Here is a 242,786-nt window from a genome sequence, read left to right as displayed (position 1 = left end):
CCCAACAAGTCCACACCGACCCGCCGAAGCGAAACCCACCCATACCCCTACATTTACCCCTTACCTAACACTACGGGCAATTTAGCATGGCCAATTCACCTGGCCTTGCACATCTTTGGACTGTGGGAGGAAACCGGAGAACCCGGAGGAAACCCACGCAGACACGCGGAGAACGTGCAAACTCCACACAGTTAGTCGCCTGAGGCGGGAAGTGAACCCGGGTCTCAGGCGCTGTAAGGCAGCAGTGCTAACCACTGTGCCACCGTGCCGCCCACACGGTGTATATATACACACACACACACTTATATATATATATATATATATACATACATACATGCATACATAGAATAATTAAAAAAAAACAACCCCAAGGGGGGGAGAAAATCGTTAAATAGAGAATAAATAAATCCCTCTCCTCACCCCCCAAGATAATATTAAACAGTAAGGTAAGAAAAAAGAAAAAGGGGGGGAAAGGCAAACCAACATCCAATGTCTCTTACAATTTATCTAAGAGAGTCCAAAAATTCCTTAGCCTTTTCTGGCGATCCGAAGTTATACACGGATCCTTCATGGTTAAAGCGTAGCGTCGCTAGGTAGCGTAAGGAGTACTGAATATTTAAGTCCCTTAAACACTTCTTCGCCTCATCGAATGCCTTCCTCTTTCGGACCAGAGTTGGGGAAAAGTCCTGGAATAACATGATCTTGGATCCTTTATAGATCATGGCTTGGGAATCTTTTTCAAGATTTCTAGAGGCTTCTAGGAGCATCTGCCTCTCCCTATAGCTCTGCAGCCGGAACAGGACTGGGACGCTGGTTCGAGCCGGGCCCGCGTATTGCGACCCGGTAGGCCCATTCCACCCTTACCTGGCCTGATCCAGCTACCAGATTTAAAAGCTGTGGCAGCCACTGCTCGAGAAACGCTGTAAGGTGGCCTTCATCTTCCCGTTCGGGAAGGCCCAGCAAACGAATATTTTTTATACGACCTCGATTATTGAGGTCATCAATATGATTCTCTAAGGTCCGGACTCGCTGTTCGAGAGTCCGGACCTGATCCACGGCCGATTGTGCTGTAGTTTCGGAGGTCGCTGCCTTTAGCTCCGCCCCTCCGACTTGGCGCTCGATTTCTTTAATGTCTCGGTCGTGCTTTTGTAGCGCGGCCGAGAGTGAGTCCCATCAACTTCGGGATTCTTCAATGAAAGCGTCGATCTTTGCATCCAGTTTGGAGATGATTTCCACAAGGCTTACCACCGTAGGTAAGTCCCCCGGGGTGGCTGTGGACGCCTCTGCTGTAGCTGGAGAGGGTGGGGGAGGGGTTCCTGCTTGCTGAGAGCTGTGGGCTCCCTTCCCTTTAGTCATTTTTACTAAAGATGAGATTGTTTAAATTTAATACTAAGCAACTAATTAAATTAAACAGCTATTTTAAATGATTTGGTGAGTATGGTGGGGGTGGGTGGCCCACTTTGTCCAAGTCTTGGGAGGAGCACTGTAGACTCAGACTTGCTGGGTCGCTGCCATCTTGGATCCCTCCTGTTTACGTTTCCAATGAGGTAAAAACAATGACTGCAGATGCTGGAAACCAGATTCTGGATTAGTGGTGCTGGAAGAGCACAGCAGTTCAGGCAGCATCCAAGGAGCTTCGAAATCAACGTTTCGACAATCAATGAGTTGTCGTTCTAAATTCCTCTGTCTTTGATTGGTATTTTAACTTGAATATTTAAATAAATTGTCTTGCTTAACATCGAGTAGTTTGACTAATCACATTGCATCTGCAACAGACACTTTATATTTGACTTTAAAGTAAGAAAAATTTAGGGTCTAGGATACCGTCTTCAAATATTTGAGAGGGGTCTGGTATGGTCTATAACAGTGGAGATGGTATGAACACTTATAGAGTCATAGAGTCCTAGAGATTTACAGCATGGAACAAAACCTCTAGTCCAACTTGTCCATGCCTACCAGAAGGTGCTGGGTATTTGGTTCGGGGGGGGGCTGGGGCGTGCGCCAAGTCTTGGGAGGAGCGTATCAGCAAAGTGAGGCAGAAACTGGGCAGGTGGAAGCTACGGTCGCTCTCCATCGTGGGGAAAAACCTGGTCATCAGGTGTGAGGCTCTGTCATTGCTGTTATACGTGGCACAGGTCTGGCCTATTCCCAGAACCTGTGCCGCTGCAGTCACCCGGGCCATCTTCCAGTTTATATGGAGGTCAAAGATGAACCGGGTCCGAAGGGACTCACTGTACAAAGATCTGGGCAACGGGGGAAAAAATACACCCAATGCCACCCTCACCCTGATGGCCACCTTTGTGCGTGGCTGCATCAAGCTGTGCGTGGATCCCCGGCACGCAAACACCAAGTGTCACTACGTACTGAGGTTCTACCTGTCCCTGGTGTTGCGAAGGATGGGCCTGGCCTCGCTGCCGCGGAACGCTCCGAGTAGTTGAACCGTTCCATATCACCTGTCCTTCGTGGAGAAGTTTATGAAGAAAAACACCTTTGACCACAAGTCCATCAGGAAGTGGTCAGCACATAGTGTCCTTGAGACCCTTCGGGAAAAGGAGAGGGTGGATCCTATCGAGCGGTTCCCTGAGCAGACTGTCAAAGCCATTTGGCAGAATGCCTCATCGCCAGAACTTTCCAACAAGCACCAAGACATGGCTTGGCTGGTGGTGAGAAGGGCTCTGCCTGTGAGATCCTTTATGCACGTCCGGAATCTCAGCCAAACCGCACGCTGCCCTCGAAGCGGCTGCGGGGGGACGAGACTGTCACACACGTCCTTCTGGAATGTGCCTACGCAGAAGAAGTCTGGAGAGGAATGCAGTGGTGTTTGTCGAGGTTCGTCCCGAGCAGCGCCGTGACGTGGGACTCCGTGCTCCATGCCCTGTTTCCCGGGACGCACACCGAGACGAACATCAACTGTGCCTGGAGGATCATCAACTCGGTGAAGGACGCTCTCTGGGCGGACCAAAACCTGTTGATCTTCCAGCTGAAGGAGTTGACACCGACTGAGTGTTGCAGACTGGCACATTCCAAGGTCCAGGACTACGTATTGAGGGATGCGTTGAAGCTTGGGGCAGCTGCCGACAAGGCGCGGTGGGGAAAGACCACCGTGTAACGTCTGCCTGCCTAACGAAGAACAGGGGGCCCGCGCAGTCATTTGGGCTCTTCATCTCCCTCCATTTGGGTCACAACACTAGATTATTGCTCCAGGGCTTGAGCTGGGGCAATTCTCTAAGCATTATCTGCTTCTTCCCTGGATGAAGTAGAACATCTGTGATCTTTTCAGCCACATTGTCTGTCTCCCTTTCTTGTCCTCTATTGGTGACATCCTCAACCTTAGGTGTCCTAGTCTTTCTTTCAGTTGTTATGGACATAGGGCTATTTCTTCCTCATACGGGGTACCAGATTGCTGTGCTTTCAAATGGGTCTGGTTATTTCCTATTGCTGTTGCATCTTCTTCTAAACTTCCCCAATGAATTTTCTCCTCAGTGTCAGTGGCAGGGGACATTGCTGCACCACCTGATGGTTTCTTTCCCATAGACTGTTGAATGTCAGCACTCACTTGCCTGCACGGAGGTAAATATGAATGGTCATAATTGAGATAACTCCACAAAGGCCAGTATCTCAGCACCAAGTCACCCTTTATTAATATGTGACATTGATCCAGCTCCCTCAGAGCCAGCTCTCAGAGTGAACAGAACCTCTGACATTCCTGTTCATTTTTTTAAAATCAAAATACCTAACAGTTTATATATATATATTTTCTTTTTAACCCCCACACTACCACCTAAGTGCAGTAGTGCTTATTTTATCCCCAGCACCCATGGTGTGTGCGCGCAGGTGTGAGACACAGTGAAAGACACAAAGTGCACCAATCTTTATTCAATTTCCACCACCAGGAAGATAGGAAAACACCCAAGTGGCCAGTGACAAACACTGCCCTTCACATTCAAGGGCATGCTGTGTGATCAAAATAGTGAAACATTCCTGTTCATATCTGTCAGCCAGGGCTCCCGGATTGGACCATGTTAACAGCCCTAATCAGGGAACTCATAATCTGGCTAACCTTGTTCCAATTACTACAATAATCATGATCCCATTTTGTCGCTTTCTTTCTTTTAGGCTAATCCTCCTCTTTTTCTCTTTCATTATTGGGGGGGGGGGTGTAGGTGGAGTGGGTAGAGGGGGTGAAGGAGGTTTGGGTTCGTTGCATTTTCTGACATTTTCTTAATTATCTTTTTCTGATGCTCCACTAAGAATCTCATTATGGATCCCTACAATCTCAAGTCAGGGGCACAGCAGCCTCCTTCTTCTGAAAATATCTTGAATCTCTCTTCTGGACTTCTACCTTCTCTGGGCAGTCTTCGTACGCCAAACTCCAAAACTTCAGCTGATCTGTTCCATTAATGGAACTAACCAATCTGTGTGGCTTCAGCCTCCTATCCTGCTCATGTCTTTATGCCTCCTTCCCCTATACCTCCTATCCTGAGTCCTCTAGATTCTTCTGATATTATCCATGCCAGTCCTTGATGCTAACAGCCCTACCTATAGACATACTCACCAGTTTGCAATTCCAATCCCAGTAAAAACCTGCTGACTGCAGCAATATTGTTACACAGTGACATGCCAAAATTGGCAGGTGATTCTGGTAGAGGTTTTTAATAATTCATTCAAATCTACACAGGCTCAGTCAGTCTTAGGTAGTATTCCGAAAAGCTGAAAGGGGAAATATTTAAAGGGGACCTTTATCATGCAGAGGGTGGTGCATGTATGGGATGAGCTGCCAGAGGAGGTGGTGGGGGCTGGTACAACTACAACATTTAAAAGGCATCTGGATGGGTACATGAATAGGAAGGGTTTAGAGGGATACGGGCCAAATGCTGGCAAATGGGAGCAGATTAATGTGGGGTATCTGGTAGGCATTTTTTTTTATTTCAAAAATATACTTTATTCATAAAATACTTTGATGATCTGTACAACTGGACATGTCATATATATGTAAACATTCCATTTGTTTGCATACTGAAAACAGAGTAATCATTCCTATTTACAGGTCTGTACAATTACATTTTTAGCTGAGGCGTCAGCAGAGTCCAAATGACTGCATGGGCCCCCTGTTCTTCGTTAGGCAGGCAGACGTTACACAGTGGTCTTTCCCCACCGTGCCTTGGCGGCAGCTGCCCCAAGCTTCAGCGCATCCCTCAACCCGTAGTCCTGGACCTTGGAATGTGCCAGTCTGCAGCACTCAGTCGGGGTTAACTCCTTCAGCTGGAAGATCAGCAGGTTTCGGACCACCCAGAGAGCGTCCTTCACCGAGTTGATGATCCTCCAGGCACAGTTGATGTTCGTCTCAGTGTGCGTCCCGGGGAACAGGCCGTAGAGCACGGAGCCCCGCGTCACGGCGCTGCTCGGGACAAACTTCGACAAACACCACTGCATTCCTCTCCAGACTTCCTCTGCATAGGCACATTCCAGAAGGACGTGTGTGACAGTCTCGTCCCCCCCGCAGCCGCTTCGAGGGCAGCGTGCGGTGCGGCTGAGAGTCCGGGCGTGCATAAAGGATCTCACAGGCAGAGCCCTTCTCACCACCAGCCAAGCCATGTCTTGGTGCTTGTTGGAAAGTTCTGGCGATGAGGCATTCTGCCAAATGGCTTTGACAGTCTGCTCAGGGAACCGCTCGATAGGATCCACCCTCTCCTTTTCCCAAAGGGTCTCAAGGACACTACGTGCTGACCACTTCCTGATGGACTTGTGGTTTTTCTTCGTAAACTTCTCCACGAAGGACAGGTGATACGGAACGGTCCAATTACTCGGAGCGTTCCGCGGCAGCGAGGCTAGGCCCATCCTTCGCAACACCGGGGACAGGTAGAACCTCAGTACGTAGTGACACTTGGTGTTTGCGTATGGGGGATCCACGCACAGCTTGACGCAGCCACACACAAAGGTGGCCATCAGGGTGAGGGTGGCATTGGGTGTATTTTTTCCCCCGTTGCCCAGATCTTTGTACAGCGAGTCCCTTCGGACCCGGTCCATCCTTGACCTCCATATGAACTGGAAGATGGCCCGGGTGACTGCAGCGGCACCGGTTCTGGAAATAGGCCGGACCTGTGCCACGTATAACAGCAATAACAATGCCTCACACCTGATGGCCAGGTTTTTTCCCGTGATGGAGAACGACCGTAGCTTCCATCTGCCCAGTTTCTGCCTCACTTTGCTGATACGCTCCTTCCAAGACTTGGCGCACGCCCCAGTCCCCCTGAACCAAATACCCAGCACCTTCAGGTGGCCGGTCCTGACGGTGAAGGGGTTCGAGGATTGGTCGGCCCAGTTCCTGAAGAGCATGGCCTCGCTCTTGCCTTGGTTTACCTTGGCCCCTGAGGCCCGTTCGAACTGGTCACATATGCACATGAGTCTGCGCACGGACAGCGGATCCAAGCAGAATACGGCGACGTCATCCATGTACAGGGAGGCCTTAACCTGCAGGCCCCTGCTGCCAGGAATAGTCACCACTCTCAGGCTTGCATCCTTCCTGATGGACTCGGCAAATGGCTCTATGCAGCACACAAACAAGGCAGGAGAGAGAGGGCAGCCCTGCCTGACTCCAGATCTGACTGGGAAGCTATCTGATTCCCACCCATTGATTGAGACTGCACTGACAATGTTGGTGTAGCGCAGTCTGATCCAATTGCAGATTCCCTCCCCAAAGCCCATTTTGGAGAGAACATCTCTCATATACGTGTGTGATATCCTGTCAAAGGCTTTCTCCTGGTCCAGGCTGACCAGGCAGGTGTCCAACCGCCTGTGCTGCACGTAGACGATCGTATCCCTGAGGAGTGCGAGACTCTCAGCGATCTTCCTGCCCGGCACAGCACAGGTTTGGTCAAGATGAATCACCGACCCCAGAGCAGACCTGACCCGGTTGGCGATTACCTTTCACAGAATTTTGTAATCTGCATTCAACAGTGAGATTGGTCTCCAATTTTTGAGTTCCTCCCTCTCCCCCTTCCGCTTGTAGATGAGGGTGATGATGCCTTTCCTCATGGATTCACTCATGGTACCTGCCTGAAGCATACTGACATACACATCCAGCAGGTCCTGGCCAATCAAGTCCCACAGAGCGGAATAGAGCTCGACCGGTAAGCCGTCGTTTCCGGGAGTTTTATTCTTTTCGAAGGACTCGAGGGCATTGGTCAGCTCGTCCAGAGATAGCGGCAGGTCCAGCCTCTCTCGTGTTCTGTCATCTAAGACCTCCGTGATAGAGGACAGGAACGACTGGGAGGCCGCGCTGTCGGTTGGCTTCGAGTCATACAGACTGGCATAGAAGGATTTGCTGATCCTCATGACATCAGCCTGAGATGACGTTACCGAGCAACCTTCTTCCTTCAGGCTGCTGAGCACAGAGCTCTCTTTGTGCACCTTCTGGAAGAAGAAACGTGAGCACGTCTCATCCTGCTCCACTGAGCGGACCGTAGACCGGAAGATTATCTTGGAGGCCTCCCAAGCAAAGAGCAAGGCTTGCTGGCCCTTCACCTCCTTGAGGTCCTCCGTGACATCCACCTCCATCGTCTGCAGCAGGAGCAGGTTCTGCATACTTTCCTGGAGCTGGGACAGTTTTCCCCGCCTCTCTCTCGCCTCCTGAACATCTTTGAGGATGAAGAACCTCTTGATGTTCCCTTTTACTGTTTCCCACCAGTCTGCTGGGGACTCAAAGAGGGGCTTCAAGGTTCTCCAACCTGCGTAGTCCCTCTTGAGCTCCTCAATGTTTCCCGGGGTCAACAGCTTTGTGTTCAGCTTCCACGTTCCCTTACCAGCCCGCTGTTCGTCCTGTAGGTGACAGTCAGCCAGCAGGAGGCAGTGTTCAGAGAAGAACACCGGCTTGACGTCGGTGGATCTGACGGAGAGTGTTTGGGACACAAACAGGTAATCTATCCTTGAGCGGATAGACCCATCTGCCTGTGACCAGGTGTATCTACGCTGCACTCCGTCTGCAGGGGCGCTGAAGACGTCGTGCAGCTTGGCATCTTTTACCGTGTCCATCAGGGCTCTGGACGTGGTGTCCAGTTTACTGTCCCCCCCGCCGGATCGTCCATCTGCATCAATGATACAGTTGAAGTCTCCGGCCAAAATGACTGGCCTGGACGTAGCCAGCAACAGTGGAAGCTGCTGCAGGACGGCCAACCGTTCACTCTTACCCACTGGGGTGTACACATTAATCAGTCTCAGAGGAGCATTCCTGTACATGATGTCGGCGACGAGGAGGCGCCCGCCCACCACCTCCTTAACCTCGGAGATGGTGAAGTTGCCTCCTCGCAACAGGATACCCAGGCCGGAGGTGCGGCTATCGTTGCCCCCCGACCAAACTGACGGCCCATGGGCCCATAAACTCAACCATCTCCTGTAGCTGCTGAGGTGTGGTATCCCACACTCCTGCAGAAACAGGACGTCGGCTTTAACGTTGGCCAGGAAGGCCATCGTAGAAACACATCGCGTAGCCGATTTGATGCTACACACATTGATGCTGGCAATTTTTAACCCCATTTTAACAGTTTACAAGGTTAACAGTGTCCATTTGCTGCTGGTCTTGCCCCTCTGGGGTAGCTGTGTGCATTACCGAGGTGACGGCAAACTGCTGGACCCTCCCAGGGCTGAGGTAGCTGTCCGGCTCCACGCTGGAGCCATTTCCCCGCTCTGGTGTTTTCGGGTCGGGCCCAGGGTCCGCATGGTCCAGTTCTCCGTCTGACAGCGGGGCTGTCACAGGACCGCTGCTCCCAGTTACCTGGAGCTGTGGGCCGGTGGGTACCTCTTGGTTCTCACTGGGTGGGGGTAGGGCTTTACCCGTCCCCTCAGAGGGATCGTCTTTTCCTGCTTGGGCGTTACTGCCCTCCTTTTTCCCCGCGGCGCTCTGTCTCTTCCTCTGGTAACGACCCGCCTTGCGCCCATCCTCACCGTCGGAAGAGCTGCATGTGTCCTCATCGCGTATATGTCACTTCCCCCCTCGCTGGGTGGCTTTGGGAGGTTTCCTCTTCCTGCTTTTCACAGTAATCCAATCCTCTGCTTCCTTTGATCCCTTCTCTTCCATTTCCTCCATCTGTCTTGACGGAGCTTGGATCGGCTGCTGCATCTCCCCGCTGTCTGCCGTCTGCTCCGCTACAGCCTGCCCTTCCTTCTGGGAGCCTCCAGACACCGTTCCCGTGCTGTTTTGTGGTATCTTGCTGGTCTTAGGCAGTCCACGGCTCGTGTTGCCACCTCCGGCCATCTTGCGTAGGTGGCGGCCCCTCGTCTTGGGCAGGCCTTGTACATGTGGCCCGCCTCTCCGCACAGATTACAGTTCTTGGCCTCCTTACATTCCTTGGTCGGGTGGCCTTCCTGCTTGCAATTTCAGCAGACGGTCACCTTGCAATCCGCCGCCATGTGGCCTGACCTCCTGCGGTTCGGCCCTGCGTATGCCAGGTAACCTCTGCTTCCTCCAATGGCAAAGCTGGAGGGTGGGTGGAGGATGTTCCCACTGGCATTGACCCTCAGGGTTACCCTGACCTGTCGTTTGCTGGTCCAGATCCCGAAAGGATCGACCACATCGGTACTCTCTCCCTCGACCTGGACGTATCTCCTCAAGAAGGTCAGGACATCTGCTGCTGGGACGTGAGGGTTATACATCTGGATTGTTACAACCTGACTCCTCTGCGCAGGAAGCACACACAATGGGACCGCCGACAAAATGGAGAACAGAGGTTCCCCTTCCTTCTCCTTGAAGACCTTCAGGAGCTGCTCGCAATTCTTCACACCCCTGAAGCTCACATCGAAATAGCCTGCCGCATGGAAATCCTGCAGGCAGTACACGTCCACTGCTTCAAACCCGCAGCACTCCAGCAAAATCTTCTTCACAAACACCGTCCGATTGACCGCTATGTGCTCCTCCACCTTCTTCACAGTCACCCTGATTGTGTTGCGAATGCCCTGGCCAGGGCTGCGAGCGGCTGCTGAGGCCATAGCTCTGAGGTTGGCTGATACCTGAATTGGCGTTAGGCCGAAGCAGCATAAAGATCCACCAAGAACAGGTCCACAGAGTTGGATTAACAAAGTGGAAGTAAGATAGAAACTGTGGATTGATAGGTTTTATCAGAACCCTCCATTGAGTTGCAGAAAGACCCATTGTTTGCTCATTATTGGTCAATTTACAAGGTCGGCCTATCCCACATGAGATTATTCAAACACAACTGTTGATCAAGACCGGGTGTCCTTGGAGAAGGAGCACGCGGTGTCCACCAACACCCTGGAGTTGTTCAGGGAGAGGTGGGCGCCGCAGGGAGTCCAACTCTATTTTGATTTAGTCCCTACCCTCCCCTTCACTGTTTTGATCACACAGCACTGCCCTTTGATGTGAAGGGCAGTGTTTGTCACTGGCCACCCGGGTGTTTTCCTATCTTCCTGGTGGTGGAAATTGAATAAAGATTCGTGCACTTTGTGTCTTTCACTGTGTCTCACACCTGCACACACACACCATGGGTGCTGGGGATAAAATAAGCACTACCGCACTTAGGTGGTAGTGTGGGGGAGAAAAAAAGAAATAAATGGGACAAAAAAAAAAAGAAAAAGAGAAAAAAAAAATAAACAGGGACCCTGCCTGCCCCTCTTCCGAAAAAAAAACCAAAAAGACAACTGTTGATCAAGTAATTATAGAAGAGGTAATCCCCAGTTGGGCCAGGCTATTACAATTAGATTCAAATTAGGGCACTCAGGCATGGCAAGTAAATGAATAGAATATTAAAGAGACCGTTAGCTAAAGCCAACCAAAAGACAGTGCAGGGATGGTCCAGTCTGTTACCTAGTAAAGGGACTCAGTCTATGTGTCTATCCTACCAACCCCCACTCCCTCCACAGTATATCAACTAGATTGATTCTGTAGGAGCTAATGAAGGGAAATGAGATTGCCAGAGGATGTTGTGACTGGTCCTGAGGTAAATAGGACCCATGAGAGGAAGAGAGCTAAATCGTTTGTATATGAGGAGAGCAGTGTAAGAGATAACACCTTGGTAAATGTTGCATTGATGAAGCCAGATTCATGCCAAAATGGATGGGGCCTTATGAGACAATCACAATTCATGATATGTGAGCCTGTGCAATGTAAGGACCATAACCCTTATTCTTTCTGTAATGTTGATTGTGAGCTGAAAACAACACTGCTTCAAATTCAAGGATTACAGAGGGGCTACTGCACATTTTAAAAGCGAATTACTGTCAGTTCTGCTATAATGCGGTAATTCTGTTCTCATGCAACCCCTTTTTATAACAAAATCATGTAATATCAACACCATGTATACTACTGGGTCCGGAATTACGTTATCACCAATACATGCTTTAAAAGCTTGTACTATAGAAACAATGACCCCAATTAATCAATTGTGTTACAGTGAATTAAAATTAACCAAATGTGTGTTATAGCAGAGCAACCTGTACCAACACTTGTTTTAAGTGTAGTTTACACTGTTGTTTGTTCAAGCATGGGAAAGGTGGGGGGCATTGGGTGTGGGTTGAGTTTTTTTTAGATTACATTACTTACAGAGTGGAAACAGGCCCTTCGGCCCAACAAGTCCACACCGACCTGCCGAAGCGCAACCTACCCAGACCCATTCCCCTACGTTTACCCCTTCACTTAACACTACGGGCAATTTAGCATGGCCAATTCACCTAACCTGCACATCTTTGGACTGTGGGAGGAAACCCGAGCACCCAGAGGAAACCCACGCAGACACAGGGAGAATGTGCAAACTCCACACAGTCACCTGAGGCGGGAATTGAACCCGGGTCTCTGGCGCTGTGAGGCAGCAGTGCTAACCACTGTGCCACCGTGCCGCCTGTTGTAGATGAACTAGAGCCAAGGGGTGAGTATGAATGAGTTGTAGCCAGAAACAGGTAACAAATTTTCTGGGAATAATGAGTTGTTGATGCCAAAGGCACTTTGCCTGCCAGCCATTAACTCCAGCTAGCTGTACAGCGTTTGGGTGTGAATGATTCATAAGAAGCCATCAGAACACTGGATGGAAAGTGTTGTTCTTTCTCCGCACTTAAAAAAAAACAGAAGTCCAAAGAAAGCCATCTATTTTCCCTCATCAGTTGCTGTTAGCTGTGGTTCTAAACCAATGAGCCAGAGAGGTTGTAAACGTGAACCTGTTACCCAGTGTCTCCTGCAAGCAAGTGAAAGTGGCTGGAGGAGGAAGATCAAGGACATGGTAAGCTAGGGCACCATCTCAGTGAACCACATGCCAGGGACTGCTGAACTATCTTTCCATCTACCAATCACCCATGTCTTTTATTTGGTTCTGTCTATGTGTGCATGGATGCTGAAGGAGAGTTTTATAAGGTAGTTCAAGTTTTAACTGGTAGAGTTGAATGCTGACAGTTCATAATTGTTTGTCTGTATCTAGATTCTGTCCTATTTACAACCAAAGATATTGATATTGTGATTTGTAGAGGTACTTTGTTCTACAAAGATTTACAGCTAGCATAGGCAAGGTAGAAGGGATGGAAATCTACAGTAGAGTAGCAGTTAACATACAGGCATAAGAAGGCAAACCCACAAAGGTACCTGAACCAGATTTCCTATGTAATCCCACTGTTGCTTGACCATTTTACAAGTATTCGAGATGAGGTGCCGTGAGTGTATGGATTGTCTCGAGCATAAGACACACTGCAACAAGACAGGGCATTGGTCAACAATGTCAAGCAAATAGATGCCACCATCTGGTGGAAGAAGCTTTGGAATTGGAGCTCAAATGGATTAGGATCATTTCCCATGTTTTGGTTATTGTTCCATTGATAGTGGTTCTATACCTGGCATATTTGGTTTATCGCATCAAAAAGACACAGAAAAGGCATTAGGAGACTGCAGGGGCTGGGCAGATGAGATAAGTGCCTGTGAAATCTGTACGGATTGTAGAACAAAGTACCTCTACAAATCACAATATCAATATCTGGCCAGTATCTATGGTGGTGAACTGCAAGGGAAGCGACATTACCACTTAGTTGGCTACCTTAGGTTAGACCAAGGGCCAGAAAGATGGACAACACGTTTTCAGTTAGAAGTGTCTTTTTGTAATATAAGGTGGAAGCAGAAAAGAGTGGAACAGAAGGTGTGCAGTTGCACTGTAGAGAGGATTAGGAATGATATTAGGGTAAAGGACCAGATTAGGGAGTGTGTGACGGAAACAAGAACACTGCCTAGACTGCACAATAATGGAGGACCTTGGATGGATTAAAAAAATTGCATGTTGCATGCACTGCAAGAGCTAATGCATTTTTGTCAGGACATCTGTTCAACAAGTGATTGTAAATTGACAAGATTAGAATTGAGTAAAGGGTATGTGTATATAACTAAAATTGCATTTGAAGGAGCGAATATTTGTGGCTTTTCAGTGGACTGTCGTAAACTGCCTAAGTCTGGCATTCGCTGTTTATGTTTGAATAATTGATCATAACCTGTACCTAAGTGTGCTGGTGATTTTTAAAGTTACATCAGCACCTTGCAATCTCAGCTTTCCTTAATTTTTTCCCTGTGACCTCTCCCCCTTTTGTTTCTGACTCAGCAACTCTCCCCACCATCACTCATCTCGATGATCTCATCTTTGGAATTTCTTCCTCCCAACAACTTTTTTCCCTGTGATATTTTCCCAATGATCTCTCCCTACCCTTGATCTCTTCCTGATGATAAACACGGCACGCATTTTGTCTTCCTTCCTGCAATCTCTATTCCACTCCCCCCCTCCTTGTCTCTGCCTCCAGTGACCTCTTCCTCCTTCTGCTCATTTCTCCCCTGGGTTCTCTCCACTTCTGGAACTCTCACCAGCAATCTCTTCTCTTTGTGATCTCCCGCTCACAATCTCTGCCTTCTGATGGCCTAGCTCTCATTAAAACTCCTCTCCGTTTAAGATTTCTGCCGTGCAATCTCAGCCTCTCACCTCTCTTCTCTTGTGAACTCTCCTCTCTTGATCCCTCTAGCATTCCTTGTATCCCACTCAGAAGCATTCCACAAGGCTCCAATCTTCTTCAAATGTCAGGAACCACTGGCAGGGTGGGTGGAGGGCAATCTTGGTTTGGCCTCAATTGTTAACTGTGTTCTGGAAGATGGACATCTCTACCTCTGTGACAAATGCTGGGTAGAAATCGTCTAAGAATTACTCATGGCTGTTTTCCATTAAAATTCAGCCGAAGCTTTCATTTCCAGGATTCCCTGATTCTTAAAGTATTCCCTGATTCCTAAATGTGTAAACACTCTCTCATTTCCACCCCTTAAATGTTAGGGTCAGGGTATGTAATGGTTTATTTCTGTTCTCTGTATGCAGATTAGATATCTGGTTGCTGTTGATATTGAAGACCAATGCTGGTCTCAGGCTGATAAACTAGATAAAGACGTGTTCCATCCCTTTGCTATTGTTGTGGAGAAAATATAGGGAATCACCAGGAGACACAGAGAGTTCCTCAAGACGTAGGTCATTTATTTGCAAACAAGAAACTGAGAAAGCAGATCCTCGAATGCCCACGAACCCCAGGGTCTGTGGAGTTTTATATATTTTTTATCATGTTTATGTTACCTTATCAGCATGTCCAACTATATTAATCAAAGTACTCTAGCTACACAATAAACCAGTGATGTTAGTTTCCATTATCTCCTTAGTTGTACATTCTACTTAATGCTATTCTAATGTCATGGTTAGATATTTATTGCTAACTCTGCTACAGTGATCTTCTATTCCAGACTAACCTGTCATGATAGATATTTAGCTATTCCATCTATTACAATAGTCTCCTGTCTCAAGCTGACTCTACTAACTTTTAATTAGATATTTTAATGTCATGTCCCAAATATTTATGGTCCCAATCCTGTCATAATAACACTTAACAAAGAAACTTGCTTTATTACTTGAGTTGTCTCATTTCGCCATAGTGACCTTTCAGCCTTAACCTTACTCTGCTAATTGGTGTAAGAACATTTCACTATTCTTATCCCATCCTGCCTTCCACAGACCACAGATTGCCAGTGGTCTTCATGCTTTAACCCTTCCCATACTTTCCCATATCCCCCCCTTTGAGACTACTGGTCTCATAAGGCAATAAGCTCAGCCCCTCTTGTGCCCAATACAAACAATGTAGGTCCCAACATGGACTAAATAATTTTCGGGGTCTGAGATTTAAAGGGTTCTTCCTCCATTCCTGGGGTCCCTTGGGCCAAAAACCTGTCCTCCAATAATCAGAACAGGAAAAAAGACCCAAGATCCCTCACAATCTAAGACTCGTGTTCTTCAGAAGTATCATCGACATCCCCACGTGGACATATTCCTTGCACCGTGGCAGTTGTTAGATCATAATATAGAGCGGTGGGGTTCCGTTAGAGGAGTAAATACTTCCTGGGGTAGCTGAAATGACCACAAGTTGCCATGTAGTGATGCGAACAAAAAGGATTTAGCAAAAGGTAAAGCACAATAAAAGACAAAGGCGACAACAAGCAGAACCGCACCTACAATAAGACCAATCTTGACAAACCATACTCCCCAAGACCCTTATATATTATTCAGCCAATCAGCTATAAAACCTGATGACCAAACCCCGCATTGTCTTTTAGCTCCTGTCTTAGATTCTTTAGTTATTCCATTGCTTTAGTAAAAGATCCCCCAGGGCTAGTGTTGTTAGGTTTAAAGGTACAGCAATGTTCCCCAAACATCACACAAGCCGCACCTTTTTCTGCCAGCGTCCAATCTAAGGCCTGTCTGTTTTGCCATGTCATTTTAATAGTAGCATCCAATTGTTCTCCCAAGGCCACAAGAGCATCATTAGTATAATTAATAAATCTCTGCTGGTTGTAATAAATGTAATTAATCCATTCAGCATTCTTGCTAACCCCTATTATTGGGATGAGAGCCTCCCAGCCCGCGGCAACCTCATTGTGGGCCTTAAACTCATTAGGAATACCTCTTGGCTGTCCTGTGCAATCAATCCGAATCATCAGATCAGGGACATACTGTCGCTTAGTTTAGCACAAAACTGACTGCAACATAGCATCAAGCTGCATGTGTGGTGATATAACTACCTCATGTAGGAGCATTACATGGGCACAGATGCCACTCCAGTCAGCGGACAGCGTCGGGTGCAACCCTCCTTTCTTACCACACAGCCATCAAGTATCTGCCAGTGGGACACGTTGAGAATTTATAACAGTCCCAAATGTGGTGTCCACCTCTAATTCAATCGTATTCCCTCAAAGGCCCTTAAATTAGCCTACTAGTGTGGAACCATTTTGCTTAAAGCATTTAAAGCTCAACCCTTCCCGAATCCTAAAAGCAGCCACGGGGAATGTGCGATTAGTCTTATTGGTGGACCACGGGGTACTATAGTCACGCCACCATTGGAGTTGCTGCCTGCCCACATCATCCTGCTGATAAAACATAGAGGCCTGAAGTAGGAGGCACCAAAACAATGGGATTGCCTGTAAATTGATGAATCGTCAGGATTAAGAGGTCGGCTAGAGTGCTGCAAACGCCATTGAGTACAGGTGGTCAAGCTATAAGGCATATGGACAACATAGTATGAGGGAGTTGTCTTAGTACACAGGAAACAGTCCTGTCTAGCCATCATAATGGCCGTATAGTTTGCCCATTGATACCAGTGATTGTCAAGGGCGCGTGACCATGTTAGGGCAGTAAGGTCTGCAATTCTAATATGTCTTTGCCTCCCAGCCTGAATGACCCTGGCAATACCAGTCCAGGTCTGCCAAGTTAATGGTCTCCAAGTGTGAGTATGCAGGCCTGGCATCAGAGAGGTGGGGTATCATGGGCGTCCCTCATGTCTTCCCCATCCCTGCTGCTAGGAGAACTATGCTCCACATCTCCATCACAATCATTTCTGGAATGATCAATATCCCCAAGAACTTCACCTGTACCTTGTTCAGAACCCTGCTGAGGGGTACTAGCCTCCTGTGTGGCCTGCCGTGTCCAAGTTCCTCGGCCTCAGCTCCCTTACCTCAGTGTTAGAGTTAATTTGAGCCGGTGGGAGAGCTTTAGTACAATGATTAGGGTGGTAGCATATGTGTCGTCCTTCCACTTAGATGGTGGTAGGTGATGCCTTAGTCACTACGAAAGGTCCCTCTCTCCTCAGCTCATTCCAGCATCTTCGAAAAACCCGCACGATCACCCAATCCCTGGGATTAATAGGTCCTTTCTCGTTAACAGGTTCCCTTTGTGTCTCCTGCAGGTGGATAGTCTCATGTATCATAGTTAGCTGCTGCATATATTGCTTAAATTCTACGCTTCACCGCTCCAAGCTAGGCCCTTCGTATGGGCCTCTCCACCTGGGCACTGGCATAGGTCTACCTGTGAGCATCTCATGCGGTGTTAGATTGGTCATGCGATTAGTCTGCATGCAATAACTCATTAGTGCCAATGGCAGAGCATCAAACCAATAAAGGTTGGTGCTTGCGCAATTCTTGTTTAATTTGGCTTTCAATGTCCCATTAATCCTTTCCACCATATCGTGGGACTGGGAATGATACACGCAACCAAACCTCTGTTTGATTCTCAAAGACTGCAGCACCAACTTAACTATGTTCTGAATGAAGGCAGAGCCATTGTCTGAACTAATTTCCGACGATATACCAAACCTTAGGGAACTTCATTCGTCAGAAATTTCACTGTGGTCCCAGCTCCTGGTTTTAACCTTATTTCCACTGGGCTAACTGATTTCACTCTCCCCACATCTGTATCAAAGTGGCTAGTAATGCATCCAATTGTTCATTACCATATTGATCACCTACCTCCACTGTCATGCTCCGCTGGGGTGTTATCTTGACTTCCTTCGGATTCCCTGTCAAGTTGCAGCATGATAGGATTTTAATATAGCTGCCATCCCTGGATTCCCAAACCCCTGTCGTGAGGATATGCCATTCCTTGACTGTTTCTACATGCCTGGCCATAGGTCCTAAGTCTTTAGATTGATATCCTTTATTTACCAGTAAGGTTACATATGGTGCGGTGCCTGGTACACTATACCACTTTTCCAGGAATGCATTTCTCTCGATTTGCAGGATCACTCCCTGCTCCCCTAATACTATTGCTTCACTTCTCAAATATTGTGGAGTAGTGACTTCCTGCTGCCACTGCCTCTCTAACACCTCATCCTGAGACTCATCAAATATCACTGTACAGTGCAGCTCAGACTTAGGTGGTCTTGCCTTAGTCAACATCGTCAACACTTCTGCTTCCCACATCCCCCAAATGTCTTGAATATCACTTGCTATATCCCTATCCAATAGACATTAACATCTTTTACTTCTTGCATCACTAATTGTGTATTGACCTTTTCAATGATCAAGCCCTGCTGTATGCACTCCAATCTTACTTCTAACTGTAGTAAAGCATCCCTACCTAACAAGTTAATTGGCGTCTCTTTATACACGAATATTGGCAGAATTATCTCCCTACCCTCCAATTCTAATCTTACTGGAGCTGTAAATTGAGTTAACTGTGATTTCCCTGAGAACCCTACAGTTTTAACAAATTTACTTGACATGGGAAGGTGAGAGGCATATCGCGGCTGTACACAAGTATATGTAGCTTCAGTGTCTATCACCACCAGTGTCTGCCGTCCTTCTATATTAACCTCTATTACTGGTTCTTGATCAGCGTCCCATGCTACTACAGGGTAGTGCCCCTTCCCAACCAGGTTCTCAGGGCATCCCTAGCACATCCCGTATGGATTAACAGGTCCTGCTGGGCCTGTAGATGTCTGGGAAGTAGCCACTGGGGATTCCCGCCATCCAGGTTCACTGTAGGGCAAAGAGGGCCTGGTCCAATAAGCACAATTCCTCCTAAAGTATCCTGGTTGATGGCATCCCCAGCACATCATTTCTGGACCCTCTTGAGCCTGATTTTTGATCGTATACCTTAGTCCTCTATTCCTATGTCCCTGTCCTAGGGGTAGTGCGGTTCTGTTTAGGCTGTTGTTTAAATCTGTCCTGCTTCAGATACGTCACCTGCACCTTTGCACCTCCTCCTGCTGTTCAGACAGTTTCTCTTTGTCTTTTTGAAACCTTTCAACTGCATGAGCTACATGATCTCTAAATTCCTGGTGGCTCATTGATGATATCAGACGCACCACCTCCTCCAGCCTTGACCTGACTTGGGAGGGCATTGCCTCAATGATGGAATGTCAGAACATTGTGGTCAGCAACTGATTAGTCTCTATGTCTTGGTCTGTTTCCAGCCTCCACTTCTTTAACTGTTTCTCCAAGTAGGCAGCCGGGTTTTCACTTTCTCCCAGTGGATCCCCTCTCAGAGCCTGGGGGTCCATTTTGGGTGGATAACGGTCTCTTCAGGCCTGCCGTACATTCTGTCTCACTTGATCAAATCCGACCCCATCAATCATTGGATTGTCTGCCACATTTTTCAAATGGGCTGGGACCATTATTTCCTTTAACTTCGGGAGCCCTACCAACCTCACCAGCAGTACCTTCAAGTCTCCTATAGCTAGCAATTGCCCTGTGGTTTCATCTTCAAAAGCCCTGATCCATTTTCCTGCTCCCTCATGTAAACTGGGCAGCGCATTCTTCAGCCCTTCCAGATCCTGAGTTCCCCAAGGAATGTATTGTCGGTTTCTCCCCTCCTTTATAAGCAGCGGTAGCATCCTTCCCTGTTTGCCCTTTTTCCCTTTACCAACACTACTTCTCAATAAATTCCCATCGGGCTCTGAGTTCAATGCTATTTCTAATTCCTCCCATTCGTTAGGTTCTTTCCTTGTCTCTCATCATCCCTTTCTGCTTGCTCTGCGTCACCTTCACTGCTTCTCTTCAGCCCTTCTTTCGTATCGCAATGAGTATTCCTCAATTGCTTTTTGTTCCCTTAGCCCACGCAGCACACTTATCTCATGTTTCAGCTTTTCTTGCTCTCGTTGTATTGCTTCTATTTGATCCTGCCTGTCCCTTTTCTCTCTTTCTCTTCTTTCCCTCAGTTCATTTTTGTCTTCCGCTTACCATTCCATTCTAACTGTCCCTCTATTTCTACTGTTCCCTTTATTACTGGACACTGCTTCAATGTCTCTTCATTCGACTAGGGAGGAGGTCTATTCAACTCCTCCACATCTGGGTATGTGGGGGGGGTGGGGAGCGGAGGCTGATTCCTGCTTTTCTGTTTCCTGAAACTGCTCAGCTTGTTCTTTTGCAGCTTTCCTGGTCACCACAGGGGCCTGACAAGCTACCTTCAGTTCCTCACTCTCTTTCCTGAAAAGCTTCAGTATTTCCATCTCCTGATCCCTCTTTTGGTTTCTATTTTTAGATTTATCTTTTGGCTTATTGTTCTTAATTAGTCCTTCCAACTCATTGCACATATGTATATCAAAGGTACCTTCTGTTGGCCATTTAGTCAATAAATCCTTAGTTCCTTTTTCCCATTTCTCAGAAATTTTTACAATATCATTTCTTGCCACTGGAAATTTCTTACTCAGTATCTCAACTGCAGTCTCTTTATCCATCCTACGATATATTTCAGTCCAGCTAACGTATTATCTTTGCTCTCATAAATCACTTCCTCATACCATTCAAGTCCGGTAGTGCTTTGTCAATAGTATAGGCAATCCCTAACTTTATAACTTGCAAATGTCCCTTACCAATCCATCAATTCCTAAGCATCCTCAATTGCAGCTAGTTAATACAAACAACCTATTCTCATTCATTCAGCCTAAACCAATCCAACATTGCAACTTCAAAATGCACCAATCACTAACGGTTTCTTGAGAAATTTCTCTCTCAAAAAGAAACTATCTTAAATTCTTACAGTGCAAAATATAATCAAAATACCCCTGGATCTCAAGCTCCAGGGAAACAAAACACAAACATTTAACCACCAACAAACAATTATGCATAAAATCAGATCACAATGATTAAACTTTCTTCTCTCTCTCTCTCTCTCTCTCTCTCTGTCACTCTCTCTCTGTCACTCACTCACTCACTCACTCACTCACTCACTCACTCACTCACTCACAGGCACACAAGAACTTAAATCAATCTCTCTCAGCCAAAGCATTACTTAAACAGACCCTTTCTTCATTTCCAAAAATCCTATTACCCTACAGGCCTTATCTAAAACATTTAACCGTCTAGTAACACAATAACACTATGCCTATTCTCTACTATTTTACTTTTAATCATCCGCTACCAATCTGCCGGCTTTCTAAACAGGTCGATCAGCGCTTCCAGTAAAACAATTTCCCCTTACTTATTCTGTCCCATCTATCTATCGGGTCTTATATACCCCACCATGGACTTTTTACTCAGACAATTGCTACGTTCTATTCTTACTCACTCCTTACCCCACTGTGCAGTGTTCTTGACCAATTCTCCGCGTCTCCTTCAGCAGCAATTAAGCCCTCGCTTTTTAATCTTGGATGAGAGAGACTCTCCGGCAGGTTACCGCACCTTCAAGTCCCCAAGGACCACTCCAAGCCAACAGAATATAGTCCAAATTCACAGCAAAAATGCTAACTTTTTTTTGTTGGGTACCCTTATTCTGTCAGTCTTGGGAGTGCCCCCAGTGGACCAAGAAGCACCCTGTTACTGCCGCCCTCTGTCCAGATGTGTCTCTGCATGACCCTGCTTGCAGCGCCAAATTTGTTGTGGAGAAAATATAGAGAATCATCAGAAGACGCAGAGAGTTCTTCAAGAAGTAGGTCTTTTTTTGCAACAAAAAACCATGACACTGAGAAAGCAGCTTCTTGATTGCCCATGAACATCAGGATCAGTGGATTTTTATATTTTTTTTTATCATGTTTCTGTTAGCTTATCAGCATGTCCAACTATATTAATCAAAGTACCTCACTCTAGCTACACAATAAACCAGTGATGTTAGTTCCCATTATCTCTTTAGTTGTACATTCTACTTAATGCTATTCTAATGTCATGGTTAGATATTTATTGCTAACTCTGTTACATTCCAGACTAACCTGTCATGATAGATATTTAGCTATTCCATCTATTACAATAGTCTCCTGTCTCAAGCTGACTCTACTAACTATTAATTAGATATTTTAAGGTCATGTCGCAAATATTTATGATCCCAATCCTGTCATAATAACACTTAATAAAGAAATTTGCTTTATTACTTGTGTTATCTCATCTCGCCATAGTGACCTTTCAGCCTTAACCTTACTCTGCTAATTGGTGTAAGAACATTTCACTATTCTTATTCCATCCTGCCTTCCACAGACCACAGATTGCCAGTGGTCGTCATGCTTTAATCCATCTCATGCTTTCATGTTCTTTATTTTCCATACTATCTCTCATTGCTGTAGCATGGCAAGATCTTGCTGTGCATGCATCAGTTTCTGCCATTCCTGTACTCGAGTAGTGACTGCACTTCAAAGGGCCATCATTGGCTAAACAACACTTTGGGATGTCCTGCATTCATGGCAACCACGATATAAATATGAGTTCTTCCTTCCTTTCTTTATTTAGCCAGTTTCTTGGAGATGTTTAGTCTATGTTTCCTCAAGGCTCATGACTTGTGGTTCCATTCTGCACTTGTCCCTTGTGTCTTTCGATAGTTTGTGGACTGTGATCGTTTCTCCTCAACGGTGAGTGACTGCTGTCTGACTCTTTTCAGTTTATGCAAGGTCTTTCTGTTATATATTGGAGTACAGCTCTCACTAGAACAGACCATTCTATGCATTCCTCACAGTCTCTTCTTAACAATTGCTGATATCAATGTTACATTCTGATATGTGATACATACTCAGACAGTAGAGATTGTGAGAAAGAGATCCTGAACAGGAGACATTGCAGGAGACAGATGACCATGGAGGCAAAGTGATTATATGACATATTCTCCCTCCCTGACATCTTTTTGTGTGTATCTGCACCACATGGACTGTAGTGCTACCAGAAGGCAGCTCAGCTGCTCAAAAGCAATTAGGGCTGGGTAATAAATCAGCCCCCATTGCTCAGCCAGCAGTCCCCACACCCTGTTAATGAATTAATATAGATATATTTTTAGCCATTCTTTTTATACCGCAGTGTCTGAAGCTCAATGATTACCATTCACTCACATTCTTGTCCTTTTTTGTGGGAAAAAAATGGAGCCTCTGTTAATACTTGAGCCCTGAAGGGAAGCTAGCTAAATACAGTACATACACTCTGCATTCTGTAATAGAGGGTGTTATAGTACTGTTGACACATCTAAATTGCAGATAACATTTTCTACAATTTAAAGAGTTTTACATTGATCATCTATGTGCACTGTGGTGTTAAAATCCATTCAAATATAAGCAATTGCATTTAGCGACTGTAAAATAATACATGCATTTAAAACTACAAATTGCTCTGAAATATGCATTGCCCGGAATGTCACTTTGTACAGATAAGGTATTATGATGGCTATCTGCCTGCAATACAGTTGGCTTTCAAGTATGTAATGATTATGATAATCAACAATGACATTATGCAAGTAATGCCTAGCCAGCAAAGCCTATTAGGCTTTTGTCATTACTCAAAACAAATATTCATCCAGTTTAACAAGTGCAGCCTTAGTTCCAAACAATGGCAATTCAGAGCATCTTGTACATGAGCACCAATATAGTGTTCCTCTAATTGAAATGCTTTAATGTTTGTTTCATTTATTCACCTTAATGGAATTTAAGTATTTAATAGTAAGACTTTCCTTTTGGCAACCTATCCTGAGGAATGATTGCTGGATCAGTTTATGTGGGCTGACAGAAAACAAAATATGAACTTCAGGTTTCCATCAGTTGGAACCTTTTATTTCCTTGATTGGGATATAAGTTTGGGGCATATCTATTTTATACAGCCGAGGAAAATAAAGTTCAAAATAATTTACGATTTTGCATTGGTCTGCTTCATGGGTCCAAGTTTTGTTCTCAGTGGTAAATAAACATTAGACTGGCCATTCAATGAAGTGGTGTTACCCACAGGCTGCTCCAGCTCTCTATTTGTTTTCCTCATTTAAGATGCTCCTTTAAAATATATCTTTTTCTCATTTAACTTTGAAAAACCTTACTAATACCACCTTATGTGGTTCAGTCGATTTTATTTGGTAACATTTTCGTCAAATGTGTGAGTCATTTAATTCTATAATTGCCAGTTGACATTGTCATATTGCATTACATTAGTTACATTTTGATCACATCACTAAGGGTTTAATTAGCACCCCAATGTAATTGTTGTGCTGGTATTCTTGTGAATTGTCCTGATGAGTGACAGACAAATAGCTTCTACAAAATATGTATCTTTTTCAGCAAGAATTAGATCAATTTGAATCAGGTTTTAGCAATTGACAAGGTGATGAAGCCTCCTTTATATGTGGTGTGTAAATCAAACAGGTACTTTTTTTCAGATATACCCTTCATTAACCCTAATAATGTATGTTTAATTCATTTTGTATGAAGCTTCTTGATCTTTCTGCAACACAAATTAAAGAATTATATCAAGTCTTTCTTGTAAGAAATAGGTATGATTCGAACTGGATATGGGATTTAAAGTACAGATTTATGTTATGTTTCCATCTTTATCTAATCTATAATAAAAAGCGACCTCGAGTATTTTTTGAGCATAAAGTTGAAATAGTCAGGACTGAGATTGATAGACTTTTTTTTATTCAGGAAGGGCAACGCAAGTTTAGGGTACCCGGTGATTGAAGTTAGGGTTCAGATAAACAATATCTGAATTTCTCAGGAGCAGACCATTCAACATGATTATTGATGTTCACTACCATTCCATTTAATTTCATGAGGTTCGTTTCCGTGGTTTCATTTTCTAACAAGAATCTATCCAATTCAAATGTGAAAGTCTTCATTGTATCAGGATTGATGGGATTTTTCAAGGAGAGGACGACAGATTTCGGTGGTGAGAATGAGTTTTTTTTTTCTCTCACCGCTGAATGGCCTGGCTCCAATGTAAAAGGATCCATGTCCCTCTGAAAAGCATATCCCCTTTAGCGTTGCTTTAATTTTCGCCGATGAATGAAATGGAAGGTTTGCCATTTATGTTTCGGTCTCTGGCACAACACTAGCTTCTAAAGCCTGTTGCAGATTAAGCCAGTGCACAGACAGCACACACACACACACATAACATACACAGGGAGACAGATTAGTCCCCTTGTCAGATCAACTCCACACAACCTGCCCCTTGTCCTAACATGGCAGATCACGGCCGACCAGCACCAGGTAAGTGTCCCTTCTACATTCATTGTCAAAGACCAAACAACAATAAGGATGGTTAGTTATGGGTGGTGGGGCGTTGAGATTGTGAGAAACATTCGGGAAAACGAACAACTCGAATAGTTGTTTGCAGAGATTAATCAACGCTGAGTCAAAACTAATTAAGGGAGGCTAATAGATTGAGTAGAAACCTTTTAAATTTCTCAACGAAATTCTGCGTCTTTAGTACAGATCAGATTGTAAAATGAATAGACTTAAATATCATAAATATCGTAGGTGATTCACTGATTTCGGGGTCTTCTGACGGTCTGACCGCCTGAATGGCAGTAATCCGTTTCTGGTATTTCCGTTAGCATAACACTAAACACCAAACTGACTCCAGTAAAATACAGTACTTGCAATTAATCGGTTGACTGCCAGGAGTTTATAGCAAGGTGAACAATATGCTGAGTTTACAGTTGAAGCGTCCTACTTTTCAGTGACGGGCTTGCAAATTTCATATTGAATTCTCGAGTCGATTTATTAGCTCAGTGAATGAGTTACTTGATTTTCATAATGTGGGGAGGTGAGGGATGGAGGCAGTCTACGTATAGGTCTGTGTGATCAATCCATGTATAGGCGATATGGAGCCTAAGCATCAGACAGAGAGAGAGAGAGAAAATTAGTTTGAGTGTAATCACTCACTCCATAAGGTTAGGATGAATAGGGGGAATAGGACCTCCTTGAAATGCTAGAGTTGATATAAGGAATGAATTGCTGTATGCTTTGGATTGCATTAATACACTAGTCACCTGGCCAAACCAGTCAAAACTGAGCCCCCAATGAATGTGGAGAGATGTCTGAAAATAGGCACTCTTATTTCCTCCCTTTTGGATTTACATGAAAAATGAATTAACTGAATATGTTAAAATTGAAAGCAGTGAAAGTGAATGCAAGAATCATTCTGAGGTGTGTTCAGATCAGATGTTGACCTGTTAGTAACAGAATTGACTATTCAAACTGGTGATGGAATTGTAATATAAGTGATGCTGCATGTCAGAAATGGTTTGATTAGTACTATTGTCACCTTTGACCCTAGGGAGGGTTTAAGCTGTGCTTTAGAGAGGTGAGATGGAAATGTGTTGCTGGAAAAGCGCAGCAGGTCAGGCAGCATCTAGGGAACAGGAGAATCGACGTTTCGGGCATTAGCCCTTCTTCAGAAAAGCTGCGCTTTTCCAGCAACACATTTCCATCTCTGATCTCCAGCATCTGCAGACCTCACTTTCTCCTTTAGAGAGGTGAGCAGATCAGCCAGGCCAGTACTCCAGCATAGTGTGTAAGGAGTGTGATACTATTAGAAATACTGCTATCAACATCAGACATTAGACCAAACACGTTGGGCACACATAATTGATCCCTTAGCACCATGTGAAGATGAACCAGTTGTATCTTTGACTGATATTCATCCCTCAAGCAACAACTAGAGCAGACGAGCTGTTCATTAACCTAATTACTGGCTGTGGGATCTCACTTTTCCTACATTTGGGATATTAGGCTTCAGAAGGTATCATGGGCTGGATTCAGAACTTAGTTGTGAGCAAAGCCACAGTATAAGGGCTGGGTGCACAGTGTCATGGCACTGCAGTTGTGCTACATAGCCTTCACTGCTGCCATTGCTGAAATATAAACACCGATTGACGTTCTGCAGATGCACCTTTGAGCCAATTCCCTGATGTCAACAATGAAATGTGAAGTCTGGCGTTTCAAATAGAAGCAAGGAGCTTTATAAGGACTTTAAGTAAACCAACAATTCACAAATTTAGCTACTGTTGCAAATGTATCAGTATTAAGCATTTGTGTTGTTTAAAGAAAAAAATTCAACCAAACTGACAGATACTCTTCAAACCTTTTTAGTAGCGGAGAAAAGGAGACTTCATTCTTTTCAAGGTGAACTGGAGCCTGAACCAGGACACAGAGGTGAAGCAAGCACTAACCCCATGTACCATCTATTGCCTTCATCCTGACCCTGTCTCCATTTAGAATGTTTCAATGTTTCACTTTGTTTATGATTCACTTAGTTTGCACTGTGATTATGTCATCCTTTTAGTTCCCTTGTTTAGTCAAATTTATTGCAATGTAATTCTCATCTAATTAACAAATACCTTATATCCTGATGTTGTTTAGATTTCTTATTTGGCTTTTTTTTTACTGTTTTGAACTGCTTACAATGTTTTGATGCTTGCAAAAGTTATATAGACTTGATAATGAGGAACATTACACACTGTTGTGCTTTCATAAAATGCATGTGGTAAAGGACAAGACTATAAAAAGATCTTTGTAATCCCTCAGCAAGCAGATAGCCTTGTAATCCTTTTACATTGCCTGCTCCAAGACTGCAGCAGCAACACCATCGCAGAAGGCTGGAAATTCCTGTCTCTCCTCTCTAATGCCACTGTTTTCCAATATAGCTTATAGCCGAGCTACAAGGTGCAGGAATGTCTCCGCCTTGATCCTCAATCTGTCCTGAGTAAGCTAATTTCCGTAGGAGTGCTAGTAGGGGCCATTCACCACTCTGGGTTTGGGGAAAGAATTTTGAGCAGGTTTCACCCTCATGCTGAAATCAAAAACAGAAATTGCTGGAGAAACTCAGCAGACCTGACACCTGGGTGGGAACAAGAGTTAGCTTTTCAAGTCCAGTGACCCTTCTTCAGAGTGTTCTGGAGAAGGGTTACTGAACTATAAATGCTGATTCTCTTTTCTCTCCACAGATACCTGATGAGTGTCTCCAGCAATTTCTGTTTTTGTTTGTTTAGCATCTGTAGTTCTTTGATTTTTTTTTATTCTGTCTCGTGATCCCCTGTTATATGCAGGCATCCAGGCATGCTTGAGAATGTAAAACATGACTAGGTTCATCAAGATTTCCTTTGCAATTGGTAATCTAATAGTTGCTTTCTGTTGGCTACATCCATATTTAATGGTGGTCAGGAGGAAACTCCACAACAGTGAAACCATATTTCCACCAATAAACTAACACCGTTGGATGGGGGAAAGATGAAGGCAGTGATAATAGCAAGGAAACAAGGGCATTTAAAAACACGAGTTATGAGAAAATGTTTCTTAGGTTGTATATGTCCTATATTGAAGAGTGACTGAGATACTTGAAATAATCAACTGCTGTTTATGTGGAAAATATTTTAATTAAATAATGCAGGCTGTCATGCTGTGTATTACAGTTGGTATGATTGGATTGATATTCATTTGGGGCAGTTGAAGCTGGCATAGTAAAGCGTCTGTATATCACATCAAGTTTTGAAGTGAGGAAATTTGTGGCACAGCATTGACAAAATAACATTTCCTTTTGGGAGAAAAAGAAAATGATTTACATTTACATCATGCTTTTTGTAATCAATAGAAGTGTCAAATCACTTTACAGTTAATGAAATGCTTTAGAAGGGCTGTCACTCTTATGAGCACCAGGGCTATTTGAAATATCTGGAAACATCTTTGTCCTTTCATTAGATGCACCAGGTGTAGGTAAATGTTCTGCATTCTCAGGATTATGAGCCATGACCAGTGACAGAACTAATGAATCTTTGATGTTGATGAGGGAGAGCTAGAACCTTAAGGGCCAAGTGCTTTGCAGGTAGATGATCCTTCAGGAATAAGAATTATTTTTCATTAAAGCACGCATGTGGAAGACAATATTCTTTCCTCCCGTCATATTGATGATTGTTCTGTAAAGTTAACAATCAACAGGCAACTGAAGAGGAAAGATGATAAGCAAACCACCACCACACAGTATTGTCACATAGAAATGTGGCAATGTATTTTCCCACAGCAAATCCCTGCAAATAAGAGTGTGGTGATAGATCAGAGAATTTTTGTGGCGATGATTGTGGAATAAATATTGGCCATTTTGACCTCTATGAAGTAGTGACAGGGAATCTGGCAGATGAGGTCTGAGATTCAAAGGTAGTGTTTCTGATGGTGCTGCTCTGGACAGACAGCCATTAGATCACAAAGACATAAGGGCAGAAGTAGACCATTCAGCCTAACAAGTTAGTTCTGTCATTCAATGAGATCATGGCTGATCTGATGACCCTCAACTCCACTTTCCTGTCTTTCCCTATAACCCTCGATTCCCTTACTGGTTTAAAATCTGACTATCTCAAGCTTGAATATACTTCACAACGCAGCGTTGACAGCTCTCTGCAGTGAAGAATTTCATAGGCTGACCCTCTGAGAGAAGTAATCCCTTCTCATCTTTGTCTTAAATGGGCAACCCCTTTCTCTGAAATGATGCCCTCTAGTTCTAGATTGTCTCAGAATGTGAAGCATGGACTTTGTGCTTACGTCCTGAACTGAGACTTGAACCTAGAACCTTGTAACTCAGAGGTGAGAGTGCTGGCAATTGGATAGTATAGCAGGTATATGTACATGCTTTATTTCATGTAGTTTTATGGGATCTTTAATATCCATCTGTGATGCTGGAGAAGATCTTCAGTTAGCACTTTAGCTGAAAGATGGCTCTTCAGCCTTGAAATGTTACCTGTGTACTGTATTAAAGTGAAACTGAAATGCTTAATCTTCTGGCTCAGATAGAGAAGCATTATGCCAAGACAGAAGTTGCTTTACATGGGGGATAATTATAGAAAAGTTCTTCTGACACAAGTTATTAAAGAAACAGAATTCCAAAGATCTTTAAAACATCAATTAGTTGTTTGAAAAGATAATTATTAAATACATTGAATTGGTGAAGATACAGTGGTTAGTCTTTGTAGTGGAGAATGCAGAAACAAACTCAGACATATACCTGATCTAGAACATTCTCAGATTTTATGTAACCTACTTTGTATTCTTAATGGAAGAAATGACCTACTTTTAAAAATAGTTTCTTTTTAAATCTCTCCAATCTTGCAGTTGAGTAGCTTAGTCCATACAAAATATTTGATCTGATAAAGTGTGTGAGGTGTAATGTGGTTGATAGAGAACAAGCTTTTACATTTTCTGTCTATGTAACACATTGTTTCTCTCAAAAAAAATGTTGCAAGTGCAATGTTTTTTAAAAAGAGGTATTTGTACTTTCTTACTGGCAGGTACACCGATAATCCTCTCGCACCAGGCATACCCAGAACCCAGAGAGGCAACAGCAAGGGCTAGAACTAAAGAATTTGAGAAATATCTTACAGTTCCACGATGTTCCCCAAGGGCAAATTTCAGCTTGGCCAGTGATGCTTCAGAAAGTGCGACCTCAGCCTCACACAGTAAGGAGGAGTTGGAAAGCTCACTGGTAAGTGATTGCATGTGTGAATCTGACTAAAACAAAGGCTTGCGACCAGGCTTTGTGCTTGGTGACCCTCACTAGAAGATTGCATCCCTTTGGCTCAATAGTTAGTGGGGCTGAGCATCACATGGAACACGTAAACCAGAATGCCTTTCGTGGTTGGCTCCTTGTATCTTTGGGTGCTTTACCATTTTGCTTGTTTTTGCACCACAAACACAACTAACAGAAAGCACATCAGTTACTTTGCACTGGTGCTGGAAACAACTGGAGAATATTTGCTTTGCCAAAGATGAATAGTGAACCTTTCTGTGCCAACAACCTTTAAATTTTTTTTAACAAATGTTTTTGAACCTGACTCATGGATATTGTGATTCCTCTTGGTCATCCATTGGATATCTCAGCACAGCATTTGCTTTAATAATTTCAGGTCAGGCCAGTCACAGCTCTATATATTGTTCATTCAGTTCCTTTCTAGCATTTGATATTGACTGTTAATCAGTATTAAATTGAACAATCAACTTTTATTGTGGAGAATACCATAAAAACATTTGGACTACACCTGTGGTCCAATTTGGTTGCAGTAATTAATTCGATGAAGTATAAAAAAGATACAATTGTCTTTCCAGTCTGCTTTGTTATATTTCCCATACTTAGTTCACTAACATTGCTTGCAGCAGAACTATTTGGGTTATAATGAATGGCCAACACATTACAAACCATTTTTCATCCTGCCAATGCCCAATTTCATCCTCTTGTCTCAAAGAAAATCTGTTTATGGATTGTAACCATAAGATTAGATGTTTCTGATCTAAAACTTCACCAGGTTATAGAATAGTTACCGGTATTCTGGTCACTGAAACATAATTTTGGAAAATTATTGCTTGTGAAGTAAAGTGCAACAGAAATAAGACTGTAGTCTGCCATGATGTTGGTTTGCTTAGATTTTGTAACATATAACAATGTAACAGTCATAAAAATGGGATGTGCTACTTTAGACAACTCAATACATTTTGTCCTTTCCTTAGGTCATTAACAACTACTTTGAAGAGAATGAAGAGGGAGACACTAAGAAAGGCTTGTATTTCAGTGATGGCAAAAGGAAGATAGACTATGTTTTAGTTTATCAAAACAGAAAGGTTGCTTCTCAGTCCACCACTCAGAGTTCTGGAGCCATTGTCCCAAATGGCACTGCAACAAAGCCTCACAGAAGTAAAGCTCACAAACAGCTACCAGGGCGTCAGCAAGAAGTTGTGCTGGATGTTGGAAATCCTCATGAATCTGTGGAAGAGGAAAGGAGAGCTCGCAGAGAGGAGTTTGAGAAGAATCTCATGGAGAATGGACTTGAGATTGAGAAAGACAAGGAGGTGAGTGAACAGACTGTCTTAAAAATCTACAATTTATCACCTCTTAACTTTAGGAAATTGTGACATGCCGCTGAGTATTCTGTGGTAATTTTACAAAGAAAAATGTTGGAATAAATTTTAAAGACTTTCAAATAATTATATAATGGTAAGGCTTCACTGAAACAAACACACAAAGTATTGTAGACACCCAGCAGGTCTGACATCATTGTAGAGAAAGAAACAGAGGTAATATTTCAAGACCAATATCTACGACTGAATGACTTCTTCAGAGTGTTGGTTTCTTTTTCTACAGATACTGTCAGACCTGCAGAGTTTCTCTATCATTTTGTGGTCCTTTAAGATTTCCAGCATCTGTTGTATTTCACTTTTATTTGATCGTTTTACTGAACAAGTTATTGGTCACCTGCCCAAATATCTTTGCTTTGGCTAATGTCAGTTGTCTAACTATGATCTTGTGAAGAGTCTTTGGATGCTTCACTGTTTAAAAAGAATCTGTATAGGTGGAACTTGATGCTATTGTTAATGCTTTTAAAAAAATTCATTCATGAGATGCTGGTGTCACTAGCTAGGCCACGATTTGTTGCTGATCCCTTGTTAACTTTGTTACGGTGAGCTGCCTTCTTGAACCACAGCAGTCCAATTCTTGCAGGTACACCGACAATATTATTAGAGAAGGAATTCTAGGATTTTGATACAGTGACAGTGAAGGAGTGGCAACATATTTCCAAGTCAGGGTGGTGGTTAATACATATTTTAACAAATATTGCAATAGTAATGAAGATAAGTCATTTTATACAAAGAAAGCTGCCTGCAATTATAGATCTTTTGTGAGTGTTTCATTTGCAAGTGTATTTGTACTAATTTTCCATTTAATCTCTTTGACCTTCCCTCACTAAGCACTGTTGCTGGCTGAGAAAGAAGTAACTAAATTCTGGCCTCGATTATCACCACTAGAATGTTATTGGGATGACCAAGATATTGGCAGCTTGACACATGTTCCTTTTCATTTCCTTTGCCCAACATAATTTCTTTACATCCACTCAAAGCCTTGTTGTGATTAGACAATTTAGATGAGTAAAAGATCATATGGGAATTCATATACAAGGATGCACAACCTATCATTCCACAGATGAGTGGATTGAACTTTCAAAGAATGCTATGACCTTGCTAGTATTCTTAAGACCACTGAGTCACTTTCAACAGTGTCCGACTGAAGAGTAGGCTCCAGATAGTGCTTCATGATTCATAAAAGCAACTTTGTCATTCTTCTTAGGATTTAGGTCTCCAGCAGTCTATATGGAGTGAGATGGCTTTATTATATGTGCCTCAGTGACAAATATGTGCAGTTCACAATTATTTTGTGAGTTTAGTTCATGATTCCACTTTTGGCAGGGACGGTAATTCAATTCCTTTGAAAATCTAAAGAACAAAAACAATGATTTGGATGTGAAAGAGCATGGAATAACAGTAGCCATGACCTCAGTATGTTGAGTTTAAGTACTGCTAAAGCATTTTACATCTGAAGAATAAACAAAACAACTGATTAATAATGAGGAAAACTCCCCTGCCAAATGGTTGAGACTGCTACATGTGACATTTGTGAACCGTGCATTTTTCACACCCATCTTCCTCTGACCTGAGCATGCGTAACTTTAGTTAGTGGTTGTCATCACCATACAACATTAAATCTATCTATAATACACAGAAGGTTATGCATATGTCACATACTTCCAGTAACTGTCTCATTTGCGTTCCAGTAATATCACATCCCACTTTCGAAAGAGTGCAATCTCAGACACACCTTAGACAACATATCGGGAATAATAATTTATTATGAATTTTGAAGTTGAGTGTTGTTGAATGTCTTATTCATAGACTATTGATCCAGAGATCCAGTTAATGTGCTGGTCTCATGATGACTATGAAACTGTTGTCAGTTGTCAATTGTCAGAAAAAACATGCTTCACTCATGTCCTTTAGAGAAGGAAACTGCTGTCCCCACTTGGTCTGGCCTACATGTGTCTCCGGATTCTCAGCAACATGGCTGGCTCTTAACTGCCCTCTGGGCAATAAAGGACGGGCAACGAATGCTGGCCTAGCCAATGATGTCCACATCTCATGAATGAATAAAAAAAGATTGTCATGTGATGTCTTTCTGTTTAATGCAAGTTTCCTGAGTACAGCTGAGTTTCTATAATAAATATTATGATTTAATTTCAGTTTGAGACTATAATAGGGGCAGCACTGTTTTATTTTTGTTTCAGTGAACCGGTATATAGGTGAGTTGAAGAATATGATAATGGGGTGCACATGTAAATTCAGCCAATTTGTTTAAAAAATTCTATCTCTACAATTTCTCGCTTTAATACATTGTGAAACAAACACGTATGGTCAACAAGCTGTTAAAATGTGAATTTCTAGTTTGAAGAGGATTCTGGGTAATCCAAGATGGAGGATGGAAAATGCTGTGGCTGTGAGAGTTGCTCCTTTTTTGAGATATTTTCAGTTTTGGAGCTGACTTCCTTGAATTCTCGGAATTACTGGTTTATATGCTGTTGCATTGTTTTGGAACTTTGGGAGAAAAAGAAATCAAGCCAACGGCACTTTAAAAGGGAGGAAGACACACAAAAGACAGTGACCACATGGGCAGTGATTCAGATGGAGAAAGAAACCTACACTGACCCAGCAGTAACCTGCACAGCTGCTGTCTGCTTTCAAATATTTCTGGACATTGGAATTGGTTCTAAGAAAAATAAACAAACAGTGAAATTCACAGCTGAGCTTGGAGAAACCTGTACGTGGAAGCTCAGTGCAGGAAGGCAGCTAAGCGTAAGGCTTTTAAAGCGTAACCTTACTGGTTTTCTTTTGTAAGTTTACAGAGTGAGGAGTGGGGTTTTTTTATTACATGTTGTGATTGAGACCTGTCTCTTGATTAAATTTTTAAAAATATAAAATATAGGTATTATCTTAGCCTGGAGTAGTAAGACCGTGCTATTTTCTGGGTCTGTAGATTGTTAAGTGCAAAGATGGCCTCCTCTCCAACCTATCACCTTCACCCCCATCTTCATCTACCTATTGCATTCCCAGCTACCTTGCCCCCAGCCACACCCCCTCCCATTTATCTCTCAACCCCTTGGGCCACTCCCTCATTCCTGTTGAAGACATTATGCTCGAAATGCCGACTTTCCTGCTTCTTGGATGTTGCCTGATCAGCTGCACTTTTCCAGCACTACATTTGGACTCTTTAGTAGAGTGATGTGCACTTCCAGTTGGATGTGGGAGATTAAGGAGAGTTTCCATTTTACTGATGATTACGTCTTCAGGAAGTATGTTTGGTTGTGAATTCCATCAGATTGTATGGATTGATTGGATCATCAGTTAGAAGCAATGAGGAACTGACAGGAGCAAGGGGGCATGATGGATGGCAGTTGCAGGAAGGGATATAAACTGAAGATACAGTCAGATAGGTAGGTGACCTCCAGGAAAGGCAGGAAAGGGAGGCACAAAGTGCAGGAGTCTCCTGTGGCTATCCCCATCTCAAACAAGAATGCTCTTTTGGAAAATGTAGGGGATGATGGACTCTCAGGGGAATGTAGGAGAAAGTGAGGTCTGCAGATGCTGGAGATCAAAGCCGAGAGTGTGTTATTGGAAAAGCACAGCAGGTCAGGTAGCATTCGAGGCGCAGGAGAGTGGATGTTTCAGGCCTGATCTCAGGGGAATGTAGCATGGACTGTCAAGTTTCTGGTACTGAGACTGGCTCCAGTGTAACGAGAGATACAACAGTTTCCAGGTGATCGATTGTGATAGGGGACTCTGTAGTCAGAGGCACAGACAGATATTTCTGCAGCCGGCAACGAGAAATCAGAATAGTGTGTTGCCTCCTTGGTGCCAGGATCAAGGATGTCTCAGGGTGGGCGCAGAATGTTCTCAAAGGGGAGAAAGACCAGCAGGAGGTCATTGTACAAGTTGAAACTAATGACATAGGAAGGGAAAAGGATGAGATTCTGAAGGCACAATATATAAAGTTAGGCCGAAATTTAAGAAGGAGGTCCTCAAGGGTAGTAATGTAGGGATTACTCCCAATGCTGTGAGCTGGTGAGGGTAGGAATAGGAGAGTAGAGCAGATGAATGCGTGGCTGAGGAGCTGGTGCAAAGGAGAAGGATTCACATTTACTGATCATTGGAATGTCATTTGGGGTAGAAATGACCTGTGTAAGAAGAATGCATTGCACCTGAATTGGAAGGGGACTAATATAATGGCAGGGAGATTTGCTAGTGCTGCTCGGGAGAATTTAAACTACTAAGTGGGGGGACCCATGGAGATAGTGAGGAAAGAGGTCAGGCTGAGACTGGTACAATTGTGAAAAGGAGCAAGTCAAACAGTCAGGACAGGCAGGAACAAAACAGAGAATGAGGTAGGACTGATAAATTAAATTGCATTTATTTCAATGCAAGAAGCCTAACAGATTAGGGCAGGGCATGGTTCGAAACATAAGACTGGCATATCATAACATTTACAGAAATGTGGCTCAGGGATGGACAGGACTGGCAGCTTAATATTTCAGGGTATAGATGCTATAGGAAGGATCAAAAGGGGGGCAAGAGAGGAGGGGAAGTGGCATTTTTGATTAGGGATAACATTACAGCTGTATTTAGGGAGGATATTCCTGGGAATATGTTCAGGAAAGTTATTAGGGTGGAACTAAGAAATAAGAAAGGGATACTCACCTGATCGGGATTGTACTATAGCCCATCCCAATAGTGGGAAATTGAGAAACAGATTTGTAATAAGATTTGGGTTTTCTGTAGGAATCATAGAATGGGTATGGTCGTGGATTTTAACTTTCCAAACATGGACTAGGACTGCCATATTGTTAAGGGTTTAGATGGAGAGCAATTTGTTAAGTGTGTACAAGAAAATTTTCTGATTCAGTATGTGGATGTACCTACTAGCGAAGGTGCAAAACCTGATCTACTCTTTGGAAATAAGGCAAGGCAGGTGACTGAGGTGTCAGTGGGAAGTACTTTGGGGCCAGTGACCATAATTCTACTAGTTTTAATGTAGTGATGGAAAAAGATAGACTGGATCCAAAAGTTGGAGTTCTAAGTTGGAGGAAGGCCAATTTTGATGGTACTAGACAAAACTTTCAAACGTTGGTTGGGGGTGGATGTTTGAAGGTAAAGGGATGGCTGGAAAATTGGAAGCCTTCAGAAATGAGATAGCAATAATCCAGGGATGGTATGTTGCTGTTAGGGTGAAGGGCAATGCATGTAGGGAATGCTGGATGACTAGAAAAAATTGAGGTCAAGAAGAAGAAGGAAGCCCACATCAGGTACAGACAGCAGAAACTGAATGATTGCCTAGAAGAGTATAAAGACAGTAGAAGTACACTTAAGCCAGAAATCAGGAGGGCAAAAAGTGGATATGAGAGAACTTTGGCAAAAAGAGTTAAAAAGAATCCAAACGCATTTGATAAATACATTAAGGACAAGAGTGTAACTAGGGAGAAAATAGGACCCTTTAAAGATCAGCAAGGTGACCTATGTGTGGAACCATAGGAGATGAAGGAGACACTAAATGAATATTTTGCATCAGAGTTTATTGTGGAGAAAGATATGGAAGATACAGAACATGGGGAAATAAATGGTGATATCTTGAAAAATGTCCATATTACAGAGAAGGAGGTGCTGGACATTCTAAAACACGAAAAGGTGGGTAAATCCCGGGACCTGTTCAGGTGTACCCTAGAACCTTTCGAGAATTTGGTGAAGAGATTGTTGGGCCTCTTGCTATGTATCATCAATAGCCACAGGCAAGGTGCTAGAAGGCTGGAGGTTGGCTAACGTGGTGCCACTATTTAAGAAAAATGGTGAGGAAAAGCCAGGGAACTATACCAGTCAGCCTGACATTGGTGGTGGGTAAGTTGTTGGAGGGAATCCTGAGGGACAGGATTTACATGTATTTGGAAAGTCAAGAACCGATTAGGGATCGTTTATATGGCTTTGTGTGTGGGAAATCATGTCTCACTAACTTGATTGAGCTTTTTGAAGTGTCAAAGAAGATTGATGAGAGTAGATTGATGGCCGTGATTTATCAGGACTTTAGTTAGGCGTTCAACAAGATTCCTCATGGTAGACTAGATAATGAGGTTAGGTCACATGGAATAGAGAAAGAGCTAGCTATATGAATCCAAGAACTGGCTCAAAGATAGTAAACAGAGGGTGATGGTGAAGGGTTGCTTTTCAGATGGGAGGCCTGTGACCAGTGGTGTGTCACAAGAATTGGTGCTGGGTCCATTTTGTCATTTATATAAATGATTTGGATGTGAACATAGTTGTGGTTGATGACGCCAAAATTAGGAGTATAGTGGACAACTATGAAGGTTACCTCAGAATCTTGATCAGATGGGCCAATATGCTGAGGAGTGGCAGATGGAGTTTAATTTAGATAAATGCGAGGTCCTGCATTTCGGAAAAGCTCTTCCTAAAAGCAAATCAGGGCAGGACTTATGCACTTAATTGGGAGTGTTGCTCAACAAAGGGACCTTTGAGTGCAGGTTCGTAGTTCCTTGAGAAATGGAGTCACCAGGTAGATAGGGTAGTGAAGAAGGAATTTGGTATCCTTGCCTTTATTGGTCAGTGGATTGAGTACAGGAGTAGGGAGGTTGTGTCTGCACAGGACATTGGTAAGGCCAGTATTGGAACACTGCATGCAATTATGGTCTCTCTGCTCTAGGAAGGATATTGTGAAACTTGAATAGGTTCAGAAAAGATTTACAAAGGTGTTGCCAGGGTTGGAGGATTTGAGCTATTGGGAGAGGCTGAATAGGCTGGGGTTATTTTACCTAGATCATCAGAGGTTGAGGGGTGACCTTTTAGAGGTTTATAAAATCATGAGGAGCATGGATCGGATAAATAGACAAGGTCTTTTCCCCAGAGTGGGGGAGTCCAAAACTGGAAGGCGTAGGTTTAAGGTGAGAGAGGAAAGATTTAAAAGGCACCTAAGGGGCAACGTTTTCATGCAGAGGGTGGTGCGTGTATAGAATGAGCTGCCAGAGGAAGTGGTAGAGACAAAAAAAACTGCAGATGCTGGAGTCCAAGGTAGACAAGTAGGAGGATGGGAGAACGCAGCAAGCCAGACAGTATCGGGAGCTGGAGAAGTCAATGTTTCGGGTGTAATCCTTCTTCAAGAGGCTGGTACAATTATGACATTTAAAAGGCACCTGAATGGGTATATGAATAGGAATGATTCAGAAGGATATGTGGCAAGTGGGACTGAATTTATTTGGGATGGCTGGTTGGCATGAATGATTTGAACTGAAGGGTTTGTTTCCATGCTATATATCGTTATGACTCTAAAAGCCTACAAGTTACTGTAGTCCAATAAGAAGCTGACCATATCGTCATGAAATTCACCATTTCTTCTTGTGACAGCATTGATCCATTTGACCTCAGTTAAATGTTACTTTTTATATTTGATTTAAGATTTCCATTCATTAGTATTAACAGGAAGCATGGTCACCTCACACTACTCTGTAAGACACACCTGTATTTAAACAAACAAAATATGACATCGGAATGTAACCAATCCATCCAACTTACCAGTATTTTTCATAAAGTAACTCTTTTTTTCCCACTACTGAGGGCCTTCCCTAACTCCTGCAAATATTCATTTCTAGTTTTGTCCGCCTCTCTTCCAAAAGCTAATGTTAAGTCAATATCTTTCAGGCAATGTAGTCACACCATAACAACTTATGTAAAAAAAATTAATCTTCCCTCTGGTTCGTTTGGTAATTAGATCTGAATCCTATAGTTATCAACCTTTTTACCAATGGAAACCATTTTCTTTGTCTTTTTTTATCAACATCCCTAATAATTTTCAATTACCCTATTAAGTCTCCCTTCACAATTATTTTCTTCACTACATCATTTTGCTTATGTTTATTTCGGTGAGTCTTTGTCCTGCTTCAGCATTAGCTTACTCTGGATGTGCGAGATTAATAACATTCCTATAACACCAATGAAAGGAATCCAGAGTGAGAAATCCTAATGACAGATCCCTGAATGTACTAATGTCCTGCACCCACTGCTTCTACGTGAACATTGGGGCCATTATTGTAGATATTGTTTCACAATTCAATTGCTGGCATGGGGATCCTGCACTAATTTAGCATCTAGTCAATCAAATCCATGTACCTTTCCTCCTCCAATTAGGGATATCTCATTCCCTCTGAATTCCCAAGCATAAAAGGATTACTTCTCCACTCTTATGATTTCTGTAAACTTAAGCACAGTAAACGATGGTGGTTCGAGGGACATACACATCCCAGAGAAACAATCGATTACACTTGGAAATGAATGTACTGAAACACCATTTTGAAGTAAACAAAGTGAGTCAAACCAGAATGTCACTTTCACCAGGAGAAAGTGAAGACTGCTGATGCTGGAAATCAGAGTTGAGAGTGTGGTGCTGGAAAAGCACAGCAGGTCAGGCAGCATCTGAGGAGCAGGAGAATCTACATTTTTAGCATGAGCCACTTATCAGGATTGTCACTTTCACCAGTTTTACTCTTTTTCTTTGGAATTTGTTTTATATTTTTGTATGGGATATAGATGTCACTGGCAAGGCCAGTATTTGTGTTTAGTCTAACTGCCCTTGAACTGAATGGCTTGCTAAGCCTTTTCAGAGGACAGTTAAGAGGCAACCACATTGATATAAGTATGAGTCACATGTGAACCAAATCAAGTACAGATGGTAAGTTTTCTTCCCTGAAGTGTATGAGTGAACCAGCAGATTTTTATGGCAAATAACAATGATGACAAGGAATTACCAAGATTACATGATCACCAATCTGCTAATTCCATACTTTTTTTTATTGAATTCAAATTTCATAATCTGCTTCAGTGGGATTGAACTCATGCCCTCAGAACATTAGTCAGGGTCTACTGGATTACAAATGCAGTGACATCACCATTATGCCACTGCCTCTCCTTATTGCTGAATTCACTCCTGCAACTCTTTTCTGTAATCTGTCTAACATCTTCATATTCATCCTAAAGTGTGGTGCCCAAAACCAGTGATTTTTTAAATATACGATCACTGTAACTTCCTTGCTTTTGTACTCTCTGTCTTTATTAATAAATCCCAGATTCCATATACCTTATTTAACACTTTCTCAACATGCCATTTTAAATGATTTATGCACCCAAAGCCACTCTGGTCCTTCACTTCGAAACATAGAGTCACACAGCACAGAAATAGACCCTTCCATCTTAACAGTCCATGCTGAACATAATCCCAAACTAAACTAGTCCCACCTGCCTACACCTGGCCCATATCACTCCAAACCTTTCATACTCTTGTATCCATCCAAATGTTTTTTAAACATTGTAATTGTACCTGCAACCACCACTTCCTCAGGAAGTTCATTCCACACTTGAACCACCCTCTGTGTTAAAAATTTGTCATTTATGTCTTTTTTTAAAACTCGCTCCTCTCATCTTAAAAATCTGCCCCCAGTCTTGAAATCCCCCATCCTAAGGAAAAGACAACTACCATCTACTCCATCTATACCCTTCATTATTTTATAAACTTCTGTCAGGTCACCTCTCAACCTCCCACGTCCCAGTGAAAAAGTCTCAGCCTATCCAGCCTTTCTTTATAACTGAAACCTTCCATACCCAGCAACATCCTGTTAAGTCTCTTCTGAACCCTCTCCATCTTGATTATATCCTTCCTATAACTTCTCTTTAGCAATATAAATTAAAACTTCTAGATTGATTCCTATGTCCTATTATTTATAGACAGATGATTGTAGTCCACAAAAGGGCTCATTTAATGCATTTAAATTCATTTTTAAAGGAATACTTAAAGCCCAACTTATTTAACTTCACTGAGGACGAAAAAAAGTAAGCTCATAATTATTTGGTATGTTTTGTTCACCATGTGGAAATGTCAACAATTTAATATCAAGCTTCACATTATACAGACCAAAGTAACTTTGTAAGCTTCCAGGGAACTCTGCTGCACTGGTATCTTCTTTCACATTCACATTATCTAGTTAACATCCTGTAACGCTATGCTCTGCTCTGTTCTATTGTAACACACTCATTAATCCTTGTAAACATGTGAATTGTTTAAATGCAGTGAGGTAGAACACATCGAGGAGATGAGTTGTACCAGTTTTATGTTCCATTTCACTTTCCAGGATGTGGACATCATTGATCAGGTTGAAATTTATTGCACTTACTTAGTTATCCTTGAAAAGATGCTGGTGGGCCACTGTCTTGAACTGCTGTGGTCGAAGTGATAAAGTTGTTGTGGCTATATTGATATTGCCTGTTTTATCCCATCAGTTAAAGTCCAAATGACTCTCCCACTTGGTTGTTGAATTGTAGCAGTGTAGCAAAACGGAATAATGACTAAGTGGATGGTGTAACATCCACTGAATGAAAGAATTAGCATGTAATATACAAGGAAGTGCTGCAGTAACTCAGCAGTACTGGCAGCATCCCAGGAGACAGAAACAGTGTTAATGTTTCAAGTCCAATATAACGTCTCAGAAGAAACTCCCTATGAGGCGACGGAAGAATGTAAGATACATATCAAAGATTATTTATAGAGTATTAGAGTCATAGAGATGTACAGCATGGAAACAGACCCTTTGGTCCAACCCGTCCATGCCGGCCAGATATCGCAACCCAATCTAGTTCCACATGCCAGCACAAATGCTTTTAGTAGAGTGATATGTGCTTCTTGTCAGGTGTGGGAGTTTAAAGAGAGTTTAAGGGTTACTGTGGATTATATCTGCCATAAATGCTATTGGTTGTGAATCTTATCAGATCGAATGGATCGGTTGGAAAGACGGTTAGAAGTAATGAGGAATTTGCAACAGCAACAGTATGTGATGGATGGCAGTTATAGGAAGGGGGGAATGTACATAGATGGGTTAACTCCAGGAAAGGTAAGAGAGGTAGGCAGCTAGTGCAGGAATCTTTTGTGGCTATACCTATTTCAAACAGGTATGCTGTTTTGGAAAATGTAGGGGGTGATGGATTCTCAGGGGAACGTAGCACAAACAGCCAAGTTTCTGGTATTGAGACTGACTTAAATGTAACGAGGGGTACATCAGGTTCCAAGAGACCAATTGTGTCAGGGGATTCTCTAGTCCGAGGCACAGAAAGACGTTTCTGCGACCAGCAGCGAAAAATCAGTGTTGCTTCCCTGGTGCCAGGATCAAGGATGTCTCAGAGAGGGTGCAGAATGTTCTCACGGGGGAGAGGGGCCAGCAAGAGGTCATTGTCCACATTGGAATCAATGAGATAGGAAGGGAAAAGGTTGAGATTCTGAAGGGAGATTACAGAGAGTTAGGCAGGAATTTAAAAAGGAGGTCCTCGAGAGTAGTAATATCTGGATTACTCCTGGTGCTATGAGCTAGTGAGGGCAGGAATAGGAGGATAGAGCAGATGAATGTGTGGCTGAGGAGCTGGTGTGTGGGAGAAGGATTCACATTTTTGGATCATTGGAATCTCTTTTGGGATAGAAGCGACCTGTACAAATTGCACCTAAATTGGAAGGGGACTAATATACTGGCAGGAAAATTTGCTAGAGCTGCTCGGGAGGATTTAAACTAGTAAGATGGGGGGAGGGGGTGGGTGGGACCCAGGGAGATAGTGAGGAAAGAGGTCAATCTGAGACTGGTACAGTTGAGAACATAAGCGAGTGAAACAGTCAGGGCAGGCAGGGACAAGGTAGGACTAGTAAATTAAACTGCATTTATTTCAATGTAAGGGGCCTAACAGGGAAGGCAAATGAATTCAGGGCACGATAAGGAACATGGGACTGGGATATCATAGCAACTACAGAAACATGGCTCAGGGATGGACAGGACCGATAGCTTAATGTTCCAGGATACAAATTCTACGGGAAAGATAGAAAGGGAGGCAAGAGAGGAGGGGAAGTGGCATTTTTGATAAGGGATAGCATTACAGCTGTGCTGAGGGAGGATATTCTCGGAAATACATCCAGGGAAGTTATTTGGGTGGAACTGAGAAATAAGAAAGGGATGATCACCTTATTGGGATTGTATTATAGACCCCGCAATAGTCAGAGGGAAATTGAGAAACAAACTTGTAAGGAGATCTCAGCTATCAGTAAGAATAATAGGGTGATTATAGTAGGGGATTTTAACTTTCCAAACATAGACTGGGACTGCCATAGAGTTAAGGGTTTAAATGGAGAGGAATTTGTTAAGTGTGTACAAGAAAATTTTCTGATTCAGTATGTGGATGTACCTACGAGAGAAGGTGCAAAACTTACCTAATCTTGGGAAATAAGGCAGGGCAAGTGTCAGTGGGGGAGCACTTTGGGGCCAGCGACCATAATTCTATTCATTTTAAAATAATGATGGAAAAGGATAGACCAGATCTAAAAGTTAAAATTCTAAATTGGAGAAAGGCCAATTTTGATGGTATTAGCAAGAACTTGCAAAAGCTGATTGGGGGCAGATGTTCGCAAGTAAAGGGACGGCTGGAAAATGGGAAGCCTTCAGAAATGAGATAACGAGAATCCAGAGAAAGTATATTCCTGTCAGGGTGAAAGGGAAGGCTGACAGGTATAGGCAATGCTGGATGACTAAAGAAATTGAGGGTGTGGTTAAGAAAAAGAAGGAAGCATATGTAAGGTATAGACAGGATAGATCAGGTAAATCTTTAGACTATAAAGGCAGTAGGAGTGTGCTTAAGAGAGAAATCAAGAGGGCAAAAAGGAGACATGAGATAGCTTTGGCACTTAGAATTAAGGAAAATCCAAAGGGTTTTGACAAATACATTAAGGATAAAAGGATAACTAGGGAGAGAATAGGGCCCTTCAAAGCTCAACAAGGCGGCCTTTGTGTGGAGCCGCAGGAGAGGGGGCATATACTAAATGAGTATTTTGCATCAGTATTTACTGTGGAAAAGGATATGGAAGATATAGACTGTAAGGAAATAGATGGTAACACATTGCAAAATGTGGAGGAAGTCTTGAAATGCATAAAGGTGGATAAATCCCCAGGACCTGATCAGGTGTACCCTAGAAATCTGTGGGAAGCCAGAGAAGTGATTGCTGGGCCTCTTGCTGAGATATTTGTATCATCGATAGTCACAAGTGAGGTCCCGGAAGACTGGAGGTTTGCTAACATGGTGTCACTGTTTAAGAAGGGTGGTAAGGACGAGCCAGGGAACGATAGACCAGTGAGCCTGATGTCGGTGGTGGGCAAGTTGTTGGAGGGAATCCTGAGGGACACGGTGTACATGTATTTGGAAAGGCAAGGACTGATTAGGGATGGTCAACATGGTTTTGTGTGTGGGAAATCATGTCTCACAAACTTGATTGAGTTTTTTGAAGAAGTAACAAAGAGGATTGATGAGGGCAGAGCAGTAGGTGTAATCTATATGGACTTCAGTAAGGCGTTTGACAAGGTTCCCGTGGGAGATTAGATTAGATTACTTACAGTGTGGAAACAGGCCCTTCGGCCCAACAAGTCCACACCGACCCGCCGAAGCGCAACCCACCCATTACCCTACATTTACCCCTTTACCTAACACTACAGGCAATTTAGCATGGCCAATTCACCTGACCTGCACATCTTTGGAGTGTGGGAGGAAACCGGAGCACCCAGAGGAAACCCACGCAGACATGGGGAGAACGTGCAAACTCCACACAGTCAGTCACCTGAGTCGGGAATTGAACCCGGGTCTCTGGCGCTGTGAGGCAGCAGTGCTAACCACTGTGCCACCGTGCCGCCCACAAATTGATTAGCAACGTTAGATCTCACGGAATACAGGGAGAACTAGCCATTTGGATACAGAACTGGCTCAAAGGTAGAAGGCAGAGTGTGGTAGTGGAGGGTTGTTTTTCAGACTGGAGGCCTGTGACTAGTGGAGTGCCACAAGGATCGGTGCTGGGCCCTCTACTTTTTGTCATTTACATAAATGATTCGGATGTGAGCATAAGAGGTACAGTTAGTAAGTTTGCAGTTGACACCAAAATTGGAGGTGTAGTGGATAGCAAAGAGGGTTACCTCAGATTACAACAGGATCTTGACCAGATAGGCCAATGGGCTGAGAAGTGGCAGATGGAGTTTAATTCAGATAAATGCGAGGTGCTGCATTTTGGGAAAGCAAATCTTAGCAGGACTTATACACTTAATGGTAAGGTCCTAGAAAGTGTTGCTGAACAAAGAGACCTTGGAGTGCAGGTTCATAGCTCCTTGGTATGCTTTCCTTTATTGGTCAGAGTATTGAGTACAGGAGTTGGGAGGTCATGTTGCGGCTGTATAGGACATTGGTTAGGCCACTGCTGAAACATTGCGTGCAATTCTGGTGTCCTTCCTATCGGAAAGATGTTGTGAAACTTGAAAGCGTTCAGAAAAGATTTACAAGGATGTTGCCAGGATTGGAGGATTTGAGCTATAGGGAGAGGCTGAACAGGTTGGGGCTTTTTTCCCTGGAGCATCAGAGGCTGAGGTTTTCAAAATTATGAGGGGCATGGATAGGGTAAATCGGGGAGTCCAGAACTAGAGGGCTTAGATTTAGGGTGAGAGGGGAAAGATATAAAAGAGACCTAAGGAGCAACTTTTTCACACAGAGGGTGGTATGTGTATGGAATGAGCTGTCAGAGGAAGTAGTGGAGGCTGGTATAATTGTAATACTTAAGGGGCATTTGGATGGGTATATGAATAGGAGGTAATTTGTGCTGGGAATTTGTTCGATACTTGTGATTATTTCACTGGAAAGGTGTCAATTATAGATATTGGAGTCAATAACCCTAATTAGTATGAGCAGTAACACAATGTTAATGAAGAAATTTTGCAAGATGTTAATTTTGTTTTGGATAGAACATGTACTGTAGGATTTTTTGTGATAATGTTCAAGTCACAATATATCTTAGGAAATTTGAAAATATAAATCTTTTGACTAGGGACATAAGTCTAAGGTTGGTGAGCCAAGTCAATTTTTAGTACGTAATAGTTAAAAATCACACAACAACAGGTTTATTTGGAATTACTAGCTTTCAGAGTGCTGCTAGTTACCTGATGAAGGAGCAGCACTCTGAAAGCTAGTCCTTTCAAATAAGCCTGTTGGACTATAACCTGGTGTTGTCTCATGACCTGTCCCACCTGGCAATCTTCCTTCCCACCTATCTGCTCCACCTTCATCTCCGACCTATCACCTTTACCCCTTCCTCCATCCACCTATTGCATTCCCAGCTACCTTCTCCCCAGCCCCACCCCCTCCCATTTATCTCTCCACTCCCGAGGCTTCCAGATTCATTCAGGAGATGAAGGGCTCCTGCCTGAAATGTCGATTTTCCTGCCCATTGGATGCTGCCTGACCTGCTGTGCATTTCTGGCACCATTCTCACCTTGACCCTGATTTTTAACTTTGTCCACCCAGTCCATTACCGGCTCCTCCCCATCATAGTACATCAGAGTGTTTATTGGATTTCGAGTCACAGAGATGTACAGCACAAAAACAGATCCTTGGGTTCAACTCATCCATGCTGACCAGATGTCCTAAATTATTCTAGTCCCATTTGCCTGCATTTGGCCCGTATCCTTCTAAACCATTTCTCCCATATTTCCTATTAGATGCCTTTTAAATGTTGTAAATGTACCAGCCTCCACCACTTCCTCTGGCAGTTCATTGCACGCACCACCCTCTGTGTGAAAAAGTTGCCACTTAGGTCCCTTTTAAACTGTTCCTCTCTCTCCTTAAACATATGCACTCTAGTTCTGGACTCCCACAACAGGGAAAATACCTTGTCTGTTCATCCTATCTGGGCTCCTCATGATTTTATAAACCTCTATAAGGCCGCCCCTCAGCCTCCGCCAGTTCAGGGAAAATAGCTCCAGCCTATTCAGCCTCTCCCTATAGCTCAAACTCTCCAATCCTGGCAACATCTTTGGAAACATTTTCTGAACCCTTTCAAGTTTAACAACATCTTTTCTGTAGCAGGGAGACCAGAATTGAATGCAATATTCCAAAAATGGCCTAATCAATGTCCTGTACAACCGCAGCATGACCTCCCAACTCAATTTGTTGAAACAAAAGTCACAATTTTAATTTGAGGATTTGTACTTTGCTGGAATATGACAATTCTGTGGTATTGATATAGATTTATCAGCTCATCAAGGGTATATTCCAACAATAAGGGGACATGTGGTACAGAAAGTGTCATACACAGAGGGAAATATTTACAGGGGTTCCTGATTTACGAATACTGACTTATAAATGCTTGTGTTTATGAATGCCATCCCATACATGGTTGTAATTTGAAAGACCTGAGATGAATGGCTGATTTCTACTGTCCTACATTGTGCTCCAACTTGTAAACCGATTCTAGAATGGAACTTGTATTCATAAAATACACTAAGCATCTACAGTTTGATTAATGAAAAGTGATTTCTGAGTTGGCTGAGTAATAAAGTGAGGAGATTCCATGTTATGATATGGGAGTGTTAAATTGTGATGGGAAAGTCAAGATTCTGTAAGGATGGATTTTCAGAAGCAACTTAATGAGGTAAGGAGATGGGGCGGTTTGTGAGAGCTGTGACTCTTAGCTTAATGATGATCTGACAGTCTTATGTTTGTAGTATTTAGAAGCACATTAACTGGTTAAGGGTAAACAATTATATTTCCTTTAATTAATTCATAAAATCTATCATTGCTTTCTCAGATGAAAACCCAAGGCATTGGTTACGTGAGGATACACGCTCCTTGGCATGTTCTCAGTCGGGAGGCGGAATTCCTGAAAATAAAAGTTCAGACCAAAAAGGTATGTTTTAATCTGTTGAAGGCTCTAATGTTAGCTGTCAGGGTATGAACAGGAATGAGAGATAAATAAATTTCCTGTTCCCTTCTGTTACTGTCCATAGCAAGATGTTTTCTGAAAATAAACTCTGTTTTATAAGCCCTGAATATATGGTCAATTTGAGTAACCAGCAGAAAGATTTTGTGGATTTAAATAAAAAGTATCATTTCTTCATAACTCTACTCCAATAATTTAATACTACCTCACTCACATGCACTCACCTATACACATGCACTTTCATATGCACACGTACACACTAAATTACTTTCTCTTTCTTGAGAAAAAGTACAATTAAAACAGAAAGTACAGTTTATACAAGTTGAAGACAAATAAACAGACCGCAGTCACGTATTAGCCTTACTAGCAAGTCGACTTTGTATCCTGGTGGAACAAGCTTGATGACCTTGCAATATTGCAGTTTGAAAGCATAAATGTTGTTGGCTTTGCTCCTATTCTTTGTCTATGTGTTTACAGACAGACTAGCTTCTCCCTGGTTCTTGTGGTAACAAGATTTGATATTTGTCCACCCAGAATTATTTGAATTTTAAAGCCATTGCTACACAATGATTGGTGAATGTAGTCATTCAACAGGATTTAACTGATCTTTCTGCACCTCTGTTGGTTAGGTTTCTAGCTCAGACTGTGAGTTTAAGGATCCATAGATTTTGAGTTTTGATTTTCTCTACAAAACAATAGGAGGTGTAAATTCCACACATGTTTTTGTTTTGGTATGTTGTTTCAAGAGAATAATTTCCCTATTGTTATTCAATGAGGAACTTCCTAGAAAACTGAAATACCTCTGACACTGAGAGTCAACTGACCCTCAGCTGTCTTTCCACTCTTCTTTTGTCTGTTTGGAAGGGAAAGACAGATCGAGAAAAAGATCTACAGTGATCTCATTCCACATTGAAAGTGATGGATGGCGCATGTTTTTGCTGGTACAACATGCCAAATAAAAAATGATTTATACTTAGTATTCTCTGTTTAGCTTCACAGTAGGATAGCTCAGAACCCTAATTGTCTGAGAGAGCTAAATTATGTTCATTGTTCATACAATGGTTTGAAATATTAATATAGTTATGTAACGAGCTATATTTGTTATGCATTTATTAAAGTGCTGTGATATTGGCATACTGTGACATTGTTGTCTTATAATATTGCAACACTGGACATTAAGCGGGTGTTGTTGTGACATTCCCACATCTGAGATCATATTGTTGAGAAATTATGCTATTAGGGAGAGTTGTTTTTCAGACTGGAGGCCTGTGACCAGCGGAGTGCCACAAGGATCGGTGCTGGGCCCTCTACTTTTTGTCATTTATATAAATGATTTGGATGCGAGCATAAGTGGTATAGTTAGTAAGTTTGCAGATGACACCAAAATTGGAGATGTAGTGGACAGCGAAGAAAGTTACCTTAGATTTCAACAGGATCTTGATCAGGTGGGCCAATGGGCCGAGAAGTGGCAGATGGGGTTTAATTCAGATAAATGCGAGGTTCTGCATTTTGGGAAAGCAAATCTTAGCAGGACTTATACACTTAATGGTAAGGTCCTAGAGAGTGTTGGTGAACATGGAGGCCTTGGAGTGCAAGTTCATAGCTCCTTGAAAGTGGAGTCTCAGGTAGATAGGTTAGTGAAGAAGGCATTTGGTATGCTTTCCTTTATTGGTCAGAGTATTGAGTACAGGAGTTGGGAGGTCATGTTGCGCCTCTGCAGGACATTGGTTAGGCCACTGTTGGAATATTGCATGCAATTCTGGTCTCCTTCCTATCAGAAAGATGTTGTGAAACTTGAAAGGGTTCAGAAAAGATTTACAAGGATGTTGCTAGGGTTGGAGGATTTGAGCTATGGGCTGAACAGGCTGGGGCTGTTTTCCCTGGAGCATTGGAGGCTGAGGGGTGACCTTACAGAGGTTTACAATATTATGAGGGGCATGGATAGGATAAATAGGCAAAGTCTTTTCCCTGGAGTGGGGGAGTCCAGAACTAGGTTTAAGGTGAGAGGGGAAAGATATAAAAGAGACCTAAGGGGCAACTTTTTCACGCAGAAGGTGATACATGTATGGAATGAGCTGCCAGAAGAAGTGGTGGAGTCTGGTACAATTGCACCATTTGAGAGGCATTTGAATGGGTATATGAATAGGAAGAGTTTGGAGGAATATGGGACGGGTGCTGGCAGGTAGGACTAGATTGGGTTGGGATATCTGGTCAGCATGGATGGGTTGGACTGAAGGGTCTGTTTCCATGCTGTACATCTCAATGACTTTATGAATAGTGGGAAACTAATTGCAACATTTTAATTTTGGCATTGCGTTAATGGATAATGCGGTATTGTATTGGGGGTATTTTGTCAGAGTATTTGGGAATTGTGAAATGAAAGTTTGTCATGTTAGCACATGTAATATTGAGGTTTTGTAATACTATAATTTTGGGTTTTTCTGTAATCCTGACACGGTATTAATTAGTGGATACGGCATGGCATGAAATTGACTATCTATGAGCATATTATTAACATACAATGTAGCTGCTCATTGTAATTTGGGAATTAGAGCCTAGACACTTGAATCAAAGGAAATATGCATGCTGAAGATAGCTGAAATTGTGGATCTACACTCAATTATTGCATTGGATTCTTTTATGATAGCCAGCAGAGATGACCAAAACATTATGGATGCAGATTTCTCATTTTGCTGGAATGTTGGCATAAAGAATCATCTCAATCTATGAGATGTTCATTAGATTTTTGGGGTGTATTCTTAGAGAGCTTCCTTAAATTAATATCCTTTGTGATTTTAAGGAGAATGCAAAACTATTAGAGATATAAAATAAAAATGTGTAAAGTAATAACTAATAAAAAGTAATAAACTGTTATATTATCAGGTTATTCATGAATATTTAAAATCTATTGTTTGTGAGTAAATGAACCAGGTGTTGAGTAATAATGCATTGGTCTATCAGTTCACTAGCCACATTTGATTGATTTTTTTTTGTCATGTGTACTCAAGTACAAGGGTACAGGACAACAGTGAAAAGTGTATAATGTCACCAAACAAGGCACCATCTTAATTATAAGTACCTAGGTACAGAATCTTAAGAACAAGGTAGAAAGAGAGAATGAAGTTAAAAGTTAAACATTGCAGTAGCATAAGGAATAGCAAGAAATGCACTGGATGTGGGTCCAGCAATTTTGAGTGTGATTATTTCTAATGAATGGAAACCAGAGCCATAACATGATGGCAGTAGATGTATGTGGGTAAAGAAGCCGCATGAGATAAAACTTAATGTTGAATTAGATTGAAAGTTAGTGACAGACGGAGAGAATTGTGTGATATTAAAATGGACATAGTAACATGGGAACAACACCATCTTCAAGTTTCCCTGCAAGCCACTCATCATCCTGACTTGGAAATATATCACTGTTCCTTTACTGTTGCTGGGTCAAAATCCTGGAATCCCCTCCCTAAGGTCAACCCACAGCAGGTGAACTGCAGTAATTCACAAAGGCAGCTCACCACCACCTTCTCAAGGGCAGCTAGAGATGGGCAATAAATGCTGGCCAGCCAGTGATGCTCACATCCCACAAAATGAATAAAAAATATCAGTAAAACACATCACCAACTGGGAAGCTGGTGATGTGGAGGAAACTCTAAGTTTAAACAAAAGTGTAGACTGACATTCCATAGCTTTCTAAAAGGCATTAATAAAAAAGAGTCAGTTGCATCCTTTCATGGGCAGAGAAAAAGGCTAAGATTATTTAATATTTGGGAGCTAGCTGAACTTGACAGCCAAAACCAAGACACATTTTAAAAAAAGATTGAACACAACTCCAGCTAAAGATTACTCATTGGACCTACTGATATGAATTTCAAGGCTTGAGGTAGAAGTCAGGTGAGCCTATTGACAACTTCATGACAAGATTGAAAACTACAACCAGAAACTGTAAATGTAAAGACACATAAGCTTAGCTCTCTACACCCTGAAGTACAAAGATAATTCACTGGCAAGGAGAAGCTCACAAGATCATAGGCTGTAGTCAATCCCAAAACACATGAAACAGAAAGCAACTGAGCCAGGTGGAGTACCCGTCATGCACTCAGATCCTGTGTGGACTAGCTGGTGGGAATATTCGCTGACTTCTTTAACCTCTCGTTACTTCCATCTGAAGTCCTCACCTGCTTCACCATCATCCTTGTATCAAAGAAAACGCATGCAGCATACCTCAATGACTACCGCCTGCTGGCTCTGACCCCTATAATTATGAAGTGCTATGGGAGGTTAGTCATGGCTCATATCCTTGCAATAGGTCCACGGCAGGCACCATCTCCCTGGTCCTACACTGATCCATGGGGATCATCTGGATAACAAGGATTCCTATGTAAGGCCGCTACTCATTGACTACAGCTCCACTGTTAACACTATAATTCCAACCAAACTAATCTCCAAACTTTGAGACCTATGCCTCTGCTCCACCCTCTCCAACTGAATCCACAACTTCCTGACCCACAGATTGCGATCAGTGAGAATCGGCAACAACAAATCCTCAATAACTGTGCTCCACAAGGCTGTGTACTCAGCTCCTTACTGTACTCCCGAATTACCCATGACTGTATGGCCTAACTCTATCAACGAGCTTGCTGACAACCACCATTGTAGGCTGGGACTCAAACAATGACTAGACAGCATCCAGGAAAGAGATAAGGTGCCTGGTGGCATGGTGTCAAAATAACATTCTCTCAATGTCAGCAAAACAAAAGAGCTGGTCATTGACTTCAGGAAGTAAGGTGAAGAGCACACCCCTGTCTACGTCAGTGGTGCTGAGGTAGAGATGGTCGAGAGCATGAAGTTCTTAGGAATGATGATTCTTAGGAATCCGTCCTGGTCCACCCATGTTGATGCAACAATGGTCTAGAAAGCACAACAACACTTCTACTTCCTCAGGAGGCAAAAGAAATTTGGCATGGTCCATATCGAGTTTTATAGATCCACCATAGAATGCATTCTATCTGGATGCAAGATGGCTTGGTACGACAACTGCTCTGCCCAAGACCATAAGAAACTACAGAGAGTTCTGAACACAGCCTAGACCATTATCCAAACCAACCTTCCGTCTGTTGACTGCATCCATACTTCTCGCTGCCCCGGGAAGGCAGCCAACATCATCGAAGTCCCATCCTGGTTATAATATCTTCCAACCTCTTCAGTTGGGGCAGAAACAGGGAACTGAGATTTAACATTCAGTTACAACCCAAATCAAAGGGACACACAAAGGAAAGATTTACTTTTCCTTACAATTGATTCAGAGCCACCATTAGACTCTTAATTCTGGATTTTTATTGAATTCAAATTCCATTATCTGGCTTGGCAGTATTTGAACCTGGGTCCCCTTAGTATTGTCTGGGTTGCTGGATTAACAGTCCAGTGATGATACCATAGACTGTCATCTCCCTTTTATCAAACTTCATAGTTTGGCTGTGTTGTCTGATATATGTCGTTATGAAAGAACTCACCTCCTGGATCAATCCAAGCGGACTTCTCAGCATTTTTTTTGTCTCTGAATTTCCATCTCAGACAGGGTTATGACTTTTTCAGGATTCAGGTTGACTCCATTAAGTATATGCATCACTCTGAATAACTGAAATTTTGATACCTCCACAATGCATTTGTCTGCATTAGCTTTATCTGAGCTTTTCTGGTTCCCTCCATGGCTTTATATAGATGGTAGTCATTATCTTTTCCATCTACATCATAGATCTGGATCTCATTAGCCATACCAAGTGCCCTTTTGCATCCTCAACTGAGTCATCTAATTTCTGCTGGTACGTAGCCTGGTATATCTTAATGCCAAATGGTAGATGCAGTTCTTGTATTGCCCAGAGGGTGTGTTGATGTTGTCACAGTTAACAGTTGTTGTTAAATGTAAAGCTAAGGCTGTAATTTAAAATTCTCAGTATTTGATGAAATTTTCAAACCACCAGAAAACTGTAAAGGATCCCTTGAGGAATATTTGTGGGACACTTGGGTTCAGGAAAACCCTGTTTAAACAAAAACCACTTCTTGGTTAGCATTAAAGAAGTGTACTTATTCTGATCCCTATGAGTGAACATAAATTTTCAATATGCGAAGGCATAAAAGCAGCAACAAACAAGAACTTTTCAGTTCAGGTGAAATGTCTCAGTTGGAGTTGCAGTTCGAATCCTGAGCTGGCGATTTATTTATTATTGGATCATGTCGGTAGACCCTTAAGCAGCTTGAGGCAATTTGTGTAATAAAGATGTAGGTCAACTCTCATGGGTGATTATCTCTAGGCTGAACCAGAAATCTGTTCCTAGAATCCACTGGAAAATTACCTTGCTGTGTTGCATATCGCTTGCAGGTTTCAGCACCACATTTGTGAAAGGATTAAACTTAAATTAACCTCAAAATTTTAAACCCCCTCAAAATACCTTTTGAAAGTTTTGCCACCTAAAATAATTGTTATGTTTCAATTTGATTCTTTAAGTGACAGTGCTAGCCATTGTAGCTAACAGCCACAGTAAGCTTCATCAACTACAGTGATAGCTATTGAAGGACTTAAGATTCCATTCCATTAATACTAAAGAATATGGGAGGCAAATTAAGTGCCATCCTCCATCACGAAGGAAGTAGGAGACAAAATAACAGGACTAAAGGCTGTTAAGACCCCTGTCTAGAATCCTAAAATAAATAGCTACAGAGATAGTGGATGAATTGGTTATCAACTTTCAAAAATTCCGTCTTCTATTCAAAAAAGCAGGTAACTGTAAAGCAATTAACCTAACATTTGCTTGTTGAAAAAGTACTGGAGTCAGTTATTAAGGAAGTAATAGCAGAACATTTGGAAAATTGTCATCTAATCAAGCAGAGGCTTCATGAAAGGGAAGAGGTTTTTGAGCAAGACTTAACCAATGTTGACAGAGGGAAATCAATAGATGTGTTGTATTTAAACTTGCAGAAGGCATTCAACAAGGTACCTCACAAAAGGTTAAGTCACAAGAACCCATGGTATTGGAGGTAGTATTTCTTCATGGATAGAGAATTAGCTCATGGTCAGGAAACAGTGAGTGAGGTTAAGGTGTTACCTTTCAGGTAGGTAACCCTTGCCCAGCGGGTTATCAGATAAATCAGTGCGGGGCACTGTTAAGATATATATTAATGACTTAGAGGAAAGAAATGAATGTATTAAAGCCAAATTTGCAGATAACACTAAAATAGATGGGAAGACAGGTTGTGGAAGAAATTCAAACAGTTGTTAATAGGTTAAGTGAATGGGCAAGAAGTTGGCAAATGGAGTATATTGTGGGAAAATGGAAAGCTGTTTATTTTGGAAAGGAGAACAAATGATCAGAATATTACTTAAATGGAGAAAAATAGCAGAAAACTACAACATAAAAGGACATGGGGGAACTTGTGCACAAAACCTAGCAGATTGGTGCAGCAGGCAATCAGGAAGGTGAATGGAATGTTGGGCGTTCTTCACGTTGGTTGGCCTACAAGAGCAGGAAAGTCTTACTGTAACTGTACAAGGTGTTGCTGAGACCACATCTGGAGTACTGTGAGCAGCTTTGGTTCCCCTTATTTAAGGAAAGACAGAATAACATTTGAATTAGTTCAAAGGTAGTTCACCAGGATGATCCCTCGTAAAAAGGGTTTGTCTCATGAAGGAATATTAAAAAGATTGGGACGCTACTCACTGAAGTTTAGAAATTTAGAAGTTTAGGTCTGATTGAAATATAAAGACTTCTTAAGGGGCTTGATAGGATAAATGCTGAAGGATGTTTCCCCTCATGGGAGGGTCTAGGCACTGTCTCAGAATAAAAGGGCTCCAATGTAAGACTGCGATAAGGAAGAATTTCTTTATACAGAGGTTTGAGTCTTTGGAACAGAGAGCAATGGGGGCAGGGTCCTTGTGTATATTTAATGCTGAGGTAGACAGATTCTTGATCAGTTCAGGAATCAAGAGTTATGAGTGAGTGAATGAGTGGGGAACTGGATGTGAAGAATGTCAGATCAGCCATGATCCCATTGAATAGGAGAGTAAGCTTGAGGCTGCACTGCCTACTCCTGTTTCTATTTTTGTTTGGTCTTATTTAAGATAATTATATTAGAAATAGGAGCAGTAGTAGACCATATGGCCCTTCATTCTGCTCTGCCATTCACTAAGATCATAAGTTGTCTGATCTTGACTTTAACTTCACTTCCTGTTCCTTAGAACTCTTTCATTGTTCAGGAATCTGTCGATCTTAGCCTTGAAATATTACATGACTCCAATTTCATAGCCTCCTCTGGTAGAGAATTTGAAAGATCCAAATTCTCTAAGTGAAGAAATTGCTCTTCTCCAAATAGGTAGCACCTTATCAACACAATCCATCAATGGGATCGTCCAATTACACCTCATGAATTGGCCCCAGTCAGTCCTGCATGTCAAGTGTATGTAGTCAGTGATTACAAGTAGGTCAGCCAGAACACTATTGAGTCATCAGTCTGTGTTGGATCAGTCTTTCCTGCGATGTGACAAAGAGAGGGATTAGTTATGATGGATGTAGGTAAAATGGCAGTTAGTTTATGACAGGAGGAGGAGAGTTTCAACTTGAGTGAGTCAGAAGTGCTGAGAGCAGGAAGCATTAGTAGTTTGAGATGATGACAGGGAAGAGAGCCCTTGAGTAGACACGAGGAGAGTTTCAACTTGAGTGAGTCAGAAGTGCTGAGAGCAGGAAGCATTAGTAGTTTGAGATGATGACAGGGAAGAGAGCCCTTGAGTAGACACGATACATGCAGTGCTGTGGGCTGTAGTCCATTGGCCTTGAAGAATTGTGTGTGCAGTAGCAGAGTTAGAATGAGTGCTGGCACATGAATGTGAAGCACCAGAGAGAAGGTGGTGGTATGTAGCCTGGCAGAGTTAAGAAAGTCATTGACCTTGCAACAATGCTGGACATCCCTTTCCACATATTCACTTTCCACTGCGTTGGGCTGAGGTTTCAGTCTGTTCATTGGTTTATGTAGAAACAGATTTATAGGACATTATTGAGACAGAAGCATTGTAGAGACAGATTAATATAAAATATTTGGAGGATAACCTTAGGTAAAATGATTGGAACAAAAATCTGAGCATGAGGTCTGTTTTAATACTTTAAGTTGAGTTCTATTTGTCACCTGGCCTGCAGCAGTTCAAGGAAGTGATCACCACTACCTTAAGGGCACCTAGGGAGTGGACAGTAAATGCTGCTGCACCCATATTCTATAAATGAAAACAAAGGCCTTATTAAACCAGAAAGAAAAGTCCCTAACTATCCCCTGAATTGAACCTATCAGCATGTATCAATATCTCTGATGTTGATGCAGGGTTCAAGAACATCTCCAAAATTTACTGGCAGGATAGGTACCTGCAGAATGAATGGTTTCTCTGGATTGGCTGTCATGGTAGCAAGACTATAAAGCCTTGAATTACACCATTCACTCTTTCTGCTCATTCCACGACAAAGTTCAATTAATGGTTACACTGTGATGTCTATCATGGAACTTAAGAAGATAATTACATTAGAAATAAGGGCTGGGGATGCTTTTAAAGTCCACAAAAGTATATTCCTGGGTCATTTTTGAGGGCTTTGGACTATACTTCCTGTCTGTACTACCAGTTGGAGCCGACATTGACTGCTGGGTCTGTTAATATGCTGGTGAATTGTATTGGCAGCATCCAATGTTGGATTCCAAACAATGATGAGAGTATGGGAACTCTAATGTTTAGGACTCTGTCATTTCTCTATTTCAATGGTCATGTAAGAGGTGATTGTTTCTGCAAAATTCTACTGGAAGAACTTTGAAGAATATTGGTGGCAGCCATTTACAGCTCCATCATGCACTTATTATTTCTGACACAATAGAAGGAATCAGCAGTCGCTCCTCAAACAGTGAGACTTAGGCTCAGCTTCTTACAATCAGTGAATCACCAAATGTAAATATTCCCTACTTGGTGGCCCTTCTTGCCAAATCCATAGTTGTAGAACTTGTCCAAGTTTTCACGCAACTCATTTGTTTAAATCTTCATCTCCCCACCAAACCCCAGCCCCAGACATCTCAAATAAAATATCAGATGTTGTAGTGCACTTGACACCTTCCATGGAAGTCAATGACTTCCACAATCCCCACATCCACACTGGCTCTTTCTTTCCAGTCTTCTATTGTCTCCACCCTTATATTTGATTTATTATTGTCACATGTACTGAGATACAGTGAAAAGTATTGTTTTGCATGCTATCCAGACAAATCATAGCTTACATAATACATCAGGATAGTAGAACAGAATTCAGAATACAGTGTTACAGCTACAGAGAAGTGCAGAGAAAGATCCACTCTAATATATGTGAGGTCTGTTTGTAAGTCTCACAATGGGGAAGAAGCTGTTCTTGAATCTGTTGGTACATGTTTTCAATCTTTTGTATCATCTGCCAGTTGGTAGAGAGGAGAACCTGGATGGGAGGGGTATTTGATTATGTTGGTTGCTTTCCTGAAGCAGCAAGAAGTGTAGACAGAGTCAATAGAAGGAAGGTTGGTTTTCGTGATGGACTGGGTTACACTCACAATCCTCTGTAATTTCTTGTGGTCTTGGGTAAAGCAGTTGTCACACTAAGCTGCTTCTTTCACAATTGTAGGCCTCTGTGTATCCCACCATACATCTCCAATCCACACATTTTAGTCCCCCTGCTGCCCTCCCAAGCACTGATCCCTCATGACCCACCTTTTAGTGGGTGGACACCCGGACCTGCTTGTGGCCCACCCAGTTGCATAGCTTTGATTGATAACCCCGAACAATGAGTGACCAGGTCTTTGACAGATATCGGTACATCTTCCAATTGTCTTCCTGTGAATTTCTGGGCTGGTTGCCTTGGAATCATAGAGCTGACTATGATTCGTGCTCAGGGCTGCGATGGTATGGACCCCTGGCCATGATTGCTGAGCAGCTGAATGAATATGCCACACCCCAGGACTAGTATCAAACTCCACATGGACCCCTGCCTGAAGATGTCGCTCTTGTCCTGAAGATTACTCCCCTTAGACTTTGAGACACGGTCGTTTGGTTGGTGCAGTGTGTTTACTGTGTTGCCTGCTGGCACATGCTGTAGGTGTGAGATTGACATCGAACTGTGCTGTATATCAAAATATCCACACCCTTGATTAATGACTGCATGCAAGCATGATGAGCTGCCTGGCTTTGTGTCCGGACTAAACAACAAGGCAGAACTTAAGCACATTAAAGTGTAGCTGATGGGGCAAAGTGCTAAAGGCAATGAAAGGTAAGGCAAGGTAAGGTAAGGCAAATCAAGGCAGGGACCCTGTATTTTTCCATGACTAATCCACCTGGCCTGCAAATGCCAGGACACTATGGGCAATTTAGCATGGCCTATCCACCTAACCTGTGCATTTTTGGACTGTGGGAAGAAGCCAGAGCATCAGGAGGAAACCCACACAAACAGAGGGAGAACATGCCACATGGACACTCTCCTGAGGCTGGAACCATACCTGGGTCCATGGTGCTGTGAGGCAGCGCTGTCAACCAGTGAGCCACTGTGCCACCCCAGCATGTGGGGAACAATGCAAATTGACCCTTTGGAGTTGACAATCCCATCAGTAGGCTGTTCGAGGTTCACAGTTGAGTGATTATAGCTAACATGGTAATGGACTACCAGATGAATGTTTGGGAGCAGGGCTTAAAGCTCAGACAGTATTGAGCTCCAATTATTTGTGAGGTTGAAAAGTTGGATTTTACAGTGGTCTTTTGAGGTCATTGAGAGGTTTTCTGGAACTTTGGCTGTAAAATTTGCCTCTAGCAGCTGTAGTTTAAGTGCAATGGGTGCTATTAAAATACACATTTTATATGAAAAAGGGATTTAAATCTCAAAGCAGGTAAAGATTCGAAAATGGTGTCTGTGACATGTGCATATTTACAGTGCAGGGCTGCGAATATGAGAAAATGCAGACAGAAAAAAAAATACTCTTCATGCTCTGGGGATAGTGCTGACAATTGTAGGTAGTCCTGTGTGGCTGAAATGAATTTAAGCATTTGAACGTCTATTCTTTCTCAGGTGTTTGAAATCCAACAGGAGGATGGAATCACAGCGAAAATGAACTCAATCTGGCAAAAATTCACAAGACCTTTGCAACCCAAAGTTGAACAGTCGGCTCAGAAAAGCAAGCACCTGTCACATCCCTTCACCAGAGACAAGATGCATTTGTAAGCAGTGCACTCGCACAAAAAAAAATCATTCATTGGGAAAAGTGATAAGTTTGATAAAATTTATTATTACTCACTTTTAATGGTTCTGATAGATGGAACATTCGAGAAATGCAAGGAATGATCCTTGCAGTGACCAAATGAATGTGAACCTTCACACCAAAGTCTCCTGTTTTAACTGTGGTTTTTTTTTTTAAATAATTTTTGCTTCATTCTAGACTTTGACATTAATTGTCCTGGCTATTAAAGTTGTATTTGTACAAAACACTTTGGCTTTATAGGTCAAATGGCTTTGATATGAGGAAGATAGAATGGAATGTAATAAATTCTCACCCTGACTTGGAAATATTTCACTTTCCTTCAATGCCACTGGTTCAAAATCTTGGAACTCACTCCGTAGTGACATTGTGGATTTACTTACATTTCATCGACCGGGGTTGTTTAAGAAGGCAACTCGCCACAATCTTCTCAAAGGAAACTGGGGATGGACAATAAATGCTGGCCCAGCCAGCGATATCCACATCCCCTGAATAAATAATGTCATAAAACTTTGCAGCACATTCCCTTTATAGAGCTCTCCTTCTTGCATTATTCCCCCTCAACACGCCCTTTCAATTTTTTTTTCAAATATTTATGTGATTAAAAGTATAGTATTGCAGGAAACATTGCGAGGCAATTGATACGGATGAGATAAACTAAAAATCAAAACAATGAAGAGATGGAGAGTGGAGCATGATGTGAGGGCTGGTGAAGAGTGCTTTTGTCAGAGAGGTGTAAGTGTTAAATCAGAGGTTCCCGAAAGTTTCAAAAATCTGAAGGTTCAGCTTCCAAGGGGAGGGTAAAACAATGTAGAGGAGAGTGGGGGAATACACAAACCATTAACCATTTTTCTGCTCTTTTACAGGTACAATGTAACAAATAAGGAAACATTTTTCGACAATGCAACCCGGAGTCGAATAGTAAGTCAGACTACCAAACTGCAAGGAATATAGTGACTTTAAATTACATTGATCGTGACATTTCTATTATGATATTTGTCTGAGACAGCCACCTGGTATCCCTAAAAAACAGGAACAACATGTTAGTGAATGACATCACCTCCCGAAACTGATATACCATGCAATTGATTAACTGTCCCTGAGAAAGTGGTGCACATGTCAGTTTTTACCTTGTCCAAATAATGTTTGCTGAATGTGGTTTAAAGCAATTGCTGGGAAGATAGACAACAGCAACCCATTAGTTGAATTTAAAAGCCTTGGGAGAATGGTTTCTTGAGCTCCAATGAGAGTTAACATTAGAAATATTCTCCTTCCTCTTCTTCTGTTCCTGTTTTGTTGAAATGTACCTTGGCTGATTCTGTAAACGTAGCCATCAGAAATGGATTACTTTTTTGGGGGAATTTTTAAGAACATATTTATTATAATTGGTAAGTAAACCTTTTTGCAAAACTACATATTAATTATGAATTATTGAATCACATAAGCTCCCTGCTGTACTGAAACATTTCAAAACTATTATGTCTATTCTCGTTATCCGTAAATTTTGAGGTTCCTTGTCAAAATCAAATGCACTTTCAAAGCAAAATGTGGAACATAAGATTAAAGCTAGGAACTGTTGCAGTTACTATTTATTTAGATATGCTTCTTTGCATTCTGTGGCCTTAGTAAGAGTAAAAGATGTGTGAATATAATAACTCAATTGCTTGGGGTCCAAAAATTGCTTGAGGTCTATGGGTTGCAGTTTGGGTCGCACTTGCTGTCTCATGTTGGTGCGGTTCTAGTTGTGAGCTTGGACTTTTCATTCTTTTCAGGTTTATGAAATTTTAAAGCGGACATCTTGTGCAACAGCCAGATATAATATGGGTAAGGCAGTTATATTAGCCATTACAGCATCTCTTGGTCTGGTTGTTAAGCAATTCTATCTATGCTACTTAACTCTGTGATCTGCCTGTATTGTTCGCAAGACAAAGCTTTTCACTATGCCTCGGTACACGTGACAATAAATTCAATCCAGTTCAATTTTTAAAGTAGATACATATGTAAAACACTGCCACCTTTTCGGAATGGTGATTTCTCAAGTCAGGCATCGGTTATTTATATCATCCTGCAGCTACAGGAGGATTTTTTTTGGAAAACATTATTTTAAAAAATATTTCTGTTCATTTAAACCTTGTTCTCAGGGATAACCTTCCTAGAAGAGCTGGGCTGGAAGTTGTGAATTTGGATTCTGATGAAGGGTCTGAGTTAGAGTGGTTCAGACAATAAAATTTATGGGTGACAATGGCCCTGTCTCCTGACTGTATCTGAACTGGCAGGCAGTAAAAGTCACCCAGGAGACTTCTCCATCATAACTCTGCTTTCTTCCTGCTGTTTTTAGTTACTACTTGTCTAATAGTGGAATACATGGAAACTAAACCTGCCTGCACAGTCATCATTAAATATATTGATCGGACTTTAATTAAAGCATCAGGTCTCCTATTTCATTTTTAATAAATGGCCCGGATGAAAATGAGACCCAAAAGATACCTTTGTGTTTCAATTTTCCTGTGGGACCCAGAGGAACAGGATGGAAACTATTTCTTATGATGAGAGAGTTAAGAAACAAGGGGGCGCCAAATTAGAGTAAACCCATCCAGGGATGTGGTCAGGAAGCAGTCCTTCACATAACGAGTAATGAAAACCTGGAACTCTCTCCCCCAGAGAGTTGCAGTTGTGATGTGTTGGTTGTTTGTGACATGGCCTTCAGGGTTTCAGATATCAGACAAGTCGATGGTGTTAATGTATAAACCATCAATAATCTAAATCAATGGCAGAATATGTTTGGGATCTGTATGCCCACTCCTCTTTCAATGTTGCTTACTATTGGTTTGTGTCATGGATAAAAGGGACTTGCACAGAAAGCTTACTCAATGCAAGTTAAAGCTTGGTCCTTAACAATATATGATATCTCTGGTTCTTGGTACTCACACTATTGTGATACCTTACAATTTCATATACTCTGAAGGTCCAACTGAAATATTTGTCTTTCCTGTCACCACCATCTGTAAGGCAGAGAATGAAGGGTTAGCAGAGAGCAGTTCATGGCTGTTATAAATGAAAAAGGTCTGTTCTTGAAATTACAATGTATAGATATTGCTATATGACCAGTTAGGAAACTCTCATGACACATTTCGGTTAACTATTTTCACAGGGGCAATGGTTATTTGCAATAGAATTCAACACCTTCAGTTTATTTGCAGTGTGTATTATCAAATCCCCTGTGACCAAGTTTGCCCTTATACTGCAGCTGTGGAATGTCAGACACAGCCAGGAAACTGGAGACATACAGCTTTAGTCCAGTTATAATCATGTTAGCCACAAATCATGTCTGTATTTTTGGGCCTGTATATATTGATCAGCTCCCTGGTCCCATTTCCAGATGCCATTGATGGGAAGAATACTAGTTTTCATTTCTGCCCATCATTGAAAATTTTTTTAATACTTTATAAAGTTTCAATGAGGTCCTGTAGGTATCTTTCAAAAGTAGTCGAGAGTGTGGTGCTGGAAAAGCACAGCAGGTCAGGCAGGATCCGAGGAGCAGGAGAATTAACATTTCAGGCAAAAACCCTTCATCAGGAATGAGGCTGGCTCCTGATAGAGGGCTTTTGCCCAAAAAGTTGATTCTCCTGCTCCTTGGATAGCTGCCTGACCTGCTGTGCTTTTCCAGAACCACACTCTCGACTCTGATCTCCAGCATCTGCAGTCCTCCCTTTCTCCGTCTTTTAAAAGTAGCTTCAGCCACATTCACTGCAAGCAGCGCAGTCTTTCACTTTGACCTATGGTTTTAGGCTGAGTTATTGGTGAGTCCTGACTCATTTACGGTTGGAGGCAGTGATGCCAATGAAGTCTTGATTCAACACAATTGTTGTAAGCTGGGACCTGTGAAATTATGTTTAGAAGATGAGAGATTGCTCAATTTTTAATTGATATAGGCTTGAACATAGTTGCAAATTTATTGATTTTTCACTGTAAATTTATTTTCAGGTATAACTACGTTAATAGCAAATGGAGTTTATGATTCAGCTTTCCCTCTTCATGATGTAAGTATGCATTATATTTTCTAAGATTTCTTGTAGTGCAGAGGATAGCATTCTTGCCTTGGAGCAAGACATTCTGAATTTGAGGCTCACCACAGGACCTAACGAATGAGGAAAATACATTCAAAATGTGGCTAAAAGGATTGAGTGTCAACTTGTAAATCCTTCCACCACACACCATTATCAGGTTGTCACCATGGTAGAGATTCCAGGTTGACCATGTAATGAAGAGTAAGTTGGAGCCTGTACCGTATCGCCAGGCTACAACATTTCTGTTTCCACAGCAACTCTGGTCTCTGTTGTTGTGATTCTGTTCGCCGAGCTGGGAATTTGTGTTGCAGACATTTCGTCCCCTGTCTAGGTCTCCTCTGGTCTCCTCCAGTGAACTATGACACACTCCTGCCATGCTAATTTCTAAAGATGGCTATGTAGAAAACGATATGTAGTTGGTGTCGGTTTCTCAAATGAGTGATACAACATCTTTCTGGACAAGTGGTAAGTGAAAACAAGACAGGATGTGAGTTAAGGAGAGGCAAATAGTTCTGACATTTGGGGAGAAAGCAAAACTGGTGATATGGAGTAATAGCCATTCTTCATTTTTATTCCAATCAGGAATTGAAGTCAAGCATTTGAAGAGAATGGAAGTAAAAATTTGGGCAGCTGATCTGATACTCCCCACATCATACTTTCAGCTAAAGTCAGAATAACCCTCAGTGAGTCCATATTAAGGTCATACAGAGAAACCTGGTGATGAAGTATTGTATGGTTTTTGGAGAGCTGAAAAACTAAGCAAATCAAATTGCTTTGATATGGGATGGAAAAATTAACAAGCAAAAATTGTTTGCCAGAGCTAGAATAGCTATTAGTCAAATTAACTCATGTTATGTAACATATTTAATGGCGTAAGCTCTGTCAGGGCAAAGGAGAGTCTTGCCCACTGATTGGAAGACAAGTTGGGGAACCCCCATAAGGTGCGTAGAAAATTCTTGATGGAAAAATGGTCACAGTTGAACTTTTACCAGTTGAAGTTCCTGATTAAGAGGTACCACCCACTTAAAAGCTCTGACCAATCAGGAGTCAGCAGCTACTCAGTGGGAGAGGTGGCTGCTAGTGGCAGTGCACCCACTAAAGATCTAGGATCATCATGGGATCTCAGACCAAGGGTGAGCGAGGGCAAGGTGGAGATCACAGGATGGGGAACATGGGAGATGGGGCAGGGTTAGGATGTGAAGGGTTCAGCACCCCCCTCCTTCTTGATGATATGACCCTTGATTGGGCACAGAATGCAGGCAGCATAGTGCCTCACAGCAACAGGGACCTGGGTTTGATTCCAGCCTCGGGTGACTGTCATGGAGTTTGCATGTTGCCCATGTGTCTGCATGAGTTTTCTCCCACAATCCATATATGTGAGACAAAGTCATGTGACCCCTGCTTAATCTCTTAGCCACTACTAAAATGGAGTGGACCCAGAGATAATAGGAAGTAATTTGATCATTAATGAACCTAATTAACATCCCACCTACATTGGCCAGAAAACATGTATCAGCCACTTCTTCTCTCTGACGAAATCAGGGGAGGTCTCTCTTCTGCTCGGACCCAGAAGTTGGGCCTCTCTGTGACTAAGTGGCGCTGTGCCATGTTTTTCCATCCCAATTGGTTCCTTTAAATTCAGCCAGTGTTTGAATGTTTATCTCACGACAGAATCTGAAATGTGCTATTATGAGGGAAAGTTGAGGTGAATGCCAGTGATTGATTTAGAGGAAAGTGAGAAAAACACATGAGGTGGAAATGAATAGAGGGTTATGTTGGGAAAAGAATTGCTTGAGATTTTGGCATTTCTGGCTAGAATTGTGTTTATTGCCCATCAGCCATTTCAGCATCAACCACATTCCTTTAAGGTCAGGAGTCTCATGTAGGCTAGCAGAATTCCTTCCCTAGAGGGCATTAGTGAACCAGATGGGTTTTTATAACAATTGACAGTGTTTACGTGGTCACCAGTAGGCTACCTTGTTATTCCCAATCTATTTTGCTGAATTCAAACTTCGCTATTTGTCTTGGTGGGATTTGAACCCATGTCCCCATTTTATTATTAGTACAATGGAATTTCCACAATGGCATGCCTTCCTTCACATTGATGGATTTAGATCAAGAATAGTGGGTGTAGCTTGTATGGAGCAGTTGGGCTGAATATTCTGCTTACTGGACATTCCATTTAATTTCATATAAAATTTGATTTTTGAAGGGTGATTATGAAGACACTGATCCAGAAGAGAATGAACGCAAGGTAGGGTTGTCATTAAATCTGTTTTAGCTCTCATAACATCTCTCACATTCCTTTTCAAAGGTGCAAGTGCAAACGTATCAACAAACGTTTAGTGATTTTAGGCAGCTCTTCACTTTATGGTTCTGAGCTAATATGACAAACATTGGAGAAAGACACCAACCAAAAAGAGAAATCAGAGATGCCCGACTTGTACTAATGTTTGGCATTTCTTGTTTTCTGGAGCTCTGAAAAATAGTTTAAGTAAACTTTCTTTCCATGTGGAAAATTGACCAGATTCACTTGTTATGGTGAATGATAATTACATAACAAGTATCATATTGGACTCAAGATATTAACTCTCTTTCTCTTTCCATAATATACCGTCAGACCTGCTGAGTTTCTCCAATAATTTCTGCTTTTATTTCAGGTGAAGAATTTTGGAATGGAAAGCAGTTCAAGAAATTTAAATTACAATCATTTCTGCATTATTTCTTCCCTGAACACTGAATATGTAATGTTTTTAATTTAAGAGCTGTCATGTAAATTGTATGCCGTTTTTCTTATGAGTTCAATGCTCACTCATTGAAAGTAGAATTGCAGGTAGATATGATATTGAAGAAGGTATTTCATTTGCTTGCTTTTATTGGTCAATACATTGAGTAGGAGTTGGGAGGTCATGGTATGGCTGTATAGGACATTGGTTAGGCCACTTTTGGAATACTGCATTCAATTCTAGTCTTCCTGCTATAGGAAGAATGTTGTGAAACTTGAAAGGGTTCAGAAAGGATCAAGAAGGATTTATGAAGGGTTTATGAAGGTATAGGTGTGTAGTGTACCTTTAAGAGAGAGAGGAAGCTAGCAAGAACTGACTGAAAGCAGACAGTGTGCTGAACAATTTAAAAATGTAACACTTGGTTGAAACAAATAGCTGGAGTTGAGCTGCCATGGAAAAAAAAACAAATTCAAATTCGTCAATTAGTTTAAATTATGCCCCAGAGTCCAAAATCCAATCGAATTTGAATTTAATGTTTTGATGACATCAAACCAATGAAATGATCCAATGTTTGGGGTATAAAAGAGGATATTTTGAACAGTTAAGGGGAGAACTGCCAAGAAAACCAATGAGTATAGACTGCTAGCCAAATAGCTCTCTGAAAGGTACCTGTATCTAAGAAAATTATGCAGCAGAAGACCAAAGCTGACCTTGAGGAAAATCTACAAAGGAGAATCGACAAAGCTGAATGGTTTTGAAATGTGATTTTTATTTGTAACTCTTAATCGGGATTTTTTATTGTAGAGTGGGAGGTGAAAGCTAGGTTTAAGAGAAAGGAGTTGTAAATAGTTGTTTAATGTTCTCTTTTGAACTTGAAGAATAAAATTGTTAATTTTACTTTAAATAGTGACCACTTAGATAGTTCTTTGCTTCTCAACATCTATCAGATTACAGTGTAAGGTTAGCTTCTCTGTGTTGAGACTGTGGTACTGGAAAAGCACAACAGGTCAGGCAGCATCCGAGGAGCAAGAAAATTGATGTTTCGGGCAAAAGAAGGGCTTTTGCCGAGTTTCTCTGTGTGTCAGGTTTAAATTAACAAAGGGGTTTACCCCATGTCGTAACAGAAGGTTTGAGCTATAGGGAGAGGCTGGGGCTATTTTCCCTGGAGCGTCAGAAGCTGAGGGATGATCTTATAGAAGTTAATAAAATCATGAGGGACATAGATAGGGTGAGTAGCAAAGGTTTCTTTCCTCAGGGTAGTGGAGTGCAGAACTAAAGGACTTGGGTCTAAGGTAAAAGAGGAAAGATTTAAAAGGGATCTAAGGGGCAAACCTTTTCATGCAAAGGGTGGCTCATGTATGGAATGAGCTGCCAGAGGAAGTGGTGGAGATTGATAAAAATAAAATATTTTAAAAGGAACCTTGATGGGTATATGAATAGGAAGGGTTTAGCGGGATAGAGGCCAAATGTTGGCAAATGGGACTAGATTTATTTAGGATATTTGGTCAGCAAGGGCGCGTTGGACCAAAGGGTCTGCTTCCATGTTGTATAGCTCTGTGATTCTATGATCTATCTGCAAATTCACACCAAATACAGTTTTCATTGTGGATCTTTGCTTTGTCACACTATCTAATGTTATAAAGCTAACTGTTCTGAAGAAATTATTGTTTGTGTTGCATTAAGTTTCACCGAGTCTGGAGATTTCACACAGACCTTGGGGAGAGATAGTTAAGCTTTTCATGAGTACGTGAAGGAAACAAATGTATGCAGTACAGCTCCCAAGAGCCCTTCATAATTATGCCTATCTCATTAATGTAAGTTGAACCTGTATTGTCATACAATAAACAAACTTATTACTGAAGCCAAGTGCTTTCTACTTAGACTCATCAGTGGTCTATCCTCTACTGTTGATAATTGGACAGGCCCTGGACTGAGCATAGAGAGAGGATTGGTGATAGCTAACTTCCCAAACCAGAAAGCCACATGCAGACGACAATGGTATCTGAAAATAAGACATCTAACAGCTAAAAGAGCTGTAAAGTAAAAGAGAAAAAAAAACTAGCACAGAATATAAAGACAGATAGCAAAAGATTCTATAAATATATAAAATGGGACAGAGTGGCTAAAGGTTGGTCCTTTAGAGGAGAAGAAGGGGCATTTAGTCATGGAATATGATGAAATGGCTGAGGCATTGCTTAGGTATTTTGTGTTGGTCTTTACAGTGGACAGCACTAATAACATGCCAGTAATTGACAAAGAGATGAAGATAGGTGAGGACCTGAAAACAATCTTTATTATTAGATTAGATTACTTACAGTGTGGAAACAGGCCCTTCGGCCCAACAAGTCCACACCGACCCGAAGAAGCGCAACCCACCCAGACCCATTCCCCTACATTTACCTCTTCACCTAACACTTTGGCCAATTCACCTAACCTGCACATTTTTGGATTGTGGGAGGAAACCCACGCAGACACTGGGAGAATGTGCAAACTCCACACAGAGAGTCATCAGAGGCGGGAATTGAACCCGGGTCTCTGGCGCTGTGAGGCAGCAGTGCTAACCACTGTGCCGCCCATCTTATGGAAGAGGTAGCATTGGACAAGATAATGGAACTAAGAATAGACAAGTCTCCTGGCCCTGATGGAATGCATTCCAGGGTTCTAAAAGAGATGGTGGGAGAAATAGTAAGTTCATTTGCGATAATTTTCCAAAATTCCCTGGTTTCTGGGACAGTTCCAGCAGATTGGAAAACAGCAAATGTGACGCCACTGTTAAAAAAGGGCAGTAGAAAAAAGATGGGGAATTATAGACTGGTTAGCTTAACTTCTGTCGTGGGGAAGATGCTTGAGTCTGTTATCATGGAAGAAAAAGCAAGGTATCCAGATATAAATTGTCCCGTTGTGCAGATGCAGCATGGGTTCATGAAGGGCAAATCATGCTTAACTACTTCTTGGAATTCTATGAAGACATTATGAGCACGGTGGACAATGGGGACGCAGTACATTTCCAAAAGGCCTTTGACAAGATGCTGCACAAGAGGCTGCTGCATAAGATAAAGATGCATGGTGTTACGTATAAAGTATTAGCATGGATAGAGGATTGGCTGACTAACAGGAAGCAAAGATAAATAAGTACTATTTTGGCTGACAATCAGTAACTAGTGGTGTGCCTCAGGGATCAGTGTTGGGACTGCAATTATTCACAATTTACATAGATGATTTGGAATTGGGGATCACGTGTAGTGTGTCAAAATTTGCAGATGACACTAAGATGAGGGGCAGAGCAAAGTGTGCAGAGGACTGTGAAACTTTGCAGAGGAACATAAATAGTTCAAGTGAGTGGGCATAGGTCTGGCAGATGGAATAAATGTGAAATCATCCATTTTGGTAGGAGTAACAGTAAAAAGGATTATTACTTGAATGATAAAAATTTGCAGCATGTTGCTATGCAGAGGGACTTGGGTGTCCTTGTGCATGAATCAGAGAAGGTTGGTCTCACAGGTACAAAAAGTAATTAGGAAGGCAAATGGAATTTTGTCCTTCATTGCTAAAGACATTGACTTTAAAAGCAGAGAGGCTATGCTGCAGCTGTATAGGGTAGTGAGGCCACACCTGGAGTACTGTGTACAGTTTTGGTCTCCGTACTTGAGAAAGGAAGTACTGGCACTGGAGGGGGTGCAGAGGAGGTTCACTCGGTTGATTCCGGAGTTGATGGGGTTGGCTTATGAAGAGAGACTGAGTAAACTGCGATTATATTCATTGGAATTTAGAAGATTGTGGGGGGGGGGGGGGGCGGGGATCTTATAGAAACATATAAAGTTATGAAGGGAGTAGACAAGATAGAAATAGAGAGAATATTTCCACTGGCAGGTGAAACTAGGACAAGAGGGAATACATCAAAATTAGGGAGAGCAGAGTTAGGACTGAATTGAGAAGGAACTTCTTCACCCAGAGGGTTGTAAATCTATGGAATTCCTGCCCAGTGAAGTAGTTAACACTACTTCTGTAAATGTTTTTATAGCTAAGATAGATAGTCTTTTGAACAATAAAGGGTTATGCTGAGAGGGTAGGTAAGTGGATCTGAGTCCATGAAAAGATCAGCCATGATCTTATTGAATGGTGGAGCAGGCTCCAAGGGCCAGATGGCCTACTCCTGCTCCAAGTGCTTATGTTCTTATGTAAAACGAGGTACCTGGAATGAGGAAAGTGAGCCTTAAGTAGATGACAGCAAACATAAACAACCATACATACAGAAGGAAACATAGAAAGAATATGAGAGGCATATTCAGTAGGGAATTCAGAAGAAACCAATTTACCTAAAAAGTGATCAGGAATGTGGAACTCGCTACCACAGGGAATAGTTGAAGCACAAAGTCCAGATGCATTTATGGGGTAGTTGGAGAAATATGAGGGAGAAGACATTTATAAGTTTTGTGATAGACTTAAATGAGGAAAATGGTTGGAGGCTGCAGGGTTGTAGAGACTATGTAATACTATGCAAAAAGAAGAAAGACAATCCAGGTTAAATTTACAGAAAGAGACAAGTAGTGAGAATGAATCAGAAACGGGCTTAACTTTAAACGGCAGCATATTTACAAAATGCTCACATACTCTCAATCTGTGTAATATTTTTCCAATTGGTTTCAATAATAGCTGAGCTACTACTGGGCAAGCATTATCATCACTGTTCACCATGCAGATTGTAACCCATTTATCAAAAGCTTGTTGTACAAGATAGTTTGTTAACAGTTGGAACTTTTTTTGGACACTAGTTATGTACACTCAGAACAGAACGCTGGAAATATTCAGCAATTCCAACATTTTTAAATTGTATTTCAGATTTCCAAGATCTGCAGTATTTTGTTTTTGCAACAGTTTAACTTAGCAGGCTTATAATTTATCAGTATAGTTTATTAAGGACAGGAGAAGCCTGTTTGGACCTTGGATACTCTGTCTTTGAATAAGATCATGGCTGATCGAATTGGAGCCTCAACTCCACAATACAACCTGTCCTGAAAAATCTTTGTTTCTCTTGTCATTGAGGAAGATCACTCATACCACTTTAAAAATATTGAATTATCCTGCCGCTCCTGCTCTCTGGAAAGAGAGATCCAAATACTCAAGATTCTCTGAGAGAAAAAAAAGCTTCCTCATTTCCATCTTAAATGGGAGATCTTAGCTGTTCCAGACTTTCCAGTAAGGAGAGCATCCTTTCAGCTTCCAGCTGTTAAGTTCTCTCAGAATCTTATATACTTAATCAAGATCAGCAATCTCCTATAATCCAATGGATACAGGCTCACTTTACATTCTTATCGAAAATAGCTCTATATCATAAACAATGCTTCTCACTATTTAACTACAGTATCTTAGCACAGGATACCAAAGTACTTGATGTCATGACCAAAACTGGGTCAAACTCTTGGAATTCACTCACTAAGGGGATGGTGAGTCAACCTACAGCACATGGATTGCAGCAGTTCAAGTAGACAGCTCATCACCACCCTCTCAAAGGCAACTAACTACAGGCAATAAATGTTGGCCAGTCAGCGACATCCATATCCCACCACCAAATAAAAATATCATCACCTTTCAAAAAGACACAAGAATGGATGCATCCATTTTCGGAACAAAATTCAAACTAATTAACAACCAGAAGTTATTCACATTTTGCAAATCGAACCGTGAAGCTTTTGAAACTACCATAGCCATCTGTTTGTGAAGATACTTTAAATTTATGCTCATAAAATATTAACGTATTTGATCTATTTTACAGATGCTGTATCAAGAATGGGCACGATATGGAGTGTTTTATAAATACCAGCCAATTGATCTAATAAGGTATTTTTTAAGCATTCCTCCTTTAGAAAGTTTTGACAAAAAGCTTCTTAATTGTAATGACGATGTTACTTTCATGATATCACAATTAGAGTGTAATGGATTTTTGGAAGGTAAAACAATGGAAAATGTTTTAGTGTACATGTTATAATTACTTGTGACCACTGCACAGTTTCTTGGCAGCACTTATCCAGAAATTATTTATGGAACTTGATTTTACAGATTCTTGGCCAACAATACTTGCAGTTAATTAGAAATAATAACCCATAAATAGTGTGTCCAGTAATTCAGAACTTCTGAGTATGCACTCCCATTATATGAAGGTCAACAGTAGGATTATACATCATTGTGTTTTCATTTATATTGTTCACTTAAACACGTGGTTTATAATTATTGCATGTTTTGTAATGCACAGTTTTTTTTTGTGAATTGCAAAATTGTGCATTAAATGATAGGTAACATGAAAACTTGTTTGATTAATGCTGTTGCTCTTGGGTTAGTCAAGTAAAATCAGATCATCTTTGTCAATTGAATGCTCTGATCAGTGTTCCTGTCAAAGGACTATTTAAACAGGCAATGAGGCAGAAATAGATTTACTTTGGTCAAAGGGATCCTTCATTGTGCACAGTCCATACTTGGAACATTAGTTAGTGAATTAATCCAGATTGTTTTATTTTGCCTCCCAAATCAGTCTATTTCTATTTCACTTTTAATTTCAAGTGCTTTGTTAACATTCCCATCTTTCATAGGAAGTATTTCGGTGAGAAGATTGGATTGTACTTTGCGTGGTTGGGACTGTACACGCAACTGCTGATGCCAGCATCACTGGTTGGGATCATCGTGTTTTTTTATGGTTGTGTTACAATAGACAATGATATTCCAAGGTAAAGTCTTTTTAAAATTACAAAAAGATATTGTTCATAATCTAGTTGTTTAATGATGAAAAATAGGAAATGCTAATTTTACTAAATCAATGTAATTAGAATCTATTGTGTGGACGTAAAGTTCCAAAATAATACTCTAATGTGCAGAATCATAATATTCATTATTCAATACTATTTACTGATAGTATTCCGAGGTAAAATTTACTGAGTATTTATGGCACTGATAGAGACTGTTTGGGCTAACTGGTGTTTAAGCTCCATACAAGCCTCCTCCCAGTAGAGTTAGTCCCACTCTATCAACAGAGGCAGTGTGTGCAGACACCTGCAACTGGCACCCTTATTGGAAACGTGCACTCACACGATTCCAGACCCAAAACATCGTCATGTAAGATTGACATCTGACCTCTTGCACAGAGAAGAAGCGCAATGTTTTAAACAGGATTCGGTGGCAGGCAGCGAAGACAGGGGGTGATGATAATGTGAGGACAGGTGGAGACCGAGGGAGAGGTGGAGAGCAAGTACAGGGAGGAGAGTGAGGATGGGACAGAGTAAAGACTGGCTAATGGCAATGTGAAACATGGGACAGAGGAGAGTGAGGACTGGATGGGAGGTGAATAAAGATGCAGGGGGGAGGTGTGGAGATAGTGGGAATGTGAAGACAGAGGGTGGAGAGGAATGAGAACATGGGACCAGAAGGTCCCCCTCTTCCTCTGGTCCTCCTCATCACTCTCTCTCGTAAGTCCTGGGTCAGGACACCCTTCCTCATCCCCTGCTGTGTCCAGAGCTGCACCTTCCAAACCTGTTTAATGCACATGCATGAATTTAAGCAGTGCATAGCACAAATGCGCTGGCGTCAGCAAACACATAACTATGCTTCTCTCTTCTCCCTCATAGACTTAGTGAGCCTCTTTTAAATACATCTTTGCTTTTTCTCGGATGAAGACTGTTTGGTATTAGTTTTCACATTGACATGACTCTCTGGGTAAAGACGTTACTGCCAAATTCTTTGTGATCAGCAAATACAAGTCACAGCTCGTGCTAGTTGTACCTAATGGCCTGGAAAGTGGTCTGCTCAGCGTTTTGTGTTCACATCCTCCTCAGGGGATGGAGACTACAGTGTGACAGACAGTAAACACATGCACGTACCCAGCTGGAAGTGTGCTAACACCTTTAGTATCTCTGCCATGTGCTGATATTAGTTGTTCACAGCACCCGTGTTGCCGTTCAAAGAAAATAATGAAATTAGAAATCACATTCTTAAGTACAGAAGTATATACCAGAACAAAGACATAACAAATCAAAGATCATCCATTCAATGAAGCAAAGTTGGATAGGGCATTGCAATGCAGGATTTGCGGGCTCAGCAACTATAAATCATCCGTTTGAGATATTACAGTATTGCCACTGGCAGAAGATTGTAATTATAGTGTGCACTTTTAAGGGAGGAAGCTTTTAGTATATAGATATGGGCATTCAAATTTATCATAGCAAAGTTGACAGCAGGAAGAGAAATTTTGTAGGCGTTGTTGCTTTCTAATCTTCTGTCCTGTGTAATTTATCTATTTTTTAAAAAATCTGTTTACGATGGATACAATAGCTGCTATTTACTTAGGGGACTGCTTTTTTTACCTTGCTATTGTGAAATATGGGCTCAAGTTCTCACAAGTTGTTAAAAATGCTTTCATCTTTCTGCCATTTAATTTTCCCTACTAACTTCATATATATAAAATAAATAATTACACATTTCACAATTACGCAATTGCATTGAATTGTCTTTTGTTATTCTTGAACATTGTAATTAAAGTTTTAATTGAGAGTCTTATCTCTCAAAAACTTAGACTCTGACTTGATTATTTTGCACAGTTCATCATGTAAAATCTGTTGAAGCCTCATGGGTCACTCACCTCTCTTCCCCATTGCCCTTTTACTGTGTGGATGGTAGTCCTCAGACTGAAGATGATACTTGCTAATGGCAAGAACCTGATTATGGAGTATTGTTGGAGAAAGTGAGGTCTATAGGCGCTGGAGATCAGAGCTGAAAATGTGTTGCTGGAAAAGCGCAGCAGGTCAGACAGCATCCAGGGAACAGGAGAATCGATGTTTCGGGCATAAGCCCTTCTTCAGGAATGAGGAAAGTGTGTCCAGCAGGCTAAGATAAAAGATAGGGAGGAGGGAATTGGGGGAGGGGCGTCAGAAATGCGATAGGTGGAAAGAGGTCAAGGTGAGGGTGATAGGTCAGACTGGGGTGGGGGCGGAGAGGTCAGGAAGAAGATTGCAGGTTAGGAAGGCGGTGCTGAGTTCAATGGACTTGACTGAGACAAGGTGGGGGAAGGGGAAATGAGGAAACTGGTGAAATCCGAGTTCATCCCTTGTGGTTGGAGGGTTCCTAGGCGGAAGATGAGGCGCTCTTCCTCCAATCGTCGTGTTGTTGTGGTCTAGCGATGGAGGAGTCCAAAGACATGCATATCCTTGGTGGAGTGGGAGGGGGAGTTGAAGTGTTGAGCCACAGGGTGGTTGGGTTGGTTGGTCCGGGTGTCCCAGAGGTGTTCTCTGAAATGCTCCGCAAGTAGGCGGCCTGTCTCCCCAATATAGAGGAGGCCGCATCGGGTGCAGAGGATGCAATAGATGATGTGTGTGGAGGTGCAGGTGAATTTTTGGCAGATATGGAAGTTTCCTTTGGGGCCTTGGAGGGAGGTGAGGGGGGAGGTGTGGGCGCAAGTCTTGCACCTGCTGCGGTTGCAGGGGAAGGTGCCGGGAGTGGAGGTTGGGTTGGTGGGGGGTGTGGATCTGACGAGGGAGTCAAGGAGGGAGTGGTCTTTACGGAATGCTGATAGGGGAGGGGAGGGAAATATATCCTTGGTGGTGGGGTCCGTTTGGAGGTGGCGGAAATGACGGCGGATGATACGCTGTACATGGAGATTGGTGGGGTGGTAGGTGAGGACCAGTGGGGTTCTGTCCTGGTGGCGGTTGGAGGGGCGGGGCTCAAGGGCGGAGGAGCGGGAAGTGGAAGAGATGCGGTGGAGGGTATCGTCGACCACGTCGGGGGGGAAATTGCGGTCCTTGAAGAAGGAGGCCATCTGAGTTGTACGTTTTTGGAACTGGTCCTCCTGGGAGCAGATGCGGCAGAGACGAAGGAATTGGGAGAATGGGATGGCGTTTATACAGGGGGCAGGGTGGGAGGAGGTGTAGTCCAGGTAGCTGTGGGAATCGGTTGGTTTGTAGTAGATGTCTGTGTTGATTCGGTCGCCTGAGATAGAAATAGAAAGGTCGAGGAAGGGGAGGGAGGAATCTGAGACTATCCAGGTAAATTTGAGGTCGGGGTGGAAGGTGTTGGTGAAGTGGATGAACTGTTCAACCTCCTCATGGGAGCACGAGGCGGCGCCGATACAGTCATCGATGTAGCGGAGGAAAAGGTGGGGGGTGGGGCCAGTGTAGTTGCGGAAGATGGACTGTTCCACATATCCTACGAAGAGGCAGGCATAGCTGGGGCCCATGGCTACTCCTTTGGTTTGGAGGAAGTGGGAGGATTGGAAAGAGAAGTTGTTCAGGGTGAGGACCAGTTCAGTCAGTCGAAGGAGGGTGTCAGTAGAAGGGTACTGGTTGGTACTGCGGGAAAGGAAGAAGCAGAGGGCTTTGAGTCCTTCGTAATGGGGGATGGAGGTGTACAGGGACTGGATGTCCATGGTGAAGATAAGGCGTTGGGGACCGGGGAAGCGAAAATCATGGAGGAGGTGGAGGGCATGGGTGGTGTCCCGAACATAGGTGGGGAGTTCTTGGACAAAGGGGGTCAGGACCGTGTCGAGGTATGCGGAGATGAGTTCGGTGGGGCAGGAGCAGGCGGAGACAATGGGTCGGCCTGGGCAGTCAGGTTTGTGGATTTTGGGCAGGAGGTAGAAGCGGGCGGTGCGGGGTTGTGGGACTATGAGGTTGGAGGCGGTGGATGGGAGATCCCCCGAGGTGATGAGGTTATGGATGGTCTGGGAGATGGTCTGGGGATGGTCTGGGGTACCCCTTGACCATGAAAACGCCAGCTCGCAGATACCTCCTCCTACTGCCCCTTTGACCATGACCCCACCTCCCACCACCAAACCATCATCTCCCAGACCATCCATAACCTCATCACCTCGGGGGATCTCCCATCCACCGCCTCCAACCTCATAGTCCCACAACCCCGCACCGCCTGTTCCTACCTCCTGCCCAAAATCCACAAACCTGACTGCCCAGGCCGACCCATTGTCTCCGCCTGCTCCTGCCCCACCGAACTCATCTCCGCATACCTCGACACGGTCCTGACCCCCTTTGTCCAAGACCTCCCCACCTACGTTCGGGACACCACCCATGCCCTCCACCTCCTCCATGATTTTCGCTTCCCCGGTCCCCAATGCCTTATCTTCACCATGGACATCCAGTCCCTGTACACCTCCATCCCCCATCACGAGGGACTCAAAGCCCTCCGCTTCTTCCTTTCCCGCCGTACCGACCAGTACCCTTCCACGGACACCCTCCTTCGACTGACTGAACTGGTCCTCACCCTGAACAACTTCTCTTTCCAATCCTCCCACTTCCTCCAAACCAAAGGAGTAGCCATGGGCACCCGCATGGGCCCCAGCTATGCCTGCCTCTTCGTAGGATATGTGGAACAGTCCATCTTCCGCAACTACACTGGCCCCACCCCCCACCTTTTCCTCCGCTACATCGATGACTGTATCGGCGCCGCCTCGTGCTCCCATGAGGAAGTTGAACAGTTCATCCACTTCACCAACACCTTCCACCCCGACCTCAAATTCACCTGGACAGTCTCAGATTCCTCCCTCCCCTTCCTCGACATTTCTATTTCTATCTCAGGCGACCGAATCAACACGGACATCTACTACAAACCGACCGACTCCCACAGCTACCTGGACTACACCTCCTCCCACCCTGCCCCCTGTAAAAACGCCATCCCATTCTCCCAATTCCTTTGTCTCCGCCGCATCTGCTCCCAGGAGGACCAGTTCCAAAAACGTACAACCCAGATGGCCTCCTTCTTCAAGGACCGCAATTTCCCCCCCGACGTGGTCGACAATGCCCTCCACCGCATCTCTTCCACTTCCTGCTCCTCCGCCCTTGAGCCCCGCCCCTCCAACCGCCACCAGGACAGATCCCCACTGGTCATCACCTACCACCCCACCAATCTCCATGTACTTCGTATCATCCGCCGTCATTTCCGCCACCTCCAAACGGACCCCACCACCAAGGATATATTTCCCTCCCCTCCCCTATCAGCATTCCGTAAAGACCACTCCCTCCTTGACTCCCTCGTCAGATCCACACCCCCCACCAACCCAACCTCCACTCCCGGCACCTTCCCCTGCAACTGCAGGAGGTGCAAGACTTGCGCCCACACCTCCCCCCTCACCTCCCTCCAAGGCCCCAAAGGAAACTTCCATATCCGCCACAAATTCACCTGCACCTCCACACACATCATCTATTGCATCCTCTGCACCCGATGCGGCCTCCTCTATATTGGGGAGACAGGCCGCCTACTTGCGGAGCATTTCAGAGAACACCTCTGGGACACCCGGACCAACCAACCCAACCACCCTGTGGCTCAACACTTCAACTCCCCCTCCCACTCCACCAAGGATATGCAGGTCTTTGGACTCCTCCATCGCCAGACCACAACACGACGGTTGGAGGAAGAACGCCTCATCTTCCGCCTAGGAACCCTCCAACCACAAGGGATGAACTCGGATTTCACCAGTTTCCTCATTTCCCCTCCCCCCACCTTGTCTCAGTCAAGTCCATCGAACTCGGCACCGCCTTTCTAACCTGCAATCTTCTTCCTGACCTCTCCGCCCCCACCCCAGTCTGACCTATCACCCTCACCTTGACCTCTTTCCACCTATCGCATTTCTGACGCCCTTCCCCCAGGTCCCTCCTTCCTACCTTTTATCTTAGCCTGCTGGACACAATTTCCTCATTCCTGAAGAAGGGCTTCCCTGGATGCTGCCTGACCTGCTGCGCTTTTCCAGCAACACATTTTCAGCTATGGAGTCTTGTTGCCCATGGGTCTGGCTAACCAGCATACCCTCTCACTCTGACTACCTGCCACAGATCAATGGAAATTATTTATAGATATGGGTGGCATGGTGGCTCATTGCTTAGTACTGTTGCCTCACAGTGGCAAAAGTGAGGACTGCATATGCTGGAGAGCAGACTCAAGATTAGAGTGGTGCTGGAAAAGCACAGCAGGTCAGGCAGCATCCGAGGAGCAGGAAAATCAATGTTTCGGGCAAAAGCCCTTCAGCAGGAAACTGTTTCCTGATGAAGGGCTTTTGCCCGAAACATTGATTTCCCTGCTCCTCGAATGCTGCCTGACCTGCTGTGCTTTTCCAGCACCACTCTAATCTTGACTCTGTTGCCTCACAGTGCCAGGGACCTGAGTTTGATTCCAGCGTTGGGCGACTATCTGTGTGGAATTTGCACATTCTCCCCGTGTCTGCTTGGTTTTTCTCCGGATGCTCCGGTTTCCTCCCACAATCCAAAGATGTGCAGGTAAAGTGAATTGGTCATGCTAAATTGCCCATAATTTTCAGGGATGTGTAGGTTAGGTACATTAGTCAGGGGTAAATGTAGAGTAATGGGCAGTAATGAGTCTGGGTGGCTTACTCTTTGGAAGGTTGGTGTGGATTTGTTGGGCCAAATGGCCTGTTTCCACATGGTAGGGATTCTATGATTGAAAATAAGGCATCAAGTCTGTGACCATTAAGTCCTGAATTGGGACTTGGACTGACCTTTTGTTCCTGGGGTATGGACATTAATACTGTGTAACATGACCATCTTATCCTTTGAATAGTTAATGAAATTAACAATCACACAGGCCTGTTGTCTTAGCCATCTTCTCAATCAAGGAATAGTAAGTATCAAAAATGATATAATGGGCAGAAAACATTTCTTTTCAACCTCCTTCATTTTTAAAGGTACTTTCTTTTAATGTATAATCTATAACCAGAGAATGACTATTTAAATTAAACTAATATTTATAACTTGGCACAGATTTTGAATATCCTTTCTCTTTTGTGTTACTTCAGTCTAGAGATGTGTGATGAGAAGAATAACTTCACCATGTGCCCACTCTGTGACAAGTCCTGTGATTACTGGTACCTCAGTACTGCTTGTGCGACAGCACGTGCCAGCCATTTGTTTGACAATCCTGCCACTGTCTTCTTCTCCATCTTTATGGCTCTCTGGGGTAAGAAAAATATTTGACCCTGTTCAACTTCTGCTTCAGTGTAAGAGAGCTGCTTGTAGAATGCTGTTTCTTGTTGGCTTGTTTCTTGTAGCTGAAAGTGTACATTGGGAAATCATGAGTTGTATATCTGACATTTCCGAATCAGCAGTGGCATGAATTTTTCATTTGTTTCAAAGATCAGCTTATTCCTAGTTCTGAGGAAGGGCTACTGGATCTGAAATGTTAACTCTGCTTTCTCTCCATGGATGCTGCCAAACCTGCTGAGCTTTTCTAGCAATATCTGATTTTGTAGCCAATGTTAATAATAATGATTACGTTTCTACTGACCAAAAACTTTCTGAGAGAGTATTGCAGCTTTCAGCACACTTTGTTTTCTGTTTAAGTTACTGCTCACGTAATAATGTTGAAGCTTATCATCTTGTAGCATGCAGAATGCTTGCACTGACTGACTGACACTTGTTCATTTTTCAAAATCGCACAAATTCCTTTGTTGAGCCTGTTAGTGTGGCTGAAGGAGTGATTTCTTTGAGAAGACTCTCAATATAAGATATTTTTATAATTGAAAAGCTAATCGATCCCAACATATAAAAGTTAAGTTCAAAGAAGTCTCGGCCAAAGCAAATATTCCATTGCATTTATACACTTCAGTTATGAAGAAAGTTTAGAGGAGTTGGGGCTGTTTGCGTTAGAGGGGAGAAGGTTTAGAAGAGATTTGATAAAAGATTTCAAAATCATGACATCTGAATAGAGTGGATGAGAAAGAACTGTTCCCATATGTAAGTAGATTGAAAACTGCAGTTTTAAAGTGTTTGGCGAAAGAAGTAAATGCAAGGCAAGTTTTTTTTTCACACTGTGTGTAGTTAGGGTATGGAATAAACTGCCTGCAATTGTGGTGGAGGGAGTTTCAACTGAGACATTCAGGAGGGCATTGAATAATTATTTAAATACAAACAGGGTGCAGGGCCATGAGGAAGAGGTGGGAAATTGGCACTGAGTCAAAATGCTTGAAGAGCCAGTGCGAACACGATGGGCTAAAATTACCTCCTGCATGGTAACAATGATGTGTTTCTGTGTTAACTGATACTTTGTCTATAATCAAGTAATTTGCATTCTCACTCAGGTATCATGGGAATGGAATGTTCCACTTTATATTTAGGACTCAGTGAACCAAGTGATGGGCTCTCTGCCAGACATGTAGCTTTACCAGTTTATCTTGCAAAGCAATTTAATTTTCCAGTTGTTCTGAGAAGCATATTGGTTTATACATTGCCAATACGGACCATATATTCTGCTTGTGAAGGGTTAATAGAAACTTAGAATGTATGTGCAGGAGTAGGCCATTTGGCCCTTCCAGGCTGAACCACCATTCAATGTGATCATGGCTGATCGTGCAATGTCAGTATCCCATTCCCACTTTCTCTCCATGCCCCTGGATCCCGTTAGCCACAAGAACCACACCAAGCTCCCCCGAATGTATCTAACGAACTGGCCCCCGACAGCTTTCTGTGGTAGAGAATTCCACAAGTTTACAACTCTCTGAGTGAAGAAGCACTTCCTAATTTCAGTTCTGCATGGCATCGCTCTTCTTCTCCAATTGTGACCCCTAGTTCTGGGTGTTACATGATAGGAAATTCCTCCTTGCCAGTAGCTACCTATGGGTCTTCTGACTTGGAAGGTGTGATCAAGAAATGATCACACCTTCGATAACATTCCTGATGCCCAAGACCTTGACTCTCTGCTCCTCGGATGCTGTCTGACCTGCTGTGCTTTTCCAGCACCACACTTCTGGAATCAATTGTCCACCCCTACTGCAATTGCTCTAATCAAACTTGCAAATTATATCGTCTGTGATTGTAGCCATTTTACTTACTTTTGATATGATCAATTTTCAATTGCCTCCAAAGCCTCTCTTCCAGTTTCCAGTTCAGAGAATATGCTGTCTCTTCTTTTCTCTTCTATATTCCAATGACAGCATTTCTGATTATTATTTCTCTTTCCATTTCAGCATTCACATGTCTCCAACAACTCTCCTGATCCCTTCACTACCACCATGTAATGTTATTGCTTATTTGAGTGAATTCCTTCTCTTAAATACTGCCAAGATCTAAGCCATTGTCATTGTCCCTGCCACTAATCCTGCACTAGTTTTCTTTCTTCTGCTGGCCAGGATTTCCAATTGATCTAGGTTGTTCACAAAATTGGTATTCTTTTGGATGTGAGTTGAAATTGGAACTCTATATCCTTTCCATGTCAAAGACCAGTCACTTCCAGCTCTGTAACATCATCTTCCTCCACCTATCTACTGCAACATATTTAGTCATTCCTTGATTATTTCTGGGCTCAATTATTTGATATTCCTCTGACTGTTGTCTCATGTTCCACTCTCCATAAATTTTAACTGATCCAACACTCCACTCTCCATATGTTAACCCATACCAGATTCTATAAGCTTATCAAAGTTTGTGCGAAGATTTGTAGCTCGGGTGCTCGTTGTTGTGGTTCTGTTCGCCGAATTGGAAATTTTTGTTGCAAACGTTTCGTCCCCTGGCTAGGCGACATCATCAGTGCTTGGGAGCCTCCTGCGAAGCGCTTCTTTGATGTTTCCTCCGGTGTTTATAGTGGTCTGTCCCTGCCGCTTCTGGTTGTCAGTTTCAGCTGTCCGCTGTAGTGGTTGGTATATTGGGTCCAGGTCGATGTGTTTGTTGATGGAGTTTGTGGATGAATGCCATGCCTCTAGGAATTCCCTGGCTGTTCTCTGTCTGGCTTGCCCTATGATAGTAGTGTTGTCCCAGTCGAATTCATGTTGCTTGTTGTCTGCGTGTGTGGCTACTAAGGATAGCTGGTCGTGTCGTTTCGTGGCTAGTTGATGTTCATGTATGCGGATTGTTAGCTGTCTTCCTGTTTGTCCTATATAGTGTTTAGTGCAGTCCTTGCATGGTATTTTGTACACTACATTCGTCTTGTTCATGTTGGGTATCGGGTCCTTCGTTCTGGTGAGTTGTTGTCTGAGCGTGGCTGTTGGTTTGTGTGCCGTTATGAGTCCTAGGGGTCGCAGTAGTCTGGCAGTCAGTTCCGAGATGCTCCTAATGTATGGTAGTGTGGCTAGTCCTTTTGGTTGTGGTATGTCCTCGTTCCGTGATCTTTCTCTTAGGCATCTGCTGATGAAGTTGCGCGGGTATCCGTTTTTGGCGAATACCTTGTATAGGTGTTCCTCTTCTTCTTTTTGCAGCCCTGGTGTACTGCAGTGTGTTGTGGCCCTTTTGAATAGTGTCCTGATGCAGCTTCGTTTGTGTGTGTTGGGGTGGTTACTTTCATAGTTTAGGACTTGGTCTGTGTGTGTGGCTTTCCTGTATACTCTTGTAGTGAATTCTCCGTCTGGTGTTCTCTGTACCATCACATCTAGGAATGGGAGTTGGCTATCTATAAGCTTATCAATTCAGTCCTCCAATTTAAAATTCTCATCCTTGTGTTTAAATCACTTTGGCCCTGTTCTATCTCTAATTTCAATAACTTTGCATTCCTCTAATACAAAAGATGTGCATCTTTTACACATTTCACCCTAGTTGTACTTCCAGTCCTTAAGGCTAAACAAATGGAAATTTTCTCCCATACCAGTCTTCCTTTGCACTCCCATTCCTCCTTTTATAACCTTCTTGAAATGTCCCTCTTGCATCAAACATTCAGCCAATTTCATTAAATGACAATTAAAACAACAATTGCTGGAGAAACTCAGCAGGTCTGTGGAGAGAAAGCAGAATCAACATTTCAAGTCCAGTGTTCCTTCTTCAGAACAGTTCTGCCAGACCTGCTGAGTTTCTCGAGCAGTTTCTCAGTTCTTGGTTTTGTTTTAGTTATCAAATTGCAGTTCTATGAAGCACATGGCTGTTTAGTTTTCCATTTCAGACATTACAAATTGAAGGGTATTGCTTTTATGATTATACAATGGATTTTCTTTCCATTTTCAATGATCACGAAAGAAATGTGTTGGAGCAGATTTCTCTAACTTTTTCTGCATCAGTGATCACAATGCAATCTAATGAAGAATAATGCATGAGGAAGTAAGCAAGAGTTTAGATAATACGCAAATTAGCATTTGAACCCACGGTTTTCCAGCAGTTTGCCATTGCATTGAAAGTACCTGTGTTTGGTAAGGCTTAAATCACACTAACAGCACACCACAGAGCATTTCAAAGAGTAATGTTAAATACAACAGTTGATTTGTAGCTGGGAGCGATTATTCACAATGCTAAACTGGTCTCTGCGCTTGCACGGACATGGCCTGTGATGTCAGCTGGCTGCCATGCTGCATTCCTCAATTGCATGTTCATTGATGCACTTCGTCTCCACAAAGTGTACGTTCATTATCAACGCCATCATCAATTTCCCATGAATAATTAAATGACAAGTTGTCCTAGCTCTGGGGTGTGAAGGTTGAACAAAGTAATGGTCATTTTGAAATTGATTTGCGGAATATGTTTCCAATTCAGCCACTTAACATTTACATCTTCTGTTAAAATATTTTTCTTCACAGCTACCTTGTTCCTTGAATCCTGGAAACGCCGGCAGACGAGATTATGCTACCAATGGGATTTAACTGGTCTGGAAGAGGAAGAAGTAAGCAAACATGAGCCTATTTTTTCACTTGCTTGATATTTACTTTTAACTTAAGACAATCTTCCCATGCATTTTCTCAATGAAACTCCATTTCAATGCCTCAGACTTTGTATGATCCTGGAGTGAAAATTTGGGGCATTGGGAACATGGGAATTTTTGAGTGTGGGGAGAGCTTTAGGTGTTAAGTCCAATCTTTAAATCTTGATTGGAGCTAAGTGGTGGTAGGCTTTAGATTTTGACATGGGTTGGGTGTTTTGCTTTAGTTCTTTACTGAGGTTTGAGGAACAGGAGTTAAAAGTTGGGGCAATAAAGAAAAATAGATTTTTTCCAAGAAGAAAACACCTATGAATTCATAGCTTTCATTTGCATAGCAACAGGTCCTCAGGGAGCAGTTGATCTGAGGGAAATCAGTCTGAACTCTGTGGCAGCCATCTTGTTTTACATACCAACTGATGGTTTGTGCCTCTCACATTTTAAGAATCCCTGATTTAAGGCATCTCTGAAGACATTCAATAATACCACACTTCCCAGTAGAAACTGGGCTTGACAAGAATGTGGCCAGAAATAGGGCGAGAGCACAGTAACGTTGATGGTGTGAACTCACTAAGCAAGGCTTGCCACTGGAAGAATCGATTGAGTTCCATTTGCATACAATGTAGCTTGTAAATCAGAAAGTGTTTTTCTCTGTCTAATATTGAGGTAAGATCTTAGTGACAGCATTGATGGAAACTTAGGCTTGGCACCACTGTCCAGGATGTACAGGAGGGGATGGATCAGGACATCACAAGCTACTCAGCATACGTACTCTGTATTCTCACACAGTGTGGCAGTGCTGAGGGTTCAGGTATCTGTAAAGGTATCTGAGAATGTGATTGGTTCCACAGAGGAGGTTGCTGATGTCCTCTCTCAAGATATCAGCGGGGACTCTTCCCATCGCTCCAGCCTTTCAGCCCGTGTCTCCAATAAAAATAATATACATATTGTACAAAGACAAGGACTTTGAATGGAATGTAGGTTAAAGATTAAAACTTAAGTACATAAAGAGGAAGCTTGTCAGTATTAATTTAATAAATCACATAATGTTAGGGAGACTCTGAAGAGAGAAGCAACATTCTTAGATCTTGTGTTAAGTAGAAGTGTATATATTTATTAGGATATGAATAAAGAATTACTTTGAAAAAGACCTTAGGATTCTGCATCTACTCTTTAATAATATAGTGTGCACCCAACCTCCTCCAACACCCACATAACAGCAGTAGAACCTGGTTGATGCCAAACAGCCCGTTGGGCTGGGCAGTCCTGGTTGAAACTGAGTTCCAGCAGACTGCAGCCAGGTTGCCATAGGCCACCTACCATCCACCTCAAGTACCCTCAGCAGTAGCTCTTATCTCTGCCTTAACCCATACTGCAGAAACCAGAGAGCCATCTCCTAGAAATACCAGAATAGGGAAATGATATACAAGATGAGGACTAAGGTATTTGCAAGGTATTTGTAGATATGTGGTCGTCATATTTGTATGATCAATAACAGTATCTATTGGAAGTATAGATGTGTCTTTTGGGTATAGCTGTTGGTCTTTAATAATCTTTATAATCTAACAGGAACCTTCATAGATTTGAATTCCTTGGATGCTAAAATGGGTGCAAGGATTAAATGAAATAGAACAAGGCAGTAGTTGTTGCTTTGAAGACGTGAAAGCTCACCACACAAATGATGAGGAGATTGAAGGTTGGGTTAGTAAGTTTGCAGATGACACAAAGATTGGAGGTGTTGTTGACAGTATAGAGGACTGTAGTAGGCTGCAGCATGACATTGACAGGATGCAGAGATGGGCTGAGAGGTGGCAGATGGAGTTCAACCTGGATAAATGCGAGGTGATGCACTTTGGAAGGTCGAACTTGAAAGTTGAGTACAGGATTAAAGACAGGATTCTTGGCAGTGTGGAGGAACAGCGGGATCTTGGTGTGCAGGTACACAGATCCCTTAAAATTGCCACCCAAGTGGACAGGGTTGTTAAGAAAGCATATGGTGTTTTGGCTTTTATTAACGGGAATTGAGTTTAAGAGCCTTGAGGTCTTGTTGCAGCTCTATAAAACCTTGGTTAGACCGACTTGGAATACTGTGTCCAGTTCTGGTCTCCCTAATTATAGGAAAGATGTGGATGATTTGGAGAGGGTTCAGAGGAGGTTTACCAGGATGCTGCCTGGAATGGAGGGCTTATCTTACGAAGAGAGGTTGACTAAGCTCGGACTTTTTTCATTGGAAGAGAGGGGACCTAATTGAGGTGTACAAGATAATGAGAGGCATAGATAGAGTTGATAGCCAGAGACTTTTTCCCAGGGCAGAAATTGTTAACACGAGGGGTCAAAGTTTTAAGCTGTTTGGTGGAAAGTATAGAGGGGATGTCAGAGGCAGGTTCTTTACGCAGAGAGTTGTGGGAGCATGGAATGCGTTGTCAGCAGCAGTTGTGGAAGCGAGGTCATTGGGGATATGTAAGAGACTGCTGGACATGCATATCGTCACAGAAATTTGAGAGTTCGTACATTAGGTTTACCTCACATGAGGATCAATGGTCGGCACAACATCGTGGGCTGAAGGGCCTGTTCTGTGATGTACTGTTCTATGTTCTTTGTTCGATGTTCTAAACCTTAATTCATTAAGATCCTGCTTTGCAACTCCAGGAACTCAACATGCTGCTGTGCTGTGCTCCATTCTGCAAAATACAGCTCCTCTCTTTAAACCATCCTGTTCTAAGTCTTCTTCCTGAAGCAGACACACAGTATTTCCCCTTTATATAGCAACATTGTTGAGAATTAAACAATGGAGAATGAATCCAGGGCTCATACTGAAGCCCTCTTAATGACTGATACGGTGGAGTTGTGTAGGAATATGAGCATGGGCCTAAAGAAATTGCTGGTCACAAACAAGTTGGACACTGAGTGAATGGAAGCCATCCTTGTTGACCCTCGTAGGTGGTGCCTAATGGAGATCAAGCAGTGTGTGTGTAGTCTAACCTGTAAGAATCTAGCAATGCACCAAACCCCAGTGCTCTTTCCACAGCCTCCACAAAAAGGATGAGAAATTGTTGTTGCCTTGGAAAGAGTGCATCAATGACTTGTAGGGTATGAACATAACAAACTCAGTTTTGTCTGTAGTTTGTACCAGTAGCGTACATATCGTGAACCTGCTTTTACCAAAATTATTGATACAAGTTCATAAAATTCAGTCTGGTAAGAAAGCTGACTGGTCTAGATAAAGTTCTCACTGAAGATAAACATTTTGAAGAGAAATTGGTGCTGGGATCTATCTCAGAAAAACTAAGTAATCTTTAATGTAATCTCGTAGAGAGATAGAAGTCCATTTAATGGAATTGCTTAAAAATATAGGGTAGCTCAGAAAGGAGACTGTTTGCATTTTGTATTTAGCTTGATTATTTGCATAAAGCAACGTCGGGAGAATGCAGGATCAGGTTTCTGTGCTTCAATAAGACAGGGAACATTATATAATGCATAACAAGTCCTTTGCAATGACATTGATGTCATTAAGTTTGTAATTATTCTCTCAAAGGATAAGCAAACCTAAAAATGAAGATAACTAGAATCTATAGTATATTGCACAATTCAACCTCAGGACTTTCCAAGGCACACAATATCACTAAAATGTCAGTTTTGATTAGGTGCTTACTCAGAATGGGCCTTTAGCCTCTGAACTTCTGACTCAAATGGAGAGTAGTAATTCCAACCAAAGGCTGATTCAAAATCAAAATAATCAAAGGTCATTATTGAAAGCTCCAAAATAGAAGGAAGATAAATTCATGTGAGTTTCAAATAAGGAACAAAACTCTCAAACAGTACAGTCTTTATTTAGTTAGTAATATAACTTGCCAGGGCTTACTGTTGAGAGTTGATATGTGAGTGTCCCTATCAGAAACACAAAATTACCTCTCTCATGTCTTTCAAGCTGGTATGAACCAAATTTATGTTCCTAACATTTAAAACTGTTACAGAAATCTGAATGACTGAGGAGAATATTATCACTTCAGTTGAAAGAAATTCAATCCACTCCAGACTAATGGAATGAATGTATTTTGTCTCAATTGGATAAAAAGCTTTCTATGTAAAATGAGTCTGAATCCAATTCCTAAAGGATGTAGATTCCCATCACATGGCTACTCACAGCCCGATACGAAATGACATTAAAGTGACACTAGATTGCAAGAAAGATGGTATCAGAAATATGAAAACACAAACATAGATTAATTAGGATAAGCTGCTGCAGGATTAGCTTTGAGCTATTTGCTTCAATACAGTGGGGGGGGGGGGGGGGGGGCGGGGGGGGGGGGGGGGGCGGGGGTGGCTCTGTTATATGTCATGCCATGCCACAGGTGTAGCCTGTGCCTCAAGCAGTTGCTGGTCTGAGTGGTGTGTCCTCTTTTTCAGCACTGACATTCACTTCAAAGAAGGCAGTAATCCATCAACAATTAACCTCCAAAAATATTTTGGAAACTAGAAGAACTTCTGCAATTTTTAAAGTCTTGTTCTGCAAATCTGTATCCTGATCTTGATTAACTGTGCTGTTCCTTCAGCTGGAATATAACTTATTGCCGCAAGTGCCAGTTAAATATTACAGAGAGTTCAAAAGCTGATTATATAAGCAATCAGCCAAAGACATAGAAGTAGAAATCCTGTTTTAAGTATTTGTGGCACATGTCTATTACTTGGATAAGTATTGATCCAATCAGGTTAAAAATTGCCTGAAAGTAACACCTCGGGCTTTGTTATGATTGCTTGAAATGATCAAACTGAATTTCTCCTCTGTGGCTTATTCAATCAAAGTTAGTCAGTGTTGTAGCCCATTGTATTCTTGAAACTGCTACAAATAGACTATTGCCTTATGTTCAGAATAGGGAATAGATTTAATTTTTTTAAAAACTAAAACGGAAATTGCTGTAGAAACTCCACAGAAACTTCCGTTCGAGAAAAGGATTACTGGACTCAAAATGTTAACTTTGCTTTGTCTCCACAGATGCTGCCAGACTTGCCGAGTTTCTCTGGCAATTTGTGTTTTTGTTTCAAATTTCAAACCTCTGCAGTTCTTTGTTTCATTTAAAAATTTTTGAATGTCTGTTTTAATACATTTTCCTTCCTTTTTTATTGCCAATAATACACCAAGGAGCGTATGCAGGTTTGACATACTTTAAATGCAAACATCAAGATTGGCTTTTTCTGCACTTAATGCTTACATCAGATAATAAATAGTATTTGGCAGCATTTTACTATGAATAACATTCTGGAATATCTGTGCTGGCTAATATATCCTGCATACCTGGAATTGTGCACAGTATTCCAGATATGGTCTAAGCAAAGTTAAAAATCACACAACAACAGGTCTGGTGTTGTGTGATTTTTAACTTTGTCCACCCCAGTCCAACACCGGCATCTCCAAATCATCATCTAAGCAAGGCTTTGCGTAGCTGTAGAAAAACTATCTCCTCTTTATATTCTAGCAATTCTAATATAACTCTAGATTAGCATTTTTGAACTTGCCTGGTGTATTTCAGTAGATTTTTTTTATGGACCTCCAATTTTATTTGGCTCTCTAATATGCCCAGCTTTTCTTCATTTTAAAGAAACTTCCTAAAAATTATCCATCTTTTTATGGACTAAACTAGACAGACTAGACTATAGTCTATAAATAGATAGAATAGAAAGACTCTCACACTTACAATCCAGTAAACTGATCCATCATTTAATCTATCAATATATTTTTGTAATTTGATATTGCATTCTATGCAGATTGTTATACCACACAGCTTTGTGCCATCAGAGTTGAACACACAGTTCTCTACTATGTATCCATGTCATTAATAAATACATCGAACAGTTGAGACCCCATTCTAGTTCCATGTCTTCTTTATTCATTCATGGATCTGTGTGAATCAAGGGCTGGGCCAACATTTTTGCCCCTCAGTAGTTTACCTTGAGAAGGTGGTGGTGATCTGCCTCCTTGAACCTGTGGGATGGTGGTAGTCACTTTGAGTATTTTATTCATTACAACAATGTTTTACCACTGAACCAATCAGGTCAATAATTTGCTTTCAAGTTGCATTACATTTAAATATAGTTCTTATTTTCAAACCATATTCAATGTACAGTAGAAGTGCATAGAAACTGCATCTATAACTAAGCCCCAGTTCTTTAGTTACTTCCTCAGAAATGCAATAATATTATGCAAACATTACCCAACCTTTATGAATTGATATTGCCTTTCAATCAGCTTAAGTTTGTATAAGTGCTTATTTCTTCATTATAGATTCCAATAGCTTTGCCACAATAGATATTAGGGTAAGAGATCTATAATTTCCTGATTTCTCTAGCTCACCTTTCTTAAACAACAGAATTACAATTCCAATTTTCCAATCTAACTTCCTGAACCAAAAAAGACTTTGTAAATTATAACTAAAGCTTTTGTAATTTTTTCATCAGCTTTGCTTGAAATTCTAGAAGCTTACCAATCATTACCAAAGCCGTTATCTTTGGCTGCCTTTCTTGCATCCTTTAACTCACTGCTCATACCAGGAGAAAACTAGCACTTGCCAGGAGTTTTCATGCTTATATCAGAAGAAGAATCTTCCATCAATTCAGTCTTTGTGTCTTGTTTGTGTGTGGACTGCTTTTAGGAGCATCCAAGACCAGAATATGAATCCAAACTTTTGCAGAAGAAGCTTTTAAGAGAGGAAAAGGATCGAAATGTAAGTTATTTTATAATATTTGTACCATAATTATGTCAGAGTTGTTGTCAATTTGATGTCTGAGCATTGTGATAATTGATATCAAGATTTATGTTATTAGAGAATCATAGAATGAATCATAGAATAGTTACACTACAGGAGGCCGTTCAACCTGTTAAAGTCATACCAGCTCTCTATAAAAGCATCTCAGCTACTCCCCCCTTATTTCCATAAGTTCAATGTTTGTTGTATTATGATCAATGTCTGTTAATTGTGATTAAGATTTGTCTGACTATAATAATACTTCTCTTATTGCAACCAATGTTATTGTACTTGTACATTTTGTTACTGTGATTATTGTTTGTCCTAATAATAGCAAATATTATTTTGTAGCAACAAAAGAAGGAGCAGGAAGGCCATTCACTAGGCAAAAGCAAATGGAAAGACAAGGTCTTGTCAGCCATGGGTGGGATAAGTCTGGTTAGTATACCTCTTCATAATGATTATACACCGATTAAACCATGAATTGCTAATCAAAACTCAACTTACTTCAAAATGTATTGAGTTATAATTGGAAATTTTATGTCTTGGGGTTTAAAGTTCTAAAATTAGTACATTTGTTTTATGTTTACTGAAAACCCCCATAGGTAGGTAGTGACCTATGAGAATGTCACTCAGCTAGTAATCAGAAGCTTTGGCTAATTCTCTGGCCATGTGTTTAAATCCCACTATGGTGCTGGCATAATTTAAATTCAATTCATTTAACCTGATATTGTATTTTGAGAGCCATGAAGCAATTGTCACAAAAGGCAATCCGATTCACTAATGTCCTTTTTATGGGATATCCGGCCTAGATATAACTCCAGCCTCAAAGGAATGTGGTTGGCTCTTCCGTGCTCTCTGAATTGCCATTCAGATATATAAATCTGCTACAGTCTAAGCAAATAATTTAAACTGGAAATATCACTTAGCAATGATCGAGGCACTAAAGAAAGACATGGGCATTCCCAGGTCTGATAACCTCAAATCAACTCCTTATTAACGTTTGGAGGTGGGGGATGCTTTTGCCAAAATTGGGAGATTGATTCCACAGATGTGTCAAGCTGCAGCTAGGCATATTCACATTCATAACATCATACACTTACTACCCTGACTGCACTGACCCTACCAGTGCCTTCTCTCTGTCCCTTAGTTGATGAATTAATGTAGAATCACTCTTCCATGTTGAATACCTGCTGGAAGAGGTCTGAAGGTGGCATCACCACAGGATGTGTTGTGGGTGGGGGAGCTCAGTGTTCATCACCTAAAATGGCAGTTGCACCATGACAGACTAGGCTAGCCAAGTCCTAAAGGACATAACTACTAAACTGGGTCTATCATGGGTGGTGTTGACCTCAGATATGGAAATGTGTTGCTGGAAAAGCGCAGCAGGTCAGGCAGCATCTAGGGAACAGGAAAGATCTCATAGATTTCCATAAAAGTATATTTTTAAACGCTCTTGTGGGTCATAGTTATCTCTATCTAGAAGCATTTATTGCCCAGTTGTAGTTGCCATTGAGAACGTAGTGGTGAGATGCATTCTTGAATCACTGCAGTCCATGTGATATGGGTAGACTCATAATGCCCTGTGTGAGGGAATTCCAGTATGTTGACCCATCAATGGTGAAGGAATGGTGAAGGAATATATTTACAAGTCAGGATGGTGAGTAGCTTGGAGGGGAACTTGCAGGTATTGCCGTTTCCAACTGTCTTCTGCCCTTGTCCTTCTAGATGGAAGTGGTTGTGGGTTAGGAAGGTGCTGTCTGAGAATATTTGGTGAATTTCTGCAGTGCATCTTGTAGATAGTACACACTGCTGCTACTGAGCATCCGTGTTGGATGAAGTGGATCCTTGCAGATGTGGTACCAACCCACTGGGCTGCTTTGGCCTGGATAGAGTCAAACATCTTGAGTGGTATTGGAGCAGCAGCCATCCGACAAGTGGGGAATATTCCATAACATTCCTGACTTCTGCCTTGTAGATGGTGGACAGGCTTTGGGCAGATAGGATGTGATTACTCTTTCCTATCAGAGGCTAGTATTCCTGGCCTCTGACTTGCTCCCTAGCCACTGTGTTTATGTGGCGAGCCCAGTGAGTTTCTGGTTGATGGTAACCATCAGGATGTTCATAGTGGGAGTTTAGTGATGGTAACAGCATTGAACATCAAGGGGCAGTGGTTATATTTTCTCATATTGGAGATAGTCATTGCCTGACATTTGTGTAGTGCGAATGTTACTTGCCACTTGTCAGTCCAAGCCTGGATATTGTCCAGATCTGATTGCATTTGAATATGGACTGCTTAAGTATTGGAGGAGTTGCGAATGGTACAGAGCATTGTGCAATCATTGGTGAACATCCCTATTTCTGACCTTATCATGAATGAAAGGTCATTGATGAAGCAGCTGAAGATGGTTGGGCCTAGGACACTACCCTGAGGAACTCCTGCAGAGATGTCCTCGAGCTGAGATGACTGACCTTCAACAACCACGACCATCTTCCTATGTGTCAGGTATGAATCCATCCACTGGACTGTTTGCCTCCTGATACCCATTGATTCCCATGTTGCTAGGGCTCCTTGCTGCCACACCCAGTTAAATGCAGCCTTGACATCAAGGGGAGTCACTTGCCCCTCACCTCTGGAATTCAGCTCTGTTGTCCATATTTGAACCAAGATTGTAATGAGATCAGGAGCTGTGTGGCCCTGGTGGAACCCAAACTGGACATCGCTGTGCAGGTTGTTGTTTGGTGGCACTGTTAATGACACCTTCCATCACTTTAGTGATAATCGAGAGTAGACTGATGGGGTGGTAATTGGCTGGGTTAGATTTGTCCTGCTTTTTTTTGTGTACAGGACATACCTGGGCAATTTTCCACACTGTCAGATGGATGCCAATTGTTGAGGCTGTATTGGAAAGCTTGGCTAGAGGAGCAGCAATTCTGGAACTCAAGTCTTCAGTACCACTGTCAGAATGTTGTCAGGGCCCATAGCCTTTCCTGCATCCAATTCCTCCAACTGTTTCTTGATATCATTTGCAGTGAATCTAACTGGCTGAAGACTGGTATCTGTGATGCTCAGAGGAGGCCGAGATAGATCATTCACTCACTCAATATTTCTGGATGCAGTTTGCTGCAAGTGCCTCAGCCTTATCCTTTGCACTGTTGGGCTCTTCCATCATTGAGAATAGGATCTTTGGGCAACCTCCACAAATATCCCAGTGAGTTTTTAAATTGCCATCACCATTCCCAACTGGATGGGCAGGACTGCAGAGATTAGATATGATTTGTTGGTAGTGAGATCACTTTGCTCTGCCTATTACTTGCTGCTTATTTTGTTTGGTATGCAACTGGTTTTGTTTGGAAGTTTCACCAGGGTGACATCTCATTTTCAGGTATGCCTGGGGCTGCATTCTCCACTGAACCAGGGTTGATCCCCTGGCTTAGTGGCAATGGTTGAGTGTGGGAATGCCAGGCCATGAGGTTGAGGATGCAAGGTGTGTCAGACTACAATTTTGCTACTGTCCATGGTCCACAGTGCCTCATAGATAGGCATAGTCTTTATTGCTAAATCTGTTCAAAGTCTGTCCCACTTAGTGAAGTGATAGTGCCACACAACTGGGATAGTCAACATGGCTTTGTGCGTAGGAAACTGTGTCTTACTAACATGATTGAGTTTTTTGAAGAAGTAGCGAAGAGGATTGCTGAGGGCAGAGTGGTGGACATGATCTGTATGGATTTCAGTAAGGCATTCAACAAGGCTCCTCATAGTAAACTGGTTAGCAAGGTTAGATCACACAGAATAGAGGGAGAATTAGCTATTGGAATACAGAAATGCCTCGAAGATAGAAGACAGAGGGGAGTGGTGGGAGGTTGCTTTTCAGGCTGGAGGCCTCTGACGAGCAGTGTGCCACAAGGATTAGTGCTGGGTCCACTGCTTTTCATCATTTATATAAATGATTTGGATAGGAACATTGTTAGTAAATTTGCAGAAGACACCAAAATTGGAGGTTTAGTGGACAGTGAAGAGTATTACCTCAGAGTACAAAGGGCCGAGGAGTGGCAGATGGAGTTTAATTTAGATAAATGTGAGGTGCTGCATTTGGAAAGACAAACCAGGGCCGGATTTGTACACTTAATAGTAGGGTCCTGGAGAATGTTGCTGAACAAAAGAGACCTTGGAGTGCAGCCTCATAGTTCCTTGAAAGTGGAGTCGCAGGTAGATAGGATACTGAAGAAGGTATTTTGTATGTTTGCCTTTATTGAATAGGAGGTGGGCAGTCATCTTGGAGCTGTATAGGACATTGGTTAGGCCACTTTTGGAATACTGCACACAATTCTGGTCAACCTGCTTTAGGAAGAATGTTCTGAAACTTGAAAGGGTTCAGAAAAGATCTACAAGGATGTTGCCAGATTTGGAAGATTTCAACTATAGGGAGAGGCTGAATAGACTGGGGCTATTTTCCCTGGAGTATCAGAGGCTGAGGGATAAGCTTATACAGGTTTATAAAATCATGAGAGGCATGATTAGGATAAATAGACAGTCTTTACGCAAGGGCAAAACCTAAACCAAGGGCATAAGTTTAAGGTGAAAGGGGAAAGATTTAAGAGAAATCTAAGCAGCAAACTTTTCATGCAGAGGGTAGTCCGTGTATGGTATGAGCTGCCAGAGAAAGTGGTGGGGGCTGGTACAATTACAACATTTAAAAGGCATCTGGATGGGTATACGAATAGGAAGGATTTATAGAGATATGGGCCAAATGCTGGCAAATGGTGAGCTAGGTTGCTAGTCGTGATTGTCACAGGTCAATCATAGCAGTCCCTGTGGGATTTCCTCCGGCCCTGGGCCCAATAATCTTTCTCTGCTTCATTAATGACCTGTCTCTGACATAAGCTATGAACTAGGGAAATTTGCGGATGTTTCCACAATGTTTAGTGACTCCTCATGCTGAAGCATGTCCATAGGCAGCATGACATCCCAGTCTGGGTTGAAAAGAGACATAAAGAATTTTTGCCACATAAGTGCCAGCAGAGATCTCTAACAACTAAGAATCTGAGCATATCATTCTTGGAGCTGCACAATCATTTAGGTAATTCACCCTCCGAGATTCCACCATGCTCCATTTTCATTGCCAATTGATTTGCAGATAATCATTTCTCGAGGGAGCAAAGTATTCCTTTTTGATTAAATTAAATAGAAATTCACACTTTTATGAAGTTGCTCCAGATATATATTCAGGGCAAATCTTAAAGCAGCCTGTTTAAATTGTTCGCAGACAATGAACCTGCATAAAGGCTCTCTAATGGCATTAGTCTGTTGATAACATGTTTTGGCCTTTGATCTATATCCTGAAGTGCAAACACTGCTGATTTCTGCAATTAACAAATGCAATGTGAAAAGTGATAGACATTACTTAAAAAATGGCAGAATTAAAATTACAAAAGCATAACTTTCATGCTTTTATTTATTTCCCTTTGTATAATTTGCAAAATTTGTAGTTAAATCAAACACCATTCAGTTATTAAAAAGCTGTCAAGTTAACTGTGAACCTTGCTTTTGAGTACCAAGAATCAGAATGTAACTGTTTTTCTGCAAACAAGTTGATTTTCTTGTGTGCAGTATAGAATGTACTTTGGTGAAATTAGGGGAGTAACCTGCCTAAGCTCTTCAGAATGTGAGGACTTGCTGCAGTGTGACATGAAACCAAGAACCGGCAGAGGAATTGAAAATACACTTTGTATCATTCTTTAAGATAGAGGACATGAATAGCAATAAATACTGAATAATAAAAACACCTAATGGTGGAGGAAACATTGGTAGTGGAAAAAATATTACTACTTGGGAAAGTAATGGGGCTAACAGCTAATGAATCCCCTCGACCTGGTGTGCTGCATCTTAGAATCTTAAAGAAACCATCTACAGAGATAATAGATACATTAGTTGTAACCTTCCAAGGATCCTTTGATTCAGGAAATGTCCCAAGGGATCGGAAAGCTGCCCGTGTAACACATTTATTTAAAACCAGAGTGGGATACAGCAAACAGTTAACAGGTGTCTTAACATCTGTCATTGGGAAAATGTTAGAATCTATTATAAAGAGTGCAAGATCAGAGCACTTAGAAATATAGTAAAGAAAAATCAAATAGAATCAGCATGGCTTCATGAAGGGCAAATCATGCCTGACAAATTTATTACATTATTGAGGAGGTAACAAGCAGGATGGATAAAGGGGTATGAGTAGATGTATTATATTTGGGTTTCAAAAAGGTGTGCAGTAAGATACTGGACATGGTATTGAAGATAGTATAATAGCATCAGTAGAGGAATGGCTAGCTATAGAAGACAGGGTTGGGATAAGATGAGCATTTTCAGGATGGCAACCTGTAACTAGTGGAATGCCATGGAGATCAGTGCTATTGCCACAATTATCTATAACATATATTAACAACTAGGATGATGTAAGTGGATGCGTGTAGCCAAGTTGGCAGGTGGAAGGCAGGTAGTGAGGGTGACACAGTCTACAGAGACATTATACTCAGGTTAATGAATTGGCAAGAACTTGACAATTAGAATATACTGTGAAAAAATGAGGTTTTGTCAGAAAGCATAGAAGAACTGAATTCTTTACGACAGAGGGGTATAAATGTTGGATCATGAAGTATATTCTAAGCTGAGTTTGACAGATTTTTAATCTGTATAGGAATCAAGGGTTTTAGGAATAAGGCGGGTGAGTGAAGTTGAGGATTATCAGATCAGCTGTGATCTGATTGAATGATGGAGCAGGCTTGGCGATCTGACAGGCCTCCTCCTACATCTTATGGTCTTATGGTCTCCCCAATATGCGACAAGCAAAGTAGAGTGAATGCTGAGATCTGAAGTGTTGGAAAGTTTCAACAGGTTTGGCAGCAGCCATGGACAGAAATACAAAAGTTAATCTTTCCAATTAAATATGACTCCTCTTTGTATTTACAGTGGGCTGGAAAAGTGCTTGGTTTTATACCATGAAGAAGTGGAGAGGAGCATGTAGAACTCCTGGGAATTGTACCCAAGAGCAAAAGGTGAAGAAACTGTTAATGATAGCAGAGAAGCGATGTGGGTTAAGAGGCGTTCATAGTATGCGGTAATAGCAGAAAGTAGAACAACTGTGCTGATAGCAAACAAAGTGGTGGTGCAAAACAATGGGCAAGGGGTTAATAAAAATGGAGATTGTTGTTCATGTTCTGAAGTTGTTGAACTCATTGTTGAGCTCTGAAGGCTGAAAGATGCCTAAGTAGAAAATGAGGTGGTATTCTTCCAGCTCACATCTGGAATATTGCAGCAGGCCTAGGATGGAAATGACAGCGTGACAGCAAGATAGTGTATTGTGTGACAAGTAGAACAAAGGAAATTTACAGCCCAGGAACAGGGCCCCTCCAAGCCTGAGCTAATCCAAAACCACTGTCTAAACCTGCTGCCCAATTCCTAAGCATCTGTATACCTCTGCTTCCCACCTACTCATGAAGATGCCTCTACTACCTCTGCCTGGCAACGTGTTCCAGGCACCTACCACCCTGTGTTCAAAGTACTTGCCGCGTGTATCCCCCTTAAACTTTTCACCTCTCACCTTGAAAGCGTGACCTCTTGTTTTTGAATCCTTCATTCTGGGGAAAAGCTTACCCTGTCTATACCCTTCATGATTTTGTAGACCTCAATCAGGTCTCCCCTCAACCCCCATTTTTCTAATGAAAACAAACCTAACCTACTCAAACTCTCTTCATAGCTAGCACCTTCCATACCAGACAACATCCTTGTAAACCTTCTCTGCACCCTCTCCAAAGCGTCCACATCCTTTTGGTAATGTGGCGACCAGAACTGCACACAGTATTCTAAATGCTGCTGAATTAATGTCTTGTACAATTTTAACATGACCTGCCAGCTCTTATACTCAATACCCCATCCGATGAAGGCAAGCATACTATATGCCTACTTGACCTCGCTATCCACCTGTGCAGCAACCTTCAGGGTACAATGGACCTGAACTCCCAGACCTCTCTGCTCATCAACCTTTGCCAAGGCTCTTCTGTTTACTGTATAATTCGCTCTGGAATTAGACTTGCCAAAATGCATCATCTCACATTTGTCTGGATTGAACTCCATCTGCCACGTCTCTGCCCAACTCTCCAGTCTATCTATATTCTCCTGTATTCTTTGACAGTCCCCTATGCTTTTTGCTACTCCACCAATCTTCGTGTCACCTGCAAACTTGCTGACCATACCAACAGTGCCCTCTTCCAGATCATTTATGTATATTACAAACAACAGTGGCCCCAGCACTGATCCCTGTGGAACACCACTGGTCACCTTTCTCCATTTTGAGAAACTCCCTTCAACTACTACTCTCTGTCTCCTGTTGCTTAAGCAGTTCTTTATCCACCTAGCTCGAGCACCCCACACACCATGTGACTTCAAAGTGGCTTCAAGTGACCAGGAGGTTGTGGACTTTCTTTCAGAAAGGTGAGAGCTGGTCCGTAAAGTAATCAACTAGTCTCCATTTGGTATTGCCAATATAGAGGAGACTACTTTACAAGAACTGACCACAGTAAACAAGATTGAAAGAGGTGGAAGTAGATTACTGCTCCACCTGTAAGTGTATATTTGGGGCTTTGGACAGTGAGGAGGGAGCAGGCAAGGGGCAAGTGTAATGCATGTATGAGTACAAGAGAAGGTGTAATAGGTCGATTAGAAATTGCAATGAGTGATGGACGAGTAGGCTAGGTTGGCACAGACAGTCCCTACAGAATGCTAATGGGGAGGGGACGATATGTTTGATGTGGAATCCTGCTACATGTGATGTAAATCATGGAGGATAATCCTTGGAAGGTGAAGGCTAATGAGGCAGAAAGTGAGGATAAGGGGAACTATATCAGTATTTTCAAAGGAGGGTAGAGTTGAGGGCAGACATGTTGGATATGGGGGTCAGACATGGTTGAGAATCCTTGAGGCAGGGAGTATCATCATAACCAATGAGACAGTGAAACTGGGAGTACATTTCCATTCCTCTTCAGTTCCAAGGGGACTTGAAAGTGCATTCTGTTTCTCCCTTCACAGTTGCTATTAGACCTGTTGTGTCTCTCTAGACTTTTCTGTTTGTGATTGAGTTTTCCCCAATATTCTGAATTACATTTATCCCTCAATCAACATCACAGAGCAGATAATGTGTTTATGTTATTAGGTTATTGCTGTCTGTGGGATCTTGCTGTGTGAAGTTACGCTGCCGTATAGTAACACTTCAAAATAATTTAAAATTGACTGCAAAGCACTTTGAAGCACCGTGAGGTTGTGAAAGACAATCCTTGTTTAAATGCAGATAGGATATACGAAGAAAATACTTTTCATTTGGAAAAATACATGAGGGTAGAGCCAGAACTGGGGAATTCCATTCCCAGTCAGTCCTGAGGTGAGTTACATTCTGCCTTAGTGAGCACTTAAGAAGCTTAAATATAAACCAACTTAACAGCTTTCATTAACCTTCACATATTTATCCCTCTATCTCCAATCCAATACAATGGCTGCATTCCTGCTGTACCTGATCCTTTGTAGCCCCTTTCAGCTTTCCCTTATCCCCTGTCAAATTCACCTTCCATGCAAGAGGCACAATCAATTCTTATTAAACTTCCACTTTCATTCTCAAAAGTTCACATTGTAGATTTTGATGAGAAAAGTACCTTACAAATGCCTTTTGAATTGGCCTTGGCAAATATTAATACAATCCAAATGATTGTCATTCAATCTTTGAGACAAATATTGTTTTTCTTCTGATTTATGAACATACATTTTAACATTATTTTGATGCATGTGTGCTAATAGACACAACTCCAGGCCCTTGAATGAATCTGAACTGTTGTGACTCTTTCTAATTACAGGTCTCTCCCCTCATATTTCTACACTGTTGACAGCTTTGAACTCAATGTAATTGTTAATGGCTTTTATTTAAAGCCCGTTCTTTGTGTGTATTTTTCTGCTAAAGAGTTGAAGATCCCTTACAGATGCTGGATCAACCAAGGATGAATTCATTATGAGAGACATGAGGAGGATAGCAAGACACTTTGATCACAGTTCATAATGGAAAGAAAATGAGAAATAATTGTTTTTAAAAAAAATTGTGCTGCTTTTCACTTCCCCTACCCCTGCCATTCCACCAATAAAGGCATCATCAGCATCATACACCTGGAACTGAAAATTCATCCGCCCTAATTTTTGCCCTTTCACAATCTGCCAACATTGGTTCTGTTACAAGTTACAAGTAGTAGTCCAAAGTCTTGATGCTCCCATCTCATCATCATCGACTGTAAGAAGGGTCAATCTTTCTTTATTTCCTCCTTCCCCTGTGTTTACCAGTGATCAAAATTATAATGAAGTTACCTAATCAGTCAGCACTCTATTCCAAAAAAAAACACTCCGTCCCTCTTAAAGGGAAGCTGCAGTCAGCAGTTTTGTTCTGGAATTCAAAAGATGATAAATTGAACACCAGCACAAAGACAAGGTGATGGATGTACCATTAATGTTAGAGGTGGACAGCAAGAAAGATACCAGAAGGCCCCAAAGAGCCAGCCAAAGAAGGGAGTGTAAACAGGTCATCAGGAAGGTCAACTTCAAACATTTGGATGCAAGGGCTGGCTGCAGGACCGCAAGCAATTTAATGGCCTCAAGCAAGGAATGTCAACATCAGGGAATGTACCTTCTAATGAAATCACCTATCCCCTGCTCCGGCAACTTCTCACATATTTAATTGATTCATAGCCCCATCACTTACCCATTATCAGCCTCTACCACTCAGGGGAGTCAGGCCTTTCATTCCTGGCATCTACCTCAACCATTGACATCAAAATATGACACTTCTCCAGCCATATGAATAAAAGAATAGCCCATAAATGCAGTAAGGATGCCAGCCTGACATTCCTCTCTTCCCTAGCTATTTAGCTGTGACATGCGCATCATCCAAATGCAGCAATACACAACCGCTATGTGATCAGTCACTATGGCATCTTCCTTGCAGGAGCAGGTGGCACACAGTGGAAGGGCAGGTAGCAGAACTGGAAAAGGATAAGAACATGTGCATCTCCTGAGCCTGGGGGTGAGATAGTTATCAACAACATGGCCTCAGCTGCCATAGGGATCCATAGCATCTAGCATCACTGAAAACATGACAATATGTTCCTGCCTTATGTCCCTTCTTAACTGTCTGCTCTCCCTCATCCTGCTACCTGGCAGATGGCGTGATGAGTTTCCTACTCTGACCTCTTTCTCTCACATCCACTAATCCTTTCCGTTTTCCTGCTTGCAACCATCTATGAACTGCCAGCTGCCCAACCATAATGCAAGAGAGCTACCAGATTAGAGACTGGTGCTGCACAAACTTTCAAGAATAACTGGGAGTTGGGATCAGCATGTAGTGACTCATTAATGAAAGAGTAGCCTTTAGCAAGGGGAGGGTGAAAAGATAGTTTGTTTTCCAACGCCTCATGAGAGTGAGGCATCAGACAGTTTGTACTGGAGAGGACTTAGCTTAGGATCACAATGTGGCAGCACACGGTGAGTGCAGATGGATATGAACACTGAAAACCTGCCAGATAGCTTCTCCTGTCATCGTTTTGTAGTTTGGAAGAGTCCAGCCTGAATTTGGCAGAGGACATGCGTAGAGTTTGTCCTCCCCGCAGCCTGATCTCTATTTCTCTGTCATTCTGCAGAGCTGAGACAGTCTAGAGCTGAATTCTTTGTTTGAACAGGTCACCTGATGCTCTGCCCACCCAACGAAAATGTGGCAATGCTCTCCAGCAAATACAGCGATTCATCACAACACCTGCAACAAGCCTTCCAGATGTTTGCAACAGCAGTCATACATAAAAGTTATTTTACCTGAAATTTGGGTAACTGGCCCTGAACTGCAAGGTTCAATATCTATCTTAGTGCTTGTTGTGTGAAAAGTCATTTTCTTTTGCCTGGGACTGTTTGGTTCAGATTGGATATGCTGACATTGTATCAAACAGTTGTATCATGTAAGGCTCCTTCTCAGTCTTCTGGCATGAGTTGGTGGCTTGAATGTTAGTGTCTTGAGTTGGGTGAGTCATATGAGGGCTACATCGCAAATGGCCCTGTCAGAACAGTGCTAGAACTAATAGAACCAAGGAGATACAATTTTAGTCTCCTTTTCCTTTAGTAAATTGAGGTGTTTTATGGTGGAAAATGATTGTTGTAATATTCTCATACCAACTTTACAGCAATGAAGATAAAGATTATACACTGAATGGTAAGGTCCAAGGGAATGTTGCTGAGCAAAGAGACCTTGGAGTGCAGGTTCATAGCTCCTTGAAAGTGGAGTCGCAGGTAGATAGGATAGTGAAGAAGGCATCTGGTATGCTTTCCTTTATGGGTCAGAGCATTGAGTACAGGAGTTGGGAGGTCATGATGCGGCTGTGCAGGACATTGGTTAGGCCACTGTTGGAATATTGCGTGCAATTCTGGTCTCCTTCCTATCGGAAAGATGTTGTGAAACTTGAAAGGGTTCAGAAAAGATTTACAAGGATGTTGCCAGGGTTGGAGAATTTGAGCTATAGGGAAAGGCTGAACAGGCTGGGGGTGTTTTCCCAGAGCGTCAGAGGCTGAGGGGTGACCTTATAGAGGCTTACAAAATTATGAGGCACATGGATAGGATAAATAGACAAAGTCTTTTCCCTGGGGTGGGGAATTCCAGAACTAGAGGGCATAGGTTTAGTGTGAGAGGGGAAAGATATAAAACAGACATAAGGGGCAACGTTTTCACGCAGAGGGTGGTAGGTGTATGGAATGAGCTGCCAGAGGAAGTGGTGGAGGCTTGTACAATTGCAACATTTAAGAGGCATTTGGATGGGTATATGAATAGGAAGGGTTTGGAGGGATATGGGCCGGGTGCTGGCAGGTGGGACTAGATTGGGTTGGGATACCTGGTTGGCATGGACACGTTGGACCGAAGGGTCTGTTTCCATGCTGTAAATCTCTATGACTCTATCTCACTGAAATTATAACTCATGCAATTGTAGGACAAGATAATGGGATTGAATGGTCCACTCTATTCCTATTCAAGAGAAACATTCAGCATGATGTTAATCTCAAGCAACACACTTCACAGAAGGCTTGCATGGCAATGTACTTGGTGTTATAATTGAGTATGTAGGATAGAAATAAGACAGGATGGAAGATATTAATAATACAGAGCCCAGGGAGACCTCCTGCAATACATCTGCATTGTCAATTCCTAAAACTTGTAAAAGCCATCTATAGAGGCACTGGAGATGGGAAGCTCACTTCCTGGGCAAGCTTAAATCCCAGGTTGTCTGACAGGGGAGCAATATTTTGTGAAACTTAAATTTGAAGGAAAAATATGTTCAGAAGTTATCCCAACATATGAGTGAGAACATTGTGCATGTATCATTGAACAAGGTTTTGTTGGAACTGTTCCTACACGGAAGTGGATATAATTTTACAATGCATAGGTGACAAAAATCCTACTTTGCAGTTGCTATTGATAAACAGCAGATATTACAATCTGGGCCATTACTGTTTTGCTTGAAAAGAGCAGCAAGGCTGTATCTGTGTCTCACAAGCTACTACTGGTGCAGTAGTTTGAAGTGAACATTTTGTGATGGGCACATTGAGCCTCTCAAATTGATTTGGTGCAATGCTGGGAAGCTTTTGCCTCATCAGATTTCTTCATGGGAGCATTTTCTTCACATCTGTTCCCAAATCCTGTCAACATTTTGAGCTGATGTTAGCCCTTTGTGCTACTTCCTCCTGCAGGGAAGTTACTGCACAGGATAGCTATACTTAGTGCCTAATAAAGCAACTGCATTGCTAACTACTCCATCACTAAAAATATCTAGATGGCATTTTAATATTTCTTCTAAAAAAAAACCCAGTTCTGTTTACATGGTTTCTGTTACACTTATTCATTGCCCCCGATCCCCACAACATCCATCCCAGCATCACGCCCTCAACCCTTGCCCATTGGTTGGAAGACCCAATGAATAATCTGACAAGGAGGAATGAGGCTTAAGCCTAATAACACAACTTTGGCTGTGGAGATCTCTTCACTTCAGGCCTGAATCTGCAGTCAGTGCAGGACTTGAAGCAAACCACAGTGTGAGGCTCCCTAGGATTCTAACTCTGTTTACTCCTTAGATCAAAATAAGCCTTAATAATGGTTTACAGCCACATGGACAGTTGCATATACATAAAATGAGTAATGTTGAGAATTGAATAATGTGAGACCTGTCCTCATAGCTTTGCAGTTTGTATATTCCACCATTATACTTCTCGGTAATACTTGACAAATCACAATGGGTATAATTTAGGGAGCCCTTTCAAAGAGCTAACGCAGCAATGATGAGCTGAATTATCTCACTCTCTCTGCTCTGTGAGATTCTGCAAAATTAGCTCAACATTAATTCCCCTTTTACTGGAAACCATTTGATTGATTAAAGGCACCAGCAGCATTATAATGGTTAATCAAAGGATTGTCTTGCTGTTGAGACCATGTACTTTACTCAGTGCAATTAACTTGATGACAATGGCTGCGACTGAATGTTTTACTGGGTTGAGATACCAAGACAAACGCTGCTTGTGGTTATATGTGGGAACAGCTGCACTTGAAAGTAACGTACAGGCAAAGTGGTTCATGCCATTTATTTAACTGAAGGAAATTATTTGGGTTGATTTGGTTATTAATTTTGTCTCACTTTGCAGCTTTCTTTTAAGCAAGTGACTCTGAAATGAGATAAACAAAAAGACAACCAAAACCTTTTTGCTAATATCAAGTAAAATGGAGTTTTGTTATAACTATACAAATATATGATTTTCCACTGAGTAGATTGTATTAAATCAGCTAAGTACCAGCTTATTGCAGAATTCTGTTGGGTGATTATATGCATAATCGAGGTTTTTGTTTTACTGTTGTGCAATGCCTGGGAAAATAAAACAGATATTTTCCTTCATGTGTATCCTGTAATTCCTACAGTCTTCCCTGAAAAGGAAAGAGGCAGTAAGGAAAACCCTTGGACTATAAGGTTCTGAGATCAAAGTTAAACATCAATGGGATTTGGCTGCTAAGGGCTTCTGAAATTTCAGAAGGCATTTGCACTTAGTGTATCCACTTCCTGTGAAATAAAAATTCCATCATCTAATTTCAAGTTGTATGTTGGTCTCATTATCATGGTAAAAACTTTCTCCATTGTCCAATATCTGCAGTGTCAATTGTTATTTGTCCCTTTCTCATCTTATTCTGCTTGACACTCGACTTTGTCCCTGTCCATGTCTCTTAAGTGAGCTTCTTAAATTAAAATGTGATTTTCTATCACATTTCAATTGCTTCTCTGGGTCTGTGGTCCTCTTCTTCAATTCTAACCTCCAAATTACAGTAAAGAACTTTATCTCTGCTGTCACCACAACAACAGCTTTCATTAATTTTGCATCTCTTAGTGCTTCAAAATATCCCAGTGCTTTACAGAGCAAATAAAATACAGATGAAGTAGTAATGAGTGCGCTGTGACATGAGAGTTAGGAGAGGTAGCCAAATTCGAGATTGAAAAAGTAGACTATGAAATAACAAAGAAAACTTTAGTTTTGGAAAAATCTTCTTTATAATAAAATAATAACTGTTACAATACTATGTTTAATATTGTACTACCCTTGTGATTGTAGATTGTAATCTTTACCCAGTTTTGTGTTGTCAGCATGGTTTTACTATAATTAATTAATACGTTTGTTTGTGATAAAACAGCAATAGATACACAAATTGTTTTTATTTCAAAATATACTTTATTCATAAATATAAATCTTTGGTACGTGTACAATTGGTCATGCCGTTCATATATATACATTGCATGTCTTAACATTACAGAGAACAGATTGAGTTAATCGAATTTACAGTTATCGTATTTACAGTTCTGTTTATTAACCATCCAGTCTCTTAGTATTTAGCTGAGGCTTCAACGGAACCCAACTACTGAGTGGGCCCCCTGTTAAACGATAGCAAAGGAACCTTCTTTAACCCCCAGTTTATGGGGTTACCATTGTCCATTTGACTGTCCTGTCTCTGGGGTAGCTGTCTGCATCCCCATGGTGAGCACGAACTGCTGGACCCTCGCTGGGCTGAGTAGCTATACAGCTCCTCACTGGGGTCATTTACCCAATATACAAATGGTTATTGATAAATAGACAAAAGTAGAACTATAGACAATTATAACTCACAAAGATCCAGAGCTGTAGACTGACAAGTAATTTTAAAAACACAGTGACTTCAGATTTTATTTTAAAACATAACTGTTTTAAGGTTTCCTAATTGATTCAAGGGCAGAGATTATGAAGCTGTATTGGCAGTGTGGGGGCTATCCCAATTGTGAGTGGGAGGTGGAGTTATTCCACTGTAACCCCAGCATGGTGTCTATAATCACATGCCCTAGAACCAGCAGCATAGCCTCTCATAGTCTGCCCTGTATATCATTCCATGCTAAATACTTTCTCTATTTCTCCCCTTTCCTCATACCATGCAGGGAGAAAATGAAAAGCTGACCTGGAGGGATCGGGTTCCTGGCTATCTGGGGAACTTCGTGTCAATACTGTTCATGGTAAATTTGCTCATTCCAGTTGGGGTTTAAGGAACCATTGTGTTTGAGGGCAACCTTACTTTCAGTACTGTCCAAGTTTTCAATGATACACCTGATTGTGGATCAGTGATCTGGAAATGGTATGCACTGGGGCTATTTATCTCAAGACCACTGGTAAAATCTACATCTGTTTCTGTTAAATAGACGCCCACAATATATAAATGGAACAGAAGTGTACCCAGATAAGCATAAAATTCAAAACAGACAATGGCAGTGGAGCACAAATTTTTGCAAAATATTGAAATGTTTCATGATTCTCACAAGCTTATCAGCTTTGCAGAAGAAGATTGGCACATGATATTTTCTTTGCAATGTCAGTTATGTGCTCAGAAGCTATTTTTGGAAAAAAACTGAATTTTTCTATACTCAAAAAAAAACAAAAGACATCAAAGGTTTACAAAAGGTCATGTTATTAAGAGTCATTATCAAATAGAGATTTGCGAATGCAGCTAATTCAAAAGCGGTTCCTTCACTGCAGATTGGCCTAACATTTTCTGCCGTCTTTGGAGTGATCATATATCGAATCTCCATAGCAGCGGCCATGGCGATGAGTACAAATGAGAGCACAAAGTCAAACATTCGGGTCACAGTAACTGCAACAGCCGTCATCATTAACCTTCTGGTGATCATCATCCTGGATGAGATCTATGGTGCTGTGGCCGAGTGGCTGACCAAAATGGGTAAGCTTGTGTTATAAGATAGTAGCATTTGGAGAAAAGCATTTGCGAGGACATTGTCCTTTAATGGCTCTTGTTATGGACCAGACCAAACTCCCTTCAAATATATCAAGGAGATAGACTAGCTCCTAACTTTTTCTCATTTAAAGGCAAGTGTAAGGTGCTGTGTTCTAGATGTAATTCGATTGGTCACACTACTTGACTTTAAGCAAAACCTGCTTTATTCTTATTCTACAGTTAAGTTATGAAGAAAAGAAAGACGAATTGGTCTAACTTTAATTCTATTCTAAAGCTTAACAGATAATAGATTATCTAGCTACTAAACAGCAACTGTTCCAAGATGTAACATCTCATTAACACACCCTTGTCAAAGGCAAAGTCCGTAAAATAGATTGTCTCACATGCAATGTTTCTCCAATCCCAGAGGATAGAGTATCAAGAGAAAATTCTGGCTGAGAGAGAAACTCCAATTTTTAGCTGTAACAGAGACAGAGAGACAGCTTCCATGGCCAACTTGAAAACCCCAATAACTGCTGAAGGCTAAACTAAAACCCTGGTTCTATGGGAGGCTGACTCTACTCGTTCATGCTGCTTTTATTGTCCCAACCTTTTTTTAAGAAAGCTCCAAGGCATCACAAGCTGTTTACTTTATTGATTTGGAACAGTCTGCTTAGCATCTCTTTCTCAAACTTTCCTTATAAAAAACACTAGGACAAAATATACCTCTTAAAGTCATAATATCATCACACTTTCCACTGTTATGTGACCTTTACTGTCAGTTGTTTTCACCTTAGCTTGAGTAGCCATTAAAAAGACAACAGGAAATACTGTGTCAGAAGTGCCTGCAGCTGACATGGTGTGAATTTTCAAATCTGTAGGAAAGCAAGCTGCTGGAAGAAATAGCAAGGAAAAACAGCAGTGTGTAACTTTAATACCTTGGGTGAGTCAGAATGGCTGTGAGTTTTGAGTCTCTGTTGCGATGGAAATGAAAGGCTATATATCATTGCGTTGAATTTCTTCCAGACTCAATGGCAAAATGTTGAAGCAGTTACAGAATTAAGCACGAACTCTGAATAAATGAGAGTAGCAACTGTGATATCAATGCTGGGAAAACCGTGCCACAAGGGAGAGTTGCTCAGTGGTTAGCACTGCTGCCTCACAGTACCAGGAATCCAGGTTTGATTCCAGCTTCAGGTGACTGTCTGTGTGGAGTTTGTACATTCTCCACGTGTCTGCTTGGGGTTTCCTCCAGTAGCTCCGGTTTTCTCTCACAGTCCAAAGACATGCATGTGAGGTGGATTGGCCATGCTAAATTACCCATAGTGTTCAGGGATGTACAGGTTGGGTACATTAGTCAGGGAAATGTAAAGTAATTGGGGTTGGTGAATGGGTTTGGATGGGCTACTCTTCAGAGGGTCAGTGTGGACATTTTAGGCCCAATGGCCTGTTTCCACACCATAGGGATTTTTTGATGAGGTAAACTACAGCTAGACCTCATTTAAGAGCAGAAAAAGCCAGACTAGCGATATTTCGCAGATCTTAAAGAAACATTTTGAATCCTCGAATAACGTTACTTATGAATACTACATGCTCAACATCATAGCTTGCTGGGATAGGGAGACCTTTGATCAGTATATGATAGCATTGCATGTCTAGATAAATTCTGAGAGTTTGGACAACTTAAAATTTATTTCATTTAAAATCAGGAATAAGAGCTCCTGCTAAGAGAGCATGTCAGCTTCGAGAGCAGAAAAATTTTCTTAAGGAAATTTTCAAAAGAGAAAACTCTATAATTGTTAATCATTAGCCCGAGAGTACGAAGGTGGGAACAATGAAGTTTTGCTGTAGACTGAGAGACAGTTTAAGCTTAACAAGAACAAATTAATGGTACAATAGAAAGAATTATCTGCAGAAAGTCTAAGAGATCAAAGCAAGAATACAAGATGTAAGTATCGTAGAGGACAATGGACAAATGAAAAGAAGGAGGAGAAAGTGAGGTCTGCAGACGCTGGAGATCAAAGCTGAAACTTTATTGCTGGAACAGCACAGCAGGTCAGGCAGCATCTAGGGAACAGAAGATTCGACGTTTCGGGCACATGCCCTTCTTCAAACCGACCGACTCCCACAGCTACCTGGACTACACCTCCTCCCACCCCGCCCCCTGTAAAAACGCCATCCCATTCTCCCAATTCCTTCGTCTCCGCCGCATCTGCTCCCAGGAGGACCAGTTCAAAATACGCACAACACAGACGGCCTCCTTCTTCAAGGACCGCAATTTCCCCCCCGACGTGATCGACGATGCCCTCCACCGCATCTCCTCCACTTCCCGCTCCTCCGCCCTTGAGCCCCGCCCCTCCAACCGCCACCAGGACAGAACCCCACTGGTCCTCACCTACCACCCCACCAATCTCCATGTACAGCGCATCATCCGCCGTCACTTCCGCCACCTCCAAACGGACCCCACCACCAAGGATATATTTCCCTCCCCTCCTCTATCAGCTTTCCGTAGAGACCACTCCCTCCGCGACTCCCTTGTCAGATCCATACCCCCCACCAACCCAACCTCCACTCCCGGCACCTTCCCTTGCAACCGCAGGAGGTGCAACACTTGCGCCCACACCTCCCCCCTCACTTCTCTCCAAGGCCCCAAAGGAAACTTCCATATCCGCCACAGATTCACCTGCACCTCCACCCACATTATCTACTGCATCCGCTGCAGCCGGTGTGGCCTCCTCTATATTGGGGAGACAGGCCGCCTACTTGCGGAGCGATTCAGAGAGCACCTCTGGGCCACCCGGACGAACCAACCCAATCACCCTGTAGCACAGCATTTCAACTCCCCCTCCCACTCCACCGAGGATATGCAGGTCATTGGACTCATCCACCGCCAAACCACAACAACGCGACGGTCGGAGGAGGAGCGTCTTATCTTCCGACTGGGAACCCTCCAACCACAGGGGATGAACTTGGACTTCACCAGTTTCCTCATCCCCCCTCCCCCCACCTTGTCTCAGCCGAATCCCTCCAGCCCGGCACCGCCTTCCTGACCTGCAGTCTTCTTCTTGACCTCTCCGCCTCCACCCTACTCCGACCTATCACCCTCACCTTGACCTCTTTCCACCTATCACATTTCCAACGCCCCTCCTCCCTACCTTTTATCTTCTCCTGCTGAACACTCTCTGCTCATTCCTGAAGAAGGGCATGTGCCCGAAACGTCGAATCTTCTGTTCCCTAGATGCTGCCTGACCTGCTGTGCTGTTCCAGCAATAAAGTTTCAACAAATGAAAAGAAAGCATGTTCACCGAGAGAAGACAATGCTGCAATTGTGATAGTCACTTTGTTTGCATTTGCTTAGCTAGATTGAAGAAATGCAACTCTAAAGATGGCTACTGGAGAGATTTCAAATGCTGATCTTGATAAATCACTACATAATCCAAAAGGTTCACAGAATCAGTTCTGAATAAATAGTTTGAGACTGTTGGAATATGTTGAAGGGGCTTGTCAAGTGAATGTGAAGCATCAACTGTCATTTTTTATTACTGTATAAATACTGCTGGGACTTAGACCAGCTCACATCAGTAACCAATAGTGTCATAATGGAATTACTGAAAGTACACTTTAGTTGTTACAGCATTTGAGACGTTGTCTTGAGCAACAATGAGAGACAGCTCGCAAGGAGTGAATTCAGTGACTTCGGAAAGGATTGAGAAATTATACATCATAAATCCGTTTACACTGTTCCCAGTCAAATGGAAAGACTATAGTGTCAGTAAAACTGTCAAAAGAATCATTAAAAAATCAAGCAAATCCAGCACGGATGTATATGAGGTAATCCTTGAACAAAGAACCACATCTGCTGAGGGCATGGAATGTAGTTGAGTCCAATGTCACACAACACTTTTGCTACTATTCCAAAATATTAAGGAATGTCTGCAGCCAGTAGTAGTAATAGAATGAGTGACTAAGTCAAAGTAAAATGACAAACAAATGTCACTTTGATACATCTACTAAGAGGGAGACTCCAACTTTTAGCTGTAACAGAGACAGAGAGACAGCTTCCATGGCCAACTTGAAAACCCCAACAACTGCTGAAGGCTAAACTAAAACCCTGGTTCTATGGGAGGCTGACTCTACTCGTTCATGCTGCTTTTATTGTTCCAACTTTTTTTTAAGGAAGCCCCAAGGCATCACAAGCTGTTTGCTTTATTGATTTGGAATAGTCTGCTTAGCATCTCTTTCTCAAACTTTCCTCACAAAAAACACTAGGACAAGATATACTTCTTAAAGCCATAATATCGCCACACCATTGTAAAGCTACCAACTCATTGTCAAAGCTGAGGATTGGCAAACTAATCACAGTGCAAACATTAAACACTCACAACATGTGTCAGCCCATCTGGCAACTTTGGACATGTGTAGAGCAGTTATCGCCTCCTCTTCTGTGGTGAACATGAATGAGCAGCTATCACCACTGTGGATATATGCATACAACTGCTCCTTCATTGCAGACAGCTCGTGAGGAGGGTGTGTGGTCATCAGCTGCATAGTGTGCAGATTGTCCACGAATGCACCATCCCCCAACAACAGGAACGGATAAGCAACAGCAATTTAGCATGGCAACAACAAACAGTATGGGAACAACATTCCCTGGCACTAATGGACACAGTACCATTCGAAGACCTGCACAATTTAAATATTTCATATGAAATGTGTGTGCCAAAACTGACAAATATCAGACTGACTAGATTAACTCACAGTTTTGTTCATGTTTGTTTTAAACTTTGAGTAACCTGTAATTGCAAATGATTGGGAATGCAATTTATTTAGTGTTTTTGAATGCAAATTGGAATGTGTTTGTATGAACACAGTATAGTCGTGGCATACCACAATTATGTGACTTCTGCTATAATTTGCATTCAGTTTAGTTTGAGCAGTCATTTAATGCACCACATGAAACAAATGGAAACTTTACAACAGAGAGCTAAAGAACCAATATTATGTTAATAGCATATAGTTCCCTGGTGAGATATTGAATCTAGTGACAGTCTCATCATTACATTTCTCTTGGAAGTTGGTGAAGCAAGCGACCAAAAGTCAACCTTTGCTCAATTTCAGATTTATTTATAAAGAGAACATGACCACTTAACACAAGTTACAGAAAGTGTTCCTTTATATTTGTTCAAACAGTTTAGCATTGGAGGTAATGCCATTTGTTTGATGTCCTGAGGATTTAATGAGATACTGTATAAATGCAAACTCACCCTTGTGTGTGTTTATAGAGTGTGGTTTATGTTGTAAGCTACAGTGAAAAAAGAATGAGATGTACTTCTGTGAGCAAGGTGACAAAAATTGCTACATTATTTCTTTGCTACAAAAGCAGAATAAGTGGGGGATAGTGATTATCACTGATTAGCAGTATAGAATAATAAGATCATTTGCTCAGATTACCTAGACTTTCCAAGAAGCAATGTGTGTTGCTTATTACCCAACTTTCATTCAAACACGGGAATACCATGAAACTTGACAAGCTAATAAAAGAAACATTTGAATCTTTTTGCAAATACTGCTCTTTGTATTAATGGTTTTGGTTTGTTTGGTAAATATATTTAAATTGTTCTTTTTGTGTTTCTTTTGCAGAAGTTCCTAAAACAGAAAAAATCTTTGAGGAGAGATTAATTCTGAAAGCATTCCTATTAAAATTTGTCAACTCTTATGCCCCTATTTTCTATGTGGCCTTTTTTAAAGGACGGTAAGTTTGAGCAAGTTACAATACTCCAGAAAATACTTTGAAACAGAGCTTCTTCCAGATGCTAAATGGAATGAATAGTTTCTACACTGTTGTGATACCAACTACTGGTAGCTTATGATTGTGGTAAAGTGCTTCTACCAATCCTCCTCTCGAGTTATTTTTAGTCACACGGTTTGGACATGTTATGACACAGCTGTGGGCAAGTTTGCCTTAAAGTCTGGAACTTCTGGCCCAAAGATGAGGAAACTACTACTTTCCCACAAGAAGCCTCCTTTCTGTATTGTGTTCAAGGTCCTGGCTAAATAGAAATGGTAGAGGATAGTCTAGTATTGAGCTTTATCAAGAAAACTAACTTGTTTTATACAAGATGTGGTTCATTCCATGGTAGCAATATTCATAAGTTACTTGACTAGTTAGATATAGTTTCAAAGATTGCCCAGAGCCAGTGATGACATGCTCATTTCCACCTGGACCATGTGATACAGTCTTCTCCGTGCAAAGGAGAAAGTGAGGACTGCAGATGCTGGAGATCAGAGCTGAAAATGTGTTGCTGGAAAAGCGCAGCAGGTCAGGCAGCATCCAAGGAGCAGGAGAATCGATGTTTTGGGCATGAGCCCTTCTTCAGGAATTCTCCGTGCAAAGACTGTGTGAAATCATCAGACTGGTTTGATTAACTGTTTTGGAACCATTACCTGATACGACGTCTACCCAAGAGTTTTCTCCCCTCTGGTTAATATTCCTCGATTATTATGGAGATCCATCACAACTCATAAGGTTTCTGAATTGAGTTTGAGGTATTATAAAGATGCGTAGATTGTTTTATTCTGAAAATGGTCAATGAAAAGACATTGGAAGTTTTATTTAAACACATTTTATTTGAAATGCCTGATTCTATATAATTGCTGGTCTTTGTTACTCACTTCAAGGAAAATATCTGACAGAATCTATTTCTGTTATATTTGAGCAGTTTTCATTTGCTGGCTTCGAGTTTGTGTGTGGCTGTTTTGGTTGAGGAAGCCTGCTTAAGAACAAACTGCTTGGCACTTATTGCCTGTTCCTAAAACTTTGGCTGTGAGATCAGGGTGACCTTTGATTGTTTCTCTCGAAGGATAACTGAATTAACTTTTCAATATCATATCTCCTGAGCCAACTGCATCTGCCAAAACCCCAGAGTCAACCATGCATGACTAGTATCTTGACTACCTTTGCAAGAATACCAGATTGGCAGATTCCAGAATGCTGTACAGATTCTTCTTTTTGCCCTTTAAGAATAGCTGCCATTGGCCAAAAGGTTTTTTTAAAAGTGGATCTTTACAGACATAAATCAATACCAGCCTCCTGACTTTAAGTACGATTGTGTTGGTTGTTTCGATAGTTAAGCACTTCTTCATTTCATATTACAAAATATGAATTTACCAAACTGCATCTTAAATGGAATTTATTTGATATAAGTTGATATTTTTGTATCAAATAAAGGTTTATGGATCATTTCATTCTAGGTCTAACACAAAACGAGCATACAATTAGCCATTTGGGTGTGAAATTTTCATTTTACATTTCCACGGAAAAGTGGGACTTGAGTGACAGTTTACTCCTCCCCATCTTAGTCATTTCAACATTCTTTTCCTACCACATTGCGGAAGTACTGTGGAGTGCTAGTACATAACTACTTACCCTATATTCCCCTAAATCTCTGATCTCATAAATTAAAGCAGTCTAGAGTTTCACAATTTTTCCAGAAAATGCTATCTTCAGATTAGGAAGATTGGTAGGTCTTTGGCATAAGGTGTATAGTTTCTGATCATTTGTAAATCAGTTCTCTTTTTCTTGTAGTGGATCTTTTTCTTGCAGTGCTTCTCACTGTGGATTCCTCCTCGACCCAGTAGTTAGTCTATTTCCTTTTCTGGACGATTCTCAATCACCCAAGTTTACTCTGCAGAGGAACTCATCCAACTGGAAATGAGGCAATTGCCCCATAATCTCATCTGGGGTCCTGAATATACATCATGGAGACATTTCATCCTCACAATATACTGGTCTTTCAGATCAGGCCATCACTTTTCTGCAGTACCTTGGATTTTTAGATCAGGCAATATCATCATTTTGACGGTGTCCTGATTCTCTGGTCATTGATCTAGCTCTCCTCAAGTTGTATAGAGATCCTCTCCATTTTGTGCAAGCAAATCTTCACTCAATCTACTGATTTATTAGTGTTGAACTATGACTTTAATTTGTTGATTGGGTTGGACATCTTCATTTGCCCTCCGTGATTATTTTACTTGTGAGCTAAACATCTTCATATCCTCAGCAGTATTACTGGAGATTTGCTGCTTATTAGAACTACATTTTTGTCACTGATAATTATTCTTGTTTGAATGACAACGGGTTAAAATGTTGTTCTTGAATTTGTGCCAGCCTATCATCTTCCATTGAAGTCTGAACAACTTCCATTTATGATTCTTAGTTTAGCTCAGGTGGGTTGTACAGTTCATCTTATTCTCATATTTGTTCCTTTAAGCAAACATTGCTCATTTCTGACATCTGACGATTCTTCATTAATGACAAGAATCATAAACATTTCCTCAACTCCTGTAGAGTATGCAGCTTTCATCTGCTGACAATATGAATCAATTTTCTTTGCATATCCAGGTATTCTCTTTAGATTCTTTCATAATGTTTAGTTTCTCCATGAGTGTAGGAAGCTCAATCAACCAGTTGCACCTTAACCAATTATTCAGCAACAATTTGTTTCTGAACTATTTTGTCTCTTGGAATAGTTGAATGTTTCAGCTACCACAAGCATGTTGAAATCATATATGTAGACTCAAAAGTAAAAAGTGCTGATCGTGAATTACTTAAATATTTTCAATTCCCTTATGCTCTTTGTTTTCCAAAGTTTCTTCTGGTATAGCTTTACTCTTAAGAGATATTCCACCTGTACTATTTAATTGCATCACTGTAGGCCACAACTTTTGTTTCTTAAGCCATGGTATTTAATCTGATAGATCATTACATTTGCACTGTGTTGAACTTTAATTGAGCAGGGTAATCTTTAACTTTCAAAAGTTTTGTAAAATGTGAATCAGTTGGATTACCAATTTTGCATTGGAGTGCCTTAAGTATCTTTTCTATTGGAGGTATATGGTCTAATGCAGATATCCTTTGTTAAGGATACAGTTCTACGATATTAACTTCTCTCTAAGAGTACACATTTAGGTTTTATTGCTGTGACACTGTGCCCTATGTGTGCACATTTTCTGTATGTGATCTATAATTTTATAGATTATAGCATTCCAGCTTATGTCTGTGAGACTTCCTGTTCCATTACACTGACACTTTGCATGTGCTCTGCTCTTTGTGCTGGCTTATCATATGGGTCTGTCAGGTTTGTAGAGTATATACCTGAGAAAGTGTTTCTAAAGTTTAGTAAGCTTGTATTTCTCCTTAAGAATTTTTCCAACTCTTCTTGATTTCTACTGGCAGAATATTTTGAATAGTTTTTTTTCTAAAGTCAAATCTTCTTTGGAATGCAACAAATTCTGACAATCTGACTCAGATTCATCAATTATTTCAATGACAATTCTGTATCTTATGGAATCTGATTTCAAAGGTACTTAATCATATTTTTTGACTAATATATACAGATTATCAATGAAAGTATTACCAACTCCACAGGATGCTAACTCTGATGAATCTTAAATCATCTAGACTTGAAATGTTAGTATGCTTTTTCTTCATGGATGCTGCCTGACCCACTGTAATCTTCATCATTTTTTGTTTTCAGTCATTCAAGAATTTTATTTGCTGTAAGATTGAAATAAGTATCGACAGTTAGAATTTCTTCAAAGGTATCTGTGCTCTCTTTGGCAATTTATCATGTCATTTCCTTTAGTAGCTATTGAATACAATACAGTATTCACTTCTCAGTTTGAGATTTAGTATTTATTTTTGAAGCAATTCTACAGTTCAATGTTATTTTGATGCAAGATGTCAAATTCTCTATTCTATTTGTCCTGTCTATGAGAATAAATCTTGATGGCACGATTATTTTTCTTGCCATTTTTTTAATTTTAAAATATTTATGCTTATTCCTTTAAAGCTGGTTAAAATTTGTAGTAGCAAAATACTATTCTGTGTAATTTACTTCAAAGTTTTAATTATTTTGCAATATATAAATGCTGCAAACTTCAAAGCTTCCAACCTTACATTAAAGAAATGCTATAATTTTCTAGTCTTTAATTCTCTTCAGATTTTAAAATCCTGTTATAGCAATTATGCGCTATTCTCTTTATAAGATTTTAGGCTCTGAATTATGGCAATTCTTTCACTCAAGCTTCAGTTCTGTAATTTGATAATACTTTGTTATCTTACTTCAACATCTGCAACATCTTTTTAATAGCAATAGTGTATTGCTGCAATATTTACTGAAATGATTCTACCCTTTCCCAATCCAAAAGTTGATTTCTCAGATTTTTTAGTTTTCTTCCATCTTCTATTGAAGGTTTTCCCACTGCTTTGCAGACAAAATAGACACTTCCTTGCCTTTCATGGCCTAATACACAATGCATGTACCCTAGGAAAGATTTTTAGTGGATTTCCATGGTGATAGTCTAAATAAATCTTCACGCCAAAATAATTGTTTAAATAATAAATGTTCCAATACTATCATAATCTTTAAATTCTTCCATCTATCTTCTTCAATGAGATTATGTTTTAGGAATCCTTTAGTCCTTTAATCACCTTGAATGTACTCTGTGATCTTTCCATTACTGCAGCCTCAATTTAAATTAATGTTCTGGCCTTTGCTGTAGCCATGTCTCATGAAGCTTGCTCACATCGGCAGTGACACACATTTTGAAGGATAAGTGTTCCTTTTTCCCCTCCTATCATTCCCAGCCTGGTCCTTTGCAGAATATTTTATTTTTACGTTAAGTAAACATATTTATAACTTGAGTCATGGTTCTCTGAACTGCTCCCACAGATCTTTCTTCTTGAAGAGTTTATCAAGTTTTTACTCTCCTCCTATCCCACATTGATTTTCCTGTATCTCTTAACAACTCTGAGGTGAAGATTTTCTGCCGTAATACCGTTTTTGTCCTGCTGCTGCTTTCAGAAGCGCTGTTGATTGCTTGTCTGTTTACGTGATTTCAGATGCTGACGGACTGAATCTTCTTAAAATGGCAATGACCTTACATTGGTAAAAACATTTTCCTTCTGAAGCATTTTTCTCCTGGATCAAATCAACTTTTATTCCTTTCCTCCCCTTTGATCAATGTTCAAAGTTTTAATTATTTTGCAATACATAAATGCTGTCACCATATTCTATGTTATTTTTAGGTGGAGTACTACCACAAATGTTCCTTTCTAAACTGAGTCCAAGGGCCTTTCTCATTAGCAATAGCATAGGATGATCTATTATTGAGTCTGAATGAGACGGGACACCTATCTGAAAATGCAAAACCTAGTTTGTTGCATGACTGCAGTCAATACAAGTTATATTGGCTAATTAGCCATAATGACAACAACTATCAAAAGCTAGAGCTGAGGTGGCTCTATTTATGAGGACCTCATCTTAGACTGATGTAGCTCCACCCTAACACTGTAACATCATCCAATTGGGTGGGACTTAATGGAGTTTTGACGTTAACACTTTCAGGACCATTACCATATTCTGTAGCTTCCTGATCAGTCAGAAAAATCTTTGTGGGGATTCAATGAAAGCCCCATCTATAATGTGTTTCCCAGGTTTGCATCAAATCTCAAGTATACTGTTTTTCCTGGAGCGTAGGAGGCTGAGGGGTGACCTTACAGAGGTTTAGAAAATCATGAAGGGCATGGATTGGATAAATAGACGAGGTCTTTTCCCTGGGTGGGGAAGTTTAGAACCAGAGGGCATAAGTTTAGGATGCGAGGGGAAAAATTTAAAAGAGACCTAAGAGGCAACTTTTTCACACAGAGGATGGTACGGGTATGGAAAGCACTACCAGAGGAAATGGTAGAGACTAATAAAATTACAACATTTAAAAGGCATCTGGATGGGTATATAAATAGGAAGGGTTTAGAAGTATATGGGCGAAGTGCTGGCAAATGGAACTAGATTAGATTAGGATACCTGGTTGGCATGGACGGGTTAGATGGAAGGGTCTGTTTCTGTGCTGGATATCTCTATGACTCAATGAAGTCCTAACTAATCCAGATAATTAGTGATATAGCATGTTACAAGAATGGAAAACTGTTAAAGTATCTTTAAATCTCAGAACACAGCATACTGATTGCGACAGCAGGGAGACTGAATGGACTTCCTGTAGTATAGGGGAGATGTGTTGATTTCAGCTATGCTCGGCATTTCAGAAGGAGCCAGGATTTGAACTCTTGGCTAGAAATATTGTGCTCAGTACTAACAGAACTAAAGAAAAGTTGGAGTGGCAATCTGAAGTTGTTGTTGATCCTTGGAATATTTGAGTTATCGAATTGTCACAGTTGGTCTGATTTCAAAATGGAAACATATCAATAGACCAAGGAGGAGTACGTTTGCATCTGCCCATGCTCCAATTGATGAGTTCAATGCAATTACCATTCTACCCTTGTATGTTATCTTGAAGTAAATAAATAATTGACCAGGTCCAGAGTTATGTTGCATCTTATAATTCATGGTCCATTTTCTTGGCAGGTTTGTTGGCCGACCTGGAAGATACGTTTACATCTTTCATGACTATCGGATGGAGGAGGTAGGGAGAACAATCGCGATTAAATGTATGAGGTTAATACAGTCGAGAGGAATTTTGTTCTCCTTAACGCTTTTCATGTTTAATGATTTAAATATTGTGAGCCACACTTTGCTGTAAGGTAATTTTCACTTCCTCTTCATTTCCAACCAGTGTGCCCCTGGAGGTTGCCTGATGGAGCTCTGCATCCAGTTGAGCATTATCATGCTCGGGAAACAGCTCATCCAAAACAACCTCTTTGAAATTGGAATTCCGTAAGTTCTGTGACAGGTTCATAACTCTCCAACTAAAGAAATCTGCCAGAATGTGTTTCACTAACATCCTGTAATGAGACACTACCTCATGCATCTTCCAGATGTTTTGAATCAACCTGTTCAGATATGTTAGGACACACATCTGGAGCAGGTGGGACTAGAACTCTTGGCCCAGAAGTAAGGATATTACCACTGCACCATGAAAGTATCTTCATTCATCATTCAGAAACCAAGCATCTTAAAGCAGTTTAGGATTCATCTTTGTGAGAGTATCTAGTGACCAATTGAATTGAATAGTGTTTTCCTTTATCTTTAGTACCTTCTGCATTAGATAACATTTTTTCATTCATTCATGAATACCCAGAGGGCAGTTAAAAGTTAAGCACATTACTGTAGACCTGGACCAGGTAAGGATGGCAGTTTCCTTCTCTAAAGGGCATTAGTCAACCAGATGGGCTTTCTTGACAATCAACCACAACCTTATTGGTTGAAAAGGTTTGCCATTGCTTGCCTTATTCACATATCCCACAGAACCCATGTACAAAGCAACCTCGGTTATCCAAAACTCTAAGTAGAATTTTGGATTATCCGAACAAGATCTTAAGGTCCTGATGCTTGGGTCAATTGTGACAGTGACAAAGCCTGGGACCTGAGGGTGTAAAAATCTCCTGTTCCATCTTGTATCACTTGAAGTATGATACTCTGTTTGAAACAAGATCCTCTGTTGTAACATAATAGCTACATATTAAACAGAAGCTTAAATCAGAGAACTCACCGAGTGAGAGAAGCCAGATCCACAGTGCTCCTGTAGCAAGGGGAATGCATGACACCACCGTCCACCCAAGGAACTGCAACCTGGTCTCACACCCTCTCCCCATGGCCATCAGATCAGTTATCCGAACATTCGATTATCTGAACAAAATACTTCCCGCCTGTGTTGTTCAGATAATCGAGGTTGCCCTGTAGAGGGTACCGGACTGAGACTCTGGGTAAGTGGAAATCTCTGTTGCAAAAATTTTGTACACAACGTGAATGACAAATGCCATTCCTTGCCACTGAGGGCAAATTCCAGCCCTTTAATAAGAAGCCGTTTAATGAGGGGTGACAAGAAGATTAAAGAACCTTAGCAACCACCTAACCTTAACAAATGAGGAATAGTTTGCATAATTACAGCGATCCTCAGAAATGAAATTTGCAGATGTTGTTTGTTTTGTTCTGTAATGGTCTGCACTACAAACTGAAAAAGATTCTCATTATGGAGTGTCCCTTACTCCGTTTACATTCAAAATTATTTTGCTCATTGAAAGAAAGTCTCTGCTTCCTTAAGGTGACCCTTCTGGCATGTCAGGTGTTGTTTATTTTGAACATGATCTTGTTAATCAGCAGGTTCCTAGATCATGTCCTCTTTATGATATTATTAAATTGGGCTAACTTTACAGGAGAATGAAAAAATTGTTCAGGAAATTGAAGGATGAAAGGGTTGATCCCAAAGAATCAAATAATTCTGGTTCTACTCGACATCCACAACAGTGGGATTTAGACTATAATTTGGAACCTTTTACTGGCCTGACTCCTGAATACATGGAAATGAGTAAGTTGATACAAACATCTGCTTGTTTAATTTTTCATAGATAGCTTTGAATAAGATATATTAAGTCTGTTAAGAAGTGATAAGAATGCTTATCCTATAAGAAGAGTAGCATGCTGAAACAAATTGTCCTTGGGATACAAATGCCACTGGGAGGGGCAACAATTATTGCCTATTCTGAATTCCCATGAGAAGGTGGTGGTGAGCTGCCTTATGACTACCGCTGCAGACCATGTGGTGTAGGTCTGGGCACTCATAATGTTTGGCAGAGAGTTCCAGCAATTGAATCCAAAGACAAGGAAGGAATAGGAGAAAGTGAGCCCTGCAGATGCTGGAGATCAGAGCTGAAAATGTGTTGCTGGAAAAGCTGGTCAGGCAGCATCCAAGGAGCAGGAGAATCGACGTTTCGGGCATGAGCCCTTCTTCAGGAATGAGGAAAGTGTGCCAAGCAGGCTAAGATAAAAGGTAGGGAGGAGGGACTTGGGGGAGGAGCGTTGGGAATGCGATAGGTGGAATGAGGTTAAGGTGAGGGTGATAGGCCGGAGTGGGGGTGGGGGTGGAGAGGTCAGGAAGAAGATTGCAGGTTAGGAAGGTGGTGCTGAGTTCGAGGGTTGGGACTGAGACAAGGTGGGGGGAGGGGAAATGAGGAAACTGGAGAAATCTGAGTTCATCCCTTGTGGTTGGAGGGTTCCTAGGCGGAAGATGAGGTGCTCTTTCTCCAGCCATCGTGTTGCTATGGTCTGGCGATGGAGGAATCCAAGGACCTGCATGTCCTTGGTGGAGTGGGAGGGGGAGTTGAAGTGTTGAGCCACGGGGTGATTGGGTTGGTTGAATAGTAATGTAGTTCTAAGTCAAAATATTGGGTCACTTGTAAAGGAATTTGTGGTGTCTGCACGTGTCTGCTGCCCTAGCCCAACTAGCTGTTAGAAAGAGAAAGAGAAATTTCTGGTAAAACTCAGCAGGTCTGACCGCATCTGTGGCGAGAAATCAGAGTTAACATTTCGGGTCCTGTGACTCTGATTTCTCACCACAGATGCTGCCAGACCTGCTGGACTTTTCCAGAAATTTCTGTTTCTGATTTCCAGCATCTGTACTGTTTTGTTTATGTGGTAGAAATGCCAACTTAGAAGATGCTATTGAAGAAATGTTGGTGAGATACCACAATGCATCATGTGGATAATATAGACTGCTGTGACCTGGCACTGGTATTGGAGCGATTGAGTATTTAAAGTATTAACTGTCTTGATGTTCTTACAAGAAGATCGAGACTTGTGATAAAGAAAAGGGGCCAAAACCATTTAAATAAATTTAAGGGGAAAAAACACAGCTTTTTGAAAGGCTTTTTCAAGGCACAAAATAGTCATTTTGACTTTGCAGGAATATAAAATGATCATAGCAAATAGATAGACAGATTTATGTTCCTCCCCACTTTAATTTTGATTGTCTTGAATGGAAATAAAAATTGTAGGAAGTGTAAAATAGACTGCTGACTCAATGTCATTTATTATGAACTAACACAGAATATCAAAAATACTGCCAACGAAACCACAGGACACAAATTAGTAAACTTGAAAAACAATTACATTGGGATAGCAAATAGATCATGTTTCATTTTCTTGAACATCACCATAACAAAGGGTTAAAATGATAAGGAAATTATTTGTTTTCCAATTTATCTGCCTGCACATTATTTCAAGGCAAGCTGTGAATTTAGGGCCAAATTCTAATGACAGACTTAGGAATCACAAGTCAAGCCATTTCACACCATTGCATCCCTGGACTCTGAATGAACACACATATACAAGCATCATGTTAATGCACACACATGCGCGTGCACACACACAAATATATGTACACATAACGTATGCACCCATACACACATCCACAAACACACACAAATGTACATATACACAAATACACATAGTACATACATACATGCACACATGCATACATATGCACACACATGTACGTGCATGTAGGCATGAATACACATTATTTCCCCCAAGGGTGTTGATAGGTTGATTATGGTCACAATAATTGTCCACTGAAGCAACTCTGACATAGGAACAGAGGCTGGCAGGTTAGAAGGACTAATTCTATTTACTGCAACTCCAGTCCTGCAAACCCCTCGCCCTCACTTCCTACTCTTCATACACACTGTCCAGACCTACTCCATTTCGCTACATCCCATGCATTCATGACCCCCTCCATACTTATGTTTCCCATTCCCTCTCCATCACCACCACGCATCATGTGTAATCAGTCCCAATGATCACACTCATGAATCCTAGCATAACCTGAAATAAACACTCATCAATTCAAGTCTGACTTGAAAAATATTGCTTCTCAAGTGTTCAGAAAATTGCTAATGAAGCATATAGGCATTCAAACTCAAAAAAGAACATGCTTTTTTTCAAAAATAGTCATAAATCTATCAAAATGAGCAAACTGAAATTCAAAACAGTTTAATCTCATTAAATGTGCATATAGCAACAACCAAACAGAGCTTGAGGTTTACCTCACAGCTATATAAATAATCCATACTGAGCTCAAGTGTATTAGTAGGATTTGGAACTCAGTCAAACATTTATAATCAGATTTCACTGCACACCAGTACAAGGAAACCCTTCACAGTTCAGTACAATTGTACCTTTAAAGTTGATATAACATATGGCTCGCCAAACCTTCAGGTACTTTAAGGTTTCAAGAGATGGACTTGCAAGCCAAGCCAAATACCTTTTTTCAAATGCCATAAATAAAATTCTGCTCTTTAAATCAATTTAAAAATGAAAATATGTGATCACGATGACACATTATTATTTGATTCTAAATACTGTTGAATTCAGCATAATACTTTATGTGCGTGACAAATAATTCTAATTCATTTGTACACCTACACAATGATGATCAATTTACTGGTCACTTATCTTCTAAACACAGAGGTCTACAATCAAACAGTAACTTCATCATACTTAACTTATTATACACATCTAAATAAGACATTTAAAGTTGGCAAGACCTGTAAAACTGCTGCAACCGGGTTCTCCCAAGCTTTACAAACTAGCCGACGTGAAGTGTTTAATACAGATTTCAGCAACTCGCCCATCTTGCAGAAACTCAAGGAACTTCAAGGCAGCCACTTAAAAGGTTGAACCCAGCATCACTTTGAGTGCACGTCACATTGAGTGCATATTTCCCACTGTGGTCAAATGGTGACTGGTGAGAAATTGGGAGGAAATTTAAGTTTACAGTGTCTGCCTTCATTTTGAGCAACAAACAATAGCCTTTGGGGTCCATTGTTAATTCTTTGTAGCAGCTGGCAGGGGTATATCTTTCAGTGTATATTCACTTTAAGTCTGTAGAAATATTGCTACATATCAGTATTTACATGATAGAGGTTTATTTCTGTAATTCTGTATCTGGCAGGGTGGAACAATCATATCATAACCAATTATCTATTTATGTAAATGACTCAGTGTAGCCAGTGTCTGCATTAAAAGTTGTAGCTAATAATAAAAGCAATTGAATCAGATACTGATCAAAACCATTCCAGCAGTTTCACATCACGAAAACTAATGTATATTCTTGAATGATCAACAGCAATGTATTTAGAACTTTTAAGTGTTAATACTGCATTGATCAATATGAGGCTTGGGCTGGGGCCAATCACCTAAGGGTGCTGGGGAGAGATTTTCAGAAGTTATTGAAAGTTTCATTAAATCAGTTTGTTTTTCTTGCTTTTTGAATCCCTCACGAATTGCACTGGGCTGCTGGACTGAAAGTAAGAAGTGTCTAAACCTGGTGCTTTTGGCATCGTGACTGATAAGGAAGTTTGATAAATGGGCTATTTTTCTGACCAACCTTTTCCAGATGTTCCCATCCTGTACTCCTAGAAGAAAAGCTCCCTTTGAAGGGAATGTGGCTGGAGATAGACTTAAAGTATTGTATAATTCGCTGGCTTGGAATTCTTCCAAGTGTGGCTTCCTGTTGGGAGAGTAGAATTGTAGAGGAAGCTCTTCAGATTCCATCACAGAATCTGATGGCAGGAGCAAAACATTTAAGATTGGTTTTGTGGTTTGTAATGTGGTCCAGTACCTTTTATGAAACTGTTGTATTCATCATTATTTAGTTATGACTTTTAGTACAGTCACTTGCAGATGCTGGATTACATAGAGAAAAGTGACTGTGTTCCTGTCGGCATGTTTTAATGAATGCTGCTTTCCCCAGTTGTGCAGTTTGGCTTTGTGACACTGTTTGTCGCATCCTTTCCCTTGGCTCCCTTGTTTGCTCTTCTGAACAACATCATTGAGATAAGGCTGGATGCAAAAAAATTTGTCGCTGAACTCAGAAGACCAGATGCAGTTCGGGCAAAAGACATAGGTATGTCAGCCACCTCAAAATATACATCAGTATTTCAGTCAGACTGACCCACAAGAAGTTGATTTGCATTAAGTGTCTTGTAACTTCATTGACCTGTGTCTTCTTTGTCCATTAGGAATTTGGTATAACATTCTCAGTGGGATGGGAAAATTTTCTGTGATCATCAATGTAAGTCAACCAGCTTTCTTACTTCTTCTCTAATGTACAGAATCTTTATTAAGCAAAGGGTTTAGCCATAGCTAAAGTAACACAAAAGGCAAAATTTACTTTGTATAAGTTGAATATACCCCACCACCCAGTGTCACTTTGAGCTGGGAGCCCTGATGCATTTAATAAATCAGAACTGGCCTGCCATAGGATGAATGTACCACTAGAATGGAAATCGAAGTCTGGAAGCCTTTGACCAATCAGAGGTGGCAATTCTCTATTGCTAGCAATGCAACTGGGAGTGGTGCATGATACTAATAATCGAGGCCTTCACCAGGGATCATTACTAGAAACTTTGAGGTATGTGAGTATGGACAAGGATTTCTAACAAGGAGAGGGAGAATGGATTCAGATGCAAGAACAGGGGCATGGTTTTTAGCAGTGCCTGCCGTCCAACTCTGGATCCATTGATCAAACATTGAGCGCTTGGGTTATGATCCTAACTGATGTCATTACCAGACAACTCAGATCTGAGACTGCAATCTTGCTTGATAGATCATATTCTGTTTTGTTTGTATTTAATGAGGTGGTCTGTCACAGAAACGCAAACCAAATGCTATGGATTTTAATAATAAAATAGAAGTTTATTGTGCAAAAGAAAGGAAAATAAAACTGAATGAACCAAACAATTTGTATAGGATACTATTTGAAATATATCAAAACGTAAGACAAAATGCAACATCTTCTATCCCAATACAGTCTCCTTACAGACCAGGAAAAGTTCTCTTCTCAATTAGATCTATAAGTTTAACCTAACTGTTTCTTCCAATCCCTGTACCTGAGATTATTCACCAAATTGAGCTTAGACTCGTTCAGCTTCAAAGAACTACTTCATGGTTCCGAGCAACACTTCTGGTCTGAATTTTTAAATTAAAACTTTTACATTGAGACAGTCTCTATCCTAATTGCTCTGAGCTGTCTCTTTTGTTTTCCCAGGGGATACTCTTTTACATTGAATTTCAACTATGAATAGAAGCCAAAAGCTTTTTTTCAACTACGAATAGAAGCCAAAAGCTTTTTAATCAACAGGTCCTTTTCCTAAGCAAAATAAAAAAAAGTCAATACCTGATTCTTCTAAATCAAACACGAGCTAATGATTTCTCATGTTTATTCTATCTGATCATAAAATGCTCAAATGCAATCAAAGTAACCCTCCACCAACACCCTCTATCTTCTATCTTTGAGCCAGTTCTGTATCCAAATGGCTAGTTCTCCCTGTATTCCATGAGATCTAACCTTGCTAATCAGTCTCCTATGGGAAACATTGTTGAACACCTTATTAAAGTCCATATAGATCACGTCCACTGCTCTGCTCTCATCAATTCTCTTGGTTACTTAAAAAAACTCAATCAAGTCTGTGTAACATGATTTTCCACACACAAAGCCATGTTGACTGTCCTTAATCAGTCCTTGCTTTTCCAAATGCATGTACATCCTGTCCCTCAGGATTCCCTCCAACAACTGGCCCACCACCAATGTCAGGCTCCCCGGTCTCTGGCTTTTTCTTACCACCTTTTTAAAATATTAATACCACATTAGTCAATCTCTAGTCTTCCGGCACCTCACCTGTGACTATCAATAATACGAATATCTCAGCAAAAGGCCCAGCAATCACTTCCCTAGCTTCCCACAGAAATCTAGATTACACCTAATCAGGTCCTGGGGATTTATCCACTTTTATGCATTTCAAGACACATAGATTCACTACACCTCCTTCTCTGTAATATGGACATTTTTCAAGATGTCACCACCTATTTCCCCTCATCCTATATCTTCCATGTCCTTCTCCACAGTAAACACTGATGCAAAATACTCATTTAGTACCTCGCCCATCCACTGCGGCTCCACACATAGGCTACTTTGCTGATCTTTGAGGGGCCCTATCCTCTCCCGAGTTACCCTTTTGTCCTTTGGATTCTCCTTAACCCTATTTGCCAAAGCTATCTCATGTCCCCTTTTTGTTGTCCTGATTTCCCTCTTAAGTATACTCTTACTGCCTTTATATTCTTCCAATGATTTTCTCAATCTCTCTCAGTGGTGTACCACAAGGATTGGTGCTGGGTCCATTACTTTTTATCATTTATATAAATGATTTGAATGTGAACATAGGAGGTATAGTTAATAAGTTGCAGATGATACCAAAATTGGAAGTGTAGTGGACAGCGAAGAAGGTTACCTCAGAATACAATGAGATCTCGATCAGATGGGCCAATGGGCTGAGGAGTGACAGATGGAGTTTAATTTAGATAAATGTGAGGTACTGCATTTTGGAAAAGGAAATCAGAGCAAGACATATATACTTAATGGTAAGGCCCTGAGTGTTGCTAAACAAAGAGACCTTGGATTTCAGGTTCTTAGTTTTTTGAAAGTAGTTGCAAGTAGATAGGATAGTGAAGAAGGCATTTTGTATGCTTTTGTTTATTGGTCAGAGCATTGAGTACAGGAGTTGGGAGGTCATGTTGTGGCTGTACAGGACATTGGTTAGGCCACTTTTGGAATATTGCATGCAATTCTGGTCTCCTTCCTATTGGAAGAATGTTTTGAAACTTGAAATGGTTCAGAAAAGATTTACGAGGATGTTGCCAATGTTGGAATATCTGAGCTATAGGGAGAGGTTGAATTGGCTGGGGCTGTTTTCCCTGGACCATCGGAGGCTGAGGGGTGACCTTATAGAGGTTTATAAAATCATGAGGGGCATGGAATAGAATAAATAGACAAAGTCTTTTCCCTGGGGTGGGAGAGTCCAGAACTAGAGGGCATAGGTTTAGGGTGAGAGGGGAAAGATATAAGAGGGGCCAAAGGGGCAACTTTTTCATGCAGAGGGTGGTGTGTGTATGGAATGAACTGCCAGAGGAAGTGATGGAGGCTGGTACAATAGCAACATTTAAAAGGCATCTGGATGAATTTATGAACAGGAAGGTTTTAGACGTGTATGGGCCAAGTGCTGGTAAATGGGATATGATTAGGTTAGGATATCTGATCAGCATGGATAAGTTGGACTGAAGGATCTGTTTGCATGCTGCACAAGTATATGAATCTAGTGACTTTCTATCTCTCTTCCACATACTGGTTTTAAATAAAACATGGCTTCAGAAATACTGACAAATTAATCATTTAATCCCTTCATACACACAAACCATATGCCACTAGTTCAAACTCCAACTTCTAAAATAAATAACGTTAAAATGTATGTATAAATTACACCCTTATGCCACACTTGTCAATGAGAGAGCATCCCCACCAGGGTTTGAAACAAACCCAGCAGGATTTAGCCATAACCAAGAGGATTTACCATATGACCATAAGGAGATATGGCAGACAGGTGTGAGGCTTGTGTATCCTGCACCACCATTAAACCCTGGTGAGTTCAGGGATAATTAGTTTTAGTCATTAATTGATGATGCTAATTGATAAGCTCACCAGTGGCATTGGTTCCTATGTCAGAACCTTCCTGTCACCTGCAATGAATTCTCCTTCACCCTTCTCTGCACTCCACTCCCCACAGTCATAGTATCCTCTATGACAGGCTAAATTATATTCATCCCAAAGATGCACTTACATTGTGAGAATTTGGGAAAAAATAAGTTGGATTGATTACTGATTTTTTTCTACAATGCGACTGGAAAATGATTTCATTTTTACTTCTAAAAACCACTTATACAGCAGATTTTAGTTTATAGGTTTAGGAATTTCAGCTTTGCATTTCAGCAATAAATAATAATATGCACAATTACAACAATATTCTTTCAACTTCAGAACTAGTAAATTTAATAAAGTTTTAACCTGCTTAGAGTTCATTAGCTCAGTGTGTTTTTTAAATGAAGTTACCGAGCCCCGAAAAAATGTTCTGGAGGAGAGGAAAGCAGGCTTTACTAACCATGAATAACTAGCTCCAAAGTGTTGAGGCAATTCTGTGTTCTGTTGATTTAAGTTATGCTGCAAGGAATTGTTCCCTTGAGGATGCAGCATCAGCAATTTGGCAGACCTCATTGGAAATGTACTTATTGAGAAGTACATTTGGTCCATTTTGCAAATGGTTGAGATATCCTGAGGCATCTTCTGATTTGGAAGATCTTTTCTTTCAATGTGAGGTCAAGCGCGGGAGTCAGTTAGTAGGAAGCACCTTTTCCCATTAGATGTTTTAACACAGGAGAAGAGGTCTGTTTGAAGCAGAAGGATGGCATGAATCCCAAGTTGTTCAGACAATCCGGCTCTGCACCAGACTTTTCAAGGTCCATAACATTCACCTATCATCAGCCTGAACCATTGTGCTAGTTTTGAGGAAACCCTGTTAACAATTAAAGGAAGAGTTTGTACTTCCACAGGAACAAATTTTCAGAAGTTGTTATATATCAAATATGTATTGTTGAAATTTATGCTCTGTGACTAAAAGATCTGTGTCTGCAGTGCAAGATTCAATTGAAAATGATTTTTCCATTCTGATGAAGTGGAGGTGCCAGTGTTGGACTGGGGTGGAAATGTCAGAAGTCACATGACACCAGGTTATACTCCAACAGGTTTATTTGAAATCACAAGCTTTCTGAGCACTGCCTGTCACTCTGAAAGCTGTGATTTCAAATAAACCTGTTGGAGTATAAACTGGTGTCATGTGACTTCTCACTTTATCTTATTATGAATAACTTAAATAGTTGAGCATCTAATGCTGTTGGTGATTTGTACAATCTGTGACATATGCTTCATATGTTTGTTTGCCAACCTCTGTTCACCGTTTAGCAGACACATTGTCCCAATGTATATTAACAGTTTAATTTTCTTCAGGACCCTTAATTACCAGTGTTAATCCATCTTCTTTGTGTGTTATCCAGGCATTTGTAATTGCCATTACGTCTGACTTCATCCCACGCCTTGTTTACCAGTACATGTATAGTGATGATGGAAGTATGCATGGATTTGTGAATCATACCTTATCGTATTTCAATATCAGTGAATTTCTACAGGGTACACATCCACAATCATCCCATTTCAACAATATTAAAGTTTGCAGGTAATAAATATAGGAGAAAGTGAGGACTGTAGATGCTGGAGATCAGAGTCAAAAACTGTGGTGCTGCAAAAGCACAGCCGGTCAGGCAGCATCCAAGGAGTAGGAGAGTCAACGATTTCAGCATAAGCTCTTCATCAGGCTGTGCTTTTCCAGCGCCACACTATTTGACTCTGATTATATGTTCAGCTATTGTACTTTTATGTTCAGCTATTGCTGCCACTTGATTACTGTCGTTTATCTGTAATAGAGACTGTTTAGCTGGCAGATTTCATGTAATTAAGTCCCTGTTTTTCTCTATTGAAGCAGAAAAATAGGATCTTCATTTGGCAGGAAAAATGCTTCTGTGCAACATTTTACATGCAACTAGTTTATAGATATGTTCCTTTGACCAAATGATGTGGAGGCAATTTAAAATCCAAGTTGTCTGTCTTAATAAAACACAACATGACTGAAACCAAGCTTGACTCAGAGAAACGTCAGTTTGCACAGTTTTAAATAAGATTGCATCTGGTACTGTACATGATCTTATTGTGGTTCCTTCTGTGACTCAATTGTTCACGATAGAGTCTCTTTCAGTTACATAACCACATGATTGGTCTTATTTTCAATAGTTTTTCTAGAGCCTTCATGATCTGGGGAAGTTTTTACATATTATTGCAACTCAGCAGAACTAATTAGCCTTATCTTTACTTCCTATGATCCCACCCCCAAACCCCTACCCAACCAACCTCCACACTCCATTCTGACACATTACCACAGATACAAGGATTACAGGGAACCACCATGGTCTGATCATGCCTATGATTACTCCAAGCAATATTGGGCTATTCTGGCTGCACGCTTAACATTTGTTATAATCTTCCAAGTAAGTGAAGGGCAATGGGAATTCATGGCACAAAATGGTAAGCAGAGCAACATCTGTATCTTATTAAATGGAATTGAAACTCAAATGAATTTTGAACAAAATTTGTCTTTGGATAAATTGGATTGTAAATCACAAATGCTGCTTAATTGGTGTTTAAGTGACAAGGTTAGGAAATTGTAGCTTTGCAGTTGTGCAGTTAAACAGCTGATCATTGTCAAAAACTGAAAGAGGGGTGGAATGGATTCATGTAATATCAATCAACGTTTCATCAATTTTGTGTAATTGTAACAAAAGTACATTATTTCAACGCTGGCAGCATTCTGTATTCGACAGTATGAAGGAGACAAACTCGACATTTTTCTATTGCCACTAAGATCCAGTGTTTTCAGAGCAGATAATGGAGGTACAACTGTTTTTTTTTTAATTCTCTCTGGGAGCTGGACAGTCAAGCAATCCTTGGGTCTCCTGTGGAGACTGAGCTTCAATATAAAGGGGTCCAGCAATTACAAATTTAAAACCTCTGTAAATTCATTACAGAATAATGAGATCTTTAAGCACCAATGCTGTTCAGGGGCTACTTCTCTGCCCCAGCTGTAATGTGCTGTCAACATTTGACCTTACAAAGGGCCTAGTCCTGAAATATTCAGACTGGTTTTAGCCAAACTGATATGAATGAAGCAAAAATCAAAGGTTTGAAGCAATATTGGATGAGATGATTTGAATGTGTCGGAGCCCTATGCCATATTTCAGCATTGTCCAAGTATTAAGCTTTGCTGTGTATCAGCATGTTTACCTTCCTTCCCAAATATATAACCTGAGCATCAGTGCTAATTTTTAAAATTCTTTCAAAAGAAGTGGACATCACTGACAAGGCTAGCATTTATAGCCCATCTCGAATTGCCCTTGAGAAGATGGTGGTGAGTTGTTTTGTGAAACTGGTGCAGTTCAGCTGGTTTTGGGACTCCCACAGGGAAGAAGTTCCAGGATTTTCATCCAATGATAGTGAAGGAAAAGTGATACAAGTCAGGGTGATATGTGGCTTGGAGAGGAAGCTTGCGAGTGGTGGTGCTGACATCGATCTGCTGCCCTTTACCCTCCAGGTGGTGAAAGTTCTAGATTTGGGAGATGCTATCGAAAGAACTTTGGTAAGTTTGTACCAATCAACTTGTAGATGGCGCACACTGTGCCCTGGCAGGAAAGGAGGGAATATTTAATTTGTTGAATGACTTGTCAAACAGGCCGGCTGTTTTTTACTGAATGGTGTCAATGTCTTATGTGTTGTTGGAGCTGCATTCATCCAGTCAAGGGGAAAGTATTCCATCACATTCATGATTTGAGCCTTGCAGATGGCACTTTGGGAGTCATGAAGTGAGTTGCAAAACACAGAATTTCTAACTTCGGATTGTTCTTACAACTGCACTGGTCAATGGTAACCTTTAGGATGTTAATAATAAAGTTCCAGTAATGATATTACCATTGAATGTCAAGGGACAATAGTTGAATTCTCTCTTTTCTCAGAGATGGTCATTGCCTGGCACTTGTGAGGCACATGTGCTCCTTGCCACTTAGCAGATGGAGCCGAATCTAGTTCAATCTTTCTGCAAATTCGCACAAATTGTTTCGGTATCTGACGAGGGAATAGTGCTGAACATTGTGCTGAATATACCCTTTTCTGACCTGATGATGGACGAAAGGTCATTAATGAAGCAGCTGAAGATGGTGGTTCTAGGACTCTCCCCTGAGGAACTTGTACAATGATGTCGTAAGATCAACGTGATAGGCTTCAAAAAAAACAACTATCTTCCTTTCTGCCAGATATTACTCCAACAAGTGGCACCCCTCCCCACAACAGATTCCCATCTACTTCAATTTTGCCAGGGTTCCTTTTTGGCACACTCTGCCAAACACTGCCTTAATGTCAAGGGTAGGCACTCTAACCTTCTGATTTCATCTCTTCTTGTCAATGTTTGGACTAGGTCTGTAATGATGTCAGGATTTGTGTGACCCCAATGGAACCCAGCTCATTGCTGATAACATGTTATTTATGGAACCTCCATCTCCTCCTGTTGGTTGTTTAATTGATCACTACCATTCACAAAAGATTGTTGCATGACATTAGAGATTTGATCTGCTCCATTGGTTGTGGGATTGTTGAATCCTGACTTATGCATGATGCTTCCACTGTTTGGCACACTAGAGATTTCTGTGTTTTACCTTCACCAAGTCTCACTCTAGGAATGCCCATGCTGCTCCTGGCAAGCACTGCTGCAGTCTTCATTAAACCAAGATTGATCCTGTGACTTAATTTTAACAGTAGAGGGAAGGATTGCTGACCATCAGGTTACAGCATGTGGCTGAATACAATTCTGCTGCTGCAGGTAGCTGGTCCACAACACCTCATGAATTTTGAGTTGCTAGACCTGTCTTGAAACCATCCATTTAATGTAATGGCAATACCACACAATACAATAAAGGCTATGCCCTAAGTGAAGATAGGATTTTGTCTTCATAATGACTCTGCTGTGGTCATTCCTACCTAACTGTCACAGTCAGGTGTATCTGCAATTAACAGATTGGCCAGGATATGATCAAACAGGTTTTCCTTTTAGTTCAGTCCATCATCACCTAGTACAACCCCAGTCTAGTGCCTATTTCCTTTTGTATCAGCCAACTCATTCCATATGCTTATGACTGAGCTACTATTGGTCATTGACATAGAAGTGACCCCACCCAGAACATATTCTGTCCACTTGCCACCCTTCAGAGATTTCTCCCAGTGGTGTTTAACATGGAGCAGTACTCATTCATCAGGCATGGGTGGAGTATTTGGTAATCAGTGAAACATTTTCCTTTGCCCATTTTTGACTTTACGTCAGCTGTCATGGGTCCAGTCAACATTGAGGTGATGCTGAAAATGTGTTGCTGGAAAAGCGCAGCAGGTCAGGCAGCATCCAAGGAACAGGAGAATCGACGTTTCGGGCATAAGCCCTATTCCTGAAGAAGGATTTATGCCCGAAACGTTGATTCTCCTGTTCCTTGGATGCTGCCTGACCTGCTGCGCTTTTCTAGCAACACATTTTCAGCTCTGATCTCCAGCATCTGCAGCCCTCACTTTCTCTAAAACATTGAGGTGCCCCCAGGATAATGCCCTCCTGACGGTAAACCACTGTGCCTTTGCTGGGTCTGTCCTGCCAATGGGACAGAACCCAGTGATGATAACAGTGACTAGGACATTGACTGTAAGCTATGACTCTGAGTACAACTGTATAGAGCTATTATTTGACCAGGCTGTGCGTGCTATAATACCTAAACAGGTGCAAGGTTTTATTTCTTTTTTGATTTTTTGTAGTAATTTGGTAGAACTGAGTGGCTTGCTAAGCTATAGCCAGAGGGCAATTAAGGGTCAGAGTCAATCTAATCACTATAGATCTAGAGTTACATGTAGGCCAGGCAAGGACAGCAGATTTCCTTCCTAAAGGACATTAGTGAATGTGTTGGTTTGTACAACAATCAATGAAGTTTCATGACACCTTTTCTGAGACTAGCTCAATGCATTCACCTCGTGTGGACTGGCACTGCTATATTATCATACGTAGGTGACAGTCACTCCACACAGCTTCAATAATGTAGTCTTCTAATGAACCACTTTGATATGTTTTTTAATATTGTCTAAAGTAAACACTACTAACTTTAAAAAAAAGTGTTTTATCTTGTGCTTTGAAGCAATACCGATAGCAGCACATTGAGACATTGGAATACCTCCAACTGTTGGTAACTGCACATACATTGCCCTTAAGGCTGCTTTCTCCTTATTGCTAAGTAAGGTCTTTCAACTTCTTGCATATTGTAACACTCCTTCATTCACATCGATACATCATCATAGGTTCTCAAATACAGCTCTCTAGTGCAGTGTCTAAGACTCCTCTCTTCACAAGTACATTCTAAACTGGTGTCTTCTCACTGATTTGATGTCAATCGTGTCATCAGTTACATCATCATCATTTACGTGAATCTCATTATACCACAAAAAAGTGTAAACGTGTCCTTCTTTGCATACTATCAGGTCTTTATCCACTGTATTACAGCATTACCTTATCTGAGAAAAAGAAATAATACATCATTTCAGACCTTATTTATTTTCTCCACCTTTCTCAATGTACCCTATTACATAAGTGGTCCATAATCTGCGACAGTTTGTTAGTGATGAAAATGTTAAGGGTGATGGTGATGCAGCAACTGCCGCTTTGACATGTTGCTGGATGGCAGATGCTGAGATAAAAAATCTCTTAACTAGAGTCATCAACTCTCGCTAATTTCCCTCGTAGAAAGTACAGTGGAGTGAGAGGAAAACAGGACAGTGTAGGGATTGAACCGGGGAAATCCATGGACTTTGTGGCTTTCAAGGCCATGATTTCAGCACCAAGTCATTCTTAGCTTTTCTGGGAAGTAGGTAGATGCATAACAGCAAATTTCTTATCCATTATAATGCAATCGATGGAGAAGAAATGTTTCATTATCTCTCAAAAAATTCTCATTTAAGCAAAAAGGCAATTATGTCCCAAACAAATGCTTTCACACTTCTTTCAGTGGCCATGTTGGTTCTCATGACCCTGAATATGGACGTATAAAAGTTTAATTTAGAGTGTAATGAGCGTATGAAAATCATCAATTATTTCAGGGATAAAAGGCACAATACTTCAGCACAAATCTACCTTGCCTATCTTCAAATGCATGAAATAACCACTCGTACAAATGCCTGCTTCTTTCTCAAGTTCTCAGATACAGTCTTTTGATCTTTGGACTTGAATCACAATTTTGCAGGCTGCTAGAAGCAGTCTTCAGCAGCTGTCTAGCCAATATATTATTGAAGCACCATTGCTTTAGCTTAGACCGCTTCTCAAATCCCTGTGGTCCTTATTCACTGCCATGGTGAATGTATATCAGGCCTGAGTGCATTTGCTCTGTTTCTGGCCATTCACGTTGTCTGAAGTTACTGAGTCAACTCTTGGCCTGACCACCAAAATGATGTTGATTTCTAGATATCTTCTGGACCATCTCTCCACAGCTGATTCAGGCCTTTTCTTGATCCTGATACCCAACCAAATGGTATATGTGGAAACCTACTTCTTGACTTGAAATAGAGTATACAACATAGAGATTAAATGTGTCAGTAAAGAGATATGTGTGGGACCACAGAGAGGAAATATAATAGACAATAGACAATAGGTTCAGGAGTAGGCCATTCTGCCCTTCGAGCCTGCACCACCATTCAATATGATCATGGCTGATCATCCTTAATCGATATCCTGTTTCTGCCTTGTCTCCATAACCCTTGATTCCACTATCCTTGAGAGCTCTATCCAACTCTTTCTTAAATGAATCCAGAGTCTGGGCCTCCACTGCACTCTGGGGCAGAGCATTCCACACAGCCACCATTCTCTGGGTGAAGAAGTTTCTCTGTCCTAAATGGTCTACACCGTATACAAAACAAATAGAACACAGTCTTGTAACAAACTATAAATTTCAATATTACATCTTTTCACAATCCATATATCCTTAAAAGGTCCCTTTGTATGGGGATAGTATGGGTGTCACCTACAATGGCTTGTCTAGCATAGCCATTGGTTCTATACAAATGGCCTGTCATTTGTGAGGTCAGTGAACTAAACTGATCTAGTTTGTTTGGTTGGTATTCTAAGATCTTGGAATGGGATCACCCTAGAGTATACAAGAATTATAATGGTGTCTTTAACAGCACACACCATCATTGGAGTATAACTATGTAAGTGATGTATGAGGAGCAAGGGGAACATGTTACAAATTGCTGGCTGATTTGCATCATTCTAACACTGAATGAATGAAAATCCGAGTTCACCCTTATCATTCCTTTTAATGAGAATGGGTTGTTGAATTTTAGCTGTAAGGACCCATTCAGTGAGGAGACTTCTGTCTCTACGAAGATACTTAATTTCTCCAGCTCAGAATGGAACATTTGAATCAGTGGTCTCTTAGTCTTGCAGATAATAAACAATCCTTAGAGATTCTTAAAATCATATTTTTAAAAACTAATTATTTCTTAATTTTTCTTTCCATTTATTTTCTTTATCTTAATATTATCTTCTCCTCAGTATCTCTATTTATCTTGTACCTATTTGATTCTATTTCACATCACTTTGCAATTATGTTATTCTGTTAATTTTTTCCAACCCTCAAGTAAGTCAATTGCAGGTAATGTTGTAAATTAATATCCCTTCATCTCACCATGTCATTGTAGACTTGCAACATTTTTTGATCTGAAATGGGAGAAAAGGTCACTCACAGCTAGATCTCTCGCACCAACAAATACTGTGCTGACATAGTTTACAAATCTGGGAGATAACAGAAATTGTTATCAGAGATTCCTGACATAATTAAAGAGATATTAGGACAGTTGCAATTCTGACAGCTTTCGCTTCCACCCTTCACCAAGTATATGACTCACCAGACAACTACGGAACTGCTGTTCAGTCTATCTATCCAAACAATACAATTGATTAATAACATGGTTGCATGCCTAGTGGCTAAGCACTGTCTTGACCTTTGGCACTTTATCAAAGGAACCCGCTTTTGATTGAAAAGGCGCCAAATTGTATCCTAGGAGGATTAGCCTTTTGCTTCTTTGCTAGTGCCATGTTAATGGAATGGAAGGCGGTCCATTAAACAAAAGCAGCCATTTTATATTCATCAAAGATTGAGTTTTAACATTTTTAAATAGGATTCTCAGCTTTTAATGTCTTCAAAACAATGTATTGTGCACGTCAAGCATTATTTCACTGACAATTAGCAACATTTTGTGTCATCATATCTTTGTGCTGACTAGTACAATCCAGAAGAGTAATGGTTTTCACCTCTCAGCATATACAAGAGAGGTTTTGAGCAGACCACTCTGTTTATAATGTAGAAGATCACAATTAAGGGGTAACCATTTATCCAGCGGCATGTCATTCAGCTCACTGAAGTACATTTGTTCATGGCAAGCTCCCACAGACAGCATTATGATAAGGACCAGGTGATATGTTTTTATGGTTTTGATTGATGGATAAATATTAGACAAGACACTGAAGAAAACTCCCTACTTCTCCCCCAAAATCCCCTCTTCAATACGTTCAGGACAGCCAAGGGAACTTCAGGTTACACTGCATTCTAGAAGTGCCATGTACCCTCAGTACTGCACTGGAACATCACATTTAATTATTGTGCTCAAGTCCTGGAATGGGACTAAAACCTTCTGGCTCTGAGGTGAGAGTTCGACCAACTGAGCTATAGCTAGCACAGAAGATGAATGATGTTGCAATGTCTAAGAAAAACTGGTTTGAGAGACTAAAACAATGTTGAAAATAGCACATTAGAGCTGGATTGCCTCAGCATCTCTTTCTGGTGAAATGTTGGCCTGCCCTGAGCATTATTTTAACCAGCCTATAATATGCAGCTCCTCAAGGTTTTTGTAAACAAATATTGAAATACTTAGGAATAGAAAGTGGCCATTTGGCTAGCAAGCTATTCCAAGATACTCCACAAGCTGTCACCACAATTAACAGCAGTCAGATGAGAAAGAGCAGTAATTGAAATCTGGTTATGAATTGACATGATAGGGGGGAAGGAAGCTTGACAATTTCAATTTGCTATCCATTTACTAAGTTTTCAGAAACGTTTCTCCATATCAGCTAATTGTGGTTAGCTGTTAGTTATAATAGTTGACAGCTCATGAGCTTTCTCCATTTGGCTTGATTAATTGGTGATTCAGTGATTTTCCTTATCCTGTTGGTCATTTAGTCATGTTCAGTTTTCAACAGAGGACATTTCACATCCTAGAGACTGTTTTCTCAGGAGAATATTGTAGGCAATTGCTTAAAGGACACATTAATCAAGAGGCTACCTCTACATTTTAAATACTTAATTGTATTGTGGCAGGTGCAATAATTGCATATCCTTCTTCCTTCAAACGTAGCAAAAGAGATGCCCATTCAATGAAGTAATGGCTGACCTATTGATCTAATTTCACATGTACCTTTGTTATATATGTCTCCATTTCACAATTGACCTCACATATTTTTCTTTTTGTTGAAGAGAGTTACAAAGTTCTACCGGACCTTGCATGTAGAGATGTTTCCTATCATAGTTGAAAAATGTGGTGCTGGAAAAACACAGCAGGCCAGGCAGCATCCGAGGAGCAGGAGAATCGACGTTTTGGGCATAAGCCCTTCTTCACGAATCTGAAGACCTGGCCCGCTGTGTTTTTCCAGCACCACATTTTTTAACTCTGGTACTCCAGCATCTGCAGTCCTCACTTTCTCCCTGTTTCCTATCATAGTTTTACTCCTAAATGGGCTGTCTTTAATTTAAGCCATTGCATCCAAGTTCTAGATTCCCTAACTTGCAGAATTAGGGTCGATGGAGAGAAACTATCAATTCCCTTCAATATCTTGAAGACTTCAATCGAGTCACCCTTAATATCTGTGTTTTATTTTTGTTTAACTCTGAGGAGCATAGGAATAGGAATAGATCGTTCAGTCCCTTGAGCTTTTTCCACCATTTAATGAAAGCATGGCTGATCTGTGACATAACATCATATACCAGCCTTTGACCCATATCCTTTAATACCTTTGCTTAACATGTCCATTCCTTTAGTCATCTCTTGCCTTTGTAAATCAATGCTTGCTGTCACTGATCTGCTGAAAAATTTCAAGGTGCACAGCAAACTCATGCTGAATTATAAACATAAGTAAATTCCTAACAACAGATATTACGCTAACTGCTCCATAATTCCCTGGTTTCTCTCTCTCTCCTTCTAGCTCAAAAAACACTAGAGTTCATGGATGCCTACATTTTGTTGCTTTCAAATGCCTTATAAAATATTTACTTTTTCTAAAGGTAGAATCATCTCATTCTGCGTAGTGTTAATGAAACAATAGCAAAGACGTTTAGAGTTAGCAAGCTGAGAACAGGAGCCAGAGATGAGACAATTTCAATACCAGAGTGAGAAAACTGGACACTAGGCTGTCCTCAAAGAGTGTCCACCTGTTACAGAACACACTTGGTCTGCACCAATAATTTTCCATCCAAGCTGCAAAGATTAAAGTTGCCCCCATGTTCACTGGATCAAAGAATGTTAAACTGGCATCTAACAGAGGTATTACTATATATGTAAGATATTCAAAAAGATCAAATTACGAAAGATTATTTTCACTGGTTTGTGAGTCACTTTGCAGGAGACAGAGACTGAGAATCAGTACAAAAAGCATACAGAGGGAGATGGATTCTAAGACTGAAAAACACTTACTATTATTGCTACAAGTATCTATTAATCAATCAGTAAGCTGCAAACTATCTTCAAGTAAAGAGATTGGCTTTGAAGGAACACAGGTCACAGATAGAGTGGGAAGTTTGTAACCTTTGGTTCCTTGATCATACTTTCTTCATGTACACCTTTTCAGTACAAGTTCCAGACTGGAAGTAGTGCTTAGAGATGTGAAGAAGTAAAATAGGAAAAAGTGTGGGAAAGAACAAGGTGTTAGATGGGAGGATAGCATTTCAAAGTTAATGTCACAATAGCATAGATATAATGAATGAGTAGCTCCTTTTCGAGCTAGCGGTTCTGTCTTTTTGTGATTTTATGGAAGTGCTGCCTCACAGCGCCTGAGACCCGGGTTCAATTCCCGCCTCAGGCGACTGACTGTGTGAAGTTTGCATGTTCTCCCCGTGTCTGCGTGGGTTTCCTCCGGGTGCTCCAGTTTCCTCCCACAGTCCAAAGATATGCAGGTCAGGTGAATTAGCCATGCTAAATTGCCTGTAGTGTTAGGTAAGGGGTAAATGTAGGGGTATGGGTGGGTTGTGCTTCGGCGGGTCGGTGTGGACTTGTTGGGCCGAAGGGCCTGTTTCCACGCTGTAATGTAATATAATCTAATCTAATCTAATCTAATGATGGTTCAATGACAACAGAACTAAGAACAAACAACTTGACTGATGAAACAAACCTGCAGTCTCAACCTTCAGTCAGCTTGCCTGTCCTCAATTTCATATAATTATCATTTTCCATCATTGCTGATTATTTTGGATGGGTATTGCAGGCTACAGTTCATTTATCAAAAATGTGGGTAACCATCTGATGCCTTTTGAAGGTTGAAAAGTTACTTGTAAACAGAGTCTATTCATTCCGAGAAAAATAAATGTGAAACATATTACATAACATATCTTCTCTCCTAAATAAAAAACAAAAGAACTGAGGATGCTGTAAATCAGAAACAAAAATAGAAGTTGCTGGAAAAGCTCAGCAGGTCTGGCAACATCTGTGGAGAGAAATCAGATTTAACCTTTCGGGTCCGGGTTCTGAGGAACGTTAACTCTGACATCTTTTCTCATGTTGGGTCAGAAGTCAGATAATTACAGTGGGGTGACAGTCCTAGACTTATATTGTCACTGGACTCAAAGTCCAGAACAATATGCCAGGTTCAAACCCCACAATGGTGTCTGATGGAATTTGAAGTTCGAAGAATAATTTCAGAATTAAAAGCTAAAATCAGTAATGGTGAGCATGTGACTATCATTGATTATTATAAAGTGTCTTAAAGAAGGAAATCTGCCATCCTCACTTGGTCTGACCAAGATATGGACGTGCCTATGATGGTTTGCGGTGGACAAGGTCAGAAGTCACATGACACCAGGTTATAAGTCCAACAGATTTATTTGAAATCGCAAGCATTCGGAGAACTGCTCCTTCATCAGATGAACATTTCACCTGACAAAGCGGCAGTGCTCCAAAAGTTTCCGATTTCAAATAAAACTCTTAACCATAACCTGATGTCGTGTTACCTCTGACTTGGTCTGACAAACTTATGGCTTCGGGTTCACAATAATGTATTCTTAACTGCCCTGTGAAATGACACAGCAAATTATTCAATTCAAAGTCAGTTTGGAATAGTCAAAAAATTCTGTCATAACGGAATGCAAAGCAAGATAAATGTTAGTTGGTTGGCTGTAAAGCAACATTATTCAATGAATAATAGTAGCACTTTGGCTCGATGTACAAAATGGGAGAATTTGCCTCTTTGTTGTTCCTCCAAAGTAAACACTAAAATTTGCATTTTCCTACATACTCTCATACAGTCTTGGGGCAGCAAGGTGGCTCAGTAGTTAGCAGTGTTACCTCACCGGGCCAGGGACCCAGCTTCAATTCCAGCCTCAGGCATCTGTCTGTTTGGAGTTTGCGCATTCTCTCCATGTCTGCGTGGGTTTCCCTGAGTGTTTTGGTTTCCTCCCACAGTCCAAAGATGTGTAGGTAAGGTGAATTGGCCATGCTAAATTGCCCATAGTGTTCAGGGATGTGTGGGTTAGATGCATTAGTCAGGGTGAAATGTAGAGTAATAAGGGAACAGGTCTGGGTGGGTTACTCTTCAGAGGCTTGGTGTGGACTTGCCTGGCTGAAGGGCTTGTTTCCACACTATAGGAATTCTAATTCTAATTCTAACCTAGTCTGCTCATATACTCTTTTGTCCTCACCATCACCTTCCCAGGCACCAAGAGCTACAACATTAAAAAACTGAGGAAGGGTCATCAGACCCAAAACATTAACTCTGATTTCCCTTTACTGATGCTGCCAGACCTGCTGAGCTTTTTCAGCAGGTCTGGCAGCATCTGTTTTCTGTCTAAAAAGGACTATTGTCTATTTCACCAGGTAGGAGATATCAAATGCTTTGGCAAAACTGCTCAAGATGACAATCTTTATACCAACACCTGGAGTTCATTCAGAATTCTGTTCCTTAATTTTTAAAAAAAATTCATTAAAAGCTTCTAATTTTCAAAAAGCAGTTGCCTTTATTGTGTGAATGCAACATTTCGTTATGCTTCCTTGGACAGATTTGTGAATGAGAGGGGAGTCTGAACAGGCCCACTGTTACTAATCTGTCCTTTCTTAACACTTGAAGGATGGTGTACAATAAGGAGTATGAATTGAGCACCAAAGGAATAAACAAGTGAAGCAACCAAATATGTGCAACAAAGACTGTCCACAAATGAAATAAGAAGTCAGGAAACTGGAAATAAAAATGTGGGTTTTTAAAAAAAATAAAATCCCTACAGTGTGGAAGCAAGCCATTTGGTCCAACGAGTCCACATCACCCCTCCGAAGACCGACACCCCCATCCTATTCCTGGAACCCTGCATTTCCTATCACTAATCTACGTAGCCTGCACACCCCTGAACACCATGGGTAATTTAGCATGGCCAATCCACCTAACCTTCAAAACCTTTGGATTGTGGGAGGAAATTGGATCACTCGGTGGAAACCCTTGCAGATACAGGGAGAATGTGCAAACACCTCACAGGCAGTTACTCAAGGGTGGAATCAAACCTGGGTCCCTGGCGCTGTGAGGCAGCAGTGCTAACTACTGAGCCACCATGTTGTCCATAATTGCTTGTTTGTTATATGCTATTGGATAAATCCTGGACAGGTAACATTGATGTTGATATCTGGCCAACTAGCAATTTCTGGCTGTTGGAAATTAAGAAGTGAGCTATCGTCCATTCAATTTTTGTATTTTTATTCTCCTTGGTTCAATCTCACACCCTGACCCTTATTTGTGACAAGTAGTTAAATTCGGCAATAAACAAGAAGTTTTAAGAGCAGTCCATTTAGATGTGTTCAGTAAACATAAGGAGATAGACTGACAGTGAAAGTATGAGCACAGCAGGTAGAGGTGCTGTAGAAGGTAAGACAACATTCAAGTGCTAAGAAGCAAGGATGTGTGACCTTTCTGAATACCTTTGAGGTAGATTTAGAGGAAAGAAAGGAATTTAAAAAAATGAAACGATGAGCTTATCCTATCAGCTGTAGGTGTGGTCCTAGTTATACAATACTTCCTAATCCTGCAAAATCAAAGTTATGAGATAACTGGTCAGGTTCAAAGATGTCTTGGTGAAAAGTGCTACCACAAACAAACGGAAGTTGTTACGAACATGGGTCATTACAACATGGGTGTGTTATGAAATCTCTCCTTTAATGGTAATGTATACCAGCTGTTCTGGATAGGGGGAGTGGAGGTCAAACTAAACCTCTGCCTGGAGACAGTCCTGTGTAGTCTGACTGTCGGGGGAAAGAAAACCATACTGAAACTTATTTGAACATTAAGTGACTCCTTTCATATCTTGACACAGAAAATGGACAGGATTGGATGGAGTACAGCATAATTCCTTTCTCTAGTATCTCATTGTTTTATATTCTGCCTCTAGTAATTTATAGCATTGAGCAAGTGAAAACTTTTCCCTCCCTCCTCTCTCCATATGAAGCCTTCTACAGTCAACTCAGAGTCACACAGCAAGGAAACAGACCTTTTGGTCCAACCAGTCCATGCCAACTATAACCTCAAACTAAACTAGTCCCACCTTGGCCCATATCCCTCCAAACATTTCTTATTCATGCACTTATCCAAACGTCTTTAAAGCATTCACCACTTCCTCTAGAGGTTCATTCCACACACATTCCACCACTCAGTGCGTAAAAAAAAGTTGCCCCTCATCCTTTTTAAATATTTCTCCTCTCACCTTCAAAACATGCCCCCTAGTCTTGAAATTCCCCACCCTAGGGAAAAGACACCTACCATTCATCGTATCTATAGCTCCCATAAAGTCATTCCTCAACCTGCTACGTTGCAGTGAGATCAGTTACAGCCTCTCCCTATAATTCAGGGACTGTGTAAGTATCACAAATGAATCTTGTCATCATTTTGTGTTCCATGCATTGAATTTCAGAATCTGGTGATGGTCTTAAGTGAGGTGCTGGTTTGGCTGATTTCGGATGTTCCCAAGGACATCAGCATGCGAATGAAAAAGGAGAAAACTCTGTTTGTAGATGTGTTCCTGAAGGAAGAGCAGGAGAAGGTTAATCTGATTGAGAGCTTTCCAGTGCAGGACAGGCAGAGGCAAAAGCCGAAGAATGAAGTTCAGAAGAACCGAACGTCCAACTTCACTCAAAGAGCCAGAAGTCAGCGAAGTAGCTTCACTTCATTTAGCTCACAGCACACAGATGTCTGAGCTTCGGAAGCATCAGAAGACTAACCACATGTGCCCTTGATACTAGCTGGAACAAAACCAAGACTCACTGCTTGCAGTAAGCTGCAATTAATAAGGTTCTTACCCAAAAGCAAAGGAAATATCAGCTCGGCCGAGCATGAGCAGAATTTCAAAACCACAGAATGAAAGAAAATTGCAGTGAAATGCAACTGCAGATTGACATGGGTAATTTTCTGGGTTAAAATTCACCTGAAAAGTAAGGTGAAGGTCACAATGTGGGACAGGGGTTGTCTACTGAATGTGACTGAGACATTAGAAAGAACCTAATGGAAGCTTGATGTGATCAGAATGATTAGGTTCAATTGAACTCAGCCATACGATGTATGTGAAAGTTTGCTACATCTGTAAAATACTGTGCTTTGTTAAACTAAGGGGGGGATAAAAAATAGCTGTTTATGTTTTTAAAGAGAAGATTTTAATATTGAATGTGCAGTTTTTATGTATTTCATGTTTAGATACCGTCACTGTAATTGTTAGACGGGATGTTGTGAGATATACCTGCTAGAGCTATTTGATATTGGAAAAAATAAATTTTATTTCAACTTTTGTTTTGGAACTCAATTTTTTTTAAAACAACAATATTGGAAGGTGAAAATTGTGTTTCCAATTTGAAGCCTCCTCCACCTGGATCACAGTAGGGAATGGCTAGCCTCCAAATTCCCTATCACAGGTCGGAATTGTGAGCACAGCAGGTCAGGCTGCATCCAAGGACCAATAGAATCGACATTTCGGGCATAAGCCCTTCCTTTTCCAGCACCACACTCTCAGCTCTGATCTCCAGCATCTGCAGTCCTCACTTTCTCCTTGGAATTGTGAGCAGCATTTGTCCAGGTTTCTGAAATGTAGGTGCACCTCCATGGAGCAGTGCAGCTTCATGTACTTACCACTTAAAGAACGCCACAGGCATGGCTCAGGTATAACTGCTTTAAATACTCATCCGAAACTCTCTTCTCTGCTATTTCAGATGGACATATGAACTGTCCATATGTGTACTCTCCCACAGAGAGATTTCTGGCGAGTTGATTTAATCGTGTTCCAAAATATGTTATGTCTGATGAATGATTCAACAGAGGCTGATACATAGGGACTCCACATTTTTGTTTTTATGAATGAGTCTTAATGATAGATCTCAATGTTGGAAATTGGACTTCATTTCCAAGATTTATTGCGTAGCAAGATATTTCCTTGAAATGATGTTACAGCAATAACTAGCTTCCCAAATCTCCAGCATCTGAAAACAAAGGGAAAGGTCACAAGAATCACTGAGGTCATGATATCTTATTGAACCAGTGTCAGTGGTTTGTCTGCTGCTTTATGTGGGTTCTATCAGTGGATTGTGTGGGGAAATAAGTTTTTACTCTTACAAAGAGTAAGATGAAGGTGGGCAAGTGGACACTATTAAAGCAACGTCATGAGTAGTTGCCTGTGGTAACTTGCCAAATGTGTGCAAATAGCTGATTGACACGGCCAGCCAACAAAATAAGAAAGATAAATGGGGAAAAATGGCGTTTGTGGTGTAATGGTATAATGGTTGACTGCCTATATTATTTACAGTGATCACATCTCCCAAAATCTAACAAGGGATGGCTTTAAAAAAAAAATCCATCTCCCTGGAATAGAGCATTGTGATAAACATTATATTTGGATCCATTTGTTCCCATTTGTAATTTCTTTCTTGTAATTTAGCAGTAAAATTGATATATAATGTTCTCTATATTAGCATTTCCAATAAAGCAACTCTGTTCACAAGCACAAAATGAGTATCCAATGTAAAGAGCTGGACCAAATGTGCCTGTCTGAATTTTCAGCTACAGCAAGAGCTCCCAGTCTTTAGCTTTATTGCTTACTCAACAGAAAACCTTAATCTAAGCCTGTTTGTCCAGGATGTACCGCCCCTCTATTATTCACACATGTTCCACTGACAGCGGGGCATAGGAACAGGAGTAGGCCATTTAGCCCCTCGGGCCTGTTCCACCATTCAATGAGATCATGGCTGACCTGTGACCTAACTCCGTAGGCCTGCCTTTGGCCCATATCCCTTGATACCTTTGAACAAAAATATATCTATCTCGGATTTAAAGCTATACTCTGCTAAAGGGGTGCTCAGAATAAACTTCAATTTACAGTTACTTCCTATTTCCTGATTTTGTCTCTGTGAGGTTTGTGGGATTGGAGGTTTGAAGAGCCCTCTCTGTTATCTCATGTAGTGTTAAAGAAAGAAGCATGATCCAGTACGCCAGTTAAAAAAAAAGGCCTCATCCACACTCGTCAGTCACGTAAAAACAGACCACTGTTCTCTTCTGCAAATCACATCCCTTCCCACATGGAAACCAGTTTTTAAAATCTTAAATCAATCTGTTACACATGTTATAACACACCTTTGTATTGGATGATATTTAATCCTGGATCTTCTGGCCCAGAGGCATGGACATTACTACTCTGCCACAAGTGCCTGAAGGTAGGATGTTGTCCAGTGGAAGAAACAAGCCCAATACTTTGGCATTATTAGTGTCACACTGTAACCATTTGAGCTAAATATACACCTTTAATGCAACAATAATAAAAGTGAAGGAAATACATGGAAAGAGGGAGGGAATACATCAAAATGGTTTTTAAGGGGGCACTAATGCATTCCAGCTCCCACAGTGTCCATCTCTCTCCAAATGCATCAAGGTGACGTTGGAAAAGCTTAGAAGCTGGTTCTTAAGTATGTGTCTCAATTAATATTATCTATGCTTGATCATTCATAAAGCAGGTTCATATCCACACTGAATTAACTCAGCATTTGCAAAATTAGCATAGCTCACTGGCAAATGTATCCTAAATCTACTTACATCGACATCTTGACATGTAGGCTCATGTGTAGGATTGTGGGTTTCAACTTCATACATACCTCCTTGCAAACACTTAGTTTTGAACCGCTCTGCCTTGTTGTACTGATATCTTTCCACTTTTGAGCTTAATAGGCTTCCACTTTATTCATAATTTCATTATGATTCTCAAAACTTTAAAACAAATAATGTTATTAAAACTTCATGCAAATACTGAACCAACATACATATGCGATGTAGTTGACTGAAAAACAGTAAATAGAGGAACAAGCTTGCTAACAGTACAAGCTCTGTCTTGGCTCACAGGAGATAAATGTTTGACAGAGATTGGTTTGCATAGAACCACTGCAAAGCCTGACAGCTATTGTTCATGGATGAGTAACTTTTGGGCAAAGATTAATGCTGTAATATCGCCAAAGGTTTTTTTCTTGAGACTTAAAAACACAAAATCCAGAGCTCTGACATCAGGGAGTAACTTTGCCAAAAACCTTTCAAGGAACAATACTGAATAGACAAAAAAAAACCCCACTCTTTTAGACTTAGATATTATATACCAGATAGGGCCAATTATGTTTCTTTGGGGAAATTCCACCTCTGCTTTAACTGTGGTCTGACCTTAGATTTGACCTTACACCACCCACAGCTGAGACACTGACCTGTATCAGTCTCGTTCAGGTATATAGTTTCAAACCAATACACAGTCACTGTCAATTTGTTGGGCACTTGGAATGTTAATACAGGTAAGAACGTCTAGACAGCAGTAAAACCAACATTTTTGATTCATACTGAGACATCTGAAAACTGAAAAAGAATTAGGGAGAGGGAAGAGCATTTACAACATAATACCAAAATCATCAAGTTCAACAATCGATGAATTACTTTTCAGATATTGTCAGTCTTATTTGATGATAATTCTGACAGAGAGTGAGCAGGTTTTACAATCAGTAAGGAGAAAAATAATCAGTTTGATATTTTTGTGAGTTTGTTTGAAGACAGATGTTGCCAAATATACTAAATGTGTCCTCTGTTCTTCCTTGAAAAGTTGACAAGGAATTTTGGTATTTCACTGGATGGGAAAGATCTCCTTACTAAATCCTCCAAAACCATTGTATGACAGCACCTGAATGGAGTTGACCCACAGCGTTCACTGAATTCCATTTATTCACCGCACAAATGTTGATGATTCTGACTAAGCTCACAAACTTCAGTGAATTAAAAATATTACAAAGATTAAATAATCAAAAACAAATGAAACTAATCTTGACTTCACAAGTTGCAGGAATGTTGAGGCTATTTTATACTGTGTGTGTTTGAGTGTTTGAATGTATGTATATCTATACGTATTTTGCACATTCATAAAATGCAAAATAAATGATGCAGAAAAGAATACTTGTGCGTGCCTGGGTGCTCTCAAGTTTATGGTTAAAAGCTGTGTTGAAGTATAAGTTGGCACTTCCATTTTAGTGTGAATCAATATAGACATTTCTGTGCTGTATACACACTCCTAACGTTAAGGCTCGGTTTAGGACCGCACTACCTGGTAAGGCATTTTCTTCGGCAAATTTTAACAAAAGCAAACTCTGATCATGACCTCCTGGAATATGATCAGAGAATAATTCCTAAAAGAAACATAAAAAGCTTGATTGAATCTTTGAAATGAAGTCAATCTGTGGCTTTGTGCATAAACCCTTCAGCTTTCATCTAATTCTCACAAACTAAATAGTCACTGGGTCTTTTTTATTTTGCAGCAGCAGAGTTAACATCTGTTTCCAGGGAAGCTCACTGTGCTCTTTACACCCCAGACAACAAAGGAATTCTTCCCAAAGGAACTAGTCATTTCATGCTGCACATCACGTTCATCAAACGGTCGGCTTTCAGAATGTGAAGTCCAAAGTCTGTGGTAAAATGGCTATGCATTGTTTTGCGTAAAATCTATCTCTAAACATATTTTATTCAGCACCTATTGCAAATATCTGATTTCATCATTCACATACAGTAAGAATTGAGTTTAAATGCAAGATACCTAGAAACATCTGATTAAAAAGCCTGCATTTGCTGCCACCATAACTGCAGGGGTCACAGTTGCAGCCCATGCAATCAAAGTGTCTGTAACATCAGTACCAGCAGAGATTGCTTCCTGCAATCTCTGAACACTGAAATGAAGAAAGCATACAGAATCCCTACCATGTGGAAGTAGGCCATTGGCCCATCGAATCCGCACTGATCCTCTGAAGGACATCCCACCCAGACCCATCCTAATCCCCTATCCCTGTACCTTGCATTTCCCCTGGCTAATCCACCTAGCCTGCACAACACTAGACATTATGGGCAATTTAGCAGAGCCAAACGTCTAACCTGTGCAACTTTGGACCATGGGGGTGGGGTGGGGAAACTTAGTCAGACATGGGGAGAATGTGCAAACTCCACACAGATTGTTGCCCAAGGCTGGAATCAAACCCAGGTCCCTGGTGCTATGAGGCAGCAATACTAACCACTGAGCCACCGTGCCACCCACAATTTTTCATTGAAAGATCAGGCATACTTTTTCTCATTTGTTCTGTCATTGGCTGCACCACCATTTATTGCATAACTTTAATTGCACTTGAGAAAGTGATGGTGAGCTGATTTCTTGTATCACTGCACTTTATGTGATATGGATACATCTTCAGTCCTATCAGGAAGGGAGTTTCAGAACTCTGATCTCACAACAAGGAAAGTAAAGGAACAGTGATACAGTTCCAAGTCAGAATGCTATTGGTTGAAGGGGAACTTGCAGTTGCTGGTGCTCCCGTGCATTTGCTGTTCTTGACCTTCCTGATGGTAGAGGTCATGGGTTTTGATGATTCTCTTAAAAGGAGCTTTGGTGATTTTCTGCAGTACATCTTGTATATGGTACACACTGCTGCCACTGTGTGTTAATGTAGAAGGGGTGAATCTTCAAGTTGATGGATGGGATTCCAAACAAGTGGGCTGCTTTGTCTTGAAGTATCTTGTGTGTTGTTGGAGCTGCACTCATTAAGAAATTAGAGAGTATTCTGTCATGCTACTGACATGTGTCTTGTGAATGGTAGTCAGGTTTTAGGTAGTTAGGAGAGTTCTCACCTCAGAATCTCTAGGGTCTGAAATGCTCTTGGAGCCACAGTATTTATATGGGTGAGTCAGTTCCTATTCTGTCAATGGTAAGTCATGGTATAGTATTGTAATGAGGTTGACGTATAAGGTTGAATCTTAAAGATGTGTTGCTGGAAAAGCGCAGCAGGTCAGGCAGCATCAAAGGAGCAGGAGAATCGACGTTTTGGGCATAAACCCTTCTTCAGGAAGAAGGGCTTATGCCCAAAATGTCAATTCTCCTGCTCCTTTGATGCTGCCTGACCTGCTGTGTTTTTCCAGCAACATATTTTTAAGCTCTGATCTCCAGCATCTGCAGTCCTCACTTTCTCCATGTAAGGTTGAATGTCAGGTATACTGACAGTTTAGTACCTGACTCAGTGCTTTAGATTAGATTAGATTACATTACAGTGTGGAAACAGGCCCTTCGGCCCAACAAGTCCACACCGACCCGCCGAAGTGTAACCCACCCATACCCCTACCCTTTAGTCAAAGACTATGCCTTTTTAAAATGAAGAGATGATTGGTGGTGAGATACAGGCCTGAGAAGAGTTATTTCCCCCCTGGATATTGATAATAGTGGATAAGTGATGGTAATACCAATGAATGTCAAGGGGAAATGGTTTAATTCTCTTTGGCTGGAAATACTCAGTTGTGTAGCACAAATGTTACCTGCCACTTATTAGACAATGGTTATTATCTGCATGTTACTGTATATGGAAATGGATAGATTCAGTATCTGAGAAGTCAGATGTTGTTGAATGTAGTGCAATGATTATCAATCATGCCTACTTCTGATCTTACGATTGAGGTAAGTTCATTGATGGATCAGCTGAAGATGGTTGGATCTAGGACAACCCCCCCGAGGAACTCTTCCATTAATGTCCCAGGACTGAAATCAGGGAGGTAATGGGATTGACACTGGGCTAGTAATCCAGAACCTCAGGCTACTCTTCAAGGAAAGGATCTGAATCCCACTGTGACAAACTTTACATTGTTTACAAAGGGAGTCTAATGATGACCATATAACTACTTTTTTTGTTGTAAAAACCCCGGTTCAGTACTGTTCTTTGGGAAAGTATATCTGCCGGTTGATCTACAAGTGACTCCAGACTAACAACAATGTGATTGACTGATTCTCAACTGGCCAATTAAGAAAGGGCATTAGATGCTGACCAACCAGAAAATTGCTCTCCAGCTACCATTGTCCTTGAGCTAATTATGACTTCAGCAAACAGCTTTGCTATTGACATCAGTGTTGCTCAGGCTTGTTAATTTAATACTTGTTCAAATGCTGTCATGTTGTCAAGGGTAGTCACTCTAACCTCATCCCTGGAATTCAGCTCTTTTTTTGTCCATATTTTTACCACAATGATGTCAGGAATTCATTGTCCCTGGCAGAACCTAAACTGAACATCAGTGAACAGATTGATGCTGAGCCACTGCTGCTTGGTAACACAGTCAGTGACCCCTTCTATCACTTTGCTGATGATTGGAAATGGATCGATAAGGTGGTAATTGACCAGACCGGATTTGTCCTGCTTTTCACATTCAATTTGTGCCTTTTTATTCTAATACTTGACTACTCCAGTGCATTCCTGGCTAGTCTTCCACATTCTACCTGCTGCAAACTTGAGGCCATCCAAAATTGTGTTGCCCATGACATGACTTGCAGCAGGTCCAGGTACCCCCTTCACCATTGTGCTTGTTGAGAAGCACTGGCTCCTGGTCAAGCATAATTTTGAATAATAAATTTCCATCTTCATTTTCAAACCTCATCAAGGCCTTGGTCCTCCCTATCTCTGTGATTTCCACAGCCTTGTAACTCTCTATGACATCTGTACTCTTTTATTTCAGGCCTATTGTGTATTTCCAATTTTAATGGCTTAGCTTTGGTGGCCATGCCTCCAAATAGAATAAGCTCCAAACTCTTTGGTGTCCTTCCCTACCTCTCTTCCTCACTTTCTTCCTTTAAGACCCCACTTGAAAGGCCACTCTCAGAACATGTTTTTAAACATTTGACATATTTCCTACTGTGGATCAGTGTCATATTTTTATTTAACAATGCTCTTGTGAAGTGCCTTGGTTCATTTTACACCACTAAAGTTCTGGTTGTTTTTAATCACCCATGTTATGTTTGGCAAAGGATTTATGGTAATGGCTTGAAGCCTAAACCTAAGTTGCATTATCTTGAACCAAACTTTCACATCAACAGTTAAATGGACATTTTAGTTGGCATGGACCAGTTGTGCTGTAGGACTCTATGACTCTAAGTTAGTTTGTACAGCAAAATCTGGTCTGCATCTGTCCTATTCAGCAAAGTGGTGATGCCACATTGATGGAGACAAGACTCTCTTTCCACAAGATCTGTTTTATGAACATTCCAATCAATGCTGTCATGGACAAGTATATTTGTGAAAAGTAGACTAACAAGAGGAGTTCAAATAGGTTTTTTGATCCTCACATAGGTTTGCTTATCAACCTGCCAATATTCAATTCATTAGCTATTGTCCTTCAGGCTTTGTTGAAATCAGTCAGTAATGGTCCTAACAAGAATCAGCTCTCTTCCATTTTGAGCACTAAGATATATTGAGGGGTCTTCAATATCCTCTGTGTAAATTGTTCGTTCAATTAGTACAACAAACCAATACAAAATATTACACTAGTACAAAACATAAACAAAATCCATCTTTGTTATTTGAAATGTGAATGTACAAGGCATCAGTCAGGAAACAATTACAAACTAAGAAATGAAGATGCTAAAGCATTCAATTCAGATCCAGATTAATCTTTGAATTGAGTGAATGGTTCAGTTTTTATAGTAAACATAGAGTCATAGAGATGTACAGCATGGAAACAGACCCTTCGGTTCAACCCGTCCATGCAGACCAGATATCCCAACCAATTTAGTCTCACCTGCCAGCACCCGGCCCATATCCCTCCAAACCCTTCCTATTCATATACCCATCCAAATGCCTCTTAAATGTTGTAATTGTACCAGCCTCCACTACTTCCTCTGACAGCTCATTCCATACACGTACCTTCCTCTATGTGAAAAAGTTGCCATTATGTCTCTTTTATATCTTTCCCCTCTCACCCTAAACCTATGCCCTCTAGTTCTGGACTCCCCGACCCCACGGAAAAGACTTTGCCTATTTATCCTATCCATGCCCCTCATAATTTTGAAAACCTCTATAAGGTCACCCCTCAGCCTCCGCGCTCCAGTGAAAACAGCCACACCCTGTTAAGTCTCTCCTTATAGCTCAAATCCTCCAACCCTGGCAATATCCTTGTAAATCTTTTCTGAACCCTTTCAAGTTTCACAACATCATTTTGGTAGGAAGGAGACCAGAACTGCACGCAATATTCCAAAAGTGGCCTAACCAATGTCCTGTACAGCCACAACATGACCTCCCAACTCCTGTACTCAATACTCTGACCAATAAAGAAAGCATACCAAACGCCTTCTTCACTATCCTATCTACCTGCAACTCCACTTTCAAGGAGCTGTGAACCTGCACTCCAAGGTCTCTTTGTTCAGCAACACTCCCATTAAGTGTATAAGTCCTGCTAAGATTTACTTTCCCAAAATGCAGCACCTCGCATTTATCTGAATTATACTCCATTTGCCACTTCTCAGCCCACTGGCCCATCTGATCAAGATCCTGTTGTAATCTGAGGTAACCCTCTTCGCTGTCCACTGCACCTCCAATTTTGGTGTCATCTGCAAACTTACTAACTGTACCTCTTATGCTCGCATCCAAATCATTTATGTAAATGACAAAAAGTAGAGGATCCAGCACCGATCCTTGTGGCACTCCACTAGTCACAGGCTTCCAGTCTGAAAAACCACCCTCTGTCTTCTACCTTTGAGCGAGTTCTGTATCCAAATGGCTAGTTCTCCCTGTATTCCATGAGATCTAACCTTGCTAATCAGTCTCCCATGGAGAACCTTGTTGAACACCTTACTGAAGTCCATATAGATCACATCTACCACTCTGCTCTCATCAATCCTCTTTGTTACTTCCTCAAAAAACTCAATCAAGTTTGTGAGACATGATTTCCCACGCACAAACCAATGTTGATTATCCCTAATCAGTCCTTGCCTTTCCAAATACATGTATATCCTGTCCCTCAGAATTCCCTCCAACAACTTCCCCACCACCGATGTCAAGCTCACTGGTCTATAGTTCCCTGGCTTGTCCTTACCACCCTTCTTAAACAGTGGCACCACGTTTGCCAACCTCCAGTCTTCCGGCATCTCACCTGTGACTATCGATGATACAAATATCTCAGCAAGAAGCCCAACAATCACTTATCTAGCTTCCCACAGAGTTCTAGGGTACACCTGATCAGGTCCAGGGGATTTATCCACCTTTATGCATTTCAAGACATCCAACACTACCTCCTCTGTAATATGGACATTTTGCAAGATGTCATCATCTATTTCCCTACAGTCTATATCTTCTATATCTTTTTTCCACAGTAAATACTGATGCAAAATACTTACTTAGTATCTCCCCCATTTTCTGTGGCTCCACACAAAGGCCACCTTGCTGATCTTTGAGGTGCCTTATTCTCTCCCTAGTTACCCTTTTGTCCTTAATGTATTTGTGAAAACTCTTTGGATTTTCCTGAATTCTATTTGCCAAAGCTATCTCATGTCCCCTTTTTGCCCTCCTGATTTCTCTCTAAAGTATACTCCTGCTTCCTTTATATTCTTCTAAGGATTCACTCGATCTATCTGCTCTACACCTTACATGTGCTTCCTTATTTTTCTTAACCACACCCTCAATTTCTTTAGTCATCCAGCATTCCCTATACCTGCCAGCCTTTCCTTTCACCCTGACAGGAATATACTTTCTCTGGATTCTCGTTATCTCATTTCTGAAGGCTTCCCATTTTCAACCGTACCTTTACCTGCGAACATACGCCCCCAATCAGTTTTTGAAAGTTCTTGCCTAATACCTTCAAAGGACGGATTAATATCTTCAAAGGATATTGAGGAGACAAATCATCAGAAACAATAACTTTAACGGCATACTATTTATGTGTCATGTTCTTCATCCATTGATATCAAGCATTGCTGGTGGCATTATATTAAAGTTACTACCATACAATTTGTTCACAATTTTTCATTTTCATTTAAAAAAAAACACCAGATTGTAAAAGGAACAGCTTTTCTGGGATGGAAGATAACCATAGCTCAAATAACTTCTTTAACTTATACCATCCAGGTGAATGACATTGTCATAACTATTCTTTTTGGGAAATTGATCTAAAATTGGGAGAGTGGTCACACAGTTACTTAAGCAGCTGCTGCTCACCAAACCATACCAATAGTCCAAGTTCTAGACTCCTCAATGACTGGGTATACCTTGTCTCACTGGCAGGGACAGACCAATCAAAGGTGGTGGCACTGTTATAAAGTAATCGCCCTGGTAGTCCTCTACATTCTTTTCATACTTCAGATATTAGGCCAAACCTCCAGTTAATCACCTGCCAGCCTCAGAGGATATTGCACTCTCGATGTTAGGATGAATTCATTCAAGCAAGATTTGGATGTGCTTCTCACTGGGATTGAGAACAGTATCTTTTGGAAAATAGAATAGAGACCATATAATAATAAACAGCATGGGAGCAATCTCCTGGACTTGTTTGGATTATCTAAAGAGGCAGAGAGAAAACTTTCCAGAACTATTTGCCTGGTACGGTAGCTCAGTGGTTAGTACTGCTGCCTCACAGTTCCAGGGGCCTGGGTTCAATTCCATCCTTGGGTGACTGTCTATGTGGAGTTTGCACGTTCTTCCCGTGCCTGCGTGGGTTTTCTCTGGGTGATCCAGCTTAGGTGAATTGGCGATGCTAAATTTCCCATTATGTTCAGGGATGTGTACGTTAGGTGTATTAGTCGGGGTATATATAGGCTAATATAGTAGGGGAATGAGTCTGGGTGGGTTACTCTTTGGAGGATCAGTGTGGACTTGTTGGGCTGAAGGGCCTGTTTCCACACTTTAGGGATTCAGTGATACTTATCCAATTGACTTTTTCCTTTTTATTTGGATTTTTACCTCTTTTAGGAGATTATTATTTTTTGGTGGAATGTTGCGTGTCTATTTTATGGCACTTAAGGTTTCACAAAAGTATGAAACAGACTGGATGAAGAAATAGATCTTTACTTGTCTGCCATTATTTAAATAGGATCATGTGAGGAGTCCTTTAGATCTGTACCGGTAGCATCAGTGGTAGCACCAGTATAAAACACATAACAGTTCAATACAAAACACTTGCTATTCACTGCTTGATGTTGAATTAAATTGAATTGAATTGAGCTAGCTTTATTGTCACATGTACTCAAATGAGTACTATAAAAGTTTTACAGTTGCTCCATTATGGAGTCATCTTAAGTACAAAAGTGCCTAGTTACAGATTCTTTAGATCAAATTGATGATGTACTTAGAAAAACTAAATTCTTTAGAGGAAAAATAAACATAAAATTACTAAAAGACATGTAACGAGTTATCAAAGCAATGGAAAAGAATATCACGGAACAGGCTATAAATTCCTTAACTGAACTTTGGTTTAACCACACAAAGAGAACTACTTGTCGCCTGGTCAATATAGACCAGGAAGATTGTTACCAAATCTGCATGGGTTTTCATATCAGGCAGAGATTGACAATCCTTCTCTTTTTTCTTGAGAGAACAAGGTTGAAGAGTGGCCTAATAATGATCTTTAAAGTTACAAAGTGTTTTGGTAAAGTGATTATGGAGATTCAGGTTGTTTTGGCATATCACACGTTTTGTCAATGCAAATTGGCTATAATATGATTGACAAATTGTGGACACTTTGGATTATGCAAACATTCTACAGAACAGGTATAACAATTTTCTATAGCAATCTTCGACAGCGCGATTTTCTATATAGGGGTTTCATAGCATGGTTTTCTACAGAGGAGTTTCATAAGACAATTTTCTATAGCACGACTTTCTATAGAGGTGTTTTGTAGTGTAATTTTCTACAGAGGAGTTTTATAGTGCGATCTGTTATAGAGGAATTTCATAACATGATGGTCTATAGCACGATTTTCTACAGAGGAGTTTCATAGCACAATTTTCTATAGCATGAGTTTGTAGAGGAATGCAACTGTCGATTTAAAACAGAATGCACTGTAATCTTTCTTCTTATAGAGAAGCACATAATTAGAGGCCATTGATATAGTGTGCTCACCAAGAAATCCATTTGGAAATTTAAAAGAAACATTGTTACACGAACAGTAGTGAAAATAATACTACCACCGGAAGTGGCTGAAGCAAATAGTATAGATGCATACAGAAACATAAGATGGTGGAGAACCTAACAGTTCTGACAGCATCTTAGGAGAGAAAACAGTCTGCATTTCAGAAGGGTCACTGGACCCGAAACAATGATTTTGCTTCCTGTCCATTGATGCTGCCGGACTGAACAACTTCTGTTTTTGTTTCAGATTCCCAGCATCCACAGTTCATTTTCTTTTTGTTTAGTATAAGTGCATGTATGGGGAAGCTAGACTGTAAGGACTGCAGTTGCTAGAAGCCAGAGTCAATAGATGTAAGGCTGGAAAAGCACCGCAGGTCAGACAGCCTCCGAGCTGCAGGGAGGTCAGTGTTTCGGGCTGAAACCCTTCATTAGGACATTGGTTTTCCTGCTGCTCGGGTGCTGTCTGACCTACAGTGCTTTCCCAGCTTCACATCTATTGACAAATGGGGGAAAGGACTGGTTGGGCTGAATGGCCTATGTTTTATGTGAACCTGTGAAGAATTTGTAATTCCTTCACATATTAATGAACAAATATAGTAAATCACATGAATGACCTCTAATTTCAGTGTAATAAAGCTGAAACATTAATACATGGGACATCAGTTATGAGGAAATCAGGAATCCTCATGATATAAATACATCTTGTGCACTAAGACAGAATATATAAGAACAAGACATCTGACTCTGGTAACTGCTAATTCTCAGAAAACAAATATTCACTGGGTATTATAAAAATGTTACGGTTTATAATGAATAAAAATGAATTTGTAAATGTTGGAATAGTGTCAGTACTGCAAAATTGAAGGTTTATTATTACAGGAATTATACCTGACTTTTTCCCAAGATGTGCTTGTTTAGATTAACCAAAGTATACTTGTTCGCCTGAGCAGTGCATCTAGCATGTAGATAATGGGATATATCAGCAGCTGAAGAGACTTGTTAGGAACATAAGATCATAGGGATAGGAGTGGGCCATTCAGTCCATAATTCTGCTCCATCATTTCATACAATCATGGTTGATCGATCACTATATAGCCTTATGTTCTCATCTTTTGTACTATTGATAATCAAAAGTTTATCAGTCTCTATTGTGAATATACTGAAGACTGAACTTCCATAACTATCTGGGAAGAGATTTCCAAAGATTTACCAGCCTCTGAGTAAAGAAATTTCTCCCCACCTCAATCCTAAGTGGCATCCCTTTATGTTTATATTATGCCCCAGTTTTAAGTAAAATCAATATTATAAAACAAGGCAGTGCAGTATAAACGCCTCCCTCACAATGATGCTGGTCGCAGGAAATTCTGGGTCAGTGCTGATTTTAATTGGGCACGGTCTAAACTTTAAAGATCAATGGGTACCCTCCAGAGAAATAGTTAAACCTAAAAAAGTTTCACTCCTGCTTAGCGAGAAAAGCTGTGGAGATTTGGTGAGGTACTTGAGTCTTGTGCAAGATAAGAGTGGTGTCCTTTGTCATGTTCTATATGTTAGTACATACCATATGCCACAGAGAGCTGGATTCTTGTTGAGATGAAGTTCTTGAAGTTTATTAAAGTTATTAACTAATTACATGGTTACAATGTCACAAACTTACATAGTCTGATGTTAGTACACTCCACACACATAGCTCACTGACTGCACATGTTCACTCCATTACACAGAGCAAATGACCAAAGATGAGATGGGTATCTTCATGTAGGAATGTCACTATCATGATGTTATGCCGCAGTTTTAAAGGTACAGTGTTTGTTTGGTCTGGGATCTATGTCATACAACAGAGAGTTCCCAATTTCTTGGTAGTGCACCCTTCTTCTTCAACCTCAGTGCTTCCCAACCATTTTCCTCCTGTGATCCATCTGTAGCTTGAAAATTGCCACAACCTCACAGTGAGAACTGGGGGTGATCTATGAGAGAAATGGAAGGGGATCAAGGATTATGGGGAGAAACCAGGAGAATGCGGTTGAGAAACCTATCAGACATGATTGAATGGCGGAGCAGATTTGATGGGCTGAAGGGTGTAATTTATGCTCCTATATTTTATGGTCTTATGATCAATGTCATCTCTCAGATTTCCACTTAACGTTCCAAAGTTGCACTTGAAGTTCATGCAGCAAATTGTTACAAATGCCTTATTAAAGACTGATTCCCACGGGAGTTTGCTGATTGCATTTACCAATTTTGCGTAAACTGAAGATTTAATTAGATAGTCTGTATCCCTCAATGATTACACACAATACGGTGAAACAAAGGAAGTAACACCTGGCCACTGTGTGTAAACCTCACAGGGTTTCTGTTGACATGGATATAATTTTATGCAGAGTCAGCTGAGGTTTAACTACTAGAGACAGATGCTAATGACTCAGCCGTGGAAGCAACCTGATCAGAGGTTTCAGTTGGCTTCAGGGGAATGAGGTTGATGATACACTGCACCTAATCCAGACAAACACTTCACCTCCTAGTAGGATGAATGTCGGCAGTAAAAAAAAAGCAAACATACAAATTTGTCTTTGTTGGCCTTTGCTGTGCACATGACCTCTCCTTGAAAAAAAACTTTCCTGTTAGAATCAAAGGAACAGTAAAAAGAATTTATCCATCAGGAAACATCCTCTGCCAACAGTGTTTGAGAATATGTATTGCACGTTAATGTCATGGTTGCAAAGCCATGTGTGGCGGAGACGTGCCCAAACTTTCAATCTATCTTGTCAATATGTCCCCTGCTGGAAATCAAAAAACTACCTCGAAAATTATCAGCAAAGTTAAAAATCACGCAACACCAGGTTATGATCCAAGAGATTTATTTGGAAGTACAAGCTTTTGGAGCACTGCCCCTTTGTCGGGTAGCTAATGGGGCAGGATCATAAGACACAGAATGTATAGTAAAAGATCAAAGTGTCATACAACTGAAGTGAAGTATTGAACAGACCTAGATTGCTATTAAGTCTTTAATCACTTAAAATGGAGATGCAGGTTTCGTTCATTAATATGTAAATCACAGAACTTCTTTTAAGTCACATTCTCAAGATAACTTAAGGATTTATAAAGAAAAGGGGACATCTCAGCTCAGGCAATGTATTAAAGATGAGAGGATATAGTTTTTCTGCATGCCGGATAGACTGGCTCTATTTCCAAAGCAGGAATTTATAAAATGTGACATGGACTGACTGCCTACAGATTGTGCACTTTTTGACCAAAATAAAATGAATCCGCAAATACAAATTTGCAAATGCATTTTTACCCATTGATTTATATGTGTGTGTGCATGTGAGGGAGAGAGAGAGTGTGTGTGCGTATATGTATGTGTGTGGGAGAGAGGGAGAGAGTGTGTGAGTATGTGTGTGCATGACTGCGACTGAGTATATGCCTGTGAGAGGGTGTGCATGCGTGTGTGTGTCTGTCTGTCTGTCTGAGGGAGAGTGTGTGTATGAGAGAGGGTCTGCTTCAGTATGTGAGTGTGAGCCTGTGTAAGAGTGTATGTGTTTGTATGTATGTAATGGGGTCACCTGTAGTGTGACAGGAGCTCAAGATCCCAGTTGAGGCCATCCCCATGGGTATTGAACTTGGCTATCAGCGTCTGCTCCGCTACTCTGCATTGTTGCGTATCCTGAAAACCAATCTGTTGTGCAGTACTTCCAAGGAGCGGAGAAACTATGCCATGTTCTTTGCAGCCTGCAACACATTATTGAGGATGAGCACCTCACCAAAACTGTTCCTATGCATCCACTTCTTGCCTTTAAACAACCACCAAGTCTTAAACAGGCCATTGTTTGCAGCAAACGGGCCAGTCTCCAGGACAACATCGACCATAACACCATACAACCCTCTCATGGCAACCACTGCAAGACGGGTCAAAGGGTCGACATGGATATCACCATTACACGTGGGGACATCACCCACAATATGCACGGCAGGTAGTCACATGACTCAACCAACCTCATATGCTGCAGGCAAGGATGCCCCGAGGCATTGTACATTAACGAGATGCAGCAGGAAAGTAGCTTGTCCAGCAGGCTTGTAATTTGTGAGCTTCAATCTGAATTCACAAAATGAATTCAGAATTCAGACCTTTATGATTCTCAGAGAAATGCAAAAATTAAACATCTGCTGCTCAGACAAGACTGGAAGATACAGCTTGCACATCGGTCTGAGGAAAATCACTTTAATTTCGTGGAGGTGAAAATAATTTGGAGCACTTCTTTATTCATGTTAAAGGTGCATTGCGATTCATTTCCTCTGATTAATTAGGGAAAGTTCATGAAACAAGATTCACTCACAAAGAATGAAGAACTTTAAACAAAGATGTTGGAATAACTATTTCTTTGATCTTTAATAAAGTAGTCGTCTCAATATATCTGCAGCTGTTCTAGCTGTATAATAGTCAGCTGTTTATCATTAATGCATTTTCAAGTCTTTACTACCTTTTAAATCTAGATTATTACAGCTCTTGTAGCTGAGATCTCTCTTGTGGATGAGTGCAGACTCACTTTCATTCTCACACCCAGCACCAGAATATCCAAAACCCTCTTAGTAAATGTCTCCTGCATTTACCAAATTACTTCTTAGAATCTCTTTCAATTTAGGTGAATGAACCCAGAAACAAATTTTCAGATCCTGCTTTATGTTTAAAGCTATGAAGCAAATTAATGTAATAGAAGACAACTGCCAAATTAGTAACAGCTGTATAATACAATTAGATGTTTCATTTAAATTATTTAACCTAGAAGCCCTCTAGAGAAGAACATGATGAAATGGTAAATCTATCTGTAAGTACAACTAAGCAAAACAAGAATGGCCAGGTAGAAGAATCTGTCTTTCTTGGGTATTGCTTTGAAAGGAGACACTTTATCAAAGCTTTTTTACCCTTCAATTCATAAGGACAATTTGCAAGAAATGCCGACATGAAGGGGATTTAAATTATTCGAAAAATAATCACTGAACTCAAAATGCTAACTTTCTCTCCACAGGCATGTTGAGTTTCTCCAGCATCTTCTGTTTTGGTTTCACATAGACATTCGATCAGGTGACCAAATGCTTGGTCAAAGAGGTGAGTTTTAAGGAGCGTCTTGCGAAAAGAAAGCAAGATAAAAAGGCAGAAAACTTTAGGGAAAGGATTGTAGAATTAGGATAAAGGGAAGCGAAGTCACAGACATCAAAGGTACAGCAAAGTTGGGGATGTTTGAAGGCTGGAATTCAATGGGCAATAATACCTTGGAGGGCTCTGGAACTCGAAAGGGGTTAAGCCAAAGGGCATTTTGAGTAAAATTATGGGAATTTTAAAATCAAGACATGATTCACTGGGAGTTAATGTATGCAACAAGCACAGGGTTGTACAGGGCCTGTGCAAGCTAGGGCATGGATAGCAGAGTTTTGGGTGATCTCAGTTACACAGAGAGTAGAGTGTAGGAGTCAAGCCAGGAATGTATTGAAATAATTAGGTCAAGAGGTAACTGAGCCTGACTTAGTCTGAGGCAGTTGTCAGGGAGAAGAATGGCATTCAGAGCACAGAATGGCGATAGAAGCTGGAAAGATACACCATGGCTTCACCCTCCTCAATACCTTATGGGAGGAAATGTTTCTCTCCGGTACTGGATGTTAGATGAGAAGGCTGACAACAGCAGTTTTTTTCCAATGAAAACTTTGACTCTTGACTGCAGACACAGCTAGTTTTGTCAAGTGTATCATCTTTGCTAAATATTATGACTTCACCTTCATTTCCTGTTACCTGATAATGACTGTACAAAAGCTCTCAGTAAAATAAGCACTTCCCTTCAAAAAGCTGTACTCCAGTTGCTGTAGTTTATTCAGTGCCTTCCCTAGGTTTGTTAAAAACGATAACATTTGGCATTCAATGGGTTGGTTAACATCTTCGAACATGAACATTTTAAACAAAAACTGAAGTTGCTGGAAAAACTCAGCAGGTCTGGCAGCATCTGTGAAGAGAAATCAGAGTTAACGTTTCAGGCCTGGTGACCTTTCCTCAGAACTGGAGAAGGGTCATTGGACCCGAAACGTTAACTCTGATTTCTCTTCATAGATGCTGCCAGACCTGCTGATCTTTTTCAGCAATTTCTGTTTTTGATTCTCATTTACTGTATCCTTAATTCTTTTAGTTTTTAAGCACATTTTAAACTTTGCTCAAGCTTTTTGTTGCAAAATGTACTTCCCTGACGTGGTGAGCGATTATGATTTTGCATGTGAGTTTTGATTTCATTGAAGCAGTTTGGCGGTTCTGAGGAAGGGTCACCGGACCCCAGATGTTAATTCTGATCTCTGTCTACAGATGCAGCCAGACCTGCTGAGATTTTCCAGTCATTTCTGATTTCCAGCATCTGTAGTTCTATCAGTGTTTTTCAAAACGTTTGCCTATCAACTAAAGGGATTGGATTATGATATTGCATCACGAGAAGCTCTGACATTATTTGTCAGTCATTGGATTCACCAATTGACTTTTCAGTGGATCCAAGAGTGAGTTTTATTGTATATTTTAGGATCTACAGAGGAACCTCAATTATCCAGCATTCGATTAGCTGAATTTTGGATTATCTGAACAAGATTGCAAGGTCCCGATGCTTGGCTAACCATGTTATCCAGCATTCGATTATCTGGAATTTGATTAACCGAACAAGATACTCCCTGCCTGTGTCCTTTGGATAATCGAGGTTCCTCTGCATTGAGGTTTATTTTCTCAGGGCAAATCATAGACTGTGGGTGTACAGTTTCACAAATTGCGCTGACAGGAATTACCAGGAGTGAAGAAGGGGAAAAGTTAGCACCCTGTGATTCTGCAACCCAATACCTGTTCATATCTGCTGGCAACTTGGCTGCGATCACATTCCAGGTTAAATCACAACTTAACTGAAACCTAACTCTCCTGTGGTTACATACCTGAGTCAGGCCAGTTTGTGCAAAATTAGAGCTGTGGCAGCTTTTGGCAGCATGGTAACAGTACTGCAGAAAGAAACTGTCTTGATACAGTGGCTTCGGGACATCCAAAAGTGGCTCACAGCCAATTAGTTACCTATGACATGTCTTCATTGGCAATCTAATTTTGGGATAAGACCTCACAAAGAGCAATACGTGTTTGTGATAATAGGGTTAGATTATTGAGGATAAATACAGTCAGTAAAATATGTCATCTGCTCTTATTCAAATTGTTATGTGGAATCTTTAACAAAAACAGCAACCAATTCCTTGATTTCTTTCGAAAAAGGAGCATATTGGCAATGCAGTATTCAGGAGAAAGTGAGGACTGCATCCGTGTTGATTCAGTCATCTGAGATAGAAATAGAAAGGTCGAGGAAGGGGAGGGAGGAATCTGAGACTGTCCAGGTGAATTTGAGGTCGGGGTGGAAGGTGTTGGTGAAGTGGATGAACTGTTCAACCTCCTCGTGGGAGCACGAGGCGGCACCGATACAGTCATCGATGTAGCGGAGGAAAAGGTGGGGGGTGGGGCCTGTGTAGTTGCAGAAGATGGACTGTTCCACATATCCTACGAAGAGGCAGGCATAACTGGGGCCCATGCGGGTGCCCATGGCTACTCCTTTCGTTTGGAGGAAGTGGGAGGATTGGAAAGAGAAGTTGTTCAGGGTGAGGACCAGTTCAGTCAGTCAAAGGAGGGTGTCAGTGGAAGGGTACTGGTCGGTACGGCGGGAAAGGAAGAAGCGGAGGGCTTTGAGTCCTTCGTGATGGGGGATGGAGGTGTACAGGGACTGGATGTCTATGGTGAAAATAAGGCGTTGAGGACCTTTGACTACACCTCCTCCCACCCTACCCCCTGTAAAAACGCCATCCCATTCTCCCAATTCCTTCGACTCCGCCGCATCTGCTCCCAGGAGGACCAGTTCCAAAAACGTACAACCCAGATGGCCTCCTTCTTCAAGGACCACAATTTCCCCCCCGACGTGGTCGACGATACCCTCCACCGCATCTCTTCCACTTCCCGCTCCTCTGCCCTTGAGCCCCGCCCCTCCAACCGCCACCAGGACAGAACCCCACTGGTCCTCACCTACCACCCCACCAATCTCCATGTACAGCGCATCATCCGCCGTCATTTCCGCCACCTCCAAACGGACCCCACCACCAAGGATATATTTCCCTCCCCTCCCCTATCAGCATTCCGTAAAGACCACTCCCTCCGTGACTCCCTCATCAGATCCACACCCCCCACCAACCCAACCGCCACTCCTGGCACCTTCCCCTGCAACCGCAGGAGGTGCAAGACTTGCGCCCACACCTCCCCCCTCACCTCCCTCCAAGGCCCCAAAGGAAACTTCCATATCTGCCACAGATTCACCTGCACCTCCACACACATCATCTATTGCATCCTCTGCACCCGATGTGGCCTCCTCTATATTGGGGAGATAGGCCGCCTACTTGCGGAGCATTTCAGAGAACACCTCTGGGACACCGGACCAACCAATCCAACCACCCTGTGGCTCAACATTTCAACTCCCCCTCCCACTCCACCAAGGATATGCAGGTCTTTGGACTCCTCCATCGCCAGACCACAACAACACGACGGTTGGAGAAAGAGCGCCTCATCTTCCGCCTAGGAACCCTGCAACCACAAGGGATGAACTCGGATTTCACCAGTTTCCTCATTTCCCCTCCCCCCACCTTGTCTCAGTCAAATCCATCGAATTCAGCACCGCCTTCCTAACCTGCAATCTTCTTCCTGACCTCTCCGCCCCCACCCCAGTCTGACCTATCACCCTCACCTTGACCTCTTTCTAACTATCACATTTCCGACGCCCCTCCCCCAAGTCCCTCCTCCCTACCTTTTATCTTAGCCTGCTGGACAAACTTTCCTCATTTCTGAAGAAGGGCTTATGCCCGAAATGTCGATTCTCCTGTTCCCTGGATGCTGCCTGACCTGCTGCGCTTTTCCAGCAACACATTTTCAGCAATGCAGTATTCAATCAATCCAACACTGAATTCTCATGAACTGAACTTTGTATTGACAAGCCTGGACATTGAACCATTAACTCTTGTTCCCTGTCATTTCCTGGCATTGTGAATCTACAAAAAAAAACATAGCTAGATGTTTATGTTTCAGAAAGGAGACAACAAAAGATACCTGCAAGAAGAAACTATTACGTAAACATTTCTGTCAATGCAGTGATCAGGAGTAACTGAATATTTCGAGATGTTTTGGAACATTATAGTCTTACTTGCCAAATGCTCACCCTGTCCAGTTCAACTCTAACACCACTTCAGTCCTTCAACATCCTGCTTTGGAGTTTAGGGAGCTTCATGATTCTGCCATAGGATACATACGTATCGTGTATGTGTAAACAATATCCTTTCTGAGAGCTCACTCATTTTGCAATTCCTTGGAGGCCTCCTTCACATTGAATCTTTTAAGACCCTCTCAATGAGTTCAGTACTGATTGCTGGGCTTCCAGCCTCAGTGTGGCTCACATTACTTTTTGGTGCACAGGATCTTCAGCCCTCAGTTACAGGCTGCAGGTTCCATGGTTTCTAGTATTGCTTTTTAGTGTAGAGGGAGAGGCAGGCACTGTGTCACAGTGGAGAGCATTGTGCCAGTCAAGCGGTATATTGCTGTTTAGCATTAGAATATGTTAGTATTAGAGCAACAATATGTGCAAAGCAGGATGTTGAAGGACTGCATGTTCTTCAAGCAAGTAACTATAGGTGGAAGTCAAAGAGGAGCAGTTCTTAATGGAGTGAAGGGAGATTATGGTCAGTCAGGGGTCTAGCACAGTCAATCAAGGAACACATCCAATTCCTCTCAAGGCGGTTGGCCATGGTCGGTCAGACAATTTGTCCTCACAGAGTCTGGGAATCTCTGACCCCTCAGTCCAGGGATTAGGCTACAGTCAGTCCTACAGATCAAGTGCAACTAATCTGGGGATTACATTTAGGGTGCTGTGGAGACATCAGTCCAAGCAATGGGTTATGGTCAGTTGGCATTGTCCTGACAAGTCAATCTTCTGAGGTGGAGGGCGGGGGCGTGGTTGGTGGTCACAGTCAATCTTGAGTGTTTGCTCATTAACAGCCAAGGAGATTGTCGAGGTTGGAGGCTGCAGTCCATGCAGTAGGGAAAGTGAGCTTCATTGATTTCATTTGATTTATTTGTTGTCACATGCAGTTGTTACAAATAACAGTGAGAAGTGTTGGAAAGTGTCGCCACTCTCCAGCACGATCTCAAAACACAGAAAATTAACCTAAACATGAAATATAAGGGCAGAAAAATAAAGAAATAAAGTTCAACTTCACGGTCCTTCTTGTTAAGTGCTCAGCCATGAGCCTGGAGCGACCAGCCCGGGTCCCCTTGTTGTGCTGCTGGAACATGAATCCCGACTCTCCGGCCTCCACTGACACTATGGGTCCTTGCTGGACCTCTCCAATGCAGCAACCAGCAATGCTGTCAGGTCTCACACCACTTATAATCCCTACAGTGTGGAAACAGGCCCTTTGGCCCAGCAAGTCCACACCGACCCTTTGAAGAGTGTCTTATTTCTCCACGTTTCCCATGACTAATGCACCTAACATTACAGGTAATTTATCATGGCCAATCCACCTAACCTGCACATCTTTGGATTGTGGGAGGAAACTAGACCACCCGGAGAAAACCTACGCACACACAGGGAGAACATCAAACTCCACACAGACAGTTGCCCGAGGCTGGAATCGAACCTGGATCCCTGGTGCTGTGAGGCTGCAGTGCTAACCTCTGAGCCACTGTGCCGCCCCTGTGCACTAGCCCAAACTCATCTCCAGCCCCATGAGCCTGCAGCTTACTGAGGGAATGGGAACAGTGATAGGGGGTAATTGGAAAAAGTGAGTTGGGATCTTGTGAATGGGAGGGGGCTAAGAGCTCTGGAAATGGGTGGTTCATACACGTCATAATAACTTTGGCTTCTACGTATGGACTGACAAGATCATGGGAATTTCCAAATTTATGAGCTCTGTTGGATCAATAGAAAGGGTCTCAATGGAAATGGTGGGGGGAGGCTGAAAGATCATTGGGGCCACAGTGATTGCAACATAAAGCAGGGCATGAAGGATGAGGGGAAATTAATACATCCCAGGCAATGCCTATCAGTTGCTCACACTGAAAGTAAATTGGAGCCTTGCCATATTGGATTGAAAGTAAACTGCACAACAGCTGCATAGAAAATGGCTGACAGCATGTACATATTGGGTGGAGTAATTTATTGCTTTTGTTTCCATGTGTGCAAATTAAAACTTTTGGAATTTGAGGCTCTGTCATGGGCAATTGCAGTAATCATCACTGCACTGAGTTAGCAATTCCACATATTTGACTTCAATTTGCACTTCATCAGCAGATGAGCCATTGTCTAAGGATGCACATTAAGCATGATGACCTCAAGTAATCATGATCATTACACAGTGTGCACTAATTGCCTCCTTGTCAATGTCATCTAAGCAAATGTACTCGGACAAAGGGACTTAAAGTGACGCCGGAGCTTTCTATTTGCAAACATATCTCACAGACAACTCCACATAGTTGCTGCATTTGTACTCTGAACTGTAAGAATACACAGGCTGTGATATGGAAGAGGGCTCTGTATTTCTGTTTGTGCACATGTGAGCAATCATGGTGGCTAACTGACAAAATTCTCCACTTCCAATATAGCATGAAAACTCTGGCTGTGTGACATACATTTGGATAAATTGATAGACCTCAGAACTAATGCCTTATCAAGGCTTGACAATTACATTGGTAGTGTCAGTGGTGATAGAAACAGGGTTTAGGCTTTTATTCCAATATAACTGTCTTAATGAATCCTCAAAATGACACACAATAAGGATATTTTGATGCTGCATTGGAGTCATACTGGAACAGACCATAAGCCTCCTTAAGGTAAGTTTTTCATACATCATAACAGATTCTTAGTGTAGTCTACAAATGTGTATCCCATATCATTGTGGCTCGGTGTACCCTTTATAACTGAAGCTGACAGAAAAGATCTGTCCAGAATATAGAGGGAATAGTGGAAGGTGGGGGCTAGGGGTAATAACTGACAACAATCTTCTGAAAGATTGAAGAGCTGACGATTCTCTTGTTCCTCGGATGCTGCCTGACTGGCTCTGCATTTCCAGCACCACAACAATCTTCTGAAGATGAAGATAAGGAGGAGGATCCAAACTTTGAGATGGAAGAACAGCCATGATATTCCAATAAAATATTGACCAGAGATTACCTCATTGAAGCCCACCACCAAAATTAATGAGCTCGGTTTTATTTAATTGTTTATGTTTCTGTAGGTGGTCTGGCCAGCAGACCCTGGTTCGCACAAAGGACATGTTGATCTTATTAGTTTTGCATGCCTTAACATTTTCTGTTGTTAGATAATTGTCTCATTACCGATCTGATTGTGTGTGCTTGATGTCTTTGAATGATCCAACTTTCAAATATCTACACATTTCGTATTGATTATTAGGGGGAAAAGCAATGAGGCACTAACATTGCCTAACGCGAAGATCAAGTCATTCTTAAGACTTCTGTCAGGATATCACATCCAAGTGATGTGCAGTGAAGTTTCACATGACAGCCAGCAGGTTGAGAAGAATCCTGACAGATCTACTCTTCACCTTTCCGTCATTGGTAACCCTTCAATGGTTCAGAGGCTAATAGATTACTAAGTTGCAGTGAAATGCAAGAACATCCTGTGGTAGTAGAGATGCTGCTATGTCCCCACTGAGAAAGTTGGAAGCTGAATTGGCAGGATGGCTGAGCAGCTTGGGAGGATGAGGTGTGTGAGTGTATTGAGTGGACGTGATGCATGCAATTGTAAGAGTTGGAGCCCATGAGCTTTGATGGATGATAATGTGCAGTTCGAATGATTAGTAATGCTGTGGGTGTGAAGTGGCAGGGAAAAGATGGTGACACTCACACTTGAAGAGCAGAGAAGATCCGTGACCTTCTTCATGCACCGGTGGGTGTCCTGCAGAAATGACCTGGGCCACAGTTTGGATTCCCACTAACTTGGTCTAGTGGGATGACCCTCCTATGGCAGTCCTTAGGAAAAGGATTGCTCTCCTTTCCATGGCTTGATCCATCAGCATCGCTCAGTCCCTCCCTGCAAAGTGGGAATTAATTTTTCCTTGTCTCTGGGCCATATCCTCAGTAATAAAAACAAAAGAATTGCAAATGTTGTAAATCAAAAACAAAAATGGAAGTTTCTGGAAAAACTCAACTGATCTGGCAGCATCTGTGAAGAGAAAGATTTCAGGTCCTTTCTCAGAACTGATGGTTGCTGGGAAAATCATTTATATGCAGAAGGTATGGTGGTAGCGGAGGGGAGGGGGGAGGGGGTAAGGAGTAAATGATAGTGGAATAGAGCTCAAGGAGAGAAAAGCCTGTTGGACAGACAAAAGAATAATCTGGCTTGGAGAGTGAATAGTTGTTAATGGAGACTACTAGTGGTTAACAATAGGTAGTGTGGAATGGCAGACTATGTGAAAACAAATCTCCTCTATATTGGGGAGACAAAGTGTAGAATGGGTGATGGCTTCACAGAACATCTATGTTCTGCCCGCAAAAAAGACCCTGAGCTTCCAGTTGCCTGCCACTTCAATACACCACCCTGTTTCCTGGCCAACATCTCCGTCTCAGGCATGCTGTAGTGTTAAAGACAACACTCATTTTCCACTTGGGGTCCCTGCAACCCTCTGGGCTCAATATCAAGTTCAATAATTTTAGAGCCTGAACTTTCCCATGCTGTAGCCTACAACCCCACCCACCACGCCTTGTTATCACTTGGTCTGCCATTACACACTACGTATTGTTAGCCACAAGCAGTCACTGTTAACAGCTATTCACCCTCCCAGCTAGATAGTTATCCACTCCTTCGTCTGTCCAACTATTCTGTCTCATGGCGCTCTATCCCAACCTATCATTTACATATTACCCCCGTTCCCCCACCCTATCTACCACATTTAAACCAATATTTTCCTAGCTATCTTCAGTTCCAAGGAGGTCTCACCAGATCCGAAATGTTAACTCTGATTTCTTTTCACAGAAGCTGCCAGACCTGCTGAGCTTCTTCAGCAACTTCTATTTTTGTTCATCAATAATAATGTTCGTACAGTACGGAGTAAGGAGCATTTCCTGACTCAGAGCATCTGAACTGGTGTGCAGTTGGCCATTAAATATAGCACCAGCCATGTGAACATCAGAATTTCCCAGCAGTGTTGAACACTTTCACCTCGCTCACTGCACAATTCCCCAAACTCACGCCTGAGAGCCCAGTAGCATAGTTAATGAGGTGAAGAGCAGAAGATTGCATGAGAAAAGTAACTCAGTGCCATGACAGACTGGACACCATGAATCTCACTTGACGGAAAACCTTAATTAAATGTGGGAGAATTTCACCCATGACATCAGTCACCATGCAATGTTGAGTTGATGCTGTGCTGCCCCAGTCAGGCCTGCCCTCTCCAGTTGACATTTTCTCTGAACAGTCATAGTCACGCACATGTTCAGCAGCGTGAAGAACTGCCCACTGGTGTCACTAAAGGGATTAACAACAACTTGTAGGTCACTTACTCCACATTTTCTCTGTTTATGGTAGCGGAAATGCTGGAATTTCGAGGAGTTAGTTAAAGTTGAAGTCCACGCGAGTGGTGTTGCAGATGTGACTGCAAGAGCTTTTGCAGGGGACTTGCTCCCACTCATTTCTCACCCTGAATTCATAAAATGAATGGCCTCATTCAGTTGTGAATGTCGGTAAGGAGGAATAAACTTTTTGGGATTAATGATAATTTCATGAAATATTAGGAGTTGTAATAACTGATCACCAAAACCTTTTTCTCATTCAGATCAAAGCAGAATGGCCAATGAATGCTGGATGCATATTAAGCATGACTTTTTAAAAAAATCATTGATGTCTCTGTATGTTTAAGTGGGCAATCTACTACATACTTTCATAATTTTCCATCTCTTGCAGTGGCCAGTGTGATTGTACACACAAATCTTCTAACACAAGTACTTTTGAAACCTGTAGTGGTCATGATAATGTTGGTACATAACTAGAACTTTAAAGGTTGGACCTTACAATGGAAAATTATTTCATTGTCATTCTGAATAGGGAATATCCTTGAGGTTTCAATATTTTAAGGGAGTGCAGAGTTGAAGGAAATCAATAACTATGGATAGCCCCAGGATGATCTTCAGAGAAAGCAGGACAGAATTAGAAATCTTTTACACACAGATTTTAATTAAAACATGGAATGTTTTACACATGTGCCAATGGAAACAGACATGGAAAATTATTTAAAAAAGAGACTGGATACATATTTTGGAAAGTGCAAATAGAAGCTTTAATGGTGAATAAGAAGAGAAATGGGGTTAGAGAAAGGCAATTTTGTTGAAGAGCTGTCACTGGTATAATAAACTAAGTAATCTGTTGTGGTTCTGTTCGCCGAGCTGGAAGTTTTTGTTGCAAACGTTTCGTCCCCTGGCTAGGCGACATCATCAGTGCTTGGGAGCCTCCTGCGAAGCTTCTTTGATGTTTCCTCCGGTGTTTATAGTGGTCTGTCCCTGCCGCTTCCGGTTGTCAGTTTCAGCTGTCCGCTGTAGTGGTTGGTATATTGGGTCCAGGTCGATGTGTTTGTTGATGGAGTTTGTGGATGAATGCCATGCCTCTAGGAATTCCCTGGCTGTTCTCTGTCTGGCTTGCCCTATGATAGTAGTGTTGTCCCAGTCGAATTCATGTTGCTTGTTGTCTGCGTGTGTGGCTACTAAGGATAGCTGGTCGTGTCGTTTCGTGGCTAGTTGATGTTCATGTATGCGGATTGTTAGCTGTCTTCCTGTTTGTCCTATATAGTGTTTAGTGCAGTCCTTGCGTGGGATTTTGTACACTACATTCGTCTTGCTCATGTTGAGTATCGGGTCCTTCGTTCTGGTGAGTTGTTGTCTGAGCGTGGCTGGTGGTTTGTGTGCCGTTATGAGTCCTAGGGGTCGCAGTAGTCTGGCAGTCAGTTCCGAGATGCTCCTGATGTATGGTAGTGTGGCTAGTCCTTTTGGTTGTGGTATGTCCTCGTTCCGTGGTCTTTCTCTTAGGCATCTGCTGATGAAGTTGCGCGGGTATCCGTTTTTGGCGAATACCTTGTATAGGTGTTCCTCTTCTTCTTTTTGCAGTCCTGGTGTACTGCAGTGTACACGGAACGAGGACATACCACAACCAACAGCCACGCTCAGACAACAACTCACCAGAACGAAGGACCCGTTACCCAACATGAGCAAGATGAATGTAGTGTACAAAATCCCATGCAAGGACTGCACTAAACACTATATAGGACAAACAGGAAGACAGCTAACAATCCGCATACATGAACATCAACTAGCCACGAAACGACACGACCAGCTATCCTTAGTAGCCACACACGCAGACAACAAGCAACATGAATTCGACTGGGACAACACTACTATCATAGGGCAAGCCAGACAGAGAACAGCCAGGGAATTCCTAGAGGCATGGCATTCATCCACAAACTCCATCAACAAACACATCGACCTGGACCCAATATACCAACCACTACAGCGGACAGCTGAAACTGACAACCGGAAGCGGCAGGGACAGACCACTATAAACACCGGAGGAAACATCAAAGAAGCGCTTCGCAGGAGGCTCCCAAGCACTGATGATGTCGCCTAGCCAGGGGACGAAACGTTTGCAACAAAAACTTCCAGCTCGGCGAACAGAACCACAACAACGAGCACCCGAGCTACAAATCTTCGCACAAACTTTGAACTAAGTAATCTCTTTCTGTGACATTATTTCTATAATTCTGCATGATCATTTTGAACATTGGAATTTATAACACTCTAGTCAGTTCCCATGTTTAAGTTTACATGGAGTCTACTAATGAACAATTAGTGTCACAAACAAAGAAATCTGTTGGTTATTTGATATTAGAATTTGCTGTTTCCCTTTCATTTATTCTATGTTTGAGTTTGCACTAACCCAAGCTTGCTTAAAGTTGAGGTGGTTTTTGTTACACAATCCTAATGAAATGTAGACCCATTTGCTTAGACACTTTCTACAATGGCTCTATCCTGTGCACTCTCGCTGCACAAATATTTGTATATTTTCACCAGCTGAAGAACTTTCATTTAACACATGCAGTAGTTACAACGTCTACAGGTTTCCTTCTCTGCATTAAATTATTGTTCCGTTTCTGCGATCTGAGTGTTATGACCTTTTAATCAAGTATAAGACAGATGCTATCAGTCCACAGCGCACACTGCCAGATATATGACTTATTTTCAAATAGAAATTAAAACCTGATGGGTTATAGCACTGAACTTGCCCCTCCACAGCTTCAAGTCATCCACCTGTCATGTCAAAAATAACAGCTTAAGAAATAAACCAGTTACTCAGCAGGGAATGATTAACTCCATGGGTTAGTTTATATAAGAGCAAAACACAATGCAAAGGCTTTTGTTAAGATCTCGCGTGACACAAAGGTAGTGTCTCTACGTCTGAGCCAGGAGGCCTGGGTTTGAGTCCTACCTAATCCATAGATGTAACATCATTGAACAGGTTGATTTAAAAAGAATATTTGCAAGGGTTTTTGTGATGCAGTTGTAGTGTCCTTACCTCTAAGCCAGCAGGCCAGGTTCAACTTCCACCTACCCCAGAGGTATGTTGTAGCATGTCTGACCAGATTAATTAAGAGAACTATTACAATTTATGATGCAGGTTTTACAGCAGAGCCAACTCTGTACAACTTGTAAATATAAAGCATATGAACTGACAACATTGTATACACAGCACATGGAGTCTGTAAATGTGAACTCTCTTTAGGGTGCAATACAATGGATCCTCACTTGCAGCTATTTGTCTCAGTTATCAGTAAGGTTATATTTCTTTTTGAAGTTGGACGATTTCAAAGATACTTACATGAAATTGTTTCAATCTTTCTGCTCTCTCCCGCAGAGCTTGTTCTTGCATTGCTATCTTCTTTGCTCTTTCACTTCTCCATTGTTCCTGCTTCTTCTGGATTATGTGAAACATTATTCGAATCAGATGCTAAATCTTGGGATTCTATATGCAGGAGCTGACAGTAGTGAAGCCACTGAGAATGGTTTTCAGTATCGTAATAAATGCCAAAGAATTTCAGATATTTACCCACTTGAACCCCACAGTAATGAACTTGTGACACAATGTAAAATTTTTCTTCCATTTTAAGTACTGTGCTTGATTTACAACAATCATAAGCAAATACGATCTGCAAAAGAAGTGGACTTTATCATTATCTTTAGCCAGCTTTCTTATTTTACTGTTAAAATGTGCATGATTATGTACTCAAAACGTTTAGGGAAAAGTTAGGTCTATTCATGTATGTCATCTGGAAAGCTGCTACTACCTAGCTTTAGCGTCTTTGACTACTGGCAAATTAGAAATTTATCAGTGGTTTGAATTGAATGCACAACGGCCAAAAGAAAGCAGCCTTTTTTTTTTAGAATCCCTACAGTGTAAAAGCAGGCCATTTGGCCCAACAAGTCTACACCGAACCTCTGAAGAGTAGCCCACCCATGACCCATTCCCCTCTCCTATTGCTCTATATTTACCCCTGACTCATGCATGTAACCTCCACATCCCCAAACACTATGGGCAATTTAGCTTGGCCAATTCACCTAACCTGCACATCTTTGGAGGAAATGTGGGAGGAAATCGGAGCAAACCCACGCAGACACAAGGAGAACATACATACTCCACACAGGCAGTTGGAATCGAAGCTGAGTCCCGGGCACTGTGAGACAGCAGTGCTAACCACTGAGCCACTGTGTTTTTCAGTGGATCTGTTAAAAATTGGAACCTCTTGGACAATCAGATCTTTGGTCATTGTTTTCATGTCAGATATTAAGCTAGGTGGTGAAATATGTCCTTCAAACTTGCAGCAGGTTTATCGGGATTGAGTGCATTATTTGCTAATTTTCGGTAACTTTGGAAAAATATGGTTTACGTTATCCAATTATTTCTGATTGTTATTGCAAGAACTGCAGACTGATCTTTTCATTTTGATTCTATTCATCTCTACCCTGAAGTAAGTATTCATCTGGTAAATCAACCCAGCAGAGAAAAGATTTTGATGAATACCAGGATCAGGAATCAATAATAATTTACAATAAGAAGCAATACTTAAATAAAACTGCAAAATAAACAGTGGTGGTGATTTAGGCACAATGAAAACAGCTAAACTATCCTTCATGATCTGTTTGATAAGAAGAAGCCAACTTAATTTTATAAAATCATAGTTGGAAGTGAACCTACTGGATCTCCATTATGAAGTATACCAAACAAGTCAGTCCAGTGTGCATTTTTCGCAGCTTTAAGCTTATTGCACCTTTTCTAAATATCAACTGGAAAAACCAAATGGGCAAACATTTATAGAACGTTTTAGACAGTTTCTTCAAAAAGCATGATCTGGAGCTGACCAAAGAAACTGTGCAATCAGATCGGATTAACCTAATGACACTGGTGGGGGGGGGGAGTAGGTGCCCCTACATAGCAGCAATCAAAATATGGTTGAATTTTATCTTGAAGCTTGAGGGAGACAGTAGTTTGTCCAAGGCATTAAAGCAGAGATGGCTGAAGATGAATTAGTAAATTAGGGTAAAGGGTAAGTCATTCATGATGCAGTGACAGATATTTACAGAGATATTTCAGAGTAAACAGAATTGATCAATTCCAAGGGACCCACCATCTGAGGTGGGTAATCCATCTACAATAGGCTCACAGCCATATTCTGGCTTTGGTTATTCTGTTACACAGCCCCGCAATGTTGAATCAGCAGCATGGATGATGGTTTCAAAAACTCCTTACCCCATGTCGTTCTGACTCTGATACCAGGAGACATGAAGGCTCCTGCGTGGCCTACAGGGACCAAACCCTCATTGCTGCCAGTGTTGCTGAGCATGCATGCAGCAGCATACAACCTTTTACTTATTGATCACTTGGACAGCCTGTTGTTTTTGGTTTACTCCATACACATTTGAGCATTTGAACTGCACAGGGACTTGTGCATGAACACCTCAAGTCTATCCTATCCCTCAGAGGCTTGAGAATCTATGGAAATCATTGCCCCAGACTTTACTGGGGGCAGACAAATTCAAGAAGGAAATTGGTATGTTTCTGATGAATAATGGAATATAGGGTACAGTGAGTGGACAGGAAAGTGGAGTTGAGTTAAAATCAGCCATTATCATGTTAAATGATAGAGTGGACTCGAAGGGCTGATTGCCTACACCGCTCCTAATTCCTACGTTCCTATTTCAATTTTGCTTTCTCAGTGAGGGATTCTTATCAACCCGACTGAAGGAAAGAATGGTGAAAAGAAATTTTCTTTTGATTCATTCACCCTCAATCACCCGCCCCCTCCCCCAATCTAACTCTTTCCCACCCCTCCATCTCTATAACCCTGTGGGATGGCATAGTGGCTCAGTGGCTAGTAATGCTATCTCACAGCACCAGGGATGTGGGTTCAATTCCTGCCTTGGGTGACTGCCTGTGTGGAGTTTGTGCATTCTCTTCATGTCTGCGTGGGTTTCTTCTCACAATCCAAAGATGTGCAGGTTTGGTGAATTGGTAGTGCTAAATTGTCCATAGTGTTCAGGGATGTGTAGGTTAGGTGCATTAGCCAGGGAAATGGGTCTGAGCGGGTGACTCTTTGGTGTGTGGACTTGTTGGGCTAAAGGGCCTATTTCCACAGTGTAGGGAATCTATGATTTAACTCCTGCCACATCACCTCCTTTGTCATTTAATTTCCTGTCACGTTCCACTCCCCCTGCAACTGTTACACAGTTCTATATTTTCCTTGACCGTCCTGGTCTTCCCCCTGAGTCATAGAGTCATAGAGATGTACAGCATGGAAACAGACCCTTCAGTCCAACCCGTCCATGCCAACCAGATATCCCAACCCAATCTAGTCCCACCTGCCAGCAACCGGCCCATATCCCTCCAAACCCTTCCTATTCATATGCCCATCCAGATGCCTTTTAAATGTTGCAATTGTACCAGCCTCCACCACATCCTCTGGCAGCTCATTCCATACATGTACCACCCTCTGCGTGAAAAAGTTGCCCTTTAGGTCTCTTTTATATCTTTCCCCTTTAACCTAAGCCCTCTAGTTCTGGACTCCCCAACCCCAGGGAAAAGCCTGCCTATTTATCTTATCCATGCTCCTCATAATTTTGTACACCTCTATAAAGTCACCCCTCAGCCTCCGACGCTCCAGGGAAAACAGCCCCAGCCTGTTCAGCCTCTTCCTGTAGTTCAAATCCTCCAACCCTGGCAACATCCTTGTAAATCTTTTCTGAACCCTTTCAAATTTCACAACATCTTTCCAATAGGAAGGAGACCAGAATTGCATGCAATATTCCAACAGTGGCTTAACCAATGTCCTGTACAGCCGCAACATGACCTCCCAACTCCTGTACTCAATACTCTGACCCATAAAGGAAAGCATACCAAATGCCTTCTTCACTCTCCTACCTGCCTGCAACCCCACTTTCAAGGAGCTATGGACCTGCACTCCAAGGTCTCTTTGTTCAGCAACACTCCCTAGGACCTTACCATTAAATGTATAAGTCCTGTTAAGATTTGCTTTCCCAAAATGCAGCACCTCGCATTTATCTGAATTAAACTCCATTTGCCACTTCTCAGCCCATTGGCCCATCTGGTCAAGATCCTGTTGTAATCTGAGGTAACCCTCTTTGCTATCCACTACACCTCCAATTTTGGTGTCAACTGCAAACTTACTAACTGTACCTCTTATGCTCACATCCAAATCATTTATGTAAATGACAAAAAGTAGAGGGCTCAGCACCGATCCTTGTGGCACTCCACTAGTCACAGGCCTCCAGTCTGAAAAGCAACCCTCCACCACCACCCTCTGCCTTCTACCTTTGAGCCAGTTCTGTATCCAAATGGCTAGTTCTCCCTGTATTCCATGAGATTTAACCTTGCTAATCAGTCTCTCATGGGGAACCTTGTCGAACGCCTTACTGAAGTCCATATAGATCACATCTACTGCTCTGCCCTCATCAATCTTCTTTGTTACTTCATCAAAAAACTCAATCAAATTTGTGAGACATGATTTCCCATGCACAAAGCCATGTTGACTATCCTGAATCAGTCCTTGCCTTTCCAAATACATGTACATCCTGTCCCTCAGGATTCCCTCCAACAACTTGCCCACCACTGAGGTCAGGCTCACCTGAGTTCCCTGGCTTGTCCTTACCACCCTTATTAAACATTGGCACCACCTTTGCCAACCTCCAGTCTTCCGGCACCTCACCTGTGACTATCAAGGATACAAATATCTCAGCAAGAGGCCCAGTAATCACTTCTCTAGCTTCCCAAACATGCACGTTTAACCGTTTCAAGACATCCATCCATACCCATCCAGCTTCCCATGACCAACATTAGCGTGGCACTGCTACATTCAATTCATCTTCCCCTTCACCCTCGCCAGCAAACCTCCATTACCCAATTGCATTTCTCACTTTCCATTTGCTGCTCTAACCATTCCGTGCTCCTATCAGTACAACTCTTCCCTTAGGATCCGTCTGCCACCTACAACATCACTCTGTCAGTTTAAATGCCTTGCCTCACCTTCTCACCCTTTCCTGTTGTGCCTCTTTTATTTTGAGTCACTCACACCTGCCCCTGGCTGAGCATCTGATTTTAACTAAAGCCTCTTTTCATCCAATATCTTCTGAAATGCATCATCATCCTCTTCCAGCTCATCCTTCACAGCCTTATTGAGAAATTCTATTTCCTTTATCCTTTTTCAATGATTGGTATGGCTTTCCTGGCATCAGCCAGTGTGGTTTGCATTTGAAGGTATCTCATCAGTGTCAAATATAATATTTAATATTTCATCACCTCTGATCGTGTGGATGAAATTGGATGCAGTGGCATTTATGTGGCACTTCAATCATTTTATTTTAATACACTTCAAAGCGAGCCATTGGATCACAGAAACATTGCATTTTAGTGAATGGCAGTGTGTATTCAAGGTTCTGCACTCCTAGTTGGACATTTTAAAACCCACTAGCTGACTTTCAGCCTGCTATTGGTCCCCGGGTATATTTTGTGTAAAAAATTCTTGAAGTAGGTAAGATTAATGTCTTTCAGCTTTTTAATTCAAGTTTGGAATAACCTGCGCTTTTAACAATCAGGTTGTTGTCCACTTGATTTTCAGGTGGAGTGTGACAGGTTTCAAGCTTCTTCTTTTTACATCATTGAGAGTGGCAGTATTTATTTCAAATGCACACTTATGGAATAAGTTGATCCTTTACAGATGGAGCACTCAATCACAGCGAGATTGGTAAGAGTCAGAAAACTGCAAAATGATTTGCCATGTCATTTTTCAAAGCGACAAGCTTTAAAAAGCATATGCATGTTTGGAATACTCAACAACACACCATTTTGGATGCTCCATCATTGAATTTGTTTCAGTATGGGATAGGTAGATTTTACAGCCTCCAAGGATTTTTATTTTATTTTCATTCTTGGATAAATTGGTTTGAGCAGAAATTTGAACAAATTATTCTCTTTGCAAAAACCAGTGATTTTGAGAATAATTTATTCATTAACTGTATCCAAGGCAGAGACTCTTGTCTGTTCTTCCTCTAGGGTTTCTGTGTACTCATAAACCTTTGTAAAAAACTCAGGATAGAGTTAGTACATTGATAGTGTGAAAAGCCATTGCTACATCAGCACATTAAACTATTAGAAATGACTCCAAATGTAATTCAGTAGCATTTGCAGTTCTTGAAGTTGCTTTTGTTTCTGTCTTTCCATTTGTTCTCTTTGTTGCCTCTGTTTCATCTAAACAAAAGAAAATATTGATCTAATTTAATGTGAAACAGTTCAGATGAGTCTTAACAAACATCTGCTTAGAAAGATACTAGGTACCCTTTTGTGATGATTATGTTGACTATCCAATTGTCTTGTTTGCTGAGCATCTGATTTTAACTAAAGCCTCTTTTCATCCAATATCTTCTGAAATGCACTATCATCCTCTTCCAGCTCATCCTTCACAGCCTTATTGAGAAATTTTATTTCCTTTATCCTTTTTCAATGCTTGGCATTTCTCTTATCAACATCAACACCATATTGTCAAAGGAAAATAATTTTGCAGGATCAAAATTATAAAGAGTATATTTTTCTTTAGGTTATTTGAAAATGCTATTTCTGAATTTAGACATCTGGTGGTTGAGCTGTCAGAAAGTATCAGAAAGTGATAGCAGGGCAATATGCAGAAAATGGTCCTTTTGTACAATTTTTGACTTTTTAAAATGGCTTCTATTCAATGACTCTGTGCACAGGGGAACTCTGAGACTTTGAAGGATCTAGAATCCCTACACTGTGGAAACAGACCCTTCAGCCCAAGAAGTCTACACCAACCCTCCAGACCCATACCCCCCATATTTACCCCTGTCTAATGTAACAAATTCAAATTCCACTATCTGTCCTGGCAGGATTTGAACCCAAAGACTTCAAGGCTAATGGTGCTCAAAGTTGTATTGATGTTATGTATGATAATGGTTCAGGAGGGGTTACAATGGCTCCAGTCACTTAAGTGCAGTATGGTGGCTCTGTGGTTAGCACTGCTGCCTCACAGCACCAAGGGCTGGGGTTCAATTCTAGTCTCTGGGGACTGTCTGTGTGAAGTTTGCACATTCTCCCTGTGTCTGTGGGGGTTTCCTCCCACAATCTAAAAGTGTGCATGTTAGCTGAATTGGTCATGCTAAATTACCCATCGTGTAGGTTATTAGTTAGGGATAAATAAAGGGTAGTGGGGTGGGTTACTCTTTGGAGGGTCAGTGTGGACTTGTTGGGTTGAATAGTAAAGGGATTCTAATTCATTATTTTCATGGTCTGTGGGTGGAGATGTGGACTGCTACTCTAACTTTTAGAGGGAGCAGATTTAACTGCATCCGTTTTCCAAGATCCTAGTAATTATCCCAGACTAAATGAAGTTGTACTTTTTGCTACCTACGTTATCTAAGAACCGTGCCTCTTCTGTAGTTGCAGTTTGATTGTGTATCTGCTCCACACAGGACTTTCAGACAGTCACTGCATTACCTGGTTCACAATTTACAGCCAATAAATGACTGAGAATGTGTGCCCTTTTTCAAAACAATGCTGTGATTGTTCATTATATCTGTACGTGACACAGAGTTGTGGTCCATTGTTGCTCTGAGTCCTGATGGCCAGAGATGGTATGTTGCTAACCAGAAATGGTATGTTCCTGACCAGAGATGGTATGTTCCTAATGTGGGAGAAAGTGAGGACTGCAAATGCTGGAGATCAGAGCTGAAAGTGTGTTGCTGGAAAAGCGCAGCAGGTCAGGCAGCATCCAAGGAGCAGGAGAATCGATGTTTCGGGCATGAGCCCTTCTTCAGGAATGAGGAAAGTGTACCAAGCAGGCTAAGATTGGAAATGCGATGTTGGAAATTTCGCATTTCCAACACCCCTCCCCCAAGTGTCTCGTCCCTACCTTTTATCTTAGCCTGCTTGGCACACTTTCCTCATTCCTGAAGAAGGGCTCATGCCCGAAACGTCGATTCTCCTGCTCCTTGGATGCTGCCTGACCTGCTGTGCTTTTCCAGCAACACATTTTCATGTTCCTAATGTGGCCAAGCAGGTCAGTGATTGACTGTTTCCTTCTTTGTTTTTTGTAGGTTTCCATTATCATTCAAACACTGATTTAAGTTGTTACACATTATTTATGTGCCTCCTGAGAATGTTTTTGAACTAACACATTGAACCCAACAGCCCTAAACATATTTGAATATTTGGCCTTCAGCTAATGTCTACTGAATTTCAGTGCTTGCATTTTGTGCTTTGCTTCATTATCAGTTCTGACACTGTTAGAAGGGACCAGGGTTTTCTCCCACAAGAGAAACAGACAGTTTTCCAGCAGTTGTGGCAGTGCCTGTGGAGAGAAAGCAGAGCTGACACTTCAAACCCAGAGTTTAGTTCTGGAGAAGGGTTACTGGTCTCAAAAAGTTAATTCTGATTTCTCTCCACAGATGCTGCCAGACAGCAATTTCTGTTCCTATTTCCAGCATCTGCAGTTCTTTTTATTTCAGGATGTTATTCTAGATGGGGCATGGTAAAGACTGATACAATTCAACCCAATTATTTAACAGAGCACAGATTGTGAATTATAATCATGATTTGGAGACACTGGTGTTGGACTGGGGTGTACAAAGTTAAAAATCACACAACACCAGGTTATAGTCCAACAGGTTTATTACATTACATTACATTACATTACATTACAGTGTGGAAACAGGCCCTTCGGCCCAACAAGTCCACACCGACCCGCCGAAGCGAAACCCACCCATTCCCCTACATTTACCCCTTACCTAACACTACGGGCAATTTAGCATGGCCAATTCACCTGACCCTGCACATCATTAGGACTGTGGGAGGAAACCGGAGCACCCGGAGGAAACCCACGCAGACACGGGGAAAACGTGCAAACTCCACACAGTCAGTCGCCTGAGGCGGGAATTGAACCCGGGTCTCAGGCGCTGTGAGGCAGCAGTGCTAACCACTGTGCCACCGTGCCGCCGTATTTGGAAGCACTAGCTTTCAGAGCACTGCTCCTTCATCGGGTGGTGACAACCTGATGTCAGGTTTATTTGAAAGCTAGTGGACTTTAACCTGGTGTTATGTGATTTTTAACTTTGGATTATAATATGGAACTGGAAACAATTGTGGACACAGGTTGATGCAAGGCTCTAAACAAAATTGAAAATGCTTGCAAGTGCAGTCTGAGTAGAGACTTATAGAGGAATTTGAAGAACGATTACACAGGTGGTGAAATGCTGTGGAGAAATTGTGAATACAAGGAAGAGGAGTTTGACATCAGTGCATTGACAGATGAGTAGCCTTGTCGGGGATAGTTGATTACTCAGCAGGATAAGATCCAGGCAATGGAGATGTTGTTGAGGAGGTGTTTGTGTTAAGGTGCAGCTGGGATAGCCAATGAAGAAGCAATTGGAAAGGTCTATGCTGGAGTTTCCTGAACGCAGAATAGGATCTCAGCAATGTTGCATAAGTGAAGTATAGAGTCATAGAGTCATAGAGATGTGCAGCATGGAAACAGACCCTTCGGTCCAACACATCCACGCCGACCAGATATCCCAACCCAATCTAGTCCCACCTGCTAGCACCCGGCCCATATCCCTCCAAACCCTTCCTATTCATATACCCATCCAGATGCCTTTTAAATGTTGCAATTGTACTAGCCTCCACCACTTCCTCTGGCAGCTCATTCCATACACGTACCACCCTCTGTGTGAAAAGGTTGCCCCTTAAGTCTCTTTGATATCTTTCCCCTCTCACCCTAAATCTATGCCCTCTAGTTCTGGACTCCCCAACCCCAGGGAAAAGACTTTGCCTATTTACCCCATCCATGCCCCTCATGATTTTATAGACCTCAACAAGGTCACCCCTCAGCCTCCGCGCGTCAGGGAAAATAGCCCCAGTCTGTTCAGCCTCTCCCTATAGCTCAAATCCTCCAACCCTAGTAACATCCTTGTAAATCTTTTCTGAACCCTTTCAAGTTTCACAACATCTTTCTGAAAGGAAGGAGACCAGAATTGCATGCAATATTCCAACAGTGCCCTAACCAATGTCCTGTACAGCCGCAACATGACCTCCCAACTCCTGTGCTCAGTACTGTGACCAATAAAAGAAAGCATACCTGACGCCTTCTTCACTATCCTATCTACCTGCAACTCCACTTTCAAGGAGCTATGAACCTGCACTCCAAGGGCTCTTTGTTCAGCAACACTCCCGAGGACATTACCATTAAGTGTATAAGTCCTGTTAAGACTTGCTTTCCCAAAATGCAGCACCTCGCATTTATCTGAATTAAACTCCATCTGTCACTTCTCAAGTCCATTGGCCCATCTGGTTAAGATCCTGTTGTAATCTGAGGTAACCCTCTTCGCTGTTCACTATACCTCCAATTTTGGTGTCATCTGCAAACTTACTAACTGTACCTCTTATGCTCGCATCCAAATCATTTAAGTAAATGACAAAAAGTAGAGGACCCAGCACCGATCCTTGTGGCACTCCACTGGTCACAGGCCTCCAGTCTGAAAAACATCCCTCTACCACCACCCTCTGTCTTCTACGTTTGAGCCAGTTCTGTATCCAAATGGCTAGTTCTCCCTGTATTCCATGAGATCTAACCTTGCTAATCAGTCTCCCATGGGGAACCTTGTCGAACGCCTTACTGAAGTCCATATGGATCACATCTACTGCTCTGCCCTCATCAATCTTCTTTATTAACTTCCTCAAAAAACTCAACCAAATTTGTGAGACATGATTTCCCATACACAAAACCATGTTGACTATCCCTAATCAGTCCTTGCCCTTCCAAATGCATGTACAAACCATCCCTCAGGATTCCCTCCAACAACTTGCCCACCACCAATGTCAGGCTCACTGGTCTATAGTTCCCTGGCTTGTCCTTACCGCCCTTCTTAAACAGTGGCACCACGTTTGCCAACCTCCAGTCTTCCGGCACCTCACCTGTGATAATCAATGATGCAAATATCTCAGCAAGAGGCCCAGCAATCACTTCTCTAGCTTCTCACAGAGTTCTAGGGTACACCTGACCAGGTCCTGGGGATTTATCCACCGTTATGCGTTTCAAGACATCCAGCACTTCCTCCTCTGTAACATGGACATTTTGCAAGGTGTCGCCATCTATTTCCCGACAGTCTATATCTTGCAGTTTCTTTTCCACAGTAAATACTGATAAGCAGAGGTGCATTTTTCGAGGCTCCTGCATCTACTCTGCCTTCACCCCTGTCCAACATGTCCTCCTGGGTGTCTGCCAATCTGACCCCAGTGAGATCCCAGACTCACCACTGTTTTGAGTTGTCCTCCTTGTCCTGAGCCTTCTTCAATACCAGGATTGTTCATTAAACCTGATGTGGTTCAGAGCTCCTGGCCTCCTATTAGTTGGTAGCTCTAAGGTGAGACTTCCTTCTGGAGATGGACAAAAATCCCATCTGCCAGTAAATGACTGTCACCAGGAAAAACTAAAGCAAAGTTCTTGATATCACTTCCTGCCTCATGCAGTAGGCAAAGTCTGTACTGTTTACTCTGAGAAATGGACCACCACAATTCATTTTGTTTACAGAAAAGCTGACTGTACATGTGTGGTATAAGTGCTGGAGAGGGCACTGGTTATCCAATTCTGAAATAACTCCACAAAAGGCCAGTATCCCATCATCAAGTTACCCTTTATTTACACAGTTAAAATAATCACACAACACCATGTTATTGTCCAATAGATTTATTTGGAACCACTAGCTTTCGCAGTGCTGCTCCTTCATTCGGTGGTTGGGGAGAATAAAATCATGATCACAGAATTTCTAGCCAAAGGAGTCCAGTGTCATTGATATATAATACAGTAAACAATTTTAGATTAAATCTTTCATCTTTTAGAATGAGACATGCTTTTTTCTGCTCTTTGATGTGTAAATCCCAGAACTTCTTTTAAATTACATTCTGAAGATAGCTTGGCTTTTCTAACAATGGGTGTGAAGTCTGTCTGTGTCCCAATGCTGTGTCAGACTGGCAAGCCCTCTCCATAGTTTTACAGAGTTTTACATGGATTCATGCAGTTTTTCAGCAAAATAGAATGTAATTCTGCAAAAACAAGTTCATCACATAAGCTTATATGTGTGTGTCTATAGGAGTGACAGAGTGAGTGTGCATGTGAGTCTGTGCATGTGGTGTGAGTGCACGTGATAGAGTGTGTGTGTAAGCTTGGTTAAGTATGTCTGTGAGAGGGTGTGTGTACGGGTATGAATGCGGGGTGTGTGTGTGTGCATACAAGAAAGAGCTTGTGTATATTTACACGTGCACAGTACATGACATTGAGTCAGCTAGCTCTCAACCAGCTCTTAGAGTGAATGGAACCCTTGGCACTCCCGTTTATATCTGTCAGACCAGGCTCCCTGATGCGACCAGATTAACAGCCTCAATCAGGGAACACATTCTATGAGATCCACCGGGCTGACTTCATTCCAATCACTACACGTTGCTCTGATATTCAATTCCAAACATTATTTGGGCATGGACATTGCCTTTCTTTAGACTATCCTCTCTTTTCTTAAACTAGAAAAGAGTTGTGCAAGGTCTTTGCTGTGCTACAGGACAAAAAGAAAAAAAAACAACATCTAGTAATCTTCAACTAATGCAATCATGTGGTCAAGCGCAATTTACTTAAGATGCTTTGCATTCCCTGTAAACAATTAGAGAATCATCAAATGCATTTTATGACCTTTCTCTTTGAAACTCAAGCTGAATCTGGAGGGTAAGATGGAAAGATAGGATCACTTAAATTTAGACAGGAGCCTGTGACAGATTACCAGTTAAACTGGTTCATTATTTCACAGGCAAAGGAAGCATTTCCAAGACCATATCTCCTTGGAAGAGATTAATTATATTGCAATATAATAACTGAGGATTAATAATAGGTCATCCAGGAAACTGAAGTGGCATGTTGATTGATTGCTCCAGTGCTTTGAATGCTATTTCAAATAGGTGATCACTGGTTATGGATTTACAGATCTACCGGCAAGATAAAAGGGAAAAGAAAATTGAGTGTCATTGCCTGTAGCTGGAGGATTAGTTTAAACTGACAACATACAGTTTCCTCCTGAGTGGGATCAGATAAAGTTTGCAGGAAAAATGTTTGGCACCTTATTTCACCCACATATGTTTAAGGTTTGGATCTGAGCAAAATAGTGCTCTCCTGCGCCCATAAAAAGCACATCTGACCCTGTGAAGCCGCCAGTTAAACTTACTATTTCACTTACTTGTGTCAATAAAATCCCGAAAGGACAGGGTAAAGCTTGTAAATGGGTACTTCCCCCTTACAGACTCACACTTCATAAGATCCCATTAGGAAACATTGGGTTCAATGCTCTCTTTTAAACAAGAGAATTGAGTCGTCTCTAACAACACCAACCCACAAGATTCAATAACATGCTCATTTATTTCTTCTGAGTCCCAATCTCCGACCATTCCAAACCATTTCACTTCCTCACAACGTAGACTATAGGGAAGGCAATGCTATGCAATAAGGTTAATTAGCTCAGCAACATGGACCCATAGTATTTGAGTTCCTGAAATATCTGTCTTTGTCACATCAAAGAAACCTGAGCTTGTTGAATGGCGTAAATATATAAGTCTGGGATTCTAGGTCAATTGCTATTTTTTCTCCAGAGGTTTGGATGGACTCCAGACCAAGTTGCAACCTTTCTCAGTCCCTTCATCTCTGTATCCAAGTTGCTGGTCAGAAAGAAGCGTACACTTCACCAGCAAGAATGAAAAAGACTACTGAGCCAAACTCTCTGAAGAAAGGATTATTAGACCTGTAGGAAGTTGTAACTAATTGAACAGATTTATTTGATACCTCTGGATTTACCGAACGTATAATTTTTAAGCTATCTTGTGTCCTGTCTTCCTTAATTTCCTGATGGTAATATGTGTGGATAGAGTAGAAAAGCAATTTATCTTGATTTGAATATTTTGTTAATAAAGCCTATCCTTTATTTTACCTTTAGACTCACAGAGTCATAGAGATATACGGCATAGAAACAGAACCTTCGGTCCAACACGTCCATGCCAACCAGATATCCCAACCCAATCTAAACTCACATGCTAGCACCCAGCCCATAGCCCTCCATACTCTTCCTATTCATATACCCATCCAAATGCCTCTGAAATGTTGCAATCGTACCAGCCTCCACCACTTCCTCTGGCAGCTCATTCCATACACGTACCACCCTCTGCATGAAAAAGTTGCCCCAGAGATCCCTTTTATATCTTTCCCCTCTCACCCTAAATCTATGCCCTCTAGTTCTGGACTCCCCGACTCCAGGGAAAAGACTTTGCCTATTTATCCTATCCATGCCCCTCATGATTTTATAGACCTCAACAAGGTCACCCCTCAGCCTCCGACGCTTCAGGGAAAACAGCCCCAGCCTGTTCAGCCTCTCCCTGAAGCTCAAATCCTCCAACCCTGGTAACATCCTTGTAAATCTTTTCTGAACCCTTTCAAGTTTCACAACATCTTTCTGATAGGAAGGAGACCAGAATTGCATGCAATATTCCAACAGTGGCCTAACCAATGTCCTGTACAGCCGCAACATGACCTCCCAACTCCTGTACTCAGTACTCTGACCAATAAAGGAAAGCATACCAAACGCCTTCTTCACTATCCTATTTATCTGCAACTCCACTTTCAAGGAGCTATGAACCTGCACTCCAAGGTCTCTTTGTTCAGCAACACATCCTAGGACCTTACCATTAAGTGTATAAGTCCTGTTAAGATTTACTTTCCCAAATTGGAGCACCTCACATTTATCTGAATTAAACTCCATCTGCCACTTCTCAGCCCATTGGCCTATCTGGTCAAGATCCTGTTGTAATCTGAGGTAACCCATTTGCTGTCCACTACACCTCCAATTTTGGTGTCATCTGCAAACTTACTAACTGTACCTCTTATGCTCGCATCCAAATCATTTATGTAAATGACGAAAAATAGGGGACCTAGCACTGATCCTTGTGGCACTCCACTGGTTACAGGCCTCCAGTCTGAAAACCATCCCTCCACCACCGCCCTGTCTTCTACCTTTGAGCTAGTTCTGTATCCAAATGGCTAGTTCTCCCTGTATTCCATAAGATCTAACCTTGCTAATCAGTCTCCCATGGGAAACCTTGTTGAACGCCTTACTGAAGTCCATATAGATCACATCTACTGCTCTGCCCTCATCAATCCTCTTTTATTACTTCTTCAAAAAACTCAATCAAGTTTGTGAGACATGATTTCCCATGCACAAAGCCATGTTGTCTATCCTTAATCAGTCCTTGCCTTTCCAAATACATGTACATCCTGTCCCTCAGGATTCCCTCCAACAATTTGCCCACCACCGACGTCAGGCTCACCGGTCTATAGTTCCCTGGCTTGTCCTTACCGCCCTCTTAAACAGTGGCACCACCTTTGCCAGCGTCCAGTCTTCCTGCACCTCACCTGTGACTATCAATGATACAAATATCTCAGCAAGAGGCCCAGCAATCACTTCTCTAGCTTTCCACAGAGTGCTCGGGTGCACTTGATCAGGTCCTGGGGATTTATCCAAATTTACCCATTTCAAGACATCCAGCAATTCCTCCTCTGTAATCTAGACATTTTGCAAGATGTCACCATCTGTTTCCCTACAGTCTATATCTTCCACATCCTTTTCCACAGTAAATACTGATGCAAAATACTCATTTAGTATCTCTCCCATTTTCTGCGGCTCCACACAAAGGCCAGCTTGCTGATCTTTGAGGGGGCCTATTCTCTCCCTAGTTACACTTTTGTCCTTAATATATTTGTAAAAACCCTTTGGCTTCTCCTTAATTCTATTTGCCAAAGCTATCTCATGTCCCCATTTTGCCCTCCTGAATTCCCTCTTAAGTATACTCCTACTGCTTTTATACTCTTCTAAGGATTCACTCGATCTATCCTGTCTATACCTTACATATGCTTCCTTTTTTTTCATAACCAAGCCCTCAATTTCTTTCGTCTTCCATCATTCCCTATGCCTATCAGTCTTTCCTTTCACCCTGACAGGAATATACTTTCTCTGGATTCTTGTTATCTCATTTCTGAAAGCTTCCCATTTTCCAGCTGTCCCTTTACCTGCGAATATCTGTCTCCAATCAGCTTTCGAAAGTTCTTGCCTAATACCATCAAAATTGGCCTTTCTCCAATTTAGAACTTCAACTTTTAGATCTGGTCTATCCTTTTCCATCACTATTTTAAAATGAATAGAATTATGGTCGCTGACCCCAAAGTGCTCCCCCACTGACACTTCAGTCACCTGCCCTGCCTTATTTCCCAAGAGTAGATCAAGTTTTGCACCTTCTCTAGTAGGTACATCCACATACTGAATCAGAAAATTGTCTTGTATGCACTTAACAAATTCCTCTCCATCTAAACCTTTAACACTATGGCAGTCCCAGTCTATGTTTGGAACGTTAAAATCCCCAACCATAACCACCTTATTATTCTTACAGATAGCTGAGATCTCCTTACAAGTTTGTTTCTCAATTTCCCTCTGACTGTTAGGGGGTCTATAATACATTCCCAATAAGGTGATCGTCCCTTTCTTATTTCTCAGTTCCACCCAAATAACTTTCCTGGATGTATTTTCAGGAATATCCTCCCTCAGCACAGCTGTAATGCTATCCCTTATCAAAAATGACACTCCTCCGCCTCTCTTGCCTCCTTTTCTATCCTTCCTGTAGCATTGTATCCTGGAACATTAAGCTGCCAGTCCTGCCCATCCCTGAGCCATGTTTCTGTAATTGCTATAATATCCCAGTCACACGTTCCTACCCATGCCCTGAGTTCATCTGCCTTGCCTGTTAGGCCCCTTGCATTGAAATAAATGCAGTTTAATTTATTAGTCCTACCTTGTCCCTGCCTGCCCTGACTGTTTGACTCACTTCTGTTCTTAGCTGTACCAGTCTCGGATCGATCTCTTCCCTCACTATCTCCCTGGGTCCCATCCTCCCACCTTACTAGTTTAAATCCTCCCACGCAGTTGTAGCAAATTTCCCTGCCAGTATACTAGGTGCAATCCGTCCTTGAAATGAACTCATTTGAAAATATTTATAAGATCAGAATTAGAAGCGCTGAAAGCATAAGCAAAAATAACTAGATTTACAATGATTGTGCAGGCATAATGTACTGGATCAGTGGTGCTGGAAAAGCACAGCAGTTCGGGCAGCATCCAAGGAGCAGGAAAATCGATGTTTCAGGCAAAAGCCCTTCAGCAGGAATTCCTGATGAAGGGCATTTGCCCGAAACGTCAATTTTCCTGCTCCTCGATTGCTGCCTGAACTGCTGTGCTTTTCCAGCACCACTGATCCAGAATCTGGTTTCCAGCATCTGCAGTCATTGTTTTTACCAGGTATAATGTACTAAAATATCTAAATCTGCAGCTTGTCATTCCTTCCTGTGCTGACTCCATGTAGTCAACATTAACATTTTACATTTCATTTAATACACAGAACCAGACTTATTGTTTAGACCAAAGATATCATCAGTCACCATTCTTATCTGAAGCATTAATATAACGCCATGGGCGGCATGGTGGCACAGTGGTTGGGCGGCACGGTGGCACAGTGGTTAGCACTGCTGCCTCACAGCGCCAGAGACCCGGGTTTAATTCCCGCCTCAGGCGACTGTCTGTGTGGAGTTTGCACATTCTCCCCGTGTCTGCGTGGGTTTCCTCCGGGTGCTCTGGTTTCCTCCCACAGTCCAAAAATGTGCAGGTTAGATGAACTGGCCATGCTAAATTGCCCATAGTGTTAGGTGTAGGGGAATGGGTCTGGGTGGGTTGCGCTTCGGTGGGTCAGTGTGGACTTGTTGGGCTGAAGGGCCTGTTTCCACACTGTAAGTAATCTAATCTAATCAGTTGCTATTAGACAGCCCTTTGGGAAGAAGGATAACTTTCTTGTATTCTGGTATGATGGGTACTGAGATAATTGTTGAGTTCAATGCACAATCTGAGAGGTTGATGGGTATAAAGGTTTGTAAAATCATGAGGGCATAGATAAGGCAAATGTGTCTGGGTGGGTTACTCTTCGGAGGGTTGGTTTCAACTTGTTGCGCCGAATGGCCTGTTTCCACATTACAGGGAATTTATGCATTAAGATAAGAACATGGATAGGAAAAGTTTGAAGGGATATGGATCAAATGCAGGCTAATGGGACTAGTTTAGTTTGGGAACATGATGGGCATGGACCAGTTGGACTGAAGGATCTGTTTCTGTGCTCTATGACTCTATAACCAAGAACACAAATTGATTTTGTGATCTGTACTGTAGAAGGTGAAAGCTGTATGCAATATTGCCATTTACAGTCTGGCTCAGATAGATGACTGAGTGGCCAGCACTCCAGATTATTTGTTCGGCATCTCAATAAGCTTATTGACTAAGCCTATTCTGTTTATGTTGAACGTAGCTATTTTTGGGGGGGTTAGTGTCAGCAGAGATGGAATCCTAAAGGTACATACTTCTCAAGTAGTTGTTGCATTAAATGTTTCACTCGCATTTACTCACAGCTTTTGCTCACTGATTTAAAAGCTGGTGATAAGGACTATTATTCACTGGCTTTGCACGCTGGGAAATCCCTGGTGTACAGTCTGGGATTTACAGAACTGTGCTGACAGCAGACAACATTCGCTTCTTCCAAGAATAACCAATGTTACAACCAGTAAGTGAGGATTCCTAATTCCTTACAGCTCCGAACAGGAGACCTCAAACTGAGGTGAGCCAAAAGTAGGCTCCTCTTCTTTGATTATACACCCTTTGGTTAGTTGCAATGAAACTAACCCTTGGGAAACTCTTTCTCCCAGATCTAAATTAAGTTGTATATTAAAATAAGCTGATTATGGTTTTCTTGAATTAACAAAAAGAATGAATGTATTAATTACTAAACATGGGAGTAATTATGAAATATGAGTAAAAAAAAGTCAAAACCATTTTTTATTTAATAAAGACTATATGGATCACTGTTTGAATTGCTCATGAGGAGCAGGTAAGAGACATTGCAGCCTTTATTATGTTACTTTGTTAGTGTGGATGTTGGCAATATGCACGATTCTCACTTTTGTAGGTTGATGCAAGTTCTTTTGCCCTGATTTGGTTTTCATCCTGGTTTTCAGCACTAAGGAGAGACAGGGTCTTCTAATACCTGTAACACAGAGTAACTAAAGGATAGTTCTTTGACTGTAAACTTCACAGCACTTAACTCCTAAACGCAGGCTGTCACTAAGGATAATGTTCACTCCCACTTGTTCATTGCAGTGGAGATGAAATTCCTGACACTTCAAGTGTTACATTCAGTTGAAGTCTTTCTCTGTCTCTCTCATGACAGTCACTTAATATATTTTTGGCTGTTTCTGCCCTTTTTGGAATTACAAATTTAAAATGTCCACTGATCTGTCAGCACTGTTCTAAAGGCACCTTTGTTTTTCATGGATTACAATCTTTTGCCTTAAAAAATTATGTAATTTTGAAGCCATGAATCCAAAGTTTAATTAATTTATAGGACAGGTTGAAAACCAATCTTTTACATTAGCAGTGCCAACACTATGAGCTCCCCTCTAGACTCTTGCAACTGTCAAGATTAGAGTGGTGCTGACAAAACACAGCCGGTCAGGCAGCATCCGAGGAGCAGGAAAATCAACATTTCGGACAAAAACCCTTCATCAGAAATCTTGGGACTGTGGCTGAGACCCTTACAACAGCAACTACATTTTCAATATCTATTATTGACTGTCACTTGCCTTAGGACATGTGTTGATTGCGAGAAGCTCTATTATAACACTTTGTTCTTAGATTTATTGATGCACTTAAATCAATAAATTTATATCTGATGATAAATACATCACTTTCAATACATGACAAAGATTGAACACACAATATTCCACTCTTCCACACACATTAGATTCAATCCTTGGAAATTAACTCTAGTAAGGGTTTTTTTTTTGCTTTGCTTTGAAGTATGCATGGGAATCTTAAGAACTTTTAACAAGGGACCAGGAGTAGACCAATCATCCCCTAAAGCCTCCCCATTCTATAAGAACATGGTTGAACTTCCACAAGCCACATCTCCACTTTCCAATCAGCTCTTCATAGCTCTTAACTCCTTGATATTTCAAAACATTATCTACCTCTTCTTTAAATGCATAGACAGAAAATTGTCGAGAAATGAAAAGAATTACAGACATTCATTAACCTCTCAGAATAAATTCTTTCACATTTTAGCTTGAAGTCAATGCTCTCTTATTTTGTAACAGTGTCCCCAAGTTGCTGACTTCCCCACAGATTTCAATGGAACCATCTTCACCATATCTGCGAATCCCCTTCAAAATCTAATATGTTGTAATGAGATCACCCCTAATAATTCTAAACTGTAACGAATAAAGGTCCAACCTATTCATGCATTCTTGATAAGTCAATCCCTTCATCCCAGGAATGAGCCTAGTGAGTGTCTTTTCAACAACCTCAAATGCCAGTATATCCTTTTTAAATACAAGGACTAAAATTATACACTGTACTCCAGTTGCATCCACACAATTGCCCTGTTACAAGACTTCTTAAACTCCAGCCTCCTAGCAATAAAGATTAATAGACCATTTACTTTATGGGCAGCACGTTGGCACAGTGGTTAGCACTGCTGCCTCACAGCGCCAGAGACCCGGGTTCAATTCCCGCGTCAGGCGACTGACTGTGTGGAGTTTGCACGTTCTCCCCGTGTCTGCGTGGGTTTCCTCCGGGTGTTCCGGTTTCCTCCCACAGTCCAAAGATGTGCAGGTCAGGTGAATTGGCTATGCTAAATTGCCCGTAGTGTTAGGTAAGGGGTAAATGTAGAGGTATGGGTGGGTTGCGCTTTGGCAGGTCGGTGTGGACTTGTTGGGCCGAAGGGCCTGTTTCCACACTGTAATGTAATCTAATTTTCACTATTTGTTATTCAGAGGGATCAAAGTTACAAATGACAGCAAAAAAAAAATCACATGCTGTCAATGTTTTGAAGCCCAAAAATAACTTTGTACCATTCTAAAAAGTGTCACTTTCTCTTGTTGACGAGTGATTATTAGATGTTTCTGAACATCTTATCTTGTGGTTTGGCCCACAAGTGTCCTTCTATACTCAGTAACATTTCTGATTGTGAAGAAAGCGAGAGACTTACATCAAACAGATGGTTGTTTGGAAAGCATGTGCGGATTTGGCTAGAGAGATGAAGCCTCCACTTCTGTGCAAGTTAAAATGATATAGAAATGCATGGATGCAGCTGGTTTTCATAAGTCTGACCTCACCCCAGGGATCAGACCATTTTATTAAAGTTTCTGTAGCTGCACTACACGAAAAATGACAGACCTGTGTTAATCAATTTGACTTGGCTACTTTGGTACTTCTAAGAATAGAGACATTACAAATGTAACTTCTTACTGATCATCTGGAACCCAGACAGGAACAGTCATTGAATCAATTCAGTCATAGAAAGAGGCCATTTGATCTACGCTGGAATAATATTAAATATTTCTATATAACAGAAAAAGAAAAACTGTCAATGTAAATATATATTGAGTGGAATTTGCAGGATTTTTGATGGTGAACCATCACCATTTGCTGTCTTTATTCCTTTGCCGCTGATTGTACATTGAGGAGTTTGTGAAAGTTCCCATTAGTTGAAGTCTGTCATTCTCAGCTGCACCTGAGAGAGATCCCCATTGCCCATACACCACTGCTGTACAGTAATAATCAGTAAATTCAGTTGATCTGAATGATAATTTCCCTCTCTCATATCTCTAGTGTGGTTTTTAACATTGACCCAAGTAATAAATACCAGTAAACAAACCAATCTGACCTTTAGGGGAAAGGATGTGCTTTAGTGTTAAATATCTTCATTCTGACTGAAGTAACTCTACAGAGGCCAGTATCCCTTTGCCATATTGCCCTTTATTTACTCATCCTTGACTTTAGCACTGCCACATCATATTCAGCTGTTAGGGTGGCAGTATCTCTGACATTCCCCTTTATTTTTTTCCCTTTTTTTTTATTTTATTGAACAAATTACAAAAACAGTTTACAACAAACAAACAGTTACATTTACAGCTGCATACTAGAGACAGCAATTTTACAAGGGAGAGGAGCAAAGCCAGGCCCCAAACCCTCACTCCCCTTTATTTTTTTTTCCCCTAAACTGAGGAGACTCTGAATCTCCTGTTTATTTTTTTTTCAGTATATTATTTTATTAAACAAATTACAAAAACAGTTTACAACAAACAGTTACATTTACAGCTGCATACAAGAGACAGCAATTTTACAAGGGAGAGGAGCAGCAAAGCCAGGCCCCAAACCCTCACTCCCCTTTATATCTGTCAACCAGGGCTCCTTGATTGGACCCGATTAACAGCCCCAATTAGGGAACCGATATTCTATGAAGTCCAGCCTGCTGACATTGTTACAATTGTTAAATCTCTCCTCCTGAGAGTCTGAGGACATAAGCTGTTTCTTTTTCTTGGAGAGCCTCCTGGGCCTCACGTTCCTCTGACTCAGCGTCCAATCCGGCTGGTGTGTAACGCACAGGAGCTCGCCTCTTGTCCCAAAGCACCTCAGTAGAATTTCATTCTCTTGTTTCAGTGGCAAGCACCTCAAGATGGCTGCGTCTGTCTTGTCTATCTCTGATTCTGAGGACTCATCAATGCTTTGGTTCCATGCGTTCAACTGTTCCAAGGAGCAGGGCATGTTTTGCTTCCACACTGTTTATGAATTTGTGGCTTTCATGTGGTTCACATGCTTGTTCAGGACCATTGCATTTATCTGAACTTTATATCTCACGGGTCCTGACATTGCATTGACCATGCCTCTTACCCACCCTCGGTCATTCCCATTATTTTTACACCAAACCTTATACCCTGTATCAATCTGTCTTTCTTGCTTGATGGAGTCTTATGTCTGGCATTGGTGTTCCTGATGCTGCAGACACCTCCACCCCCCCCCCCTTTCCTGGTGCGGAGTCTTCTACTCTGCTGGTGCTATCCCTATAGTTGCATATGGGGTGGTCCTATAATCAAAAAAAGAACTGTGATAGTTTGGTATCTAGTGTGGCTATAGGCTGTTTCTTCGTTGTATGATGGATGGTATGGAGCTGTCCTTATATGTTTAATCCGATTTGACTTGAGGAAATACTCAAATTCCCTGCTAGTAAATGATGGCCCATTATCTGTAGCCAACACTTCCAGCAGTTTGTATATTGAAAAAGATGCTCACAGTTTTGCTGTCATCATCCCCATGTTTGACAAATTTGAGTGGACATCTACAATGACTAAGAACATTGAACCCATGAAGGAATCTGCATTGTTGACGTTCAACTGAATCCAGGGTTTACCCAGCCATTCCCATAGATGTGGGGAGCTGCCAGTGGTGATTTTCGACCTTGTTCGCACTCTGGGCACTTCCGCATCCAATCCTGGCCTCCAGACATAACTTCTCGTTAACATCTTCATTTTGGAAGTGCCTGGTAGAATTCAGCCAGTATCTGGTGGCGATCTTTGCGCGGGGCAATTACTCTGGCTCCCCAATCTTTAGGATTGTGCTTTACTCTTGTCACCACTAAAATAACCCCACAGAGGCCAGTATCCTGATACCAAGTCACCCTTTATTTACACATGAACAGCTCTTGACTTCAGTACTACCTCTTCAGAGTCAGTTCTCAAAGTGTCAGAATCTCTGACATTCCCCTTTTTAATCTGTCAGTCAGACCTCTCTGACTGAACCAGATTAATAGCCCCAATCAGGGAACTCATATTCTATAAGGTCCATCTGGCTGACCTTATTATAATCACTACACTGATTAATTGCTAGATTTTTTTTAAAAGCCAGTTTTATTTTAGAAAAAATATCTGTCAAGATTTTACAGTTTATTTCTGTTGCTACCTTCATCCCAAGTATGTATGCATATCTTTATTTTGCTCTCTGTATGACGTTTTTTGTATGATGTTTTAACATGTTTTTACTATTGGTGCTTTTCATTTTCTGCTTTGTTGTCTGTAAGAATTCTTTATTGTGATTGGTTGTTTGGGTAGTTTGTTGACATCACTGGAGGTCCATGCTCAGATCCCCTCTTACCCATTTTGTCAATCATAATCAGGCTCTGTGTCTGACCATGGGAAATGTTAGGTACCTCTGAGTTTTGTGATGGGTGTCCCTACATATAGTGCAATATCCAGGCAATCATGGTATGGTATAATTGGTTAGAATAATAGGCAGTCAATTCATGACGTCGCCTCCAGTGAACATTTTATCTGCTTGTATCACCGTAATATATTGCTGAGGGATAATGTGGAAGGCAGATATCATATTTCCTTTTGGATTAAGTAATCAAGTTCTTGGACACAACAGGGGCTTCAATTAACAAAATGCATCCACAGAATAATCATCAGGTCCTATTTCAAGATCTGGCAGAATTGGGCATGTGGGTTGATTGTAAAACACTTGAGCTGTTAAAAGGCTGTTGATGGACATAAAATAGAGCTCAATATTGAAGTGGAAAAAATGCCAAGTGTTGATCTACAGAATAAAATCCAAAATTATATTAACCACTAATTAATTTCAGACAAAATATAGCCTTTATTTGTGCACACATCAGCTGGGTGCTGGGGAAAATATAAGCACTACAGCAATTAGGCGGTACTGTGGGGGTAAGAAAAGAAATGTAACAAAAAAAAGAAAAAAAGAAAAAAATTAGCTTTATTTTTCAGGATACTGGTTAAAAGTAACAATGAATTTAAGTCAAATTATGGTCATGGGATTTCTCTTTCTAGTTTGTTCAGTTCCTCCAGTTCTAACTTTAAGATTTTAACAATAATATATCTGAACACAAGCAAACAGGTAAGAAAGCCCAAATTGTAGCCTGAGTCTCAATCAGACAAGAGGTGAACACAAATGTAATTCTGATTCTCCTGTGCTTTTAAGCCTTGAATAGTTTTGTTTTCTGGGCAAAAAAAAACTGGGAAAGGAGTTGGAGACCTATTGAACCTTTTCTCTATTTCCTTTGTGATTTTCTGGAAGGGAAGGGGGTGGAATGTGCTTATCTGAGAGGCGGTGAAATCATGCAAACTGGACTGTAATGAGAAAGGAGTGAGATTAACATGACACCTAACTTATTTTCCGAGCTCTGAGCTTGGTGGAAATCCAAACATTTCAAGCATACACAATAGGTTATCAAAATGATTGTGTCCAATCACTTTTGATGGGCAGTTCTGAGACAAGGCAAACTTTTTAATGTTGAGTAGCATACACATGGAGGCTGAAGTGCCAAGTCTAAAGATGATGGAAATTACTGGTGATGTAAGCTTCTCAGGCTCTGCCTCTCCTCAATAAAAATTCCATTTGATGTTTTACATGCACCTGAACAGGTCTTCATTTAACATTTCATTTGAAAGACAATGGGTTGGATATCACAAACACTGCCAAGTGTGTTTTCAGCTGAATGAGGCATTTTGATATGACTGGTGGCTTTCCCTCATTCATGAAGCATTCCCTATGAACAGTTGGCGTGCGGTCTCTGAAACTGGTAGCACTAGCTATTCTTAAAGAAAATCATTGACGGGCAATTGAGTTAATGAACAAACTAATAGACCTGAATATTTTTCTGCCTACATTGTAATATAATTGGTGAAGTCAGAAGATCAGTTTTCAGTTTGCTGAACGTACATGGAGGAAGATATGCTCATTATTTGGAGGGGTGTTCTATTTACAATAATGACTCCCAACCCAAGATGTTACTCCATTGATTCTTTGGCCTCACCTGGCCTCCAAACCTCACTCCCTACCCTCTTGCCCTCCTTAGACTCATGAGCCCTCCTGTCCAAAACTCTGGACTTACCCATGTCCAAACACCAGGGCTGTTTTCATCCTAGGACCTACTTACAGTTCTATTTCCTATAATGACAGGTGCCCAGCAGATTATAATGGTGTGACTGAGCAACTTGGAGTAGATTTATTGTCATCAGTCCTTGGTGGTATTAGTCTTAGGTACTGATACCATATGGGGAAGGATGCATAGAAAGTCTTTGGCAAAGTTAGAGCTCAAAACAGTAAAGATTAATTATGTAGTACAGATGTACATAGTAACTAATTACATTATATCTCACACATGATTTCCTGTCTCTTGTGAGACATTGGGCTCAATTTCAGAGTAAGTATTACTGTTACTAAAACATTCTGGTACACAATCTAGAGAGAACTAAACAGCTACAGCTCTTCAACCCATTGAAGACTGATTAGCTCCTCCCAGGAACAATCCTTTGCATCTTTATAGGCAGAGCTCATCTCAAGATATCACTTAATCTTTTCTGGTATTAGTTGCCTGATACAACACCAGTTGAAACTTTATTGCTGGAACAGCACAGCAGGTCAGGCAGCATCCAGGGAACAGGAGATTCGACGTTTCGGGCACAGGCCCTTCTTCAGGAATGAGCAGAGAGTGTTCAGCAGGAGAAGATAAAAGGTAGGGAGGAGGGACTTGGAGGAGGGGAGTTGGAAATGTGATAGGTGGAAAGAGGTCAAGGTGAGGGTGATAGGTCGGAGTAGGGTGGAGGCGGAGAGGTCAAGAAGAAGACTGCAGGTCAGGAAGGCGGTGCCGGGCTGGAAGGATCCGGCTGAGACAAGGTGGGGGGAGGGGGGATGAAGAAACTGGTGAAGTCCAAGTTCATCCCCTGCGGTTGGAGGGTTCCCAGTCGGAAGATAAGACGCTCCTCCTCCGACCGTCGGGTTGTTGTGGTTTGGCGGTGGATGAGTCCAATGACCTGCATATCCTCGGTGGAGTGGGAGGGGGAGTTGAAATGCTGTGCCACAGGTTGGTTGGGTTGGTTCGTCCGGGTGGCCCAGAGGTGCTCCCTGAATCGCTCCGCAAGTAGGCGGCCTGTCTCCCCAATATAGAGGAGGCCACACCGGCTGCAGCGGATGCAGTAGATGATGTGGGTGGAGGTGCAGGTGAATCTGTGGCGGATATGGAAGTTTCCCCTGGGGCCTTGGAGAGAAGTGAGGGGGGAGGTGTGGGCGCAAGTGTTGCACCTCCTGCGGTTGCAAGGGAAGGTGCCGGGAGTGGTGGTTGGGTCGGTGGGGGGTGTGGATCTGACAAGGGAGTCGCGGAGGGAGTGGTCTCTACGGAAAGCTGATAGGGGAGGGGAGGGAAATATATCCTTGGTGCTGGGGTCTGTTTGGAGGTGGCGGAAGTGACGGCGGATGATGCGCTGTACATGGAGATTGGTGGGGTGGTAGGTGAGGACCAGTGGGGTTCTGTCCTGGTGGCGGTTGGAGGGGCGGGGCTCAAGGGCGGAGGAGCGGGAAGTGGAGGAGATGCGGTGGAGGGCACCGTCGACCACGTCGGGGGGGAAATTGCGGTCCTTGAAGAAGGAGGCCATCTGTGTTGTACGTATTTTGAACTGGTCCTCCTGGGAGCAGATGCGGCGGAGACGAAGGAATTGGGAGAATGGGATGGCGTTTTAGCAGATGCGGCGGAGACGAAGGAATTGGGAGAATGGGATGGCGTTTTAGCAGATGCGGCGGACCTCTACTGTTCTTCATTTACAGAAGAATCCATAGACTGAACAAACAGTTCTTTCTAGCCATTTCGGAACCTCCGCTCAACCCCTGATACAACACCAGCAGTACCCACTATTCAGATCTGGTGCTGCTAGGACTGCTAGAGTTGCTGAATCTCAGGGTTTCCTCTTATTGATGTGTGAAAATCTGACCCTCATTTTTTCAAGGCTTCCTGCAGTCAACCACGGCCCTGGACTGGCCTTGATGAATTCCATTCATCCTCCTTCTGTCTCCACCATATAAATTTCCACTCAACATTTCTGACAGTGCAACTCTCCTCAGTACCTGAGCCAGATTTTGTGCTCAGCAGGAGTGGGGTTTAAACATCAGCATTATGGTCTGAAAGAAAGACTGTTATAATGACACTAATAAGGCAAAGAAGCAATTTCTGTTGATTCTGTTACCGTTGATCATAGGAATGGTGATTTTCTTAAAAGGAATGTGAACATACCACTGATTGACCAATAACATGGATAAAAATCAAGCCCATGTGTATTTGTGGCCCAATCTAGATTTACCACAGTACTGGCAGTTCTTTTATTTATTTATTATCAGAAGTTGTGTTTTCACTTACTTTATAAGTATGTATCCTTACCAAACATTTGGTTAATGGTCTGAAACGATCAGAGAATGGATATCACCAGTTGGGACATATTCCGAGTGAATTTAAAGTTGGGTTATTCTGAAGGCTATGTACAGTCTGTGTGGAGCAATATATGACTAAAATATGCCAAATTATCAGAAAATTGATAAGTTTTTTATTGCCAACTGTTATGAACTAGACCAAACCCCCTCAAGCTATATTCAGAATAGTCTTGACCCTAGCGTTTCTTATTTTAAAGGTAAGTTTAAGGTGTTGCATTCCAAATACAATTCAATTGGTCAAACCACTTGATGTTAAGCAAAACACACTTTATTTTTACACAACTATTAAAATGCAGGTAAAATAAAAATGAAAGAATAGAATTGGCTGGTGAGACATTGGGCTCAACTTCAGAGTAAGTATTGTTGATGCTGAAACATTTTGGTACACAATCTAGAGAGAACTAAACAGCTACAGCTCTGGTACAGCAACACCCATTGAAGATTGATTAGCTCCTCCCAGGAACAATCCTTTGCATCCTTATAGGCAGAGCTCATTGAAATGCTTAACAAAATAATAGATATATTAACTACTATCAATTAACTATTCCTATATATGGTAACATCTCATAAACACACCCTTGGCAATAGGTATAATTCTGTAAAATAGATTATATCACATGCAACTCTAACAGCAGGAAGAGAACCCCAGTAAAGGAGGGTTCTCATGGAGATGTCTGAGATAGAAAGTAGCAGGGAGCGATGTACTGCAGCTTTCACATCCAGTTTCAAGGCTCCAGCATCAACTGCTACTGAGAAACTAAATCTAAAAATCCTGGCTGTGTGCGAGCATGACCCCACCCATTCAGGCTGATTCTATTATTCTAACCTTAAAGAAAAAGTACCCAAGGCCCCTTAAGCTGATTATATGATGGGCTTTGAAGCATACTGATTGGCACCTTTGATCTCAATCTTCTTTATTAAAGAAAATCAGGACAAAATATACCCCTTTAAGCTGTAACACCATCACACAGCTGAAGATTATGCCATCTATGCTTCCTCTAGAAGCATAATGTAGAAATTAAATGCAAAACATGTATGTAAAACAAAAACACGTTCAAATATATAAGAGAGTTGATCCATATGGGGACCTGGAAAGTCCCAATCCCTCATAACAAACCAAGACCACAACAAACATCATCTTAATGAACACAGATGTTCAATGCCACTCCAGGCCACATTTCGGGTCTGTGGTGAGCCAAAATGATACCAATGTATTATTGGGTAGTTTAATTGCCAAATCAGTGCACCAGAATGTAATCATTTGCTATAGAGTTAAATTGCTTTCTAATGGATTTATTTTCATGTCGGCTAGCTGTAGAATGTTGAGATTAACAATTTTTTACCACGTACCATTTCTAATGATGAAGGGTGCATGGCTGATTAATTCTTGTTTTTAGGGGTTCGTGCAGTCAATGATTTATTGTAAATTTCTGATAGTTTACTGAGTTTGTTAAGAAGCAGAAATTCAGAAATGGTACACTGGATTAAAATAATGTCAACTGGGGATAGTTCACGAATGCCAGAGGACAAACAGGCTGTCACTTATTAAAGTGGTGGTGTAGTATCTTGCTGTCTAGAAGTGCTGTTAGTGAACATGTTCCCCCAGTCTACATCCTCTCGGTCTGGTCCATCTTGCATCTGCCAGGTAAGGAATACTCGATAACTGCTCTCTGGGAAAAACTCCCCTCAGCCTGAGTCTACTCTATTGAGAGGTCATGTTGCGGCTGTACAGAACATTGGTTAGGCCACTGTTGGAATATTGCATGCAATTCTGATCTCCTTTCTATCAGAAAGGTGTTGTAAAACTTGAAAGGGTTCAGAAAAAGATTTGCAAGGATGTTGGCAGGGTTGGAGGATTTGAACTACAGGGAGAGGCTGAACAGGCTGGGACTGTTTTCCCTGGAGGCTGAGGAGTGACCTTATAGAGGTTTACAAAATTATGAGGGGCATGGATAGGGTAAATAGGCAAAGTCTTTTCCCTGGGGTTGGGGAGTCCAGAACTAGAGGGCATAGGTTTAGGGTGAGGGGGGAAAGATATAAAAGAGACCTAAAGGGCAACTTTCTCACACAGTGAGTGGTACATGTATGGAATGAGCTGCCAGAGGAAGTGGTGGAGGCTAGTACAATTGCAACATTTAAGAGGCATTTAGATGGGTATATAAATAGGCAGAGATTGAAGGGATATGGGCCGGGTGCTGGCAGGTGGGACTAGATTGGGTTGGGATATCTGGTCGGCATGGACCAGTTGGACCTAAGGTTCTGTTCCATGCTGTACATCTCTATGACCCTATGACTCTATTCTTGGCCCCTGTGCGGATCCTCCAGTCTGGATCTGACCTAGCCCTGGCATGGTTACTATGTTTTAGTGCTCTTTTAGACCACTCTAACCTTTCTGTCAAGTAGATTTACGTGTCTAAGACTTGTTCTTCAATGCGTTACCACGAAGCATTCCCTCACATTTGTTGCTTCTGATGTAACAATCATTCTACAATTCTTGACTTTCTGATGATCTTTCTGAAAGATCAGAACTTGTGGGGTTGGAGAGGATCCCTGTGTATTCTTCCCGCTTGGTCCCAGTGTTCCAGGTGGTAGCTATAATATCCAAAACTCAGTTCTTTAACAAAATGCTCATAGACAAAGGCACACACATACGTCCAAAACTGTTATTTATTTAAATTCATCTTCACTTTAATTGTACTTGCTATATTCCATTTAACTACATCTAAATGAGCAACTGCCATTTGATGTTGTGTTACTTTTTCCCCTGTAACTTCTTTTATTCTAAGTTGTAGCTCATTAATTACTATTCTATCTGATTCAGGAGCTCTGGAGAAACCTTGGAATCATGGTATCCCTACAGTGTGGAAGAAGGCCAATTGGCCCGGTGAGTCCTCAGAGCGACCGTCCAAAGAGAATCCCACCCACCCATCCCCAAACCCTGCATTTCCCATGGCTAATCCATCCAGCCTGAACATTCCTTGAATTTAGCATAGCCAATCCACCTAACCTGCGCATCTTTGGACTGTGGGAGGAGACCACAGCACCTGGTGGAAACCCCTGTAGACATGGGGAGAACGTGCAAACTCCACACAGACAGTTGCTGAGGCTGGAATTGAACCTGATTCCCTGACACTGTGAAGCAGCAGTGCTAGCCATTGTGCCATCAAGCAGCCCATTTACTGTCCAGTTTTGTTTTAAAAGAAGCATGTTTTTCATAATATCTTTAAAAGAGAAATCAAATATGATTGTGTGGTTTAAATCATTCCCAAATTTGGCTTGTTTGTTGTTTCTTACAAAAAATGTACACGCAATTTTCTCAAAAGTAACTTGCTAAATTATACTCAATTCCTTTTTTCTTTAAAATTGTCTTAAATTCGTATTTGACAACAATTCTTTTGTGCAAAGCCTCAACAGTATTGTATGGCTGACAGGTTTCTTCAGCAGCTGAAAGTGAGGACCGCAGATGCTGGAGATCTGAGTCTAGATTAGAGTGGTGCTGGAAAAGCACAGCAGGTCAGGCAGCATCCAAGGACCAGGAAAATCGATGTTTCGGGCAAAAGCCCTTCATCAGCAAAGAGGGCATTTGCCTGAAACATCGATTTTCCTGCTCCTCGGATGCTGCCTGACCTGCTGTGCTTTTCCAGCACCACTCTAATCTTGACTCAAGTTTCTTCAGTAGTCAATTAATTTCTTCTCAACAATCTATCCCATTTTATTTGACATAAAAGTCAAACCACCTAGGCTATTTCCATTGGCTCTTCTTTTACATTAAAATTTAATGATAAAAATTTGTTTGCCCTTTAACCTTCAATTGAATTTTCTATTGCTTGCTTGAACTAGCAACTTGTATCAAGTAATTTTATCAATGTCAATTACTGAAACATTTATGTCCAGCCTTGATGGTTATAAACAGTGCTTTTATATTGAGAATTCAACTGATCAGAGGCAGTTCAGTGTTTGCCTGCAAAATTTCCAGCTCCCTTTTAAAACCTGCTCAAAAACAAACCAAACAAATTCCGCTGGGGTTCTGGAAGAAGCCCAGTGAGTAAATAATGTCCAAATCTTTAAGGTTGGAAATCCAGAATTTAGTCCTATCCAAAATCTGACATCTCAGCCCACAGAAGGAGTGTGGTAAGATTTAAAAGTCTGTCAACAGAAAAAGTTAACTAGTCTGAGCAGGGGCAAGGTCCAAGTCACCAGGTGGCATCATGTTTAGATTACTTGCAGTGTGGAAACAGGCCCTTCGTCCCAACTGACCCTCCAAAGAGCAACCCAGACTCATTTCCCTACACCTAACACTGTGGGCAATTTAGCATGGCCAATTCACCTCACCTGCACATTTTTGGACTGGGGGAGGAAACCCACACAGACTCGGGGAGAATATGCAAACTCCACACAGACAGTTGCCTGAGGTGGGAATTGAACCCAAGTCTCTGGCACCGTGAAGCAGCAGTGCTAACCTCTGTGCCACCATGCCACCCATATACGCTCTAATACACAGTTTAAGAAAACAGATGAAATCTTCTGATAATTTCAAACAGATTTTTTAAATTTATATTGTCTTAAAAAACAATCTTTGTGATTTTTTTGTGAGACAAACTTCAATAATTCTTATTCCAATTTCTGAGTTCAAGTTGGATATACAGTATTTTAAAAAAGTTAGCTCTGTTTTGAGAACAGGTGCAATCATTTTCTCTCATCAGTAATGGGAGCTGTACTAGAAATTGTAGAAATATGCGATGATAAATAAGTGCGATTGTCCTTTCTACAGCATTTTTTAAAAAGTCATTTTTAAAACTGTTTGAGGAAATAAAATTGGACAGTCTTGAATCTATGATGTCTAGCTTAGAGTGGTGCTGGAAAAGCACAGCAGGTCAGGCAGCATCCGAGGAGCAGGAAAATCGACGTTTTGGGCAAAAGCCCTTCATCAGGAATCTATGATGCTTTCAGTCTACTCCCTGTTTAAGGACTGATTTCTGTTGATTGTAAGGGATGCTATCATTGTAACTGTCAGGGGGATATAATCCAGTTCTCACAGAGACTTCTTTAACTTCACTGGGGCAAAGGGACTTGTTGATCTCTTCCCTAACTGTGCCCAAATGTCCAATCCCTCTGTCCACCCCGCCTGGCTCCTGGGTGACATTACAAAGCAGCTTTTCCTTGTAACATAGGGATGGAACAGTGAGAGAAACACAGTCAACTACAATGTCAAAGTTACCTGCCTTATCTTGCAAGATAACAGTCCCAGATGCTGTCTATTCACAGATTGCTGTCTAGTGTCTTTGATTTTTGCTATATCAATGGGGAAGTCCATTTAATCGTCAGTTTTAACATCAATATCTGGTTTGTCTAGTCACCATGCTGGGTCTTCCTGCAGCCTTTTCCATGAATTGCACATAATGGGTATGATGCTTTCCTGTTGGTGATCATTTTTAACCTGCAGCTCTTTTACCAATTCCCACAGCTTGTTATTTTTCCTACCCAGCTGTAAAGCACACAATGGGCACCATAGGCTAACTTGTTCTGAACTGTTTCTCACTTAGAAGTCACATAACTCCAGGTTATTTGCTATCACAAGCTCGTGGAGCATTGCCCCTTCATCAGGTGAAGTCACTTCACCTGATGAAGGAGCAGCGTTCTGAAAGCTGTGATATCAAATAAACCTGTTGGACTATAACCTGGTGTAGTGTGATATCTGACTTTGTCCACCCCAATCCAACACCAGCACCTCCACATCATGCTTCCAGCTCAGTTGTTCCTTTTATAATCACTTTAGGAAGTCTATCAATGACACATTTATTTACCATCGCATATTTCTACAATTTCTAGTACAGCTCCCGTTACTGATGATCCTAACTTTTCAATGAAACCATTTATCAGTCGCATTTTAGAATATCGCAGTGATGTGATAATTTCAACCAAAAGACTGCTGCTTCACACAGCTTCTCAGACTTAAAGCCAATTCAACCCTGACTCCTGTGATCCCATCCTTAGCATCATTTTATTTGAGGGGGGTTTGTGATCGCAGTTACTTAATATGGGCATTTGATAATTTATTGCAATTTGCAGATAGTTTACTGAATTTGTTAAGAAGCAGTTCTTTAGGTATGGCATATGTTTATTAGATAAAGAAAATATACAACCTTGACAACTGTGGATGGTTCACTGCTAACAGAGGACAAACAGGCTCGTGAAGTGGAATAGTTTGGTTTAATTAAATTTGTGGGGATAGCATCCTGTTCTGAGGTGTACGGGAACTCTTCCCTTAGTCTTCCTCCTTTCCTTCTGGTTCATCATCCACTTGTGTTCTGAGGACTGCTCGATGAAGATTGCTGTCTACCAGGTCTGCTTGATGTAAACTGCTCTCTGGGAGAAACTCCCCTCTGTCCTGAGAGTCAACTGTATTCTGGGTACCTGTGTGATTCCTCCAGCAAGGACTTGACCTAGCCCCAGTGGGGCTATTCCAGCACAGAACCTGGCTCCTTAACTCTCCTCAACCCTATGCAACATGGCTTCTCTAATTTCCATGGCTCCAGTGCGGTTATTCCAGTGCAGAAATGGTCTTGCCTCTGTGTGCTTTCCCCAGTGCCTCCTGCCCTGAATACTCCTCTCCCTGAGCCTGGTATATTATATTTCTAGGAGCAGGTAACTTTCTCCGTGTCAATCAATTATCCGAACTTTTTTGATCAATGGCCATGTGTTAGCCACTTTTGATGTCAGATGATTGTTATCCCCTGATCCACCTCTCTCTGATGGTGTGTTTATCATTCTTTCTAAGCTTATTTTCGAAAACAATAATAAAATTGTTTTATTGCTAGTCCCTGTGGTTTTTTAAATTCTCTCCTTGGTTGTTATATGCTAGAATTTTGGAAAATCAATTACTGCTGTATAAGCTGTTGAATGAAATCTCACACTTCACAGTAAATACTAGGAAACTTTACCTTTCAAAAAACCCCATTATCCAATAATGGTAATTAAATAAGGGTTCAGGTGCTGTATTTAACATCCACATTCAACTTGCCTTATTTCCAGGCATTTGCCTGCCATTAACTTTACCACATCTCATCATTGACAGAGCTGAAAACTACATTGCTAATACTTGCAAACTTCAGAAAGGCAGGATTTGCCTTTGGTTTTTCTCTTACTGTTAAGTAAAACCAGACCAATTTTAAACTTGAAAATTTCCATGAGTAAGTGGTTCAAGTTAATCTCAGGAAATTCTAGAAAACCAATAAACATAACATGATTGAGTGTTACACCTGACATTATACTCCATGGTTTTGCCAGCACAACAAAGATTCTCCCTAAATTTGGGCATGAAGAGAATGTATTGCATTTAAGCTGGGCTTTGTAACTGGCACAGTATAATTTTAATATAATGTCATGGCTAGTACCATCACATTTCGTTCTAAACTTTAAACTAATTCTGTACTTTAAAACTGGAAACAAAAGTTGCTGGAAAAAATGGTTTTCCCGATGTATTTTGTGTACTTGGATCATTCCCATATCTTGACAAAAAAATTGGTTTCAGGGGAGGATGATCATAAGAATATTATTAAATTGAATGGGTTGTTGTATTATTGAGTTGAATCCAGACTGGATAGACACTTTATCATTAAGATAGTTAAATAACATCATGACACGTGATGTTTCAGTATAAAGGAACTTGCCTCACATTCAGTTGTTAATGTAGTTGCAGTGACAGCAGTAAACACAGGACACAGGCTGTACAATATAACATTTTATTTTATTCATTCATGTGATTTGAACGTTGCTGGCTAGGTCAGTACTTATTACCCATCCCTAATTCCCTAAGAATCAATCGCATTGCTGTAGGTCTCTACAAGGCAGACCAGGTAAGGATGGGAATTACCTTCTCTAAAGGACATTAGTCAACCAGATGGGTTTCACTGACAATCAGCAATGGCATTGTTGGACTATTAATTCCAGAATTTTAAAAATTGAATTCAGGTTCCAACAACCTGCTATGGGTGATTTGAACATGGGTGCCAAGACCATGGCCTGGGGCTCCTAACTAAGAGGCTAGTGATAATACCACTAGGCCATCGCCTCCAATTTTTAAAGAAATCATTCATGGGATGTGGGCATCACTGGCTGGCCCGGCATTCATTGCCATTCTTGAATTGCAGACCAGAGGGCAGTTAAGAGTTAAGGCCATTGCTGACATTTTGGAGTCTACTTGGGCCAAATCAAGTAAGGATGGCAGATTTCCTTCCCTAAAGGACCTTAATGAGCCAGATGGGTTTTTTCCAACAATCAGCAACGGTTTTATGGTCATGGTTAAACTCTTATTTCTAGATTATTATTAAATTCAAATGTCACCATCTGCCATGGCAGGATTGAAACCAGGTCCCTAGAACATTAGCTGGGTTTCTGGATTAATAGGCTAGTGATAATACCACAAAGCCATTACCTACCCTGAATGTAACTACATTTGTCTCAACAAGAACTCAGTCTTTGTGGCATATTTCAGAAGGGATACCTATAGGTAATACTTGGACCATGTCATACTAATAGTGCTGTTTCATCAGAAACCACATCACAGTGTCTGTTCGTGGTACTAAATGATGATAGCACCCAGGCACAGGGCAGCATTTTCAGTCCATTATTTCTAAATGGTACATTATTATAAGATTAAGGTTCTAATAGTTGTTATGTAGTTTCCAGTCATTCTGCCTGGACATGGTTACACATGAGTAAGGTCTTCTGCACATTGATAGAAATCTGCATCTGGATTGCTGACAAACATTACAGAATTAGACAAGTTAAAATATAGAAAGAAAGAATTCATTCACCCCTCAGTAACAATGCTTATGCTAAATCATTAAGTAATGCTTTCCACTCTAATCTTATTGTCTTGCTTTTTTCTATTATCCACTTTCAAATGCATATGCAATTTCACTTTAAGTGATTTGTAAACTCAGACTCTTACCTTGAAGCCTTTATTGATATGAAGTGCACGTCAAAAATTTGGGTATTATGTCCATTAAAATGAATGCATGGAAAGTGGAGGAGAGTAAGTTCCTCATTGGATTCTGGGTAATCCAAGATGGAGGACAGGAAAAATTTCTGGCTGTAAGAGCTGCTCCTTTTTTTGAGGTATTTTAGGTGTTGGAGGTGATTCCTCAAATTCCAGGAGCAGCAATTACTATTTATATGCTGTTGCAGTGTTTTGGAACTTTGGGAAAAAAAAAGTCAAAACTACAGTGAGCGAGAGAGAACCTACATCAGAGTGCATCTGGGAAAATTAACAAACAGTGTAATTCACAACTAATCTTGGAGGAACTGTTGGGCGAAGTTCACAGCACAGAATCAGGTAAGTTAATTGTTGTTTTAAGTCTGTCCAAGAGAAAGGCTGCAGTAGTGAATATAGTGGATTCTTTCTTGATTATGTTGCTGGAGATAAGTCTCTTGATTAAACTTAAAGTATAAGCCATAGCTATTAATTTCACCTGGGGCAGTGTTTGTAGAGGAATAAGACGGTGTTATTTTCTGGGTCTGTAGATTGTGAAGGAGCAAAAATGGCCTTTGCAGTGATATGTACTTCTTGTCAGATGTGGGAGTTTAAAGAGAGTTTAAGGGTTACTGTGGATTATATCTGCCATAAATGCTGTTGGATACGAATCTTATCAGATCGAATCGATCGGTTGGAGAGACAGAAGCGATGAGGAATTTGCAACAGCAACAGTATGTGATGGATGGTAGTTATAGGAAGGGGGAAAGTCTCAGATATAGTCACATAGATGGGTTAACTTCAGGAAGGTTAAGAGAGGTAGGTAGCTGATGCAGGAATCTTTTGTGGATATACCCATTTCAAACAGGTATACTGTTTTGGAAAATGTAGGGGGTGATGGATTCTCAGGGAACGTAGCACGAACAGCCAAGCTTCTGGTATTGAGAGTGGCTCTAATGCAATGAGGGGTACGTCGGCTTCCAAGAGATCAATTGTATTAGGGGATTCTGTAGTCAGAGGTACAGACAGACGTTTCTGTGGCCAGCAGAGAAAAAGCAGAATGGTGTGTTGTTTCCCTGGTGCCAGGATCAAGGATGTCTCAGAGAGGGTGCAGAATGTTCTCACGGGGAGAGGGGCCAGCAGGAGGTCATTGTCCACATTGGAACCAACGACATTGGAAGGGAAAAGATTGAGATTCTGAAGGGAGAACACAGAGAGTTAGGCAGAAATTTAAAAAGGAGGTCCTCAAGGGTAGTAACATCTGGATTACTCCCAGTGCTACGATCTAGTGAGGACAGGAATAGGAGGATAGAGCAGATGAATGCATGGCTGAGGAGCTGGTGTATGGGAGAAGGATTCACATTTTGAATCATTGGAATCTCTTTTGGGGTAGAAGTGACCTGTACAAGAAGGACGGATTGCACCTAAATTGGAAGGGGACTAATATACTGGCAGGGAAATTTGCTACAACTGCTTTGGAGGACTAAACTAGTAAGGTGGGGGGGGGGGTGGGACCCAGGGAGATAGTGAGGAAAGAGATCGATCTGAGATGGGTACAGCTGAGAACAGAAGTGAGTCCAACAGTCAGGGCAGGCAGGGACAAGGTAGGACTAATAAATTAAACTGCATTTATTTCAATGCAAGGGGCCAAACAGGGAAGGCAGATGAACTCAGGGCATGGGTAGGAACGTGTGACTGGGATATCATAGCAATTACAGAATAATGGCTCAGGGATGGGCAGGACTGGCAGCTTAATGTTCCAGCATACAAATGCTACAGGAAGGATAGAAAGGGAGGCAAGAGAGGAGGGGAGTGTCATTTTTGATAAGGGATAGCATTACAGCTGTGCTGAGGGAGGATATTCCTGAAAATACATCCAGGGAAGTTATTTGGGTGGAACTGAGAAATAAGAAAGGGATGATCACCTTATTGGGAATGTATTATAGACCCCCTAATAGTCAGAGGGAAATTGAGAAACAAACTTGTAAGGAGATCTCAGCTATCTGTAAGAATAATAGGGGGTTATGGTTGGGGATTTTAACGTTCCAAACATAGACTGGGACTGCCATAGTGTTAAAGGTTTAGATGGAGAGGAATTTGTTAAGTGCATACAAGACTATTTTCTGATTCAGTATGTGGATGTACCTACTAGAGAAGGTGCAAAACTTGACCTACTCTTGGGAAATAAGGCAGGGCAGGTGACTGAGGTGTCAGTGGGGGAGCACTTTGGGGCCAGCGACCATAATTCTATTCATTTTAAAATAGTGATGGAAAAGGATAGACCAGATCTAAAAGTTGAAGTTGTAAATTGAAGAAAGGCCAATTTTGACGGTATTAGGCAAGATCTTTCGAAAGCTGATTGGAGGCAGATATTCACAGGTAAAGGGACGGCTGAAAAATGGGAAGCCTTCAGAAATGAGATAACAAGAATCCAGAGAAAATATATTCCTGTCAGGGTGAAAGGAAAGGCTGGTAGGTATAGGGAATGCTGGATGACTAAAGAAATTGAGGGTTTGGTTAAGAAAAAGGAAGAAGCATATGTCAGATATAAACAGGATAGATCAAGTGAATCCTTAGAGTATTAAAAAAAGTAGTAGTATACTTAAGAGGGAAATCAGGAGGGCAAAACAGGGACAAGAGATAGCTTTGACAAATAGAATTAAGGAGAATCCAAAGGGTATTTACAAATATATTAAGGACAAAAGGGTAACTAGGGAGAGAATAGGGCCCCTCAAAGATCAGCAAGGCAGCCTTTGTGTGGAGCCATAGAAAATGGAGATACTAAAGGAATATTTTGCATCAGTATTTACTGTGGAAAAGGATATGGAAGATATAGGCAGTAGGGAAATAGATGGTGACATCTTGCAAAATGTCCAGATTACAGAGGAGGAAGTGCTGGATGTCTTGAAACAGGTAAAGGTGGATAAATCCCCAGGACCTGATCAGGTGTATCCGAGAACTCTGTGGGAAGGTAGAGAAGTGATTGCTGGGCCTCTTGCTGAGATATTTGTATCATTGATAGTTGCAGGTGAGGTGCCAGAAGACTGGAGGTTGGCAAACGTGGTGCCACTGTTTAAGAAGGGTGGTAAAGACAAACCAGGGAACTATAGACCGGTGAGCCTGACCTCGGTGGTGGGCAAGTTGTTGGAGAGAATCCTGAGGGACAGGATATACATGTATTTGGAAAGGCAAGGACTGATTAGGGATAGTCAACATGGCTTTGTGTGTGGGAAATCATGTCTCACAAACTTGATTGAGTTTTTTGAAGAAGTAACAAAGAAGATTGATGAGGGCAGAACAGTAGATGTGATCTATATGGACTTCAGTAAGGTGTTCGACAAGGTTCCCCATGGGAGACTGATTAGATCTCATGGAATACAGGGACAACTAGCCATTTGGGCAACTGTCTGTGTGGAGTTTGCACATTCTCTCCCTGTCTGCACGGGTTTCCTCCAGGTGCTCTGGTTTCCTCTCACAATCCAAAGAGGTGAATTGCCCATAGTCTTCAGGGATATGTAAGTGTGGTGGATTAGTCAAGGGTAAATGTTGAGTAATAGGGTAGGGAAATGGGTTTAGGTGGGGTACTCCTTGGAGGTTGGTGTGGAATTGTTGGGCTGAAGGGCCTTTTCCCACACTGTAGGGATTCTATGATCTTTGCAGACTGTCCCAAATATCCATTTCTTTTTCCTGTGGCCTTGAAACTATTTTTCAGGCTGGTAGGTCCTAAATGTTTGCCTAAAATTCCTCTCTGTGCTATTTTAATCTATCATGTAAAGGAATTAGCAGCTGCACAATGTCAACAACAATGTCAATCAAGATCAGTGAGGACTTGGGCACTGTTGTTCCAGAGCCACTTCAAGCCCTGCTTTGATTCAAGTATTTTTCTCTTTTTTTCCTCATGGTTAATGTAACCCCATATTTTTCTACTGTATTATGCATTAGTTTTATTCAATGTATATTAATTATGTGATTTAACCTTTTTTGTTGTCACTTCCTTTATTTGATTACTTGATGAAGACATTTGACATTGTGATATTGATCATTTAATAATTCTTTTGTACCTTAAGCAGTTTTGCCTGTGAAAATAAAAATGCCCTTTTAACCAACAGGTACAAGGAATGCCCTGAGATAGGAAGATAAAATGTTGGATAAACTTAGCAGGTCAGACAGCATTTGTGCAGAAAAACTGAGTTAATATTTCAGGTTGATGAAGTTTTAACAGAATCATAAAGAGATAGAAATGTAAGAATTCTTAAGTCAGTGGAAGTGGGGAAGAGGAAGGAAGAACATTAATGGAATGTCTGGGATATGGTGAAGGGCAGGAGATATTAAATTTCAAGAGCCCATGATATAGCAGTCAAAAAGAGTGGCAATGAACATGGTGAAGAAATATAGGTGGTTTCCAAATGCAGTGTGATGGCTACATAAAAAAATAATGAATGCAACCTGAAGGGATAAAGGAAGAAATCAGTGAAGATCAACCCAAAAAAAAACAAAACTTGTATAGGAATAAATAGCTCTTTATGTACTCGGGATTGGCAGTTGGTCTGCAGGAAGGGGCAGAGGCTGACACAGGCAGTAAGCTGCAAATCGAGGAGCAGGAAAGAGATTAACCCTGGGGAAGACAGTCGGCAGGACCTCAAGGAATATCCTGAAATATGTAGACAGTAACACCTAAAGGAGCAGAAGAAAGGACGTGCGATGAAAGGCAGCCAGCAGAACTGAGAGGTGCAGATGAGCAAAAGACCCGAAGATGGGCATTTTTGACCAAGTCGAATCCTTTGAGCACTGTGTACCTGAGGTGGCTGTGACAAGGTAGAACATAGAACATAGAACAGTACAGCACAGGAATGGGCCCTTCAGCCCATAATGTTGTGCTGAACATGACACTAAACTAAACTCATCCCTTCTGCCTGCCCATTGTCCTTATCCCTCCTTTCCTTGTGTATTCATGTTCTTATTTAATTGTCTCTTAAATGCCCCTAATGTGTCTGCCACCATCACCATCCCAGCAGTGCGTTCCAGACTCCTGCCACACTGTCTAAAAAAAGACTTGCCCCTTACATCTCCTTTGAACTCCCCCTCCCCCCCCGCCACCCTTCCCTTAAGTGCATGCCATTTCTTTGTTGAATGAACATTGAAAAGAAGATTAGGAATGAGCTGTGGACCATGAACTCAGTGAAAGACGCTCTTTGATCCATCTGAAACTTACTGCTCTTTAAGTGCAACTGCAGACTGGCACAGTCCAAGGTCCAGAACCTAGTGCTGAAGTTTGGGATAGCTGCCACAAGAGAACAGTAGGAAAGCTCGCTGGGAAAAGTGTTCAAAACCGCTCCTGTTTTTAGCATCTTTTATTTATCATCTAGTTACTACGAGCTGCTGCTAGTTGCTGCCACCTGCTTTAATATCCAATTCCTCCAAACCCCTACCTCTATGATGTGGTTTCTTGAGTTACATACTGCTGTCAGCATAACATTGCCTATGGGCTTCCTGGACTGTTAGTCTTTGAGACATAGATCACAAAAAGTGGGTTCCTGTTGAGATGGATATTTTGATGTTTATTAAAACTCTTATTATTTATACTGTCATCAGATCTCAGACTTCCACATCATCTTAGTTCTATACTCACTGCTGCTATGGCTACTTTATATGACTGTAACATTAGACAAGACTGACTGCACACTGCAGTGATACTGAAGGTGAGGTGAGAATCTTTATATTGGAACATCACATATTGTGATGGTATCTAACTGCCTTAAAGATATTATGCATGACTGGTTTGGAATCTTTGCAATAATACAACATACAGAAATAGGAGGACTGATTGATTGATACTGTAGCTGGAAAACTGGTGTCAGCTTTCTGAGGCATTGAGATGAGCTCTGTGGAAGTTCTGACTTGTACAAGTTGGACAGAAGACATTTCGACCGAGTCAGGATGAATATCCTGATCAGACCGATTTGCTTGTGATGTCGAGAAGGGTTTAAACTAACTTGCAGGAGGATGGGAACCTGATTCAAATAGGGTAGATTCAAATAAGACACATTCAGACCAGGGAATGAGATATAGAAACAGGTGGTTTTTGGAGATATGCATGTATAAATTTAAGAGATATAACAAATAAAACTGAAGGACTGAGGGCACAGATAGACACATTGGCAGCACGATATAATTGCTATAATGTAAACTTGACTTAAAGAGGGTCAGAAAGGGAGCTCAGCTTCCCTGGATGTAGAGTTTTCACGTAGATTAGAGAGGTTTAGCATAATTGGTTAAGGACCCACTCAGTAGGTGGGTTCTGCTGAAGCCACAGCTAAATAATTAAAGATTGGATAGTTAATAAAGGGAACTGTAAATAGGATAACTGTAAATTCGAGTAATTCAATCTGTTCTTTGTAATGTTAAGACATGCAATGTATATATCTATGAACGACATGACAAATTGTACAAGTACCAAAGATTTATTTCTATGAATAAAGTATATTTTGAAATAAAAAAAAATCACTTACTGCTTTATAGAGGGATAACATACTAAACAAATTATCAAAAGAGGCCTTAAGGATTAAATTAGAAATAAAACAAAAGGAGCAGCCATGCTGCTGAGAGTGTGCTGTAGACTCCAAGCTAGTCTGAGGGAGATAGAACAGCAAATATGACAGCAAGTTCTGAGTATGAAAGGAATAGGGCAATAGTAGTTGGACACTTCAACTAATCTCAAATCATCTTGAATACAAACAGTATGAAAGGCACAGAGATGTCAAAATTCTTGAATGCAACTCGAAAGGGCTCTTTTTTTTTTGTAACCAGCAAATAACAAGCCAAATAAGCATTAGAGCAATTCTAGATTTAGTCTTTGGAAATGAATTTGGGCAAGGGATGAAGAAGCAGTGGTGGCCATTTTGGAGATACTGAGCATTATTATGGAAAAGCACAGAGATAGAACAGAAGTAAAAATTCTAAAATAGCAGGTAAGAAAAAAAATTATGAAGCTGAGAGATCATCTAGTGAACATAAACAGAAAGCAAGTACTTGCAATGAAAATCAGTGGGAGACATTCAAAAGCATGGGTCTCGTGTAGACATGTTCCACAAAGAAAAAGGGTGGTACTGCCAAATCTAATGTCCAGAAATACATAGGTAAGCCATGTCAGAAGAAGAAAGCTTATGATAGTCACAAAGAGCATTATTCTTTAGAAAGTTTCGTGAAGTAATAAATAAAAATAGGAAAGCAAAGAGAGGATTTGAGGAAATATTGTCAAATAAAATACAGGAAACTCAAAAATGTTTTACCAGTATATCAAGATCAAGTGGACAACAAAGGAAAGGGTTGGGCTCATTCGAGATGCCTAAGCTAACTTAAGCGTGGATATGGAAAATATGAGCAGGACACATAATTAGCATTTGTCTCTGTCTTTACGAAGGAAAGGGATGATACCGACAATTCGTCTGCTCTCTATAGTCCAGCACCCAAGGCACACTCCACTCTAATATTCTTCTAGGCAACATGCTTTCATTAAGAGTTGATCATGTCAGGTTAATTAAATTGAATCTTTTGAGGAAATAACAAAGAGGATTGATGATGTTAGTGCAGTGGATATTGTCCACATGAATTTTAGGAAGATATTTGACAAAGTTGCACATAGAAGCATGGTCAGAAGGGTAAAAGTCCATGGGACATTAGCTGTCAACTCCAGAATAAAATTAATATTTTTGTCAAGTGGGCAGCAAAGAGTCAAAGGCGGAAATGGGTACTGCAGATGCTGGAGATTAGAGTGGTGCTGGAAAACCACAGCAGGTCAGGACGCATCCTAGGAGCAAGAAAAATTGACATTTTGGGCAAACGCCCTTCATAAGCAAAGTGACAAATGCAATTCGATCTGGAGATGTGTGAGGTTTTGCGTTTGAGGATAGCAAACAGAGCTAGAGAATACACAATAAATGAAAAGACATTGAGAGGGGTAGAGGAAGTGACACCTTGGAATCCATGTCCACAGGTCCCTGAAAGTGGCAGGACATATGGATAAAGTGGCAAATTAAGCATATGGAATGGTTAGACCACAGCTAGAATTTAATGTACTATATAGTCCTAGCTGCTGTTTTAGAGGAAGGTTGTATTTGCTCTGGAGCAAGTATTGAAGAGATGGGCAAAAATGTTACCAAGACTTGAAAATTGCAGATTTGAGTGAACTGTGGCAAGGCTAGGGCTGTTAGAAAATAGGAGGTCCTAGAGACAACCAAACTGAGGTGTGCAAAATGGTGAGCAACCGAGATAGAGTGGACATGAAAATCATATTTCTCGTGGCAAAGGTGGAAGCAATGGCCTAGATGTATTATCATTAGATTATTAATCCAGAGAACCCAATAATGATTTGAGGACCTTGGTTCGAATCCTTCTATGGCAGATGGTGGAGTTTAGATTTAATTAAAAATCCAGAATTAAGAGTCTAATTATGACCATGAATCTATTGTTGATTGCCAGAAAAAACCATCTGGTTCACTAATGTCCTTGAGGGAAGGAAACTGCAATCTTTACCAGATCTGGCCTACATGTGACTGAGACCCACAGTAATGTGGTTGACTCTGAACTGCCCTCTGGGCAATTAGGGATGAATAATAAATGTTGGCCGAGCCAATGACACCCTTATCCAGTGAATGAATAAAATAAAAAAAGAGAGGTCAAAAACCAGGGCACAAACTGAAGTTGAATATTAGAAGGTTTAGAGAGGACACAAAAAGAATTCTTTTCAACCAGCGGGTAGCGAATGTTTAGAATTCACTGCCAGATGTGGAGATAAAACCCCTCAATTTATTTATAACTTGCTTAGATCTGCATCTTGTGAGATTGCAACATGCAAGATTTTGCACCAAGTGCTGGAAGGTGGGATTGGATTGAATGGCTAGTATTCTTTTCTTTCTCAGCCTGCACAGACATGATGGGCAACATGGTCTCTTCCTGTGCTACAGCCTTTCCATAGTTCTGTGGTAAGATGGAATATGTGGTGTACCACAGGGGTAAGTGCTGCAGCATCAACCTTTACAATTTATATGATTTATTTGGATGAAGGGACCAAATTGCTAAATTTGTTGATGATACAAAATAGATAGAAAGGTAAATTGTGAAGAGACTATGAGGAGCATATAAAGGGTAAGTGAGTGGACAAGGATCTGGCAAACTGAGTATAATGAGGGAAAATGAGAAAATGCTTATTGTTTTCACGAAAAAAAGAAAAGGATATTTTCAAGTAGTGAGAGATTGCAGAGCTCTAAGTTGCAGAGGGATTTTGGCATCCTAGTACATGAATTGCTTAATGTTAGCATGCAAGTGTAGCAACTAATTAGAAAAGCTAACAGAATGTTATGGTTTAATGATAGAGAATTGAATACAAAGGCAGAGAATTGAATACAAAGGCTTCAGTTATACAAGGCACTGATGAGACCATATCTGGAGGACTGTTTATAGGATTTGTCTCCTTATTTTAGAGGATGTAAATGTATTTCAAGCAGTTTGGAAAATGAATACCTCTAAAGGATGGATTGTTTTATGAGGGAAGGTTGGACAGGTTAAGCTTGTATCCATTGGAATTTAGAAAAGTAAGGGGCAACTTGTTTTGAAACATACAAGATCTTGAGAAGTCTTTACAGGGTGGATATGGAAAAGAAATTTACAATCCTTACCTCATCTGGCCTACGTGTGATTCAAGATCAACAGCAATGTGAATTTTGAAAGAGCAATCATCATTTAAAGATAACATTTCACCCATTTAAGGCAGATGAGAAGTTTTTTTCCCACTGAGCATCAGGAGTCTTTGGAAATATATTTCTCAAAATGTAGTAGAAGCAATATTTAATTATTTTTAAGGCTGAGGTGATCAGCAAGGCAGCCTTTGTAAAGAGCCGCAGAAAATGGAGGAGATACTAAATGAGTATTTCGTATAAGTATTTACCATGGAAGATATAGACTGTAGGGAAATAGATGGTGACATCTTGCAAAATGTTCAAATTACAGAGGAGGAAGTGCTGGATGTCTTGAAATGGGTAAAGGTGGATAAATCCCCAGGACCTCATCAGGTGTACCCGAGAACTCTATGGGAATCTAGAGAAGTGATTGCTGGGCATCTTGCTGAGATATGTGCATCATTGATAGTCACAGGTGAGGTGCTGGAAGACTGGAGGTTGGATAATGTGGTGCCACTGTTTAAGAAGGGTGGTAAAGACAAGCCAGGGAACTATAGACCAGTGAGCCTGACGTTGGTAGTGGGCAAGTTGTTGGAGGGAATCCTGAGGGACAGGATGTACATATATTTGGAAAGGCAAGGACTGATTAGGGATAGTCAACATAGCTTTGTGCGTGGGAAATCATGTCTCATAAACTTGATTGAATTTTTTGAAGAAGTAACAAAAAAGATTGATGCGGGCAGAGCAGTAGATGTGACCTATATGGACTTCAGTAAAGCATTCGACAAGGTTCCCCATGGGAGACTGATTAGCAAGGTTAGATCTCACGGAATACAAGCAGAACTAGCCATTTGGATACAGAACTGGCTCAAAGGTAGAAGACAGAAGGTGGTGGTGGAGGGTTGTTTTTTGGACTGGAAGCCTATGACCAGTGGAATGCCATAAGGATCGGTGCTGGGTCCACTACTTTTTGTCATTTACATAAATGAGTTGAATGCGAGCATAAGAGGTACAGTTAGTAAGTTTGCAGATGATGCCAAAATTGGAGGTGCAGTGGACAGTGAAGAGGGTTACCTCAGACTACAACAGGATCTTGACCAGATGGGCCAATGGGCTGAGAAGTGACAGATGGAGTATAATTCAGATAAATGCGAGGTGCTGCATTTTGGGAAAAGCAAATCTTAGCAGGACTTATACACTTAACGGTAAGGTCCTAGGGAGTGTTGCCGAACAAAGAGACCTTGGAGTACAGGTTCATAGCTCCTTGAAAGTGGAGTTGCAGGTAGATAGGACAGTGAAGAAGATGTTTGGTATACTTTCCCTTATTCGTCAGAGAATTGAGTACAGGAATTGGGAGGTCATGTTGCAGCTATAAAGGACATTGGTTAGGCCACTGTTGGAATATTGCATGTAATTCTGGTCTCCTTCCTATTGGAAAGATGTTGTGAAACTTGATAGGGTTCAGAAAAGATTTGTCAGGATGCTGTCAGGGTTGGAGGATTTGAGCTATAGGAAAGGCTGAACAGGCTGGGGCTGTTTTCCCTGGAGCATCGGAGGCTGAGGGGTGACCTTATAGAGGTTTACAAAATTATGAGGGGCATGGATAGGAGATATAGACGAAGTCTTTTCCCTGGGGTCAGGGAGTCTAGAACTAGGGGTCATAGGTTTAGGGTGAGAGGGGAAAGATATAAAAGAGACCTAAGGGGCAACTTTTTCACACAGAGGGTGGTATGGGTATGGAATGAGCTGCCAGAGGAAGTCGTGGAGGCTGGTACAATTGCAACATTTCAGAGGCATTTGGATGGTATATGAATAGGAAGGGTTTGGAAAGATATGGGGCAGGTGCTGGCAGGTGGGAATAGATTGGGTTGGGATATCTGGTCAGCATGGATAGGTTGGACTGAAGGGTCTGTTTCCATGCTGTACATCTCTACGATTCTGAGTAGATCCTTGGTAAGCAAGGGGGAGAAATGTTGCTGTTGATAGATGGGAATGTGTAATTTAAGTCCAATCTGACGAGCTATAGTTTAATTAAATGATGGAAGAGGGTGTAATAAACTACTTCTGCTCTTAACTCATGCATCTTCATATGAATGTTTCAATGTAAAAAAAGGGGAGAACACCAAGAACATACGTAATAAGGTAAAGGCACAGGTTATGACCTAAAGCTTTTGAATACATTGTTGCGTCTCGAAGGCTGTCGAGTGCTGAGTTAAAAGAGAACATGCTGCTTCTTGTATTTATGTTGAGCTTCACTGGAACACTGCCACAGGCCATAGACAGAAAGGTCAACATGGGAACAAGGTAGACAATTAAAATGACAAACAACCAAATAGCCAGAGTAGTGGTTGTGAACTGAATGGAGGTGTTCCACAATATGGTCACCAATCATCCAGAAGTGTGCAATGTTGCTTTATTCATGTTAGCAAACATGCTTCCTAGTGACACATACCCGTGAACTGATGATCACTTGACCATTTTAGGAATGATTTTCAAAAGTGCCTCCATTACTTACTTACTCAGACTGTCAGCAGATCATTTTGCAACATTCCCGGAATGTTGAAATTTTCATTCAAGCTCATAATCAAGGTTAGGGAATAAATGACTCCTTGCAAATTCACAATGTCAATGTTTCTTCAAGTTTGCTCCATTTTATCCTTAAGTCATTTCCCAACAGTTCACTGTTAGTACAGTAAAGACAAGCTGTGTGTCTGCTTTTATTAGTTCATTGCCTTCAGCAATTTATCCAGCATCAATTATATCCACTTTTCTCAACAACCTGCTTTCTTTTGTACAAGTCAGGTTTAACCTCCAAATTGCTCATTTGTCTTTTACCTTGAAGATTATGCGAGGTTTTAACAAACTAACTTCCTCCCAAAAGTGCTAAAACGATCCTCAACTTCTGTTTGACTTCTACGGTTCTGATATGACTAGTCCCTGAGCAAGTGTCCCAAATCTGTTACAATTCCAGATGAAACACTGTGTGTGTGTGTGTGTGTGTGTGTGTTACATATTTTAATGTAATTTCTTTTTAAGTTTGGATGTGTGAATTTTGAATGAGGTACACATGGGTTTTCTGTGTCGGAAAGGTTTAAAGATTAATTTGTAAGTTTTCCTACAGCCATGCTGATATATTTTAAATTAACTTGATAGTGAGGTAGCTTTTAGAATTAATGGGGCTTTTGCTTACTTTAGGGGAATTCACAAGTGAGCAAGATAAAAGTTTTTACATCAGGGCTTCTGTTAAAAAAAATTCTGGACTTTTCTTTAAGCTTAGGGGGAAGTATCCATTACTTGAATTTTTATTTTCTAGTTTTGGTCTGAGGCAGTTCAGCAGAGGTCTTTGGATGAAGATGAATGCAGAAAACAGTACTCCTGAGAAGGAGGGAACATAGTTTTTAAAAAATCTATTTTTGAGTAAGGTGTCTAGTAATAGTTCCAGAAAAAGATTTTTTTTTAAATAATCTAATTGACAGTCTTTTTGAGTTACAGAAAAATTGAGCTTATTAGCTACTGAATGCAAAACATTGTGCATTATCTTTTGCAGGTATATCCTCTTGTAGGGTGCACCTACCGTAATTAAATTTTAGTCCATCTGTAAGAAATATAATATCCACTGTACTCTCAGTTTATAACAAACAAGAAACCGGGATGGGGAGGGTGGTGAAGGTAACTTTTTGATTTTGAACAGTAATATAACTTAAGCCAAACCAGCTTTCCGTTATTTATGTTCCTGTTTTTATTTCCATTTTCAATTTTCTGATTTTATTCCTCTTTTCAATTTTTCAATATTTTTAGCAATTTTTCCACTGAATGCCCTTTAATCTGTTTTAATGCCTGCATTGACATGTTTACTGGAAGGCCTTTGTTTTTCTCATAAGGTTAGGCCTGAACATGATATGGTTGCCTGCCACTGTCAGCTGAATTTGCTTTGTGTACTCTCAGCTAGTATGATGATTCAAGTTTCCTCAACTGTGCCAGAACCATGAGGTCAGTGACTTTTCTTCCTTCTGTTTCTGTTCAGTTGCTTTACTGCAAATAGCTTTGAAGAAACACAAGGATAAATTTCATAGGTTTAAGTTTTAAAAAAAAGGTAATATTAACTTATTTTAAGTATATTTGATAGGAACGAATGGATCTACGTCATGTCGTGCAAGAGGTTGGCAAAGAATCATCCAAAAATAGGTCCTGCAGGTGGCCTCATTTTAAAATTCTGGGTGGAAATTGCACCCCATAAGGCAGACTGCATGTGCAGAGCGATCCTGCACCTGGCCATCTGCCTCAGGCAATGTTCCTGGAGTAAATGCAGGGTTGGGTGAGGCATGAATGAAGTGTGCAAGGAGAACAAGAGAGAGAAGCTGAGAAGGACCTGCAGAGCTCCACAGAGATTGATGTAATTGCTCTGATTTCCGACATTTTTGTTTGATGTTGGGTGCTGCCTCCTAACTTCAGTCTGAATAATTAAAGCGCTCCATTCAGAGCAACACAATTCTGCAAAAGGTTTGCAAAAGAGGTATTCAACTTCTCATTACAATCTTCAACGGATTTGGGACCCATTTAATTGATGGCTGCCTTCATTGTGCCTGCTTTGCACCAATAAAACTGAATAAGGTCTAATTCTTAATCCTAACGTTTCCATTTGTATGTGAAAATGAGACAGTTAAACAAAACCTCTGTTGTATGTGCTTATTTTGTGTTCTATACATTTCAGAACGTCCATTAGCCAAAGAAGTTGAGATCAGAGACTAGAATGACAAAAACTGTGGATTGGAGAGAATGTTAGAGGAGAGACAGAAATGATAAAGAGCATCTTTCTTCATGTCAATTTTAATGTAATTTTTTAAATAAATTTTTGACTTTTAAAGCAATGAATTATCTCCCATGCATTTTCTTGACCGAAAAGGTAGTTTTTTCACTTGCTCTGTGTGTGAGTTGGGCTGATGAGGGTTGGAGAGCTGCACAAGTCGGCGCACGGTGGCTTCGTGGTTAGCACTGCTGCCTCACAGCATCAGGGACCCAGGTTCGATTCCAGCCTTGGGTGACTGTCTGTGTGGAGTCAGGTGAATTGTCCATGCTAAATTGCCCATAGTGTTAGGTGCATTAGACAGAGAGAATGGGTCTGGATGGGTTACTCTTTGGAGGGTCGGTGTGGACTTGTAGGGCTGAAGGGCCTGTTTCCACACTGTAGGGAATCTAAAGTCATTGGGAATGGGAGAACAATTCTAATATTCCACTCCCATCTGCAACCAAGAAGGGTTGAGGTACATTAGAAGCAGATGTGGACAGAGAGTAAAGCAAGTGGATTTAGAGAAAGAAACATTGAGGAGAAGGACAGGCACAGAAGCAGAAGAAAAATATCAGTGCAGAGATAGAAAAAGCAATTTGAGGACAAGAGTTAGGTAAGAGAGAGAATAAACTTTAAAAGTCATGGCAAGTCAACTGATCTTTGATTCTTTCTTTTCAGAAGAGATTTAACTGGATATTGCCAGGAGAGGAGGGTTTGAGTTATAGAATCCTGATAGACTGGGACCTTTTTCGTTGAAGCATAGGAGATTGAAAGGTGACCTTACAGAGATTTGTAAAATCATTGGGGCGGCATGGTGGCTCAGTGGTTAGTACTGCTGCCTCACAGCTCCCGGGACCCAGGTTCGATCCCTGCCTTGGGTAACTGACTGTGTGGAGTTTGCACATTCTCCCCGTGTCTGCGTGGGTTTCCTCCGGGTGCTCCGGTTTCCTCCCACAAAGATGTGCAGGTTAGGTGAATTGGTTATGATAAATTACCCATAGTCAGGGGTGAATATGGGGAATTGGTCTGGGTGGGCTACTCTTTGGAGGGTCGGTATGGACTTGTTGGGTTGAAGGGCCTGTTTCCATACTGTAGAGAATCTAATCATGAGGGGTATAGATAAGGTGAATATCAGGTGTCTTTTCCTTAGGGTGGGAGATGTCAAGACTAGGGGACATATTTTAAAGGTGAGTGGAGAAAGATTTTAAAAGACATGAGGGGCAATTTTTTACACAGAAAGTGGTTCATGTGTGAATGGACTTCCAAAGGAAGTGGTAGATGTGAGTACAGTTACAATTGTTAATGAATAAGAAATATTTGGAGGGATATGGGCCAAGCACAGGCAGGTGGGTCTAGTATAGTTTGGGATTATGGTCAGCATGGACTGGTTGGACTGAAGGGTCTGTTTCTGTGCTGTCTGACTCTATGATTGTATTTTGGGGTCTCGCTAGATTTGCATGACCTGAGGCAGCAAGGATCTGCTCACTAGCTGCTGACTACAGCTACGTAAATGTGGCCCCTCCTTGATTTCTTGGTCTTTATTTGCCACCTGGCCTTATTGGCATGGTGTGAGGAGCTATCAATTAGTGTGTTTCATGCTTGAAGCGACATCAACCTGTGCCAAAACATTCCCTCTCTAGATAATGACAGAAATGTTTGGCTCACCATTGCTCTGAACTTTCTAATCTTCATTGTTATTCAAGTAAAAATCAGAGACAAACGCTCGAAGTGATAATTGTAATTGTAATAGGTGGTCAATGCCACCTGCATCCCTACTCAACAATGATGAATGGATGCTTTTTATACACATGGTTCTTCAGGAAGACAAGTTCCAATTAACCCTGTAACAGTTACCCTGATGGTTTTCTTTTGAACATGCTGTTCAGTTCTTTTGATGTCTTAGCAGGAATGCTTTGGTAAAAAAAAACAATGTTTCTGTTGTACCTGAACATATTGTTGGAAACTGTGTGCAGAAAATTATTAGACCAATGTCAAGCATTTTTAATGCCATTTGTCAGGTTCCCTTGAGACACATTAGTGCTGGCTGTAAGACACAACTTTATTAAACCATGTTATTAATATCTGGCTACCCCCTCAGAAGCAGCTTCTTATCTGGTAGCAATGCATAGCTTTACGACTATGCTTGACTTCATTGGCAGATTTCCTTTGAAGTCCGGAATTTCCTAATGCAAAACACACTTTTAGCAATTGCCAATATAATACACAATAAGAATGCCACAAATCTTTTTGATGCATAATGATAGGCAGTACTGTAATATATTGAAAACTTTGGCCCTGCAAACTTGACAGCAAGTCTCTAGACTTTGGGTTCATATTGCACAATGAATTAATGAAAGTATTACATTAAAAAGGTAAATCTGTATCTCATTTAGGACAACAGTTATGAGTAAAGCACCACACAGGCACACTGATTATTTGCATAAAACATTACGACTTTAATCAGTGGTTTTCTAGGAGTCAAGTATTATATTTTTAGAGCAATTTTACTTCTTATTAGCTGCATTAATCTTTTTTTGAGAAAGATTGGCAACACATGGTGGCATTTATTTGGGGCCCTTTTTTCCCCTTTCACTGTCGTAGAAATTTAAAGGTAATGATGTCCAATTAGATGTACTACAGTACCATTCAGTACATCGCTTTCATCTACAGAATTCTTATCCACTGGTATCAAGCTTGCAGCCAGCTGACAAGAAAACACTCAGGGCTTGTAGCATGATAAATTCTCACCAGTGTCCATCCTGTTGCAGGAGGTATCTGAATTATTGTTAACCTGGTTTATTTTGGCCATCCTCCTTTTACAGGGCCCACTTTGTCTGAAATATTAATGATAAACCACTTGGATATTTAATGAGAAAAGTCACTTGTCTGAAACAGGATGTAGTTTATTGCATGACCAGTTACTTGCCTGTGATAAACATTGCTGCAAAGATTACAGGCTGAATCTTACATTTATTTTAGCCACATCTGACTCGCATCAATATTTTTGGTAGCATTGCTGTTGTGAAGCCTAACGGCTGTTCTCACTGTATCTTCCCAACCTGTCTTCATTAACTAACTACCCTCCCCTGATGGTGTTCATCACCTCTGATTCTGGCCTTGTTGGATCTTGCAACGTTCCCAGAACATCTCGCCAATCAGTGGATATCCCAGAATTCACTGGTATTCCTTATGCCCACGCCATCTTTGAGGGCCCATTGTGCACTGGAAAAACTCCTCAGTCCAAGTTGCATGGTTTCTGATGTTTGCACTGGACATGGCAAATGGGAGGGGAGCGGGGGGCATTGGTAGCCCACTGTGGTGGCCAGTGAACTGGATGCCCTACTGAACGGGTTGGTGCTGAGACAGGACTTCCTCTTGCCCAAGGACTAGACCTAGAGAGATAAATCAGTTAACAAAAACTGTAATACTTGGAAAGGAAAACAGTGGATGTACTGGAACACTGATCTTAAGGATTCAAAACAAGTTGGATCAGTATGTTGCATTTACATGCTTTACTGGTTTTCCTTTTGGGATGCCAGACCATGCCAGCCTGGTCCAAGTTTGTCAATTGATTTACTCCATTTTCAGCCATCTGGATGAATACACAGCAGTCAAAAGGAAGGTCAATGACCTTCACCATGCTGCCAGGAAAGTGCCATCATCTTTTCTCCAATACCTCACTGTATCTCCACTACTGTACCCACCTTCCACCAAAGGATATGCTCTACCACTCTGACTATTGCCCATAGCATCTTCCCCATTCACTCTCATCTATCACCTGACACCACACTCTCTGGACTCACTCAGGACATCTTCCCACCCCTACCGAAAGTAACAGCTGTTACTCCCTTATAACTGCTTTTCAAAAACAGCCCACAATGTGGCAGAGAGACTCGAGACAGGCAGCCTGACTTCCAACTCCTCAACTCTTTGGTTCAGAGCATCTTGAACCTGACTGCCTGGAGCAGCTGGCTGACCACTTACAAGCCTCTGGACTGTTATTGGAGAGTCCTCTTGACTTACTGTCCTGGAACCTTTTGACTAAAGGTTGTCCCCCTTGACTTGACTGGGGCCTGCATGCATGGAGTAATATAGGCCCTGTGTATCTGGCTGAAGGGGCAAAGCATAACTAAGGCAAGGCAAGGCAGCGGGGCTGTGAGTATCCAAGTAGGCTCAGAGTGAGTGTGTGCTGTGACAGTGAGTAGAGATGCAGCCTGGTCCAGTCCATGAGCTGGGTGCTTGTGCCTGAGTACAGAGTTCTTGGCGCATCATAACAATGAGACCTACCAATACTGAAGTACAGAAAACATTGGAGATATGACATGAAGCTTTGCCGGTGTTGTCAGATGCCAACGTCTGTGGAGGTGGGGTGGAGTGGATGTGGCCTGTGCCCATGGAGTGTGACCTGTGTCCAACATGGAGGTTGCTCGGAGTCAGCAGTGAGCTGAATTCACCACCTGACCTGATCTCCATTTCAAATTCTCCGGACATTTAGCTTGCTTGCAAGTTTGTTGAGATAGAAAACTGAATATTGATGAGGTGCATTGGAAAATCAACAAGATAGCTGCATTGATATAGAGCTTTTCGTCACCACTGGACATCTCTAGTAAATGAAACTCTGTTAAAGAGTAGTCACTGTTATCATCTTGAACAGATGGCAGCTAAATTATCCACAAACAGACTTCCAAAAGAGCAATGTGATAATGATCAGATATTGTAATGTTCTCCTTCTTTTTCTTCAAAATAGTGCCATGGGATCATCAACTGGAGAAAGTAGATGGCACTTGGTTTACCATCTCACCAAGTGGACAACGCTGCCAATAGTGCAGCACTCCCTCAGCCTTGGTTTTCAGACAGAATTCCTGGAGTGGGACCTGAAACCAGAATCCAGGCATTTTAACAAACAATAATCCCCCTGAACTGGCAAGTCCCTGCTGCCTCATGGACAGCTTGTGAGCAGCATAAAAGTTGCAGCAAGACATTCCCAGCATTGAGATCGGCCTCACTAAACATCTCATGAGATTCTGTCACAAATCCCAACACAGTCCCCCTCACTCAGATTCCATCCTATGAGGGAGATATTGGTGTTACATTCATCTCCTTCAAGACCCAGGACTGTTCCCTTGCCCAAGTTCATAAAATGTCATCGGAATGGGCGGTGCTTAATGCTCTCTCCCAGTATTAACCCTTTCAAAGTCATTGTACGATGGGGCCGAGGCTAAAATTACACACCTGTTTGGTTATGTGTCATCTACGGCCCAGTTGGTAGCTCTCTCACTTCAAAATGCCTGGATTCTGGTTTCAGGTCGCACTCCAGGAATTCTGTCTGAAAACCAAGGCTGAGGGAGTGCTGCACTATTGGTGGCGTTGTCCACTTGGTGAGATGGTAAACCAAGTGCCATCTACTTTCTCCAGTTGATGATCCCATGGCACTATTTTGAAGAAAAAGAAGGAGAACATTACAATATCTGATCATTATCACGTTGCTCTTTTGGAAGTCTGTTTGTGGATAATTTAGCTGCCATCTGTTCAAGATGACAACAGTGACTATTCTTTAACAGAGTTTCATTTACTAGAGATGTCCAGTGATTCCTGAAGAAGGGCTTATGCCCGAAATGTCGATTCTCCTGTTCCCTGGATGCTCCTTGACCTGCTGCGCTTTTCCAGCAACACATTTACAGTTTCTGAAGCAGACTCAACTGTGAAACAGCAAAAATTTAAGTTTATCAACATTAAAGGTGCTATATACACATCACAATCAGACAAGTTAATGCTGAAGAAGGAGATATTAAGACAGGTGACTAAGAGGTAGATTTCAATACGTGTTAAAGAAGGTGCAAGAGATGTAGAGGCAGAACAACTTTTCCATTTTTAAGCATATGTGGTAGGGGCATTGCTGGCAAAAAAGGGGGATGAAAGCAGGAGAGGGATGTGCGATAAAGGCCAGAGTTGGAGGAGTTGTCAAAGGTGTGTAGGGTTGGAAGAAGTTACGGATGGTAGGGCAAGGGCATGTAGGGATTTGTATACAAATACGTACACACTGAGTGAACTCGGTCAATCTTTCGCATGAAACAGTTGATTGTGTTGTGAATATTTCTGGTTGCATTGCTGAGTTACTGAATGGATAGCTGACATATTGCATGTTTAACAGTACATGAAATGAATCGTGGCCTGACAAGTCCAATATTTTTGGCTTCATTCTGATTATTTGGAAATTATTAAATGGAGTAATGAAAGTATGATTGTGAACTTACACCATTCTGAATCTCTTATGGATAAGTAGCTAACTAAGGGCGTCTTACCACCTTCAGTGGCATTTAACCAGCAGCTAGGGTGTGCAGTGGGGTGAGTAGGAGGTGAGGGAATAAGACATCTTCTGAATTGGGTAGGCAGCCTCCCAGCAGATTCTGCAAGAAGGGGAGGGAAAGACTCCTTTTGGGCACTCTTTGGTTTAAAGAAGGAGGTTCAACTGACAATGGCCATTCCCGTGACAACAGCTCACTCACCAGCCACATCCACCTCCTAGGGGCTACCTCACTGGTCCCGGTGCCCTCCGGTCTCACTGACCTGGTTGTAAGGACCATCCATGTAGCCTCCTCCTCCTCTTCCTGGGGCAGGCTGCAGTGTTGGCTCATATTTCTGGAGGTGTCACTGAGACTGCTAGCCTTCTGAACAGCTTGCTGCTGCCCCTGGGGACAGAAACTGCCACCATACAGCCCTGGGTCCTGCTGAGCACTGAAGATGATTCATTCTCTCCTTTCTGATCTGGCAGTGGAATCTCTAGCACCACCATGGGATCCAACCCATTATGTTTCTTGACTGTTCCTCAATGTAGAATTAGCCACTGTGGGATTAAGCTTTCAGCACTGTGTCCTCCACACGTATTTAAGCAAAGAGTCAGCTTTTTCCAACACTGTGCTATTTAAGCACATAATAAATGAAACTATACATCAAAGTCTGTTCTAGTTTAAAATCTCCTTGATTTCCTCAGAGTGATTAGGCTTTATATAGAAAGTTGGATGCAGGCAATGACTGATTATACAGCAGTTTTTCATTTAAAAGCTCAGATAATGTCATAAGCTATGAGGTTACAGACTTGAAATCACTTCAGGGCATAACTCATTTTCTGAAATATACACTGAGAAGCTTCTGGGCCTGGGATTGGGTGTCAGCTTGGCCTGCTCACTGGCTTCTCAGATTCTAATCCAGAGGTTTATGGCTTTATATCCCAGTACAGGATTACAGCACATGCTGACACATTTGTCTGCTACTGAGGGAGTGTCAACTTTCACTCACTGTGTATGTTCTCAAATCTGAGTCAAAAAGAGACTTGAGCCCAATAAAAACTCTCCAGTGCAGTATTAAGGGAGGGCTAACCTTTTAGATATCTTTCAAAGAGACATTAATCTGCCCTCACAATAGAATACAAAAGATTCCATGACACTTATCTCCACTGTCTTGGCTAACATTTACCCCTCATTTAACAAGTTATCTGGTCACGATCATGTTGCTTGTAGGAGCTTGCTCTGTGAAAATTGACTGTCATGTCTCCAAATGATGAGGTAAGGGAGGCCGCCCTCATTTGCCTCCCTCTGTATTAAGTAAAGAGAGACATGATGTGTTTTACCCATGATTGGAGCAAATGTAATTGTCATATTCGAGTGAGGGATCCAGCTGCCTGTTGAAGGTCTCCACTGCAAAGTTAATTTCTCTAAGGCAGCAAGATTCATTGCTGGCTTCACTCTGGGAACCAATTCTGCTGATGTCAGGAACAAACAATATAAAAGCAAGTCGTCATAGTCCGACTGGACCATGGGACTGCTGTCTCATTAGAGAGAGGTGACTAGGGGTGACTTACTCCCCTCAGGTGAGGGGTACAGGTTGAGAAGGGGAGTCCTACATAGTAACCTTAGTCAATGTGTGAGTTGAATCCAAACTGTTGGCTCCATTCTACATTAGTAAACCAGCCAGAGCCAACTGAACTAATAGATGCCTCCCAGTTAATGATAGATTAAGGTTAGATCTCAACCTAACACCATGTTACATTCCTCTCCTAATTGCCACCGCTCTCAGCTGCAAGATTCCCATTACTTCACCTTCAGCTGGTCCCTGGATCCAACCTCTGACCTCCCACTTCCGTCACTGACCAGAGTAAGTGTATTGAGAATGGATAGCATAATGAGATGGTGATGTAGTCATGATGTAATAGTGATATTAGCAGTCCTTAATAAAGGCTGGAATAGTCTATACTAAAGAGAGATGTACCCATTAACAGCAGCTTTATGTACAATAATGTCAATAAAAGATGTGACAAAGCATACTAGAGTCAGACAGCAGTCACTAATAGGTGAGGGAAAGCCAGTGCAGGGTATGTACCACCAGCAGTAACAAGGATAGCCATGTCTACCATGTATACAAGAGAACACTGAACTGCAAGCATTGTGGCAAAACAAATCACTTACCTCCCTCTTTCCAATACCCCCACTCTGCGAGGTTTTTTTGGCCCTGATTCTCTGATCTCCTTTGGCCCAATGTTCTCCAAGACTGTGATCCTTGATCACCTAAAGCAAGTGAAAACATACTTAACCCTTCACTGTCTGACCACCTCTCACAGAATTGTTCCCTTGTGGATGGAACCTGGGCCCAAAATCTAGGTACCATACAAATCTCACAAAGGTGACATAAACTGCATGGGGTGAGAAAGTGGGGTTCCTCAAATTCCTAATTCAACATTTTGCATTAGTGTTCGTTCTAATCATGATGTGGAGATGCCGGTGTTGGACTGGGGTGGATAAAGTTAAAAATCACACGGCACCAGGTTATAGTCCAACAGGTTTATTTGGAAGTATAAGCTTTTGGAATGCTGTTCCTTTGTCAGGTAGGTAGTGGGGCAGGATGATACGACACAGAATTTATAGTAAAAGATCAAAATGTCATACAACTGATACGATGTATTGAACAAACCTAGATTGCTGTTTGATCCTTAGAATGGAGATACAAGTTTCAATTCATTAATATGTAAATCCCAAAACTTCTTTCAAGTCACATTCCTGAGATAATTTAAGGCTTTTAAAAAAAGTGACAACTTGGCTCAGACAATGTATTAAAGGTTTGTTCAATACATCACATCAATTGTATGATACTTTGATCTTTTACTATAAATTCTATGTTCTATGATCCTGCCCTACTAGTTACCTGACGAAGGAGCAGCGCTCTGAAAGCCTGTTCTACCAAATAAACTTGTTGGACTATAACCTGGTGTTGTGAGATTTTTAAAAATATTCTAATCATGTTGGTGCAAATGTACACCTCTATTTGTCAGAGACTGGGCAAGCGCGGATTTGGGATAATATGAAGAGAACGGAGCTGTATAAAAGCCAGAAAAGAGAAAATGATGTCAAAGTGACAATGAAACTAGCACAGAGATTGATGCAAAAGAAAATCTGAAAACGTAGCATCATGGTGTGCACATAGAGAGTGACACTGGAGACGGAATAAATTGCTGGGAGTAAGCAGTAAATGATTTGCTCTTTTAACAAAAGCTGTCTGCCTAATTTCATTCAGGTCATCAATAAGCAAATAACTTTTTCAAAAAGGCGTGAGATGACAGGACAGGCTATGTGTCAGGATTGTGGTATTTGGGAAACTGTTGACTGCAAGACTCTCCCAGGTTCCCACATCTGCAGGAAATGTCTCAGCCCTGAGTCATTCTGGCTGCTGGTTATTGAACTGTGGAGTTCATTAGAGACATTCCAAAACAAAAGGGAGGGGAGGAATTTCTAGATTATTTTATCAACCACACACCCAGAGGAAAGCATAGGCCTCGCGAGGGGTGTGAATGTTGGGCACATGGTTGTAGGGACATAAGGGAGGCAGAGAAGAAGGCTCAGCAATGATTTATCCCATCCAACAGGTATAATGACTGGATTGCCTCTGATAAAGGCTGTCCAAGTAGATGGAGGACTAGTATAGTAATGGGATAGTGATGGGGGACTGTATAGTTGGACGGATAGATAGCTCCTTGTGCAGCCACTAATGAAAGCTCTTTTCCACTTAGAGCCAGGACCAAGGACATCTTAAGGTAGGTTTGGAAGTGGAGGAGGAAAATCTGGTTGTTCTAGTCTATATTGACCAAACATATGCCATCTACATGGAGATGATCCTGCTGAGGGAGTATCAGTTGCTATGAACTAAATTTAAAGGCGGGGTCTCAAATTTAATAATCTCTGGATTATTGCCCAAAGCAGGTATGAATTGGTATACAGACAGACGATAAGATAACAGATGCCTCAAGGGCTAGTATGGGAAAGGCATGTTCTTTTTCATGGAACATCAGCAGCAGCACTAGGGCAGGAATAAACAATACCAATGGGATGGGGTGTACAGTACTTAGGGTAGGAGCAGACTCCAAGTGGAAACGGTAAATAGGGAAGACACAAAGATTTTTTTAATTTTCAGGTTTTCAACTTAGAGGCTCAGTGAGCTTTTTCAGATTGATATAAAAGATCCCATGGCACTATTTTGAAGAAAGAAGTTGTCCATAAAGCCATAAAATGGAGGAGCAGAAGAAGGCCAATCAGCCAATGAAGTCTGCTGTACCATTCAATGAGATCATGGCTAATCTGATAATCCTAAACTCCACTTCCCTGCCTGGTACCTTGGTTCCCTTACCAATTAGAAATCCGTCTCAGCTTTGAATATACCCAATGACCCAACCTTTACAACCCTCCATGGTAACAAATTCCACAGATTCACTATTTTCTGCCTGAAAAATAATCCTCCTCATTTCTGTCTTAAATAACTGAGTTTGTACTCTGAGGTTAGGCTTGCTGGTCCTCAGGTATCCCAAAAGGGAAGTAACCTTAGCAGCAACTCAGTCATGCCCCCTGAGAATCTTATATGTTTTAATAGGGTCATCTCTCATTCTCCTAAAT

At 41.5% G+C, this 242,786-nt stretch overlaps 1 protein-coding gene across 6 annotated transcripts; it reads left to right on the top strand.

The window, feature by feature from the left end:
• Positions 1 to 25,122: 25,122 nt before the first annotated feature.
• LOC122561635 (anoctamin-1-like) lies at positions 25,123 to 231,934 on the top strand. 6 transcript variants are annotated; one of them, XM_087999625.1, is made up of 27 exons: positions 25,124 to 25,203; positions 27,091 to 27,153; positions 30,273 to 30,466; positions 31,486 to 31,824; positions 48,545 to 48,643; positions 60,775 to 60,923; positions 61,828 to 61,882; positions 62,734 to 62,785; positions 64,946 to 65,001; positions 67,241 to 67,282; positions 73,528 to 73,592; positions 74,339 to 74,473; positions 81,547 to 81,707; positions 86,239 to 86,321; positions 93,002 to 93,073; positions 93,446 to 93,532; positions 109,649 to 109,723; positions 110,241 to 110,442; positions 116,077 to 116,188; positions 122,859 to 122,916; positions 123,067 to 123,167; positions 124,607 to 124,758; positions 128,983 to 129,135; positions 129,251 to 129,303; positions 134,169 to 134,347; positions 135,107 to 135,212; positions 231,778 to 231,934. In XM_087999625.1, the coding sequence occupies exons 1-27, from the start codon at positions 25,176 to 25,178 to the stop codon at positions 231,787 to 231,789; spliced, it is 2,883 nt and encodes a 960-aa protein (XP_087855751.1). In that variant the 5' UTR covers positions 25,124 to 25,175; the 3' UTR covers positions 231,790 to 231,934. The 6 variants fall into 6 exon arrangements, with proteins under 6 accessions (XP_087855752.1, XP_087855751.1, XP_087855748.1 ...); XM_043713573.2 differs by lacking the exon at positions 231,778 to 231,934 and adding an exon at positions 148,995 to 149,861 and having other exon boundaries at positions 25,128 to 25,203; XM_087999626.1 differs by lacking the exons at positions 135,107 to 135,212; positions 231,778 to 231,934 and adding an exon at positions 148,995 to 149,135 and having other exon boundaries at positions 25,123 to 25,203.
• The last annotated feature ends 10,852 nt before the right edge of the window (positions 231,935 to 242,786 follow it).

The sequence above is a fragment of the Chiloscyllium plagiosum genome, unplaced genomic scaffold (genome assembly GCF_037043375.1).
Source record: "Chiloscyllium plagiosum isolate Xiang-an unplaced genomic scaffold, Cpla_swu_hap1 HiC_scaffold_23, whole genome shotgun sequence".
Taxonomy (NCBI): Eukaryota; Metazoa; Chordata; class Chondrichthyes; order Orectolobiformes; family Hemiscylliidae; genus Chiloscyllium; species Chiloscyllium plagiosum.
Note: the sequence above shows the minus strand (reverse complement) of the source record. Positions and strands in the feature narration are given on the sequence as shown.

Coding starts and splice junctions, on each gene's coding strand:
- LOC122561635 (XM_043713573.2), top strand. CDS start 25,176: ATGGCAGATCACGGCCGACCAGCACCAG. Junction 110,443..116,076: donor CGAGTGGCTGACCAAAATGG/GTAAGCTTGTGT, acceptor TTTCTTTTGCAG/AAGTTCCTAAAACAGAAAAA. Junction 129,304..134,168: donor AATTTTCTGTGATCATCAAT/GTAAGTCAACCA, acceptor TGTGTTATCCAG/GCATTTGTAATTGCCATTAC.